This window comes from Protomyctophum bolini (genome assembly GCF_963924005.1).
Source record: "Protomyctophum bolini genome assembly, chromosome: 7".
In the NCBI taxonomy this organism is placed as follows: Eukaryota; Metazoa; Chordata; class Actinopteri; order Myctophiformes; family Myctophidae; genus Protomyctophum; species Protomyctophum bolini.
Window position 1 is genome coordinate 41,782,861 of NC_137868.1, and position 288,358 is coordinate 42,071,218.

A 288,358-nucleotide genomic window follows, 5' to 3' on the forward strand; every position below is an offset into this window, starting at 1 on the left:
CATACTGGAGAGAGGCCTTACAGCTGTGATAAGTGTGGTAAAGGTTTTGCGGCCAGTAGTACATTAAAGACTCATCTGCTACTCCATACTGGAGAGAGGCCTTACAGCTGTGATCAGTGTGGTAAAGGTTTTGCGGCCAGTAGTACATTAAAGACTCATCTGCTACTCCATACTGGAGAGAAGCCTTACGGCTGTGATCAGTGCGGCAGTAGTTTCCGTACTTCAGGTAATTTATTGCTTCATAAGCGCATCCATACCGGAGAGAAGCCTTACGCTTGAGGCCAGTGTGAGAGAAGATTCACCAATAGGACTTGTCTTGAGAGACACCAGATAGTACACACTGACACTGCAGTGACACGTTGAGGGATGCATTTTTCGTTCAAGTCAAACATTTTGCAAGTTTTATTTTTCTGTTCTTATGTATGTAGTTGTACACAATACACATTGCTGTTCAACAATAAAAGCATTTAATCACATTAATTGATAAGTGGTCATTTAATATCAAAGGCAAACTCGATGTAGAAAACTATCATGAATCCTGTACAGCAGGGGTAGGCAACTTAAGTTTGTCCTTGGGCCAGTATCTCTCCAGGACTATGAGGGGCAGCACGAAATATTTGACCTTTTTACATTTTTTGAGTAATCTCAATTTAAATTCACACACCCCGCCAGCTGCTCTCCCTTCATGTCACTCTCAACATGGAGTATCAGTAGGCCTTTATTACAATAAGTATAATAAATCTCCTTTAGGTGGGGATAGTTTCTCTATTTGGACATAATAGCCTGCATGTGAGACTGTCCGTCTGATATATAACAAAATAGATATAAAAAAATTAAGAAATCTCTAACTGAGCACATACCCCTATGTTCTGATATATATGTTGTTAAATGACGTCTTGCCTGCTTGTGAGACTAGTATTCGTAATGTTCTATACAGTAGGTCTACCTGTTAAAGGACAACTTTATTTATTTTTTTCAACCAAGGTTCATGCTTTAGGTTAGAGATAGTAAAAGATGTGTGTTAATTTTTTTTCATTTGCCGCTTTCTTTCGTTTTAGGGATTTTAGCTGTTTTTGACAGGGGGGGGCGGGGCATTCGAGCATGGGGCTGCAGCAACACTGCCTGAATTTAATTGAAATTGACTGTGGCTGGCCTGGCCTGAGTTTAGGAGAGATTTATTTTTGCTGCGCACTTAAGCGCTGCGCTGCGCTGCACTGGTTGTGGCTGGCTGGCCTGACCTGATGCAGGGAATAGTCCCGGTCCTCCTGACGGCCAAACCGGGCCTGGTCAAACACGCTGTCGGGTGGTATTTGCAGCCTATATGTGCCCAGACAGCTGCGCCAGCCGTCCAGACCTGCTATTCAGATTTGATGAAAACATTAGGAATTCAATCAGTCCCAATCTGATTCAGGATGCCAGTCAGTCTGAACATAGTACATTATTTTGGACAGTGCAAGGCAAGACAGCGCCTCTCGGCACAGTCCATATACCGGTAGTCTGAAGAGAGAAGCATTTCTTCGGGAATGGCAGCTATTTATAGTTCAACCACATGTCACAGACTGGACAGCCAGCCATGTGCTGTAGGGTCTACTCTGTTATACTTTTACTGATTGAGACAATTTTCTTGTGGTAAGCAGCAACTACGTATTTGCACATTGTTAACCACTGTCAACCAGACTCCGTTTGACAGTGGGCATGTTGTTATTATAGGTGACATTTCCATGGGATTTTGTGAGCTTGTAGAATGGCTTATCTTTTTACAAAATGAAGAGGAAGAACTGCTTATTTCATTGCATGGGAATTAATGGAACTATAATATTTAAGTCTAAATGGCTAAAACATCAAGTAGAATATGGTGGTTATTTAGACAAGACCATACAGTATAGTGTGATGGGTGTAGTTATAATTTACTCTTATGTTGGTCTACTCTACACTACACATCCAGGATGTGTAGTGTAGAGTTATTATCGGTTTGTTGTACAGTATTTTGTAAACAGCTTTGCTGAGGACCTAGCTACCTTTTCCTTGAAGTCGAGATAACACAGTGGTCCTATCTGATTGATTGAATACTTATCAGTTTGCAGGAAGAAGAAAAAAAGCAAAGGAAAGTACAGTTCAGTGCAATGTCTGCCAAGAAGATTTAAAAACACAATGGAAACAAAGCCTTGCATCGGTGGTCCTTCATATTCAATTCATCAGAATCTCATGCTCTCTCAACTCCTGTGACAACGCTGTTACAATGTGGATCCATTTCCGAGTCATTCATCCCATATTGGATGTCCTCCGGCTCCGATAGTCTTATCACACATTCATTCTCGGTGACAGAACTTTGACCAGGCTGAGAAAGGCCGTCCTTCACTCCTTCACAAACTCTAGGCTTCTCTCTGACTGGTGGAGAATTGCCTCCTCACGCCACAGAGCCAATCAGCAAGGGGCTGGTATTTCTTGTGTTTGTGTGGCGGTGATCTATAAGCAGTGAATGAGGACGAGACACACACAGGAAGGTAAGTCAGTTCCGGTCATGTCTGTTTGAAGTGGGATCAGTTAGGTTTTAGGTAGGGGTGGATATTATGATTCAGCCGTTTTCATTCATCTATTCATCATTTCTGTTGACAACTTGACACATATGTCATATTGTCACCTTACATTCACTTCTTCAATGTCTGCCACATTGCAACTATTTGCCATAGTTCTTGTGCAGAATAGGGACACCGGAAGTTTACAGAATGCATTGGAGTCTAGGTGTTCACGCGAGTACATGAACCACGTGACCGGGCTGTTTTCTGCCCCCTCAATGTCGCAACTCTGTCTTTTCTCTATGGCTCTGATCAAGGCCTAGCCTGGTTATAAGTTAACCACTCCCCCTTGAATACGTTTCATTCCACATGCAATGTGATTTCAAGCAAGAGGGATTGGTTCACCAGGCTAGATCAGGCCTAAAACCATGCACAGATTTGGAGTCACGAATCTCACGATAGACGACTGATAGGTTGATGCTGGTTACATGAGACATCATTGGAGCCACGCTGTTCATGGATCCCGAGATCTACATGATTTGATTTTAGCTTTTCCATACGCATTCATGGTATTCATGGTTTTAGTACACACAAGGAAAATTCTATAAATAATACTAATAAAATATGAATTAATGAAAGAAAAATATGTATGTGTTTTCTGTCTTCGTAACGGTAACAGCAGTAGAAGTATTAGTGGTAGTAGATAGTAATGTAGATGTGTGTGTTTTCTTTTTGGACAGCAGTGACAACATGAAGCGTGTGTGGGCGCTGTTCAAAGCTCACCCCTACATCAGCAATGTGGCGGGATACACCGGCCTGTTCGCCTCCGCTGACCTCATACAGCAGAGCATGCTGGGAGGGAGAAGAACCACGTCAGAGGTGGACTCGGCCGCTATAGACTGGTCCCAGACCGCTAGAGTGGCGCTGGTGGGCTTCTGTTTCCACGCAAACTTCAATTACCACTGGCTGAAGGGCCTGGAGAAGATGATGCCAGGCGGTGGGATCAAGAAGATATCTGGGAAGGTTGTTCTGGACCAACTGGTAGCGGCCCCTGCCACCATCAGCGCCTTCTTCATAGGTGAGTGTGTTTAGAAAGGATGGTGTTTGATCATTTGTAGATCTGTAGATCTGTTAGATCAGTGGCTCCCAATCCTTTCTGGACCAGGGTCCACTTGAACATCTTGAAAGGGTTCGTCAACAGTGGCTGGTGTTGCTGTCGTGTTTTAACTGTATGTTGCACAGACGAACAGTCTGGTGTGACTTTGCAATTCCAAAGAACACACAAAAGACAGAGAGAGCCTCCTGTTGGCTCTGGCATAAGAGAGAGGACAATAGCTGGAAGCCTGGATGAGAGGGGCAGTATTTTGGCCAATCACTGCTGACCCACCAACTGGAGAGTGTTGTGGTTAAGGGTTGAAACACTCTAAAGTGCTTGACAGAGTCGAACGTAATCGACGCAAGAAGGTCCACCTGATGACCGCTCTTCCAGGCCAAGGCTTTATCCATTAGAAATCGATGTAAAGGAGCGACTTGGACACTCATGCATGAAGGAAGCATGAGTTCAAGTCCGTTGCTCTTCCCAGGTTGGCGGAGGGTGTGTAGAGCCTAGGATCACATTAGATAATTGACGCAGGGGTGAAAAATGGGTTACAAAATCGTGGGATAAAATTTTTTAAAAAAAGAAAAGAAATGGATTAATCACATATCATATTTGATGTATTTACAAACCGATCTGTGTCTTTAAAGGTCTTAGTCTACTAGAAAACAAAGAGGACCCGTTGGAGGACTGGAGAGAGAAATTTTGGACTTCATACACGGTACATCTTAGACTAGTTTAATTTCCACCCAATGAATCACCAACATCTCTATTTATTAATCTATTTCTCTGACATTCTCTCTCTCTCTCTCTGTCTGTCTCATCACCGATCTATCCTTTTTCCTCTGTCTCTCTCTGGGACAGACTGGAGTGGTGTTTTGGTCTTCAATGCAGGTATATTTTTATCCAATTTATTTAATAAATACAATAAAATATTTGGTTGCAGTTACCTCATAGACACACACACACACACACACACACACACACACACACACACACACACACACACACAGACTGAAGAATGTATGTTTCTGACCTATCTAGGCCGTTAACTTCACCCTGGTCCCCCCTGTCGCTCGCACTGTGTTTGCTGGAGGAATCTCCCTGGTGTGGACCATCTACCTGTGCCAGCTCAGGCAGCAGCAGACCCTCAGCAGCAGCGGAACCACTGCAGTCACACCAAGCTCTCATGTCAATGACATTACACTGCAGGCCCAGAAGGAATACAAATAAATAAATAAAACGATCTCTCATCATTCAAGTGTGATGTGTGTATGTGGAAGAAGTACGCACATTGTTTGAGTGGTGCAACCACTCCAAGGAACAGCAATGTCCGTGTTCACCTACCTATGTGTTCACCTACCTATGTGACTATGAGCACCAGTATGACTATTAGTACCAGTAGGGGTGCTGTTGTGCCAGAAACAGAGAGAGAGATAGTGCTGCACTGTTGCCTGCTAATGAGAGAGAGAGGGGGGGGGGGTTGCACCACTCAGTTCACACAGGTCACAGGTGTGATGTTATTATTGTAGTCTGTTACAAGTTCGGTATTCAAAATGTACTTTTAAAGTTACAAAAGTACTGGCATAAAAATGGACCTGAAGTACCAAAAGTGAAAGTACTGATATGCAGAAGGTCCCATTTCACACGTTTTAAAATGTATAAAAATCCTTGCCGTGCACCACTAGATACAAGCTCAAAAGGCCTCACAAAGCAGCTTGTAGATCGCCTATTTCGAAATTGACAAAGTATACTGTATAGGTCTGATACCGTCTGAAGTGGTTTTAACTACAGTTTTCAAATAATTATAGCGGAGTAAAAGTACAACATTTGCTTTTGAGATGTAGTACAGTAGAAATGTGGAAATACTAACAAGTAAATAACTAAACATTGTACCTATTTGGGCTACTTTAGTACGTGTAGTTAGTTTCTTTACATCACTGGTCTTTTATAGAATTAATAATGTCAAAACTGAATGAATGTATGATTAATTGAACATGGTGGACCCTCACCCTATTGTAAAGAAGAGTAATGCTTTATGGTGTCGTCCACAGTTAACAGTCTTGTATTGAGTTATACTTGAAATGTACTGTAATTCTCCAAACTGTTAATACGTTCTTCAATCAATCAATCTGTAACGAAGACTCTCACTTCTATTCATATCAGGAGGAGGGAGAGTTGGTCATTTGACATTTAGTCTCCATATATGGGGATATTCGACTAGGCTATATGACATATGACATGTCTAGTACGACTATCCCTATATTTGGTCCGGGTTGACCTAATGCTGATATCAGATCGATATGATAGAACCCATATATGGATCTTATTGGCTCAGTCATCCTGACGAAGCCTAATTGGATAGAGGTCTGCTCAAGGCAGAAGGCAGAAGCATCCTGGTTTAAGTTCTAACCGGACAACACTGCGGCGGGTTCTAACCTAAGTAATCAGCAATAGAGCCTTGGGCTATTTTATAAATCAATCAGTCAATAAAACGGAGAGGAGAGGACAGCCTGGAGTGGAGAGGAGTGGAGAAGAGGAGCAGTGTCACATCCAGACCACTAGAGGCTCTAGCTCTAGGAAGTGCATGCTGGCCTGACCAATCAGAGAGCCTCAAATACGGACGGAGTTCTAATCGCGAGAGTTTGGTGTTTGGTCCTTCCTTTTCCCTTTTCGCTCCGAGTCCAAGATGGTAGGTGAAGCTAATGGAAATTTTAAACGCACTAAACTATATTATCCAAGGCCATCCGCTGTTTTACACATATCCAATCCGGTCACATTCAACGTGTGCGAACGCCAATTACTATGTACTTCGAAATCCCCTTATAATTTTTGTCCTGTACATATTTATTTTGTTGTTAGCTTAACACCCATCGGCGTCCGTGCCGACAGTCGGTCCAAGGCATGTAGACCACTCACTGAAAACGTGTACAAGACCTTACACAGTACGGACACACCGCACAATAAACGTACATCACATTTAATACATTTTGTGTGTCCGCGCAAAAATGCTATTATTCGGCTCTTCTCTCCTTGTATGAATACTATAGCGGCTATGTATGCTAACTGAGTGTCAACCAACGTGTGTGCTTTAGCCTTGGTTTAGATGTGTTGCCATGTAATCATCAGACTGAAAGGACCATTAGGAAATTATACCTATTCTTGGCGTAATCTTAACCCAATATACACGTTTTAATTCGTTCTGGGCAGTAATAATAATAATACACAGGCCAAGTCTTGTGTTGCTGTCATGACATGTTATGCTAACGCGACAATGCTGATGCTAATGAATGATTTCTGGGAGTTGAAACTAAATGGAAATGACTCTACTGTTTGGTTTTTGGTTTAAGTTGTTGCTTGTGGTTGTTTTGCCTTAAAGGGAGTCGACATCAGACACAACAAGGACCGCAAGGTTCACAGGAAGGAGCCAAAAAGTGAGGATATCTACCTCAGGCTCCTGGTTAAGGTGAGTCTACTACTCTACTTCCTCTAGTGCAGTGCTTTAAGTTTAGAAAACCTTTCAGGTCCATTATTTATTTGGCATTTGAGCCACAGACCACATTTTGATGACATTTAGTGTCTCAAACCCGTAGAATGTTTTGTTGTCGTTGATTCTATGCTGTATTGATGTGGTACCATAGGAGAGATAACAGGTAATACATACATTGATCAAAATAACAATTCTTCTACATTTCTCTAATTGTGTAGACTAATTGTAAATTAGATAATACAGATGTTTAACTCCAGTTAAAGATCTATAAGGGTCCATTTGGTTACCAACTCCATCATTTAACTGGGGACCACCTGGAACCTCCTCAAGGGCCACTGGTGGTCCCTGGACCACTTGTTGAAAATGAAAGCCACTGCTAGTGCCATGTTTTCTATCAGACACAACCAGCTTACACTTGTATCACATTGTCTAAGTCTATATTTGAGACAATGGCACCCAGCTGCCTTTCATTGCGCTATGAAACATTTCTTATCGATTTGTCTTTGTGGTTGCATTAAGCTTAAATCACGGTATGTCACTGTTGCCATGCTGCTGTATGTACTATTCTACGGCAGGGAACATTCATCGGTAAGAATATCTAAGAGGATGGGGTACAGTGCCAAATCCGGGTCTATTTGACTAACTAGGGTCTCAACTGGTTCTCAACACTGCTGTATAACCATGCCCTCCCTAACCTCAACTGTTGTGTCTGTGTACAGTTGTACAGGTTCCTGGCTCGTCGTACCAATGCTCCCTTCAACAGGGTGGTCCTGAGGAGGCTCTTCATGAGCAAGACCCACAGGCCTCCCCTGGCCATCTCTCGTCTGGTCAGTCTACCATTTTACTCTTGCCCCTTTTTGCTAGCCTGGTTTATTTATTTTGTCTTTGTCTCCCTATCTGCAAAGACTGCTCATGGCCAAACGGATCTGCTTGGTAGTGTGATGTCAATACAATAATGTGATTGTCTAATTTAGGAAACACCATTGTATAAAGTTGAAGTTCGTAGCAATTCCACAACAGCTACTCCTTCTCCTTGAAGTGTGAATGACTATTTTGTGCAAGATAAAATTGCAATAATGGAGCAGTAATCATTTATCCCTGTCGTGCTTTTCTGCTTCATTTTTCATCATTTTGCAGTTTATACCGTTATTGTTGGATGTATGGGCCCTTGACATTTATTCCCTTGATAATCAGATATAGCCACTGCTGTCCAAATAATTTGCATCTAATGTTATGAGAGCACTCAGTGACATGTCACTGGGCATTATTCACATCACATTGCTAAAATCCGCAGACCTGTTAAGTTTGATTTAACAGCATTTGAGCAGGGATGGTGGAAGTTGCTTTCAGTACAGGAATATACAGTACAGTATATTGTACTTAAAGTAGGCCTCTTCAGGCCCTATGGGACACGAGCAAGTTGGGGGAAATATATTATGGAGCAGCACAAATTGCCTGCTGTAATGATAAAAACACTGTAGCGGTCAAATTAAGGTTGCCTGACAGGGCAGCATAAATGGCAACATGAAAGTTGAACATGGACTGTTGATTGCAAATGTATATAGTTCTTAGTAAAGTGTACCATGGTGTAACTACTGTATATTCTTAGGTGGAATTTGCTCACTGGAGTTTTGTCCCGTGAGACGTGATTTGTGAACATGCATTTGCTTCCAGCCGTTATCTCTAACACGGGTCACTTCCTGCCAAACAGATCAGAAAGATGAAACTGCCCGGTCGTGAGAACCTGACCGCCGTTGTCGTGGGAACAGTCACCGACGACGTCAGGATTCAGAAAATCCCCAAGCTCAAGGTAAATGTATAACCCATTCTGACCTGAGATCAGATTCATACGAGGTTTCCACTGGACACACACTGGTCTGATGAACCCATTCTGACCTGAGATCAGATTCTAAAAATGTCAGTCGTTCTTCGAATTTTTCAAAAATAGCAGACCTACAAGCTCGTATCGCGCCACTCGGTGGCGCGATATGAGCTTGTAGATCTGCTATTTTTCAATAGGTAAAGCATAACATGATGCTAACACCAAAATGGGTGCCCGGTCAGAATGGGATAATTGACAATCATGATGATATGATAGTTGACACTGAATAGATTTAGTTCACTGCAATTGTGCTCACTTTGTCGGTTAAATAGTGGTTAAATACAACCATTTTATGATTATTTGATCATTTGTATAACTGAGATTCAGCAGCACCAACCGTAGTTGGGGAATATTGTCAGAATTGGGAATACGGTCAGCATATTGATTATTGTAAAATGATAAAACGTGTAATGGTTTAAAATAAATGTGTACCTGCTCTCTTGTGTGTTTCAGGTTTGCGCTCTCAAGGTGACTGATGGTGCCCGCCGCAGAATCCTGAAGGCTGGAGGTCAGGTTATGACCTTTGACCAGCTGGCACTGACTTCTCCCAAGGGAAAGGGCACAGTGCTGCTGTCAGGTTAGCATCGCCTCATTTCATCTCTCCATCTGTTATGCAGACGGTGTTTTACATCTCTATGCTCAGTTGACCAGTGTCCCCCAGGGTTCTATAGGCCGTCTGCTCCTTTTTTGTTTCTTAGTTCAGCTTTTTGCTGGTTACGGTATAAAAACCTCAATCTCTTCTGATTACAATATGAAATTCCAATAATCAAATTAAGATTTATTGACCCTATAAAAGACACAATCTAAAATCCGCTAAGAGTCTGCACATCTATCCATTTGTGACCTTGCAGATTTTTCCGAGCTTGCTATGTAGATGTGGGCTTGTAGATCTGCCGGTTTTGCTGAATGTTCTGCCCGGAAATGGATGTTATGGACAGTAGTTCCATCTAGTTAAAATTATATAACGGAAACGACCAAAATAGATTTTTGACTCGAAAGTAGAATTTTTCATGTTTTCTTTCATGTTCTTTTTTCATCACAATGATGTCAACATGTCATGGACATTCTGTGCTCAAACGGACGGGCAGACAGACACACAAAGCTTGCATTGGAGTGGCTGCACCGCTCAACAAAGTGTCACAGAATTTGGATTGCGTTTTCTTTACTTCTGGGGAACGAAGTTCATGGTTAATGTATTCTAGGGATGCAGGAACTCGAAACATGTTCTCCAATCCCCACTTGCAGTTTTTATTGTCCAATCCATCGTGTCCCTAAATCTCGCATCGTTGGAACTCAAATAGCAGGTGGTGCTGTCGACTCGAGCTGTGAATCTCGGAGCTATGGCCAGTTTCATGTTTGCCGTTTGAAATATCCTTCAAATGGCCATGCTAATTGTGTCATTTCAAAGAACATGCATTTTACAAAATGAAAAATGGAAATCTCATGCCGCGATGAGTCACCTTGAATGACAGAATAATGGCTCAAGTTAATTGTCTCCTGCTGCTAAATAACTATAATCATATGAGTATTTTACTCAAGTTTTCGTTTTTATCCCTAAATGTATTCCCATTTTATTTTCTGTTGTCGATTCAAGCCATTTTGCATATTCTGTGATTATACCTGTCATATACAATTGTACAGTTGTATTGGAACCGGTCATTAGAATGTGTAACTGGACAATTCAAATGTTTGCCGGCCCCCCGCCCCCCTCCTTTACACAGGAGGGAGGAGTGGGTATTCTGGTACTGGTCTGTGTCAGTCAGACCATCGTCAGCCGTTGGTTGAACCATTGTATCTGACACACATTGAGCAGGTTCCTCCCAACAATGATTTGAACCACTTTGTACAATAGCATAAATCTACAAGCTCACAATGGGTCACATTTGCGGTGCTTGGTGACATGGATGGCTTTTTTATTCTTTCATTTTTGAAAATGTTTGGCCATAATCACATGCTCAAATTAGCGACGCCAGGGATAATGTGGTTAAATGTTGGCTACCCAACCAACCGGAATTGAATTTCTGAAAGCACAAAGAACCTCACATTAAAACCAATGCACCATGGCTTTCTGTGGCGTCCGTTGTACACAAACTGTGTCCAGGTTATGTTTTAATTTAATTGTGAATGTAGCTCCTGTTACACAACATGTCTATTTTTATAACTCGTGGTTTATACCCCTTTGTTCTGCAGGACCCCGCAAGGGCAGAGAGGTGTACAGACACTTTGGAAAGGCCCCTGGAACCCCCCACAGCCGCACCAAGTATGTGCTTCACTTTTTAAAGCTAACTGTGCTAACGATGTCTAGACATGCTAACAGGGCAGACGATGACCCATTTTTTTATTTTAATAATTTAAAATGCCAGTAGCCGTCTTATGTAGCTGAAATATTTCTCAACAGCATTTTGACAGCTTTATTAATGCATTCATCATGCGGTAACATACAGATTAACATGTGCAGCAAAAGATGGACAAAAGCCTGATCGCGCATTTTCATTGTGGTCCAAATTGTAGTTCTCAAATGAATACTGGGACGAGTAGTTGTCCTCACCTGACGGGCATTTCAAAGGGTGCTTGGTCATGGCTAATATCCGTTTACTGTGCTATAATTAATTAAATTTCACTTTTCACAACATTTGGTGTAGGACGTATCAAATAAAAACCTGTCCAGATTTAATTGGATTGAATCTATTCACCAAATATTGCCATTATGAGTTGTCACACGGGTGGAAGTACACTGAACACAAACTGTCATCCTGATGTGCATGGATGGCTTCCACAAGCTGCCACATGGTGCAATGGGGCTGTATTTTCAACTACACACAGACTATAGGAGTAGGTAGCTCTATAGCTTGGGTACATTAAATGTCAAACATGGGGGAATTTACATTGAACTGTACTTATGTTCTGAAAGGTTTTTGCTACCATTTCCCAAACACAAACACTTAGTTTCATGCTACTTTGCACTCATTCCTGGGATGCAGTGATTAAGATTACAACATGGAGAATACTGAGTTTTGAAGTAGAGCAGCATCAGCTTTAAGAGGAAGATCAAACGGCATAGGTGGCGAACGGCATAGAACGGCTTCTATAGCTGTGCCCTGCCTTGCTGTCAACAAATCCTGAAAGAGACCCTCTAGGGGTTGTTTTTACTGAAGGAAGAGCTTCTCACATAAAGTATTTAAAGGAGAACATGTGTGTTAGTCCAGTCTGCATGTGTATGGAGGCAATATCTAAAGGAAACCGCAGTGTGCGTGCCAGCTTGATCCAGCAGAGATATTCCTTTGGCCCTATAGTTGTTTACGCCACTAGTTATTATCATTTGTAAGGCTAGTCTCATCATGACAGGTGACGCTACATATCAGGATAGATTTGTGCAGTTGTTTCGCCCACTCGCTGTCTGGCAGTCAGGAACTAGTGTAGCATGGCAATATTTATTGGACAATGGTTTTTGTTGTCCTAAAATAAATTATTTTCATTTTAGGTGCATACATTACTCAAACAAGGCATACAGAACTATACAAACTGATTCAACTGAATTTACAGGAACACTTGATTACATGCTCACAACAGATGTATTGACACTACACGCACCACTGCTGGTAACTTGAGATGAGGTTACTTATTTAAAGCTTTTATTTAAAGCTTTTATGGCAGTGGGAACAAAGCTCTGTCTAAAACGGGCCTTTCTGCAGATGGGTTTAACTAAAGCCGAAAGAAAGGGAGTAAAGTGATGGTAGAGTCTGGGTCCTGTATGATTTGCCCCAGGGATAAGGTGACAGGTTAATACAGTGAGTCATATGGATTGGAATTTGTTTACTGAAACTAAGAACTGGAATTTCGACTAATTAACCACCATAGGTATGCTAGATTTTGTGTCGTTAAACCCTGTAAAAATCCAGAATTGTTGTCCTAAATCTCTCTCGCTCTCTTCCAGACCCTACATTCGCTCCAAGGGCAGAAAGTTCGAGAGGGCTCGTGGTCGCAGAGCCAGATGTGGCTACAAGAACTAATCGTCTTTGTTTCCAGGTTCTTTATGTTTTTGTTGTTCAATGCAATCTGATGCAAATAAAGATTGGAGTTGCAACATGAATTGTCTCGTTTGCTTTTCTCTGACTGAAGAAATCTGCTGTCAATAGGCATGCAGAACATTAATAGGTTCATAGATTACATGTTTGATGTGTAGAGATAAAGAAGTCTTATCCGGAATGACATGATGGTGGCAAATGGTAGGATTAAAACTAATCTGTGCTCATTTGTTTCATTGGTAGACTATATTTAAGAGCATTAAGCAACATTGCATTACTGTAAATATGCCAGCTAGCTGGTATTCAACAGTAAGGGCACAGTGGTATTAATTCAAGAACTGGTTAAACAAACACCACCAGAGTGAGTTAATATAACATTGCCTACTACTAGTAAACATGATGCAAAGTGATGCGCTTGACACTTGATTGGAGAATGTGTGGGTGTTTCTGTTTGCCTTATCACCATTGGACTTCCTCACAACCCATCAAAGCACATAGTGCTCTGTTTTTTCCCCTTGAACAGTGCCCCGAAGTCTCATTTTCAGAAAATATAAGTATAGGATCAAAATGATCAAATATCCTGCTGTAATTATTGATCACCAGTCATGGAAGGTGCTAATGTTTTTGAGACAGAAATAAAACTTGAGTGGATAAACGTTTTTGACTCCTTTTGAAAGGACAGTGTATTTGCTGTATTTTGGGTTGGGTGTATCATTTTTGTGTTTCTATGGTGGTAATGTTGGTTAACTGGAGTAAAACCATCTATATTTATTATTTTGTAAAGTAAAGCCAGCAGGCCTAATTTGATGATGGTGTACGACATCTCCAAAATGTTTTTTATCTACAACAAACCAAACTCCAGAATATAACTAACAATCCCAGATTCTGCATTTAGGTGAACTATAATAGTCTGATGTTAAAAGGGAGATAGACTAGCTCTGGTCCATAGCTCTAAATAAACGCCAATGCAAAAGCATTAGAGCTATGGACCACAGAGCTAGAGATTGACATACCGGTAAGCCTACTGTATTTTACATTTATTTGGCTATTAAATTATGGTGTACATGGAAATTATTCTGTATATATGAGTGCACTTTTAACTATTTAAGCCCTATTTTATACTGTTTAGATATGTGGGAGGAGATTGTGCTCTTTTGCAGTAAAACAAGGGAAAAGGCTACCTTTGTCCCTGAGGCAGTGAGCAGAGCATGCATTTCCATCGTAAGGCAAGGCAAAAAAAACCTCCCCTCTGCTGCTGTGAGCAGAGGGAGCTCAGACACTTCCTGAACAAGCGTCCAGTCCAGAGGCTTCAGGGCCAAGAGAGGGTGCAAGCGACTTGTAACCGTCGCGGAGGGAGCAAAAATGAGGTAATTTCTTTTCCGTCTTTTGTGTTTTGGTCTGCCAGCCTTATATTGTAACAGTCCAGCTCGGTCTGTACCTGTTTGCCCTGCTTTGGTAGCTTTTTAACTGACGCCTTGTCTGTTTGGGTTTAGAAACACTGAATTAAGATGACTGGTAGTCTTTCAGGAGGAGAGAGGATCACATCACACACGTTTCTTTTAACACAGATGCAACGATAAAAAGCCCGTCGTTAACGACGGCTAGGCTAACCCCGGTGCGGGATCTCCCCTCTCCTATCTATCATCCCATCTCCCGGTTGTATGTCGAGCTAGGAGGCAGACTGAAAACCTCCAATCCGTAGCCTACATGAGCTTTTTGTTTTTACCCACTAGCCCGTTAAACCTTGCGGCGAAAAGGAAGTTTAATAGAGTTGGTAAAGGTAGCTGTAGCCAACTAGCAAGACTAGCTGCTTGCTAGTGGACAGGCTTAACTGTCCTGCATGTATTATCTGTGTTAAACTAAAGTGTGACACTGAAGTATATGAATAATTTTGAAGACAAAACCACAACAGTTATTTTGGCACTTCGTCAGTCATTGTTTTGGGTCCAGTCCAGGCATATTTACAGTTGGGTAGCATTTTTGTTTCAATAGCTAAACTAACTTGAGCTCACAAAATACAAATATTGAGCGAGGAATATTTATTTAACAAGTCTAACAAGCCTGAATATGTAATTGTTATTTTATTGCCCGTTGCAGTGAAACTTAGGACCTGATCCCTGCAGTTGATATATCTACAACATATTTAGTTTTCATTTTTCCTAAGAATATAAGCAATATTTTCCATAAATTGTGATGCAACAAAATAATTGTATTTGACAGCTGTCAACAAGGACGGTAACCTCAGATGAACTAGTAGTTCAATGTGTTTAACTTTAGATAGTTCACAGACTGCCGAACAAGGTGTGAAGCCAACTTGTATAAGCAGATCTTGAGTCACAGCAATGGAAACAGGAGATGTTTTTTGTGGCTAAAATGTTCCTAGCTTTGGTCACTCAGCAGGTCATTGTGTGCATGGGAGACAAAATTAGCCTGCTGGTATTCTTGCTGCTGTGTCCCCGCCCTGTGTCAAGGACATTAAAAGTGCAACAATGGGCATCAGCAAAGTTGTATTATTTATCAGAGCTGGACATCAGTCAAGTATTGATTTTGTCTGCAGTACTGAAGTTATCTTATCACCCAGGCAGCGCTTATAAAACTTCATAACAGTACCTTTATTTGTCTGACTGGTGCTTTTGAGTGACTGAAAAAAAAAGATTACAGCTAGCCCGATCTAATTATAATAACGTTGAGTCACTACAACAGCCTAGGGATCCTAATGGTAAAAATCACCTTTAGTCTTCAACCTGGACTTTGGAAGATGAAGGATTCTGATAGATCTAGATAGGAGCCAGACCAAGTTGTGCTAAAAGTAATCGATAACATTGCAATATTTATGGATCATTCAGCTACAAATGTAAACTGAACACACAAGTAGGAGATAAAAACAAATCATGTTGATTGTTGAGTGAAATATCAAGTGTACTAAATAACTTAAGTTATATTTTTTAGTATAAGTTGTATTAACCCATTTAGACCTGACAACGATTCTACAAATGTCTTCTAAATCCTGACAGTTTTCTGAAAGATGCATGTTTCTATGTCAGTGGTTCTCAAACATTTTCATGTCAAGAACCCCCAAAATTATATGTAATTGGCCGTCGACCCCCATCTGAAAATATGATGTTACAGGGACGCCCCCAGAAGCAAAGATTAGAGTTAAAAACGTTCGCTCTGAAAGAGTATATTGCCAGATTTTCACGATTTTTCAAAAATGGCAGACCTACAACGTTGTAGATCTGCTATTTTTCAATAGCCAAAGTATAACATAATACTAGAAAAATTGATAATTACAGGATACAAAGGATAATCTACAAAAGTCACTCTGGGTGATATGTTGCTTGCTTAGCTACACATTAAACTGTTATGACCGGAGGTCATCAATGTGTCCTTACAGGGACAAAATGTGACTTGGTCCTGTCCGTGGCAAATTTTAGATTTTCTTTTTAACACGCACCATTATGATGTTATTTGGATCATACGACTCAATGTCCTTTAATATGTGACACTTATTTACTATATAAATATGGCACAGTAGGGGTCAAACTAGTCCTAGTGGTTCTCAAATCAATGTTGTTCTATTTGAACAACACTCAGAGTTACAGACCTGTTATGGTCATCCAGGGCTAGCTCTTTGTGTTTCTGGTAATATTATTGTCCTGGACTCATTTTGTCCGTGGCAAAAATGAAATTTTGACACATATGTCCACCACAAGCCATCATCGGGGTGACTTCTGATTATGACATCTCAGGCACAAAAACCCAAGTGTTTCAAAACATAAGCCTAGAACTGTCAAATTTGTAAACTGCCAACAAACTTCAGACCGTCTTGAACCTGAACTTTGATGTTTTGAAGAACCAGAGTTGCTACTTCTAAATCTAAAAAGCTGTGTTTCCACTATGAAAATCCATGCTCATGTTACTTGTAGGGCATTCTATTACCGGTTTTATTAAGGCATTTATTTTGTAAGGTATCACAAATATATTTTAGATGCATTAACCAGGGCAAAGAAAATAGCATATAGTGTACGTTCACAACACGTTCCAGTGCCATACGTTGTGGCCTTGTTTCATCAATTTCTTAAGACAAAAGACATTAATTGTTTCTCAAAACAAACCTAATATAAAAAAAATAAATAACAATAACTGTTGTAGCAGGTACCCTGGCAAATTAGAGAACAAGACCGTCATGTTCCTGTAACGTCTCATCCCAAAACGACGTGCTGCCTCAGCCAAGGCTGGTTGAGGATGTGTGATTCTGAGTCACTGTGGCTTTCATCAGTCACGGATTGGGGTTAAAGTTCATGTTAGGATAAATGGAGATCTTCTTGTCTCTCTAGTTCTAGTTGCCTCACCCTCCTTATACAATCTGTCCCACATATCAGCCAGGAGAACTTTATTGTCCTCCTTCCATTTCTGATGAATGCTAGTGTGGCTAATGGCTATATGCTCTAGCCATAATGCCTCTTGCTTACTGCTGGTTGCTGGTGGTGAGGTTAATTGATGTGATCCAGAACCACAGACATGGCGTGGCTTATTCCACATTGGCTGCTCTTGTAGCTTCAGCTATATCTCAGAACAAATTGAACAAACTTCATTCAATTTTGTTACTTGACGGAAATGTTAATTCATTGAAGTATCCGAGTAAAAACAGTGGGTTGGCAATGGGGCATACCCAGTCATCTTTCTATCGTGTGGCTCTGTCTGTCTGTCTGTCTGTCTGTCTGTCTGTCTGTCTGTCTGTCTGTCTGTCTGTCTGTCTGTCTGTCTGTCTGTCTGTCTGTCTGTCTGTCAAACCAGTGGTTGTTGTGTTTATACTTATTGAAATAATCAAACTTTAATTTCATTGTGTTAAGTAGGGATGTGAAAGGGAAATTCTTGGCCGAAAACTGAATACCGAATAGGAAACAGTTGGCCGAAAACCGAATACCGAATATTCGAATATGATTAATATTATACATCTTTTTTCCTACCATTGCTGTCATGGCCGTACCTTAAAGCTATACCTGATTTTATGGCAAAATAAATGGTTATGGCAAAACTTAACTTAAATAATAATCACTATTATGGGTCCATAAAACATTTATTCAGCCCTTTTGAATGCATTAATTGCACACTATTCGGTGATATATTTTCTGCCTATTCGTGCCGAAACCGAATAGGCCGAAAATGATTTTTTTGCCATTTTCTGCCGAACATTCTGCGGCCGAATATTCGGTGCATCACTAGTTAAAATAGTATGTTTAAGTACAGAATAAATAATCTCTCAATCACCTGGTAATGACTGTGACACAGTCCTGTATCTGAAAGGTCAGAAATGCTGTCCTTGCAACCACAATGTTTCCAGCCGGACAGGTCTAGTCCAGAATGCCACTTAAGCACTATATACTTTGTTGTACAACAAATAGCAAAAATATGTTGACATACAAGCTTGTAGATGTTTGGAAAATTTGAAAGATTTAGAAAGCTTTTGCCTATAATCCCATGTTGAAAGTGGTTATCACTTAACATACCTACACCCGCACAGTATCATTGGTATGAAGTGTAACTGAATATCGCTGTTTTAGTATCCTCACTTATTAACCTGAGTTTGATTCTACAAATGTTATGTTATGGTTATGGCAAAACTTAACTTAAATAATAATCACTATTATGGATCCATAAAACATTTATTCAGCTCTTTTGAATGCATTCATTGCATACACTATTCGGTGATATATTTTCTGCCTATTTGGGCCGAAACCGAATAGGACGAAAATGCATTTTTAACCATTTTCTGCCGAATATTTTCTGCGGCCGAATATTCGGTGCATCACTAGTGTTAGGTCAAAGGTGCTAGGGGTTCGCTGAAATATTGCCCAAATTTGGAACCCCCATATGTCATAGATGTGTAATAGAGTAGACGACTGAAACACCAGGTTATAGCTACATGAGTCTGAGACATTGAAGCCACACCGTTCCCATGATTTTTTTTATTTTTTTTTATGGATTATTACCCTTTCTTGTCATATTGTAGAATGGATGCGTTATGTGCCACTATGAGCATGACTTTGTCTACTATTTGAACCACCACTTATAGGTACTTTTGTAGCATTGATTGTTTTTACTGATTGTTTTCTCTCCTTCCTATCCCCTTGTGCAGGAACACACACGATCTATGGGAGGGAACATGAGCTTCGTCTCCAGCAGGACACCGCCATGACTTAACACAGAGGGAGCCGTCTTGTTTTACATTTTTTTTATGTATTATTGTTTTGTTGTTAGTCGACTGTTTACCTGTGCGGCGGTGTCGTCGTTCACCCTCCCTCTACGAGGAGGAACAAATTTCCGAGGATGAAGCGAGGATATTAATTTTGGATTAAAGACTGCATCTGTGTCGTCGCACTGCCTGCTGTTCACTCCGTGTGTCTCAAGTTACGGGCGCACCTATTGTTATTATCTGTAGCACTAAATAATTATTTTGGGCCAACACGTACAACAACATTTTCCACAGCAATAATTATACATATCTACGTAGCCTCCTTGCCAGAGCAAGGTGTGTTTTTATGTTGTTGTTTTTTTTTTATAATAATCTAAAGTGAATCCGTTTTAGGCGCAACCTAATGTTTCCGTATTGTCCCTTTTTACGTTGCGCTTTATTTAAAAAGGAGAAGAAAATAGTCTGTAGTGATGTCGCGTGGCCGTTCTTGACAACAGCGAGTGCTTTTGAACTGTTAATTTAAACGCATCTTTATTTGTGCTTAAGTGGCGTTTGTGTAAACACACTTTAATTGACCTCCTACTTGGGGAAAAAGTGGAATAGTTGAATCCTGTTTGCCTGGGATCAGGTTTTTTTTCTTCTGAAGTGCCCTCCATCATTTGCCACTGGATAGTGCTGAGGAACTGTATAAACTGGTGGCACTTTAGATCAAACTGTCTCCGATCAGCTTTATGAATAAGGCATAAGGACTGGCGAACAATAAGCTGCACTTAATGGAATTGCAGGATAAAGCACCTTCAACTGGAAGCTGTCGATTTGTTTCCCAGATCAATAAGCAAATGGCTACAAATAGTTTATTTTGTCTTTGACATTATCTTTCTTGAATCCAAGCTGTAATCGCGGGAACGCAAGCAAAGATGACAGCACGATGTCACAGCATGACGCCACGTCGCCTTATATAGACTGGCGTGTAATGATGAAAAGTGTGCATTAGTACTAGTGTATTAACGCGAGGAAAATAATCTGTGTGTCCCGTATAAACCGGCTACCTACATGCAGCCCTTTTAAGCCCCAAGGTTCTCCCCCGAGGTAACGGGGAACCTCGGCGATACAAGCACTGAAAGAATGTTGTTCAAGGAACGATTCAGGGATGAAGTTTTGTGACTGACTGACACATTTTGGGGTTTTTCCTCAATCTTTATAAAGAGCTTGGCCCAGTTTACTCATTTTGAAACGGCTGCCGTCCTCCTGTTATATAGCAGAAACCTCTACGGCCGTCCAAGCTCTTTTTTTTTTTCCTTCACTAAACCAAAAGCCGAACACCATGCGATCCCCAGACCCTCCCGTGCCGTCCCCGGCAGAGGCCCTGCTCCACAGCCAGTTTGCCGACTGGGGCTCGGGCACCAACGGCAACGGCGGCAACAGCTGTCCCAACAGCCCCAACAGCGGCCCCTCGCCGGCCGCCTCCCCCACCCAGGCGCCGGTCTCCAACTACGCCCTGACGCTCACCCACACGCACGTCCACATCCAGCGCCTGTCGCCGCGGCCGGGCAAAGAGGCCCGCCTGCTGCTGCCCCTGTCGGAGCTGGCCGGCTCCAGCTGCCCCCGGGCGCCCGCGCCCCCCTTGCTGGTCCTGTACTGGTACCCCCCGGGCAAGAAGAGGAAAGGCGTGTCCCGACGGCGGCAGGTCCGGGCCTACCTGGCCGAGAGCAGGCCGGAGGCGGAGAAGTGGTCCGTGGCGGTGCAGTGTCTGCTGAGGGGGGTGGTCGTGAATCCTGAAACGGGTGAGTGTGCATATATTTGCGCGTGCGCGCGTTTCTAGTTATGTGTTCAGTCCCCTTTTGTGGGACTTATTTATTTGGTGAACAGAATAGTTTGGTGTGTATATAGCAGGAGTCACTCTGACAATAATCATTTAGGCACCAACATGGATATGTACTGTTTATTTCCTGTTACTGTGTACTACAGGGGCTTTCAACTGATTATGAACCAGCAGGGACCACCACACCTGACTGAGAATCAACCTGGGGACCACCGTTGTGTTGGGAGGGGGGATATGGGCGTTGTGTGGGGGGGAAATTAACCTTCCATATTAAAATCATGTTGCTATTGCAACTTGCTGTATGTATGAGCGAGCAGACACATGCAATTGATTATGGGCACATACATTTCCTTATAATGGTGACTCAACCAGGCAATCCTGTACAGTTTCTCTTGAGATTCTATACCTCCCTTTTCTGTGGAAGTTCTTGACGTCCGACTTCCCAGTAACTGACGACATCGATCGAGCGTCATCATATGTCGCCACGTCATTTACTGCATTGTTTCTTGTGGTCAATACAATAAATTAAAATACAAATCTTCACTTCTCCCACATTACTAAATGCATGGTCAGGGACCACATGCAATACCTTCACGGTCCACCTGTTGAAAACACATGATTGGTGTACTAGAGGTCAAACGAGGTCTGTTGCCTCAGGTGACCAGGTTGATCCAGGTGTCCGGTAACGGTTCATGTTCGTTACAGTATCTGGGTTGGCCGACCTGCTTTCTCAAGAGCCTTCACGCAGCCAGCCAAGACGGTTGTATAAATAACAGCAGTGTAAAAAAGAAAAAGAAAAAAGGAAGACTTTTATTGATCCCTCTAGGGATGGGGGGGAAGATTCCCTTTCAGCTTCAGCCAGCTGATGGTTGGCTGCTCAGATGTTGAGTGCTCACTCAGCGGGGAGGTTAATCAATTCGGTTGTGGAGCAGCAGGCACATTTGAGTTCCACTTGCAACTTACTTTGTATAACATTTAACCAATTATCTCTCTCTCTCTCTTTCTCCATCCCTCTCTGGGTTGTTCTCTGTCCTGCGCACACATGGTCTGTATCATTGCATCACCCAGTGTAGACCCTCCGTAGAGACATAAAGGGTGGGTCGGCTGCCATTTCCCACCCCTCCTAGTACCCCCACCCCACCAACAAACAGACGGTACTGATACAGCTGTAGCGTCTACCCCGCTTGTCTGTTGCGGTGTATAGGCCTCACCTTTCTCACCACTCACCATGGTTCTGTTTACACGAGGCACATCCGACCGCCCCGACCCCCGTCCGTCTGTGTTTTCTTCCACGTCTACTTCCTCCCTTCCCGATACCCATACTCCTCTAATATACCTCTCCCTGATATCCCCCTCTCTATCTGTTTGCTCCTCCGTAAAGCAGGGCTGACATAACACAACACATCCGCGTGCAGGCTGATAACAGCCTGCCCCATAATATCGCTGATGTGTGTCCCCCTTTTTTCTTAGAGCCTTATCATCGCATTCCGTAAACCGTTGTCTTCCTCTGGTCCCTGTCATGCCTCTCTCCGCTCTGTCACGGTATTTATTAACTGCCCCCCCCCCCCGACGTCCACCGTTGTGCGCGCCCCGCCCACTTCCTTCCGTGATGTTCCTGTAATGTGTGATTGAGTGAACGCGTGTGCCGTCTGATCTCGCTATTGAAAAATAGCAGACCTACAAGCTCATAGCGCGCCACCGAGTGGCGCGCTACGAGCTTGTAGGTCTGCTATTTTTGGGAAAAAAATCGAAGAACGACTGACGTAGAAACATAGCTTTTTCAGAAAACTGTCAGGACGTAGAAGACATTTTTAGAATCTGATCTCGGGTCAGAATGGGTTAAGACATTGGGGCTAACAGTGGCCCAGGCGGCAGAGCGGCTGCTTGGGAATCCGGAAGCTTCCTATTCAACCACTGTCTCCTCCCCCTGCGTTTAGTTTCTGAGGGGCTGTACGCCCAGCTTTGTGTTGCGTTTGTACCACGGAAATGATTTGATTGGCCGAGCATGGTATAGTGTGATTTTGTTTTTACCGAACCTCAAATGACGTCACATTGTAGGCTCTACAGAGCCGAACCGACTTTTATTCGGCTCTAAAATAGGAGTATGAATCGGCCCTAACTGCTACACCAACAAGTTGGTGGCTTGCTGGTTGTTTTTGGTCCCGTCCCCCCCGTCCCCCCCCCCCCGCCATGTAATGCACAAAGCGATAAAGGCGCTATATAATTATTCCTGTACACATACAAGAATGTGGGGGCATGGCCAAGGAAAATCAATCATTGTCTTGGAGGTGCATAACAATACTGATATCTTGCCTTTGTTTGTGATTCATGTTTCTGTCCTCTGCACAAAACTGTGTTTATACGCATTGTAGTGCAGGGACCGGCAAAACAACAACAACATACACCATTTCATGAAAAATTATGACGGCGTGTCCAAATATTAGTTTTTTGAGCTCCCAGGCCACAAAAAGGAGCCAAATCCAATGTGCCACCAAATGCCTTTTGTTCGCATCTTCAACAACACTTTGACACGGTGACAACGGTTCCCGTTGCTTCCCCCTATTCACACATACTAGGGTGTGACATAACCGTATAGCGAAAAGAATACTGCAACATCTTGTCTGGTCTGAAATTCTAAACGGTGTCATAAACCACTTAATCAATTAACACCGGGGGAAGCATCTGTGCCGTGTCATTTTAGCTCATTTTATCTACGAGCTCACAGCGTGGCACGTTGCCGCGCTGCGAGAGAAAAACATTGTTGATGGGTCCAGCGCTCCCTAATCTGTCTACCGTTTGAGTTTTAATATATGCTCCTATATTCAGCTTGACAATAAATGGAGAATTTACGTATGTGTCTGAGCAAATCGGTATTTTTGTCCTACACATATCCCCCCCCCCCCCCCCCCCTCCTATACCAAATATGTTAATAGCCGTCGACCTACAAGCTCACAATGCATCACAAACTTGCGACACGATGTGATCTTGTAGATCGGCTGTGTTGCCAGAATGCCTGTGACATGCCCAGAATCGAAGCACTAAGGGTTCATGTGGTTAATAATGACTGATAGATATTGGATACATCTCATCTTGTTTCCACACCTGGTGGGTACTTTGTGCTATCTTCGTCTTCTCGAGTGTCCTACGCGGATGTAAATGATTCATAGATTCTGCTTCCTAAAGAGCAAGAGTGACGAACAGCAGGAAGCCGAGAACAAGTCGGATTGACCTTGGGTGTGCCAAAGGTCCCAGGCCAAGGGACAGAGAACAAGTCGGGATTGACCTTGGACGTGCCAAAGGTCCCAGGCCAAGGGACAGAGAACAAGTCGCATGATTGACCTTGGGTGTGCCAAAGGTCCCAGGCCAAGGGACAGAGAACAAGTCGGGATTGACCTTGGACGTGCCAAAGGTCCCAGGCCAAGGGACATGAGAACAAGTCGGATTGACCTTGGATGTGCCAAAGGTCCCAGGGGAAAGGGAACTCTGTATTAATGACAGCTAGAGAGGCTGATGAGACTTAGCAGTGTAATGACAATGTTTGTCCACTAGTTGTTGTATGCTCTCTAAACATACAACTTTTTGAGCCATATTTTCAAAAATAGCGAAAAGAGCTGATCTACAAGCTTGCGCCGCGTCATTACATTAGGTGTTGTGATATTGCACATCAGCTATTTAAAAAATATATGCTGTCATTCTTCTTTTTTTGTTGTAATGACAGAATGGAGATGAGGTTATTTTGGTTAATTATGTTTCTTTGTACCGTCGGATCATTGACAATACGTTAAAATAATAATTTTTACATTTTTAGTGAATAGGATATCGTCACTGAATATTGTACGTTGTTTTTGTAGAAACCTGCCGCTAATGTAGAGGTATTTTAAATGCTTCCCAGCCATAATTAAATATTCCCCAACCATAATTACAGTTTAGGCTGACGACATTGGTAGGCAATGGTAGCTTTCCTTTGCCAATGCAGTGAATTGCTGATTATGCCCTTTGCTTTGAATTAGGTTCTTCTCACACTACATGCCTTTTTTTTTTTTTTAATGAATCCTTTTCTCTTGTTCTTGTTGCTTATGTTACATCTCAGAATTCACACGAAGTCTGCTACCTCGACCCCGACGACTGATGCTATTGGTCAACCCTTTCAGTGGGCGGGGCCAGGCGATGCAGTGGTGCCAGACGCACATCCTGCCAATGATCAGAGAGGCTAACATCAGCTACAACCTGATCCAGACAGGTAGCACACACACACACACACACACACACACACACACACACACACAGAGACCCAGAGACATACACTCATACATCAAGTTTTGTTTGTGAGAAAGGTTGAGTGCCAGAGTGATTGAGGGTACAATTTCATACTGTCAGAAAACAAAATATTCCCCAGGGAGGAAGGGGAGGGGAGGGGTGGGTGTGTTTACTGTCTGGTGTCAAACATCCATCTCGTTTTGGCCCAATTTGTCCCACAGAGCTACACGCAACTCTTCAATAAGGCATGCTATGTCTGGGTGATTTGGTGCAGAATCAAATCACTATATTCTTTGTCCTGTGGCCATCCACAGTGATATGAATCCATTTTGGGGGCTGATGCACAGACGAGTGGTGGCTGTTTACCCACGGAATATTGATGAGCAACTTTGCATAGACAAAATTACAGTTTCCATTGCATTATTTTCCTGAACAGATTTGGATTCGGATACATCACACACACACACACACACACACCCACCCACCAGACTTCCTTCAACAAATAGAAAATATACAAAAAATGTTTGGACATTTGGACGTCACGCCAGGTTTTAATATTGAAACACACGTTTATTCATTGGCCTTACCATTATATGCTGTGCTGTCATGTTATTTAATACATTTCAAAATGCTGACAAATCGGCAATAAACAAGGAAACAATAAACATGTATATTTTCCGGCCACGTGTCTTGTTTTTCCCCAAACCAAAGAAGTACACTTTTATACATCCACAAAACAACAGCAGTGTTGTTGTTGCCTGTTGTTCAACTTCAAACAAAGTGCTTTGGTGTTTATCCCATTCTGACCTGAGATCAGATTCTAAGAATGTCTTCTACATCCTGACCGTTTTCTGAAAAAGCTATGTTTCTATGTCAGTCGTTCTTCGATTTAAAAAATCAGATCTACAAGCTCGTAGCTTGTAGATCTGCTATTTTTCAATAGCTAAAGCATAGCATAATGCTAACACCAAAAGGGGTTCCCTCCCGCCCAAAATGGATTAATGCTGTGTTGTTGTCGTCTCAGAGCGGCAGAACCACGCCAGGGAGCTCATCAGAGAGATCCGTCTGCCGGAGTGGGACGGCATCATCATCATCTCTGGAGACGGCCTGTTGCACGAGGTGGGTCTCCAAGGCTGTGTGTGTGTGTGTGCGTGCGTGCGGCCGTGCGCCTCACATTTTGATGAGTAATTATGTACTTTGTGCCCGTATTGTTATGTGGGTATTGATGATATGTCCTTGGGACTAACTGTCTCCAGTACATCTACACTAGACACGCACACACTAGACTACACTTGTGTGTGTGTGTGTGTGTGTGTGTGTGTGTGTGTGTGTGTGCGCGCATGATAAAAGAGCCTCACATTTTGATGAGTAATTCTGTATTTTGTGTCCGTATTATGTGGGTGTTGATTATATGTCTAGATTATATGTCTAGATGTACTTCAGTACATCTAGACTAGACTACAGGGTGACTGTGTGTGTGTGTGTGTGTGTGCAGGTAATTAATGGGCTGATGGAGCGACCGGACTGGGAACAAGCAATAAAGACCCCGGTGGGCATCCTCCCCTGTGGCTCTGGAAACGCCCTGGCCGGTGCCATCAACCACCACGCTGGGTAAGAGATGCGTTCTGCATGTCTGTTCCGCATAATACCGTACTCTGCTGCATATTTCTCACGGCACGAGGACATACAGTCCATAAAGTCAGCGATGCAAAATGTGAATTTGAATTTGATGCAAAAGTGAAGATTACGTTTTCCGGCTTGAGCTGAACATTTTCATAACCCAGACGAAACCAAACCTCCACCAAAACCTCTTTGCTGAAAACAACCGATCTACAAGCTCACAGTGCCTCACGCTTCGACACTATGTGAGCTTGTACATTGCCTATGTTCCCACAATGTTTGCCTACAGTAAATGACATGCCCGGAATCGGATAGGATTCAAGGGGTTAATAATGACTGATAGAAATTGGATACGCGCCCCTCTCTGGCACTCCTAAGTGATTGCTCATCTTGTTTCCACACCTGGTGGGTACTTTGTGCTATCTTTGTCTTCTTGAGTGTCCTACCTGAGTGTAAATGATTTATAGACGCTGCTTCCTAACGAGCAAGAGCGACGCAGGAAGCCCGTCCTATGAAATGAACTTGGACGTGCCAAAGGTCCCAGCCAGGCCACGATTACATTGGCCAGCTTGAGCTGAACAGACATACCGTTGTTTGTATCTGCTATGGAAGTCCCAGATAGTGGTTGGGGCTGAGCAATATCGATACTATATCCATAATTATGATGACGGGTGACTATAGAGCGTCGCAGTCCCGCCCCCTTTCACGACGACGCCAGGCCCAGGAAATAGTTTCCAATGCATTTGTCCCATAGACATTTCAAAACGTATTTATTTAAAGACCTTATAAGCGTCGTGACAAATCATGACAACAAACACAATATTTTGGACCAAACAAATAATTACAAAGAAGAAAAACAAACAAAAATTTTTTTGGTTTGTTGTCATGATTTGTCACGACAAGAGTTGTCTTTGTCCGCGGCGTAAACGTCTTTAAATAAATACTTTCTGAAAAGTCTATGGGGAAAATGAAAGAATTGATTGCGTCCATATCGTCTTGCCCTAATCATGGAGTAACACGAAAGACATTGATCCATGGTTGAACTTGTGCACGTAACGCTAGGGGAAAATGCTCTCTGCTGGGGTATTGTAGGCGTTTATTGAATATAAAAATGTTTTATCCTAACGGCAAAGTTAGCTCACTTGATAACAATGACTTGTTTTGAGACCCCCGACACGGCTGCTTTTACACTGTCACCAATATGCCCTTAATATTCACATCATAAGTATTCTGTGTCGGTGTTGGTGCTCATAAATGCTGTATCCTATTAACAATAACCTGGATAAGCTGTTATCCCACCTATGCAAAACTATTGGTCAAGTTACCTGGAATATTCTAATTATAATCAAAGATAGTGAAAACCTTATTCCATTTACTGATGGATATTCTAGTTGGACTGTAGTGTCACTGTAGTTTCAAGTCATAGTAGTGAGTAGTTATTAAATTATATATATATATATATATTAATATATAAAATCTCAAATGTATAGGCAGTCAACTTATCTGCCCTAACAGCTGCTAACGGATTGTAAAACTAGATTAATTTACATTGACTAATGTATGACACAAATCAGCTGAGTCATGTGGACCAGCCCACTGTGAATTTGTCAAGCGGTTTATAAATGTGTCAGCATGGATCAAGATAAAATAGCCAAGATGTGCAGAGCTTAATCAGGGCTGACCTTAGGACTCTAGATAGATCCCTCCACACACACACACACACACACACACACACACACACACACAACACAGATAAGTTTGACGTTGATATCGTTGATGGTCTGAAGTGATTGCACCGTGATGGTGTAATTGGGGAAGCTTGCGTAAGTGATCACTTCCTCCCGATGACAACAATTTGTGGTCAATGTCTGGCCCGGTGGTTAAGTCGCAGGTTTTGTCTGCTTGTGCCTGGATCTGACGGCAGTCAACACTTTTTAGCACAGATCTTGAAAATGTAATATCACTTTAAACTTGTTTTTTTTTCATATGGAGGACTGTGCAGATTGTGTCGGTGCTGCTAAATTCGTTATTTCGTTGATTTGTGAAGATGTGTCTGCTCTTGATTGATTACCCATTTTGGTGTTTAGCTATTGAAAAATTGCAGATCTAGGTCTGCTATTTTTGAAAAATCTTAAATATTTATTTCAGAAAACTGGAGGATTTAGAAGATTTTTTTTTTAATTTCGACGTCGGGCCTAAATGGGTTTTAAAGGGTCTTGGCAGGTCCCTTTCACTGTGTGTGTGTGTGTGGGGGGGGGGAGTCTTCTGCTTTTGTTGATTTTTTTTGGTGTGATTTTTGCTCTCGTCCTGAGCCTGATGCTACGTGTCACTCCTAGTCCTGTCTCTCTCCCTGTTTCCTCTCTCTCTCTCTCTCTCTCTCTCTCTCTCTCTCTCTCTCTCTCTCTCTCTCTCTCTCTCTCTCTCTCTCTCTCTCTCTACTGTGTACTATCAATAAAAGCAAAAACGGCCCCAAAATATATATAGTCTAAAAAATATATTCAAATCTCAAGGGCATTGAGATAAGTTACAGGTTTTAGGTTTCTCGTGTGTTATTTGCAGAATAACACTGTGCACAGGAGTCCTCCACACACACACACACAGTCTTTGTAGTGGTGCCAGTCCATTAGGCAGAAGGATCCAAAATGATAGTCTTCAAGAGACAAAAGTGTTTTATTCTGGACGAAGCGGAGTAATGAATATTTGCCAGAAACAATGCCCTGATGCTTTTAAGGTTACGGTAAATCTGCTGTGCTGTCCCGTGTGTCCTCGGCTAAAAGAGGAAAACAAGCGTGTCTTCTTTATCTCAATCCAGTTATCTGACCTCTATCTATAAAGAGATAGAGAAAAGGACTCTGTCTTGTGGCTGTTTGCCTGTTTAGCGGTCCGCCCTTTATCTGTATCTGCGGGCGATGGCGGCATGCACTTTCACAGTTTGTTCTGTTGTCCCTCGGTTACAGTAGTGTGGAGTACTGTACTTAAGTACAATTATGAGGTAGTTGTACTTTAAATGAGTATATTCCAATTTCCAATACTTTGAATTCTACTCCACTACATCTCCACAGAGGCAAATGTTGTGCTTTTTCTCCACTACATTTATTTGAAAACCTTAGCTTAGCTACTAGTTACTGTGTAGATTTTCATTTATATCATTACAAAACACGCACTAACCATATCGGCGCCATATCCATTTCGGGCCATTTGAAAATGGCAGATCCACAAGCTCACAATGCGTCGCGATGCGACACATTGTGAGCTTGTAGATCTGCTATTTTCAAAAGATTTGAACTTGTGAAATGGGACATTCTTGTTTCCTCAGTTATGACATGTGCCTTCGCGAGCCCCTCCTCCTCAACTGCTGCTTCCTGCTGTGCCGCGGCGGGGTCCGCCCCATGGACCTGGTCTCCGTGACCACCAGCCCGGACCCCTCGCATCACGGCCGCGGCGGCGGCGGCCCCACCTCCAGGCGACTGTTCTCCTTCCTGTCCGTGGCCTGGGGCTTCGTGTCCGACGTGGACATCGAGAGTGAGAGGTGTGTGCGTGCACGTGTGTGGGAGGGAGGGGGGGAGGGGGGAGAGAGAAAGACGGGGCCCTATGTGAGAGTAAGGTGTGTGTGTTTGTGTTGAGAGAGTAGGTGCTAGTATTGGCTTAGTTCTTGTTCATTTCTTTGGCAGCCAATGAGTTAAATCTAGTCATTGAAAATAGTTAATTTGATGCACCGTGAGTGGTGTCTACTTGGTATATTATTCCACATATTTTAAGGATGGAACGATTTCCAAACTGAATGCAAAATTCCAAGTCCTCTTCGGTCAATGGATGAACAACACGTTTCTGGATGGCCCAGGCGGTGGCGTAACCGTCTAAGCACCCGACTGGTAATCCAGTCGCAGTGTGCCGCGGGTTCGACTCCCGAGCCCCGACACGGCCCTTACTGCATGTCTTCCCTCATCTCTCTCCCGTTTCCTGTCAGCCTACTGTCTGTCCCTTCAAAAAACCCAATAAATAGACCAACCAACCAATAGAAAAAATAACAAGTTTCTGGATGTATGTAAAAAATGTTTCGTAAAATATAGCTTGATGAATGTCGACTTTCCCCCTTTCCAGATATCGGGGCTTGGGCTCGGCCCGTTTCACCCTGGGCACTCTGGTACGTATCGCCTCCCTGCGCTCCTACAAGGGCCGCCTCTCCTACCTGCCCCCCGCCACGGTCGGCTCGTCGCCGCCCCCCAGGAGGCCCCTGTCGCGCAGCATCACCGAGGGCCTGGACGCCTACTGCCGAACGCCCATCCACCGCACCTGCTCCGACATGGGCCTCAGCGAGCAGCTGAGCCTCCGCCGCGGCGAGGGAGAGCGCGAGCGCGAGCTGGAGCGGCAGCGGGAGAGGGAGCGGAGGCGGGCGCGAGCCCGCGGCGGCGGGAAAGGCGGCGGCGGCGGCGGCGTGGTGCGGGCCAGCAGCCTGGCGGAGGACAGGGAGCGAGAGGGGGAGGCGGAGACAACGACGACGGCGGGCATGGAGGACGAGGGGCCGGGCGCCGGAGGCTCGGAGGCCAGCGAAAGGGACGGGGGGAGGACGCCGGACGGGAGCCTGGAGGAGAGGGAGGACGAGGGTCGAGCGGAGCAGGACTCGAGCGAGATGGAGGAGGAGGAGGACAGAGGGGGGAGGGACGGGGTCAGCGGCGGCTCCGTGGAAGGAGAGGGCGCTGTGCCAACGGCAACGGAGCCGGGGAAGCACTACGCGCCCGACGCGGGCCGAGGGGGCGGCGGGAGGGGGGACCGGGAGGACGAGTGTTACCCCGACGACCTGCAGGAGGCCCGGCAGGCGCTGAGGAAGAACTCTGCGCCGTCCAGCCAGATCGCCAACTCTCTGTTCGGCCAGCCGCTCCTCGGCCAGCACGCCGACACCGAGTCGTCCGTGCCGTACGGCGAGGAGGACAACACGGCTCTGAACGGCACGTCGTACTACCAGAAGGACCCTTACCCCCCGATGGACCGCGAGCGCTCCCTCACCATCTCCTCTCCCTTCCGCCACTCTCCCTTCTCCTACAACAAGCCCAACAAGAAGCTGGACCAGAACCAGAACGCCGTGCGGCCCCGGCCCCTCTCCCTCCTCCAGCACCACCCCCACTCAAACACGCTGCCCCCCAAGCTGCCCTCCCTGCAGTCCCTGTCGCCCACGCCTCCGTCGTCGCCCTCCTCCTGCGCCTCGCCCCACGCCTCCTACCTCGCCCCGCGCCCCAACACGCCCAGCTCCGCCTCCCCGTCGCCCTCCTTCCGCGTGCCGGCCTCCTCGTTCAACTTCGACCTCTCCGAGCCGGCCGGCGGGGGGCTCGGCGGCCGCTCGTCGTTCGCGCCCTGCGGCCTGCCGGCCAACTCCCCCCGGGACGACCTGCTGCCCGCCCTCGACCAGCCGCTCCCCGCCCGCGACTGGGTGAGCATCGAGGGGGACTTCGTCCTGGTGCTGGCCCTCTACCAGACCCACCTGGGCGCCGACCTCCACGCGGCGCCCCAGGCGCGCTTCGACGACGGCCTCATCCACCTCACGTTCGTGCGGGCCGGCATCTCCCGGGCCACGCTGCTGCGGCTGTTCTTCGCCATGGAGCGGGGGACGCACCACGCGCTCAGCTCGCCCTACGTCAGCCACGTGTCCTGCCGGGCGTTCCGGCTGCAGCCGCTGTCCACGCGGGGAACGCTCACCGTGGACGGGGAGCTGGTGCCCTACGGACCTCTCCAAGCGCAGGTCAGAGAGACTCTTCTTCAACCAGACGCTTCTCCTCCTGGTGTTCTACTGAACGTTTTGGTGCCATGATGTGTGGTACTTTGTGTTCTTAGTAGGCATGTAGCAATGTAGCGATCTTATTTTAGGGGGGGGGGGGGGGCTAGTGAAATATGTGAGCTTTAGTCATATTCCATCATATTCAATGATGGAGAGAAATTAGTCACTTTCAGTAGTAGAGCACTGTAGAGGGGAGCTGTGTGTGTCTGTGACTGTGCCCAGGTGATGATGGTCGTTGATGCTCAACAAGAAAGGCAATTATGTTTCTGCACTGTCAAAAGTAATGCTACTGCTTTTTATTTGCAATGTAGTTAAATAGAAAATGTGAAAAAAGCTCAGGGGGGAGATACATTATATACAATTAAAAAAACAGTAATGAAAAATCGTATCGTGAACCTCATATCGTGATACGAATCGTATCGTGAGTTGAGTGAATCGTTACATGCCTAGTTCTTAGTAGTGGCTAGAATTTCGTTTTATTGGTCATTAGGATATGAGTTTGAAAACAAAAAACGCACACCACAAGTACATTAATAATCTACTACTGTACTTAGTGTACTACTACACTTAACAACACTCGGGGTGGAACGGGTCGATGACTACAAGTATTTGGGTTCATGTATATTTTCTTCCCAAAAGGACTTTCTAACTATAGGAAGGGTATGGCCTGGTCAGCCTGCAATGACATGCATAAGATCTGGTCATCCCAGCTTGGTAAGATGTTAAAAGTAAAAATATTCAGGACGACTGTTGAGCCGATTGTACTATATGGCTCCGAGACATGGACACTTTCAAAGAAACAAGAGAATCGGTTGGATGGCACTTACACCCGCCTTCTAATGAGAGCGCAAAATGTTTGTTGACTAAGACTAAGGTAACTAGACTAAAACAATTTTCACATGACTAAATAAGACTAAAACTAAATGGCGTGTTATTCAAATGACTAAACGCCCAAACCACACCAGTTGGTTTGGGTGTTGCAACTGGTGTTGTTTGGGCGTAAGACTACATCACAATTTGCTGTCAGAATTAACACTGCAGAACAGCAGTCACCAAAAAACACGTTTCGACCTATTGGCCTTCGTCAGTGACTGCTGTTGGATTAAAAGCTTAAAGGACTACTTGTGCGTGCTGTGTTGTTTTCTATCTCAGTATTGCTTGGAATCTGCACCCGACTAAGGTCAAAGACTACAGTTCATGGTGCTGTGTGTAGTTGTCAGACTACAGTTCTGGTCGGGTGTACTTGAGACTACAGAACTGGTGCTGTGTAGTTGAGCCTTGAACTGAGTGATATGATTTTGAACCCTGTTGGGGTCATTTATTCTTAAAGTACATGTGCCCATGATTGGCACACTGTCAAATTTCACCCGGAGGCTTATCTCTTACTTTGACATTTGGTCACAAGTAAGACAAAATCTGAGAAAGAGCCTGCGAATATCGATTATTTTCATAGCGATTATTCTATCGAGATTATATTTATTGCTGTGGAAAGCGCTTTTCCATCCCGTTTGCTCTACAAAGAAATAGTTTATTATTAATGTTGGATCTCTTTTTTAATTAATTGAGAACACCTGAATTGCTTTATATAAATGAATCGCAAAAAAAATGGAAACTGTGTTGTTATTGCTATTACAAAATACATATTTTATCTAATCTTTGAATCAATTACATCGATGGTTAGATTCGCTGTTGCAGTAAAGGAAAATAGACTAGCCTCTAATCTCTTGTCTTTCCCATCTCCACTTCAAGTCGTGTAAAGTCGCTGTCTGTCCGGCAGAAACCTCTTTATCTCCATGTTCAAGCTTTTTGTATTCCCCCCCCCCCTCCCCCCCGTAAATATACGCACTACTCGATCATACTACAGCGCTGCGTCGTGCACACAAGCATCGCCTAAGTAGCAGATTGTAGATCTGAATTCTGAAATGTAACAGCTTTGGACATATGAGGTTTTTTTTTCTTCACCCAACACACAGACGATAAAGCAGATATCCCCGAGCTACCGCAGTTTGTGTCTGAAATATTACGTAATCCAGCGAGACGAGAAATGGAGCCGCTTTTAATTCCGCATCACTTAAGGCTCCCCGAGGGACGATAAAAAGCCGTCTCTTACGTTCATAACACTCAGCCTGAGAGCTTTCTGCACATGGCAAGTGTTAAACATGTGCAATTCAATAACTTAAACTCGTTAAACTGGACTCGAACAACCATATTTTGAGATGGGGGTTCCTGCGGCCAAATGCATATAATTCTGGGGCTCCTTGACGTGAAATGGTTTGAGAACCACTGATTCATAGAAACATAGGTTTTAGCATTATGCTATGCTTTAGCTATTGAAAAATAGATCTACAAGCTCATAGCACGCTACAAGCTTGTAGGTCTGCTATTTTAGAAAAGAAACGAAGAACCACTGACATAGAAACATCGCTCTTTCAGAAAACTGTCAGGATTGTAGAAGACATTTTTTTTAGAATCTGATCTCAGGTCAGAATGGGGTTTTAAGGTTAATCACTTGAAATGGGAGCATATCGCTGCTTGTTGCTGTATTAACGCCACCCCCCCCCCCCCCCCCACAGGTTCATCCCTCCATGGCCCGTCTGATCGTCGGCGACCCCGGAGAGAAGATTACCAGATTCTGACCCGGTGGGATTTGCCGAGCCGAGCCGAGACCTGCTGATATAAGATGATGCAGCAGCGCCCTCATGAAAATGACGTAATATCTGTTAGCAGCTCTGCCCGAGAGGAGGAGGAGGTGGTGTGGGGTGGGGTGGGGGGGGGCACTAAAGCAGCCTGGATTGCAGGGCTGGTTTTAATGAAAAGGGATCACCCGTCCGTCCGTCCGTCCGTCCGTCCGTCCGCCCGAGAAACACGAACGCAGGGATTATAATAGCGAATGTGGAAAATGGATGGGAGAAAATAGGAAACAAACGCGCCTCGTTTGCACAGCTGTCGCATATCACAGTGAGCTTTCACACATGCCCCACTCACTCCCCTCCCCTCCCCCCACCCCTCCCCACCTTATGACACACTGCGGAGGATGAGAACAGCCAGCCCCAGTCCCAGAGGATACCAAGAGGGAAGAAGAACAAGTTGAATGTTAATGGGATTTTGTTTGTTTGTTTGTTTGTTTCGTTTGCAGCACTGCATGTGTTGTGATGTATACATTCTAGTATGCATGCATGCAGAGGAAGCACTACCTTGACGTATTTCTTTTTTTATGCCTTATTACGGTGAGTCCGAGATGACCGAACCGAGTCTCGAGGAAAGCCACTCTTCGGACAAGAATTATGATGTTATATTCGATCTTGATGGTGATACAAAAAGACGAAATCCTTCCGTCCCCCTCGAATGAAATGCCTTATCCTTAACACTGTCTGACTGGGACTATACAATCGATGCGACTTTGTCCTTTAGTTTTGTTCTTGGGTACACAGTACACATACACAGAAGATGTTTAAAATTGCCTTTTTGCTCAACAAATCTCCACGTTGCATGTCAGCGTGCATCCGTCCGTCCCCCAGAAGAGCAAAGACTTTATTATGAACTCATAGAACTATAGGGTAGAGTCACCGTAACTTTATATCACAGCAACACTACTCTGTACCGGCCAACACGATTTATGTCTCCGTCAGTCCACGAGGACGGGGCTTAGAAACACACCTGAATCCTAGCGAAACATTCTATGAACATTCTAGGACAATAGCTGATCTACGATCTCTGGTGAGCTTGTTAGATCAGCTATTTTCTGTGAAGATATTTAGTGTAGAGGGACAAAAGGAGGGGGACCTCCTACAGACCCCAGGGGGGACTCCGCTCAACTACGTTTTATAGGGTTTTAAGCACCCGAGATGATTCTTGTTTTTTTTCCTGTTTTTCCTCATGAAAATGCCAGTCACGTTTAGAGCAACACTGAAGGATCAATCTTTTCAGGGTGAATACAGTCGTAGGATCGATGGTACTGTTGAACAGTGACCATGACCGATCATGTCTTTGTTGTTTTGTATAATCTGCCTGTTTTTTCTTCTTCTTAGAAGATGGATGCAGCATGATGTTGATGATGTTAATGTTGATCTCGGGACGTATAACTGAAACATTATCGAACGTTTCTTGAAAATATTGCCTGAGGAAAAGCCGAAGCTTCTCGTGTTCGTCGTGGCTTTTTAGAGGCTGGCTCACTTTTTGAGTAATCTTCTAGAACCTTCACAACCATTGACCCCTCACTGCTAGTTCTCCTTTTATTTTGACTCCAGACATGGTCACGTTCTCTCTCTCTCTCTCTCTCGTAACCTGCCTTGGAGAGTGTAATATCAGGAGACTTTTCTTTCTTTTCTTTTTTTTTTTACCTCTGTTGTACGTGTATGACAACAGTTGTAGTGGATATTTTAGTTTGTTTCGGAACAAAGCAGGACGTGGAAACACTAGCATGGGTTCTAGATGTGTAGATGGACCGCAAGATCCTGGGTGTTAATTATCTAAAACCACATTGACCTGGAGTCCCTATTTTGGGCATATGTCGTCATGTTGATTTTTTAAGGGCAAAACAAATAAACTAAAGAAGGGAATAATTAACTAAGGGATGAAACAATTTACATAATGATATTATTTCCCCCTAGCAATAATGAAACATTATTCTTTCGTGGTCCCAAACGGCACGGAGCAGCAAAAGACATAAATAAAATGTTCTTTTAATCATGGAACACAACAACCGAGTAGCCTGTCTCGGAGGCATAACTTTCTGTAAGAATCAAACGTTTTTTTTTTTTTTTGCAATTATTTTTAAATGGTCTCAATGAGATTCTAGATCAGCTAGTTTTGCTATGTGTTGTATCATGAATAATGTATGGCTTACATTGGTTAAGCCCCATTTTATAGTTTTTGAAAATGTTTGGAATGTGTTTTAAATCTTTGATCATTTTTGAAAGTCTTTGCCTATAATGACAAGATGGGGACGGCCAGGTCGAAAGTGGTTAACTCTATGGGTCTGTTTTTACATGCTCGGGCCTCCATTTTGCGCAGCTTGTAACTAATGTTATTAGTTAAAATAGTGGAGAAATACCAGATCTGCAAGCTCACACAACGCGTCGCTATGGTAGCCGGCTTAGGTCGGCTGTTTTCACTATCTCAAAGGGTTTTTTCAAAATCTTCTAAATAAGATCGATGATAAGATTACTCGTTAAGACATAACACGCTGCGCATAATGGGGCCTTTGGAGTTCAATTAACACTTCAGACTTTAGCCTACTGTGAAACGTTAGGTAGAACAATACCAGAACAAGTTAACTGCATATAGGGTAATGATTTGTCTGTTGTATGAAATGAATCACATGATATGAGATGACCTACAGTAGCCGTAGAGGGAGCGGGAGGGGTGGCAGGGGGACACTGAATTAGACTGCACATAAGTTTTTAACGGGTAGGATTCACTGATTTATTCTGAATCTGTTGGCAGCTCTGAAATCCCACCATAACTCAAAGTAAAATCTCATTTTCTCCCCCAGTACATGCATACAATTTGAAATGTAAAAGAATAAGCCTTCTCAAAAACTCCTGTTCAGATGTCACATAACCGTTAGGCTATAGAGCGCCGAAGTCCTGACGTCACTCGCTCATCCCCTGGTTCATGGAGGTTTTTCCTCTATGGAATAACAATCGTCTCGTATAAGAATTGTGGTCCAAAAATAAACAAACTGTCTATCTGCGATATTGCCGGGGAGGTGTGTCTGTATCGTTTACGACAGTTTCTAGAGAAAATGTAACTAATTCAGTAGCAATAGCGTTTTCTCTTAGTCAGTTGAGTCTTCATATCCATATGAATGTAACGGCCCGGGATGATTCGTTTATTTTTCAAAAACAGTTCTTATATGAGGCGATCTAAAAATCCCCCTAATGGGGAATGCAAATAAAATGTACATGAACCTGTGGACTTGGCGCCCTCTACCGATATTGACGTCAGACTTTGGTGCCCTATGACTGTGTATCAACTATTTTAAGTGGCAAGAAAAAAAATCTAAACGGTGAAATGAACCAGAGTAGTAAATCATGCCGGTATTCTTGGTTCAACAGGCAGCGTTAGGCAGCGTTAAGCCTACATTTTACTCCATTGTACATCGGTGTTGCTTTCTTAAAATAGAACTTTCCAATCACGTTGAGAAGCGACACATTGTTTGTCTTTTAATATGTTATTTTCGACACGCAACATTGTTGTGCAGTGGCGCATACATCAATCTACAGATCTCTGCTCTGAATTGGCGGCCTTCATCTGTAACCTATCCATTACGTCTTTAAAAACCTAAGCTCTGCTCCTGTTGAATCTAAAATTGCGTGCGTACTGTAGCTACCATGGCAGAAACTGTACACTTGCATATCGGCTGACTCGTCTTTGTATACATTTCTAGAATGAATAGAATTCTGCTTGTGTGCTCGGTCAGACGCAACAATGATGAACCAGATGTCTATTTGTGGGTATATCGTTCATTAACAAGAATGCTGTGTTTTTATCCAGTGCCATCTCCCAGCACCAAACGAGAGCCTGATTTATATTTAGATGCGGGCCAGTGTTGCGTGCAACAATAGCAGATCCATAAGCTCACACTGCATATCGGGAGATGGGGAACCATGTAGACGTCACCGTCTAAGCGCCAGCTTACACTTTGATCTATTTCTAGCGTGCGCAACCAAGTATAAATCAGGCTTATTTCTTGGTCAGGTCTTGGACAAATACCATTGTGTTCTTATGCCTTCCAGTGTGTGATATTGACTCCACACCACTAGTCCATCCATGGCCTTGGAAAAGGCAGATTTGTATTTTATTTTGTGCTGTAGGCAGACTACTCTCCAGTAATTCCACTGTACTTAAAACACATTAAAAAAAAAAGAAGCAGAGCAGAGAATTTCTGATCTAGACGGCTATCATTACAAAATGCGAGAATCTTTATAAACTTTCAATTCATGTATTGCAAAAACCCTGTTTACTCAATATTAAGAGATTTGTGATGATGACCTGCTGGACATTTTTCTTTAGCCTTGCATTGGACCACAATGTTTTAAAGCAATTTGATACCACAATGTTGAGGAGGGAGGTGCACATCAAACGCCCGCCCCTCCTTCATCGATAGTGCCAGTAAAATGTCTTGTCTATAGTCAACTGTCTGTAAGGAAATTGTAATTATTTACTAAACTGATGAAATATATAATATACGTATATAATGTACAGTTCATAGATATATATGGTTTTGAATAAATTTAACTTGGGAAAAAGTTCTTGAGCAAAATCCTCTGCTGTGTTTTTTTTTTTTTACCTCACCACCACAACACGTTTCCTCATGTAGTGTAGAACAGCCTGTGAAATGTTGGGTTTCATGCTCTGGAACAGAGGAAAATGAGTCTTATCAACAACATTCTTTGGATATCTGATGCCATTGTGTTAAGATGACCTAATATATACACACACGGTACACACTATCATTCGTCTGGTGTTTCACTCGGGTTGCAAATACAATAACAAGGAATGGAGGAAGGCCTATTAAAGAATTTGTCAAGCATTCGTGGCATGACGTTCACGTGCAATATTTGCCTGTCCTACTTCCTCTCTCAATGTTCTCTCTCTCTTGTCTTTTAGCCACTTTGAACCTGGCTTCCCTATATAAGGAATAACAGAATGCCAAAAAGAGGGACTGAAGCTGGACCGAAGCCATATTCTTGGCTTCCGATCCTGATTTTGTAGAGTCCAAGAACGCCGATGTTTTGACCGATATTTCGCGACTTGTGCATCTGCTATTTTTTTAAAAACATTTTTGATAAATGATTGAATTCTTGAATGATGCATTCTCTAAAGTGTTTTTGAACTTTCTAACAAAGATCTCTTCTGGGGTTCCCTAGCACAAAACATGTTCAGGTGGGGGTCCGTGGCCTTGACACGAAAACGTTACCGATTTAGAAGGCATTTGTAGATTCGACCTCCGGTCTTGATGGGTTAAGGTTGTTCTTTTTGTCTTTGGCACTGAACACTACATAACAACACATTTCTCGTTTAGGTCCTGAGTCACCGGTTGGGAAACCCGTTGTCGAAGATGTTCACCTTGGGAGCTCCGAGAGAGAGTTGGAGCACCTGGGGCTGTCATTAACTTAACCGGTTCTGTGTCACTGTTGAAATGGGGTTACTGGGCTCAGAGGAGACCACAAACACAATCCATGTCAGATGCTAATGCTACGCTCCAATTGTCAATCGAGAGTATTGGGTTCCTCCTGTCATTATGTTTGCCTTTAAAAAAGGACACTTGTATGTTCTAAGTGTCATTCACACTGAGAAATATACAACTATTTACTATAATTTGTTCACCATTGTATTTCTGTTTGAGGGCCTCCAAGTCGACCTCTCTCTGGCTTTAATCGTGATGTCATGAGGCAGCCAGTGTTTGCTTTAAGCATCTCATTACACAAATAGAAATATGATACACCTCTCTAAAACGGTTAGTCGCATATCAGCTAAATCTGGATTAAAAAATCACACTCGGGTGAAGTGAGTATAGCGTTCTTATCATCATACATCACATTCCGTGCTCAGCCAATCGGCTGAGCACATTCCGTGCACATACATACTGTAGACACAAAGCTGTGCATGGGAGTGGCCGCTCAACAATTATGAATTTCTATCGAATATGTTATTTACCATAATGAGATTGACCTAACGACAAATTCTGTTTCTCGATGTATTTGTTTGGCAAAAGTTGACGATGTAACACAACTGGCTGAGAAGACAAGGAAGTGGCTCTGTCTGGTGGTTAGCTGGCTGAGAAGACAAGGAAGTGGCTCTGTCTGGTGGTTGCCTGGCTGGTTTCATATTGGTGTTTGTAACAGTTTAGAAAAGCAATAAGCCATGCGAGTTCCGAGGTTACCTAGTTGTGCTTTATAATGTCTGAGAGGGTTGGCCCTCACTGTGGGGTTCACCTTCTCTGACATGTTACTGATGCTTCCTGCATCGTGCAAGATGAGCTCTCCCAAGCCAGAGCTGGGTCCTGATCTCAGGAAGTAGAGATTTCATTAGTGATTTCATCATACTGGCAGCGCCTCAAATTTGTTGGCGGAAGTCATCATGACGATCAGACACACACCCCTGCACGTGCAGGGGTGTGTGTGTGTGACTCCCGAGAATGGGCCGAATCCAGTGCTCGATTCAGCCCCTTTGTCAATTCTCAATCGGAACGGCCTTAATTCTTTGGGATTCAAAGTGTCGTTTTTGATTTGTTCCGTTGGTGTTTACTTTGGCCCCAACATATCGCCGGGTCTCACCCACTGGTCAAACTGCTCTTCCGTCAGGTAGCCCAGTTCTACGGCCGTAGCCTTTAGCGTAGTGCCCATCTTATGGGCCGTCTTTGCAATGGTGGCCGCTTTATCATAACCTATGTGTGGGTTGAGTGCAGTCACCAGCATGAGAGACTCGTCAACCATCCTGCTGATCCTAGCCGTGTTGGCCTCGATTCCATCCACGCAGTTGGTCGAGAACGAGACGGACGCGTCGCCCAGCAGCCGCACCGAGTTCAGCACGTTCTTAATGATCAAGGGTTTGAAGACGTTGAGTTCAAAGTGTCCGTTGCTGCCGCCAATTGTCACCGCTACGTTGTTCCCCATCACCTGCGCCGCTACCATGGTTATCGCCTCACACTGCGTGGGGTTCACCTTCCCCGGCATGATGCTGCTTCCCGGTTCATTCTCGGGCAAGATGAGCTCTCCCAGGCCGGAGCGGGGTCCTGACCCCAGGAAGCGGATGTCATTCGCTATTTTCATCACGCTCACGGCCACCGTGTTCAGAGCTCCACTCAGCTGCACCAGGGCGTCGTTAGCCGCCAGGGCCTCAAACTTGTTGGGAGCCGTCTTAAAAGGCAGACCCGTGAGAGCCGCGACAACGTCCGCAACTTTCTCAGCGAAGCCAATGTGGGTGTTGAGTCCCGTGCCGACCGCAGTACCGCCCGCCGCCAACTCGTACACCCTGGGCATGGCCGACTTCACCCTCTCCATGCTGTATTTCACCTGCTGCGCGTAGCCGCCGAACTCCTGCCCGAGGGTGAGCGGCACGGCGTCCTGTGTGTGTGTGCGGCCGACCTTGATGATGTCTTTGAACTCCGTCGCTTTCGTGGCCAGGCTGTCGTGGAGAGTCTGCAGGCCGGGCAGCAGAACACGGTGCACCTCTGTGGCTGCGGCGATGTGCATGGCGGTGGGGAAGGTGTCGTTGGAGCTCTGGCTCTTGTTGACGTGATCGTTTGGGTGAACGGGGTCCTTGCTGCCGAGCTTTCCTCCCATTATCTCAATGGCCCTGTTGCTGATCACCTCGTTGACGTTCATGTTTGTCTGCGTTCCAGATCCAGTCTGCCACACCACCAGAGGGAAATGGTCATTCAGCTTTCCAGCCGCTACCTCATCCGCGGCCTGGACAATGGCGTCGGCAGTTTTGGGGTCGAGGCCGTAGTTCTTGTTGACCTCGGCAGCAGCTCTCTTCAGGATGCCGAAGGCCTTAATGACCGGGATTGGCATCCTCTCACTGGGTCCTCCGATCTTGAAGTTCATGATGGATCGGACCGTCTGGGCGCCGTAGTATTTGTCGGCCGGCACTTTGAGCTCCCCGAACGTGTCCCGTTCAATCCTGTATTCTGAAGCGGCCATTCTGGAGGGAGTTTGAAGTCCCTCACAAGACCAGACAAGGAGGCCCTGTTGGGCCTCGGTTACAGCGGGTCTGTGCCTTGTAGTCGCTAGGTGCCTTTGAAAAGCTGGGAGACTGCAGCTGAATCTGTGGACACGGCGCAGAGAGCGATACATGAGGGTGGTGAGGAGAATCTCGAGAAAGAATAACAGGAACTCGGAAGTACAGGGAACTGGAACTCGGAAGAGTCGTCACATAGTGATGACAGTAAAACTCACTGAGAAATGATGGTGGTTGGGAGACTCTGATGATGTCACTGTTGATTACAAACTGTTGCCAGGCAACGCCGATATAGTCTACAGTATATGTAGAAGACTATGACCATATATGGATATCCCTGATGATGTCACGACTCACGAGGCATGATGTTTTTATTTGTTACCTCTGTAAAAAAACCATGTAAAGCGTCTTTGGGTACTCAGAAAAGCGCTATATAAGTTAGAGATATTATTATATTATTATTATTGTGTATACAGTATATATATATATATATATATATATATATATATATATAATACATTTTTTTTCCCATTATTTTTAGGTTCTTGACATGGAAATGTTTGAGTATAGGTGACCACTGTATGTACCCGTAAGTTTTTCAGAAAACTAAGGATTTAGAAGACCTTTGTATAATCGACCTCAGATCTTAATGTCCCAATGGGTAAAATAGTTTACATCGAACAGAGAAATACTTGACAATCCCACGAGAAGCCTTATAACCAGCTCAACTCCAACTCTAATGTCCTCCTCCTGGGGAACTTAACCTTTATCAAGTCAAATGGGAAATACATTTCACTCTATCAATAGAAAGGAATTACTTCCTTGCGCCACCAAGTGGTGACCAAATGCAACTAGTTTCATTTTTCTATATGTACAGCTAAGCTAACCCCCACAAAAACACATGGCTCTCAGTTTATAGACACTTTTGCACTAAAAGTGCTCTGTCTGTACTACTCTGTTACAAGTACAAGTTTTGGTTTTTAAAATGTTCTTGAGTAAAAGTAAAACAATTTGGCATCAATACTTCAATTATCAAAAGTTAAATAATGCCTACTCATTATGCCGAAAGTCCCCTTTCACAAGTTTTCAAATGTATAAAACAAATCTACAGAGTAACTAGTAACTAATGTTTTCAAATAATTATATTAAGTGGCTGTTGTACACTATTTGCCTCTGAGATGTAGTGGAGTAAGTACTGAAAATGTCAGTAGGCTATACATAGGATGCATTCCATAGGAAGTGTTACAAAAGCACTAATCTTAGCCCATATCCCAACACAACAGTGGTCCCCAGGTTGATTCTAGTTGATTTAGTCAAGGTGGTGGTCCCTGGTTCACAATCAGTTGAAAACCCCTGCCATACATTATAGGTATTGATTTTTGTTGATGTGCTGGCAGAGACTAATTCTCGCCAGCAGGTGGTGCTCAAGTTATTGTGAGTTGCAGGGAAGGTATACTGTCTCCAATCTGTAAAACAGGCTATCTCCAATCAAGTAAACATTGTCCAGTAGTCTACCCATAGCACAGTTTAAACACACCTAAAGAACAGAAGCTTTGTATTGAAACAACATCAATTTGTTGTTTATGGAAAAGTATTTCCTATGTGAGTACAGTAGGTCTATTTTCAGAGTCTTAAGAAGTCTTAAGAAGAGAATTTTGAAAGAACATTTAGGCATTGCAAGTATTTAGACTTGGTTTTCAGCTAATGACAATGTGCATCCATGTTTTAGTACACAATTATGTGACATCACTTATGTTAGATACATCTTGCTAGCCACTGATGTGTGCAGGTGTGCCCCTGGCAGGCCTCTTGCCAGGGGACTCTTCCACACCGAGAACCATGTTGACAACATTATAGGCTACTATAAGGAGTTTTTCACTGGACATTTTATCTCTTTCAGTCAGACCATTCTCTGTAAACCCTACAGGTGGTTGTGTGTGTGAAGAATCCCAGTTTCTGAAATACTCTGACCAGGCCAGCATCACCAACCATGCCACATTCAATGTCACATAATCACCTTTTTTACCCCATTCTAAAGGCCTATTCATAGTCTGGATTTTCGGTGGTGAGGTGACCACTGCTCCGGTGGTGAGCTGAACACCGGAGCTGAAATAACGTTGAGCGGTGGGGAGTAAAAACAGAGAGAAGGGCTGGAGCGGTGGCGGTGGTTCGCTCTTCACCGCGGCTCATGACGTCATGTTGTAGTTCGGTGGTCACCTAACGACCGAAAGTCCAGACTGTGTATGAGCCTTAATGCTCGGTTTGAACTGCAGCAGATGGTCTTGACCATGCGTACGTGCCTAACTGCATTGACTTGCTTCAGTGTGAAATGGGCATTAAGGCCTCATGCGTCTTCACACATATTGACCTTTTTTTGAGCGGTGCTAACCGCTCCAACATGTGGCTTTGTGGGTAAAAGTTTCTGGTTCTAAGGAGCAGAAAGGTGTACCTGACAAAGGGGCCTGGGTGTGTATATAATTTATAATTTATATAAACAAAGCAAAAGGTTCAGTTTTCCTTCCCACCCCAGGTGCAAGGGGTCCATGGGGGGCTCCATTTATCCCCATAGGATCCCACACTAACAGACCTCCAGGCTGTTAAGGGGCCTTTCGACCAATCTTATCCGATGCACAGGCCTTCATCTGAGGGAGGGGGAGGCTCTGTGTGTCTCCCCATAGGATGGGCATGTCAAAATGAGCAACAAATAATTATTTCAATTATCTTTTGAAATAATTAGAAAAGTTTTGAAAACAGGGCTTTAAAAGCAGAACGTCCACAACCTTTTCTCCCAGCAGTCTTTTTACAGACGTGGTCAAGTGGGTGCCTGTGTTTCAGACAGTAATTCAAGTGGCACTGGTCACATGTAACTGGAATCATCTCCTTCTGTTTGCAGCCTCCTTGCGAACACTTATTTGTAAAGATCTTTTTGTTTTTCTGGGCAGGGTCCGACTTGCAATCCCGATCAATGTGTTCCCCGACTTTGATGTCGGCCATTTCTCCTCTCTTGACTGGAATGGGAGTGTTGCACAGAGGACACCGAGGGACCTGCACGTCCTCCTTCTTGTATGCGGACGTACACTTGTGATTTGCATAGGCGAAGTGGTCCTTGCAGAAAGTGGCTTTGCAGGAATCACATCTCAAGGGAAGGAAATCCAACCGTTTGCAGGATGTATAAGAGCAATGCTCTCCTAGATCTGGAAACTCCATTATACAGTTTCGAAAAGAGCCGCAACAACATAATCTATAGGAGATCTATAGGAACCCTGAAAACGGTTCTGTTTATCTGTTTAAATGCAGAATAGTAGCGGCCTGCATAGCTGTGTGTGTGTTGTGATGTCATCCATGATGTAGGATGTATGACACCATATTTGGGCAAGGTTGTACAGTAGCTTGATCCAACAAGTTCAGGCCCTGCGGGGTCCGTCAGGGGCCCCTAAATGCTGGGCATATTTAGGCATGTTTTATGTAAACTTAACTTGCCCGGGGGCGTGGTTATTTACACAACCTGTGTAGGAATTCGTATAGCGTTAGGCCAGGGGTTCTCAACCCCTGCGTTAGGCAATGGTTTCTGTTGTGTCTGACATCAGTGCATGTTACATTTGTGCCTATTCACAGTATTCTTGAGGGGCGCTATCCCCTCCTATATTCAGCATGTGTAGATTCTTGTCCTCCAAATATGGAGTGTGTTGCATCAGCAATCACTCAGCTCCATATATGGGCACAAAAGGGGCCAGGTCCACTCAGCTCCATATATGGGCACAAAAGGGGCCAGTGATTTGTTTGTTGTGGACCTGGCCCCTTTTGTGCCCATATATGGACACAATTTATTCTAATTGTTATTGCAATTTACGATCTGCGTTCGCTTCCCGCGTTCGCGTCTTACTCGTATAGCCTAATGACCCTATAAAGTAAACAATGTAATGGTCCTTGTCCCTTTATGCCCATATTAGGGAGCTTTGATTGATTGATTGATTGAAATTTCTATTCACAGTTTGTAGAATAGGTACAGTTCCACTAGTGCCTGATTTGTGGTACTAATGGGGCCACGTTCAGGGTACAACAAGTTTATTTCCAGTTTTATTATACATAATATCGGAACTCGGAAGACACTAGGGAATAAACGTTGACCCAACGGGTCCCTTAGCAACGTCTCCCTGACAACCAACTGTCCAATCACATAGCCGGATCCTCCCGGATCCTCCCGGATCCTCCGGCCACTAGAAATTAAAGTCCAGGGGGGTAACGTACGTGACGTCACTTCCTCCTTTTATCGGCCACCTCCTTTGTCTTGCTCTGGCCCACGGAGACGCGAGGGGGGTTGTTATTTATTTATTTCCCTTTAATTTGGAGGATATATTTCCACATATATCCACATTCTTCTGGTATTGAATGACAGTCGACTCTGAGATATTGATGCCTAAAAGCAAAGCGCCCAAGATGGACGACCTGGACTATAGTAAGTGCCGCTAAAACACACTAAAACGGACTGTTTGGCTAACGTTAAGCTAAAGCGCTATCCATCCATCGTCTTCGTTGGGGCTCCGTTTATTTGCTGGAATGTTTTAGACACACAACAACAACAACAACTCGGTGAATAAGATGAAGTGTGAACTTATACACAATGTTCTATCTGTGTGCCTCGCGTCTTTTCACTTCACCCAATGCATATTTTATTATGATGTAACCAACTAGCACTACTAAACAAATGGATGGATTCCATTCAAAGGGACAGTATGTGCAGGGAGCATATTGCTTTTTTTATGCGGTGTTCTGACTTATATAAACATTTTTTTGCAGAGCAGTTAAACTGTGCACTTTAATTTGAAATGGTAGACGTCTGTCTGTATTATATTGTTTGTTGTGTCTCATCCTGAATCCTGGTTCTCATTCATGCCAGTCTACTGTGGGCGTGGTTGGTGCTGAGGCGCAGCTGTCATTTTTGCATAGTAAACACTCGTCTGGTCTATTGTTGTTGCCAAAACATCACCATGGCTACCAAACCCGACCATGTTTATATTTTACCAAGTGTAATGATATATTTGTAGCTAAATATATAGTTGGATTGAACCTTTTAATCCAGAAGCACGACCAGGAAAGGTACAAGCTTAATGGCGTAGAATATTATAGCAGTGATTCTCTCTCAACCTATTTTAAATTGGACCCCCACTTTGATATGCCCGTTACGATTACCATCTCTGGGAGTGGACACTCTAGTCTACACCACCAGTGTCTTCAGGCCATGCCAATGACTAGCCGCTATTTGCAACTCTAGATTGAAGGGGTGTATTAAACGACGTTAAACTCACCAACATTGCAGCTTTAGGCCATGCTTTTAGAGCAATTCAACCTTTTCAATCTGCCAAGCGTTTGTTTCATAAAAATCCACCGTAGACATGTTATGAGCTACTTTCTGTTGCAGGTGATTCTTTTTCTAAGTGTTGGAGTTTTTGGGAGCACTCGTTTTTATTAACGGGCCATGCTGCTGCCTCCTGAATTATGTGCAAATGCAAAGACAGAAAGTAGCTCATAACATGTCTACGGTGGATTTTTATGAAACAAAAGCATGGCAGATTGAAAGGGGATAATTCAAGCTTGGCCGAGTTGCAATGTTGGTGAGTTTAACGTCGTTTAATACAAGCAGATTGCAGAAAGCTATTTGGATGAATGGGGAGTCAAAGGAGCGTATTGCAACTCTAGATTCATCCCATTATAAAACAATCTAGAGTTGCAAATTGCGACTAACCAAGAACCCCTTGGAGAGAGATAAAGTATCTCCCCAGCCCCCCCCTCCCCCCCCCCCCTACTGCATATGGTATAAAATTGTGTTGCAGATTCAACTTTTTCATAGATGGCTTCATAGACTTGTTTGACAGCAGTATCAGTGTTGGACTTGGAATCATGTTAAAATGACATTACAGTAAATGTTTGCCATGATATGAATCCAGCTCCTATCGTTATACCATTGCTATCAGACTTTAACTAGGGCATGACGGCTGATGAATCTATCCCTTGTGCTATTTAAAGTCGGAAGAAAGTGAAGGGGAGATAACACTTTATGTGAGGTACAGAATTTGCATCGTTGGCAGCTAAAGAAGCAGCCAGGCGCTTGTGTGATCATTCAAATTTAAATGGAACCTGACAAAATTTACATTAGCAGTGAACACTAGCTGATGCTCTTACGCACACACCTTAGAACAAGTGCAAACGTACCATTGAGAGCCAAAAATCATGCTAAGTTTATACATTTTTGCACAGAGAAAGCAAAGTTACACAGAGAAGTGGATCGTCTTCAAAACCGTTGTGTAATATATTACCTGCTGGCTGCTATTGTCTAATTATTAAATCGGGTCTTATTTCTCATTAATGAATGTTGACAGATATAGGACTTTAAGATTTGTTTTGTCTGTCTCTGGACTCTGGCACATAATTGGAATACTAGCAGGGGTTGACACGGTTGACCGACTGCCTGTGGCAAGTAAATAAAACATTCAGGCAAGTGGAGGTCGCTTTCAGGATTCAGGTTGCCCCGACGGCCAAGTGCACTCCATCTTCATTACATATTATAGGCTATTCACAATGCAGTTGCACTCATTCTGTTTTTTCAAAGTGTCTGTCGCCAGTTATCGATTGGATTTAACAACATTTTATTCTACAAGCGCACATTTGATCATTTTATAATGGACATTTTTCGTTTTGGTTTTCGGGCAAGAGGGCTTGACCTTTGGGCAAGTCGAACATGACTTTTTACTTGCCCGGGCAAGTGCCTCTGAGACCTTAGTGACTAGGCTTACATTTGAGAAAACCTTTACGAAGACTCAGCATCTGGTCATTGAAGCATTCCATGATACTAATATTTAGGATGTATGCCTCTGCGTTTGTTTTGTTTGATTGATGAATTTATTAAAGGACCACTTTTCAACCTATCTTCATATAATAAGTCTTCACTAATAATCATGAAAAAAATGGCATCATCGATGGGGAATACAAGCTAATAAAAACTGCAGGCTTTCTAGTCCTGAAAAGTTGCAATGCGAAAATGGAAGCCACCTGGTTTTACGGGGGCCAGTTTCGAATTGCAGCCGTCCGTAGGTGCCCTTTGAGAGCAGTTTTTAAGGAGTCAAGGGATTTGCATGTCTTAATGACTGTTGGTGTGGCGTTCCACATTTTGGTGGCATAGGAGCGAAAATAATTTAGTCCCTTGTTTGTGACGAATCTGGGTTGCACATGGTTAGTTGCGCTCCCTCTGGTGTTATGGGTGTGGACTTCGTTGATATTAAGGAAGTATTTAGCACAAGGGTATATTGGTGCTGTATCGAATCTTGTGGGCCAGGCCCATTGCAAGATGCTGGACTCTGTCGTCAACCCTAAGCCATTCCAGACTTCCAGTCTGTCAAAATGGCCAGGGGTAAGGTGGGTTCGTGGAGTGTGGCCAAGTAGTAACCTGACAAGTTCGTTTTGGGAAGTCTGGAGCCTTATCTTAAGGGCCTTTGATGTGCTGTGGTACCAAGAGGTGCATGCATAGTCGTAGAAACCTTGTACTAGGGCTCCTGTTAGGGTCTTCAAGGTGTTTTTGTTGACCAGTGAGGAGATCCTGTATAGGAAAATTGTTCTTTGATAGACTTGACTTGTTAGCCTAGATCGGGGCTCTGAAAATAAGTTTTAATGCATTTTCTTCTAAGTCATTATTGGATGGTGGGCCACAACATAATCAATTGCTAATTTAAGAACTGGGTAGAAATAAAAACGAGCACACGGGTGCACAGCTGTGTATAAAACAAAGAAGATTGGCTAATCATTTGTCTAGGGCTAGGCCATTTCCTTGGCTTGAATGTTGCACTTGAGGTAAGTTGAGGACATTTAGTTAAAAAGTAAAAACAAAAAAAGACAGTCAGTCATACGAACAACAAGCTCTTTCATAGAATAGAAGCTCAAGGTCAGTTCTTGGATAGGGAGAGAACGTGGATAAAAGCATTCTTTAGGTTGGGAACAGTCAGATTTTGAAACGCATTATCTAAGATATGGTGGGCCGGTTAGAAGAGCTAATTATATATTGTTTGACATTTGTTTTACACAGGATTTGTTTATTTTTGGCTTTTTGCATTAATTGATAGTTATTAGTGAAGACAGACAGGGAAGTGGGAGAGAGAGAAGGGGAGAGACATGCAGCAAATGTTGTCATGAACGGTACTCGAACACGCCTTTTATGTGGCATGCGCCTGGGGGACTTGGCCAGCGGGCCGGGCGCCCCAAATAAGATTATTTTGATGGGTGAACTCTCAGAAAAAAACCATTTTGTACCTCTACGATGCTCACCACATACCGTAGGTATATTAACAAACTTTGCTTTAACAAATTAAGGTATTACCAATGGAGGGTATGCGTGTGACATCATCATCAAACCAGGAAGTGATGCAGGACTGAGTGGCAAAAAACTACTTTCCTGGCCTTGACAGCCCATACATCCACTCAGAAAAGTCCTATCTGATTGCATTAAACAACTTTGCCTGTTGCTTTTCCACTCGATTTGCCACTCGATGTGCCATTCACTTTAAGCATTGCGCATACCCTCTATTAGGGGTGCACGATATGGACAAAATTTCATATCTCTATATTTTTTGCTCCCACTCCGATTCAGATCATTTGATTTTGAGCATATGCCGATACCGATTTTTCCCGTCTCCTGTCTGTCTCATGTCGCGTTATTGTTCTCCCGGGCCCGCTGCCGCCGCTGTCGCCGTACCAAAAGGTATACTTCAACTGGATTGTCACACACACCACCCAGCCGGCCGGCACACACTACCTGTCTGTCAAACCAGACGAGGGTCCAGCACTTAAGAGTTTACAACATTACCGTTAACATTTCATATTCTATATTTTAAGTGTTGCAACATTGAAAACTAAACATTATTTAAAAAAAATGGTGTTGGTAAACGCACTTACGGACCACAGGGCACACAGAGCAACAGGTGCGTGAAAGAGGGAGAAACTGAGTGAGGGGCACAGGCTAAAACTGGGGCTGGCTTTAGAAGTGGACGATATATTGTTGATACATCGATAAATCAACGATGTATATATACTGATATTGTGCATATTCATGCCTCTTACCATACGACAGCTATATTGTGCAGCCTTATTACCAATATAATAATGGCCCAGTGGGGTATATAAACTATATTACTAATATTAAAGCGTCTTTAATTATTGATATGGCAACAAACCAATCAACTGACTGCTTTTCCATACATTTCCATTTCAGCGCGCAAACTAAACGGGCACATTAGGAACAGGTCAGTGAGTGGCTAGCACGGAGCAGAAGGGAATCTACAGGAAATTCCGTCCTTGTTGAAATAATGGAATGACATTGATTAGTGTCCAGCACTTGTTGTTGAAGGAGAGGCGCTTGCGCTGCACAACATAGAAAGCAGCCCTTTTAACAAGTTCCACCTCGCTCCATGGCACATTTCTCCTGTTACAATTTAATGTTTAGTTAATCCAATTATAGGCCTTTTCATTATCCTGTTATCCGCCCTCTGGTAATTTATTAGCAATTCAGTGATTTGAGTCACTGGGTTGTCCCGGTACAATTACAAATATAATTCAGAATAAGAAAAGAGTTAACCCTTGTGTTAAATTAGTAAAGGATGAGAAAAATGTGGCCCCTCAATCACATAACTATTGTGATTGATTGATTGTGATTAATTTTGGTTCTCTGTATCCTTCATGCCATACCATTGAAAAATACTCATTCTAGGCAACATTAGAAATGGTCAAATTTGTTTTTACCAATAAACAAAACTGTCCTTTAAAAAAAATCACACTTGTGTGAAGTGAGGGGCACTCTTATCATCACATTCCTGCCAATTACAATTGGCATCCTCACTTTTCCGTCATTTCGGCCAATCACTTCACAATAGGCGTCTTCAATGTTCTGCCCTCATTTTGGTTTGTTTTAAAAACGCCATTGACAATGAAGAATCATATTGTCTCTTTGTTGTTAATGGCATTTAATGTTTGTGTTGGCAACTTGGCACCGTTTGTTTTTACATGATGTAATCAATTACATCACCTAAACAACATGTATTAGACGTTGATATATTAGCACCCCTCACTTCAGAAGGGTGTGATTTTTCAATCAAATCATCGCTACAATTCACACAAACTCTGGGCATGGGAGGGACTAGCGCCCTCTCACTAAATGGTTAGATTCTCTATAAACTCTGGGCATGGGAGGGACTAGCGCCCTCTCACTAAATGGTTAGATTCTCTATAAACTCTGGGCATGGGAGGGACTAGCGCCCTCTCACTAAATGGTTAGATTCTCTATAAACTCTGGGCATGGGAGGGACTAGCGCCCTCTCACTAAATGGTTAGATTCTCTATAAACTCTGGGCATGGGAGGGACTAGCGCCCTCTCACTAAATGGTTAGATTCTCTATAAACTCTGGGCATGGGAGGGACTAGCGCCCTCTCACTAAATGGTTAGATTCTCTATAAACTCTGGGCATGGGAGGGACTAGCGCCCTCTCACTAAATGGTTAGATTCTCTATAAACTCTGGGCATGGGAGGGACTAGCGCCCTCTCACTAAATGGTTAGATTCTCTATAAACTCTGGGCATGGGAGGGACTAGCGCCCTCTCACTAAATGGTTAGATTCCGGTGTTTACTGTAGCCTAAAAAGGGTGAGTAATACTTTGTTGCGCAAGTATATATCGGGCCCAGTAGAGACGGTGTGTCTGAAATGGCGACATTAATGATGTCATTGTGGTTCTCTTCTGTCCCAGTGGACCTGAGCCCACAGTAATGATGTCATTGTGGTTCTCTTCCTGTCTAATGGTGCGTTCACACACGGGCAGATTAAACTATATATATATATATATATTAGAGAGAGAAAGACAGCTGCCCGCTTCCAGTGCCTTCTCACAACACACGGACCGCCTCACGGAACGCACAGCCCTGTCCTCCAACCTCAATCACGTGTCGCCAGTGAAATACATACAGACGGCCACAGATTAATACTGGGACACACTTTTCCCGCGCAACAGACCCACACTGGGAAAACAACTCTTGCGTCAGTCGACAGAACTTCTTCTTTGGGGGAAGCATCGCGGCCAACGCGGGCGGTGGTTGCGTGGCACAGGCACCTGAAAGCAAGCTCTGACAGTTGGACGGGGGCATGTTCACATGAACACACGCGCTGTTTCGACACCACACTGTCCGCTCCCTCCTCAACCACCGTGCCATATAGGCTACATGCACGCTGAAAGCCTGGACACTGACTACGACAGCTTACAGCCCTGTGCGCACCCAGCGTGACTGCGTGACACCATCACAAGTATTCATATGTTATGATCCAACAGATATAAAAGTGCACAGTATTGTAACTGTTGCCAAGGCAATGAATTCCCCCTATCACATTACCAACACTGAATATCATTTGCTGTTCATATATTCAGAACTGTGTGTGTGTGTGTGTGTGTGTGGCCATCTTACCTCGGGGCAGCATAACTTGCTTGACAGTTTTTAAACGGTTTGGTTGGTTATAAACGTCAGAGACGTCCGCATACTTAATAACGTTGACAACCGCAGATAACGTTGACAACGTTTGTAATAAACCAACCCATTTGTAAATCCGTCAAGATTTGAGCGAGTTATGACTGTTTTCTTTGAGCTGCCGTTGAACATGCTGTATTGTAGCCCCGAAGCAGGAGAAAATCTACTTTGTTATCGACCTTTCTTTATCCCAGCAACAAACTCTCGAGATTTGGGAAGAGTGAAAAAAATGTGTGTGTTCTTAATAATATAATTTTCCATAACCATCTTAGACACTTTGTTGTCTGGGGCAGCTGATTTGGGAAATGGGAATCGTGACATTTGCCACATGATGCTCTCAACGCTCATCCGCATAACGTTGTCAGTGTTGTTGTGTCAGCCTGTGAGAGGGTGGTGGTGGGGGGAGGTCGGGGAGGAGCAAACTAAGCCTAGTACTTAGGAGACCATTTGTAGGATTTGTAGTCCATTTTGCGCCTCTAGTGACTCCAATGAAGTTCGACCATCTTTATAAATTGATCATCTTTGACCTGAGCCAGTGATGTCATTGTGGTTCTCTTCCTGTGCCAGTCCCAGGAGACCTGAGCCAGTCAGTAATGATGTCATTATTGGGGGTCACGGTGGCACAGTTGGTAGTGCTGTCGCCTCACAGCTAGAAGGTCCTGGGTTTCGATTCCCGCTGTGGGGCGCTGGCGGCGTGTTCTCTCCTCGGCGTCATCAGTGCCCATACCCGAGGCCGGGTTGGCGACAGGGGCCTTTCTGTGTGGAGTTTGCATGTTCTCCCCGTGTCCCCTAGGGTAGGTACCCTCACAAAAAAACATGCAGCAATCCTGTTCTCTAAACTGCCTCCCCCTGGCCAGCCGGGGCGCCTGATGGAGGGGAAAGGAACTGGTTGGAATAACGTGTTCCTTCCAACCAGGGAAACTCCCCCCTGTCAGGTGTAAAAGGAGCGACTTGGACACTCATGCATGAAGGAAGCATCAGTTCAAGTCCGTTGCTCTCCCCAGGTTGGCGGAGGGTGTGCAGAGCCCCAGGATCACATTAGATAATTGACACAGGGGGGTGAAAAATGGGTTACACAAAATCGTGGGATATAAATAAATAATTCTAATGTCATTGTTTGTGGTTCAGTCCCAGGGGACCTGAGCCCAGAGGAGCGCTCTGAGCTGGAGGACATCCGTCGCAGGAAGGGCGCTCTGCTGCAGGAGATCCAGAGGCTCCGCGATGAGCTCCGCGAGGCCATCTTGGAGGTGGAGGGCCTGGAGGCCAGCACCGAGGGCAGGTGAGGACTCACTCACTCTGCTACACAGACCTGAGATCAGATTCTAAAAATGTCTTCTACATCCTGACAGTTTTCCATTCTGACCTGAGATCAGATTAAAAAAATGTCGTCTATGTCAGTCGCTCTTCGATTTTTCAAAAATAGCAGACCTACAAGCTCGTAGCGCGCCACTCGGTGGCGCGCTATGAGCTTGTAGATCTGCTATTTTTCAATAGCTAAAGCACGACATGATGCCAACACCAAAATGAGTTCCCGCCCAAAATGGGTTAAGTAGAAAATAATGATTTAACCTTTTTAATTCACCTACATACTTAAACCATTCAGGACGCGTACCCCTTTTGGTGTTGTAAGCATTATGATATATTTTAGCTATTGGAAAAATCGTGAAAATGTGGCGCACATCTTTTGAATATAAATTCTTTCAGAGCGAACGTTTTCCTGCCTGGAACAACATAGTTTCAGGTTGGGGGGGGGTCCTTGACATGGAAGAGGTTGAGAGCACCACTGACATAGAAACATAGGTTTTTTCAGAAAACTGTTAGGATTTAGAAGCCTTTTTTTTCAGGTCTAACGCACACAATTTACACACTTTGTGATGCCGTGGTTAAGGGTTAGCCAGAAGCACTGGTCAGACGGACCACCAAGCTCAACTCCATTGTCATTTTTTTTTGTTAATATATGTTTATTGGCAATAGGTTTCAACAATTTAGTACAGTTTGAACATACCATTTTTTTTCCTGTTTTCTCCCTCACCCCATCCCTCCCCCCAGTTATCGTCATCATTAAAACAATATAAAAAAATAACATTAATAATTGAGTACAGACATACAAAAACAAACATAGATACAGACATATGATATAAACAGTAGGATACAAAAATAATAATTTAAGCACAGATAGCAAAAACAATATAAATAACAAAATAATAAAATAAAATAAAACAAAATAAATACAATTTATGAGTTGGTTTATTCAAGTTCAAAAGATAGTCAGTCACAAGTTGTTGGAAAAGATTGTGTTCGGAACGTTGTCATACATCACCCTCTATACACAGTTCTATCAGTATGATGAAGCAAAAAACACACATACAGTATTGATTCAATTAGTCTGTCGGAAGTACTCTCAGATTCTCAAAGTAGGTAATAAATGGTTGCCAGCTAGAAAAGAACCTTTCTGTTGAACCTCTAATTGTAAACTTTATTTTTTCCAATTTTAAAAATCCATTGTCATTTTGTGATCGCTCATCGCACCAAGTTCTGTGATGATCGGTGCATCTTCTTCTGCCTGCCTCTATGCAGCCCAACAGTTGGTAGAATGACAGAGTTATTCATCTCCAAATGCTTTAAGAATGTTTCAGAAAAGGCCCATTCCTTGTGTCCCGTGTTGTATATCCTAGTACATTGTATGCAAATGTGTTTATTTTGGGAACATGCTTGTTGGTAGACACGGCATTATCATGTGACGTATGGATGTGTCTTTTTGGTGTTAGCATTATGTCATGCTTTAGCTATTGAAAAATAGCAGATCTACAAGATCATAGCGCGCCACCGAGTGGCGCGCTACGAGCTTGTAGGTCTGCTATTTTTGAAAAATCGAAGAACGACTGACATAGAAAACTGTCAGGATGTAGAAGACATTTTTAGAATCTGATCTCAGGTCAGAATGGGTTAAACTCTTGGGTACTCGCTGCCGGCAGTGCATGAATCTAAAACACTCTCCTCTCCCTGCAGTAAAACCCTACAGAAGAGCAGACACGTGGCGATGGGAAGGAAGAAATTCAACATGGACCCCAAAAAGGTATCAGGTTTTTTTCTTTTTCTTCCCTGCTCTGAGTTTGATTTCTCACAGTGAACTTATCTCTTACATTGGGGTTTGTAACAAGCATTTGACTGATTTGTGTGTCATAATGGGTGTCATGCAGGGGTTATACAGTTTTTTTTGTTGTAGCGCAAAATAATTGTCTTGGCGATTATTCTAACGATTACCTCTTCAATATTTATTTTTTTACAATCTACAAAATCGACATGCCCCATTGACCAATCGGTTATTTTTATTTAAGGCGGTACATTTTCAGAATCCGTTATATGGGAGTGCGATTTACCGTTGCATAGCGTAAAGCAATATTCCTGTGCATGAGTTGTGTGGCGGTGATTTAAATAAGTGGATATTCTTGTGTTTGTGTGCAGGGCATAGTATTTTTAGTGGAGAATGAGCTACTCAGACACACCCCAGAGGACATCGCCCAATTCCTCTATAAAGGAGAAGGCCTCAACAAGACGGCTATAGGAGATTACCTCGGAGAAAGGTGTGTGTGTAAACTCATTTTCTCCCTCCTGTCTTTACACTGCTATCTTTTAACCTTTGACTGTATTTATCGTCGTTTCCGTACTGACCGGAAAATGACCGTCCCTTGTGGAAAATGAAGGACGTTCTGAAACTAATAATCATTCTCCTACTATCTCTGGCCTTTCATGGTCATGTTTGGCTAGCGTATGACTCTAAAGATGGCGGAACAATGCAAAGTATAGCCTCTGCTACAGTTGACAAACCTTACAGCACTCAAAATAAAGGAGGACTTTAGTGACTTTTCTTCGGTTGCGTGACCATCTGTTGCCGTGTGCTCCTGCAGGGAGGATTTAAACCTCAAAGTGCTGCAGGCCTTTGTCGACCTCCACGAGTTCACCGACCTCAATCTAGTCCAGGCCCTCAGGTAAGCTTGGATGTCACTTCTCCCCCACTGCTCTGGATGAAGTGATGGATTTATGACTGCCTCTCCCCAATGCTCTGTCGTATGTCCATCTCAAAGCTGGCTTATCGGCTATTTTCATCATTTTATGAAACATTTTGAACATTTTTTTTTTCTTTTTTCGAAAGAATTTAAATGGGGATGCTTGGTTAAAAGTTGGTCTCTGTCTTTAACGACCGTAGGCAGTTCCTATGGAGCTTCCGTCTGCCTGGCGAAGCCCAGAAGATAGACAGAATGATGGAGGCTTTCGCTCAGAGATACTGCCACTGCAACCCGGGTGTCTTCCAGAGCACTGGTACAGACACACACACACACACACACACACACACACACACACACACACACACACACACACACACACGTATTTATTCAAAGACCTTTTTGAGCCTCGTACAAAGCCAACTCGAGTATTTGTTCACGCCGAACAAATAATAAAGAAAGTCGAAGAAATCATTATTTGTTCGGTCCATGTTGTTTGTTGTCATGATTTGTCACAACTCGAGTTGACTTTGTCCGCGGTGTAAACGTCTTTAAATACCTTTTGGTAGTCAATAGTCAATCTAAAAGCCTATGGAGGAAATGAACGGGGAATTCACTTCCCTGGGTCTCACGTCGTCATGAAAGGGGGCGGGACTGCGACGCTCTATTGTGTGTTAGCCAATGAAACACAACCACCGTAAGGACTGCTATCTGTACCAAGTAGACCGCTAGAACTACTGCACAAGCAAACGGAGCTGCCACCTTTAAACACATCTTAAATCTCATTTGAGCTATTGGTCCAAAAGTGACTGCAAAAAAAAATGTGACATGGCTCCGTTTACAAAATGCTGTACACCCTCCAACTGTATATACTTTCCCCCATTTTCAACTGTTTTTAATATTTTGACACCTGCTTTGGCAATGTAAGTGTGTGTATTCTCATGCCAATAAAGCTCCCGTTGAATTGAACCGTGTGTTTTTTTGCAGACACGTGCTACGTGCTGTCGTTTGCCATCATCATGCTGAACACCAGCCTCCACAACCCCAACGTCCGAGACAAGCCTGGCCTGGACCGCTTCATCTCCATGAACCGGGGCATCAACGAGGGAGGGGACCTGCCCGAGGACCTGCTCAGGGTACGCTGGGGGAGTTCTCAACGGGCCTGGAAACTTAATACTAAGGCCCGAAAACGTCGGTTCGGGCCTGGTTGGGTTCGGGCCAGTGTTGTTGCAAAATACAGCCCATAGTCTCTTGAATAGTTTTCATTTAGTTTTTTTAGTCACATTTTAGTCACCTGGAATGTTTTAGTGTTGGTCTAGTTTTAGTCGACTAAATATCATGAGATTTTAGTCGACTAAATCTACAGTTGATTTAGTCGACTAAAATGTATTTTGATGCCGTCGCAATGACTAGTCCCTTCCTAATATTTTAGTCTAGTTTTTATTTTGTTGACGAAATTGTCAGTATATTGGTGTTAGTTTTAGTCAATATAGCTTAGTTTTCATTTAGTTTCCATTTAGTTTTAGTCGGTGGAAAAAGGTAGTCGAGGAAATTTTTCGTTTTAGTCAACAAAATCAACACTGGTTTGGGCAGAGTTTGAGAACTCAGCCACAATGTTGATTTTAACCAGATATATTTTCAATAAAATGTCATATTTTTGTCATCTGAAATGTTTTAGTGTTAGTCTAGTTTTGTCCGACTAGACTTGATGGTGTCATAATGCCTAATTTTACACTTTGTTGCATGCTGAAAATAGCCAATGTACAAGCTCACAATGCATCGCGAGCTTGTAGATCTGCTATTTTCAGAATGCAACCAAGCATAAAATGACTTTCGTCGAAAGTCAATATATTTGGTCTTCGTTTTTGTGTCGTAGCTTAGCTTTTATTTACTTTTCATCAGTGAGAAGAGGCAATCGCCAAACATTCTTCGCTAGAGTTTAAATCTGGGGCAGTATGTAACGCGGTATAGAATAAACATGTTGGCAATAGTGAATAATTTAGACGAGCACCCTACAGTTAATAAAACATTTACAAAATGTTTCACATTGTGCATTATTGAAATAGGTCGTTCATATTAATGTGCAAGAAATAAGACTTGCAGTTGCCTAATCTTCATAAATTTGGCATCTACAACTACGATTTTATTACTTTTTAAATGTTTTATAGGCTACTAGGATTTGTATTGAAAACGGCAGACACGATTTAGCGTGATTGGTCAGTTGAAATAAAATGGACAAGTGCCCCTTGACAAGTGCCTTTAGGCCATTTCTCGTAGGTTTTAATGAAGAAACACCATTTGCTTTAATAGACGGATTGTGCAAACACACCCTATACCCTAATGGTGCAGCTCTACTTTTGATCAGTTATACAATCTTAATGAAATCCAAGTTTGAAAACGTGTAGTTTCCTGTAAAACGAACCAACTAACGTCCATCTCCCAGAATCTGTACGAGAGCATCAAGAATGAGCCCTTCAAGATCCCCGAGGACGACGGCAATGACCTGACTCACACCTTCTTCAACCCCGACAGGGAGGGCTGGCTGCTCAAGCTAGGTGAGCGGACGTTAGCGGGCAGAGAGGGCCTGTCCTGGGCACATGCTTTTACCATAGCATTCTATGCAGCTCTGTGTAAACACTGACTGAATAACTTTGTTTACTGTGTGTGTGTGTGTGTGGTTGACTAATACAGTACATCCAGGTGTCCTTAACCACTTCAACCCTATATATATATATACACTTAACCCATTCTGAACGGGAACCCATTTTGGTGTTTGCATCATGTTATGCTTTAGCTATTGAAAAATAGCAGATCTACAAGCTCATAGCGCGCCACCGAGTGGCGCGCTACGAGCTTGTAGATCTGCTATTTTTGAAAAATCGAAGGACGACTGACATTTTTTTTAATCTGATCTCAGGTCAGAATGGGTTCATCAGACCAGTGTGTGTCCAGTGGAAACCTCGTATGAATCTGATCTCAGGTCAGAATGGGTTAATTGACCGTGGTCTCCCAGGGGTCTAGTAAAGTATATTAGGCCCCCCTCCTTTTTTTACCTCTGCACAGGAAATTCTTTCCCGGTGGGTGGAGAAAAAAAGCAGAACCAACGTGTCACTACTTGACACGTTGTGTGAGCTTGTAGGTTATTTTCCACTGGTTGTTTGCCCCATAATAGGGATGCCTTGCGGATATATGTCACGAAATACACCTTTAATTTAAATTCAAAACAAGCACTTTCTTCTTGAACAGCTTATTATCTGAAAGTACCCCCGGTACTGCATGCTTGGTTGAGACACTCAATTTACCACAACTCGATGTGTCACGACGGAGCTTGATTGTTATTATTGATTGTGTATGCTAGCAGAGGTTCACACACTCGCGTTCCCCAGAGGTTTGCGAGTGAGTGCACCGGCGTTAGGGGTTTGCTCTACTGACTCGACACTGCAGTGGCTTTCACAAACCGCTTCCTCGGCAGGGCTCCAGACCAGACTGTGGCCAAAATGGTTGCATTATGTGGCCATGTTGAGTGCCTCATGATGACCGCTGTTAAAACACCAAAAGGGCTTCCCTCCCAAAATGTGTTAAGGTGCAACTACGGCGTGGGTACTTGGTTATAGCCTTTGTGGTTGATGTTGTTCTACTGGCTCAGTGGGTCCTCTCCCTGCCTGCACTTTCATCACCGGTGCACGTGTGCACATAGCAGTGCTGACTGCTGATGATGAAACCTGTGAAACGATCCTGTCCTTCAAAGTGACCGTCGGCTCAACTCGGGCTGTTATCCAAGACTCACATAAACCCACACAAAGCCTAGTATCTCTACTGGGGTGAACATTCGGCAAAAAATGGCAGATCTACAAGCTGGGATCAAAAACGTTGAGCTGCACATTGTAGTTGCTCCCTTAGTCATTTTTTTGAGTGGTGCAACCACTCCAAGGAACAGCAATGTCCGTGTTCACCTATGTTTTGGTTCACCTATGTGTCTGCCTATGTATGTGACGTTAATGAGCACCAGCATGACTATTAGTACCAGTAGGGGCGCTGTTGTGCCAGAAACAGAGAGAGAGAGATAGTGCTGCACTGTTGCCTGCTAATGAGAGAGAGAGGAGGGCAGGGGGGGGAGGGAGAGTAGTTGCATCACGTTTTAATATATATATTTTTCAAGTGACATTTCGAGCCTGTGCTCTTCTTCAACTTAATGACTCTCAGATAATACAAGCTCACGATTCAATGCGTTGTGGCCCATTATAAACCCCTAGGGGGACTCCGGGCAATTAACTATGTAGGGTTTAAGTGATTTAATTAGTTCTAGAAGTGCTTGGTTCTAAAGTGGGACGCACACTCGCTGTTCTTTCTACAACAATGAGGCAATGAAGCTGACATCTTGATGGCTAGACCGCCACCACAAGGTTTATATAGTGTTGGCTCCTAAGCAAAAAGAGGGAAAGGTGTCTTTGTGTGCCATTTCGAAGTAGTTTCTGGTATGGTTACTAGAAACTCCAGGTACGTTTTCAGGGGTTTTGTTTTCACGGCATGGCTTTTAAAAGCCCTGCTTTGTACTTTCCAGCAGGCTGTAAGTGGTTAAAATAAACCAAAGACTTTGAAACTGTAGCTAATTGAGAGACCACTAGGAAATCACAGTGCAGAGTAAAACATTCCCGGAAGGACAGAGCATTTTATTTAAAAACAAATTAGGCTCTGTCGATACAGACGGATTGGCTTGTCTGCTCGTGCTCTCTCCGCTCAAGACTTAAGTACTACTACTGGTCTCAGTTGTACTACACAGAACTCTGTTTGTCTACAGAGAGTGGCCTTGTGGTTAGAGTGTCCGCCCTGAGACTGGGAGGTCGGGGTTCGATCCCCGGCCGGGTCATACCAAAGACTCTAAAAAGTGGACCCAGTGCCTCCCTGCTTGACTCTCGGCATCAAGGGTTGGATTGGGGGTAAGTAAGTCCCTGTCCAGGGGGGTGTACGTGTACATCAAGCTGCCTCACGCTACAGAAACAGGAGAGAGGCTCCTGCCCCTATGGGCCCCATGGCTCGGCAAGGCTACTTACTTACTACTGGTACTGTAGGTAGCCCACTGGCATTGTGCACAGGACAGGCTTGCGAGTTGCGAGCTTAGCTCCAGAAAGTAAAACACACACACACTCTTTTACGACATGCCGTAAAAAAACGGGTGTGACCGAATCTACGTCCTAGCACCAACTGAGAGAATGATGGTAGCACCAGAGTTAACCACAGTGGATAAATGTTCCGGAACCCGCCCGTTTTTTTCTAACTCCGTTTTTGTCGGGTTAGAAAATGCACACCTGCACTCGGCATCTCTTCTTTGACTCACACACACACACACACACACACACACACACACACACACACGTTTCTGGCAGCTGTGAAACACCCTGTACTGTACTGCTGCTGTTAACCTGCTCTGTCCTGAGGCTTTGTTCTGTTAACGTGCCCGACTGTCCTCCTCCCCTTTCTGATGTTTTTATGATTTAAAATCATTCGTACAACTGGCAGTGGGCTGAAGGTCAGTCGTGTCACAGTAGCAGCACATCGTGGCAGAGACCCAACTGCAATACCCTATGCTTAAATCAAGACTTAATTGCACAGCGCGGTGTCACAGGGCCGAAAAGCAAAACCACTCTGCGAGCTCACAACAGCTGCATCGCATACAGCGGATATTTTGGCACCCTGACACTGGCTTTGCAACTATAAGTGTTGCCTGGTTCATACTTGGGTTTGCGTGACACAATGCCGCTACACCGAGTATAAATCGAGCATATTAAATCGGGCTTCTACTGTCTTAAATCATTCTCTTTTGCATGGTGGCGGGGCGGGGTTGGCCTGTGATCTGTTTTGTCACTAATAACAAACATCTCCTCCTCCCCCTGCTCTGTCTTCTCATCTTTCCTCCCTCTTATCTGTCTGTCCGTTCTCTCTCCTCTCCTCAATCCCTCCTCGCTCCCACTGCGATTTCCACACTCTGCTGCCCGCTGCTTGTTTCTCAGGAGGTATGTACTGGAAAGAGACCATTATAGCAAATGTAGCTTTTTGTTTTAGACCGTGGTCAGCTATACAATATGTGAGTTGTTGAAAGCTATCCTCTAGTCCAGGTGTGGGCAACTTTGACGATGGAGAGGGCCGCTATATTTCCACATAATAATAACCGATCTACAAGCTCAAAACGCGTTGCAACGCGACACGTTTTGAGCTTGTCGATTTATTTTATGCTATTTTTGAATTGGAATCCTGAAAAATATTTTTTTTACGTAATTTCAAATACCTTTCATTATACTCGTGTTGAGAAATGAGCTACCAATTTAGACTGAAGTAATTAAAGCAGGTCATGTTTGCATGTTAGGAATAGTAACAGCTGAAACCAATATTATATCAGTGTTCCGACATCAACCTGAGGGCCACATTAAGTGAAGGTGGGGGCCGCATGTGGCCCCCAGGCCGCCAGTTGCCCACCCCTGCTCTAGTCTGTAACCTCTAGATCTTGAATGGGTAGAGAGGACCGCCTGGGAACCGGAGGGCAGCCGGTTGGACCTCTGGCTCACCCAGTACATTTCAAAAGCCAAATTCCAATTCCAATACCCCCAAATCTCGGCCACTCGCACTCGGTCACTCCAGCGTGACGGTGTTCCAGTGAAATTGGTGACCTGCCGAAATATGTGACCCATCTTCTGGACTTCACATAACTTACATGGAGGTCTTTTAAACATGTGGCCTACATACCACTTTGCTAATACACAAACCGCAATGATTTACGTTCGGACACTGACATTATGTGACGTCTACAAGATTGTCACCAATTTCACCACAACACCGCCAACACCTGCTGGAGCCACCGAGTGTGAGTGAGCGAATGGCCGAGATTTGGGGTATTGGAATTTGGCTCAAGTGTCCCTGAGTAAAACACTTAACCTAGACCCCCCCCTTCTGAGCAGCCATCAACTGGGTGGAGCTGTAAAAACAATTTCCCCTAACTCGGGGATGAGAAAATGTCTTCCCCCCGCAATGCCCATGGAGAACAGTGTTGTCTCAGTGTAAAAATGAATAGTATTCTGTCCTGTATCATGACATTTACGCTGATATGATACATCCCCCCCTGCCCCCTCCCCCCTCAACATATAGTTACTGGTCCTTGCACCGTGTAAGGCAGGGTTCTCCCAGTCCTGTTGGTCACTTTTGTGCGACTGTATTCCAGTTTTTTTTTTCATTGTTTTTCCAGTGCCGTTTGTCATTGTTGTGTGACTGTATTGTTGTTTTCTTCCCCAGGGGGACGGGTGAAAACATGGAAGAGACGGTGGTTCATCCTCACCGATAATTGCCTCTATTACTTTGAATACACCACGGTGAGTCTTCTGTCTTGTCATTCATTTATACATATATATCGTACGTCATCGCATAACCACGTCGCTTGATTAACTAACTTTCAAGTTAGTTAACCCATTCGGGTTACTAGGGCTGAGCAATATTTGCTTATGTCGTTATCTAGATATGAACCTGGATGAAGGGCAAAATGCAACGATATGGACAAGATACATTTTCCCCTGCTTGTACAGCCAAAGTCAGCCAATCACAGATATATGTTTTATCTTGTATCTTTTTCTCTGCATGTCACCATAGACAAACAGACAATTAAACTCTGCCACAGGTTGGGCGTGTGCGTGAGACCATTGTCATTCCGTACATTATATATAGATATACATATCGAGATATCACATTTTGTCCATATCATGTAGCCCCAGCTAGAATGTGTGGAGCCGTATGCATAATTTATAATCATCATATGACGATGTCTTACCCTAGAACATTGCAGATCTTGAGTTGTCTTTTCAGTATTGAGTTTATTTTAAGTTGGCTACTGTGAGATTAGTGGCACTGTACTTTTGTTGGACTGCTCCATAACGACATAAAATTATCAATCGATGCTAAAAGCATAACATGAACACTGTGTGTGTGTTTTCAGGATAAAGAGCCACGAGGAATCATTCCTCTGGAGAACCTCAGCATCCGGGAGGTAGAAGACCCCAGGAAACCGGTATGAATTTAGTCCTTTCTCTACCTTTTGCATTTTCAAAGACCGCCAGTTTTGATATGGGTTAGGCCAGGGGTTTTCAACTAACCTCGCGTCACCAGGCTCTCTACCTCACCCTGCAGAACTGCTTTGAGCTGTACATCCCCCAATAACCCCTCTCTACCTCACCCTACATAACTGCTTTGAGCTGTACATCCCCCAATAACCCCTCTCTACCTCACCCTACAGAACTGATTTGAGCTGTACATCCCCCAATAACCCCTCTCTACCTCACCCTACAGAACTGCTTTGAGCTGTACATCCCCCAATAACCCCTCTCTACCTCACCCTACAGAACTGCTTTGAGCTGTACATCCCCCAATAACCCCTCTCTACCTCACCCTACAGAACTGCTTTGAGCTGTACATCCCCCATTAACCCCTCTCTACCTCACCCTACAGAACTGCTTTGAGCTGTACATCCCCCAATAACCCCTCTCTACCTCACCCTACAGAACTGCTTTGAGCTGTACATCCCCAATAACCCCTCTCTACCTCACCCTACAGAACTGCTTTGAGCTGTACATCCCCCAATAACCCCTCTCTACCTCACCCTACAGAACTGCTTTGAGCTGTACATCCCCCAATAACCCCTCTCTACCTCACCCTGCAGAACTGCTTTGAGCTGTACATCCCCAATAACCCCTCTCTACCTCACCCTACAGAACTGCTTTGAGCTGTACATCCCCAATAACCCCTCTCTACCTCACCCTACAGAACTGCTTTGAGCTGTACATCCCCAATAACCCCTCTCTACCTCACCCTACAGAACTGCTTTGAGCTGTACATCCCCCAATAACCCCTCTCTACCTCACCCTACAGAACTGCTTTGAGCTGTACATCCCCCAATAACCCCTCTCTACCTCACCCTACAGAACTGCTTTGAGCTGTACATCCCCAATAACCCCTCTCTACCTCCCCCTACAGAACTGCTTTGAGCTGTACATCCCCCAATAACCCCTCTCTACCTCACCCTACAGAACTGCTTTGAGCTGTACATCCCCAATAACCCCTCTCTACCTCCCCCTACAGAACTGCTTTGAGCTGTACATCCCCCAATAACCCCTCTCTACCTCACCCTACAGAACTGCTTTGAGCTGTACATCCCCCTATTTGTCCGGACGATGCAAAAACGCTAATCCACGCCTTTGTTTTTTCTCGGCTTGACTACTGCAATGCACTTTTTTCAGGACTGCCTAAGAAAACAACTGACAGACTACAACTTGTCCAAAATGCAGCAGCCAGAGTTTTAACTAGAACTAAGATGAGAGAACATATTACTCCAGTTTTGGCATCACTGCACTGGCTTCCGGTTGTTTTTAGGATTGATTTTAAAATTATTTTACTTGTCTATAAAGCTCTCAATGGTCTCGCACCTTCCTACCTACATGACTGCCTGCCTAAATATGTCCCAAACCGCCCCCTAAGGTCTTCCACTGCTGGCCTGCTCACTTTGCCAAAAAAAATGGCAACTAAACAATACGGGGAAGCAGCTTTTTGCTTCTACGGGCCGTCGGCATGGAACAAGCTCCCACTGTACCTTCGTCAGGCAGCCTCTGTAGACATTTTTAAAGCTCAGCTCAAGACCCACTTCTACAACATTGCTTTTAATTTATCTTTTATTTTTTATTTTTGTTATTCATGTCCTCACTGTATTGCATTACTGCTTGTTTTTAATGTTGTTGCCTTGCTTTTCTTTTATCCTCCATTTCTCTGTAAAGCACTTTGAGCTGCATTTCATGTCATGAAAGGTGCTATACAAATAAAGTTTTATTATTATTATTATTATTAATAACCCCTCTCTACCTCCCCCTACAGAACTGCTTTGAGCTGTACATCCCCAATAACCGCGGCCAGCTGATCAAGGCCTGCAAGACGGAGGCGGACGGCCGAGTGGTGGAGGGCAACCACAATGTGTACCGCATCTCGGCGCCAACCCCCGAGGAGAAGGACGAGTGGATCCACAGCATCACGTAAGGTCACCGTTGAACCCCCCGAAAAACACTGGGTTGGGACTATAGGGATGCTCCGATTGGCACCGATTCTGATCACCGATTTAGTTTTTGTCATGATCGGGCCGATATCGATGGGTTCTGATACTGATCTTGTGAAATGTTGCAAATTTTAATATTTCCAAAAATGATTATATTATGTCAAAACTGTTCCTGTGTGTGTGTGTGGGGAGGAAGGAGTGAATGTTTAGGCCTGTCACAAAAATGCAAAATGATGTTATATACTATACATCTTAAATGGTGTAAAAGATCAGTTTCTCCAGATAGGGTACATTGCGGAGCATAGATAGGGTAATTACCGATCAGAGTAAATATATTGTTTTCAATGATCATTTCAAAAAAAAACATTCCCCCCCCAAAAAATATAAAGTTTTCATTAATTAAACTGAAATTCAATGATTTCTTTTCAGTTGCCGATCTACAAGCTCACAAAAGTGCCGCGTTGTGAGCTTGTAGATCTGCCATTTTCACTAGTTTGGGTCCCGGGATATTTGTGTTTTGGGTCTCACGCTAAAAGGTTTGGCAACCACTGACGTAGGTTCTGTGGCCTGTAGCACAGTGGTTCTCAACCTGTGGGTCGGGACCCCATGTGGGGGCCACATGATTTTAGGGGGTTCCCAGAGGTGATGTCACAATTTAAAGATATATATATATTTTAAAAAATCTGGCGTTTTTTGCCTTTATTGATGGGGTATAGTAATTAGACATGGAAAGGGGAGAGAGATGGGGAGTGACACGCGGCAAATGCCGAACCTGCGGCACGCAGTCCGGCTGGCTTGGCAGCTTGGGTGCCCAGACGGTTGAGCTAACCGTGAATTGTGACAATTTAATACCTGCTCAAACATTGGCCAACTGCCAAATGATATAAGAAAGAGGCCCATTGTGAGGCGTTGGGAGCTATTTTCCACAATATTTATCTGTAGAACTCTTAACTCAAACTCAATGTAATGCCCCAGCTCTGAACAAACCACTTGCATGCATTGAAAAACTTGTCGGACTCTGCAGTAATGCAGAGGGTTAGTTTAGTCACAATCTTGAATCAGTCAATGGACTAAACATCCCTGAGACAATCCGTTGGGTCCTTAAGTTTCACCAGTGTTTTTGGCAGCAAATTTCTATTTTAGTTTTAGTCATAGTCTCTTGAATAGTTTTCATTTAGTTTTAGTCACCCGTCCCGTAATGTTTTAGTGTCTAGTTTTAGTCGACTAAATCAACTGTAGATTTAGTCGACCAAAATCTCATGACATTATGATAAATGTATTTGGGCGGGCCTTGATGCCGTCGTAATGGCTGATTTTTCACTTGCTGAAAATAGCCGACCTCTTGTCCACTAGTCCCTTCCTAACATTTGTTTCTATTTGGTTTTTGTCAGTGAAAAAAAGGTGGTCGACGAACATTTTTCGTCTTAGTTTTAGTCGACGAGATCAGCACTGCCTTTCACCAAACGTGTCTTTTCCCCACACTCTCTCTGTCTCTGTGTAGTTCCGCCGTCAGCGTGGATCCCTTCTATGAGATGCTGGCTGCCAGGAAGAAACGTATATCCCTGAAGAAGAAAGAGGAGCAGCCCTGAACGATGCATTCCCCCTCCTGCCCTCCCTCCCTCGCCCATTCCCTTTCTCCATGTCTCCACTCAGTTCCAACAGCGAGGTACATTGGATTATCTTTTTGTATCCTTTGTTGTCCCTCATGAGTTCTTCCATCACGTCATTCCCTACCTCCTCCTCCCCTACCTCCTTGTCTCCCGGAAAAGGGAGGACTCGCTATTCCTCTTTATAAGACTTTTTTGAAAAGGCACATTCAGCGAAAAGAGCTCCTCCACACAGCGGCTGCCTTTTGCTACCATGAATTCTCTCTTTAAACACCAGTGCTTTATCAAAGCTGGTTTCACACACTGGGAAGCCCGAAGTTTGTGTTGACCATAACGTCGAGGACCCAATACATCTACGAACATAATATTCATGAATTTATGATGCGTTTTCTTTTCTGTCACGCGACCTGCCCGGTTGAGAAGCACTGTGTTACGCTACTATTCACACTGATACACTACAACCAGAGCACACTGTCCCACTCCCACCCTCTCCCCTTGTCCCCTCTTGTCTCTCGTTTTGTCATTGAAGTAAACTGTGAAGTTAGTGTCTTATTCAGGGTAAGCAAGCGAACTCTGGTACACTTAAAAAAACAAACCATTGCAATCTTTTTCACATGTTATCTTTAACCGGCATCTCAGTATAGCCTGAAGTTTCTTTCTTGAGATTTTCTCGAGAAATGTTAGCTTGCAATCACTATCGGATCATTGTAAATGTTTTTGAAGATTAGCTGCAATCACTATTGGATCATATAAATGTTTGAGATAAAACCTTTAGAATACCTATTATGGATTTAGTGTAGTATTCTATTTAGTAAATATGGGGAATATGGTCAGCAGTATCGGGGGGGTTTCATTGGTTGAGGAGTGGTAATCACTGGAGCGGACTGTTGAGATGATGTGTTGGTTTTTACTCTAAATGAATTGGCTACAGGTGTTGGTTTTTACTCTAAATGAATTGGCTACAGGCGTTGGTTTTTACTCTAAATGAATTGGCTACAGGTGGCGATATCGGCATTATATAAGTCCCACTTTTTCGTACCGTAGAGGAAATGTGTCACTCTGTCCATTGCTGTCTATATGTTTACACCCCGTTCACAGAGGACCGCTGGGTCTAAATACGGAGCACAGAGCTGATCTCAGATCAGCTCTTTGAGTTGGCAGCTTTCCATAATTCTGCTGCCGAGCTCTCTCTCTCTCTCTCTGCAGAGGTAAGCTGACTGCGCCCGGCTTGTTTAACCCATTTTGGGCGGGAACCCCTGTTGGTGTTAGCACGATGATATGCTTTAGCTATTGAAAAAATAGCAGATCTACAAGCTCATACAAGGTTGTAGGTCTGCTATTTTTGAAAAAAATCGAAGAACGACTGACTTAGAAACGTAGCTTTTTCAGAAAACTGTCGGGATGTAGAAGACATTTTTTTTAATCTGATCTCAGGTCAGAATGGCTACTATTTCTATTACTATTTCTTAGTAACGTTTATGAGCAATAGTCTCCCGGGTAGTGTTTTTAGTGCGGCCTCTTTGAGAATGATCCCGTTATAATGCCGTTATTCTAACGACCACCAGCTGATCCTGTTTGGGAGTCACTTCCGCAGCATGTCTCCTCTCGAGATGAACACACGCATCTTTGTTCACCACCGCCACACACACACACACACACACACACACACACACACACACACTACCCCGGGTCCACTCGCTGTATAAGTGGGTCTTCAGAAGTTAACGACGGCAGCTTATAATGTATATTTTGTTCTGTAAATAGAAGCTGGCAGACTTGTTTACAACACACCGAAAGGATTTAATTTATTGTTTTGTTTTTTTCTTTGTTTTTTTCTCTCTTCGTACAAGCTACTGTAGAACTTGCATGTCAATGAACCGAGGCATTTTTCCATAGGTGTTACTGGTGAAACGTATGCCTGCTAGCTAGCACTGGGCGGAACACACAACACGCGTATGTATGTTTGAGGTGTGATTATGAGCTCATGAAACTAGAAGAAAATGAAGAAGGTAAAAAAAATCTATTGCGTTATATTCCCAACGAGCTGACGGTGTCATATAGATGAAATATGTTGTGAATTCATGTTTGAACGAAGAGGTGCATGTGTTTTTGTTTGCCTTTTTTTGGGGGAGGGGTTTCCCCCATGACACAAAAATTGAGTGGATGAGGTTTCTTTCTGATCTGAGCCATACTGTATGTCTTAAGCGTGGGTCGGGGAGTTTAAATTCAATTGAACTTTTATCCAGGGGAATGACGAGGCGTTTTGTCAGCGGCAAAAGGGACGTTTTGTAGTATGAATGAGTCCTGGTCTGAGCCTTTCTAAGGGCCTTGTCACCACATGAACTTTAGCGTCCCTATCCTGTGGTGAGCAATCAGCGGAAATGGCCGATCTACAAGTTCACAGGGCGTCGCAGCACGACGTGTTGTGACCTTGTAGATTCGGCTATTTTCAAGGAAGATATTTGATGTAGTAGAGGGGGGGGGGGGAGGTAGGGGCCTAGTATTGACCTGGACGACTCCGGTCAACTAAGTATATATATATATATATATATATATATATATATATATGGTTTAAGTAATGAGTCACCACCTCTCCATAAAAGCACAAAATAATCGTTTTATTGTAGTATGTCAAAATGTTGTCCCTTCCTTGCTCCTGTTCCTTCTCACCGTGTCCCCACGACTCCTTTTGTTGTCCGTCATGAAATGGAAGACACTGTCTCACACTCACAGCAGATCTATGGCCAAAATTCATTACATTACAACAACAAAATCCAGAAAAAATGTCCCAAACGAACTGTACCAATTCGGCAGTGTCATAATTGATAGATCTTTTCGTTGGTATGTAATGGTTAAATTATTATAAGCGTAATGAATCGGTTAAAAAAAAAAAAGATTTGCCTGTTACTACCCCTTTGATATTTAAATACACTATAGTTTTTGTCAATTAACAGTATAGATTTAGTTAGGATAGGATAATTATGATCTTTTGCACTTTATTGATTTTTTTTTTAATTTTATATATTTCTTAGCATTTTGAAGGTTACTGTAGTCAAAATGCTTTTGTTAACACTACTAATACTCGTTAGCACCCTCTAGCGGTGGATCACGTGAAACTGCGATGGGAATTGATGAGTGCTGCGCTGTGCCGCGTTGCCATCTACAGTGGCCAGTCCAGCTATAGCAGCCCAGTTATTATGATGTAATTAGCCTTGTTTACTATTTCCAAATCACCTTCATTCTGCACAGAGGTGAATCACGGACGTGGAAAGGTATAGACGCCTCATTCGCCCCTGCAATTCATTGGACCCGCGAACTGTATCAAACTGAGGGCGGAAGTGCGCCCATATATGGACGTGTCATGGCAGGCCTTCAGTCACGTCACTCACGTCCCTTCCTTTCATTACGTTCCTCATTGGCACCAACGCGGAAGCTTGCCTCTCACCTGAGAGCATTCGCCCCCCCCCCAGAGCCGGAAGAGGCGTCTTAACCTTTCTAATGTCTTATTGGTCACAGAGTTCCCATCTGCTCTGTCATTGGCTGCTGAAAATCATTCAATTGACAGAGGTTTTCTATAACTTCCATTTTCTACTGCAGTGGTTTTCAACCAGTGGTCCGGGGCGGACCACCAGTGGTTGGTAACCTAATGGACCCTTATAGGTCTTTAACTGTTTGAGAGCATAACATGAAACCAAATATTTGGTTTCATTTTACTCTCTCAAAGAGTTAAACATCTGCCTTACTTAATCCTTTACGAAGAAGTCTACACAATTGTGTGTTGACGAATTTGTTATTTGCATCAACATGTGCCATTTCCTATGGCACAACATCAATGCAGCGTGGAATTGTGGACAGAATCGTATCCAACGATAACAAACTATTCCTTTTAGTTTGGCTTAAATCTTATCAAATGGTGGTCCGTGGCTCAAATGCAGGATAAATAATGGGCCTTGATATGGAAAGGGTTGAAAACCATTGTTCTACTGCACTTTGATACAATATTATTATTAGGTATTGTATCGTCGCTGTTGGGCGGAAACCTCATATGTCCAAAAACGTTACTTTTCAGCAAATGTTGGGTTATTATTCGACCACAAGCTCTTGTTGATGCTCTCAACTCATTAAGACTTGAGGATGATTCTACAAACTGTTTCAAGAAACACTGTCAAAGATTTTTCAAAAGATATTCTATTGTGGCTATTCAAAAATGGCCGATGCACAAGCTTGAGTATCTACTATTCTTTTTTTTTTTTTTTTTAATAGGCTAAAATCTAAAATTACACAGATTCTTTCCCCGTTTCGTTTTTTAATGTAATATTTATAAAACCCCAAACGCAGAAATGCAAACGCTCGGCGAGCCTGCCGATCTGCTATTTTGTCCGCTATACATTTGCGTGTCGCTCAAGTATGGCAAAGTGTGGCATTAATTGACAAAATCACATAAAACGTTTAATTTTTATAGTGGTGAAAGGTTTCTGCCCGACGACAGTGATATTCCACTGCGCTTCCATTCCGCTGCTATGCTCCCCCAGCATGCAGTGTGCCGTTTACACCAGTGGTTCTCAAACCTTTTCATGTCAAGGACCCCCAAATTAACACTAATTAGCCTGCGGACCCCCCATTTGAAAAGATATGCCAGGGACCCCCAATAAGAGGAGATTTCTACGGCTCTCACAGTGATTTTCATTTCAAGGAGCCACAGTTTAACATGCATTAGTCTACAGACCCCCATTTAATGGCATTTCTATCTCTGGGACCCTAATTTATATTGTAAAAAATGTTACTTTCACTCTTTAACTCTGAGAATGTACATTTGTACACTCAGAGTTGGGGACCATTTGGTTCATAACTATCATTTAGCTAGGGACCCCCTGGAACTCCCTCAAGGACCCCTGGGGGTCCCCGGACCCCACTATATGAGAGCCACTGGTTTACACCACTAGCAGACAGTATTCCATGGAAGCGCTAAGGGCCGATGTCTAGCTAGCTCCACTAGTGCAGGATGAGTCAAGCCCACATTGCTCTGCCACACAGGACAGACTCTGTGGGTCTCTACTTTCAATAGGTGTTCCTTAAATGTGTAAAGTTGCCAAAAAAACTCTTAGGACCTTAATCAAATTAACCCTGGTTGTCCCTATTTTGGGCCTTAAAAAAAACGTTCCATGAATGGCAGATCTACAAGCTCACAGCGTGTCGCGATGTGACCCCTTTGTGAGCTTGTAGGTCAGCTATTTTCGAATAGCCGAAGTATAAAATTGGGCTCTAGAGGTTAATTGATGTTTTTTTTTTTATTTGTTTAGTTTTTTTTCCCTCCCTCCTCTCAGCAAAGACTTGACCACTGAACTGTTGACATGCAGGACAGAAATCGGGCCCGTCTTTGTGATTCTATGACCCCTAAAATAACTCATCTCGTCTTTTCTTTCAGATATAAAAAAAAACAAACGACAGTTTATTTTGTATTTATTTATTTTTATTTACAGCGAGGTATAGATGGATAAGTCATCTGTAAATGTAGCAAAACAGAAACCATGGTACCCTGGTGCCAGTCGACTACTGTGTAACAATAAAAAGTGAACTGACATGATCTTTTGGCGTGTGTGAGTGTATTCTGTGTGTGTGTGTGGGGGGAGGGGGGGGGGAGGGGAGGGGAGGACAGGACAGGACGGGTTCTCACATTGCTTGAGGACATTAGTCTACTTTTTAGGATATATAGATTTATATATTTTTTCTATTAGACATCTCTTTTACGGTGTGTGTGTGTGTTAGGCCGCGGCGCACCAATTGAATAGCGCATGTCTTGTGCAAACCACTGCCAGTAGGCCAAATCATTACCACTGTATTTATTTTCACATTTTATATTTTCTTTTAAAAAAAAACATAGATTTTCTAGTTCACTCTTTTTCAAAAATTTGAGAGAGGGAGAGAGAGAGATTCCTACATGCCTAAATGCTATCCTTCTGTTAAGAGTTTTATTTTGTCAAAAGCATCCTTCAAAATTGTTTGAAGAATGACTCCATCTGGTTAGCTGCATGAACTGTTTATAACTTTATATACAAGAATACATATAATCAAGGCCATTTCTGCTGTGGGGTTAAAGACCTCAATCCACTTCACTTAACACGAGTGTGATTCTTTTCCCCTGTTGCTGTTGTTGGTAGACATGGCCGCCAGTTCCCACCTGATGTTGTGTGGGAGTCCAGACTGCTCCAGATCGTGCTGAATAACTGCTAGCTTGCACAGCGTCTTGAGACTCGGACTTAAGTCCAAGATGTGCACATTGTTGCATCCTTCAACGAGGATGATACGATCTCCCAGTATGCAACCACGGCAGCATATATACCGGTAAACATTGTAATTCGACTCCATTGTAAACTTGGGCTCAAACTTCTTCCAGGAGAAGGTCTCTGGACTGAATTTCAACAGATCATTGAAGCTGACAGTGACACCCTGTTTTCCGTATCGGCCACCACATATGTACAGCTGTCCATTGTAGGTAAAGGCTGTGTGTCGCCAGTGTCTTGAACCAAACTGTGTGGAAGGCATGTCCAGGCAGAGATTGGTCTCCGTGTCAAACACTCTGAGGACTCTTGGACTCTTCTATTCCATCCAGGCTCTCCCAGCCATCAAATATAAACATCTTTGTTCCGATGATGGTGGCAGAGTGACTCGCTGAAGCAGGTAATGGAGTTCCTCTGGTGTTAATTAAAGACCAGACCATTGTGCTGGTGTCCAACTTGTACATGTCATTAGTGCATCTGGAATGTGGAAATCTCACGCATCCTCCATGGATAAACATTACCTTCCCTAAGACGCAGGCCGAGTGGGCGGTCCTCTCCTCTGGAACAGTCCCAGCAACACTGGGTTTAAACCATCTGTGGGCGTCCACATCAAAAGCATAAAGCACGTTGTAGCACTCCCTGGTAAATATGTTATATCCTCCCCAGATGTAGACTGTATGTTCTACCAACACCGCTGTGTGGGGGGAGCCTCAAGGTCTCCTCCCCCTGGCGGCAACTTTCTCCAACGCAAAGTCACGGTGTCGAAGACACTCACCTCAATCTTACCATTTTTGTTATGGCAGGGTCCTGCAAAGGAGTACACCTTGTTCTCCACTGCAACGGCAGACCTCTCCGTCTCGCATGGCTCCGTTTCTTCCCACAGATGCAGCGTCCAGCAGGACATTTCAAATGTCTCGCCAAAGTTTGACAGATCCACGAAGTCGACGGGTCGCGTCGACCGATCGAGGAAGCCGCTGTCTGTCGATGGTGAATGTATTCTCGGCGTTATCCCAGTCCAGGCATATGTTGCGGTCTTGGCGCCTAATCCTCTGAAGTTACTCTAAGCAGCTGGAATCGTCGGTTAAAGTTTTTTTTTGTTGGTTTAGTTGACGTTTCATTTTAAAGGACATGGTTGTGACATAATGACGTCACATGTGATGTTGTGACGTCGTCCCACTGGGTTGTGACGTCTCCACACTGGCCTGGGAATTTCTTGGGATCTCCCAGAATTAAGTGATCAAATACAACAGCAGCACACACACACACACTCCACGTGCAGTACACATATTACACATCAGAAAAACCCAGAATAGGCGCCGGCAGACAGCTTCTTTTGGCCGTGCATGGAGGCTTAGGTGTGCCGGTGGACAAAACATGAGTTATTATTAAATTACCATATGATACCTATTTTGGACCCATTTTTATTTTTTCATAATTGAGATTTTTTTTCAATATCGTTATTGAACTCTCAACATTTTTTTTTAACAACTCCAAAATACGTACAACTTCATCAACCAGCAACCTCCACCGCAATGTCCCACAATTTGCACATACTCTGAGTATTTAGAAAAGTGCTATATAAAACATTGTATGAATGTTGTTATACATTTGTATTCTGATTGGTATTCTGAATTCAGTTCACCTGTTGACAGATGGCGCTGTTTTTCCTTTTTTTTGATGAAGGCACAATGGATTCTTCATTGCATTTGCATTCAAGATACAGCAGCGCCATCTGGTGTACAGCATAATGAATCACAGCCATGTGTTTGGATGATGGACAGGTGGATTTCTGCTGTACCTGCTGATGTAAGCATGATGCTTTTGTTTGACACGAAACAATCAAGGTTAGACTTTTGATAGGCTTATAACCAATTCCCAATATATATATATATATATATATTTTTAAATGTGTTTTGTTTGACATTGTTAACTCACCACAATATGACTGCAGAAGTTGTCTTAAAGGTTATCTTTAAGTAAATACAGACAGGCAAGCCATTTATGTAATGTCTTCAACAGGTTGATAATCAAGGCCAAGGGAGATTGCTTAAATAGGGTACAAGTGATGTTATGATTTTTGGTAATCACATCTGCCAGCAATTCAAGCATGTCTTTGCCATGAGGAGTGAATCCTTCATGTGGGACCACCAGGCATCTTCCACCAGCAACCTGCAGCCCAATTTGCAGACGAGAGAAGAGACCATGCCTATGGCCTAGCATTTGACTGCCGGGCAGATGTCTCCGGATTTCATCAGTATCATTTATCCGTCAGTCCAAACAAAGGTAACGCGTCCGCTCCCCCCTTTTCCATCTCGCCCCCTGCGAAAAGCGAAGACGGCTCGCCCCAAGCCGTGGATAGCTCGCCCCCAAAGCATGGATATCTCGCCCCATGTCTATTTCATGTTTATTTGACCTGATTTCTCATATTCGAACATTTAGTCCAAATACCATACCAATATCTTACAATTACTCAATGACTACTACTGTACCGTCAAGTCAAATATGAGCTGTAACAAAGTGAACAAATAAATAGCTGCCAACCATACCACTGCTACTGTCAAATGTCAGGTTAAGGATAACATTTTTAGACGCACGTATAGTTCTCGCCCCCTTCTATAGGTTGTAATCGGTATGCCAATTATGAAAATTGCTCAACATATGCAAGTTAGCATCCGGCAGTTTCTACATGCTGGGGACCCATACTAACCATTTCTAACACCTTGGTGTACTCAACATGTCCCGGGTTCACAATGGGGCTCTATTGGCTGGCTACTAGACTCGGCACAGGTGGTGGGCCAATCAAAACAAAGGGGGCAAGTGTTAAACGCACCATGTTCTGTATTGTCCTGTTAATAGTAAGCGTTACAGCTCACATCATTCACTCCCTGTTCACATCAACACATCACCTTCCTTATCATACAGACAGACAACAAACTGCATCCAATCAGCAGTCAGAGAGTAACATTAGTATTACATTATCGTACAGTGGGCCTAAGCCATATGTTCCAACAAGTCTGACATATTAGCGCATGCCATTGACTGGCAGGTACGGCACAGCTAAATGCTGCTTTATACTCCTAAGACAAGTGTCTTGTTGACAGATTTCCCATTCTAGAATTAGTTGTTTTTGCCCGTCGAGTATAAAACCTCTAGTCGGCTGCATTATGAACTGTTTATAGCTTTATATACAAGAATACATATATAATCAAGGCCATTTCTGCTATCCCAAAGTCACAGAATTATTACATAACGGAATGGGGGGGAAAAAATGGGAAAAATCTACTCTAGTGTATTGGGTGAAGTCTTAATAATAGAATTCTGCAAAAATAGCCAATCTACAAGCTCACAACGTGTTGAACACAACACCTTGTGAGCTTGTAGATCGGCTACTTTCTGTGTACCGATTTGGTGTAGAGAGTAAAAGGAGGGGTGGCCTCGTATAGATCCCTGGAGTACCCCAGTCAACTAAGTATGCCGTATAGGGTTTTAAGTAACCCATTCTGACCTGAGATCAGATTCATACGAGGTTTCCACTGGACACACACTGGTCTGATTAACCCATTCTGACCTGAGATCAGATTCTAAAAATGTCAGTCGATTTAAAAAAAATAGCAGACCTACAAGCTCGTAGCGCGCCACTCGGTGGCGCGCTATGAGCTTGTAGATCTGCTATTTTTCAATAGCTAAAGCATAACATGATGCTAATACCAAAATGGGTTCCCGTCCAGAATGGGTTTTAAGTTGAAACAAATGCCAAACCGAAATTTATGTTCAGAATCTCATGCAGTTCTCATGAAATACAGACATAAATCCTAATAAACTTAAGATGTCTAGGTTAATACCGTAAAAGATTGAAAAACAATTATTACAATATTAAAAAAAAAAAATAACAATGTTTAAACCCTTTACAGTCTAAGGTTCAAACAAATTAGTTCTAGTAATAGGCCCATGTACTGTATCTTTGGTTTTTAGGTCAGTTAGCTGTATTTGTCATGGAAACCATTTTCCACTGTCCCGTTCACAACACTCATCTAATACCTTCTCGTCAAAACTAGTGACACTTTCTACCTCGGTACGATGATAAGAAAACCTGCATGAAGAAGACTGGCCATTTCATTATAAAAGAGACCAGTATCTATAATAATACATTCAATTTGTATATCGCTTTTCTCGGTACCCAATTAAGTATCTTTACAAAAAAAAACAGAACAAATTAAAACTGCTTCATTATTGGAGCTAGAATAACTAGTTAAAAACTAAGAAACTTAATCCATTTTGGACTGAGGCCGATAACAAAAAAAAAAACATTTTTCTGAAAAACCTGTTTCTATGTCAGTGGTGCTCAACCTTTTTCATGTCAAAGACCCCCAGAATGATCTCTATTGGGCCGCGGACCCCCATCTCAAAATATGTAGTTCCAGGGACCCCCCCAGAAGCACCGTTTTCACGATTTGAAAAAAGAAATAGCAGACCTACAAGCTCGTAGTGCGGCACTTGGTGCCGCGCTATGAGCTTGTAGGTCTGCTATTTTTCAATAGCTAAAGTATAACATAATGCTTGAAACACCCAAAGGGGTTCCCGCCCAGAATAGGTTAAAAGGCAAATCTAGCATTTGATCTTATTCACAATATGACAATATGTCATAGATCAACGGTTCACGTGTTCCCATAAATAAAACGGGCATTTTTGTGCTACATGACCAATATCGACGCCCCGACAAGGCCATTCACACAGCACTTGTCAGGCCTACATTGTCAAATACATTAACCACAAAATGTCTTTAAAAGGATCCCTGGCCAATAAGACAAATATGCCTTAAGACATTATATTTGCCCTCTACAACTAAAATAAAAACACCTTAAATATTTTATTTCTTTCAGAAATGAAGAATCTCTCTCAATAGGAACTGCTCCTGTCGCATTGATGTCATATGTCCATGTGTGGTTTATCCCTATGGAATGCATTACACCTTAATACTTCCTAGGGATAATATGAGCATCAATGCAATATTTTAAATACTTTGTATTAGCCCGTGCATTCCATATACAGTATATTCCATAGGCCTGGCTCACACATGGACATCATATGATATGACATCATCAACTTGTGACGGGAGCCGTTCCTATTGAGTGAAAGATTCTCCATTTATGAAAGAAATGAAATGATTAAGGTGTTTTCATTTTTAATTTTAGCTATAGAGAGGGCAAGTTATAATGTTTTAAGGCATATATTTGTCTTATTAGCCAGGGATCCTTTTGAGTAGGTCGGGAGTGGCTTATTGTAGGTATCGGCCGGTACATGCCACACCTACCATCAGCTCCCACTCCCAGCAGCCTACTTGCCGCACAACTTGGCCGCACCCAAGCCGTTCTACCCACACGCTTGAATTGGCGGCGGTGCCCGGGATCGAACCCGCATGAACCTGTCCAAAGGCGAGAGCTCCACCTGACTGAGCTATACCGGGACAAAAATGTCTTTGGTTATGAGACTTTTGAGTTCAAAGGAAGGCATTTAAAACGTTTGTGTACAATATTTTGACAGTAATACGGTACGTTTTTTTTTAGACATGTTTTTACATCCTCTTGTCTCCTCCAGTGTCTCTTATTACGACCGTTTGTGTTGCAGACCACCGAGAACGTAGCAGCCAGGGGTGGGCCGTTTTTGTCAGTGTTCGTGGCAGGGGTCGAAGGGGTACACCGAGACGCCGCCGTGATGCTCGAGCTCCGTCTCGGACCAGGCGAGGACGTCCCCGGTGAGGTGGCTGCCGCAGGAGGCCAGGCTGTGGATGTCGCTGGGCGCCAGCACGTGGGACCACATCTGCAGGTCCGAGATCTCGCCCACGAAGGACTGGGTCGCGTCGAAACGGCCGCCCAGCGTGTCCTGGAGAGGTCAAAACGGGTAAAGAGTTCAGGTAAGGAGGGATACCACTCTTTGTGTTTTATTTAGAGATGTATACCGATGCTGTATCGGTATAGGGGGGGAAAGTATCGGATCGGCCCATTTGTCATATCGGGTCATATCGGTATCTGCGACACAGGGGTAAGGGGTTGACACTATGGCAGGTAAATACAATGTTGGGACGTGTGGAGTTTGCTTTGGAGTTGCCCCAAACTGAAAGTGCACATTTGAGTGACGAGTAGGCTATAAACACAACACAAGATATATATATATATATATATATGTCACTCATTCTTGAGATGAGGGACAAAAGTGGAAAAAACATGTCCCACACATAAGAGCCTTATTTTATGTAAAAAATAAATGAATTCATAAAAATAAAAGCACTTGCAAAGTTAAGTGTAATACAGTTGTGTATTATTATGCCCTTAATTTCATTATAATTGTTTTCATATTCCATCTGAATTAGTTAAAAGCAGGCCCTGTACCCAAAAAGGCCTGTATTTAGCCTGTCCCCAGCAAGTGGCCACAATTTCAAACTGCCAAAAAAGTGTCTAATACTGTCACAATCACATAAATATACATACTAAATTAAAGTAGATTGTCAACAACATAGCAAATAATATACACAGTTAATTTTAATTCATATTTTCTATTAAATATCTCATATCAAATGTTCGTCCCACGTCTCCGTCAACTCCGTCAGGTTTTTTTAAAAGTCTTAAATTAATCAGAAAATATTGTCGACAGATTTAGCCTGAAGACTCCTTTTCCAAGTCCCATTTATATTTGTTGCAACAGTGGAGTACCTGGTCTGACAAGCATTCAATTGTTTGATATTTTAAACAAACAATGTTGATAACAATGTGGTCACAGCTTTTACATGTCAACTCCGTCAGGACATTATTATGATCTTTGTTAAGAATTCAAAAATAATGTTTATTATTTTAGTTTAGGGGTTAGGTTTAGCTAACAAAATTAAGCAAAAACAAAATGGCTACATTGTACTAAAGAGGGTTAAGATGAAAACAAATGCCATTTTGTCAACTCCGTCAGACGTCAACTCCGTCAGATTTTGTGTCTGACGGAGTTGACGTGTATCTGACGGAGTTGACAAAAGTGTTCCTAAAACAATAAAATTATTGTTTTTGAATAATGGGCAGTATTCTAATTTGGCACACAGTTAGAGCATGCCTTAAGGAACATTTTTGGCTATGGGGCCATCACAGATTTGTCTCGTGGTGACCATGGCAGCCATATTACAAAAGAGCCGCCACCTGATGTTATTTTACAATAACTCAAGTTCTACACCACCTAGGATCTTGATTCTGGTGACTAAGACCTCATTTTCAAGGATGAGGGATACAGTGGTACAATTTAGACTTTCCCTGTGACCATGGCAGCCATTTTTCAAAATGGCCGCCACCTGCTGTTATTTTACAATAACTCAAGTTCTACACCACCTAGGATCTTGATTCTGGTGACTAATCATACATTTTCAAGGATGTGGGGTACATTGGTAATATTTAGATTTGTCCTGTGACCATAGCAGCCATTTTCTTTTCAAAATGGCCGCCACCTGCTGTTATTTTACAATAACTCAAGTTTTAGACCACCTAGGATCTTGATTTTGGCGACTAATCATACATTTTAAAAGATGAGAAATACAGTGGTACTATTTAGATTTGTCCTGTGACCATGGCAGCCATTGTTTTTCAAAATGACCACCAACCTGCTGTTATTTTACCAATAACTCAAGTTTTAGACCACCAAGGATCTTGATTCTGGCGACTAATCATTACATTTTCAAGGATGATCTTTCTCTGGGAGAGGTAAGGGCTTATTTCAGGTGCAGGTGGAGTTTCTACTGACAGGACATTAAAAGGAGGTGGGCTTTCTGGCCTTTGACTTGCCCCTTTCAGGTACAGATGCACAGTTTGACTTCACTGGCCACTGCAGGGAACTGTGGGGGAGAAACTTTGGTCTCTTGACACCCCGATTAGGTTCAGGGTTTTTTTTGGTGGAGACTTGCCTTTCATGACATCTTTGCTGCAGCAGTTGATCTCCTTATTGCCAGTGGTGGCACACTCTGGGTCTCTGGGGCATTGTATCTTGGTGGCCTCCTGCCAGTGTTTCTCCATCCTTCTCCTGAGCTCTGTGTTCTGGGGCTCTGTTATAGTCAACTTACATTGTCTTGGCTGGAGATTGCTTTCCTGCAGGGTCCAGCCCAGTCTTGTGCAGATGGCTGCTAGCCCACCTGGAGGCCCCAACCTCACTTGTTCGGTTGGTGTGATTAGGTGGGGTGGTCTTCCCCAATCAGGATGAGGGGTTTGACCCTTTCAAACGGCAGTCTGGCCAAGTGTCTGTATTTAGTTGTGAGTTTAGATACAGGATACGATTGCTCACCCAGCCCCAGGTGACATGAGGTGAAGGCTCCTTTGATTTGGTAACATTGCTTTGGTTGACATGCTGGGGACACAGAGAAAGACACTGATGCCTTCAGTGTCTGCACATCCTGCCTGATGGTCCTGAAGCCAAATCTTCTGTCTTCAGTCTTTCGCTCACTGTTCACTGCTCACTGTTCACCTCACCGAATTTAGCCCAAGGAGTTTGACCCCTAGTTTGGCCATAGACCCCCTAGTTTGGCCATAGCCACTTGCCCAAATGTGCCGACATGTGCTGACCTCATCACATCTGTGATGATGGCTATGGCCGTTTTTAGCCAACGTAGTGTTTTTTGTGCAAAACTAATGCTTGGAATGGATCCAGAATCATGAAAAGCCCCTAGTTTGACATGCCACATGCTACTTAAAGCATAATGAAATTTAAAACATTTAGCCTTATATTGTTTGTTGATGGTACCCAACTTTCAGCAGCTGTCAAACATGCCCCTAGGGTGGTCAAATAGAAACCAATGTGGGATATGTTAGTAGACACCTTTACAAACATTGGTGAAGAAAATTCTTGGTAAGAAATGTATTCACAGATTTTATATTATTCTGATAATATTCCCTGAGTAAATTGGTAAAATAATAGCAGGTCCACCATTTTTTTAAATGTCTACCATCCATGGTCACAGGATAAATCTAAATAGTACAACTGTATTCCTCACCCTTGAAAATGTATGATTAGTCACCAGAATCAAGATCCTAGGTGGTGTAGAACTTGAGTTATTGGGAAATAACAGAAAGTTGGCGGCCATTTTGAAAAATGTCTACCATGGTCACAGGACAAATCTAAATAGTACCAATGTATCCCACATCCTTGAAAATGTATGATTAGTCACCAGAATCAAGATCCTAGGTGGTGTAGAACTTGAGTTATTGGGAAATAACAGAAAGTTGGCGGCCATTTTGAAAAATGGCTGCCATGTTCACAGGGCAAATCTAAATAGTACCACTGTATTCCTCATCCTTGAAAATGTGGGATTAGTCACCAGAATCAAGATCCTAGGTGGTCTAGAACCTAAATCAGTTAAACTTGTCAACTCCGTCAGATGTTCGTCAACTCCGTCAGACGTTCGTCCCGTGATGTTTTTGTTAATTTCCAAAGAAATAGAAAATTCGCTGTCAAATCTTTTGTGCTTATGTATTGAAACACCAACTGAAATGATACGTAATGATGATTTTTTTTTTTTTTTTACATGGTTTTCATGTTATAATATTGAAAATAAAGGTTGAAATGACGGTTTTGAGAAATTGGATATTTCATAATAGTGTGATATTGGAACAAAATAATATTAAAAGATTTGTATTACTTAACTTGATTACTGAAAGCCATTATAAGATAACTGAGGACTTTATATTATTGTTGAAATGATAAAATTCAATTAAAAGGGATTTTAGTGTGTCTGACGGAGTTGACATGAATCAGGTATTAAGTGCATAAATGTCCCATTTTAGAAAGAAATGTTATGCGAAAAACCTGTTCCTTCTCAAGATTGGTAGTTGAGACCTGTGTCTACAAATACATCTATTTGATTTGAATGTATCTTAAAAAAAAAAAAAATCCAGTTTGAAAAAAGTTTTGTCCCTTATCTCAAGAATGGGTGATATATATATATATATATATATATATATATATAGCTAGATGGCTATAAACAACATGAGATCACGACACTGGTATCGGTATTTATTTGGTATCGGCTAACACAGAAATTGAGGTATCTGGACCGGAAGCGAAAAATCGGGACATCCCTAATTGTATTACAACAAGGAAGGGGGAAGGCAGAGCGGAAGGAGACTTTAATAGGAAGCAAAGGAGGGTGCTGCTGAATGTAAAAAGACAACTACATTGTGGGGAGTTCTGTGTGGGATTCAGACAGACGTCATCTTTAGACAGCTGCAACTTCAACTCAAAAAGTGTTTTTGAGAGTGTTTAAAGGAACTTGAGTGGACAAGCTGCATCAGATGAGATGTAGAAATGTCGATATTATCAATGTTTATCACTGTTATCACTGTTCACATCTCCTCTCCTGTCCACTCGGTCAAAAGTATAGTTGTGCTTTGTTTGCACTGCAGGTTTCAAAATGCTTTCACTTTTTTGATTTATTGAATACTTTATTGACAGTTTGCAAAATGTAGATACAGTTATAAAAGTCAGTAGTTGTCGGTATATTAAGTGTCATAGTTTTAGTCGTCATGGCTTAGTTTAACCCATTTTGGTGTTGGCATCATGTCATGCTTTGGCGCGCTACGAGCTTGTAGGTCTGCTATTTTTGAAAAATCGAAGAGCGACTGACATAGAAGACATTTTTAGAATCTGATCTCAGGTCAGAATGGGTTAAAAAGTCGACGAACAAATGCAGTACATCATCTTTATACCTGTTCCTGTCCGATGATGAAGACCCCTCCAGGTTTGATGGGGTGCCAGGCAGAGAGGCTGTCCCCGGACCCCCGCTGCACCCCGTCCTGGTAGGCCTCCCACTGCCCTCCCCGCGTGGACCACGTCACACACACATGGTGCCACTTCCCGTCACCCAGAGACAGGGGCAGCGTCACCGCCTGAGGACACACAGGCCAAGGTGGACAATGGTGAGTCACTCCATAGAGTATACATATACTCTCTCTCTCTATAGATGGTCACTTAAACCCTACACAGTATATACTTAGTTGACCGGGGGTCCCACAGGGTTCGATACTTGGTTTGTCCCTCTACACCAAATCTCTGCCAAAAAATAGCTGAGCTATAGACGTAATGGCGTAATGGCAAAATAGAGTGCAGTGAATTTCACTGATACATTTTACTTGGAGTAATATCCAACATTCATATCCAGAGTGCCATGGGAGAAATGCAACTAGAGAATGAAACTCGGTATGGTAGTATGAATATATTCTTTTCAACCACAGTCTGTTATGGACAAAGTTCACTCAGAAAAGTACTGCTTAATACCTTCCTCAGAATGTATCTAATATAAGACAGAATGATGTCCATACTGTTTATATTGTCATATCTTATCCATATGACCTTTTTCAAGAGAACACTAGTTGTCAGCAAGCCTGTTTTACACATTGGTGAATTTTATTTGCACCTGAATTGAGAAATTATGATTTTCTACCTCGGAGCACGTCTGTCGTAATGGGGGCCGCTAACGATATACAGTAGGCCTACATGCCCCAAAAATACTTAATTTTTTTAAGTCCAACCTCTATTACTTCCTAACCAACAAAGATAATGTGTGCTTCACTGCTTACATCAGCAGGTACCAACCAATTATACCCAATGATGTCATCATGACATGCACCTGTTAGTCTCGTGTACAGCTATTCCACAATCTCCGAATGAGTCTGGAACGGCTGAATAAGGAAGCTGCCATTTCCGTTATTTTAAGAGCTTAGATGATTTCTATTTAAGACGAAACAGAAGTGGGGTATATTTTACTCATGATAGAGCTTCAGTTTCTCCAGACTGTATGACGGAAGCATTTGGAAATTTGCATGAGGCAACAGTCTGGCAGTGGCAATGAGAGACTATGTCTTCCACACAAAGCTGCTACCTGTATATAATTAATTGTGCTAGAGCAGTTAGACACTAGAGGGCAGTGCTGCATGGCACAAAGATGGCGTCTATACAGTGACAAAAAAGTTACCCCTGCAAAACAACAGTGCAGACCAGTGTTCCATAACAAACAACATATTTTGATTTTTGATTAATCTGTTCTCAAAACTTCTATTAATGTCTAGGTGTGCTGTCATGCCCATTTCAGCATGGCTTGAGAGCTTATTTCAACCAATTGCCTGTAGTGTAATATTAAATATTTTACTCCACTTTTTATTCTTGGCTTGCCGTGGCATGGTGCCAGTGATTTTAGGATGCTTTCCCGGGTTTTAAAGGTATAACTTAACTATACACTTTCCCCCGTCTTCACCCTCTTAAATCTAAATAAATAGTTAAATACACACTACAAATATTTTTCGGAAAACATTTGAGATGAGAAAGGGGCCAGGCAGTAATAGTCATAGAAACACTTTCATTCAGCATCCTTGCTTGGTTTGTGGTCTGACATGACCTCCAGGCGGATCATGGTACTCGCATGCCCGAAATGAGTGCTCAGAGCTGGGTTAAAAAGGCGTGGTGTGGTGTCTGCAGGGGTTGGAACGGAAGTTCCATGGGGGTCAACCCCCCCCAAATCGCTGTGATAGGCTGAGCCGTGCCCCGCTCCCGTTCCACCGGGGAAATACGTCACGATACGGAAATTAAATGCCACCGGTCGGTACTCTGAAATCCCATTTGAGGTCGTCTTTTAAGTGGTTAAGGACTGCTCGTTGTTGCCAGTGTATAGCGGTTCAACACTGAGCTAAAGCAGCCCGGTGACCCTTAAGTCCACCTTGGTCCACTGCCCCACTGGCCTCATGCTATCGGTTCATCCCTCTTACTGACGTGTGAGGCAGCTTAGCAGGGTGGAGGGTGGTCACATTGCAGTATACAGGTTAGGTACAATAATGGCCCACAGTGAGTGAGGGGGGTTAACTCAAAACTGAGTAGAGCAGGTGTGCATTGGCACTGCCCTCATGATTGGGTTGTGTGTTTTGGTTGTTCTGGCTCTCACGGGAAGCGAGGAACGCAGGCGTTGTTGCCTGGATCAACGACGGGTCTGCTCCAGATCTGCTCAAGTGGGGAGCAACAACGCAAGCGTACAAAAAAAAAAAGAAGCTAAACAGTAACCAGCAAAATACAGCCCTTTATGACATAGAATTCTCCATTCATCATCAATGGGACTTTTCTTTTTTTTTCTTTTTTTTTTATCCCACAATTTTGTAACCCTTTTTTCACCACCCGGGTCAATTATCTAACGTGTTCCTAAGACAAAAATAGACACTAAGCCGGGTGATGTCACGCCTCCATATATGGTCACGCCTCGTGACACAGCTGTATATTATAGGACACTCGAAAAGTGAGTATTGTCCAGGCCCCCCCCTTCTCTCTCACCTTGTCGTTCACCAGCAGCTCCATGGGGTTGTTGCCCCACTCGATCAGCACCAGCTCGTTGGCCTGCCCCGGGGCGGAGTAGGAGAACGGGGTGCCCAGGCCGCCGGGCCCCCCACCCTTGATCCACAGGCACAGGGTGAGGGCAAAGATCTCGTTGGGCAGGCTCCTCTTCACCCGGCTGTACATGTAGTTGGTCCGCATGGGGAAGCCGATCTGGAAGGAGGAGCCGGCGGGACTCTCCTCCTCCGCCTTGATCGTCCTGTCGGGACCTGCGTGCGATAAAAAAGGACAGCAGTTTTTAGGTCTATGATTTATAGTAGTCGTCGGAAATGGAACGTTTTATCTCATCGTGGTGGTCATTTTTTTTGGTCCGTTATTTCCCCCAGAGGAATGTGACTGGATATACAGTCCGGGGCTGACATCAGATCAATGTAACAAACCCCATATATGGATAGATACTCTTGGCCTAGTCACCGTGAGTCGTGACGAAGCATAATCGGATAGTATATAACAGTTGGTCTGATCGAGGTATGAGGCAGGAAGGTTAAGCTCTAAGAGGACACCACCACTGCAGCGAATTCTAACCTATAGGCAACCAGCATTAGTTCGAGCTATTTTATCCTTTTGTTAAAATAGCCTTTGGCAAAAAAAAAATGGTGGCTGCAAAGAAGGAGAAAAAGTCCATGGAGTCCATCAACTCCAGACTCCGGCTGGTGATGAAGAGTGGGAAGTACGTGCTGGGATACAAGCAGTCCCAGAAGCTGCTCCGCCAGGGCAAGGCCAAGCTGGTCATCCTGGCCAAGAACTGTCCCGCCTTGAGGAAGTCCGAGATGGAGTACGCCGCCATGCTGGTGAAGACGGGCGTGCACCACTACAGCGGAAACAACATTGAGCTCGGCACGGCCTGCGGCAAATACTTCTCGGTTTGCACGTTGGCCATTATCGACCCTGGTGATTCTGACATCATCAGGAGCATGCCAGACCAGCAGCAGCAGCAGCCTCCCCAGTAGAGATGTTGTTATAAATAAAGTTGGTGAAATGGGGTAAAAAAAAAGAAAGAAACTAGACCAGAAAAGCGAAGACGATAAAGCGAGGACGCAAATTGTGATTGGCCAGGATGAGATGATGATGTATGATGACAAGAACGCCCCTCACTTCACACGGGTGTATTATTATTATTATTTATTTTTTAAAGAAATTGCTTGGAAAGATTTTCAAATAGTTTTGGGAATTTTCTGGAAGATATAGATTTCCTTTAGCCTTTTCTTTTCTCCCAAATACTTAACCCATTCTGGGCGGGAACCCCCTTCTGGTGTTTCAAGCATTATGTTCTACTTTAGCTATTGAAAAATGGCAGATCTACAAGCTCATTTTTTGAGAAATCGTGAAAATGTGCCTCAAATCTTTGCTTCTGGGGGGGGGGGGGGGGGGTGTCACTGGAACAACATATTTCCAGATGGGGGTCGGTGGCCAAATACAGATAATGTTTGGGGTCCTTGACCTTGACATGACATATTGACCACCACTGATACTTCTAGAAGCATGAGGTATTTCAGAAAACCGTCAGAATTTAGAAGATTTCTTTTTTAAATTTCGACGTCTGGCCTAAATGGGTTAAAAGGGATATTTACTCCCGGGTCCCGACCCATAAATATGGTCCCGCCGCGCCCCAATCATGGGGAAACGGTGGCCTATATAAAGCGAACGCAGCTCGTACATATTTGGGTTTTGGACGTATAGCTGCTTTGGGGACTCCTTATATGGTTATGGCTGAGTCATGGTGACGTAACAGCGGGACAGACACACAGACAGACAGACATGATCTGCTAGGTCTCATAGTAAGTGCTCAGTGCGTTCGCAAACATTGTGCACTCACCCACACCCACCCCGGTCGGTCGGTCGGTATACCAGAGTGTTTGTCGGCGTACCTGACCGGTGGTTCAGCTGGTTCAGTATGGTCTCCAGTGTGTTGGAGGAGTGCGGCCTGTATCCCGTGTGCGCCACGTAACCGTAGCCGTCGTCCTCCTCTTCGTTACCATGGTGACCGTCGTCGTCGTCGTCGTCATCGTCGTCGCCGTGGCTACCGTCTCCGTCGCGGGCGCCGTCGTCGAGGTCATCGTAGTCTTTGTGGGGGTCGCCGTGCTCGGCGTCCTCGCGGTGACCGTCGTCATCTAGGGCCGGACGTCGTCAACAAATTATGACATCGCATTCGTCCAATCGCAAACTTTTGAGATAATCTAGAATAGTTTTTGTCTTGATCGTCGTAAATCGTGCCCGTTATATTATATTACATTATAACTTTTAGCGTGTTTTAAACATTATGTTATAATTTAGCTATTGAAAAATAGCAGATCTACAAGCTCATAAGTGCGCCTCCGAGTGGCGCGCTACGAGCTTGTTAGGTCTGCTATTTTTGAAAAATCGTGAAAATGTGGCACAAATCTTTGAATATATACCGTATATATATATATTCTTTTAGAAGACTTGGCTTTTTAATTTCGACGTCTGGTCTAAATGGGTTAAATGTGACAACGAGCCTATTACCGTCATGGTGGTCGTCGTGGTGACGTGGGCCGCTGAGGGCGGAGGTGGTTGTGTCGTCGTCGTGGGGCGGGTGTGGTGGTGGCGGCGGCGGGTGGAGCTGCTGCTCCATGGTGCTGATCTTCCTCTGGAGGAGCTCCTTCAGAGAGCTGGAGTACGCACTGGACGCGTTCCTCTTCTGCTGGCGCGCACGCACGCACACACACACACACACACAGACAGACACGCACACACAGATACAGACACACACACACACACACACACGCACACAGTGTTACGCTTATATCGACTGCTTAAACCCGTTTGACTTATGAGTCGTATAAACTCTTAAAAAACTGAACGCAGTGCCTCCCTGCTTGGCACTCGGCATCAAGGGATGTATTGGGATTGTACATTACTTTTACATCATGTCCAGTGGGTGTACTTGTATATCAAGCTGCCTCGCGCTAAGGAAACGGGAGTTAGGCTTCCTGCCCTATACGGGCCTCATAGGGCTCTGCAAAACGTACTTATATTTTAATAAAATCAGCACATTTCTTATCTTGTGCCGACATGAACTGGAATTCGTGCCGAGCGTGCTGAAAATGCGGATTTAAGTGGTAAAATAATAAATGAAGGGACACGTCTGTCCCTGGGTTCAATACTCTCATACTGGCTGCATCTTTGTCTGTCTGTCTGTCTGTCTCTCTCTCATTCTCATTCTCTTCGAAAAGCAAGGTAATCCTAGCGTTGAGCTGGTGGGTGGCCTGTCAATGGAGATCACTGTAATCAGTGTTGATTACACACAGCCCTTACAACCCCCTGTGGCTACTGTGGACGCCTGTCTTTGATCACGGTCCGAGAGAGAGAGAGAGAGAGAGAGAGAGAGAGAGAATAGATGGTGGGGAAGACAGACAGTCAAATGTTTTGCCAAATCTATTTAAGCCAACTTTCTCAAGGCCAATTAACAAAAGTTACCTGGTGCTTTGTCCGTCCTTTCCAGAGCTTATATGTACAGTATAATATAATGCTTCCGGATCCATTTATCTCATGATGGGATACAGACTGATGGTAGTTCTCTTGCCAATAGTGGTTTTTATGCAAGTAGTTATTTATTCTTTTTTATTAAGTGTTTATTGTATTATTTTGGGACTCTAGTTGATTTGATCAAACACAAGGCCACTTACTGTAGGTCCCAAATCTGTTGTTGGCTTGTAAGCTGTTTTCTTGAAGTGATTTGGAGGAAAAAAGGAGCCGTCCTTCAATGGAAGGTGTGTAAATAGTCTCGGATCCAGATTTGACACAATTTGTTCCTCTATGCATTTATCTAAACATTTCTTCTTTAATTTTTCCTGTTTTTAATATTTCTTGTTTTACTTTGTTCGCATAGATGCTTCTTTTCGCTGTGACCCATTTTTTAAGTATATGCAAGTCAGACGCACGGACGCGGGAAGCGAACGCAGCTCGTAAATCTCTAACAATTAAAAAAAAAAAAATCTTGGGTGTGTGTTTTGTGTGCGATACACAAACAGTTCTGCCTGGGTTACATAGTAATCGCTCATTGCTTTCGCAATAACTTCGTTCACAAGTGATTGGAACACAGGTTTTTTTGTTCTCAACCAGTGGTCCGGGGACCACCAGTGGTCCCTGAGAGGGTACCAGGTGGTCCCCATGCTAAATGATGGATAGTTGCTGACCAAATGGACCCTTCTAGACCTTTAACTCTTGAGAGTGTAAAAGAAAATTATTTTAAGCTCCCAAGTATTGGTAAACTTATTCATTATTAATTAAATAATGAAATTAATGCAAAAAGTATTGTTGTTTTGATCAACAGCTGCCTGTTATCTCTCCTATGGTACCACGTCAATACAGCATGGAATTGTGGAACAAACTCTTATCCAACGGTAACAAAAATATTCTTTACTTTTGGGCTCCGTGTGTTGCATCTAAATGTCATCAAATGGTGGTCCGTGGCTCAATCGAATGCCGAATAAATAATAGCCCTTGATATGAAAAAAGGTTGAAAAAAAACCCACTGACATGGAAGGTTCCCCACCTGACTGCGACCATAATAACATGATAGTTTTGTATCGTGTTTCTCACCTGGAGGCTCTCCAGCCGCTCCTTGAGGGCCTGCAGCATGCGGTCCATCTCCTCGGGCGATGACGTCATCTCCCCTGCTGTCGCCGTCGTGGCCGTGGCGACGGCGGCGGTGTGTCTATTATCCTTCCTGTTGTCTCCAACGTGACCCGCCGACGTGCCCGCCCCGGCGGAGTGGCGCGGCGCGTCCGGTAAGAGGTTGCTGCTGCTGCCGCGATGAATACCCGGACGGTTGCCACCACCGCGGTGACCGCCCGACCCCCTCGGCCCCACGCCGCCGCCGAGCCGGGAGGGCGGCGGGCCCTGGAGGCGGTGGTGGTGGTGGTGGCGGCGGCGGTCGGTGTGGTCGTCGTCCGCCGTCATGCTCCGACCGAAGCCCTCGCACAGGGCCAGCTTGGCGTTCAGCTCCCGGATGGTCTCCCGCTGCTCGAAGACGCTCTCCTTCTCCTTGAGCAGGCTCTCCCTGAGGTGGAGGATGGTGGCCTTGGCCTCGTCGGGCATCCCCCACCAGCCTGAAGAAGGGGAGGAAGGTCCTCCCCCCGCAGCCGCTGCCTCGGGTGGCGTCCCGCCGTGGCGCCCCCCCTGGCGGCCTGCAGGTCCCCCCATGCCCGCCTCCCCGAAGCAGGCGGGGTCCGCGTCCGCGGGGATGGGGGTGCATATGAAGCGTGGGGTGGCTCCGCTGTGGTCGGGGCCCATGCCGCTTGCGGGCGCGGCGCAGAGGAGGAGGAGTAGTGAAAGTGCGGCGGTCAGGAGTGGAGAACTCCTCATGTCTCCTCCGTTCCCCTCGGACGGCGGAGACGACGAGCGAGACTTCATTGGAGATGTGTCGACGCCGCCGGCGTTATAGCGGTGAGAATGATTGTCTTCTCGTTGTGGGCATCTGATCTGGGATGCGAGGCGACGAAGACCAGGCCAGACCTCTTTAGGGTAGATGTTGTTCTCTCATCTTCTGTGTGGCTTGAAGAACTTTGATCGACCCGCCTGTAAGTCAAACATCAGATGTGTTCAGATCAGATTTTTATTTCCAAGGCGCGGTTACAAACGGATTCCAAGGTCACGGCAAAACAAAGTCTCACCTTGACTTTGGCTCTGATTGGCCACCCACAACTCTGGGGTGAGCGAAATGTAATTCAAACCGAGGAGTGCCAGACCAATCTCAACCAGGGATTTTCTTTTCCCCATGTGACAGATTTGTCGGCCATTTTTTTATGGAGGGACAGACAGTAGACTGACAGGAAAGGGGAAAGAGAGGCCTTCGGGATCGGTAGTCGAACCCACGGCACACTGCCAGACTGGATTACCAGCCAAGGTGCCTGGACCGCTGGGCCACGGCCCAGGCCCATACAGTGTGTTTCTTAATGTGCTTGTAGATCAGCTATTTTCGACAAAGGGTTTTAGTGTGAATGACGAAACCTTATCGGTGTGATTTGCCAAGAATCTTCTTAGCTGGTCTGCCTACATACAGTATAGCATACTGTACACTTGTTGCTGAGACAATAACACCTCATTAGTCTTAGCCAGTGTCACACACTGAAAATAGCAATCTCACAATGCTTCGACGTGTTGTAAGCATCTCTTATCGTCTGTATGCCACATTCTCCAGTGGTGTAAATGTTTGCGTGACTTCCACTGAATATTAATTCAATTGTATTTGCTGTGTTATGATATGTTGAACAGCCATATTCCATCAGTAGGCCTATAATATATGTGAACTGTTTCACTCCACTAACTCACGCAACTAATTGGCTTTAGGGATTAATTGAGGGATTGGACTGGAAGAAAACCCATGGTTTTCATCACTGATGAGCCTATGGAACACAGCTGCACTGTAGACAACAAGACATTGAACAGGCAATAAAGACAGATGGCTATATTGTTAGACTGTATTGTATTTTTGACTGTACATTTGCACATACTGTACATCAAATGTGTCCTCTGCATTTAACTGTTAATTCATGACACCTGGGGAGCAGTTGGGGGTTAAGTGCCTTGCTCAGGGACACTTCAGCACAGACTGGCCGGAGGATGGACCAAATTGTCTGAGAAATATCTACAAGCTCACAATGTGTCAACATGCAATATGTTGAGAGCTTGCAGCCTTGCACAATAATAATAATTATGAATGTGCTGTTACTAATTTAAAATGAGGGGCACATGAGGTGACGGTTATGGCTTAGACACCACCTGTTGCTTCCAGTGTGTGTGTGTATACTGTATGAGTGTTATGTTTGGCGAGTGTGGATAAACCTTCCCGTGTCTGTTCAGTGACAGTCCTGTTTTGACACACAATTGAAATTCCGTGCCATAAAATCAAAGGCTTGAACTTTGAGAGTAAGGGCTGTATTTTTCGTGTCTTAAGTGCCAGGTCTTATTCCCTAACTTGAGTAAACTAAAGACCTGGAGGCGTGATCAATGCCATTTGGCTATTCTGAGTGGCCAAAGAGCATTGATCACGCCTCCAGGTCTTTAGTTTACTCAAGTTAGGGAATAAGACCTGGTACTTAAGACACGCAAAATACAGCCCTAACTCTTTTTGGAAATCAAGAGGCATTTTAACTTTTTTTTTTGTTCTACTTCCATCCAAAATTCTACGATTTTACAAGCAATCAAGGTTATTATAGTTAACTAAAATGAATACAATCATTACAACTAGGTATGGCAAGCACTAGCTAACTGTAGTGTATTTTATTGTATGCAAAAACGAATTAAAACTTATCTTAGTCTTATTTTGGGTGAATATGACAAAATGAAAAATAAACTAGCAACCCCACTTTCAACGAGTTGACACTTAACTGGAATAGAAAAAGGTTAAAATAAAACAAATTAAAAAAAAAGCAGAACTAAAATAATTGCTTTGTACAAGGTTCAGCAATCAAACCATAGCTTCAACCCCCTTGTTGTCTGTCTGTGTCGAGCCTGATTTATACTTCTCTATGCCACCGTCGGTCCGTCGTACAGCAGAGCGTTTACATGAAGCATTATTCACAGGCTTTGGAGCAGAGACAGATGGTCAGGCAGAGGACTGTGTCACACTCAATCTCCATTATTTAGCGCTAAGTTTAATACCTCGCACAGGTCACTCAATTACCCTAATTGCAACCATTTGTTGGCGGTAACTTGGTCAGAGATAAGTGGGCTTCCTTGACTGTGTGTGTGTGTGTGTGTGTGTGTGTGTGTGTGTGTGTGTGTGTGTGTGTGTGTGTGTGTGTGTGTGTGTGTGTGTGTGTGTGTGTGTGTGTGTGTGTGTGTGTGCTGCACGCATAGGCTGTGTGTACGTGTGCTTGCTTATCCATGCGTGTGTAGCGTGAGTTCAAGTGTGTATGCGTTTGTAAGTAATCCATGAATCCTGGTTGTTGTGTGCCATATGGTCCAAGTGGGCATTAAGGTAGTGTGATTAGTCCCACATTAAATCCTGATAGCCTCATTCAGCTGCGTGATTATAAACAACGTTAACCCTGGCGTCCCTATTTTGGGCAAATTCTCAAAACATTAAAAATAAATATACCCGGCCTATATTCTCAAAAAAATACTTTCAAGCCGATCTACAAGGTGTGATTTGTGCTACAGTATTTCTTTTGCACGATGGAAGTAGTATAGGGCTGTGGTGTTTAAACTAAATAATGTCCAAATCTGAAATCTAAATGGATTTCAATAATGGGTTCAATAATTATCTATTTTTATAGAAAATATATCTATTGCAGTTGCAATTTTCCACTTTCTCGATAGCTCACTCTTCTCAAAAAAGACTTCTGCAAGATATTTAGTCTATGATCAAACTCTGTGTGTAGAATAGATAAAGTTGACCAAAACACTAGTTTATCTATTGTGTACAGGTGCTCTCCTTTCATCTAACAAAGGCCAACTTTTGAGTCACCGACAATCTGTGTTTAGTCAATTTGTCCCATACCAATTATCCATGAATGTTGCTAGATAAGTAGAGCAAAAGCAAAATAGTTAATGTGTGACTTAAGACATTAGGCACATCTTGCTATATAGGCTATACTATCATGTGGATGAGAACGCTAGCAAGGCCTGACAGATTCGTTTTTAGTCAGAATATGCTATGATGATGATGGTAAAATCATGTAGAACAGGTCATTAAAAGGCCTGCATGTGAAGAAGGTCCCATGTTTGATTCCCAGCACTGGCAATGTGTCGCAATGTTGTCCCTGAGCAAGAACACTTAAGCCCTTCTGAAATTGGACCGGGGTTGGGCTCTGTACTTGGACCGCTTCTTTTCCCCTCTATGCCAAATCTCTTCGCCAAAGTTGTCCTATATATATACTTGTTCCTGTGACTACATTAGTGTTGAACATTCCTTGTCATTTAGCTGATGTTTCACCAGAGAAAACTGCAATCATAGTGTAAACCACCTCCATTCTTAGAACACCGGACAACATTACAAGTGACCAGTACACCCCTCCAAACTAGTCTAGTTCCAGTCCTTAATTAAGCATACATTCCATACCTTAGTTAGTGCTGCTCTGTGGATGAAGTCTTGTATAGGTATAGACATGCATGCAGTAAGTGGCCGGTTAGTATAGTCCTGTCCAAGCCTTGACCAGATTGACAGAGATTTACTCCAGGGGAGTAAATCTCTAACCCTCTCCACCTCTCCTTTCCTCTATGCCTACTTCCTCCATCGGACCTGGGATCACTCACCACCACTGACCACTCCCCCTTGGCCCATCGTTGGACGGTGTTGACATCAGTGGCCACCAACGTGTCCGTACACAGACAAATGTGTCCGTGGCAAAGACTTGGTCATGTCCATGGCAACTTTCATATTTTATTTTTTACACACTATTATATACGTAATGTTCTTATTTTGATCATAAGACTCAATTACTGAATGAATGTCCGTCTCCAGGTTTTCTCCAGAATAAGTATGGCAATTATTTACTACGACACTATATGTATGGCATATTAGGAGTCCAACTAGTACTAGTGGTTCTCAAATGTTTTTTTTCCGCAAAGACGCCCTTAACTCGGAGAGTGTTCAAATGGACCCTTACGTTGACCAAAATGGCCACCGTCCACAAGCCAACATGGCCATATATATTGATAGTATTGGCACCTCTGCACGGCATTGGCATTTAGGGCAGGTGTGGGCAACCACCTCTCTTTTGATCAATGCATTAGTAGTCAAACCATTAACCATTATTGTTTGAAGTGCATTAAAACAGTTCTCTCCATCATGGTAAGAATTATGGTAAAGAATTACCTTACCTTACCGAAATTATTGACATATTATATATGCTTGCATTCTGTATAGCCTATATAATAAGTTGCAAAAGCAGTGGTGGTTTTCACCGTCTGGCATTGGGTGGTCACGCCAGCCTATTACCTGAAAAGGTCGCCGACCCTGATTTAGGAAAACACTGACGCGGCACCGGCCGGGTCAGTTGGGATTCGGGGAAGAGTGAACTGTGGGTTTTGTCTATGTAATATACTTCATTCCATTTGGTGTCACACGGAAATAGCCAATCTACAAGCTCACGACACATTGTGAGGCACAATGCTTTGTGAGCTTGTAGATCAGATTCACACTTGTTTTTGCAAAAACACAGACGCATCCTTGCTGGTCCTAACCTGGGGTTAGTTGGCCAGCTTAATTCCGTGTCTGAGATAGAGGTTGCTGGACAGACAAGAGAGCAGATGGCTGGGGTCAGAAAGAATCAGACGGTTAACACTTCAGTCAACACACAAATGACCCGCTGATAATTATACACTCTTTTATTTCTAATCTACCATTCCCGCCATGTTAACACTCAATTAGTCTCGGAGAGAGATTATATGCGCTACTTGATACGTCTGGAGAAATCTAATGGCTAGAAGAGTCTCATCACTGATCACTTCTGCAAAGAAACCACTCGGGCCTCATACACGCGTATCAAACGAATGTCCTGTGCTCCGTCTGTGATTAAATTAGTCACATCAGCCCGCCACAATGCAATTCCAATGGGAGTCACATGGTTTGACCAAACATTTGTGTTTGATGAGTCAGCAATCAAGCACAAATGTTTGGTCAAACCATGTGACTCCCATTGGAATTGCATTGTGGCAGCCATTAATCACAGACAGAGCACAGAACATTCGTTTGATACGTGTGTATGAGTCCTCAGAAATGTATTGCCTGTTTTCCAACAGCATGGATTCCAGCAGGGTTCAACTTGCCTCATAATACTTTATTTAAATTTCGTTTTATTCAATTTTCGTTTTTTACAAAACCTAATTATCCCACCAGCAACGGGATCAAATAAATGTTATTAAAAACACAAACTATAAAAGTACTAGCATTCTCGTTAGTCAGTGTATTAGAAATGTGCAGTAGGATATTCTCTTGTTTGTGTTTGGTTTACAAATCCCGGGTGGTGACATCAAAGACCAGACCGTGCGCACTTCCAGATTGGCTCAGCGCCTTCAGTAATCACTTGTCTGACGACAGACAATTAAGACATTCTAAAAATAAATCTAATTTACTATTACCCCTTAAATTCCAAGGACCAAGTCTGTAAACGCACTGGAAAGCTATTTTAAAAAACAAATCTAAAATGGCAAAAAGATATGCCATCTTGATATGGCACTAGAACGTGAATGCTCGTGTGACCTTTTCAGGTCCCACTTGTGTGTGTGTGTGTGTGTGTGTGTGTGCAGAACATCTAAAACATGGTCACAAAACTGGTTAAATTGGCAGACCGTGAGGGAAGTATGTGGTGCGCCAAAGTTCAAGTTCCGCAGTCACTTGCACTCGCATGGCCTGTGGCTGCGGGTAAGCTGTTCCTGAACCAGTTAGTTAGAAAGCTGTATACCCTTTACCCGTTACCGGATGGTATTTACCCTGTCGCTCAACTGACATTTAACTATAGGGTTCATGCCATTTGCTCCGATTTCGCACCTTTTAAGTCCCCCTCGATAAGTCTGCTAAGTGCCTAAAAAGGTACAGAGTGCTAAGTTCTGTAGCTTCTTTCTGTAGGACTTCTCATCATCTGATCATCTGATAGTGTTTATTGATGTTTCTTCCTTCTTTTTCTAGCTATACTGTGTCCCTATACTCTTAGCTGTGTACAGTACGTATTTTCCTCTATCTGTACTCGGTCTATGCTGTGCACTGCTGCCTCCTGGAACAGAATTTCCCCCAACTTTATGATGGAGTTTGAGCTGTGCATGGCTTAGCTAGAGACCCAGGGGGCTGACTGAGGACCCTCAGACACCTCATTTAAAATTGCAATACTGTTGCACAAAGACCCGCCTCCGCCTGCCTCTGATTGGCCTACTACCGACACTGCCGGTCTTTGGTCCGGGACCCGGGTATACACAACCACAACAACACCAGAGGGAGCTCAACAAACCATGTGCAACCCAGATTTGGCACAAACGAGTGTGAACGCAATCAGGCGGGGGCCGGTCTTTGTGCAACAGTATTGCCGTTGTGAAGGAGGCCCCTCAGAGCCTGTGCTTGCTTATGTTATGAATATACATACTTTTACTACTTTGTCATCAGTAATTCAACAAAGTATGCATATGTACAAAGAATACATAACGCGCACAAATAAATTGCCTTAAACAGTGCTGCAGGGCGGGTCTTTGCGCAACCGCTGTAGCATGGAGATATAGGAGTGGGCCACAGAGAGTGCTAACTAAAAGAGGCCAGTCAAAGGCAGTGTCTGGTAACAGCAGCCCGAGGCTTGCAGCTTTGTTCTGCTCCTTATAGAATCAGAGCGTTAGATGGCTTGAAAGAGTCTGTGAGTGTTTATGGAGAGTTTTATGACTAACAAGGAGATGCTATCCTATCTCATCAGAAGTTGGTGGCAGTAGTCTGATTGAAGTATTTAACAATTTGCGGAATGGGTACATTTCACATGAAGGCACAACTCCATACAAAAACTGTTACTTTGGACAACACACTGAAGCATTACACTTGTTTACAACAGGGTCCACCTTTTTCAATTCATCAGAACATTTAGAGAATTAAAGATAAAGTATACACTTTAAAAGGGGAAATCGTGTAAGGAGGTAATACAGTATGGGGTCGGGATCCAGATTTTACGGGGCCAGTTTTGAATTGCAGGTGTCCGTAGGTGCCCTTTGAGAGTGGTTTTGAAGGAGTCGAGGGATTTGCATGTCTTAATGGCTGTTGGTAGGGCGTTCCACATTTTGGTGGCATAGGAGCGAAATTAATTTAGTCCAGTGGGCAGGGGTGAGGAAGTAGTAGCCTGACCAGTTTGTTTTTGTATGTCTGGAGCCTTGTTTTAAGGGCCTTTGGGGTGCTGTGGTACCATGTTGACCAGTGACCTTGTTCTTTGGTTGACTTTTTTGATGACGTTGGTGGCCATTTTATCACCGGAAACATTTGCCTCCAGGATGGAACCTAGGTAGGTAATTTCGTCTTTTCGTGTGATAATATTGTCACCCACTCTAACCAAGAAGCCATCTGCCTTGCTGAGATTACTATTTGATCCAAAGAGAATGGATTCAGTTTTTCCCAGGCCCGGTGCAGATTCTACGGAGTTCAGAGCTGAGGGCCTTTTCAACCTGCAGTTTGTTCCTGTCCGAGACCAGCAGAGCCGAGTCATCTGCGAACAGGAACAAGTAGCAGTCACAAGATGTTGTCATGTCGTTTACATATATTAGGAACAGTAAAGGTAGCCTGGATTCCCGCCTGTAGCACAGTGACATTTTCAGATCCGCGGAACGCAGCGAATCAGGCTGGATACCCAGGCTACAGTAAAGGCCCTTCAACAGTAAACATTTCAATGCTTTTTACACCACTAAGTCCCCTGCAGGCGTCGCGATTAGAGTCGGTGACAATGTAGTCTCAACTAAGCAAGGACAAAGTGACTTATTTCTTGGGTTGTATAACATGTATTTCGGATAACAAACTTACCGGTGAAAAATGGAATTGAAAGTGATTTAGAAAGTCAATACAATAACAAGATCCTTGGGCAGGATATCCTTGTTCATCAACAGAAATGGACTTGTAGCCGGTGCTCTTATTCGTGTAGTGTCACTTTGACGCTTGCACTTGATGGTACACTGCAGGCACCTCCAAATCTCTCTCTAAAGAACACTCAAAATGCACATGTGTGGTTGCTACTTCAGCCCATGGACAGACACAGAGGCTAGTAATAAGCCTCTGTGTCTGGTTTTCAAGATCCTCATTAGTCCCATTTTCCCAAGCACATGCTCAACTACTTATCCTGAGTAAGAGATACTCATAGGTACTCCACCAGGGGGAGTTCCTTTGACCTCTACACTACCCACCGAATTAAAAACGCTCAAGGGTAAGAATGCTCCTCTCACAGTCAGTCAGTATACTGTGGAATGCTCTGCCATTCCATTGCATGTTATAATCTGTTTATATACTTTTGCTTTTGTTTGCCCTGTCTTTGTGACTTAATTGATCCATGTCGGTGCATTTGAAGTGCACAGTTTGCTTTTAAATTGATGCCAATATAGGCCTATACAATGCTCTCTCTCGCTGACGATCTCGTAGGCAGACGAGACGTGGTCACGTTTGCTGAACTCTAGTTGATAAACAGCATGTTCTTCTCATCATGAGTTACTCCGCTCCAGGTGGGAGAGAGGACAGTGTGGAGAGTGTCAGGCAGGCAGGGTGATGATGGCATCATCTGATTGCTATAATGCCTGGATATAAGATACATGATACATCGCTATATCGTCATTACGTCACCATCGAAAACCAATTACACTTGGGTCCTTTAATCCACATCTTTATTACGTAATCATTGAGAGCTAGTTATACATATACTATGTATATGTATAAAACCAATGGTTTTCGTCATTTGCATGGAACGCATCAAAATTGCTGGGACGGTGCATACGCATCAAAATTGGCGGGACGGTGCATATACCCATGGAACGGCTGGGACGGTGCATACGAGTCCCGGGCGAAACTAGTACTTGCGCGCTCTGCTTGCGCAAGTAATAAACAGAAAATAACACATCGGGGGAAAGTGAATACATTATTTTTTTATGAAGCCTTTACATTCATTCATTCACCATTTTACCAAAACAAACCCCTTCAATGATGCCTGGCTCCATGAATCCCTGCCATGGCTGAGTGCATGATGGTTGACTTCATTATGTCACTCTAGTGCCACCTCTTGGGGAAATCCTGCAACTACATCATCAGTAGCCTAATTGGCCTGGAACAACCGTGCCTCGTGCGTGCCCATCTCATTGTGCAAGATTCTCACCCAGCCTGACCCAGGCAGCATTTCAGTCCTCCTCTCCCAACCTTTAAATAAAAAATCCTTCCATGATTATACGTTTATACCAATTTTAAAGCATATGTTACACTTATGGATGATCATAAGATTTATGCTATTTAGAGACTGACTGACTACACTAGTCAGTGAGTAGTACAATTGCATGTCATCTTCATGTCATGTAATTTCATTTGCATTGATTGTTTAAGTTAAACTAATTCCAGGATCGAATTAATTTGTAGGCTATGCTGATGTGTTATTTCCAGCACAAGTTAAGTTAGCCTGCATGTTTAAGTTTTTTTAGCTTAGGTCTTTAACCATTTTGGACATTATAATATAATGTGTAATGTTATGTAGGCCTATGTATCCCTTCCTTCCTGCTGCTGAAGTCCCGGTGCATTTAGGCTACGTCCTGTAAAGTAGCCCACCGTATGTTTCATCCATCTAAATGAATGGCTTCTGTGACATTCTTTTGAGAACGAATCGGGAGGAATGCGTGCTGCTGCAGGAGAGGAGAGAGGCCGGCCGGCCGGCGGCGTGATTATTATGGCCGTCAGCCGTGTAACTTACACAGTGTGTGTGTCAGTGTCTTTCTAGGCTGTTCTGAGTTGCGAACTTGCGCGGGATCCGGACCGGGTCCGCATTCCGCTCCTGTCTTGGTCTAAAAACGAAAAATAAATGAAAAAAGGGGAAAAAAAGGAAAAAGTTCAAGTCATTATTCTACCCCCTGGCGTCTATTCAGCCGGGCTCCCCGTTACCTCATTGTTATTCTGCCCGAGTGAGGGAGAGAGGGAGAGAGAGGAGTGTGAAAGAGAGAGTACATTGTCTGTCAGGGGGCAAAGAGAGTAGAGAGAGAGAGCGTGTGTGTGTTTGGTGGGTGGTTGGTTGGTTGGTTGCGGGAGAGAACTGAACGGGCCCTGAGGGTTTTCAGCGTCGGTTCTGATAGCTCTGAGCTCCGAGGGACCGATATGGATGGTGGTTAAATTATTTCTCTCCCTGTTGCCTTAAGGTCCTCCTAGCTGGTCTTGCCGTGCGCGTTTGGAGCCATGCTGCTGATAATCGGCTCAATTATGAGGAGAGGTACTGAACGGCACCAAATATCTGACCCCGATTCCTGTGAGTAGAGTGTGTGTGTGTGTGTGGGAGAAAGTGTGTGTGAGAGAGAGAGAGAGAGGGGGGGGGGGGGTGTCCGAGGGTATGCAGAGAGGGAGAGGGGCATTGCAGAGGAGGGGGGTTGAGATTTAGTGCAGGGGCGAATGAAACAACCCCCACTAACGAATAAAGGGGTCGGGAAAGTATTTTGACAGAAAAGAAGGGGTGTTTTTTACTGTTCATTAAACACTCTCAGTCTCATAAGGCACGGAGGAGGTATTTTGCTTTCCGACAATAATGAGCACAGAAAAGGTATGTAGCCGCTTTTTTGTGTGTGTGCCCCCCCCCCCCATCAACTTGTTCCATTTTATGAAGCGAAATTGTTTGAGATCAACAGGTTTCGGACAGCGACAGAGAACTGCCCACGTTTTAACATATAAAACCGTTACCCTGTGGCTTGTGTGAACAAGCCATTTGTTTAGGCTATTGTGGCTAACATTCGCTGAAATAAGCAGGTCTCTGGCATTATGTTAATGTTTCACTATTTCATTTTAGTTTACTTGCTACAAGCTTCAGTAATTCGAATGACTTTACCCAGCAGCCTGAATTATTTTCAGGAGATTGAGCCATGTTGAAAATCTTTCAGTCATGCCTCTTTTTGCTTACCGGTAGTTATTTTCAGAGAGCAATTCTTCAAATATACTGTATATATATATAAATAAAAAAACGCCATAGTTTTTCCCCCCCAAACAGACTTTACCATCCACTGAGTATAGCCTACTTAATTCAATGGTCACCTATTTGTATCAATCAAACCCCCCCCCCCCTCATTTGATGTTTTATTAGACAATATAATTATGACAGATCTTTATTTATTAGACCATATATATGACAGATCTGTATTATCCTTCTCTGCAACTCTGACAACAGCAACGTTGTGGAGATTCATTCCACAATGTCCCCATTGAAAGGTAGCCTAGTCAGCTGAGATTCATTGCCCAATATGTAAAACCTTTAACCACATTATTCCTTACAGTGTTACTATTCAGTCAATAGCTAATAACTGTAGCCTAGAATAGTATTCCACTGCGAGTTATACTTTCACGCAAGCATTTATTCAGCCAGAGTTTGTGTTACAGGTTTCAAATGAATGTGAATCTTTCATCTTTTGGCAGAAAGAGGACCATACTATAGCACCCTATAACGGAACATATACTATAACCTTTATCTTTTTACATGTTGCACTATCGTCACATCCACAAAGATTACAACTTGATTTCAATACAATAATAATTACTCCAGGTTCTTGTTCTTTGCTATAGAAATGGACTCAGTTTGCTTAGATATTTGGTTCTCAAAGTGGGGTCCGGGGACCCTCAGGGGGCCTTTTTGGGGGAGGGGGGCTGTACCAGGGGGGTCCCCAGCAAAATTGGTTAATTAAAAATTAGCATATAAGCTCATGAGCTTGTAGATTTTTGAAAAATCTTGAACATTTGTGCAAATATTTTTTTTTAATAACCAATAAATAATAAATCTTTTCCCTGGCACAAAACATTTTTGAGATTAGATGGGGGGGGGGGGGGGGGGGGGTCTACGCCAAATACATATCATTTTGGGGGTCCTTGACATGAAAAGGTTTGAGAAGCACTGGCTTCGGTAATGTAGTTATTGACCGCTAACCAGTTGATCACTGACGGCGTTCCTTTGTTGACGCAGCCTCCTATATAGGTTGAAAACCAGATGTTTTTGATCACATAACCACAAGCCAAACCAACTAAGACAATGAGGAAATAACATTTGATCAACACGTCCGTTAAGTAAATGGATTAACGTGATTGGGAAAGAGGTACTGCCCCAGCCAATGGACTGGCAGTCCATTTAGGATTTCCTGACAGTGTGATGAGGAAGTCGTCTGAAACTATATTCACTATAACTGAAGCTTTGCCACTCTGTGTTTTTGGTTCCTTTTGATCAAGATCAAATCCAGTATCTCCTCGGCCTTGAATTGGTGATTGGTGGCAGATATTGTTCCATGTATGTCAAGTTCCTGGAGCAGCTGATGACCCCTGTTTGCTACTGGCTGCTGGGAATGTTGGCGAACAAACAATTGTTGTAGTAAAAGGCCGATGCACACCTCCAAAGGCTGGTGATATGTAGGTGCAATATAGAGCATATAATGAAAAGGGTATCTTTGAAAGACAAAGAAGAGGTCCTGCAACGTTTCGGTCGCTTGGATCAGGACAGACAATCTCTCAGGACATTGTCTGTCCTGATGAAGGTCTAAGCGACCGAAACGTCCACCTAATAAAGAGCAACATTTTTTAGGCGGTGTGCGGGACCTCTTCTTTGTCTTTCAAAGATACCCTTTTCATCTGTGAACAAACAATTAAAATATGACTGATGGCTTACTGTATACGGCGTACGGCGCCGACCACCATTCATTTGAACTGCCGCTACTGTAGGCCCGGCCTGCGCATCGAATTGAACGTCCTCTTTCACTGCACGACTAAACGGTGGCTATAATGAACAGGAGTCTGGAAATGTTTTGTTTTGTCATATAACATAACTTGATATGGGTCAAAGTTTTCCCCCTGTAATCTGTCTGTGATAACAAAGGAGGGCTGTGCAAAGGAAAGTTGGGTTGACTGAGCCTTTTGGCCACCTAATCCAAGCAGAGGAATTCGTTTGGCCTCATGAAGCGCTTTGCCTTGATCGTCCCCTCTGCCAAGGAAGCACGCCTGTCCCCGTGTTTGTTCAGTGTCCTGACAGTCGGGACCCTGGATTGGAAAGGCCCATTGTTCTTATCTGAAATGGTACAACTTCTCGGACACGGGACACAGAGAGAAATATTTGGGTTGCCTTAATGCTGCGAAGTGATAGTGGTGGAACTGGCAAGCGAGACGTGAAGTAAGGACAAAGCCGGGGACAATAACATTGCTGACTTCAGTGCAAGCATAATAACACCAGTCTGGCTGGTCCTTGTTGCCATCTGTAGAAAAGAAGAGAAGTCCGCACACCCACACAGCTCTGCTCCACAGTGTTTATTTTAAAACACTGGCATTTTACAGATAATCTTCTACATTATTGTAAAGCACCAGCGAGGAACCGGATCCGTGCAACCTAGACTGTATTTAATACCTTGTTGCGATCTGGTCACGGATTCCTAAAAGCGTTGTCAAACAACCCCTTCGACAAGGGATGCTCGTCGGCAGACATGACGCATTTCAACTGAAGGGTGTTGAGATGCAACAAATTTAGCCTTCATTTTGACTGGTAAACGGTAAACACGGCATTCATTAGGGCTACAAGTGATGTCCATGCTGGCACACGGTAAACGAAACACAATTAATGTCATTCCCTTCTGCTGCATTTACCTGTCAAAATGTCTGTTGTGTAAAGGCCTCATGGCACTTGACTTTAAGCTCCTGCACTGCCTCTTGCTACACACACAGGGCTCTTTCAATCACTCGGACATCATCGGTGTGTGTTTGTGCCTGCAAGCAAGGCCATGTGGATGTGATTACACTAGTGTGTGTGTGTGTGTGTGTGTGTGTGTGTGTGTGTGTGATGGTGATGGTGATGTTTCATTCATAGGATGAGGTCACAGAATGGCACTGGCAGTGAGACACGCGCCGCATCTTGTATAACACAATTAAGTCAAATGTTCCCCCTATTATTTGATCCACATTGATCCACAACTGCAATTATAGATTTGATTTGGGAGCATACCTACACTTTATTACCTACGTCCCCAAGGTCATACAATACAATGTTCCTAGCATGTTTTGGGTTCACATGACCACCTGTTATTGTGCATCGCCATGGCTTGGCACAATAAGGCAGCGCCTAGCTGCCTTAACCAAAATGACATGACATTGGCAATGACAGGCTTACATATTAGTGCTAGAATGTAATTTGATGCAACTAGTCTGATACTCATGGCATGCATGTAACCCAGGGGTGGGCAACTTTGACGATGGAGAGGGCCACTGTATTTATACTTTGTATCTTTTTGCTGTTTTCAGGGGATTGCTGCTTGTCATAAAGCCTAGGGTCGCGGTGGGCAGCAGGTGGAGAAGACAAAACGACACATACCGACGGCTGTACATTAGGAACCAATCATGTCTCGCACCGAAGAGGTGAACAAGATGACGGAAAATGTCTATAAGGTAGGATAAACGCATAAACAGGACAACTCACCCCTTTTCTGTTTTCCTCCCGGAACTTTCCACCACAAGTATAATGTATGAAAAGGCTACTACAGTCAGTGAAGTCGGTTCACGGAAGTTGGCTGTATAGGGATTATCTGACGAGGTACCATTTGAGTGGGCAAAACCTTACAAACCTAAATTTACTCAATTCTTTATAAGTAAAATAATATAGCCTTTCCATGGGAGTATCTTTTTATATTTTTCCAAAAAGAATACAAACAGTCTGAGCCTAGCATATATTACAAGTGTGGAACATTTCGAGGAGGAAAAAACGGGCAAGCACAGGGGCGCCCACCAAAAAGAGCTCATCTCTAGTCCAGTCTCACCAAGCTTCAGCTATTTTTGGCACACAACACTGGCGCAAAACTACATATACATCAGGCTTTACTGTGTGTGTGTGTGTGTGTGTGTGTGTGTGTGTGTGTGTGTGTGTGTGTGTGAGTGAGAGACTTTTTGTCAGTCTTTTTGTTTGTCTGCCTGTTTTGTCAGTCTATATACTGTACAGTATGTCTGTCTAACTTTGTTGTCCCTCCTGTTTGCCTCCAAACAATGACATCTGTGTATGAACGTAGCGAGGCGAGTGCCCCAATTTTGTGCTCCTATTGGAAGTGATGTCCCCGGTTGGCTACACATTCTCCAGACCGCCATCCAATTTGGCCTCCATGAAACATGCTGTATGTTTGTGCTCTTCCACACAGGGCATCTTGGACCAGTTCAACCCCAGTCTGAAGAACTTTGTGACGATGGGAAAGAACTATGAGAGAGCCCTGACAGGTTCGTGAACCTCATTAATAAGAGGAGAAACATCGGGAAAACGTTAATTTGTACGACTATTTTTAAGAATACCATTTTTTTTGATACAATTATTTGATAACACAATGTAGCAATATGTGCAACATCAAACGACCCACAAGTCCAAACCTTAGCATGTCAGGATGGATAATGGGGTGATTGGGGATTGTCAAACCATGCAGTAGCAGTTTGCTAAAGCGTGCTGTTGTATCTTCCTCAGGAGTGACAGTTGCTGCCAAGGGATACTTTGACGCTCTGGTGAAACTGGGAGAACTTGCCAGTGACAGCCAGGGTTCCAAAGAGCTGGGTGAGTGTGTGGGCGGGGGGGAGAGAGAGAGAGAGAGAGAGAGAGAAAGAGAGAGAAATTAGAGTTTGGAGTTATGGGCCGAAACCCCAAAGGTGTGAAGAGTAAAGCCTAAATTACATTTGGGAGGTTGAAACTGTACTACTACTCGTACAACAAATTTAAGCGGTGAGCGGTTTGATGGGGTTGAGACGGCATGAGGAACACTACACAGAGAGAGAGAGAGAGAGAACTCGAAAGGGAGAGAGGTAGTGAGTAGAGTCATTGTTGAGAGATTAACAACACCACATGATCTCATTGTAATGCTGAAAACAGTGGGGGAGGCAGGCGGGAGGGGAGGGGAGGGGGTCACTCACCACAGACCACTGTGCTGTGCTGCGTTGAGGGTGGGAGGGAGGCGAGGAGGGGAGAGACACAGTAACAGACTCACAGCTGAGCTGACATCCAGATACCCAGGGGCGGGGGTGTGTGTGGGGGGGGGGGGGGACGGGACCATGCAGCCTCACACAGTGCAATAACACGTTCACTTATCTGATGAGAGATGACCGCGTACATGATGGGGGCATAACTTGTACAGCATATTCACTGATTCAACCACTGTCAACCTGGTGCACATGTGGGCATGTCATTGTATAGGTGAAGGTTTCAAAATGGGGGGGGGGGGAAGTAATATTTCAAAAAATATTCTACAAAAACGATCAAAAAAGCTATCAAAAAAGATCTTAAACAATGTTAAACTCACTTTGCCACTCTAGCCGGTAGCCTATATAATGTGATGTAAATGTGAAAATATGATTTTTTTAAAAAGTGGCTAAATATCTTTTTCTCATCGTATTTGTTTTACAAACTTTTACGGTGATTTCTTTATTATTATTTACTATAGTCCTACTAGAGTCAACTAGACCCCAGTAAATTACACCTGGCCACAAAAAAATCACGGGATCTATTGAATGTGAAGGGGTAGGTGACAAACTGGGCAGATGCAAAGATTCACAGCATATTTGTCGCATTGTATCGGTTTTGCTCAACGCGGTCGGTGACCTCACCAAGCGTGCGTCCGCTTCGCTGCGTCACTCGGTGCCGAGCTATGAGCTTGTAGATCTGCTATTTTTCAATAGCTAAAGTATAACATAATGCTTTTAAAACACCAAAAGATGTTCCTGCCCAAAATGGGTTAAAACGATGCCCAAACACAACTCTCAGTTTCCATAAATTAACTTTCCGTCAGACAGCTACTGTATAACAGCTTCTGGAGGTTGTCAGGAATGACAAGCAGCAGCAGCAGCAGCCAGGCTATTTCTGCTTCCACACTCCCGTGTTTCATAAAACGTCTCCTTTGTGTCCTGAACGCCTCTGTCCGTCTCCCTCCAGGAGACACCCTGTTTCAGATGGCCGAGGTCCACAGACAGATACAGGTGCAACTGGAAGATGTGGTGAGTGTGTTGAAAACACTTTGTTCAAGAGCCAGCCAGTATAGGTTGTCGCATCAGATATTACAGGAAGTGTTCATAGGCTATAGAGCGTCGCAGTCCCACCCCCTTTCATGACGACGCCAGGCCCAGGAAATTATTCCCAATGCATTTTTCCCCATAGACATTTCAAAAGGTATTTATTTAAAGACGGTTACGCCGTGGACAAAGTGGACAAACTCGAGTCGTGACAACTCGTGACAACAAACACAATATTTTGGACCAAACAAATAATCACAAAGAAGAAAAACAACAAAAAAGTGCAGTTTTTTTCTTCTTTCTAATTATTTGTTCGGCCCAAAAAAATGTGTTTGTTGTCATGATTTGTCACGACAAGAGTTGGCTTTGTCCGCGGCGTAAACATCTTTAAATAAATAATTTTTGAAATGTCTATGAGGAAAATAAACTGAGAATCATTTACTGGGCCCTGGTAGGGGGCGGGACTGCTCTATTAGGGTTTAAGTGCTGATATTTGCTATATATTTAAACGATATAAAAGTTCTGGTGTGTTGTATATCATCGCTGGTGCAGTGTGGATCCAATTTCTTATTTTAAATACCGGTAACAATTCTTAACAATTGCAGATCCACAAACTCCGTATTGTGGGCTATTTTTGTGTGACACTGCTATACAACGAAGTAGGGCATTAATACAATGTCTGTATATGTTGTATGTTGGGACCGAGGGTGCGGGGAGTTAGATGTAAAGCAATAAATACATGTTTAAAAACATAAGTTGGATCATTCCCCTCAACAGTTGAAGCTGTTTCATTCTGAGCTGCTGGCCCAGCTGGAGCAGAAGTTGGATTTGGACATCAAATACCTTACAGTAAGTTGAGCTGCAAAGCAACTGTTAAAGGTCAACCAATAGGAAGACAGATGGGGTTGGGACTTAATAAATTAACAGTTCACTTCAAGGGAAAAGGCCCGCTCTACTCAGACAGTCTTATAAAGTTCCAGGCGTGTGCTGGGTGCAGATTCAAAGAGAACATAATAGAAAATGAATAAAATCTGCACTCTCAGTCGAGTAAGAGTCCTTGTTTAATAATGATAGTGCTCCGCAGCAGCAGTCATGCCAGACAGACAAACGCGTTTCGGCGCGCAGGCCTTTCGTCAGTGTCAACATTTTCACAACTGACGAAGGCCTGCTCCTGGAGTTATGAGGTTTCCTCCCGACAGCAACGATATGCACTGTATATACATCACTTTTTGTTTGTTGTTTCAGGCCACGTTAAAAAAGTACCAGAGCGAGCGGAAGTCTAAGACGGAGTCCATCGAGCGCTGCCAGTCTCAGCTGAAGAAGCTGCGCAGGAAGAGCCAGGGCAGCCGCCACCCCAACAAGTATGGAGACCGAGAGATGCAGGTAACGAAGCCTGTCCCATTTAGACCTGAGCTCCGTTCTACAAAATGGCTTCTAAATCACGACAGTTTTCTGAAAAAACCTCTCTTTCTATGTCAGTGGTTCTCAACCTTTTTCACGTCAAGGACCCCAACAATTATATGTATTTGGCCTCCGACCCCCATCTGAAATATGTTGTTCCAGGGACCCCCCCCCAGAAGCAAAGATTTGAGTTAAAAACGTTCGATCTGAAAGAATATATTATTCGAAGATTTGCGCCACATTTTCACGATTTTTCTAAAATAGCAGGTATATCTTCAATAGCTAAAGTACAACATAATGCTTAAAACACCAAAAGGGGTTCCCGCCCCCAAAATGAGCTATACACCTGACCAACACTTTCTTCTGATCATTTTGTCTCTCGGAAAAAAGCCTCTTTTGAGGGGCGCTATAGCCCCTCCTATGCCCAGCTTTGAGTGTTTGTGTAAACACAAACATTGAAGACAAAAGTGTGTAAACGCAAACATTGAAGACGCAAATTGTGATAGGCCGGCGTGATTGGGTGGGAGATGTGCCATTGGTTGAGAATGAAGATGATGACGTATGATAACAGCGCCCCACTTTTATTTAAAAAAAATGTAAAAAATGTTTTACCCAACATTATGGTAATACAATAAGAACTTTGACTAAGTTCGTAGTCACGATGCAATAAAACATATTTTGGATTTTCTTTTTTTATGGCATCGTGACTACGAGCTGTGCGGCCTCTTTCCTTTCTAAGTCAAAGTTATATCTCCTGCGGTCAGCACCTCCCCACTACTGGTGTGCGCTCCTACCTTTTTGTTTGTTTGAATACAATAAGAACTAACACATAAACACATAAATAACAGTAATTACACAACAAGTGTAATTTCCCCTACAGTTCATCTGTAGAAATGTCAGCACTCGCATGGGCCGGGTGGACAAGTGTGAGTGCCGATGACCATGCAATGGCTGCATTTTTCACTGAGCTCTATGGGTGACAAGGGCACGCGGTGACCTCTTTTATTTAAGAGTAGAGAACTGAAGCACTGATAATCCTTCACACACTTGGACCCTCTTTTATGCAGCCCGGATAACCAGCTTTACTCCAGCATTATGGGGATTAAAAGGTAGAGTTGTGTGTGTGTGTGTGTGTGTGTGTGTGTGTGTGTGTGTGTGTGTGCGCGCGTGTGCGTGCGTGTGTGTGTTTGTGGGACCGTTTGCTAATAACGGTGCAATCTGACTCAGCTGATCTCCGCGGAGAACAAGTAACTTAGTATTTTTCTTTGCTTGAGAAACCAGGACGGTAGCAGGGAGGCTGGTTAAGAGCCATGTGGAGGGAACGAATGGGGAATTAAACAGGGAGGCTGGTTAAGAGCCATGTGGAGGGAACGAATGGGGAATTAAACGGGAGGAGAAAACAAGGGAAGGAAAAGGTCAGGGGAGGTCGAGGGACAATATTTGGTGATTTGGATTTTGTTATCATTGCTCAGCAGACAGGACGTGACGTCACTCACTACTTCCTCTCTGTTCCTTTCTGTCCTTACAATTAAGTGTTAAAGTAATGTATGAATGTACTTGTGTGTGCATGTATTTATAAAGTGTGTGTGTGTGTGTGTGTGTGTGCGTGTGCGTGTGTGTGCGTGCGTGCACGTAATGTGCATACTGTACGTTTGTGTGTAGACGTTCATGTGTTTTTCTCGTGTTGGAATGTATGTGTTCTTTAAAGTTCAAGCTGTGTGTGAGTTTGTCTGTCTGTCTAGTGTCTAGCCCTATGGGCTGCATGGGGCCCAGCCCATTTATATGACCAAAATGGAGGTCCCTGACGTTGGCGTAAATCAGCGCAGTTAGGCAATAGTTTCTCTATCAGTGAGAGAGAGAGGTAGTGAGGGCGGGAGGGAGAGGGAGAACCTATGTTACCATACCCACGCAGTAACCATGCAGGCCAATGCACTCACCCCTGAAAACGCAGTAACCCCGGCCCGCCAATGCCGGGCAAGCTGAAGTTTTGCATGTGCTACTCTATGTATCTTTCTGTGTGTTACTGTACAGTTCGTGTGTAACAGGGCATTCACTTCTAGTCATTTTTACTAGTTGACTAGTTGCCTAGTTTACAGTCGACCAGTCGACTAGTTGCTTAACTAGTAACTACTATGTAAAAAACAAAGGCCAAAATAAATATTTGTACATTTAAAAACTGTGTACATTGGTGACTATAACTATAATTTACCTGATCTTGAGGCCTACAAAATCGGGATTTATTTTTTCAGACTTTTTTTTGTTCTTATCAACTAGTCAACTAGTACCAACAAGGTCGACTAGTGGATTTACTAGTCGACTAGTTGCTTAATGCCCTATGCATGTTTGTGTGAACAGACTGCGCACACTGATGCCCGTGTGTGCACATGTATGTATGTGCTTAAAGTGTACGCATGTCGTTTGTACTGATTCTGACACGTGTCCAACTCTTTCTCTCAGTTTGTGGAGTTGATGAGTCGTCGCCAAGGCGAACTGGACACACTCGTTGCCGTGGGTTACAAGTCTGCGCTGACCGAGGAGCGGAGGAGATACTGTTTCCTGGTAGACAGACAGTGTTCCGTCACCAAGCTTCTAACGAACTACCACTGCAAGGTGAGACACGTCAACAAAACATGGCTTGTGTAATAATCGTCAAATGTACGCATGCCATACGCGCTGACAATGCATGTTCTCCCCTAGGGTATAGGTACCCTCAAAAAAAACATGCAGTATTCCTGGTCTCTAAACTGCCTCCCCCTGGCCAGCCGGGGCGCCTGATGGAGGGGAAAGGAACTGGTTGGAATAACGTGTTCCTTCCACGCGCTACGTCCAACCAGGGAAACTCCCCTCTGTCAGGTGTAAAGGAGCGACTTGGACACTCAGGCATGAAGGAAGCATGAGTTCAAGTCCGTTGCTCTCCCCAGGTTGGCAGAGGGTGTGTAGATCGAGTCCAGGATAACATTAGATAACGTCAAAATCGTTAAAATCGTGGGATAACAATTATTACAATGACAATCCGAAACCCTTCCCTGTACCGGAAATATGATGCTATAATTTCCGACGTCCCGTCTCTCAAGAACAGATTCCGAAGCTGTGCTACTGAATCTGTCGGCAAGGGGCACATACAGAACGTGTATACATTGTTGATGGTGGGAATGGAAACACAGGCGCCCCACAGGAAGTGGAGGGCTGAGGGCGGACCAGGCGGTTACCAACATCATGTTATCCACATTTTATTGGGCTCCAAAATTCCACAAATTCAAAGGAAACAAACGGCAGAGGGCACTGTTTTTCCTTTTTTTTTGCTGATGCGTTCCCAGATTGAGTTGTCCAGAACCTTGTCTGTTAATGTTAATGCTATTAAAATAGAAAGGAGAGGTCGCACAACTCCTAGTACAAATACTTTTATTGTTACCAACGTTTTGACAAACAAGTTGCCTTCTTCAAGGCAACTTGTTTGTCGAAACGTCGGTAACATTACAAGTAAAAGCCTTCTTCAAGGCAACTTGTTTGTCGAAACGTCGGTAACATTACAAGTAAAAGCCTTCTTCAAGGCAACTTGTTTGTCGAACCGTCGGTAACAATACAAGTATTTTTGGCATCAGGACTACGAGTTGTGCGACCTCTCCTTTCTATTTTAAAGTTTGTCTCCTTAACTCTCGGTGTGCGCTCCTACCTTTTTGTTTGCAATGTTAATGCTATATTAAACGTGGTCCCAGGTGAAAGAGCTCCTGTCCCAGAAGCTGTCGTCCTGGCAGCAGTCGTGCTCTCAGCCCACCAAGCTCCCGGAGCGCGCCCTCAACCTGCTGCGCCACACCGCCCCTCAGTGCGCCGCCGCCGCCGGGGCTGCTGGGATGGCCGAGGTCCTCCGACACACCAAGCTGGTGGGCTCCGCCCAGGCAGAGCAGGTGAGACCAATTGACGATAGCCTGGGCAGCATTCCTTTGTCGGGTATATGAACCCGTCGAGAGCGGATGATATCGTTACATCATGTTGTGTAGTCATTGTTTTGTAGTCATCAGGCAGGAACCATCAATATGCAACTTCCTTTCCCTCAAACCGATTTTTTCCCCCAATAAAAGCAGCAGGCTACGAGAGAACGAGTCACGCTTTTATAGTTATTCTTCCGGTTTGAATGAAAGGAAGTAACAGATTGATGGTTCTGGCCTGACGACTACGAAACAATGACTACAACATGACGATATCATCCGCTCCCGACCAGGCTTTCCTCCGAGGTGGAAAGCCTGGTGACGCGAGGTTACCATGATGATGGGAGTTGTTCAGTGGTGGTGGAAAAAAAGTGCTCAAAGAAGTACAAACGTATTGGCATCAAAATGTACCAAGTGAGTTATGTGAATATTGCTGATATCATTACATTTGAACACGGCAACTGTGCACTGCACAATGTGCACATACCGTCACCGGCTGCATTCTGTGAGCGACACAAATGTGCACGCGCTCTCAGCTGTGTGACAGCTGAGAGGGGTCGAGGCGGTGGAGCAGAGGTGCAGAGAATTCTGGTGGAATCTGACCCTAAAAATGTAGATCGACCGGGATAGGTAGATGTAGCTTAACCACTACTACACCATCTACTAAAGTTAGAAGTTACCATGTTTTGTCTGTTTGTCTTCCTAAATGTTCATGTTCATGTTCTCTCTCTCTCTCAGAAGCCGTCGGTTCAGGAGGTCCCACCGCTTTTGAACGGAGGAGATTCCAGCCGCTCCCAGCAGCAGCAACTGCCACGCCCGCTGCCCTCGTCCTCTGCCGCGCCCAGTGACCGCTCCTCCTCCCCGCCTGCCCTGCAGGGCTCCCCTCACACCGCCACCTCCACCACCGCCTTCCACTCACTGGGCGCCGCCACCGCCACCACCACCTCTGCTGGAGGAGACGACGGAGGAGCAGCAGCAGCTGGTGCTACTGCTGCGGCCGGAGGCAGCATCAACAGCAACAGCAGCGGTGGCTCGGCCAGCGCTTCTTCCCCCCAACACACCAGCACACCTCTGAGCGCCTCTGCCGGCCTGCTGGCGGAGAGCAGTGCTGCTGGCGGCACCACCATCACCGGCTCCAGCCCCGGTATATACTTGGCCCTGACACAATTATCATTACATAAAACCGTCAAATTATTTTGTGTTCATACATTTAAAAAAAGAAATTGCTGAAATAGCTGATATACAAGCTTACAACGCGGTTGTATATAAGCTTGTTGATCAGCTATTTTTTAAAACCTGTTTTTAAGTATTAAAATAATGAATATGTCAGTCCTTTCTTTGTATATTTCAGTTATTTGTCATATCTGCCCCGTGCATTTATTTTTTTATTACCAGGCAAACGGAAATGCCATTCTTTATTCATAATGTTCCAATGTTCAGCATTCAAAAACACAATTTAAATCCTTAATCGCAACTATTTGTGTGAAAACTAATCAACTTAAAAATGTGACAGCAGCAGCAGCAGCCCTGCCCGGTACATCCACATCCACCTCCGCCTCCAACCACCACCAGAGCCCTTTCCTCCTGGCCACCGGCACCTCCAACATGTCCCCCTGCCTCATCCCGTCCACCGTGCTGTCCCTCAGCCAGGCCAGCCCGGGGCACGGCACCCAGGCCGTCACGCTGTCCATCTCGCACAGCGCCCCGCCGCACAGCCCGCCGCTGCCCCACAGCGCCCCTCTCTCCAGGTAGCTAAATGTGTGGCAAATATGCAAAAAAACGAAATGCTTGCAATGGATTCAGAATCATGAAACCGCCATAGTTTGACATGTCACATTACTTGCCTGACGTCGAAATAAAACAAATGACTCATTGAGTGGTTCTCAATATTTCATTTCATTATCTGTATTTGGCCGCCGCCCCTCATCTGAAAATATGTTGTTCCAGTGACCCCCCCCCCCCCCAGAAGCAAAGATTTGAGTTAAAAACGTTTGCTCTGAAAGAATATATATTCAAAGATTTTCACTACATTTTCACGATTTTTCAAAAATAGCAGACCTACAAGCTCGTAGATCTGCTATTTTTCAATGGCTAAAGTATAACAAATAACAATGCTTAAAACACCAAACGGGGTTCCCACCCAAAATGGCTTAAAGTTTTGCCTTATATAGGTTGTTAATGGTACCCCAACTTTCAGCAGCTGTCACAAAGTTTCCCAAGGGAAACAAATGAGAACAAATTGATAGGTTGACAGTAGACGCCTTTTATGAACACACTTGTGAAGAAAGCTATAGTGGTAAGCTTTTGTTTTGCAGATTTGTCACACATTTTTGCTAATTGTCCCTTATCCAGGGCCATGACGCCGGTGCAGCAGCTGATGCACCAGCACCAGCAGGCCGGCGGGGGGCTGGGGTCCGCCGCGGGGTCTCCTCCGTCCCTCAACCCCTTGCTGATGAAGGCGGCGGAGATGTACGCCACAGCCACGCTGCCGCTGCCCAGGAGACCGGGCAGCGAGATGAGGATGGGCGGCTTCGGGGGTACGTTACGTTGACCACCATCGTCTGCTCTGGCCTGTTGTCTTCAGAATGAGAAGCATGCCGGTCGTTTGTGATATTGCAGGTTCTTTTACACATAGCGGGGTGGCAGTGGCTCAGGGGTAGAGTTGCCGGTTGGGGGGTCAGCCGGAAGGCTCCCAGTTCGATCCCACGGGCTCCCCCTGAGTTTGTATCGAAGTGTCCTTGAGCAAGACTCTGAACCCCTAATTGCGCCCGATGAGCAGGTCGGTGCCTTACGCTTCCTTCCGCCATCGGTGTATGAATGGGTGAATGTAATGACAATGACAGTAACAATCTATGGAAAGCGCCTTGGATAAAGACGCTATATAAATGCACGCACACATGCACACACACACACACACACACACACACACACACACACACACACACACACACACACACACACACACACACACTCTATCTCCTAAGATAAACGTCCTCATCACCCTCTCACTCTATAGGCTCCAGTCTCCCGAGGATGTTGCCCCTGACCGGGCCGACCCGCGTGGAGGCCGTGTTCGCTCACACCCCCTCGGCGGCGGACGGCGGGGCGGTCAGCGGCGCGTGCTTGCTTCACTTCCTGCCCGGCGACGGCATAACCCTCCTCATCTCGGAGCCACGAGACGGCTGGCATTATGGTCAGCACGAGCGGACCGGGCGGTATGTATCACTGTCAATATAAAGGAAAGAATCACACCTGTGTGAACTGAGTGGTGCAACTCCCCCCCCCCCCACCCTCCACTCTCTCTCTCTCTCTCTCTCTCTCTCTCTCTTTCTCATTAGAAGGCAACATTACAGAACTATCTCTCTCTGTTTCTGGCACAACAGTGGTACTAATAGTCATACTCGTGCTCATTAAAGGAGAATTCCATGCTAGAATGCTTTCTTATCTTTCTTACCTTTCTTTGTAGTTGTTACGTCCCCACCAAAGAGGTCCAGGTGTTTTTTTGTGCAAAAACCCCTTATTGGCTATTTTCCCTACCATAAGCCCTCAATGGACACAGAGTCATGGACATTGCTGTTCCTTGGAGTGGTTGCACCACTCAAAAAGTACTAAAATGTGTGTCACTACTGCAACATAGAAATGCTCTGTCACAAGTGAAAGACGGGAATTCAAAAGTTACCTGAGTAAAAGGTACAAAAGAATTGGAATCAAAATGTACGTCAAGTACCACAAGTAGAAAGTGCTCGTTGTGCAGAGAGCCGTTTCACAAGTTTTCAAATCTATAATGAAATGTATAAAATTCTTTTGAAAATGGCACATTTACAAGCTCACAATGGCCCAAATGTATAGGGTTGAAGTGGTTAATGTATGTTTTGTAATAGTAATCAGAATCTACAAAGTAACTAGCAACTAAAGTTTTCAAATAATTGTAGTGAAGTAAAAGATATATAAAAGAAAAAGAAAATATTTGCCTCTGGGATGTAGTGGAGTAGAAGAAAAAAAAAATCGACAATTGTAAATACTACAGTAAAGTAAAAAGGCCTCAAACGTGTACGCATCACAGTGAATGGTTGACCTAAAAGCTTTTCACAGATGCTAGTCATCTCTGCTAATCAGTTAGAGTAGTGGCCTAAAGCAGTGGGCTTTCAACCCTTTTCACATCGAGGCCCATTATGTATTGGGCATTTGAGCCACGGACCCCCATTTGATGAGATTTAGACTCAGATTTACTGTAGACTCTCAGACTCTCAGGATCTGAAGGTTCGGAGAGCACTTGCCTGGAAAGCCTTGCACGGGGTTGAGGAGAGAATGGAAATCAGATATGGGAGAAGACCGTAAGAGGCCATAGCTACTGTGGAGTCAGTACTGCTGTATGGGGTCGAGACATGGACCCTCACAGTAAAACAGGAAAAAGCCCTGGATGGAGTCTACACAAGAATGCTACGAATGGCACTAGGTGTCACATGGACGGACCGCATCATGAAATGTGGACCTCTATGGGGACCTACCAGGAGGGGAAAGAAGCATACCACCATGTAGACGTGCTGTGGCGCGACAGCTTGGCTGACAACACTGCAGAGCTCAAGAACCTGATGTTGGATAGGAAATTATAGGGCAGCGATCCAGGAATCCCGAGTTGGTGTTGGCTAGACCTCACTCTCGCAGCAACTAACTAAGACTCTCAGACCCCAAAACTAAAGAATTTTGTTACCGTGGATAAGATTGTGTCCACAATTCCATGCTGTGTTGTTGGTACCATAAGAGAGATCACAGGCAAACGTTGATCAAAATAGAAATTCTTCTACATTCATCTAATTGTGTAGTCTTCTTGTAAATGAAGTAATGCTGATGTTCAACGATAATTTAAGGGTCCATTTGGTTACCATCATTTAGCTGGGGACCACCTGGAATTCCTCCAAGGACCACAGGTGGTCCCTGGACCACTGGTTGAAAACCACTGGCCTAAAGCAGTGCTGGCCGTGCTTATGGGAGTTAGCAGTGTGTGGGGTGGAACATGTGATTTTACCTATTGCTTACAGTATATGAAAGTAGTCGTTATGTACGTTATGCCTTTCTCTTTTGATTGTTTGTCGGTCATGATATGAACTGTAACTTCTCTCTCCATCGTCAACAGGAAAGGCTGGTTCCCTTTCTCCTACACTCAAGCACACGCCAGTAACCATGACAACCTCAGCAGCAGGTCAGTCACACCATAATACCGAAACCTGTTAAAAATATACTGTAGTGCTTACAATGCGCCGTGAGTCCACACCTTGTAAGGTTGTCGATCTTTGCTATTTCTATGTGGAAGCTTTCCCCACAATACGGATGCTGGGGATTTAAGTGGTTAAAAACACTAAAACATAGAAGTGAGAAACACTGAAATATCTAAGAAATGTATAGAAATGTGACATATTTAGAGAGACACATACAGAGAGTTTTATTAACCCATTCTGACCGGGAACCCGTTTTGGTGTTAGCATCATGTTATGCTTTAGCTATTGAAAAATAGCAGATCTACAAGCTCATAGCGCGCCACCGAGTGGCGCGCTACGAGCTTGTAGGTCTGCTATTTTTGAAAAATCGAAGAACGACTGACATTTTTAGAATGTGATCTCAGGTCAGAATGGGTTCATCAGACCAGTGTGTGTCCAGTGGAAACCTCGTATGAATCTGATCTCAGGTCAGAATGGGTTAAAGAGTGCTGTGTATGATATCTGAATTGGCGTCATGTTGAAATCATCGTGGCTTCGATCCCGTTTTCCACGCTTTGATCTACTCGATATTCACGGCATTCGGAGACATTACACGGTATTGGCTGCTCCGCTCACAGATTATGGAATGATACGTAGTTATTATTTTCCATGATCTCCACCTTTCCGCTCTCTTAAGTCCACATCTTTCACCACCCCGTCTCCAAGGACTTCCTCCGCTCTCCAACAGCAACAGCGCTTACCACTTCGACATGGAATTGTGGTCTCTCCATTTCCTGCCCCTCAAAATAAGGACACGGAGACACTTTGGAGGCTTCCAGAGAAAACAGAGAAAAACAGCAGAAACACCTCCGTGTCCAAGTCTCTGAAGCCAGATCTTTGACTGTGGAGCTTAAAGTCTGGGCCACATTGTTTCTCGAACAGACTACCTTGACTTTCTGACCGTTGACACACGATGTTTCGCATTGGTGTAATTTGAGGTGATGTTCAGCTTTGCGCCTTGAAAATGTTCAAGGTGCAAGAATTGCTGAAAAGAACTTTTGTCAAGGGAATAGATTTGTTTTCCCTTGGCAATTACATCATTTTGGTCTCCACGAGAATTATGCCTTTAGGCTGAGAATGCTAGATCACGGTAATAAAAGGATTAACGTGTTTTCTTTTCCCTGCCCTTCCGTAACAGCTCCCTGCTGCTGTCCAAGGCTAACAGCACCAGTACGGGTCAGCTGGACAAGCTGGGGTCCGGAGGGGGACTCCCAGCCCTGACCCCGGAGTCCGAAGAGGAGCGCTCCCTTCCTCCGCCGAGGGTCAGCACCTTCCGCCCGCGCCCCTACAGCATGGCCGACACCAACCAGATCAGCCTCAGGCCTCTCGGGAAGGGCCAGGCCGGGGGGGTGGAGTGGATGAAGCCGCCCAGCAGGCCCTCTCTGTCCATGCTAATGCAAGAGGTATATTGGAAGTGCTTTAATTGTCATGACGGAAGTTTGGAACAGTGGTTTTCAACCCTTTTCATATCAAAGGTCTATTTATTTGGCATATGGGCCAACAGACCACCATTAATGAGATTTAGCCTCTCAGACCCAAAATGTGTAATATTGGAGTGGTGCAACCACTCCAAGGAACAGCAATGTCCGTGTTCACCTATGTGTTGTTCACCTATGTGTTCACCTATGTGACGTTAATGAGCACCAGTAGGAGTACCAGTAGGGGCGCTGTTGTGCCAGAAACAGAGAGAGAGATAGTATTAGTGCTGCACTGTTGCCTGCTAATATGAGAGAGACGAGAGGGGGGGGGGGGGGGGGGGGGAGTTGCACCACTCAGTTCACACGGGTGTGATTTTTTTGTTATTGTACACAATTCCATGCTGTATTGATGTTGGTACCATAGGACAACATGCAACATGCAAACGATCAAAATAACAATTATTCTACATTCTCTAATTGTGTAGTCTTCTGTTCTTGTGTAAATGAAGTAATGCAGGTGTTTAACATTTGGTTACCAACTCTACATCATTCAGCTATGGGGACCACCTGATACGGATCAAGGTCCACTGGTTGAAAACCACTGGTTTAGAAGGTTCTGTTTGTCAAGGTGCTCATTGTTTTCTACCTCCCTCTGCATTCCAGCTCTCCTCCGATTTGGCCTCCCCACCACCCTCCCCAACCAGGTAAATATATATGTGAAGGATCTATATTTATGATTGTTGTTATAAAATCGGGCTCCTTGACATTTTTTTTTTTTTTTAATAACTCACGATGTCATCCTCAAAAATATAGTTAGGTGTTTGGCGCACAAAGGTTATAAGATCAGTCTGAGGCATCAGTAGACACTTGTGTTCTTTATTTAATGTAGTGTAGTCATAATGATTGAGCTCTATAAGCTGAACTTGTGAACTTGTAGATCAGCGCTTCGTGGTGAAGAGTGTAGACTAGAGGGGAAAAAAGAGGGACCAAGTATAGAGCCCCAGGGGACCCTGGTCAACTAAGTATATAGGATATAACCAAGTAGTTCAATATGTTTTCTTTTTGAGGGGCGCTATAGTGAGCTACAGTATATTCGGCTATAGTGTCGATTTCTGTCTTACACAAACAATGAATGGAGAATTTACGTTATATGTGGACGAACAAATCGGCTATTTTTGTCCTACACAAATATATCCCCATTGACAATTAATGGACGATGAACGATGATAAGAGCGCCCCTCACTTCACACGCGTGTGGTTTTCTTCAAACGGTAGATATTTCCGTCTTTGTAATGATGCTTCCCATCATTCAAAAACGACTGTCATATGTCATTATTCTTACATCATACTTGTGGATATTATTGCAGATAATATATTTTTGATTGTACTTTCATCATCTCCTCCCTTTAGGACCAATCCATTTGCCCACGTCAGACTCAGAAAAACGGTCACCAACGATCGCTCAGCTCCCATCATTGAGTAAACAGAGTCCACACACACACACACACACACACACACACACACACACACACTCAACCCATGTGAAAAATGAAATATGATTAGAGTATATTTTGAACATTATTCCTGAAGGTAGCATTTGGTTTATTTTGATTATTTGGCGTAATATTTTAAATGATTCACTAAAACCTTTAAAAGTACACGGATTCAACAAGTTGACAATTTGACGTATGTGTGTCTGAATGTACTTGTAGACAGGAACATATTCAGACATGGAAATTACCATAGTGTACTGCTGTTCTGTCTTCCATGATTGATCTAAGTGATGTGATGTCACAGTTATAGGGTTTAGTCTTTTTCTTCTTCTTGCTGGCTTGATTGTTGCAGAGAAGTTTTGAAATATTTAAAATGTAGCGATACAAACTACTATAATGTTGGAAAAATGCCTTGGAATGACGTGGGGAGAGATATGGATAAAGTATAAAACACAAGTGTAATGTAGTATGTTGATAGTGAGTAGGTCACTTACAGAATTAACTGTCAACATAGCTAGCTCACAAACAACTAAATATAACACTTTTTTCTTCCCCCAACAGTTTAATTGTCTAATTGAGGCCCCACATTATGAACCCTCAAACTGGGATAGAAGCATTTATTTTTCTCCCTTTCATATAATCTGTATTTAGTTTATTTTGTTTGTCTTTGTGCCAATATCGACAAAGCATTATTATTTTTTAGTTCAACCCATTTAGGGACTGGCTCCTGATGGCAGGTTGTTCATTTGTGGTCAAATTTAAATTCACCACTATGAAGTAACAAGGAAAAGGACAGGTTCCTCCTTTAGAGTAAATGTTTGTTTTTCTTGTTTTGTTTGCTTAGAATAGTCAAATAGTTTGTTGTAATGTCATGGTTCCAAATTCAACAGAGGTGGCAGAGGAACATGAAATATGCTAATTTCATTTTGAATTTTAAATATTGTACAAATTGTTTCTATTTAAAATTAGGTTGATTGCTGTCTATATGTTCTATAACATGTATTATGTGATGTTCACTTGTATGAACATGTAATTTTCACTTCACCAGTATATACGCAGTTAAAATACATGATAGATTTTTGAATAATATGATACCTAAAAAAATCCAGTTAATAAGATAAATTCATCTTAATGTTAAGCTTTAGTGAATGTCAACTGTTGCATATCAGTCTATCTTTTAGGAGTGTAAACAAGATGAAACATAATTTTAATTCACACAATAGATCTGACAGATATCGGCGCATTAAATAAAGCTGATTAACGTTTAATTGATCTTTGAAGATCAAGTGCAAAAAAACAAATTCTACCCTTTAGTAGATCAGAGAAATAATTGAAACTTTGTATATTGTAATTTTACAAAGTTAAAAAGAGTGAGACCCTCAACATTCCCTTTGCTGCAAGTGGAGCAAATGCTACAAGGAAAAGAGCTCAAAGATCTCCACAGAACGGAAGCTTAATCTGGGGGTTTACCTTGATAAATGACAGTTGAGAGAGTGTTTTTTATTATAAACAAGAGACATGTTTTAGAAAGGGGTATTTGGTTGAGGGTATAACGTGTAAAGAATGAGGGAATGCAGCACCTAGGCTTTGGGTTTTGAGCCACCTTGATTTATCTTCAGTCCCGGATAAATAAATAAAAAGATAAGACAACATCTAGCTGAATGTAGTTGCACATTTTCCAAATCCAACTGCACAGCATCTTTCTAGAGAGAGACGTGAAAGCCAAGACTGACATCGGGATTGTGTTTTAAGCGGAGGAATGTAACTTTGAAAGTGACGAAGGGAGTGTTTTTGGAAGTTGAACGGCGTCTAAGCAAGTGTTTACGGTAAACTAGAGATAGCCACAGTAGTGTTTATTTTCTGTACAGTATTAGCTCTGTAGTCATTTAACCATTTGAATTGTCATTGTGAACTGAGATGGTTTATTCTGTCCTGATTGCCATGTCTGGCGTCCAAGCTGTCTTGCAACATGATCTATGATTTGATTTATCTTTTTCTTTTGCGAAGATGTTATATTAAACAGATCGCCCACCAGCGTTCTGTGGTAATGTTACTGGTAGATCTTCTAACAGTACCTAAATGACTTATGTCAACGTTAATGGTTATAGCAAAATCATAGAGATAATGCTGATTTATGTTTGTTAAAAAAGTGCTTATAAACATGACTGTATAACTTTGATTTGCCTTCTTTAAAGTGGCCTTGCGTTTTGAGAACATTTTCACCTTTCAGCACTCAGCCCTGTAGTTAAGGAGCAATACGTCTCCCCAGGCACCCAGAGGCACGCACGCACGCGCACACACGATTCGATTTGTAAAGAAATAAATAAAACAGCCTACTCATTTGTACAACAAATGAAAATAGCCGATCTGTAAGCTCACATGCGTTGTGATCTTGTAGATCTATTTTCATATTTTGACAAATATGAATGACCAAAGGTTTATGACCATTAACTGAGTTTAATGTGGATAACATTATTTAAAAGACCCCCTCCCCCCACCACACACACACACACACACACAACCCCCTCACTAAACATGAAACATACTTGGACAGAGAATTAGATATTGCAGTAATGCAGTAATCCTGGCCTCTAAACTGCCTCCCCCTGGCCAGCCGGGCGTCTGATGGAGGGGAAAGGAACTGGTTGGAATAACGTGTTCCTTCCACACGCTACGTCCAACCAGGGAAACTCCCCCCTGTCAGGTGTAAAGGAGCAACTTGGACACTCAAGCATGAAGGAAGCATGAGTTCAAGTCCGTTGCTCTCCCCAGGTTGGCGGAGGGTGTGTAGAGCCCAGGATCACATTAGATGATTGACACAGGGGTGAAAAATGGGTTACAAAATCGTGGGATAAAAAATATATATTTAAAAGAGAATTAGATATTACATTGGGACTAGTTTTTGAGGTGGTAAATCTGGGACTCAGAGGCTTGATCTTAGAAAAAGTGAAAATGTTCTGAGGTAAAATATTGATTTAACACTGCACACTAATTTCTACAGTGTTCTTTGAGTCTGTCAAAATGTATAGCAATGTAAACTAGCTGTACTTTTGTTGAATCTAAAGAAATTTCTGGTGATTATTGAAGCCATTATTACATGCAGAATACTGTTAGGAAGGATATTCCTCACATGGAATATTGAATACCGACTTGTCTTTAAATAAATATTCTATAAAGGAAAGAACAACCAGGTCTCCACTGTTACTAATTATTATATTTTTGGGAAAGAAACTCAGCAATCAGTTATTACTTTCGGGGCCTTCCATGAGCAATATTGTCCGTCTCTTTAATGGCAAATAAACTACTTCAAGTTCAGGTATCTATACTAGTATATAGTTATTACTAGTATATAGTTACATTGCATAAGTGGATTTTCTTGGTTTACACTGCACTAAAATACTGTGTTCATTTAACTCGGTGAAAGTTTGCAAATGGAACCTAAAGCCCTAACCACACCAAAGGGTCACCATGCAACTCCTTGGGTCAAAACAGTTGCAAGGAGTTAACGCTAAAACCGTCTTGACCCTTCGGTGTGGTTTGTTTGGGCCATTGAATTCCATGTGTTGAATCACTAGGGTCAACGTCGTGCAACAAGACATATCTCACCGCAGGTACAACGCTAAAACCGTCTTGACCCGTTGGTGTGGTTAGGGCTTTATGGACCCATCATTTAAAGCCTTGCACAAAACACATTCCACCCACTTTTACACCTGTACGCCTTTGATGTGACAAAGATGATTCTGAGTTGCCTGGTGAGAGTCAAAAGAAGCATGGTGTTCACTCTAGTCTAGAAGGTTTTACTCTAACCAATCCAGATTTTGTGAATATATATGATCCAACCGGGAGCCATAAAATACAAAAGTGGTATCAAATAAGGAATCTTTATTGTGGGTCATTGACAGACAGAGCAGCTATACTGTACAGATAAACGGGAACAACGGGCTGGTACAACTCGGTCGCAATAAGCTTCATAGGTTTTTCATCCAATCAAGGTTATTTCCTTTGGGTTCTCTGGGGTGTGCAGGAACGTCAGGCATGTTTCCATCGTCTCTCAAAGGGACTGGAAGCAGGTAGAAAAAAAGAAAGGATTAAGCTTAGTGTATTCAGGGTTTCTCAACCTTTTCAAGTTCAAGTAGGGGTGCAACAGGTAATGGACCGCCATTACTTTAACGTCTATGAATGTAGGTATAGTAGGTAGTTTAGTATAGTAGTATGTAGGCTCTGGTAGCACTATAGTGCTACCAGAGCCATAGAGTAACGTGGTTATCCCAGTAACGTGGTTCATGTACTCGAGCGAGCCCATAGACTCCAATGGATTCCATAAACTTCCGGTTTGTCCCTTTTCAATACAAGTCTATGTAGAAGAGCCCCATCGTAACTCTGTCTTAAGCTGCATTCATACTCTAGTTTGAGGTGATAACTTATCACCTAAAGCTGGAGTATGTATGAGCCTTTACTCTATGGCTCCGAGTGCTACAGTACATGAACAGAACACTACATAAAAATGGTTCAGCAGCTCTGCTTACCTGGGTAGTTGTATGGAGTAGCCTCGTTCATCATTCCACTGTACTTTGTCCAGGGACTGACCAATGGAAGGGCCATGCCTGATGATGATAAAAGAAACATCACATATACTGTCAATGAGAATCATACAGAACATGTTTTCATTTAAACCATTACAATTATTCTAAATAGAACATTTACTTCTTAATGTGGTGCCACAGCCGTCAGCCACACGCATAGCTGTCTATAGGATAGCCGCAATTTGCAACTCTAGATTTTTTTATAATGGGATGAATCTAGAGTTGCAATACCCTCCATTGACTCCCCACTCATCCATTTGCGTTTGCAATCTGCTTGTCTTAAACAACGTTAAACTCACCAACATTGCAGCTGTAGTCCAAGCTTGAATTATGCTCTTTCAATCTGCCGAGCTTGTTTTTCATAAAAATCCCCCGTAGACATGTTATGAGCTACTTTCTGTCAAGAAGAAGAAATGTTGGCGTTTGGAAGCGCTCGTTTTCTTATGGGGTCGCGCTGCTGCCTCCTGCATTATGTGCAAATGCGAAACAGATGCATGCAGGGCAGTTCAGTGACTTACGACGAGCACTTCCAAACTCCAGCACTTAGCACCTCTCTCTCTCTCTCTCAACAGTGCAGCACTGTCGCTCTGTTTCTGCATGGCACAACAGCGCCCCTACTGGTACTCATACTGGTGCTCATTAACCGACACAGGTGAACCAAACAGGACATTGCTGTTCCTTGGAGTGGTTGCACCACTCAATAATCACTTGCACAGAATCAGAATGTATTGACAGAAAGTAGCTCATAACATGTCTACGGGGGATTTTTATGAAAAACAAGGTCGGCAGATTGAAAGAGGATAATTCAAACTTGGACTACAGCTGCAATGTTGGTGAGTTTAACGTCGTTTAAGATAAGCAGATCGCAAACGCAAATGGATGAGTGGGGAGTCAATGGAGGGTATTGCAACTCTAGATTCATCCCATTATTTAAAAAAATAACCACTCAAATATATCTGATAGCCTTAGATCCAAATGTAACAGAGAGAGAGAGAGAGAGAGAGTTGGTGAGTGGTGACTGACCGCAAAGCCCAAGGGCGCAGGATGCAAATATCACTGGCTCCTTATTCCACACATTCTTTAGAAATGCTCCGATCCCTGGAGAGAAAAGAGGCATGATGATTTAACTAACACAACAATGAATCCACCAAGTCGTCAGCTAACCAGTAGCTAGCCAACATTAGCAACACAGCCAAGGTCATGTCTGCTCTTTAGATTAATAAATGCCATAGCTTTTAAAGGAACCCGCTGTGCAGTTTCGTTGGATTGAATGCTAATATTCAAACTATTAAATTGCGCGACAAGTAAATCAATTAATCTAAATAAACAAGTATTGCCTATGGTGTACGAATGCTTCAAAACAAATATGCCTCGCACCTGCCATGTTGACTTGTAGTTTAACTGTAGCTAGGGCTCATGGGACATGTAGTTGGTATAGATGCCTGCGGTGACGTACATTTATTGCGCCCGTCGCGTAAAAACATTCGATAATGGTTGTTCCGTAATGTTGTGAGTGTGAAACAACCCCCCAACCAGAAGGTTATTTTTTGTCCTAAACATTCATTTTGAATGGTTGTATTTAATTTTCTATGTATTATAGAATGGATTACATTTGGTGCGTCATTTAGGTGTTAAACTTGTCCGTTAGGATGTACCCGATGCGATGACATAGTAGTGGATCTTTGAAAAAGCAAGACAAGTTTCCACTACAGACTCAGAGCATCAGTGATCTGATCTGAGCCATAATAAAGTAAGTAGGTTTAATATTCAAATCACGTTTTATAACAAACTCAACCCACTGATGCTCCTGTGTAGCCCCAATATCAGTTTCAGTTTATTTGTACTTATAGTGTAACATCACCCCAAGGGGTCTCTGTGCACACAGCAAAAAAGCTGAAAATACAATAGCACAATAACAAGCATAATACGATGTGTATACACATGGATGACATAAGTACCATGCGATAGATGGGACACAGTTAAAGATAGGTAAAATGCGTTCAGAATATCCATTAAAATAGCATAGGGTTTTAACACCACGGGGCAGAGCAGTGAGAGCATGGTGAATATTAGTGATTTCAGTGAAATATGGGGGAATCATAATGCAGGGAAAAAGATGAGTTTTAAGTCTATATTTAAAAATATATGTTCCCAACATATTGGGGCTAAATGTCTATCTGATAACGGCTAATGATGATGTTTCATTTCACTGGAATACAAGTCGATTCATTGGTCACCTGCCATTGGACATTCAGCACCTCAGTGTTAAATGTGTGTAGCCTATGTACTAGCCAAAAAGATTTAGACTCGTAGATGTATTTCTCGATTCTGACGACAGAATCGAAAAATACATCTACGAGAGTCTAAATCTTAGGCTATGTGTACGCTGTATGCTTTGGAAGAATAAAGAATAAATGTATGCTTTGGAAAATGGCTAGAAAATAAGAAATCATGTAAAGTAAGCTATGATTTGGACATGCATACAACATTATTAGACCTACATTTACCCTTCAACTTCTCGGTTATGCCCAAAATGATTGTCTATCCACAGGATTTGGTAAATTTGTAGCAATTGTAAGAACTATTGGCCCTTAAATTTGCTCTGGTCGCATTAGAGCTATGGACCAGAGCTACCATTTCACTACTGCTAGAATGAGGCTATTTCTATTTTTTTTATTTTTTTTGTTGCTGATGCATCACATTTACTGTGTCTGTGTGTGTATTTATATTCCTCCGGGTGGCTGCCTGGCTGGCTGTGTTTGTCTTTGCTGTTCTCTTTAGTTTAGATGATGGAGGATTTTTCCGGCTTGGCGCTGCCTCCTCTCTTTGGAGGCCACATCCTGGAGGCAGAACTGGAACCTGGTGGTGTGGAGTTGAGCCCGGGGGAGGTAATGTCAAGCAACTGACACATGTCGTTGACCAATCAAAGACCACTCTGAAACAAACCATCGAATTATTATGATAATAAGTGCCTGTCCACCAGCTTGCATTCAGCCTTGTCGAGCGTCGATGGTACAATAAGAATTGGCCCGTGTTTGGGGGAGGGAAGTCAGTGTAGTAGTACTCCTATGGGCTGGGGCAGCACCCCTGACTGTCAGCGGGGAGAGTGAGTGCCAATCTACAAGCTCACACAACATGTCGCAACGCGGCGCTGTGAGCTTGTAGATTGGCTATTTTCAGCAAGTGTAAAATCAGTCATTACAACGGCAACAAGGCCCGCCAAAACACAATTTAGTAGGCTAAATCAACTGTAGATTTAGTCGACTGAAATCTTGTGACTAAAACTACACTAACACTAAATGAAAACTATTCGAGAGACTTGCTGTCGAACTCGAAATCAACACTGGATCAGCACCACAAAAATGTGCCATGGGCTGGGCTCTACTACCAACAGGTGGAGCTGGGTCCAGGAGGAACTGAGCTCCTAGAGGATGAGATTGGAGGACAAGAGGACGAAGAGACGAGAGCACTGAACAAAAGGAAATACCTGGCTCTCAGTAAGAGATGCAAAGAAATAGAACAGGTATGTTATTTATCAGGGCTGCAACTGTCAATTATTTTCCCAGGGATTATTACTTTTTTATGAACAATTGAGAGGCTGAGAGTTTCTTTTTTAAAACGTCGACGAAGCCCTATTTTATACTTTTCCATTCAACTGTGTTGCGCACCGTGAGGTTTAGATTTGTTATTATTGCCAAGCATGTACACATTAGTGTAGACTGAGAAAAAGGGCATGGACCAAGTATTGAGCCCCGGTCAACTAAGCATATAGGGCTTTAAGTGTGGTGCCACAGATAGAAGGTCCATTATTTTCTCCCATAGAGACTTATCCTGCTCCTGGTGAATCATCATGAGGCATGAAGTATTTGACTCTGTGTCGAAATGTTTATATTTAATTATAAATATTATACTATATTTAATAAATGCACTTTTTTGCAGAAGCAAATGTTTTCTGGTCATGATTCAGCCCAGAGATGGCTTGGTTCCATCCAGGCTTAAAAATAAAATATTTTCTGAAAACTTTCTGTTTGTGGCACCAGAAAATGGCAGCCACTGCTATGCCCTGGCCTATAGTACTGTATACGTAGTTGTAAGACGATTTGTGAAACCACCCGAACTACAAGCTCACAAACCGTTGTATATTTGAAAATGGTAGCCTTTAGTGACATGCCCCAAAAAACAACACCAGAGTTAGTGATTGAAAAACATCCCTCATGTCTGTATCAGGTGAACCAGAAGATCCTTGGTCGTCTTCACCAGGTCCAGAGACTCACACGGCGCATGAAGAAAGAGAGACGGTACAGTTTATACCAGCGATTCTGAACCTGTGGACCCACAGGCCCACTAGTGGACCATGAGGATATTGCAAGTGGGCCCCCAAATAATTGGCAAAACACTAAGATTTGAATGATAATATAATAGGGATATTTCACTTTCAAACATGTTTGGGGTATTTTGTAACGTCTACTCAGGCTTTTGTGGGCACCCCAGTGGCCACCCACAGTTTTTAAGTCGCTTGATTCAGTATTTATATATTTAATTATATCAAGCCCACTTCCTAAGTTCCTATACAAACAACCGATTATAACTTGTAACCCTAACCCAAACTAGATTTTAATCAGGATATAATTCATTGAAAAACACCCATCTTTGGTTCTGGTGACTCATACTGCCCTCCTAATACGTGAAGGGGGCGTGCTTTTCCAATTACTTTTGTATGTTGGATGTTTCATAGTGTCTTGAGTATGACTGCTTGCCATAAATCAATGGTTCCCAAAGTGGGGTCCGGGGACCCCCAGGAGTCCTCGAGAGAGTTCCAGGGGGTCCCCAGCTAAGTTATAATTAGGAACCAAATGGACCCTTATGGGTCTGTAACTCGGAGAGTGTACAAATGGAATCAAATGGTCCATTTGTACACTCTCAGATTTAAATTAACTTTGATTTTACAATATACATTGGGGTCGCAGAGATAGAAATGCCATATCTTCATATACGGAAAATATCTTTACTGTAACGACACTACTTTGGTCGGTAGCGAGTAATATAACGACACTACTCCTCCAAAATTGATAATCACACTACAGTTACTGGTCGCTTTAGCGCTGCCGTTACTCGCTACTTGCGTCATGTGGCTGCTTTCAGCAGTGTTGCTTTAGAGAATAATGCACACAACGGAGATGAGTTGAACATGAACACTAATGGTGCGCTGGCAACGCAGTACGCAGTACGGACTAGAACATGTCAAACCGGTGTCAGATCATCAGCAGCACAGCATTTTTCGTTACTGTCGTGGACTCGTAGGGTGGCCAGACGTCCGGTTTTAGACCCACCTTTCCTCCTCCCAACTCAACCTCTGGCCGGACACATCATTGTCCGTTTTTTTGTGATATAGCCTACAGTGCTTGTGTCATAACTGTCATTTAAGTCGTCTCTGTTATTAAAATCTCCGTAGCACTTTTCCGCTGCACAGAAAGCTCCCAGTCTCCCCACTGTCACAGAGACAGAGCAGGCGTTGGGGTGTTGCCATGTCCGCTTATTACAAGCGACTTTGGGCTTGTTTTATGATAGCCCAGTCAGGCTTCTTTTGGGCTGTTTTCATAGACATGGCTGCTTGTTTCTCTTCTAAAACCTGGCAACACTGCCAATGGGAGGGTCTGTTTGTTTGTTGTAGAACGTGTGCTCTCACAATCACTAGTTAGTTAATGTAGAGATAAATAAACGAAATATGCCGAAATGAAAAACTACATTTAATGAGCAATGGAGCAGGGGACTCCACATCATAAAGAAAGGGATCCTAAAGCACTGTGAACATAATTATAGTCTACTGATTTATCTCAGTCTCATTATTTTATTTGAATATATATTGTTGGGAAAGCTAATATTTGCCTAGAACCACGTGGTACAGTGGTTTTCAACCATTTTCATATCAAGGTCCAGTATGTATTCTGCATTTTAGCCATGGACCACCATTTGATGAGATTTGGCCTCACAGACCCCAAACGAAATATTATATTGTTGTGTGGCAGTTCAGTGCAAATTATTTGACAATGCATCTCAGGCGATTTTATGGAGTAACGCAAAAGTAATGTAACGAGTAATGTAACTAGTTACTTTCTCCAGGGAGTAATAAAGTAATGTAAGGCATTACTTTTTTCAAAAGTAATATGTAATATGTAGTGCCTTACTTTTATGAGTAACGGACCCCAACTCTGGTCCTCACTAATAATCATGAAAAAATGGCACGATTTCTTTCTACTCAGTCTGTGTCTCATAGGACGGCTGTGGGCAGTTTAGAAACCGTCTTCCAGTAATATCATCATTAGGCAGATTTCTTTTAAACAAGATTTTTTTACAAAAATATTTAGATTTTCATTATCGTGAGAACGATGGCTTCTATTTTCGCATTGCAACTTTTCAGGACTAGAAAGCCTGCAGTTTCTATTAGCTTGTGTTCCCCATCGATGATGTCACTGGAAGACGGTTTCTGAACTGCCCACAGCCAGAGACACAGACAGAGTAGAAAAAGATTGCATAATGTTTTCATGATTATTAGTGAGGACCTATTATATGAAGATGGGTTGAAAAGTGGTGAAGTGGTCCTTTTAATAGGGGTATGTACTACGTAGCCCCATGCTTTTTGTTCTTGCTTAATGTAAGTCGCTCTGGATTAAGAGCGTCTGCTAAATGCCTAAATTGTAAATTGTAAATTGTAGCCTAATTCAGGTCAAACCTGGGGGTCCTTGAAATGAGAATGGCCGAGAATCACCGCCAGAGCTGTAAAAACCTTCTCTTATGGGGCTTACTTGGCATATATTTTCTAACGGGGGTCCGTGGGCTAATGAGTTTCAATTTGGGGGTCCTTGACATGAAAAAGTTTGGAAACCACTGCCATAAATCATGTGGGATAGTCCTTCTGGCTATTTAGTCCTCACCCCTTTACTCCTGATCTCTTTACAACATCCATTTCATTGTTTAGTCCTCACCCCTTTACTCCTGATCTCTTTACAACATCCATTTCATTGTTTAGTCCTCACCCCTTTACTCCTGATCTCTTTACAACATCCATTTCATTGCATTGTAGGTTTCTCATGAAGACTCTCGACACTCATGGTGATGACTACAGGAATTCCCAGCTCACCATACTACTGGAGGTGAGAATAAGTGCATTAGTGATGTTTACATATATGTATTCATCATGACAAATACACTATCATCAGGGACAGAGATTGCACACAACAACTTGCTTTTCCCCTCCATGTCCAACTGTGTGCGTCTGTGTAAATGCAAACATTGAAGACAAAAGTGTGTAAACACAAACATTGAAGACAAAAGTGAGGATGCAAATTGTGATTGGCCAGAATGAGATGATGTATGATGACGCATCACTTCACACAGGTGTGATTTTTTTGTTGTTGTATGAGTATAATAGTGTCACACTCATTCTAGGGCATTTGTTAGACTATCCTGAACAGTCATTCAACTATCATATTAGTTCACTGCAACTCTCATGTTAGTTCACTGTGTCTCTAGTTGTCTGTGTCCCCAAACACGTTATTTGTGTTTGGGTTAGAAAGGAGGGGGATCAGCCTGTATTGTAAACGAGAAAATACATTTGGTGAGAGCATTATTTTCAAATGTGCACATTTACAATCCAGTTTTTAACAAACAAGTTTCAATGGGTACTGATGACTGCACACAGATTTCAGTTCTAGGTCCTTCCAATAAATTCATTCCATTTCCGTATATATTGTCTTTTTGTTGATATTATGTACTGCTGCAATTAATATGTGGCACTACAGGAAATAAAGAACATCATTTACTTGTAATCTATATATCACCTACTGTATAACAGTGGCAGATGCAGAATGTGTCTAGTACTGACTGGGCCTGGAAATAATCTGGATGTGGGGCGGCATGGGCCTGAGTTGTTTTTAACCTTGGTTATAGTAACCGGTGGATGAGACCAGGTCCATATTTGTAGTGGCATACTCTCACCCACAGCGTCCTATACACTAATGTTTTGGGAGGAATTGGGGAGTTGGCTTTGGGTAGCGCTCTCTTTTTTTCACCTTTACGCTTTACATTTTGGCCTATAACTCGGGAACCATAGGTCGTACACCCCGAATCACATATTGTGTCGCCGCACTGCAGAGCCGAAAGCAATTAGACCCATAAGGGAATGACATCATGTGAAATGGCGAACGATATTTTGGAAGGAGACGCAATTCCCTTCCCACAGCTGCAAACCAAAAATTACATATCCCTGTGTAGGCCACGGCACGTGGCCCGGCGAAAAAATATGCCCCATTCTAGTTGTCAGTCACTGCATCACTCGGTGTGGGGAACATCATGTTGACTGTCGATCCATTTCAGGACGAGTCTGGCGCCCAACTAGACTACGCCCCTGGAGCGGAGGACGATAGGCCCAATGGTGTGTCTGCTGGCTCCTGCTCCTCCACTGCGTTCCATCCTGCCGGCGGTCTGAAGAAGAGGAGACATCGCATGCCAAAGCAGGAGAAGGACAAGGACCAACAGGTGCGTGAAGACACTTTAAACAAGGTTATCTGCATGGCTCTCGTGCACTTTGGAGGTAATGGACTCTTTTCACAGAAGCCATTTATTTGCAAGTGCATTAAAGGAACTGTTATTCAACCTTATTTTATATCTTTACCGGTTGGGAATAACGCTTATATATGCCTAGGGGCATCCAGGTGGTGCAGGGGACAGGGGTAAAGTTCTGCCAACATCAGTGGAGACTGGGGTTAGAATCTTCCGCTGAGCGTCCGTCCGCCTTGGCCAGGCACTCCAACAAACACGGTTGGCTGTATTTGGTCAGGGGACACTGTTCAGCTGGGAGCAGAACTGGGAATAACTATTTCATTATCTTTTTTATCATTTGTCGACCTATGCCCAGCTTTGTCTGTCTTGTGTGTACCCCATAGCCATGGTTTGATTGGCCGAGGGCTTACAAAGTGAAGATAAAAGGACATAAAAGTGAGGATGCCAAAAGTGATCGGCCGGAATGTGATGATGTATGATTATAAGAGCGCCCCTCACTTCACACGAGTGACACATTAAGTCCTCTCAATTTAATGTGTCACCCCTTACTAGTTGGAGTAAGGTGATGTGGCCTGCGGACCACCAGTTTGACTCCCCAATGTCACAAACGGTGTGTAAATCTCTGTCATCGTGTCGTAGACGCCCACATCCAGTCCCCCCGCCTGTCGTAATGCATGCCCAGTTAAGGCAGATACAATGGTGAATGGGTGGCCAATGCTGGCTGGTACAGTATATGTTGTGTCACTTGAGGGACAAATCACTCATGGCGTCTGTCACCTTGGTATTGACCTCCTTGGTGGTGATCCTGGCAGGGGTCACATTGAGGTGGATGTCATACCGCTGGTCCAGGCCCAGGTAGCAGTCACTCATCAGGTACAGGGTGTAAACACACTTTCCAGCCTTCTCTGGGGTATAGAAGGCCACGGAGACAAGTCTCTGGCTGTGTACATATCCAACCCGTTTGACAGCCAGCAACTCCCTGTGGTCCACTTCTCCTAGAACCAGGAACCAGCCCTCATCTTTCGCCTTAGGGAACTGGGGGGCCTGGGCCTTGCTGTCTTGCTTCCTCCTCTTCTGTCCAATATTGACGCGCCTCAGTGACACCTGGAGGACGTACTCCTGGTCAGCGTGGACATCCATCCAACTTCTCTCCGTCAGACTGCCACCCACAACGGCAGGAACTGGGTGCTCCGTCTGCTCCCGGCACTCCTCCCACCAGCCTTTCACACTCAGCCCCACCTCCACCACTGGCAGATGGCTGAGGAATGACCACGCCTGGGTGATCTGATTTGGTTGCAGCTCCTGACCAAAGATGAGGGCAAACCTACTCTCTCTCCCTTCGCAGGTGGTTATAAGCTCAGGTAGTCCTTCGATTGGTCCGTTGAAGCCTCCAGCCCCACCTGTCTCCTTCTTGTTAGCCCGCTGGCTGAACAGATGGAGGTCCTTTTGTTCAATATGGGGCAGTGTCAGTAATGATGAGTCGTGCAGCCACCTGCCCTGGACAACCATCTGCACCAGGTTGCATATGTTGAGAGCAGTCACCAGCCAGCCCTCATTGGCAACTACATCCAGCATGGCTTGGCAGACACGGATGGTGTTGTCCAGCACCGTTTTGGTGTCTGTGTTGTAGTCACTGCACGGCAGTTGGGTTCGGCTGAAGTGAGCCTGTAGCAGCAGGTGGGTCTTGGTGTGGGGGCTGTCATAGGAGTGTGGTTTCACAGGCAGAGGGAGCTCCTTAGCCAGCTCGATGTTCAGCTGGTCCTCATTGTGTCTGACGGGGAGCTCTGCATACTCCTTTGCATCCGTGAGAACAGAGAGGATCTCCTGGATGGGAAGCTCGGCGCTCAGCCGCTCTTTGAACATGCGGATGGTCTGGTGCTTCAGGTAGTAGTAGGAGGAGATCTGACCATTCTTCAGCGGCTTGATGGTGCGCTCATCTTCTTGTATCTCTATACAGTAGGAGCTCTCCAGATCCCTCAGGCTTATCTCCACCAGGTTGGACAGGTACTTATTGATGGACTTGTGGCTGACGTCTTCCAGCTTGTAGTAGCTGGGGTTCATCACTAGTCGTCTGAAGAAGTATGTCCAGGTGATGTAGTCTAAGGCATCGTTCTTGGAGTTGATGGTCCCCGCCGCGATCTCTGCATTCAGATGGTCTGACAGCACACTCAGGAGACTGGATTCCACGGGGAAAGGCTCATAGAGGAATTTCTTGTAGAAGTCCTTTTTGATATCATGGACCAGGATGACTGCTTTGCCCTGATTGTCAAACTGTGGCCTGCCTGCACGTCCCATCATCTGCAGAACATCTGTGATGGGATAGTCAATGTAGCGCCTGGTTTTTCCATCAAAGTACTCCGTTCCCTTGACGATCACCAAGTGAGCAGGGAAATTGACCCCCCATGCTAGTGTGCTTGTGGCGATCAGTACCTGGATCTTGCTGTTAAGAAACAACTCCTCCACGGTTTTCCTGTCTCTCTCATGCAGGCCGGCGTGGTGCATGCCAATCCCAAACGCCAGCGTGAGTTTCAGGTTGGATTCCTTTATTGTTGCAATGATGGCCTCCATCTCTCTCTCATCCTGATGCAGCCACTGGTTGGGGTCGTCCTCGGAGGCCAGGTAGGCAATCAGGTCCAGCGCTGTGAGCCGTGTCTGACGGCGCGAGGACACAAAGATCAGCACTGGTTTGGCTGGAGAGTGGCTGCGAATTGCTTGGAAGGCAGGCTTGTTCATGCTGGCCATGCGGGGGCAGTAGTGCTGTCCTGGGAAACCATGGATGTGAACCTCAAGGGGCACCGGACGCACTGAAGGACGGAAATTAAACAGGCCTGCCTCTTTGATCCCCAGCCAGTCTGCCAGGTCTCGCGCATTGGCCAGAGCAGTGGAGAGGCCAACGACACGCACACTCCTGGAGGTATGGGAGGAGATGAAGTTGGTTCGGGATACAATGACCTCCAGCACTGGACCTCTGTCCTCCCCAAGCAGGTGGATCTCGTCGATGATGAGGATGGCCACTTTCTGGACATAGCTACGGTTCTGCCAACTGCGGCTCACCCCGTCCCACTTCTCTGGTGTGGTGACAATGAGGTCAGCCTGTGCGATTGCTCTCATGTCGGGGGTCACGTCACCCGTCAGCTCCACCACTTTCTTTCCCAGCTTTTTCTCTATTCGGAACTTCCAGTCCTCAATCCTCTCTTTGACCAGGGCCTTCATGGGAGCGATATACACCACCTTGGCTGTTGGATACTTGTTGAACACACGGAACATGGCCATCTCTGCAGCAAGGGTTTTGCCGGAGCCCGTTGGTGCCCCCAGCAGGACATTGGTGTCTGTGTGGTAGAGCGTGTGGAATATCTGCGTCTGGATGGGGTTGTAGTGGGTGAATTTGTACAGGCTCTCATACTCTCTGTTTCCCAGGGCTGTTATGGGCAGTGGTTGGAGGTCCAGCAGCTCTGTGTGAGGGGGATGCCTCTCTGGTAGTATGAGGTGCTGGAAGTTGATAGTGGAGACAGCCTCAGCACCCAGCCAGCGGTCCGACACAGCTCTGATGTAGTACTGGGAGGGTAGAGGCTCAAAGATGGGGATGCTAAACACAATGTGCAGAGGCTCTTTTGTCACCACCTGTTTCCTCTGCAGGAGGAAGTACTCAGAGTGGTAGATGTGGTCGTTGATTGGGTCCTCCACCCACAGCCACCAGGGTTCACCCACTGATCCGTGCACCTGGTCCGTCCAGCTGAAATCAGGGGTGATGACGAGGCTCACACGGAGGATGGTACGAGTGATAGGCTGGATGCTGGCTTCGAGCATGATTGAGGGGATCTGGTGGGCACACTGCTTAACCCTCAACCCGATGTTGACATGGTGCAGCATATGACCGATCTCATCCTTCCTCATCTCTTTCAGTTTATCCATGCTGAGATTTTTCTCCTCCAGGCGGGACAGCACTGTGTGGGGAAGGGTAGGGAACTGCCGGAGGGGGTGCGCAGAGCTCCACAGCTGCTTGTCGATCACCTTACAGAGGGTAAGCAGACGATAGGTCATAGCTGGCCAGCGCTTCCTCAAGGCGATCTCAAACAGGGCCCTGACGATACGAGCAGAATTCTGTGCCACATAGGAGAGGTCTGAGATTAGGGAGAAGCTGTCCACATCTCCTCGGCTGATGTAGGTCTGCAGAAGGATGTTGATCTTGCCGTAGCTGTTCTCCACCCCACCCGCAGCCGGCAACTGACAGTACTTACGCAGCAACTGTTCCAGTTCCTCCAACTCCTCATCACGTACCTTGACCTGGTCAAACTCCTCGGCCTTGGACACAATGCTGAGGATATCGGCCTCCGTCTTCTGGGAGTTGAACACCTCATTGAACGTCTCTATGGTGTTGTGTTTGATGTAGAAGTGGCTGGCCGTCCGGCCCAGGTCTGTGGAAGAGAAGTAGCCGGTGCGTTCCTCAAAGCGAATCATCCGGGCCTTATCCAGATTCCTGGCTGACTGCACCACCAGTTCCCTCCTGTACAGCTCCAAGCCTGGGTCCATCTGGTAAGCCTTGTGGTTGATGCCGTATACCAGTGGGTTGGCCCTCATCCGTACATACAGGTAGGTATAACCCAGCCATTTCACTGCCTCATCTACATTGGTGACAGTACCCAGGGCAACCTCGGCATTGAGGTTATCTGGCAGGTTTTTGAGGAACTGGCTTTCAATAGGATTCTGTTGGGTGAGCAGGCTGAGGTAGTGGCTCAGCTTGTCGTGAGTGGTGATGATGATTCCCTCACCATGCTTGTCGAACTGTGGCCGTCCAGCTCGCCCAAAGATCTGCATGATGTTTAGGATGCCCAGGTCCACCAGGGAGCCGCGCGCGTTGTCGTAGACCTGAGTTCCCTTAATGATGACGGCGTGAGCAGGCAGGTTGACACCCCAGGCCAGTGTTGCTGTGCACACCAGCACCTTTATGTAACCCTTGGAGAACATGCTCTCCATCAGGCTGCGGTCAGAGCGAAGCATGCCAGCGTGGTGTATCCCAAAGCCTTCAGGGAATATCTCCCTCAACTGCTTGTTCTTGGAACGCTGGACCTGTTTCTCACACTGGCCATATTCTGGTCCCTGTTGGTGTTGGAAAAGGGTGATTTTGCCTTGGTTCTTGGCCATCTCAATCAGACCCATGGCAGTCTTTACTGTGGCATTACGGGCATGGACAAACACCATCACCTGATGCCCGGCCGTGATATGCTGCAGGACTTTATTGTAGCACACCTCCTCCATGTCATGCAGCTGCTGAATCTTGTTGGTGGTTTTGATGCCAACAAAAGTCTGGCCGAGGGGCACCGGCCTGAAACGGCCATCAAAGAAGAAAAGGCCGATGTAGGGGTTGACGTGGAGGAAGGTTGCCACATCCAGGTAGTTGGGCAGAGTGGCTGACAGACCCAGGATCCTGATCATACTCTGGGTGGACTCCACCTGTCTGATGGTCCTGGCCACCAGGCTCTCCAGGACGGGCCCTCTGTCCTCGTGGAGCAGGTGCACTTCATCCAGGATCAGCAGACGGACAATCTGGGACAGGGCCACATCTCCGACACCCTTCCTGGTTACGATGTCCCACTTCTCCGGCGTGGTCACCACCATCTGTGTTCGAAGGATCTCCGCTTTGGTTAGCTGCATGTCTCCAGTGAGTTCTCTGACAGTAATGCCCAGTGGTTCCAACCGTGTACTGAAGTAGTTGGTCATTTCAGCTGCCAGGGCCTTCATAGGAGCCACATACACAATCTTGAACTCGTCCTTACTGATGACCCCTCCAGGTTGGAGGTGCTGGCGGATCTCGTGCAGGACGGTGAGCATTGCAACATTGGTCTTGCCAGCTCCAGTGGGGGCACAGATGAGCAGGTTCTCATTGGTGTTGTAGGCCATCTCGAAGACGATGGACTGGATCCGATTCAGGCGCTTCATCCCCTTGAACACCAGCTGCCCTATCTCATCCAGCTCAGAGATGTAGATGGGCTTCTCTTCGATGCCAATGGGCATGGGTGCGTTGGGTGGGATCTCCACCTCCTCATACATCTTAGTATTGTCTCTGCGGATGCCCTCTGGCAACAGCATCTTTGCTCCTCCTACAAAGGCAGGGGTCTTTGTGGCCTCAGCATGGCAGTCGTAAACGTTGGGGTAGTGGACGTGCTCGTACACCTTCTCCCTGTTGAACACTGGATCCTGGCGTGCAGTCAGTAGGGACTGCACCCTCTGGGTTCTTATCTCTTTGGGGTCAAAGCAGAAGGTGTCATCTGAGGAGTCATCATAACATTTCACTCTCTTTCTCTCCCTTTTCTCATTCTTCCAATTCATCTTCATCATCTGTCTCTCCTGCTCGGACTGGATGGTGACTTGGCAGGCAAAGGCAGGCTTGGATCCCTCGCCAGCGCATTTGCGGCTACCATCTGACATGTGGCTAAGCTCGGGTGCAAGGAAGAGGGGAGAGTTGACGATTGCCACCCTTCGCTGCAGGAGGGTGAATATCATCTCAAACCCCTCTGGGCCCAGCAGCTCAAACAGCTCATTCTGCAGCTCATCGTTACATTTATGGGAGGCCAGCATCTCGTACAGGGAGGTGCAGAGCTCCTCTCGGCTGTTGGAGATCATGTTACCTCCGTTTAGGTACTTCTCTACCTCTGCAATGAAAATAGCTCTGTCCACAGATCCCTGGTTGGAAGCCCTTGATGTGGACCCATCCCCCTGAACCCTGACCCTCCCGGTACCCTGGTGGTTGTTGAGGAAGTTGTTAAAATCCAGTCTGACCTCCTTCTCCGCGTCCTCGACCAGGGGCAAGTTCTCCAAGGGGTCGACAGTGTAGCAGTCATAGGAGAATGCGATGGTGCCTCCGAAGGCAGAGCCACGTTGATGGTCGTGGCAGGAGATCTGGGCCCGGACAAAGTCCTCCACCTGGGACTCTCCGAGCGGAGCCACTGCCCGTACCACAGCAGCACAAGAGGCCTCAGCTGCGGAGGCTGGGAAAGGGCCGAACATCTGCTTGATTGCCTGTATTTCCGCAGTACCCACATGGTCTTTGTTGTGGAAGATCTCAAAGAGAAAAACGGCAGCACTTTCAATGGTCTCTTGGCCATTCTCAGTCCCCACTATTTGTTTGGCTGCCTGAAGGATGCTCCTCAGCTCCCGAGAGGCAGCCTGCTGCTCTGCCTTGTCCTGGCTCTGTGTACAAAACTGAATAATCTTCTGCCATGTCAGGCCAGCTTTGGCAAACAGCTCCTGTCTTTTCAACCGCTTTGTCCTCAGATCGTACACATGCTCAGTTAAATCCTCCTTTTTGCTGACTTTAGAGAAGGACCGCAGTGCATCTGTGAGCCGTGGTGGAGACACCATTATTGCCATTTCATTGCTATGCTATGAGATGTTTAACCATCTAATTATTCTTCTTAAATGAGATGTAATTTCTTTTTGATGGCATGCCGCATTTTCTTTAAAGTTTCTATTGTTATGCATACCCTTGACTTGTATATTATTACAGTAAATTATTGTATTATACTTATCTGTATTATATGATTTTGCTTAATTGGATGACAATGATGTCAGTGTGATGTCATTGGCTTACCGCCTGTGAGTAATTTTCCTGATCAACATAGCTTTTGATTTGTTTTTTCTTCCACCACGATGCGTGTGCGACCACAGCGATTTAATCCTGGGTCTAGAGATAATCTTGCATATCAATGTACCGATCAATGGCAGATTTCTGTGCACAGTCACTAGACTAAAGTGCAATACATGTTCCTTCCGACATCCAAACGGTTTTTTAGAAAGGGAGGTGAGATAACTACATTTTGACGTCATTCTGAACTTCTTTTTCGGACGCTACTGCAACCCCAGGCTGTCCGAACTAGTTCGGAAAGCCTGTCTGAAACGCATCTTTTGCGATGTCTGAATGAGCATGTATTGCTCATTGCTCATTGGCCTTCACATAGAATCCCACTAATGTATGTGCCCCTGAGGCGTCATGTGGCAGCCACAGTGGGATTGTCACAAATGATGTCATCGGCTAGACTCTTTCAGAGTCAAGCCATCTATAAGAAAGTTAATTCTGTGTGAATCGGGTTTAAACCTTGCCCATACATGAAGTCATGTGTCATAGATACGACATAGCAGTTTGGCATCATAGAATGATGTCTGAGAACCACTATTACTTCCTGTTAGCCCCATACTGTACATTGGGCCCTCACAAATTCATAACAAGCACCCCCGATTAAATTTGTTTGGTCTTTGTTCACGACAGCTGCCGGAATGTTTCATCAGTAAAAGTCTTTACACATTGGAGCATGATGAATAGACAATACAAAAATCGCCGGAGAGCATTTCAAATGATGCCTTACATTTCCTAATTGTGAGAAATAAACCTTGTTTTGAGTCAAAACAAACAAGAAAACAAAATAAACCAAATTCGATACTGCTATGGATTGATATGCAGTAGGGCTACGGAACACATTTCGGTGTAATCCTGTATCGTGATTTTGTTTTCCACAATTAATATTTTTTACATATTGATTGTTATAATTGTAGTGCCATTATGAAGCTTTTCAGTTAATCAACATACAATTATTTTGTTTTGTTTTATCAAGACTAATAGTTGTAATTAATATTGGTGATCACAATATTTAATTAACTAATTATCATTGTGCCCTAGCGAATTCTAGGTTATGGTATTAGTGGTTATTATTACTTTTTCAAATAATCAAAGTGCTTTTTTCATTCTTAGCAAAAAACATCTCAAGGACAATGTGTAGATTTGCTGTTTTCGGAATTTGAAGTTTTTTTTATTTTTAATTAAATGTTTTCTTTTTATAATTAATTACATTGATTCGTTTGATTAAGTGTTGCACCCCTTGGCCTAGACTAGCATTCTTCTTAGATTGGTGTTAACTGAGTTTCCATTCCCCATCCACAGAATGAGGGAGATCTATCCATGTTGGCTGAAACACAGTTTGGAGACTTTCCCAGCCCGACCTCTCTGTCCCACTAACCGGAAAGAGAGCTCTACATGCCGGCCCTCCTCTGAGGAAACGCAGAGGAGGGCAGTTTGAACGTTCACATGTTTTATTTTTTTGTTATGTAGCTACAGGAGCAATTCAAAGTGAGTTTGCACGGAAGAGCTCCAGTGCCTTGCTCAAACAAAAACATGACAGTGAAATTTGAAAGGACACCTGACTGCAGTGGAGAATGAACCTGAGACCAGTGCGAACTGTGGGAAGCTAAGCAAAGCAAAGTTCTTTGTTTACCCAGGGAAGTGGACTAAGCTCGAGGTGCTTGTTTACAGCCACACCCTGCTCATAGAACATTTCATGGTAGGGGTTCAATGCCTTGCTCAAAGGGCACTTCAGCGGTGGTAATTTAAACGTGCCGGTCCGGGGATTCGAACTGGCGACCTTCCGGTATCAAGACCGCTCCGCAAACCGTTCGGCCACTGCTGCCCCTCTTGATAATGCTCTGTGTTGATATTATAAGTCGGTCCTTAAGCATAATCACTTCATTTATTTTGGTGTATATATGTGTATATATATAGATCTGTCATGTAAATATTTTGCATTGGTCGTTGATAACAACACAGAGATACAAACCAGTAATCTGTAGTAGCCAGACAATTTGATATAGTGTCTAGGGCACAACTTTAGAAAAGTGGTTAAGGAGGGGGGGTGACATGAATTAACCATTAATTAAGTAATTCACTGCAACAACAAAAAAAGGTTTTTACATATTTTGTTTGAAAGCCCACACTGTCAAAGAAGTATATATTTTTTTATCCTATGATTCACCTTTCAAGTCCCAAGGAAGCGAGGGACCACGTGAGCGCAAAAATTGCCTGGCGCTGGGTAGTAATTAAGGTATTTTTAATGTCATTGAATGAGTTAACTTCTTAGCCAACCATGGACTTCTGTTACAGACTAGCCCATCCGAGACATACCTGAGATTTTCTCTGGCAAAACACAGACATGTTGACTTGTGAATCAGAGCCTGCATCGCTGGAATGTATTACATACTGTTAAGGTTAAGACGGTGGGTCTGACCCAGTGAGGCTGGGCTGAATCCAGCAGCTGGTCAGTTGCTGACAGCATAATCATGTGCTCTCCGGTATACGTTTTATTGTTTCACAGTTTGATAATTGATCTCCGTACTCCGTATGTAGCTCTCAAGCTGAGCTCCTTTTGTTAAACGTGCAACCCTGCCTTGATTAATAAGGTGCACAGTAAAGATATTTTTCTTTTTTTGTATTGAGAAAGACTATATTCCACAAGTACAGGAGAATATGTTGACAGCCTACATATTGACAAATGGCCCAGAGACAACAGGAATTCAAAAAGAAGCAATGCAGTAACAATATGTACTGTATGAAAAAGAACAGAACTGCACACTTTTGCATGCTCCGTTAAATTTGTATAACATTTATAGCCTGGACACTTGAAGAGCCCAGGCTTGAAATGTTGTCATTGATTTATTGGAGCATGTGAGCATGCGCAGGTTCTTGTTCTTTTTCATGAAACGTCCTAACACAGCACTCCAACAAGTGGTGTGTGTATTCTATCAGCTCTTTTGTAAGAATATATATTAAATGTAACCTCTAATAAGCCATCCACATGTTTGTGTACTTTTGTTTTTTGTTAGAATAAAGATTTGTTTAATTTTTTATTGTTGGAAGACAAACTGATACTTGTGTGAACATTATACAGACTGCACACCTAATGAATAAATACATTTTCTTATTGCTTAATACATTGTCCTCTTATCAATGGAGTCAGATTCTAGTTATGTTAATGATATTCCGAAAATTAAAACTATGAATGGACTTCTGGTATTGATGATGCCAACTAAACTGGATGAAGAAGGAAAACTGCTCCAACAGAATTTCCAATGTGTACATTGTGAATCCTGAATTCTGGGGGGCTGTCAATCATAATTCGCCAGGCTGCTAAACCAACCGTCGTGCTCCGTTCCACCTGATGTTTCACGGCCGACCGTCCAATCGCATCCCACGGACGGGAGTTAGGGCGGGACCCAAAGTTGGAGGTGGGATTTAGCTACCGTCCATCTTTAGCTAGAGTACAACGAGATTGTCGAAAAGAAAATACAATTTGCAAGTAAAGAAGACTTTTGGGGGAATTAGCATTGCCTATAATTGAAAAGGACAAACGAAAGCCCAGACCCTAGGTAAATGTCGAAAACAAGCGTGAATCTAGACGGTCGGGTTGACCCAGTTTCCCTTTTTTCCTAAATGTGGCTAACTGGCTAGCTAAGCTGCTATCTAGTATTTTATGCAGTGGCTAGCCTGTTAGCCACATTAGCTAGTAGGTTAGCGAGTGGCAAAGATTCTGATATTTATATATGAACCATGCACAACGCAACCACCACCATAACACGGCAGCAATGCGCCCTGATATATTAATGCACGAATATGAAATCTGTCCACCAGCACGAGCTATGAATGTGATATTATTGAGCAAAATACTACCTGTCGAGCTAAGCTGGTTAGCATCATTATAGCCCAGTAACGATAGCTGGCTAGCTAGAGATAGCCGACGAGCATGTCAGTGGGCTCCTCGCTAACGCGTTTAATGTGAAACTGAATTAAATGGTAACATGTCTGAAATGCGTCGCTACACAAAGGTCGCGTCGGTGTTTTCAGCTTCCCATTTACATGTCCGTGGAGGTAACTGCTAACGACTGTGTTTTTGTGTACATATCTCTGCAAGTGAGCTAATGTTAACGTCAGTTCCATCCAGAGCTGGAGACTTGGGCTCGAGCCGCACTCGCATCGCTGCCGCTGTCTGACTTGTTTAGCCTTGATAACACCTGTCATTATTGTCATATATTATCTGACCGATGGCCGTGTTGATCCAGGGCTTGGGACTTGTTGTGACTTGCTCTGACTCTTGACTTGGACGTGACTCTCTTGGACTCTGACTGAAAGACTTAACAAAGAACAAAAAGACCGAGCTCAGCCTCAGATCATGAGCTCAAAGGGTCCGGAGTTGAGGGTGTTGGTGGTTGTCTCTCCCCTTGCACTGTTCACAGTTACATCTCTGTACATCTGTCCCCTAGCTCTGTCTGACAGACGGAATGTGGACATTGTCGTAGTCAAAGCCATGGCTGACAAGAGAAAACTACAAGGTAAGAGGCTTGACTTAACTGTCACAATGAGGGGTGGGTGTGTGTGTGTGTGTGTGTGTGTGTGAGAGAGAGAGAGGGGGTACTCTGGTACAGTACGTTTTGGTAAAATAATCTGTTGTCTCTCTAAAAGGGAGAGACTACAGGTCCTTTCCCTTTGGGAAAGACCAAATTACACCACCAAATAGTCCTGTGCCAATCATGGCACATTGTGTCGTGTTGCAACTTTACTTTGTTATTCGTCACAATTTGCACCACTAGATTTCTTTTAATAATAGGATGAATCTAGAGTTGCAATACCCTCCATTGACAGACCATTGATCCAAATTGAATTTCCGATCTGCTTGTATTAAACTACGTTAAACTCACCAACATGGCAGATGTAGGGCAATCTTGAATTATCCTCCTGCAAAGCATTTGTCTCATAAAAAAAAATCCACATAGACATGTTATGAGCTACTTTCTGCTAAGATATCCGTGCCGTGATATTTTGCAGTGTTGGAGTTTGGAAGTGCTGCTGCCTCCTGCATTACGTGCAAATTTGAAACGGGTTGTACGGAGGGGCTGTTCAGTGACTTTGACGAGCGCTTCCAAACTCAAACACTTCGAAAAAGAATCACCTGCACAGAATTTCTTGAACAGAAAGTAGCTCATAACATGCCTACAGTGGATTTTTATGAGACAAATGCTTGCAGGGGGACAAGCTTGCCCTACAGCTGCAATGTTGGCGAGTTTAACGTAGTTTAATACAAGCAGATCGGAAATTCAATTTGGATCAATGGTCTGTCAATGGAGGGTATTGCAACTCTAGATTCATCCCATTATTTAAAAAATCTAGTGTTGCAAATTGCGGCTACTTTGGTATAGTGTGTGTATCCCAGGTACTGGACCCTTTGGTTGAATAATAAGAGTTTAGTGTCTCATCTCATTCAGAATACTTAGTGGTCTTGTTTTAGTAACGGCTTATTAGTGATTTAACTTAGCAATTCATATAAATGCATGTGATTGGGTTTATAAATTGTAACCAACTTTCATTTCCAGGTGAAATCGACAGATGTTTGAAAAAGGTGGCTGAAGGAGTAGAACAGTTTGAAGATATATGGCAAAAGGTGAGAACATAACATACTTTTTATTGTACGCCCCATTTCCAAAACTTTTTTTTTCTTCTTCTGAAAACTGTCACGTTGCAATTTGTTTACATGTTTTCCAGCTTCACAATGCAGCGAATGCTAACCAGAAGGAAAAATATGAGGCTGACCTCAAAAAAGAGATTAAAAAACTACAAGTATGATAAATCAGTGCAACACTCAATTTATTTCATAGGGTCATCTCTTCCCCTTTTTGGCATTTGCCAGTTGTTAATGTTTTCATCCCCTCTCCCCTCTACGCAGCGATTGAGAGATCAGATAAAGACATGGGTAGCCTCGAACGAGATCAAAGACAAACGGCAGCTAGTGGAGAACCGCAAACTCATCGAGACGGTACTTTTCTCCAACTCTCGTTCATGGTTGTTTCCGTTATTCGACTCATGTGACGAAACCTATTGTATTCCATCTCCAATGTAACCATTTGTGACTTTGTCTCGCCTCAGCAAATGGAGCGGTTCAAGGTGGTGGAGCGAGAAACAAAAACAAAGGCGTACTCGAAAGAAGGTTTGGGGCTCGCTCAGAAGGTTGATCCAGCTCAGAGGGAAAAGGAGGAGACGGGACAGTGGCTAACAGTAAGATGTGCACTATTCAGCTACACCTATTGCATATTTAAAAATCACACACGCTCTTATCATACATCAGCCAATCAAATCATCACATTCCGTGCTCATACACACAAACACGCAAAGCTATGCATAGGAGGGGCTGTGCTTAAAGGGCAACGTCATCTACTTTGAACCCGTCCTGTTCATTCTATTGTGAGAAATGTTGGTATTTTCCAGTGCCTAGCGAGCGAGCTCTCAAGACACTGGTCTTGAGAGTCCACCTCAGACCTCACAATATATAGTGAGTTGCAAGTGTTTTTAATGTTGTTTAATGCAATCAGGTAGGACATTTCGGTTTGGATGTATGGGCTGTCACGGCCAGAAAGTAGTTTATTGCCACTCGGTAGGCGTTCCTGCATAACTTCTGGTTATGGTGATGATGTTGTCACGTGCATACCCTCTATAGAACGATAGGATTCAGTAATCCTTTTGTCATTCCCTGCTCTCAGAGTTAATCTGATAATGGAAAACTCGGGAATGAATGATTAGCCTTACAAAAGGCTGCAATCATAAATCATTTCAGCTCTCTCAATGATGCCATGAGTCTTCCTGATCACCCCCCACGGTGCGCCACACAGCATCCAGACTGTCTTGTTTTTTTTTGTAGACTTCTAAATCTAATCTGACACTGACACAAGGGCTCTGTTTGAAAGCACAACAACAAAAAATGGAGGAGTTAATGTGCTGGTTCTGAAGGCAAGGGAACATGACAGTGATAAATTAGTCACAGATACATATATGCTAATAAACCTTTTTATGCTGTTTAAACATTCAAAAGGCTGTGGCAGGTTGTGACCTGAGGAAGAATTACTCTCACAATGTTGAGTGGCAGCTAGCTGGCTGTCCGACAGACCTAATTAGCCTAAGTATTTGACTGCCATTGTAAACACATACGCTCTGCTGCATGGTCGGTCTCCTTGGTCTTAATGGCCAGAGTTAACTCTGGCCATTAAACACTTGAATAACATACAACTATCATTCCGTGCTCTGAATATTCAATGGGTCTAGGGATGTTCGATATTGGCTTTTTTTGACAATATCCGATTTTATGATATTGTCCAACTCTTAATTTCCGATTCTGTACAGATACCGATATAGGCAGGCTTTTCCCCCCCACCAAAAGTAAACTATATCAAACAAAATAGCTATCAATATAATATCTAGTTCAGAGCTCACAGATGCGCAACAGATGAATTCAAATCAAATGAGTTGATTCTTCTGCTGTAGATTTGTTTAGTCTGTAAAATAGCATGCATAAAAAACGATAAAAAAAAAAAATATATATATATATAAAATGGACATCCCTAAATGGGTCAAATTTGGAAACGGTGTAACCCACAACCGAACAACCGCCATTTCCTGGTTCTGTTCCCCAAGAAGATGGTCCGTTCATTCTTACAACCTTTCTTTCTTCCCCATCTAGAATACAATAGACACTCTAAACATGCAGGTAGACCAGTTCGAGAGTGAGGTGGAGTCTCTCTCGGTGCAGACCCGAAAGAAGAAGGGCGACAAGGAGGTGAGTATTGCTCCGTCTCGTCCTGATTCACATAAGTGCAATCTTCCTACATTTAGGTTCTCTGCAATGCTGCCGCCTCCCTCACGCGAAATATTGAGCTCTGCGCATGCTGTTCTTGACTCCCCTTGCGTGCAACGTAGAAGCAGGATCGCATTGAAGAACTCAAGAGGTTGGTCGAAAGGCACCGGTTCCACATCCGCATGTTGGAGACCATCCTGCGAATGCTGGACAACGACTCGGTCCAGGTGGACTCGGTCCAGAAGATCAAGGACGACGTGGAGTATTACATCGACTCGTCGCAGGACCCCGACTTCGAGGAGAACGAGTTCCTGTATGACGACCTGGACCTGGAAGACATACGTATGTATCGTTGTCTTTTTGTGTGTTGTGCAGGTGCTTGGGGAAAAAATCTTAATATGCTGGGATTAATTTTGAGACTTTGAATTGGATGTAAAATACACGCTTTGGCAGTTTAAAGCAAGACCGGAATAGTGATGGTTTGTTGTGTGAAGCTTTATGGAGTTGTTTGGGTAATTGCTATCATTGTTTAAGGGCTGCATTTAATATCATGGATAATGTCATTACTTTAGTATACATACAAGACGATTAATCAGGAATATGGCTAACAATCTCTTTTAAAAGGCTAAATGAATTCAAGTGTTTCAATGTCAATGTCAGTGATTGATAAACATTCAACGGCAAACGAATGCAATAAACAATCAATTATTCATGCAGTCCTACTTTGTGGCATTTAAAAGGCGGTGCATAGAAGTGGGGAACAAAGATCTCAGCGAAAATGTATTAATTATAAAGCCTTGGTGAGGATATTGATGTTGATGTTTTATACTGAACCACTTGAACGCTGTCGGATCCTTTGACACGCTCTCTCCCCCTCTGCCGTAGCTGCAGCGTTAGTGGCCACGTCTCCGTCGGGTCAGGAGGATGAAATGTTCCTCCACTCCAGCAGCACTCCCACCTCCACCACCTCGTCCTCGCCTATCCCCCCATCCCCCGCCACATGCACTGCCGTGAGTTCTGGACCTCGTTACGCAGCCTCAGTTAACCCATTCTGACCTGAGATCAGATTCATACGAGGTTTTCACTGGACACACACCGTCTGATTAACCCATTCTGACCTGAGATCAGATTCTAAAAATGTCAGTCGTTCTTCGATTTTTCAAAAAATAGCAGACCTACAAGCTCTTAGCGCGCCACTCGGTGGCGCGCTATGAGCTTGTAGATCTGCTATTTTTCAATAGCTAAAGCATAACATGATGCTAACACCAAAACGGGTTCCCGGTCAGAATGGGTTAATGGGTTGACCCGAATCCTGTCTTTCTATTGTGAGGAAGACACAGAAAGATATCAGACATAATTGCTGATCAATGCGTTCCGTTTCTCTCCGGAGCTCAGACGCTTTTATGTTGGGATATTTGCGTCCTCTTCAAAATAGAACACCAGGATTCAGGCTTTTAAAGGAATACTCACCCCGTGGAGCCTTCAGAACACGGAGATTCTTTTGTTTTTGTCGCATTAATCCAATAATCCAATATTTCACTAATGGGCTCTATGCACACAGAATAACTCTTCCTACTTCCTTCACAGGTGTTACTGATTAAGGCTCTGTTACATTTTGTGTACAGTGGTTCTCAAACCTTTTAATTTCAAGGACCCCCATAACTCTTGAGAGTGTACAAATGTGTACACTCTCAGAGTTAACACACCCGTACGGGCCCATTTGGAACCCACTAGAGTGAAGGACACTTTGACCCCTTTTCCACCGGTCGGTTCCCAATGGGAACCGGTTCAGTTCTTTTTGGTTTTTAGTCCATGAGCCAGAGCTCCAAAATTGGTGGGCAAACTATACCCTATATTAAATTGTTTATAAGATCAATACAAGTAAATGAATACATGATAACCCTTCCACAGTAGTAGCTTTTATTTCTTTTTTGATTATTTTGCATATTTTCCTACATAATGCCTCATTTGCATATTTAAAAATGTAAAATTTGTAATACAACAAATCATTGTCTTCGTGTAAGTACTCAATTGGGGAAGTTTAATGGTGATAACAATCTAATATAGGTATGGTTTTGCCCACTCAATTCATAATTAACGTTTCAATTTTGGAGCTCTGGCTCATGGACTAAGAACCAAAAAGAACTGAACCGGTTCCCACTGGGAACCAACCGGTGGAAAAGGGGCCTCTGAGACACACTGGTGTAGCAGTGTTTCCAGTGAGCCAACACGCACAATAGCAGCACCCTGACTCTGTTTGACCAGAATGGAACAGAGCCTTAATTAGTATAATCGGTAACACCTGTGAAGGAAGTAGTGAAGGGGCCCAGGTTCTTCCCAAAATGGCGTGTGTGAATAGAGCCCATTGAAGTTAATGGGAAACAAAAACCAATCTTAACAAGAGCAATACTATATTTAAAACATTGTCTTTGAACCTGGATCATCAGGCCTCTCTCAGTGATTAGACTGTGAGAGTTGTTTTGGAGTTTATATATATTTCTCAATGGTTTTCCAAAGGTCTCCTACCACAGCAATGTCGGCAAATATTGAATTATAAGCTTAGGAAAACAATTTGTGTTCACTTAACTGTATATATGCATGCCCAGTTAGTCCATGTGCGCTGGTTAGATGACACATTTGAAAAGTGTATGGTCAATGGTCATGCCAACGTGTCTCCTGTTCTCCTGTAGGAGAACTCGGAGGACGAGAAGAAAAGGGCCCGGTGGACAGACAGTGAAGTTGGTCAGGTACGAGGCTGGAATCGTTACTGTCCGTAGATGAACAATTAGCTCTTCATCTTTGGTCATTTAGTAGAGCCCAACCGATATATATATCGGATTGGCTGATATATCGGTCCTTATTAAACTTCTTTGATGACATTGGTGATAATATAGGTATCGGCAATTGTGCAGCCGATGCATTGCGATGTTTTCAACCTGGTTTCCCTGTTTTGGTCATTATAGGTGGACATTTATTATATAACCTATTATTTTGTAATCTATGTATATGTGTTAATTTTCATTTGTATGTTTATGTTTATTTGTTCATGTTTATGTTTCTAATTCATTTAAATATTCTTTTTTTTTTAAACAAAATATTGGTCAAAACACTAGGACTATCCAAAACCGGGAGCAACATCAGACCCAAACATCTGGCATTGGTCGGGCTCTACTTTGGAACCAACAGTGAGCCAATGTTTATGTTCTCTTCACGACTCATGCATCAAAAGAAATGTAGCCACACTTTTGCTCTGTTTGTCCATAGTCGGATGGCGATGTACTGCTGATGTAGTTGTACCATCTCCCCCCTCCATGGGCCTCCATAGCGTATTGAAATGTAACTCTGTTCCACGTAGGCCATATTCTGTATTCCAGTTGCCGTCAGTTCGATTCTCTTAAGAAAGCCTCTTTTGTGTTTTGTTGCCGTCCTGTCATTTTGCAGTCGCCCGTGAAGAACGGCACCCCTTCCTTACTTTCTTCCTTATCTTCCTCCACCACCTCGGGCTCCTCTTCGTCGTCCTCGCTGGTGTCCATGGCGAGCATCGTCGGGGGCATCCCGATCGTTCCCACCAGCAACAGTCTTATAGGAAGCTTCAGCAGCGCGGTGCAGCAACACCAGCATCAGTCTCCACTACTGCAACCACAACTGCAGCAGCAGCAGCAACAAGCCCAGCCACCAAGCCAGCAACAACAGCAGCAGCAACAGCAGCCACCACAAACAAAACCCTCTGCTCCCTCAAACACCCCCAGCCCGCCCAGCCACCCCCTCCTCTTACCAGCCTCCACCGCCCCGTCTCTCCCCGCACCCAGCACGCCCAGTTCGGTGGCGCCCATCTCCCTAGCCCAGCCTCTGCCCGGGCCGTCCCCGGCCTCCAGCCTCGGACTCGGGCTCGGGCTCGGGCTCGGGCTCGGACTGGGCCTGAGCAAAGTCGGCATGACGGGGACCAGCACTGCCAACCAGCTAACCAGCTTAGGTCTGGGCGGCATGCCCTCGGCCCTGAACACCATGGCGGGGCTGATCGCCGGCTCCACCCCCGCCCCTTACGCCCAGGCGGCGGCATCGGGCGGCTTGGGTCTGAGCGGCATCGGCCAGTCGAGCGTCTCCGTAGAGAGCGGCGTCTCCTCCCTCCCCACCTCTGGCTCCAGTGGAGTCACCACCAACGGCGCTGGCACGGGCTTGGGTTTGCTGGGTTCGAGCCCGGCCCACAGCTCTTTGACTGGAGGGATCCTGGGTCTGGTCCCTGGGCAAAACGTGGCCACTGGAACACCTCAGGTGCCCCCCAGCCCCGTCAGTGCCGCCCCCGTGGGGGTCGTAGGCATGATGGGAGGGAATGGAGGTGTAGGCGGAGGAGTAAATGTTGCTCCAGCTAGACCGCCAAGTGGACTGAAACAAAATGGAAGCACAAGTAGGTCCACTTACTTGTCCTTTTGGTTTTGTTTGTGTTCCCTGCATGACAAGTACGATTTTTTTTGTTTTACAGTGGCCTTGTTGCATTGTATTAATTAGACAGTAAAGTATTGCATGTACACAAAAGAGTTTTTAAAGGTGATGTAAGTGATATTGTTCAGTCTTTAGTAAACGGAACATTCATCTTCAGTTTAGGATACCAACTTGGAAGTGCAAAATTGAACAGACAAAATTGGAATAGGAAAACACTGTAAATGTGAATCTGATGAAGGGGTTCTCTCTCCTCCTTATTGGATGAAATTGGTGACCCAACTATAAATTATGTATTTTATGTTTATTAGCTGGAGATGAACTCTCTGTATAGCAAGGATTACTATCAAAATATAAAGCTTTTTCTTTTAATGAATAATATCACAGCACCTTTTAATGTGGAGAACAACAGAAATCAGGTTAAGAAGAAGTTGTCCTTTTAAGTATTAACCCAGTATTATTGTGTACTTAATACTATTGTGTTTTATGTTCAAACGGGGATTATAGTCTGTTGGGTCATTATAAAATGTTATTCAGTGGCAATGTGGCATTATTAATAATTCCAGCTGTATAGTGCAACTTTAAAAAAAAAAAAAGACAATTGCGGATGGAAACGTTGTCATACTACAGAGATACACTAATGGAATGTGGAGTGTGGGCTTTTTTACCTCTATATAGTGTTAGTCTTATTGGCCCAGCAGCCGTTGTCCACGTGGCCTGAGATGATTATTACCGCGGTCGCACCTGTGTCTCTGTCTCGGTGACCTTCTCCCCCTCTCCTCCCTCCAGGTTACAGTGCCGTAGTGGCAGAGAGTTCTACAGAGTCGGCGCTAAGCACACCTAGCCAATCGCAGAGCAGCCAGCCCTCATCGCTCACCTCCTCAGCCAGTCAGCCGTGAGTGGTCCAATTCATAAGACCAGCTATAGGCAGACATGGATGTAGGGCTATAACTATTATTTCTTACTTGCGATTATTCTATCCTACCTGTACATGTGCTACCTGTACATTAATTTAGTGATTTTTGGAAAAGAAACGACTGGTGAATACATGTGTGTATCGGAGGAGACGACAGTGGTACACCCTCCCAAAGATCAACAGTGTGGGTTGACATTAACAAGGACTGTGCACTTAATTGGCATTAATTGGCATTAGGGATGCACCGAAAGGGAAATTCTTGGTGTGGTACAGCAAGCGCTCGGCCAGATGGCTTAACGGTGATAATGTTTCATCCTTATTGAACTTGAACTCACACTCTTATTTTTCTTCAGATAGGACAGTAGTGTGTTTGAATAGGACAGTGTTTAACCCATTTTGACCTGAGTCAAAAAATGTCTTCTAAATCCTAAGAGTTTTATGAAAAACCTATGTTTCTATGTCAGTGGTACTCAACCTTTTTCATGTCGAGGACCCCCAGAATTATCTGTATTTGGCCCGCCGACCCCCATCTCAAAATATGTTGTTCCAGCCAGGGACCCCACCCCAGAAGCAAAGATTTGAGTTAAAAACGTTCGCTCTGAAAGAATAAATATATTCAAAGATTTGCGACACATTTTCACGGTTTTTCAAAAATAGCAGACCTACAAGTTCATGAGCTTGTAGATCTGCTATTTCTCTAATATCCAAAGCATAACATAATGCCTAGAACACCAAAAGGGATTCCCGCCCAAAATGGGTTAAACCATTTTGGGCGGGAACCTCTTTTGGTGTTTTAAACAATATGTTATAATTTAGCTATTGAAAAATAGCAGATCTACAAGCTCGTAGCGCGCCACCGAGTGGCGCGCTACGAGCTTGTAGGTCTGCTATTTTAGAAAAATCGAAGAACGACTGACATGGAAACATAGCTTTTTCAGAAAACTGTCGGGAAGACATTTTTAGAATCTGATCTCAGGTCAGAATGGGTCAATCCACCTGGTCGTCGTGAGGCGGTGCTGGAGAGCACCCTGAACTTGGGCTACAAGTCGGCGACCCCACATGACAAACGTTAACTCTTTCCTTTCTCTCGCTGCTCTCTCTCGGCCTCGTCGGCAGGATGGACAACGGTCCCAGTCTGATCAGCTCCATCACCCTGCCCCCGAGCTCTCCGTCCCCCTCGTTTTCTGACAGCACACCCGTAGGAGGGAGCCTTCTCAACGGGCCCCACTCCTACACGCAGCCCTCCGAGGGCCTAAAGGTGAGCAGCATCGATCTATCTGTGGCTTTTAATACTGGTTTAGTAGTTTCACATTGTCCACTTAAAGGAGAATTCCATGCTAGAAGGCTTTCCTACCTTTATTTGTAGTTGTTACGTCCCCGACAAAGAGGTCCAGGTGTTGTTTTGTGCAAAAAGTGCATTATTGGCTATTTCCCCTAATATAAGCCCTCAATGGGGGTTGGGTTTTTGTTTTTGAAAAAATTTGAGAGATGGAAACAAGCGAATTAGCACCCCATAGCCCCATTAAATTAAATGCAATTCATTGATGGCTTAGCCAATAATGCGCTTTTGCACAAAATAACACCTGGACCTCTTTGGTGGGGACGTAACAACTACAAATAAAGGTAAGAAAGTATGGAATTCTCCTTTAAGCCTTGTATACAGTACATTGTCATACGTCAAATAATAAAAATTCGTATGGCAAGTTAGGCCCATCTGGTCACCTAGACCAGGTCTGAACTTTCAGGTCGACCTGCATGTCAAATACAATTGCTAATTTCTAAGCCTAATAAACAATTTGAAGCTTCGACTCGTAGGAGTAAAGTGAGTTCAATCATATGAGGTGATATTAATTTTTATGTAAAGTATATGAACGATTTCATTGGCATAAAACATTGCTTGGTGCTTCCATTAACCCCTTTATTGCGCGCTAAATGTAACATTAACCACAGCTCCGTGTGCCAGCACTTCTCTTCACTCTAACTACACTGTGTTTGCCCGCCCCTCCCCTCCCCATACAAATGTGCAGGGGGAAAAAAACTGTTTTAGAACACAAACCAGCCCCTCACCTCTCGTCGGAAGCTTTAACAGAAAATCCACCAAGGACAGCGATTTTAGAAGAAGAGTTATGAGTGTTTGAAAATCCACCTCTCCACTGCTCTCAACTGAAAATATATATATGCCTTCCCATAGTTGGAACAGTGGGGCGTCGCTATAGGAACCGGACCAATGTTAAAGGCTCCCGTAGGCATCAACCAATATATAGACGGAGTCCACGTTGGGGTACGTATATATACGGACTTGGTATATGACGCCACCTAGCGTCGACGTACGTACATATATGGTCCTGGACATGGGAGAGAAAGAATTAAGGATAATTGACGGAAGCTTTCATCCAACCTCAAAAGTAAATACATTTTGCAAGAGAAGTCCCATGGGAATGCATCCCAGTGTTATTGTTAGTGTCTTAGCTCATGCACTCAAATTACTTTTCTCTTGTAAACCAGTACCAGTAAATCAGTACCAGTAAATCAGTTTTCGTGCCAAGAACCCTCAAATAGAGCTTTTGCTGCACCCCATCTGAAAATGTGTTGTGCCAGGGACAAACTTTCAGTATTTAAAAAAAAAAACTTGCAAGCAAATGCGCTTGTGATGCGCTTTGGGCTTGTATATCTGCAATTTTTTGCAACGTTATAATCTAAAATGACACAGGTGCTTTCCCGCTTTTAACGGGGTCAATAGTTGGGTAGAATGTATTTCATTGTTTTTACCGTTTGCCCCCGACACGCACGCACACACACACAGACAGACGAACAGACACGTTTCTCATTTATTCTCATATCCTCATGTTCTACTACAACTTACTCAACCGTACTCTTTCTATCCTCCCTGAATCCTCTCCTGTAATTCGCCGTGCTCCTCATCTCCAGGCTCCGGAGCCTCTCAGTTCTCTCAAGGCCATGGCCGAGAGAGCAGCGCTGGGATCTCGTCTGGACGGAGAGATCTCAAACCTACACCTACCAGACAGAGGTCAGTATCATCACCACCACGTCTGCGCCTTTTGTTAAATTGACACACACCCGCACATATGTACACACACACACACACACACACACACATATGTACACACACACACACACACACACACATGTACACACACACACACACACACACACACACACACACACTACTGTCGCTCGAAGTAATTAGTCTCATGTCGCGCAGCTGCGCGTAGTTTCTCCCGCCGGATCCTGCCCGGGAGCTGCCTATGCCATGAAAAGCATAGGTGAGTTTCAGGCTACAGTTCGGGTGACCAAGTCATAGAACCGCCACGTAATGCGGAAGTGTCGGTTTTTTTCAGCTTGTGCATTGTGGCCCCGTGATAACGTCACTGACTTTACCTCTGCGTTTACAACCGTGCGACAGCTTTAGTTCCCACAGCGGGGGCCCAGCTTTTGCAGTTTCCCTTTTCCGTGATGCGATGGAGCGATTTGCGGTGAGCGGTGAAAGAAAGCACGGGTCAGTGGCCAAAGACACATCGCCGTCTGCCGCCTTCGTTCAGAATATATGCTTTGTCTGGGATACCGACGAACTCGCCAGTTTACTCGCCAGTCACCACGGCGAACATTCTTCATCAATGCTGTATTTTGTGCAATTAAATGCTCAGATAGATGATGATAAAAAGGTGAGTATGTGAATACCAATGATAAGTAAGGCCAACCATTTCAGGAATTGTTTACTAATTAATTACATTGTTTCGGTACTTTGGTGTTTGAACTTTTAGCATTCCTACTTTCTCTAGTGTTAACTCTAAACAACTATCCTCTCTCAATTCAATGCAATTTAAATGAAGGTGAAGTAAAACAAAAATGCACTAAATCGCGACGAGTTGGTAAACTGGCGAGTTCTCCGGATACCTTTTTGTCTGTGTGTCTCACTCGGACGCACGATATTTACGGAGAAACGACAACGCGGACGCGTGGCGATAGCGCCGTGCAAGCTTCTAGTTGACACACGGACCAGTGACCACACATTGTGTACAGAGGTCCTCGCTCTGCCCTGCTAAGCATGCGTGGTGAAACTGAGAAACATGACCTCAGAGTTGATGTCTCATCCCCTCAGCACTGTTGGGGGAGAATTGGCCACATATATAATTCACTGTATGACAAATAAAATATCCAATCTGCAGGATCAACATCTGTAAGAAGAACATTTGGAGAAATAAAAGGTTAAATATGAAAAACAACCATAGAAAATTTTTTCTGACATAATGATCTATGATGATGATGACGTTAGTCTTGCCGGAATATGGAGAAACAGCGGTGTGGCCTGAGCTTGCATGATTCGCTTGGGCCTACAACAAATCTTACAGAGCCCAATTCTGTACCAACAACGGAATATGCACACACAGGATTTATATTTCTTTCCGGCAGATCAATGGTGTCATTTTGATGACTGTCAGTCAAATTCGGGCAAGGTGTCGGCCTAATCACACACATTAACTTTTGTGCCGAAACGGTGAAGGTCAAGGTCACAAACGATGTCCAGATCAAAATGACATGACATCCTGACTATAGGGGCAGACATTGTTGGGTGCCCGCCGATTCAATTCCGATTCAGAGGGCTACAATTCAATTATGATTTGATTACAGATTCATTGTCTCCCCCTCACAGTGTGACGAATGAACAACGTGCTTTCATTTACTTCCATTATCTTCATCTTGTATGATTGTATCTACTGTATAATGTGCCACGTCTCTGCGTACGCGTGTGCGTGCGCGCGTACGGTTGTAATGCACGTAACTCGAGAACCGTTTGACCCACCGACTTCACATTCGACACGTATCGAGTCGATCAGACCCACCGTTCTCCAGAACTGCCGGTAGGCCTAATGAGGCCAACTCCTTTCACCTGGGCCAGGCTCTGCGGTGGGCCTAATGAGGCCAACTCCTTTCACCTGTGCAATTTCACACAGTAACAGATCTCCATGTGGGACACCGGCTCACAGTTAAAACGGGTGCTATGACAACGTATATCATTAGGTTCCCAAGTAGGCCGGTGGCCGACTGCGACGGGAACATACAGGTCTAGTTGATAATAAAAACAAGAGATATGCCACTGTCAACTGGAAGATTATATTGGACAAACATCAACAATTGCAGAAAACTCACAGGAAGATAAACAAGTCCTTTTTTGTAATTTTTTTTTTTTTAATCAAATAATGCTTTTTAAAATAATCAATTTTTTACATTTTGTGAATCGATTAACAATCGCCCATGTCTGCATCGCGATTAAATCTTAATCGATTTTATTTTCCACCCCTTCCTTCCTTCCATCCTTCCTGACACACGTGCACCGTTTCTTCCTGTATAGACATCTTCTCCAGTTCGTCTGCAGCCCCCGGGACCCCCGCTGCCTCCCAGCCGTCCCTGTCAGAGGTCAGCATCCCCCCCTCGCTGGGCGTGTGTCCACTGGGCCCCACGCCTCTCTCCAAGGACCAGCTCTACCAGCAGGCCATGCAGGAGTCAGCATGGACACACATGCCTCACCCCTCGGACTCCGAGAGGATCAGGTAAAAAAAAATTAAATCGCCGTTATCGTCATACATCATCTCATTCTGGCCAAAATAGCCGATTTGTTCGTCTACATATGACGTATATTTTCCATTCATTGTCAATGGCATTTAACTCATTTTGGGGCGGGAGCCCCCTTTTGGTGTTTTAAGCATTATGTTATACTTAAGCTATTGAAAAATAGCAGATCTACAATTTCATATGAACTTGTACGTCTGCTATTTTTTTGAAAAATCGTGAAAATGTGCCTCAAATCTTTGAATATATATATTCTTTCACAACAACATATTTTCAGATGGGGGGGGGGGGGTCGGCGCTCGGCGGCATATTACATATCATTTTTGGGGTCCTTGACATGAAATATTGAGAACCACTGATCTAGAAACATGAGGTTTTTCCAGAAAAAATAATACATTTTAAAAATACATTTTTTTTTTTTTAATGTCGACGTCAGGCCTAAATGGGTTAATGTTGGTGTTTCCACAAAGAGCTGATTTGTTCAGACACTTATGTCAATCATATGTCATCATCATAGCCGGTTTTGTTTTCATGCATGTTCTTTGTGAGATTCTATACTTTACTTGACACTTTATAATTTTATACGATGCCCTAATGCCCCACGGAAAGTGCCGGTCTACAAGCTCACAATGTATTGTGGGGGAAAATAGAGGAAAGTCTTGTCAGGCCTTTGGTCGTCCGGCCTGGTGGAGACAATGAAAATAAATGGTCATTTAAGTCTTAATTCCACAGCCTACGGCAAGTCTATATGCATTTTATTTTTGCCATCTATTTGTGACTGTACGTAAATGTTTTATAAATATTTAAGAATGTAGAAGAAGCTCCATTACATTCTTGTGTCTTGTGTTTGCAATTGTTTGGGTTGTTTTTAACCCATTTAGACCCGAGGACGATTCTACAAATGCCGTCTAAATCCTGACAGTTTTCTGAAAAATGTCAGTGGTTCTCAAACATTTTCATGTCAAGGACCCCCAACATTATGTGTAACTGGCCGCTGACCCCCATCTGAAAATATGTTGTTCCAGCCGGGGACCCACACAGAAGCAAAGATTTGAGTTCAAAACTTTCGCTCTGAAAGAATATATATTCAAAAGACACATTTTCACTATTTTTCAAAAATAGCATACCTACAAGTTCATAGCGCGGCACTCGGTGCTGCGCTGTGTGGGCCCAAACGCATGAACGCGGAATGCAAGTGGATGGGAGTAGAACTCGGGTGCCGTCTCTATTCATACGTATATACTCTAAGAGCTAAACGCACGCTCGTGTGGAAACGTATTGATTGTTTTGATTGATTGGTTTTCTTCCCCAATGTGCTGGCGTTTCCAGGCAGTACCTGATGAGGAACCCCTGTCCCACCCTGCCCTTCCACCACCAGATGCCCCCTCACCATTCAGACTCTATAGAGTTCTACCAGAGGCTGTCGACGGAAACGCTATTCTTCATCTTCTACTACCTGGAGGTATGGAACAACCACACGTGCATGTATGTATGTAACCGCTCAACCACAGTTCTGGCCATGGTCACGATCACATTCGTCCCAAAAAAACCAAAATAGCTGATCTTCGAGCTCACAACGCATCGCAACAGCGAGCTTGGAGATCTTTGTCAAAGAGATTTGGTGTGAGAGGAAACAAATAGGGGGACAAAGTATATAGACCCCTGCGGGACAGCGGTCAACAAAGTGTATAGGGTTTACACAAGCAGAAACAGCGATGGCACCATCTTGAACCTCTATGTTCGCCATAAAAGAGGTGATAGTAGGGAAGTGTGGCCCGATCAATACTCGCAGCAACAGGAGCACTGGTAGCAGCAGCCACTCATGCCTCTAGGTGTGTCGGCTCCAGAAATTGTGGGGAATCTGGTGCCTCCGAAGAGAGTTGGGGAGAACCTTGGTGGGAAGGCATATCTCCAGGTGACTCTGGGGAGAAGGCAGTGGGATGGTGACCATCCAGCTGAGGGAAATCCTCTTAACTCAGGATGTTGAATCTGTTGGTCAGGTTCACATCACTCTGCTGAGGTTGATGATGAATGTTGGGTGAACAGGCCTGTATCCAAGGCTCCAGACAGGGTGTTTAGGTGTTTTTGGCCCTAGCCCTGGTTTAGAGAGTGAGGGGGGGGGGGAATGTGGACAGGGATTGTATCTTCAAAATCCTTATAGGCATTGACAGATCCCCTATAAAGCTCACAAACAGTTTCTTCAAGAGCATTTAGTCTGATAACCAGGCGACGCTGCTCATCTTCCAGGCACAAACCATTTCCACAGCCTAAACGTTGCAAAAATAATCCACGAATGCTTGTTGCCTGTGCTCTTGGCTTGTCACTGTCACTTGTTGAGTAGCACTTTAAATTAGATACTTTAAGATCTATAGTATAAAAATATAGTTAAAAACAAGTTGGAGTGTCAGGAGTCCAAACACATCCAGCTACAGTGTTGCCATGGTCAATAGCTTTAGCTATTCAAAAATAGCAGATCTACAAGCTCATAGCGCGCCACCGAGTGGCGCGTTACGAGCTTGTAGGTCTGCTATTTTTGAAAAATCGAAGAACCACTGACATAGCTTTTTCAGAAAACTGTCAGGATGTAGAAGACATTTTTTTTAATCTGATCTCAGGTCAAAATGGGTTAAGTGGTTAAGCCTTGGTATGTGGGCGGAAGTGGCCAGAGGTAGAGCGTCCGATTGGTACCCATTTCAATCCCGGGCTCCCCCAGAGTTGGTGTCGAAGTGTCCTCGAGCAAGACTCTGAAACCCCTAATTGCTCCCGATGTGCAGGTTGGTGCCTTGCATGGTTGCCATCGCGCTATATAAATGCATTAATGCACCATTTTCCATTATTCTTCTTTATACTAAATAAAATAGCAGATCTAATGAGCTCACGTGTGATATGATTACAGTATAATATCATCATGGCCTCTTGTAAGTTATAGCATAACTACTTTCCACCTGGCTTCCCTATTTGGGCATGTAATTGTGGTTTTGCCCTAAATTTCAAAACTGGCAAAATGTTTTAAAACAGAAGATCTACAAGCTCACATACCTCCCTACAATAAGAGATAATGGAATCAAATGGCATGATTTTACCTCGGTGAAGAAGAAATTCCTGATGATCCCATAGAGGTGTAGTTTGATCCACTTTCCCAACTCCATTGAACCTAGTCACACAGAACCTTTTTTCTCCTGATCGATGCTGAGCAGAAGTCTCCTCAGATCCACTCGGGTAACACACCTAAGTTAGATTTGGGTCCCCAGGTATTAGAATCGGAACTGATGTGGACGCAGGGACCATATACCCAAAAACTGTACTGGTCTCGCGTGTTGTCGGGTACAGTGACAACAGAATCTGTCATCATAATGACCTTAAGTCATTAACCCATTTAGACCTGAAATTTAGACTAAATTTTGAAAATGTCTTCTAAATCATTTTTCTGAAAAACCTCCCAGAATTATATGTATTTGGCATCCGACCCCCATCTGAAAATATGTTGTTCCAGGGACCCTCCAGGGCGCAAAGATTTGAGTTAAAAACGTTCGCTCTGAAAGAATATATATAATAATAATAAGATTTGCGGCACATTTTCACGATTTTTCAAAAATAGCAGACCTACAAGCTCGTAGCGCGCCACTCTGTGTTTTCAATAGCTAAATTATAACTTAATGTTTAACACTAGCACGTCGGAGCAGTCTTTCTGACCGATTTTGAGACTTTGAAGTTGATTTTCTTTGCCCATGAAGTCCTGAGAAAGTTCCCCTTGCATGACTTTGTCTAAATATTCGATTGAAATCATCTCTGTTTTTTTTCTCCATCTGAAACGTTTTGTAAATATGATTTTAGGCATACTTATACCTAGTATAGTAGATCTTCACACCTCCCGACAGCTAGAGGCGCCATTGTTCAAGCCTGCATTCCATTTCCAACAAATTAAATCATATATGTTTGGCTGGTTAATTAACTTGGAATTTGTTCACTATTTTGATAAGATAATAGGAATAGGAATGCAATGATTATTATCCATGATGAGGGACGTTTTAGAGGTTATATTTGTTATATGCGGTTTGCAGAAATAACAATGTCTAGTGGTGATGATAAGAAAATAAAAAAATAATCCTGATGGTTCGGAACTTCGGAGGGCACGCTAAAACTGGCATTATAGCCTGCTGCTGTGGATTAATTTGTTCCACAGCCTATTCTGGCATATAAATATCGACAGCTCTTTGTCAGTCAAAAGAGTTCTGTCCGTCCTTCTTTGTCTGTAAACTTTTCTGCAAGCGACCAGTGGACTGATTTTCACGCACGCACGGCTTTCCTTTTTTTCTCTCTCTCCCTCTCAGGGAGGCGTGTTCATGAATTCAAGTACCGTAATTTCCGGACTATAAGCCTAATCTATGGATTTTTACAGCTAACGGCCAGTGGGGGACCTTCTAAATCTATCTCTATGGCCTCTATGCGGCTTATAGTCCAGTGCGGCTTGTATATAGTACACATTTGGTTTTTCCCCTAAATTTAGCTGGTGCGGCTTATATTCAGGTGCGCTTTATAGTCCGGAAATTACGGTAACTGACTGAGGTATGCGGAAGTGCATTTTAGATAACGCTGTAGCACTATTTGTGGCGGTGATGCGTCACATGATCTATCCTATGGTGTATATACTCGCTGTATAAACCGTGCTGCGCTATAAACCTTCTGCTACGGACTGGCACAATCAATCAAACATTATATAAATTACATCGTCATAGGCGGTGGGTATGTAAGGCTAGGCAAGGCTTAGCCTTCCCACAAAATATGCTGATCGTGACAAATCATGACAATGAACACAATGTTTTGGGCCGATTTATAAGAAGAAAAACAAAACAAATAGTGTTGTCTCCTGCCTTTATTTTCTTCTTTCTAATGATTTGATCGGCCCAAAATATTGTGTTCATTGTCATGATTTGTCACGATCCGAGTTGGCTTTGTCCGCGGCGTAACCGTCTTTAAATAAATACTTTAAGAAATGCCTATGAGGAAAATGAACGGCGATTTCTTTTCCGGGTCTCTCGAGGGGGGCGGGACTGCGACGCTCTATTGGGTCAAGGGTGTTGCTTTCGTGAGCAATGGTGTACAAGATTGGTAATACGTTGGTCAAAGTAACTCATTTTTAGACCATCTGGAGGAAATAAATACTTCTGCAGACTCAGAGTCCCCCCCCCCCCCCCCCCACACGCAATTCTAGCCTACCCAAAGGGAAAAACAAAGTCGGAAAGTGTTTTATCCGTTCCCATCCGTTTGCATGGTCGGTTTGATCCGATGCGATTCTAAATAAAAATGACAGTGTTTGAAATCATTACAACGCGATAGATTTTTTTGAGCATTATGTGCCTGGCTCTGGCTGCTATACAATAACGTGTGGTAGCCTATTTCATTGGCTCAATACGGACAGTGTTTGCTGCGTAAGGGTGTTCAATATAGCGCTCAAACTGAAATTAAAAAGAAAAGATAACTTGAGTCGTCCTGTAGAGTTGAAACCAGTTGAAACAGTACAGTCTTCATAACTCCATGTTTTATTTCACCATAATAACCATTTGAACTCTAAGCATCCCTGTTCTGTGCACGTCATAATAGTGTGGGATCTGGAAGCTCACAAATGACACGTTGAGCTTGGAAAAAGGAGCAGGCTATGGATCCCCCTGGACCACGTTTGCCAAATGATATAGGGCGCGACGCTATATGCTTGTTATGCTATTAAATGTTAAATAATATTCATACTGTTCATGTGGCTTCCCCTCTCCCAGGGCACCAAGGCTCAGTATCTGTCAGCCAAGGCTCTGAAGAAACAATCATGGAGGTTCCACACCAAGTACATGATGTGGTTCCAGAGACACGAGGAACCCAAGACTATCACTGATGAGTTTGAACAGGTGAAAGGCCTATCGCTGGTATTTATACAGATATGATATGATGGAGCATGCTGTAGATACAATCTGTTTCAAAGTGACAAGAAAATACAGACTACAGAGAGATGATCAAGAATGTCTAGGAATGTGAAATGTAGCGATGAGCGATTGAATCTCTAGGCCTGTTACCAGCAGTGTTGTTTTCGTCGACTAAAACTATGACAAAAAAAGTTTGTCATAGTTTATGTTTTTTTCACTGACGAAAACTACATGAAACTAAATGAAAACTAAGCCACGATGACTAGAACTAAGACTAAATATAGTGACAATTTCGTCAACAAATAAAAACTAGACTAAAATGTTAAGAAGGGACTAGTGGACGAGAGATACAGTATAAGTCATTTTACACTTGGTTGCTGAAAATAGCCGATCGGCTATTTTCAGCAAGTGTAAAATCAGTCATTAGGACGGCATCAAAGCCCACCAAAATACATTTTAGTCGACTAAATGAACTGTAGATTTAGTCGACTAAACAATTATGATATTTAGTCCACTAAAACTAGACTAAACACTAAAGCATTCCAGGTGACTAAAATGTGACTAAAAACTAAATTAAAGCTATTCAAGAGACTATGACTAAAACTAAAATCAAAATGTGCCGCCAAAAACAACACTGGTCACCAGTCTCCCCACACTCACAAGAGGCGGTCACATGGCACCCTCACACACCTGCCACAATGTTAAACACATACCATGCACATGCTTTGTATACCAGTAAGACGCGCAAACGCGGGAAGCGAACGCAGCTCGTACATATTTGGGTTTTGGACGTATAGCTGCTTTGGGGACTCCTTCCACAGCTCCATATATCGGCACAAAAGCGGGACAGACAGACAGACAGACAGACAGACACACACACAGACATGATCTGCTAGGTCTCATAGTAAGTGCTCACTGCGTTCGCAATCACTGCGTTCGCAATCACTGCGTTCGCAATCACTGCGTTCGCAATTAAGACTGCACACAAGCAAATGCTCACATAAATGTTCATGTAAATAGATACCGGCACACAGTATTGTTTTATTTTATATATATTTTTTTTTTATCCCACGATTTTGTAACCCATTTTTCACCCCTGTGTCAATCATCTAATGTGATCCTGGGCTCTACACACCCTGCAACGGACTTAACTCGTGCTTCCTTCATGCTTCGTGTCCTTGCTCCTTTACAACTGACAGGGGGGAGTTTCCCTGGTTGGACGTAGCGCGTGGAAGGAACACGTTATTCCAACCCGTTCCTTTCCCCTCCATCAGGCGCCCCGGCTGGCCAGGGGGAGGCAGTTTAGAGACCAGGATTACTGCATGTTTTTGTGAGGGTACCTACCCTAGGGGACACGGGGAGAACATGCAAACTCCACACAGAATTGTTGAATATTTTAGTAATCCATTCATTTAGAAATTGTGGGTTTAAATTGTAAATGTTTCTAATATATGCTTTTTAGCTGATTAGCTTTTTAAAAGGGGTGGAATAAAACTAATGTTTTTCACCAACATAATAATAATGCTATATACATGTTTTCAGAATGACCGTTTTGTTTAATCTCTGTAAGTGAACAGCCGCCATTATCCCATGTGTTATTCTTGGAGCCTTTTGCAACAGAGGTGTCGTAAGTGCGTCAAGTCGTCTGTTGCACCTTTTTTAATGAAATAATGATCCGACTGTTCCTCTCACTTCTCTGCCTCCATTCCAGGGCACTTACATTTACTTTGACTATGAGAAATGGGGCCAGCGGAAGAAGGAGGGCTTCACCTTTGAGTATAGGTACCTCGAAGACAGAGACCTCCAGTGACGGACACAAGAGAGGGGACTGATGGCGGAAAGACAGAGAGGGAGAACGTGCTGCTGTTGACATTCCGAGACTGAACTCCATACTGTGGCTAGAGATTGTGATGTGTAGTAGAAGCCCCTCTCCTATAACGGAGACCGGTGTCCGTAATAGGCTGCGTCTCACGTGAAGCCCCGTGCCCCTCCCTCACACCACCGCCGTCACCCCAGCCGTGGTCAGAACCCCTGTTGGCGTGCCCCGAGTGGGGGAGGGTCTACGGGTGTCATTGGAGATCTTGCGTTTGTGCCTGTCTTTGTGCACACTCAGTATGTGGCATTAAGCCTGATTTATGCTTTGTCGTTACGAGGGCAGTGCAAGTCGAAAACAGCCCGTGTACGAGCTCGCAGCGCGTCAAAACATCATCGACGCGTTGAGAGCTTGTGGATGGGCTGTCTTCGCCATGTAACACCGTCGTACGGTGGAACATGAATTAGGCATTAGGAAAGCCTAACCCATGCATGTTTCTCATGTTTTAAGTTTTTCCTTTTTTTCCTTTTTCATACCCCCCCCCCCCCCCCTCCCCCTACCCTTTCCGTTTTCATCAAGGTGATTTCTCTGTACCACGCTCCTACCCCGACACAAGCCTGGAAGCCTTTGACTTTACAAAACGAAATACATTTGGATTAAATCTTGTTCCGTTAAAATTGGCCAAGTTGTACTTACTGTAATTCGGTGGTGCAGAAATGGGGGGGAGGTGGGTGGGTGTGGGGGGGGGGGGGGGGGGGGTTAAGCAGACATGTAGGAAAATGGCTTCATTTGAGGCCCTACAATGCCTGTTGAATATGGTCACTATTAGAGATAGTGAGCGATTATCAATAGTTATATTGATATTGTCTTGGTCGATTTAAAAACACTGATTGAGAATGACCACACAGGGCCTCTCCCTGTGCCAGGGAAAGAGTCCTTATTGGACATGAATTAAATTGCTATGCAATTGAACTCGTCTCCGACTCCCTCTCTCTTTACAAATAAAGTGTTTTTAAGTTTACCTGTAAATAGAGAACGCTTCATCCTTACTGGGCGTGTTCATGTTTGTGAAAAAAATAAAAATCTAAATCTAAAAAACAAGCGTTTTTGAGAAATCTTGAGAGTCCATTTTGTTTTCACCCTCAACGCAGAAATAATTCCACAGCCATTTTTCAGCCCGGTGAATGTGTTTTATGTCCTTATTCACTCAATACAACCTTGTGCCACCTCCCTCAAAATGACCTTGAGTCAGCTTCTACCCAGTCAGTACCTTGTTTAAAGTTCTCTATGCCCTGCATTCTTTTGTCGTTACCTCATCATCACAACTTAAATTTCCACTGCTGTGTTGAATTTACCACCTGATATTTCAAGTTATAAAGCAAACCCCTATCTATACAGTGAACTGGTGAATGTGCACTGATTAAACTGTTTACATGTCGAGTGAAAAGCACGTACCAATCTGCTCCAAATAACCTGGTGGTGGATTGAACCTGTGGGGGGTTTTCCGATGAAAATGAAGATAAACCCCATGTATGGTCTGTAGTGTTTGCTCATGTGCTACTCCTGAGGAACTATGGATTTTCCACTGGCACATTCGAGCTGGCTTTTAAACCCTTATTTGTTGTACAGGGTGGGATCTTTTCTTGGATGCTTAAATGATGAACAATTATGTTGACTTTTACATCTTCCCCCAATTTGGCCAATGAAAAGGTCTCATCTGTGAAACTAAAGGAGTTAAAAGTGAAATGTGTCTTGTGTGAGCCAGCCCTTGACATATTTGCAGTTTTCTTTTAAGGATGAGGAAAAGGACATGAGAGGGAGGGGGGAAGAATAAAGCAAAGTTCTGAGAGATTTGCCTTTTATAGAATCTATTTTTGGGCTTTTGAGAAAAGGAGGGTCAGGTAGAAAATTGCTAAAATGTGAATTTCAAGATAAATATTTACAAGTTTTTTCTCATATTTACTTGTCAAGGTTCTGCATGGGCGACGTCATAAAGTGGGGTTAAAACAGGATTGTAAAATTTCAATAAATACTTTTCAGAAATTACAAGGCAAGTGTGATGTCATGTCCTGTCATTGAATTGTTTGACATTGCGGAAATTGCGGAAATGGTAATTGCGGAAATTGCGGAATTTCGGAAATGGAAATTGCGGTAATTGCGGAAATGGTAATTGCGGAAATGGAAATTGTGGAAATGGTCATTGCGGAAATCGTAATTGCGGAAATGGAAATTGCGGAAATTGCGGGAATTGTGGAAATTGCGGAAATGGTAATTGCAGAAATGGAAATTGCGGAAATTGATGTAAGAGTGAGCTAAATATTGTATAAATGTCCGTACTAGTAGGCCTACTTGTGTGCAACAAGCAAGTAGGCACTCGATAGGGTGCAGTTCTAGTTTATTTTGCCATAATACCCACATTTTACTGTGTGGAAACACCGGGGGGGAAATACCCCCCCCGGCCCCACTGTACTGCATCCCAGTAGACCCAGGGTAACAGAGTACATCGATGAGTATTGGCTTCAGTGCTTGGGTACAGCTTGGTCCCCCAGGCTGGCCTTGAACCTGCTTTGGCCATGTACCTCGGTACACAGTCGCCTTGGTAGCCACGCTAGAATCACCTAGAGCACCTCCACCAATTACACTTGTTTCTTTAGGGCTTTTATGTCGAAAGTGTGCATTGTTTTTTAACCTCCTAAAGAACCTCTATATTCTGAAAGGTGGGTTAAGTCAGACATTCTCAACTGCATCAAGTTCGAACCTGCTTCAATCCTGGATTTAGGCAGTTCAAATGAGGTACAGAAAACCCTTCGGCTGATCTCACGGAGTGAAAAACTTTATGAGTTTACAGAAGAACAAAAGAAACAAAAAATAAGTGTGAATTGTCTGGAGCCAGTAGCTCAGTGTGTTAGAATGCTGCCACATGATCGGGAGATGGTGGGTTCAAAGCCCACTCAGGTTCAAACAAAAAAATAAAGGGGCCAATCCCACCCCATTCTTTACTGACACTTTGCATTCCACACTAACATCAACTAGCACAGAAAAGCTGTGTTGTAGTAACCAGCAGTTAGCTCAGTGTGATGAGTGGCTGTACTTGTCATCCACAGGTCCAGGGTTCGAATCCCACATTAGTCATGTGGCTATGTGACACTTTGCTTTGCACACTGACTTTCAGAAGGACAACTTTAAAGCAGCCCAGAAATTCACCATGTTTGTGTGCCTCAATGGCCCAGTGGATAAGTCAAATGATATCCGTAGTATACCTAGTAGAAGTGTGCCGGTTCAAACCGGCAAAGACTCATGTCAAAAAACATGGGCTATAACCCATCGTTTTTTTCATTTTTTCAAATTTCCTCACACTGATTTCCAGAAGGACAACTTTAAAGCAGCCCAGAAATTCACCATGTTTGTGTGCCTCAATGGCCCAGTGGATAAGTCAAATGATATCCGTAGTATACCTAGTAGAAGTGTGCCGGTTCAAACCGGCAAAGACTCATGTCAAAAAACATGGGCTATAACCCATCGTTTGTTTAATTTTTTCAAATTTCCTCAATTTCCGCAATTTCCTGAATTCCGCAATTTTCCGCAATTTGCAATTTCTGAAATTTCCTGAATTCCGCAATTTTCTGCAATTTGCAATTTCTGAAATTTCCTGAATTCCGCAATTTTCCGCAATTTGCAATTTCTGAAATTTCCTGAATTCCGCAATTTCTACTACTTCTACTAGGTATACTACGGATATCATTTGACTTATCCACTGGGCCATTGAGGACAACAAACATGGTGAATTTCTGGGCTGCTTTAAAGTTGTCCTTCTGGAAATCAGTGTGTAAAGCAAAGTGTCACAATTTTGACCAGGATTTGAACCCTGGACCTGTGGCTCTCCAGGACAGCCTCTCATCACCGTGAGCTAACTGCTGGATACTACTACAAAGCTTTTTTGTTTGTTTTCTTTTTCTGAAATCGGTCTTGAACGTAAAGATATGAGTCAGGTTTGAACCGGCACACTTCTACTAGGTATACTACTGATATCATTTGACTTATCCACTGGGCCATTGAGGCACACAAACATGGTGAATTTCTGGGCTGCTTTAAAGTTGTCCTTCTGGAAATCAGTGTGTAAAGCAAAGTGTCACAGTTTTGACCAGGATTTGAACCCTGGACCTGTGGATCACAAGCACTGCCACTCATCACACTGAGCTAACTGCTGGTTACTACAACACAGCTTTTCTGTGCTAGTTGATGTTAGTGTGGAAACAAGGTTCTAGGTTCAAGCCCAGCAAGGGGCTTTTTACAACCGTTATCTTAGTCTTACCCAATATGTCACTCCTAATGAAGAGTGTGATTTGTTGTTTCAGTTTTTATATTGACTCATTTTTGAACCTACAACATTCGGTTTATACATCCTTGTCTTTATGTTTATGCCACAAAGGCATGTGAGATGCATGGTGCAGAGTTCTGTCTCCATGCGACGATGGGTTATAGCCCATGTTTTTTTGTTTTTTTAGTTATCCTCGTTTCTCATCATTTTGGACCATGGGCTATAGCCCATATCGTACGGCATACTATAGCACGCCGCTTTTCATCATTTTGGAGGATTTGAAAAAAATGAAAAAATAAAAAAACGATGGGTTATAGCCCATGTTTTTTTTAATTTAGAAAAAAAAAGTTAGCCTCGTTTCTCATCATTTTGGACCATGGGCTATAGCCCCTATCGTACGGCATACTATAGCACGCCGTTTTTCATCATTTTGGAGGATTTGAAAAAAATAAAAAAACGATGGGTTATAGCCCATGTTTTTTGAAATTTTGTAAAAAAAAGTTAGCCTCGTTTCTCATCATTTTGGACCATGGGCTATAGCCCCTATTGTACGGCATACTATAGCACGCCGTTTTTCATCATTTTGGAGGATTTAAAAAAAATGAAAAAATAAAAAAACGATGGGTTATAGCCCATGTTTTTTGAAATTTTTGAAAAAAAAGTTAGCCTCGTTTCTCATCATTTTGGACCATGGGCTATAGCCCCTATCGTACGGCATACTATAGCACGCCGTTTTTCATCATTTTGGAGGATTTGAAAAAAAAAAAAAAAAAAGATGGGTTATAGCCCATGTTTTTTGAAATTTTGGAAAAAAAAGTTAGCCTCGTTTCTCATCATTTTGGACCATGGGCTATAGCCCCTATCGTACGGCATACTATAGCACGCCGTTTTTCATCATGAAAAAAAAAATGAAAAAAAAAAAAAAACGATGGGTTATAGCCCATGTTTTTTGAAATTTTGAAAAAAAAAGTTAGCCTCATTTTGGACCATGGGCTATAGCCCATATCGTACAGCATACTATAGCGCGCTGTTTTACATCATTTTTGATGATTTGACAAAAATGAAAAAAACGATGGGTTATAGCCCATGTTTTTTGAAATTTTGGAAAAAAAAGTTAGCCTTGTTTCTCATCATTTTGGACCATGGGCTATAGCCCCTATCGTACGGCATACTATAGCACGCCGTTTTTCATCATTTTGGAGGATTTGAAAAAAAAATAATAATAAAAAATGATGGGTTATAGCCCATGTTTTTTGAAATTTTGGAAAAAAAAGTTAGCCTTGTTTCTCATCATTTTGGACCATGGGCTATAGCCCCTATCGTACGGCATACTATAGCACGCCGTTTTTCATCATTTTGGAGGATTTGAAAAAAAAATAATAATAAAAAATGATGGGTTATAGCCCATGTTTTTTGAAATTTTGGAAAAAAAAGTTAGCCTCGTTTCTCATCATTTTGGACCATGGGCTATAGCCCCTATCGTACGGCATACTATAGCACGCCGTTTTTCATCATTTTGGAGGATTTGAAAAAAATGAAAAAATAAAAAAAACGATGGGTTATAGCCCATGTTTTTTGAAATTTTGAAAAAAAAAGTTAGCCTCGTTTCTCATCATTTTGGACCATGGGCTATAGCCCCTATCGTACGGCATACTATAGCACGCCGTTTTTCATCATTTTGGAGGATTTGAAAAAAATGAAAAAATAAAAAAAACGATGGGTTATAGCCCATGTTTTTTGAAATTTTGAAAAAAAAAGTTAGCCTCGTTTCTCATCATTTTGGACCATGGGCTATAGCCCATATCGTACGGCATACTATAGCGCGCTGTTTTACATCATTTTTGATGATTTGACAAAAATGAAAAAATAAAAAAAACGATGGGTTATAGCCCATGTTTTTTGAAATTTTGAAAAAAAAAGTTAGCCTCGTTTCTCATCATTTTGGACCATGGGCTATAGCCCATATCGTACGGCATACTATAGCGCGCCGTTTTTCATCATTTTTGATGATTTGACAAAAATAAAAAAAACGATGGGTTATAGCCCATGTTTTTTGAAATTTTGGAAAAAAAAGTTAGCCTCGTTTCTCATCATTTTGGACCATGGGCTATAGCCCCTATCGTACGGCATACTATAGCACGCCGTTTTTCATCATTTTGGAGGATTTTAAAAAAATGAAAAAATAAAAAAACGATGGGTTATAGCCCATGTTTTTTGAAATTTTGGGAAAAAAAAATAGCCTCGTTTCTCATCATTTTGGACCATGGGCTATAGCCCCTATCGTACGGCATACTATAGCACGCCGTTTTTCATCATTTTGGAGGATTTGAAAAAAAAAAAAAAAAAAAAAAAACGATGGGTTATATCCCATGTTTTTTGAAATTTTGGAAAAAAAAGTTAACCTCGTTTCTCATCATTTTGGACCATGGGCTATAGCCCCTATCGTACGGCATACTATAGCACGCCGTTTTTCATAATTTTGGAGGATTTAAAAAAAATGAAAAAATCAAAAAACGATGGGTTATAGCCCATGTTTTTTGAAATTTTTGAAAAACAAGTTAGCCTCGTTTCTCATCATTTTTGACCATGGGCTATAGCCCCTATCGTACGGCATACTATAGCGCGCCGTTTTTCATCATTTTTGATGATTTGACAAAAATGAAAAAATAAAAAAACGATGGGTTATAGCCCATGTTTTTTGAAATTTTGAAAAAAAAAGTTAGCCTCGTTTCTCATCATTTTGGACCATGGGCTATAGCCCATATCGTACGGCATACTATAGCGCGCTGTTTTACATCATTTTTGATGATTTGACAAAAATAAAAAAAACGATGGGTTATAGCCCATGTTTTTTGAAATTTTGGAAAAAAAAGTTAGCCTCGTTTCTCATCATTTTGGACCATGGGCTATAGCCCATATCGTACGGCATACTATAGTGCGCCGTTTTTCATCATTTTGGAGGATTTAAAAAAAATGAAAAAATAAAAAAACGATGGGTTATAGCCCATGTTTTTTGAAATTTTGGAAAAAAAAAATAGCCTCGTTTCTCATCATTTTGGACCATGGGCTATAGCCCCTATCGTACGGCATACTATAGCACGCCGTTTTTCATCATTTTGGAGGATTTGAAAAAAATGAAAAAATAAAAAAAACGATGGGTTATAGCCCATGTTTCTTGAAATTTTGAAAAAAAAAGTTAGCCTCGTTTCTCATCATTTTGGACCATGGGCTATAGCCCATATCGTACGGCATACTATAGCGCGCTGTTTTACATCATTTTTGATGATTTGACAAAAATGAAAAAAACGATGGGTTATAGCCCATGTTTTTTGAAATTTTGAAAAAAAAAGTTAGCCTCGTTTCTTATCATTTTGGACCATGGGCTATAGCCCATATCGTACGGCATACTATAGCGTGCTGTTTTACATCATTTTTGATGATTTGACAAAAATAAAAAAAACGATGGGTTATAGCCCATGTTTTTTTAAATTTTGGAAAAAAAAGTTAGCCTCGTTTCTCATCATTTTGGACCATGGGCTATAGCCCCTATCGTACGGCATACTATAGCACGCCGTTTTTCATCATTTTGGAGGATTTAAAAAATGAAAAAATAAAAAAACGATGGGTTATAGCCCATGTTTTTTGAAATTTTGGAAAAAAAAGTTAGCCTCGTTTCTCATCATTTTGGACCATGGGCTATAGCCCATATCGTACGGCATACTATAGTGCGCCGTTTTTCATCATTTTGGAGGATTTAAAAAAAATGAAAAAATAAAAAAACGATGGGTTATAGCCCATGTTTTTTGAAATTTTGGAAAAAAAAAATAGCCTCGTTTCTCATCATTTTGGACCATGGGCTATAGCCCCTATCGTACGGCATACTATAGCACGCCGTTTTTCATCATTTTGGAGGATTTGAAAAAAATGAAAAAATAAAAAAAACGATGGGTTATAGCCCATGTTTCTTGAAATTTTGGAAAAAAAAGTTAGCCTCGTTTCTCATCATTTTGGACCATGGGCTATAGCCCATATCGTACGGCATACTATAGCGCGCTGTTTTACATCATTTTTGATGATTTGACAAAAATGAAAAAAACGATGGGTTATAGCCCATGTTTTTTGAAATTTTGAAAAAAAAAGTTAGCCTCGTTTCTCATCATTTTGGACCATGGGCTATAGCCCATATCGTACGGCATACTATAGCGTGCTGTTTTACATCATTTTTGATGATTTGACAAAAATAAAAAAAACGATGGGTTATAGCCCATGTTTTTTTAAATTTTGGAAAAAAAAGTTAGCCTCGTTTCTCATCATTTTGGACCATGGGCTATAGCCCCTATCGTACGGCATACTATAGCACGCCGTTTTTCATCATTTTGGAGGATTTAAAAAAAATGAAAAAATAAAAAAACGATGGGTTATAGCCCATGTTTTTTGAAATTTTGGAAAAAAAAATTAGCCTCGTTTCTCATAATTTTGGACCATGGGCTATAGCCCCTATCGTACGGCATACTATAGCACGCCGTTTTTCATCATTTTGGAGGATTTGAAAAAAATGAAAAAATAAAAAAAACGATGGGTTATAGCCCATGTTTCTTGAAATTTTGGAAAAAAAGGTTAGCCTCGTTTCTCATCATTTTGGACCATGGGCTATAGCCCATATCGTACGGCATACTATAGCGCGCTGTTTTACATCATTTTTGATGATTTGACAAAAATGAAAAAAACGATGGGTTATAGCCCATGTTTTTTGAAATTTTGGAAAAAAAAGTTAGCCTCGTTTCTCATCATTTTGGACCATGGGCTATAGCCCCTATCGTACGGCATACTATAGCACGCCGTTTTTCATCATTTTGGAGGATTTGAAAAAAAAATAATAATAAAAAATGATGGGTTATAGCCCATGTTTTTTGAAATTTTGGAAAAAAAAGTTAGCCTCGTTTCTCATCATTTTGGACCATGGGCTATAGCCCCTATCGTACGGCATACTATAGCACGCCGTTTTTCATCATTTTGGAGGATTTAAAAAAAATGAAAAAATAAAAAAACGATGGGTTATAGCCCATGTTTTTTGAAATTTTGGAAAAAAAAGTTAGCCTCGTTTCTCATCATTTTGGACCATGGGCTATAGCCCCTATCGTACGGCATACTATAGCACGCCGTTTTTCATCATTTTGGAGGATTTGAAAAAAATGAAAAAATAAAAAAACGATGGGTTATAGCCCATGTTTTTTGAAATTTTTGAAAAAAAAGTTAGCCTCGTTTCTCATCATTTTGGACCATGGGCTATAGCCCCTATCGTACGGCATACTATAGCACGCCGTTTTTCATCATTTTGGAGGATTTAAAAAAAATGAAAAAATAAAAAAACGATGGGTTATAGCCCATGTTTTTTGAAATTTTTGAAAAAGAAGTTAGCCTCGTTTCTCATCATTTTGGACCATGGGCTATAGCCCCTATCGTACGGCATACTATAGCGCGCCGTTTTTCATCATTTTTGATGATTTGACAAAAATGAAAAAATAAAAAAAACGATGGGTTATAGCCCATGTTTTTTGAAATTTTGAAAAAAAAAGTTAGCCTCGTTTCTCATCATTTTGGACCATGGGCTATAGCCCATATCGTACGGCATACTATAGCGCGCTGTTTTACATCATTTTTGATGATTTGACAAAAATAAAAAAAACGATGGGTTATAGCCCATGTTTTTTGAAATTTTGGAAAAAAAAGTTAGCCTCGTTTCTCATCATTTTGGACCATGGGCTATAGCCCTATCGTACGGCATACTATAGCACGCCGTTTTTCATCATTTTGGAGGATTTAAAAAAAATGAAAAAATAAAAAAACGATGGGTTATAGCCCATGTTTTTTGAAATTTTGGAAAAAAAAATTAGCCTCGTTTCTCATCATTTTGGACCATGGGCTATAGCCCCTATCGTACGGCATACTATAGCACGCCGTTTTTCATCATTTTGGAGGATTTGAAAAAAATGAAAAAATAAAAAAAACGATGGGTTATAGCCCATGTTTCTTGAAATTTTGGGAAAAAAAGTTAGCCTCGTTTCTCATCATTTTGGACCATGGGCTATAGCCCATATCGTACGGCATACTATAGCGCGCTGTTTTACATCATTTTTGATGATTTGACAAAAATGAAAAAAACGATGGGTTATAGCCCATGTTTTTTGAAATTTTGGAAAAAAAAGTTAGCCTCGTTTCTCATCATTTTGGACCATGGGCTATAGCCCCTATCGTACGGCATACTATAGCACGCCGTTTTTCATCATTTTGGAGGATTTGAAAAAAAAAATAAAATAAAAAATGATGGGTTATAGCCCATGTTTTTTGAAATTTTGGAAAAAAAAGTTAGCCTCGTTTCTCATCATTTTGGACCATGGGCTATAGCCCCTATCGTACGGCATACTATAGCACGCCGTTTTTCATCATTTTGGAGGATTTAAAAAAAATGAAAAAATAAAAAAACGATGGGTTATAGCCCATGTTTTTTGAAATTTTGGAAAAAAAAGTTAGCCTCGTTTCTCATCATTTTGGACCATGGGCTATAGCCCCTATCGTACGGCATACTATAGCACGCCGTTTTTCATCATTTTGGAGGATTTGAAAAAAATGAAAAAATAAAAAAACGATGGGTTATAGCCCATGTTTTTTGAAATTTTTGAAAAAAAAGTTAGCCTCGTTTCTCATCATTTTGGACCATGGGCTATAGCCCCTATCGTACGGCATACTATAGCGCGCCGTTTTTCATCATTTTGGAGGATTTAAAAAAAATGAAAAAATAAAAAAACGATGGGTTATAGCCCATGTTTTTTGAAATTTTGGAAAAAAAAATTAGCCTCGTTTCTCATCATTTTGGACCATGGGCTATAGCCCCTATCGTACGGCATACTATAGCACGCCGTTTTTCATCATTTTGGAGGATTTGAAAAAAATGAAAAAATAAAAAAAACGATGGGTTATAGCCCATGTTTCTTGAAATTTTGGGAAAAAAAGTTAGCCTCGTTTCTCATCATTTTGGACCATGGGCTATAGCCCATATCGTACGGCATACTATAGCGCGCTGTTTTACATCATTTTTGATGATTTGACAAAAATGAAAAAAACGATGGGTTATAGCCCATGTTTTTTGAAATTTTGGAAAAAAAAGTTAGCCTCGTTTTTCATCATTTTGGACCATGGGCTATAGCCCCTATCGTACGGCATACTATAGCACGCCGTTTTTCATCATTTTGGAGGATTTGAAAAAAAAAAAAAAAAAAAAAAAGATGGGTTATAGCCCATGTTTTTTGAAATTTTGGAAAAAAAAGTTAGCCTCGTTTCTCATCATTTTGGACCATGGGCTATAGCCCCTATCGTACGGCATACTATAGCACGCCGTTTTTCATCATTTTGGAGGATTTAAAAAAAATGAAAAAATAAAAAAACGATGGGTTATAGCCCATGTTTTTTGAAATTTTGGAAAAAAAAGTTAGCCTCGTTTCTCATCATTTTGGACCATGGGCTATAGCCCCTATCGTACGGCATACTATAGCACGCCGTTTTTCATCATTTTGGAGGATTTGAAAAAAATGAAAAAATAAAAAAACGATGGGTTATAGCCCATGTTTTTTGAAATTTTTGAAAAAAAAGTTAGCCTCGTTTCTCATCATTTTGGACCATGGGCTATAGCCCCTATCGTACGGCATACTATAGCGCGCCGTTTTTCATCATTTTTGATGATTTGACAAAAATGAAAAAATAAAAAAAACGATGGGTTATAGCCCATGTTTTTTGAAATTTTGAAAAAAAAAGTTAGCCTCGTTTCTCATCATTTTGGACCATGGGCTATAGCCCATATCGTACGGCATACTATAGCGCGCTGTTTTACATCATTTTTGATGATTTGACAAAAATAAAAAAAACGATGGGTTATAGCCCATGTTTTTTGAAATTTTGGAAAAAAAAGTTAGCCTCGTTTCTCATCATTTTGGACCATGGGCTATAGCCCCTATCGTACGGCATACTATAGCACGCCGTTTTTCATCATTTTGGAGGATTTAAAAAAAATGAAAAAATAAAAAAACGATGGGTTATAGCCCATGTTTTTTGAAATTTTGGAAAAAAAAGTTAGCCTCGTTTCTCATCATTTTGGACCATGGGCTATAGCCCCTATCGTACGGCATACTATAGCACGCCGTTTTTCATCATTTTGGAGGATTTGAAAAAAATGAAAAAAAAAAAAAAACGATGGGTTATAGCCCATGTTTTTTGAAATTTTGGAAAAAAAAGTTAGCCTCGTTTCTCATCATTTTGGACCATGGGCTATAGCCCCTATCGTACGGCATACTATAGCACGCCGTTTTTCATCATTTTGGAGGATTTAAAAAAAATGAAAAAATAAAAAAACGATGGGTTATAGCCCATGTTTTTTGAAATTTTGGGAAAAAAAATTAGCCTCGTTTCTCATAATTTTGGACCATGGGCTATAGCCCCTATCGTACGGCATACTATAGCACGCCGTTTTTCATCATTTTGGAGGATTTGAAAAAAATGAAAAAATAAAAAAAACGATGGGTTATAGCCCATGTTTCTTGAAATTTTGGGAAAAAAAGTTAGCCTCGTTTCTCATCATTTTGGACCATGGGCTATAGCCCATATCGTACGGCATACTATAGCGCGCTGTTTTACATCATTTTTGATGATTTGACAAAAATGAAAAAAACGATGGGTTATAGCCCATGTTTTTTGAAATTTTGGAAAAAAAAGTTAGCCTCGTTTCTCATCATTTTGGACCATGGGCTATAGCCCCTATCGTACGGCATACTATAGCACGCCGTTTTTCATCATTTTGGAGGATTTGAAAAAAATGAAAAAATAAAAAAACGATGGGTTATAGCCCATGTTTTTTGAAATTTTTGAAAAAAAAGTTAGCCTCGTTTCTCATCATTTTGGACCATGGGCTATAGCCCCTATCGTACGGCATACTATAGCGCGCCGTTTTTCATCATTTTTGATGATTTGACAAAAATGAAAAAATAAAAAAAACGATGGGTTATAGCCCATGTTTTTTGAAATTTTGGAAAAAAAAGGTTAGCCTCGTTTCTCATCATTTTGGACCATGGGCTATAGCCCCTATCGTACGGCATACTATAGCACGCCGTTTTTCATCATTTTGGAGGATTTAAAAAAAAATGAAAAAATAAAAAAACGATGGGTTATAGCCCATGTTTTTTGAAATTTTTGAAAAAAAAGTTAGCCTCGTTTCTCATCATTTTGGACCATGGGCTATAGCCCCTATCGTACGGCATACTATAGCACGCCGTTTTTCATCATTTTGGAGGATTTAAAAAAAATGAAAAAATAAAAAAACGATGGGTTATAGCCCATGTTTTTTGAAATTTTGGGAAAAAAAATTAGCCTCGTTTCTCATAATTTTGGACCATGGGCTATAGCCCCTATCGTACGGCATACTATAGCACGCCGTTTTTCATCATTTTGGAGGATTTGAAAAAAATGAAAAAATAAAAAAAACGATGGGTTATAGCCCATGTTTCTTGAAATTTTGGAAAAAAAAGTTAGCCTCGTTTCTCATCATTTTGGACCATGGGCTATAGCCCATATCGTACGGCATACTATAGCGCGCTGTTTTACATCATTTTTGATGATTTGACAAAAATGAAAAAAACGATGGGTTATAGCCCATGTTTTTTGAAATTTTGGAAAAAAAAGTTAGCCTCGTTTCTCATCATTTTGGACCATGGGCTATAGCCCCTATCGTACGGCATACTATAGCACGCCGTTTTTCATCATTTTGGAGGATTTGAAAAAAATGAAAAAATAAAAAAACGATGGGTTATAGCCCATGTTTTTTGAAATTTTGGAAAAAAAAGTTAGCCTCGTTTCTCATCATTTTGGACCATGGGCTATAGCCCCTATCGTACGGCATACTATAGCACGCCGTTTTTCATCATTTTGGAGGATTTGAAAAAAATGAAAAAAAAAAAAAAACGATGGGTTATAGCCCATGTTTTTTGAAATTTTGGAAAAAAAAGTTAGCCTCGTTTCTCATCATTTTGGACCATGGGCTATAGCCCCTATCGTACGGCATACTATAGCACGCCGTTTTTCATCATTTTGGAGGATTTAAAAAAAATGAAAAAATAAAAAAACGATGGGTTATAGCCCATGTTTTTTGAAATTTTGGAAAAAAAAATTAGCCTCGTTTCTCATAATTTTGGACCATGGGCTATAGCCCCTATCGTACGGCATACTATAGCACGCCGTTTTTCATCATTTTGGAGGATTTGAAAAAAATGAAAAAATAAAAAAAACGATGGGTTATAGCCCATGTTTCTTGAAATTTTGGGAAAAAAAGTTAGCCTCGTTTCTCATCATTTTGGACCATGGGCTATAGCCCATATCGTACGGCATACTATAGCGCGCTGTTTTACATCATTTTTGATGATTTGACAAAAATGAAAAAAACGATGGGTTATAGCCCATGTTTTTTGAAATTTTGGAAAAAAAAGTTAGCCTCGTTTCTCATCATTTTGGACCATGGGCTATAGCCCCTATCGTACGGCATACTATAGCACGCCGTTTTTCATCATTTTGGAGGATTTGAAAAAAATGAAAAAATAAAAAAACGATGGGTTATAGCCCATGTTTTTTGAAATTTTTGAAAAAAAAGTTAGCCTCGTTTCTCATCATTTTGGACCATGGGCTATAGCCCCTATCGTACGGCATACTATAGCGCGCCGTTTTTCATCATTTTTGATGATTTGACAAAAATGAAAAAATAAAAAAAACGATGGGTTATAGCCCATGTTTTTTGAAATTTTGGAAAAAAAAGTTAGCCTCGTTTCTCATCATTTTGGACCATGGGCTATAGCCCCTATCGTACGGCATACTATAGCACGCCGTTTTTCATCATTTTGGAGGATTTGAAAAAAAAAAAAAAAAAAAAAAACGATGGGTTATAGCCCATGTTTTTTGAAATTTTGGAAAAAAAAGTTAGCCTCGTTTCTCATCATTTTGGACCATGGGCTATAGCCCCTATCGTACGGCATACTATAGCACGCCGTTTTTCATCATTTTGGAGGATTTAAAAAAAATGAAAAAATAAAAAAACGATGGGTTATAGCCCATGTTTTTTGAAATTTTGGAAAAAAAAATTAGCCTCGTTTCTCATAATTTTGGACCATGGGCTATAGCCCCTATCGTACGGCATACTATAGCACGCCGTTTTTCATCATTTTGGAGGATTTGAAAAAAATGAAAAAATAAAAAAAACGATGGGTTATAGCCCATGTTTCTTGAAATTTTGGGAAAAAAAGTTAGCCTCGTTTCTCATCATTTTGGACCATGGGCTATAGCCCATATCGTACGGCATACTATAGCGCGCTGTTTTACATCATTTTTGATGATTTGACAAAAATGAAAAAAACGATGGGTTATAGCCCATGTTTTTTGAAATTTTGGAAAAAAAAGTTAGCCTCGTTTCTCATCATTTTGGACCATGGGCTATAGCCCCTATCGTACGGCATACTATAGCACGCCGTTTTTCATCATTTTGGAGGATTTGAAAAAAATGAAAAAAAAAAAAAACGATGGGTTATAGCCCATGTTTTTTGAAATTTTGGAAAAAAAAGTTAGCCTCGTTTCTCATCATTTTGGACCATGGGCTATAGCCCCTATCGTACGGCATACTATAGCACGCCGTTTTTCATCATTTTGGAGGATTTGAAAAAAAAATAAAATAAAAAATGATGGGTTATAGCCCATGTTTTTTGAAATTTTGGAAAAAAAAGTTAGCCTCGTTTCTCATCATTTTGGACCATGGGCTATAGCCCCTATCGTACGGCATACTATAGCACGCCGTTTTTCATCATTTTGGAGGATTTTAAAAAAATGAAAAAATAAAAAAACGATGGGTTATAGCCCATGTTTTTTGAAATTTTGGAAAAAAAAGTTAGCCTCGTTTCTCATCATTTTGGACCATGGGCTATAGCCCCTATCGTACGGCATACTATAGCACGCCGTTTTTCATCATTTTGGAGGATTTAAAAAAAATGAAAAAATAAAAAAACGATGGGTTATAGCCCATGTTTTTTGAAATTTTGGAAAAAAAAGTTAGCCTCGTTTCTCATCATTTTGGACCATGGGCTATAGCCCCTATCGTACGGCATACTATAGCACGCCGTTTTTCATCATTTTGGAGGATTTGAAAAAAATGAAAAAAAAAAAAAAACGATGGGTTATAGCCCATGTTTTTTGAAATTTTGGAAAAAAAAGTTAGCCTCGTTTCTCATCATTTTGGACCATGGGCTATAGCCCCTATCGTACGGCATACTATAGCACGCCGTTTTTCATCATTTTGGAGGATTTAAAAAAAATGAAAAAATAAAAAAACGATGGGTTATAGCCCATGTTTTTTGAAATTTTGGAAAAAAAAATTAGCCTCGTTTCTCATAATTTTGGACCATGGGCTATAGCCCCTATCGTACGGCATACTATAGCACGCCGTTTTTCATCATTTTGGAGGATTTGAAAAAAATGAAAAAATAAAAAAAACGATGGGTTTTAGCCCATGTTTCTTGAAATTTTGGGAAAAAAAGTTAGCCTCGTTTCTCATCATTTTGGACCATGGGCTATAGCCCCTATCGTACGGCATACTATAGCACGCCGTTTTTCATCATTTTGGAGGATTTGAAAAAAAATAAAAATAAAAAACGATGGGTTATAGCCCATGTTTCTTGAAATTTTGGGAAAAAAAGTTAGCCTCGTTTCTCATCATTTTGGACCATGGGCTATAGCCCCTATCGTACGGCATACTATAGCACGCCGTTTTTCATCATTTTGGAGGATTTGAAAAAAAATAAAAATAAAAAATGATGGGTTATAGCCCATGTTTTTTGAAATTTTGGAAAAAAAAGTTAGCCTCGTTTCTCATCATTTTGGACCATGGGCTATAGCCCCTATCGTACGGCATACTATAGCACGCCGTTTTTCATCATTTTGGAGGATTTTTAAAAAATGAAAAAATAAAAAAACGATGGGTTATAGCCCATGTTTTTTGAAATTTTGGAAAAAAAAGTTAGCCTCGTTTCTCATCATTTTGGACCATGGGCTATAGCCCCTATCGTACGGCATACTATAGCACGCCGTTTTTCATCATTTTGGAGGATTTAAAAAAAATGAAAAAATAAAAAAACGATGGGTTATAGCCCATGTTTTTTGAAATTTTGGAAAAAAAAGTTAGCCTCGTTTCTCATCATTTTGGACCATGGGCTATAGCCCCTATCGTACGGCATACTATAGCACGCCGTTTTTCATCATTTTGGAGGATTTGAAAAAAATGAAAAAAAAAAAAAAACGATGGGTTATAGCCCATGTTTTTTGAAATTTTGGAAAAAAAAGTTAGCCTCGTTTCTCATCATTTTGGACCATGGGCTATAGCCCCTATCGTACGGCATACTATAGCACGCCGTTTTTCATCATTTTGGAGGATTTAAAAAAAATGAAAAAATAAAAAAACGATGGGTTATAGCCCATGTTTTTTGAAATTTTGGAAAAAAAAATTAGCCTCGTTTCTCATAATTTTGGACCATGGGCTATAGCCCCTATCGTACGGCATACTATAGCACGCCGTTTTTCATCATTTTGGAGGATTTGAAAAAAATGAAAAAATAAAAAAAACGATGGGTTATAGCCCATGTTTCTTGAAATTTTGGGAAAAAAAGTTAGCCTCGTTTCTCATCATTTTGGACCATGGGCTATAGCCCATATCGTACGGCATACTATAGCGCGCTGTTTTACATCATTTTTGATGATTTGACAAAAATGAAAAAAACGATGGGTTATAGCCCATGTTTTTTGAAATTTTGGAAAAAAAAGTTAGCCTCGTTTCTCATCATTTTGGACCATGGGCTATAGCCCCTATCGTACGGCATACTATAGCACGCCGTTTTTCATCATTTTGGAGGATTTGAAAAAAATGAAAAAAATAAAAAAACGATGGGTTATAGCCCATGTTTTTTTAAATTTTTGAAAAAAAAGTTAGCCTCGTTTCTCATCATTTTGGACCATGGGCTATAGCCCCTATCGTACGGCATACTATAGCGCGCCGTTTTTCATCATTTTTGATGATTTGACAAAAATGAAAAAATAAAAAAAACGATGGGTTATAGCCCATGTTTTTTGAAATTTTGGAAAAAAAAGTTAGCCTCGTTTCTCATCATTTTGGACCATGGGCTATAGCCCCTATCGTACGGCATACTATAGCACGCCGTTTTTCATCATTTTGGAGGATTTGAAAAAAAAACAAAAAAAAAAAAACGATGGGTTATAGCCCATGTTTTTTGAAATTTTGGAAAAAAAAGTTAGCCTCGTTTCTCATCATTTTGGACCATGGGCTATAGCCCCTATCGTACGGCATACTATAGCACGCCGTTTTTCATCATTTTGGAGGATTTAAAAAAAATGAAAAAATAAAAAAACGATGGGTTATAGCCCATGTTTTTTGAAATTTTGGAAAAAAAAATTAGCCTCGTTTCTCATAATTTTGGACCATGGGCTATAGCCCCTATCGTACGGCATACTATAGCACGCCGTTTTTCATCATTTTGGAGGATTTGAAAAAAATGAAAAAATAAAAAAAACGATGGGTTATAGCCCATGTTTCTTGAAATTTTGGGAAAAAAAGTTAGCCTCGTTTCTCATCATTTTGGACCATGGGCTATAGCCCATATCGTACGGCATACTATAGCGCGCTGTTTTACATCATTTTTGATGATTTGACAAAAATGAAAAAAACGATGGGTTATAGCCCATGTTTTTTGAAATTTTGGAAAAAAAAGTTAGCCTCGTTTCTCATCATTTTGGACCATGGGCTATAGCCCCTATCGTACGGCATACTATAGCACGCCGTTTTTCATCATTTTGGAGGATTTGAAAAAAATGAAAAAAAAAAAAAACGATGGGTTATAGCCCATGTTTTTTGAAATTTTGGAAAAAAAAGTTAGCCTCGTTTCTCATCATTTTGGACCATGGGCTATAGCCCCTATCGTACGGCATACTATAGCACGCCGTTTTTCATCATTTTGGAGGATTTGAAAAAAAAATAAAATAAAAAATGATGGGTTATAGCCCATGTTTTTTGAAATTTTGGAAAAAAAAGTTAGCCTCGTTTCTCATCATTTTGGACCATGGGCTATAGCCCCTATCGTACGGCATACTATAGCACGCCGTTTTTCATCATTTTGGAGGATTTTAAAAAAATGAAAAAATAAAAAAACGATGGGTTATAGCCCATGTTTTTTGAAATTTTGGAAAAAAAAGTTAGCCTCGTTTCTCATCATTTTGGACCATGGGCTATAGCCCCTATCGTACGGCATACTATAGCACGCCGTTTTTCATCATTTTGGAGGATTTAAAAAAAATGAAAAAATAAAAAAACGATGGGTTATAGCCCATGTTTTTTGAAATTTTGGAAAAAAAAGTTAGCCTCGTTTCTCATCATTTTGGACCATGGGCTATAGCCCCTATCGTACGGCATACTATAGCACGCCGTTTTTCATCATTTTGGAGGATTTGAAAAAAATGAAAAAAAAAAAAAAACGATGGGTTATAGCCCATGTTTTTTGAAATTTTGGAAAAAAAAGTTAGCCTCGTTTCTCATCATTTTGGACCATGGGCTATAGCCCCTATCGTACGGCATACTATAGCACGCCGTTTTTCATCATTTTGGAGGATTTAAAAAAAATGAAAAAATAAAAAAACGATGGGTTATAGCCCATGTTTTTTGAAATTTTGGAAAAAAAAATTAGCCTCGTTTCTCATAATTTTGGACCATGGGCTATAGCCCCTATCGTACGGCATACTATAGCACGCCGTTTTTCATCATTTTGGAGGATTTGAAAAAAATGAAAAAATAAAAAAAACGATGGGTTATAGCCCATGTTTCTTGAAATTTTGGGAAAAAAAGTTAGCCTCGTTTCTCATCATTTTGGACCATGGGCTATAGCCCATATCGTACGGCATACTATAGCGCGCTGTTTTACATCATTTTTGATGATTTGACAAAAATGAAAAAAACGATGGGTTATAGCCCATGTTTTTTGAAATTTTGGAAAAAAAAGTTAGCCTCGTTTCTCATCATTTTGGACCATGGGCTATAGCCCCTATCGTACGGCATACTATAGCACGCCGTTTTTCATCATTTTGGAGGATTTGAAAAAAATGAAAAAATAAAAAAACGATGGGTTATAGCCCATGTTTTTTGAAATTTTTGAAAAAAAAGTTAGCCTCGTTTCTCATCATTTTGGACCATGGGCTATAGCCCCTATCGTACGGCATACTATAGCGCGCCGTTTTTCATCATTTTTGATGATTTGACAAAAATGAAAAAATAAAAAAAACGATGGGTTATAGCCCATGTTTTTTGAAATTTTGGAAAAAAAAGTTAGCCTCGTTTCTCATCATTTTGGACCATGGGCTATAGCCCCTATCGTACGGCATACTATAGCACGCCGTTTTTCATCATTTTGGAGGATTTGAAAAAAATGAAAAAAAAAAAAAAACGATGGGTTATAGCCCATGTTTTTTGAAATTTTGGAAAAAAAAGTTAGCCTCGTTTCTCATCATTTTGGACCATGGGCTATAGCCCCTATCGTACGGCATACTATAGCACGCCGTTTTTCATCATTTTGGAGGATTTAAAAAAAATGAAAAAATAAAAAAACGATGGGTTATAGCCCATGTTTTTTGAAATTTTGGAAAAAAAAATTAGCCTCGTTTCTCATAATTTTGGACCATGGGCTATAGCCCCTATCGTACGGCATACTATAGCACGCCGTTTTTCATCATTTTGGAGGATTTGAAAAAAATGAAAAAATAAAAAAAACGATGGGTTATAGCCCATGTTTCTTGAAATTTTGGGAAAAAAAGTTAGCCTCGTTTCTCATCATTTTGGACCATGGGCTATAGTATGCTATAGTATGCCGCTATAGTATGCCGTACGATATGGGCTATAGCCCATATCGTACGGCATACTATAGCGCGCTGTTTTACATCATTTTTGATGATTTGACAAAAATGAAAAAAACGATGGGTTATAGCCCATGTTTTTTGAAATTTTGGGAAAAAAAGTTAGCCTCGTTTCTCATCATTTTGGACCATGGGCTATAGCCCCTATCGTACGGCATACTATAGCACGCCGTTTTTCATCATTTTGGAGGATTTAAAAAAAATGAAAAAATTAAAAAACCATGGGTTATAGCCCATGTTTTTTGAAATTTTTGAAAAAAAAGTTAGCCTCGTTTCTCATCATTTTGGACCATGGGCTATAGCCCCTATCGTACGGCATACTATAGCGCGCCGTTTTTCATCATTTTTGATGATTTGACAAAAATGAAAAAATAAAAAAAACGATGGGTTATAGCCCATGTTTTTTGAAATTTTGGAAAAAAAAGGTTAGCCTCGTTTCTCATCATTTTGGACCATGGGCTATAGCCCCTATCGTACGGCATACTATAGCACGCCGTTTTTCATCATTTTGGAGGATTTAAAAAAAATGAAAAAATTAAAAAACGATGGGTTATAGCCCATGTTTTTTGAAATTTTTGAAAAAAAAGTTAGCCTCGTTTCTCATCATTTTGGACCATGGGCTATAGCCCCTATCGTACGGCATACTATAGCACGCCGTTTTTCATCATTTTGGAGGATTTAAAAAAAATGAAAAAATAAAAAAACGATGGGTTATAGCCCATGTTTTTTGAAATTTTGGGAAAAAAAATTAGCCTCGTTTCTCATAATTTTGGACCATGGGCTATAGCCCCTATCATACGGCATACTATAGCACGCCGTTTTTCATCATTTTGGAGGATTTGAAAAAAATGAAAAAATAAAAAAAACGATGTGTTATAGCCCATGTTTCTTGAAATTTTGGAAAAAAAAGTTAGCCTCGTTTCTCATCATTTTGGACCATGGGCTATAGCCCATATCGTACGGCATACTATAGCGCGCTGTTTTACATCATTTTTGATGATTTGACAAAAATGAAAAAAACGATGGGTTATAGCCCATGTTTTTTGAAATTTTGGAAAAAAAAGTTAGCCTCGTTTCTCATCATTTTGGACCATGGGCTATAGCCCCTATCGTACGGCATACTATAGCACGCCGTTTTTCATCATTTTGGAGGATTTGAAAAAAATGAAAAAATAAAAAAACGATGGGTTATAGCCCATGTTTTTTGAAATTTTGGAAAAAAAAGTTAGCCTCGTTTCTCATCATTTTGGACCATGGGCTATAGCCCCTATCGTACGGCATACTATAGCACGCCGTTTTTCATCATTTTGGAGGATTTGAAAAAAAAAAAAAAAAAAAAATGATGGGTTATAGCCCATGTTTTTTGAAATTTTGGAAAAAAAAGTTAGCCTCGTTTCTCATCATTTTGGACCATGGGCTATAGCCCCTATCGTACGGCATACTATAGCACGCCGTTTTTCATCATTTTGGAGGATTTTAAAAAAAATGAAAAAATAAAAAAACGATGGGTTATAGCCCATGTTTTTTGAAATTTTTGAAAAAAAAGTTAGCCTCGTTTCTCATCATTTTGGACCATGGGCTATAGCCCCTATCGTACGGCATACTATAGCACGCCGTTTTTCATCATTTTGGAGGATTTGAAAAAAATGAAAAAATAAAAAAACGATGGGTTATAGCCCATGTTTTTTGAAATTTTTGAAAAAAAAGTTAGCCTCGTTTCTCATCATTTTGGACCATGGGCTATAGCCCCTATCGTACGGCATACTATAGCGCGCCGTTTTTCATCATTTTTGATGATTTGACAAAAATGAAAAAATAAAAAAAACGATGGGTTATAGCCCATGTTTTTTGAAATTTTGGAAAAAAAAGTTAGCCTCGTTTCTCATCATTTTGGACCATGGGCTATAGCCCCTATCGTACGGCATACTATAGCACGCCGTTTTTCATCATTTTGGAGGATTTGAAAAAAATGAAAAAAAAAACAAAAACGATGGGTTATAGCCCATGTTTTTTGAAATTTTGGAAAAAAAAGTTAGCCTCGTTTCTCATCATTTTGGACCATGGGCTATAGCCCATATCGTACGGCATACTATAGCGCGCTGTTTTACATCATTTTTGATGATTTGACAAAAATGAAAAAAACGATGGGTTATAGCCCATGTTTTTTGAAATTTTGGGAAAAAAAGTTAGCCTCGTTTCTCATCATTTTGGACCATGGGCTATAGCCCCTATCGTACGGCATACTATAGCACGCCGTTTTTCATCATTTTGGAGGATTTGAAAAAAATGAAAAAATAAAAAAACGATGGGTTATAGCCCATGTTTTTTGAAATTTTTGAAAAAAAAGTTAGCCTCGTTTCTCATCATTTTGGACCATGGGCTATAGCCCCTATCGTACGGCATACTATAGCGCGCCGTTTTTCATCATTTTTGATGATTTGACAAAAATGAAAAAAAAAAAAAAACGATGGGTTATAGCCCATGTTTTTTGAAATTTTGGAAAAAAAAGGTTAGCCTCGTTTCTCATCATTTTGGACCATGGGCTATAGCCCCTATCGTACGGCATACTATAGCGCGCTGTTTTACATCATTTTTGATGATTTGACAAAAATGAAAAAAACGATGGGTTATAGCCCATGTTTTTTGAAATTTTGGAAAAAAAAGTTAGCCTCGTTTCTCATCATTTTGGACCATGGGCTATAGCCCCTATCGTACGGCATACTATAGCACGCCGTTTTTCATCATTTTGGAGGATTTAAAAAAAATGAAAAAATAAAAAAACGATGGGTTATAGCCCATGTTTTTTGAAATTTTGGAAAAAAAAGTTAGCCTCGTTTCTCATCATTTTGGACCATGGGCTATAGCCCCTATCGTACGGCATACTATAGCACGCCGTTTTTCATCATTTTGGAGGATTTAAAAAAAATGAAAAAATAAAAAAACGATGGGTTATAGCCCATGTTTTTTGAAATTTTTGAAAAAAAAGTTAGCCTCGTTTCTCATCATTTTGGACCATGGGCTATAGCCCCTATCGTACGGCATACTATAGCGCGCCGTTTTTCATAATTTTTGATGATTTGACAAAAATGAAAAAAAAAAAAAAACGATGGGTTATAGCCCATGTTTTTTGAAATTTTGAAAAAAAAAGTTAGCCTCGTTTCTCATCATTTTGGACCATGGGCTATAGCCCATATCGTACGGCATACTATAGCGCGCTGTTTTACATCATTTTTGATGATTTGACAAAAATAAAAAAAACGATGGGTTATAGCCCATGTTTTTTGAAATTTTGGAAAAAAAAGTTAGCCTCGTTTCTCATCATTTTGGACCATGGGCTATAGCCCCTATCGTACGGCATACTATAGCACGCCGTTTTTCATCATTTTGGAGGATTTAAAAAAAATGAAAAAATAAAAAAACGATGGGTTATAGCCCATGTTTTTTGAAATTTTGGAAAAAAAAATTAGCCTCGTTTCTCATAATTTTGGACCATGGGCTATAGCCCCTATCGTACGGCATACTATAGCACGCCGTTTTTCATCATTTTGGAGGATTTGAAAAAAATGAAAAAATAAAAAAAACGATGGGTTATAGCCCATGTTTCTTGAAATTTTGGGAAAAAAAGTTAGCCTCGTTTCTCATCATTTTGGACCATGGGCTATAGCCCATATCGTACGGCATACTATAGCGCGCTGTTTTACATCATTTTTGATGATTTGACAAAAATGAAAAAAACGATGGGTTATAGCCCATGTTTTTTGAAATTTTGGAAAAAAAAGTTAGCCTCGTTTCTCATCATTTTGGACCATGGGCTATAGCCCCTATCGTACGGCATACTATAGCACGCCGTTTTTCATCATTTTGGAGGATTTGAAAAAAATGAAAAAATAAAAAAACGATGGGTTATAGCCCATGTTTTTTGAAATTTTGGAAAAAAAAGGTTAGCCTCGTTTCTCATCATTTTGGACCATGGGCTATAGCCCCTATCGTACGGCATACTATAGCGCGCCGTTTTTCATCATTTTTGATGATTTGACAAAAATGAAAAAATAAAAAAAACGATGGGTTATAGCCCATGTTTTTTGAAATTTTGGAAAAAAAAGGTTAGCCTCGTTTCTCATCATTTTGGACCATGGGCTATAGCCCCTATCGTACGGCATACTATAGCACGCCGTTTTTCATCATTTTGGAGGATTTAAAAAAAATGAAAAAATAAAAAAACGATGGGTTATAGCCCATGTTTTTTGAAATTGTTGAATAAAAAGTTAGCCTCGTTTCTCATCATTTTGGACCATGGGCTATAGCCCCTATCGTACGGCATACTATAGCACGCCGTTTTTCATCATTTTGGAGGATTTAAAAAAAATGAAAAAATAAAAAAACGATGGGTTATAGCCCATGTTTTTTGAAATTTTGGAAAAAAAAATTAGCCTCGTTTCTCATAATTTTGGACCATGGGCTATAGCCCCTATCGTACGGCATACTATAGCACGCCGTTTTTCATCATTTTGGAGGATTTAAAAAAAATGAAAAAATAAAAAAACGATGGGTTATAGCCCATGTTTTTTGAAATTGTTGAATAAAAAGTTAGCCTCGTTTCTCATCATTTTGGACCATGGGCTATAGCCCCTATCGTACGGCATACTATAGCACGCCGTTTTTCATCATTTTGGAGGATTTAAAAAAAATGAAAAAATAAAAAAACGATGGGTTATAGCCCATGTTTTTTGAAATTTTGGAAAAAAAAATTAGCCTCGTTTCTCATAATTTTGGACCATGGGCTATAGCCCCTATCGTACGGCATACTATAGCACGCCGTTTTTCATCATTTTGGAGGATTTGAAAAAAATGAAAAAATAAAAAAAACGATGGGTTATAGCCCATGTTTCTTGAAATTTTGGAAAAAAAAGTTAGCCTCGTTTCTCATCATTTTGGACCATGGGCTATAGCCCATATCGTACGGCATACTATAGCGCGCTGTTTTACATCATTTTTGATGATTTGACAAAAATGAAAAAAACGATGGGTTATAGCCCATGTTTTTTGAAATTTTGGAAAAAAAAGTTAGCCTCGTTTCTCATCATTTTGGACCATGGGCTATAGCCCCTATCGTACGGCATACTATAGCACGCCGTTTTTCATCATTTTGGAGGATTTGAAAAAAATGAAAAAATAAAAAAACGATGGGTTATAGCCCATGTTTTTTGAAATTTTTGAAAAAAAAGTTAGCCTCGTTTCTCATCATTTTGGACCATGGGCTATAGCCCCTATCGTACGGCATACTATAGCGCGCCGTTTTTCATCATTTTTGATGATTTGACAAAAATGAAAAAATAAAAAAAACGATGGGTTATAGCCCATGTTTTTTGAAATTTTGGAAAAAAAAGGTTAGCCTCGTTTCTCATCATTTTGGACCATGGGCTATAGCCCCTATCGTACGGCATACTATAGCACGCCGTTTTTCATCATTTTGGAGGATTTAAAAAAAATGAAAAAATAAAAAAACGATGGGTTATAGCCCATGTTTTTTGAAATTTTGGAAAAAAAAGTTAGCCTCGTTTCTCATCATTTTGGACCATGGGCTATAGCCCCTATCGTACGGCATACTATAGCACGCCGTTTTTCATCATTTTGGAGGATTTGAAAAAAAAAAAAAAAAAAAAAATGATGGGTTATAGCCCATGTTTTTTGAAATTTTGGAAAAAAAAGTTAGCCTCGTTTCTCATCATTTTGGACCATGGGCTATAGCCCCTATCGTACGGCATACTATAGCACGCCGTTTTTCATCATTTTGGAGGATTTTAAAAAAATGAAAAAATAAAAAAACGATGGGTTATAGCCCATGTTTTTTGAAATTTTGGAAAAAAAAGTTAGCCTCGTTTCTCATCATTTTGGACCATGGGCTATAGCCCCTATCGTACGGCATACTATAGCACGCCGTTTTTCATCATTTTGGAGGATTTGAAAAAAAAGAAAAAAAAGAAAAAAAAGATGGGTTATAGCCCATGTTTTTTGAAATTTTGGAAAAAAAAGTTAGCCTCGTTTCTCATCATTTTGGACCATGGGCTATAGCCCCTATCGTACGGCATACTATAGCACGCCGTTTTTCATCATTTTGGAGGATTTAAAAAAAATGAAAAAATAAAAAAACGATGGGTTATAGCCCATGTTTTTTGAAATTTTTGAAAAAAAAGTTAGCCTCGTTTCTCATCATTTTGGACCATGGGCTATAGCCCCTATCGTACGGCATACTATAGCGCGCCGTTTTTCATCATTTTTGATGATTTGACAAAAATGAAAAAATAAAAAAAACGATGGGTTATAGCCCATGTTTTTTGAAATTTTGAAAAAAAAAGTTAGCCTCGTTTCTCATCATTTTGGACCATGGGCTATAGCCCATATCGTACGGCATACTATAGCGCGCTGTTTTACATCATTTTTGATGATTTGACAAAAATAAAAAAAACGATGGGTTATAGCCCATGTTTTTTGAAATTTTGGAAAAAAAAGTTAGCCTCGTTTCTCATCATTTTGGACCATGGGCTATAGCCCTATCGTACGGCATACTATAGCACGCCGTTTTTCATCATTTTGGAGGATTTGAAAAAATAAATAAAATAAAAAATGATTGGTTATAGCCCATGTTTTTTGAAATTTTGGAAAAAAAAGTTAGCCTCGTTTCTCATCATTTTGGACCATGGGCTATAGCCCCTATCGTACGGCATACTATAGCACGCCGTTTTTCATCATTTTGGAGGATTTTAAAAAAATGAAAAAATAAAAAAACGATGGGTTATAGCCCATGTTTTTTGAAATTTTGGAAAAAAAAGTTAGCCTCGTTTCTCATCATTTTGGACCATGGGCTATAGTCCCTATCGTACGGCATACTATAGCACGCCGTTTTTCATCATTTTGGAGGATTTGAAAAAAATGAAAAAAAAAAAAAAACGATGGGTTATAGCCCATGTTTTTTGAAATTTTGGAAAAAAAAGTTAGCCTCGTTTCTCATCATTTTGGACCATGGGCTATAGCCCCTATCGTACGGCATACTATAGCACGCCGTTTTTCATCATTTTGGAGGATTTAAAAAAAATGAAAAAATAAAAAAACGATGGGTTATAGCCCATGTTTTTTGAAATTTTTGAAAAAAAAGTTAGCCTCGTTTCTCATCATTTTGGACCATGGGCTATAGCCCCTATCGTACGGCATACTATAGCGCGCCGTTTTTCATCATTTTTGATGATTTGACAAAAATGAAAAAATAAAAAAAACGATGGGTTATAGCCCATGTTTTTTGAAATTTTGAAAAAAAAAGTTAGCCTCGTTTCTCATCATTTTGGACCATGGGCTATAGCCCATATCGTACGGCATACTATAGCGCGCTGTTTTACATCATTTTTGATGATTTGACAAAAATAAAAAAAACGATGGGTTATAGCCCATGTTTTTTGAAATTTTGGAAAAAAAAGTTAGCCTCGTTTCTCATCATTTTGGACCATGGGCTATAGCCCTATCGTACGGCATACTATAGCACGCCGTTTTTCATCATTTTGGAGGATTTGAAAAAATAAATAAAATAAAAAATGATTGGTTATAGCCCATGTTTTTTGAAATTTTGGAAAAAAAAGTTAGCCTCGTTTCTCATCATTTTGGACCATGGGCTATAGCCCCTATCGTACGGCATACTATAGCACGCCGTTTTTCATCATTTTGGAGGATTTTAAAAAAATGAAAAAAAAAAAAAACGATGGGTTATAGCCCATGTTTTTTGAAATTTTGGAAAAAAAAGTTAGCCTCGTTTCTCATCATTTTGGACCATGGGCTATAGTCCCTATCGTACGGCATACTATAGCACGCCGTTTTTCATCATTTTGGAGGATTTGAAAAAAATGAAAAAAAAAAAAAAACGATGGGTTATAGCCCATGTTTTTTGAAAATTTGGAAAAAAAAGTTAGCCTCGTTTCTCATCATTTTGGACCATGGGCTATAGCCCCTATCGTACGGCATACTATAGCACGCCGTTTTTCATCATTTTGGAGGATTTTAAAAAAATGAAAAAATAAAAAAACGATGGGTTATAGCCCATGTTTTTTGAAATTTTTGAAAAAAAAGTTAGCCTCGTTTCTCATCATTTTGGACCATGGGCTATAGCCCCTATCGTACGGCATACTATAGCGCGCCGTTTTTCATCATTTTTGATGATTTGACAAAAATGAAAAAATAAAAAAAACGATGGGTTATAGCCCATGTTTTTTGAAATTTTGAAAAAAAAAGTTAGCCTCGTTTCTCATCATTTTGGACCATGGGCTATAGCCCATATCGTACGGCATACTATAGCGCGCTGTTTTACATCATTTTTGATGATTTGACAAAAATAAAAAAAACGATGGGTTATAGCCCATGTTTTTTGAAATTTTGGAAAAAAAAGTTAGCCTCGTTTCTCATCATTTTGGACCATGGGCTATAGCCCTATCGTACGGCATACTATAGCACGCCGTTTTTCATCATTTTGGAGGATTTAAAAAAAATGAAAAAATAAAAAAACGATGGGTTATAGCCCATGTTTTTAGAAATTTTGGAAAAAAAAGTTAGCCTCGTTTCTCATCATTTTGGACCATGGGCTATAGCCCCTATCGTACGGCATACTATAGCACGCCGTTTTTCATCATTTTGGAGGATTTAAAAAAAATGAAAAAATAAAAAAACGATGGGTTATAGCCCATGTTTTTTGAAATTTTGGAAAAAAAAATTAGCCTCGTTTCTCATAATTTTGGACCATGGGCTATAGCCCCTATCGTACGGCATACTATAGCACGCCGTTTTTCATCATTTTGGAGGATTTGAAAAAAATGAAAAAATAAAAAAACGATGGGTTATAGCCCATGTTTTTTGAAATTTTGGGAAAAAAAATTAGCCTCGTTTCTCATAATTTTGGACCATGGGCTATAGCCCCTATCGTACGGCATACTATAGCACGCCGTTTTTCATCATTTTGGAGGATTTGAAAAAAATGAAAAAATAAAAAAAACGATGGGTTATAGCCCATGTTTCTTGAAATTTTGGAAAAAAAAGTTAGCCTCGTTTCTCATCATTTTGGACCATGGGCTATAGCCCATATCGTACGGCATACTATAGCGCGCTGTTTTACATCATTTTTGATGATTTGACAAAAATGAAAAAAACGATGGGTTATAGCCCATGTTTTTTGAAATTTTGGAAAAAAAAGTTAGCCTCGTTTCTCATCATTTTGGACCATGGGCTATAGCCCCTATCGTACGGCATACTATAGCACGCCGTTTTTCATCATTTTGGAGGATTTGAAAAAAATGAAAAAAAAAAAAAACGATGGGTTATAGCCCATGTTTTTTGAAATTTTGGAAAAAAAAGTTAGCCTCGTTTCTCATCATTTTGGACCATGGGCTATAGCCCCTATCGTACGGCATACTATAGCACGCCGTTTTTCATCATTTTGGAGGATTTGAAAAAAAAATAAAATAAAAAATGATGGGTTATAGCCCATGTTTTTTGAAATTTTGGAAAAAAAAGTTAGCCTCGTTTCTCATCATTTTGGACCATGGGCTATAGCCCCTATCGTACGGCATACTATAGCACGCCGTTTTTCATCATTTTGGAGGATTTTAAAAAAATGAAAAAATAAAAAAACGATGGGTTATAGCCCATGTTTTTTGAAATTTTTGAAAAAAAAGTTAGCCTCGTTTCTCATCATTTTGGACCATGGGCTATAGCCCCTATCGTACGGCATACTATAGCGCGCCGTTTTTCATCATTTTTGATGATTTGACAAAAATGAAAAAATAAAAAAAAACGATGGGTTATAGCCCATGTTTTTTGAAATTTTGGAAAAAAAAGTTAGCCTCGTTTCTCATCATTTTGGACCATGGGCTATAGCCCATATCGTACGGCATACTATAGCGCGCTGTTTTACATCATTTTTGATGATTTGACAAAAATAAAAAAAACGATGGGTTATAGCCCATGTTTTTTGAAATTTTGGAAAAAAAAGTTAGCCTCGTTTCTCATCATTTTGGACCATGGGCTATAGCCCCTATCGTACGGCATACTATAGCACGCCGTTTTTCATCATTTTGGAGGATTTTTAAAAAATGAAAAAATAAAAAAACGATGGGTTATAGCCCATGTTTTTTGAAATTTTTGAAAAAAAAGTTAGCCTCGTTTCTCATCATTTTGGACCATGGGCTATAGCCCCTATCGTACGGCATACTATAGCGCGCCGTTTTTCATCATTTTTGATGATTTGACAAAAATGAAAAAAAAAAAAAAAACGATGGGTTATAGCCCATGTTTTTTGAAATTTTGGAAAAAAAAGTTAGCCTCGTTTCTCATCATTTTGGACCATGGGCTATAGCCCATATCGTACGGCATACTATAGCGCGCTGTTTTACATCATTTTTGATGATTTGACAAAAATAAAAAAAACGATGGGTTATAGCCCATGTTTTTTGAAATTTTGGAAAAAAAAGTTAGCCTCGTTTCTCATCATTTTGGACCATGGGCTATAGCCCCTATCGTACGGCATACTATAGCACGCCGTTTTTCATCATTTTGGAGGATTTAAAAAAAATGAAAAAATAAAAAAACGATGGGTTATAGCCCATGTTTTTTGAAATTTTTGAAAAAAAAGTTAGCCTCGTTTCTCATCATTTTGGACCATGGGCTATAGCCCCTATCGTACGGCATACTATAGCGCGCCGTTTTTCATAATTTTTGATGATTTGACAAAAATGAAAAAAAAAAAAAAACGATGGGTTATAGCCCATGTTTTTTGAAATTTTGAAAAAAAAAGTTAGCCTCGTTTCTCATCATTTTGGACCATGGGCTATAGCCCATATCGTACGGCATACTATAGCGCGCTGTTTTACATCATTTTTGATGATTTGACAAAAATAAAAAAAACGATGGGTTATAGCCCATGTTTTTTGAAATTTTGGAAAAAACAGTTAGCCTCGTTTCTCATCATTTTGGACCATGGGCTATAGCCCCTATCGTACGGCATACTATAGCACGCCGTTTTTCATCATTTTGGAGGATTTAAAAAAAATGAAAAAATAAAAAAACGATGGGTTATAGCCCATGTTTTTTGAAATTTTGGAAAAAAAAATTAGCCTCGTTTCTCATAATTTTGGACCATGGGCGATAGCCCCTATCGTACGGCATACTATAGCACGCCGTTTTTCATCATTTTGGAGGATTTGAAAAAAATGAAAAAATAAAAAAAACGATGGGTTATAGCCCATGTTTCTTGAAATTTTGGAAAAAAAAGTTAGCCTCGTTTCTCATCATTTTGGACCATGGGCTATAGCCCATATCGTACGGCATACTATAGCGCGCTGTTTTACATCATTTTTGATGATTTGACAAAAATGAAAAAAACGATGGGTTATAGCCCATGTTTTTTGAAATTTTGGAAAAAAAAGTTAGCCTCGTTTCTCATCATTTTGGACCATGGGCTATAGCCCCTATCGTACGGCATACTATAGCACGCCGTTTTTCATCATTTTGGAGGATTTGAAAAAAATGAAAAAATAAAAAAACGATGGGTTATAGCCCATGTTTTTTGAAATTTTTGAAAAAAAAGTTAGCCTCGTTTCTCATCATTTTGGACCATGGGCTATAGCCCCTATCGTACGGCATACTATAGCGTGCCGTTTTTCATCATTTTTGATGATTTGACAAAAATGAAAAAATAAAAAAAACGATGGGTTATAGCCCATGTTTTTTGAAATTTTGGAAAAAAAAGGTTAGCCTCGTTTCTCATCATTTTGGACCATGGGCTATAGCCCCTATCGTACGGCATACTATAGCACGCCGTTTTTCATCATTTTGGAGGATTTAAAAAAAATGAAAAAATAAAAAAACGATGGGTTATAGCCCATGTTTTTTGAAATTGTTGAATAAAAAGTTAGCCTCGTTTCTCATCATTTTGGACCATGGGCTATAGCCCCTATCGTACGGCATACTATAGCACGCCGTTTTTCATCATTTTGGAGGATTTAAAAAAAATGAAAAAATAAAAAAACGATGGGTTATAGCCCATGTTTTTTGAAATTTTGGAAAAAAAAATTAGCCTCGTTTCTCATAATTTTGGACCATGGGCTATAGCCCCTATCGTACGGCATACTATAGCACGCCGTTTTTCATCATTTTGGAGGATTTAAAAAAAATGAAAAAATAAAAAAACGATGGGTTATAGCCCATGTTTTTTGAAATTGTTGAATAAAAAGTTAGCCTCGTTTCTCATCATTTTGGACCATGGGCTATAGCCCCTATCGTACGGCATACTATAGCACGCCGTTTTTCATCATTTTGGAGGATTTAAAAAAAATGAAAAAATAAAAAAACGATGGGTTATAGCCCATGTTTTTTGAAATTTTGGAAAAAAAAATTAGCCTCGTTTCTCATAATTTTGGACCATGGGCTATAGCCCCTATCGTACGGCATACTATAGCACGCCGTTTTTCATCATTTTGGAGGATTTAAAAAAAATGAAAAAATAAAAAAACGATGGGTTATAGCCCATGTTTTTTGAAATTGTTGAATAAAAAGTTAGCCTCGTTTCTCATCATTTTGGACCATGGGCTATAGCCCCTATCGTACGGCATACTATAGCACGCCGTTTTTCATCATTTTGGAGGATTTAAAAAAAATGAAAAAATAAAAAAACGATGGGTTATAGCCCATGTTTTTTGAAATTTTGGAAAAAAAAATTAGCCTCGTTTCTCATAATTTTGGACCATGGGCTATAGCCCCTATCGTACGGCATACTATAGCACGCCGTTTTTCATCATTTTGGAGGATTTGAAAAAAATGAAAAAATAAAAAAAACGATGGGTTATAGCCCATGTTTCTTGAAATTTTGGAAAAAAAAGTTAGCCTCGTTTCTCATCATTTTGGACCATGGGCTATAGCCCATATCGTACGGCATACTATAGCGCGCTGTTTTACATCATTTTTGATGATTTGACAAAAATGAAAAAAACGATGGGTTATAGCCCATGTTTTTTGAAATTTTGGAAAAAAAAGTTAGCCTCGTTTCTCATCATTTTGGACCATGGGCTATAGCCCCTATCGTACGGCATACTATAGCACGCCGTTTTTCATCATTTTGGAGGATTTGAAAAAAATGAAAAAATAAAAAAACGATGGGTTATAGCCCATGTTTTTTGAAATTTTTGAAAAAAAAGTTAGCCTCGTTTCTCATCATTTTGGACCATGGGCTATAGCCCCTATCGTACGGCATACTATAGCGCGCCGTTTTTCATCATTTTTGATGATTTGACAAAAATGAAAAAATTAAAAAAACGATGGGTTATAGCCCATGTTTTTTGAAATTTTGGAAAAAAAAGGTTAGCCTCGTTTCTCATCATTTTGGACCATGGGCTATAGCCCCTATCGTACGGCATACTATAGCACGCCGTTTTTCATCATTTTGGAGGATTTAAAAAAAATGAAAAAATAAAAAAACGATGGGTTATAGCCCATGTTTTTTGAAATTTTGGAAAAAAAAGTTAGCCTCGTTTCTCATCATTTTGGACCATGGGCTATAGCCCCTATCGTACGGCATACTATAGCACGCCGTTTTTCATCATTTTGGAGGATTTGAAAAAAAAAAAAAAAAAAAAAATGATGGGTTATAGCCCATGTTTTTTGAAATTTTGGAAAAAAAAGTTAGCCTCGTTTCTCATCATTTTGGACCATGGGCTATAGCCCCTATCGTACGGCATACTATAGCACGCCGTTTTTCATCATTTTGGAGGATTTTAAAAAAATGAAAAAATAAAAAAACGATGGGTTATAGCCCATGTTTTTTGAAATTTTGGAAAAAAAAGTTAGCCTCGTTTCTCATCATTTTGGACCATGGGCTATAGCCCCTATCGTACGGCATACTATAGCACGCCGTTTTTCATCATTTTGGAGGATTTGAAAAAAAAGAAAAAAAAGAAAAAAAAGATGGGTTATAGCCCATGTTTTTTGAAATTTTGGAAAAAAAAGTTAGCCTCGTTTCTCATCATTTTGGACCATGGGCTATAGCCCCTATCGTACGGCATACTATAGCACGCCGTTTTTCATCATTTTGGAGGATTTAAAAAAAATGAAAAAATAAAAAAACGATGGGTTATAGCCCATGTTTTTTGAAATTTTTGAAAAAAAAGTTAGCCTCGTTTCTCATCATTTTGGACCATGGGCTATAGCCCCTATCGTACGGCATACTATAGCGCGCCGTTTTTCATCATTTTTGATGATTTGACAAAAATGAAAAAATAAAAAAAACGATGGGTTATAGCCCATGTTTTTTGAAATTTTGAAAAAAAAAGTTAGCCTCGTTTCTCATCATTTTGGACCATGGGCTATAGCCCATATCGTACGGCATACTATAGCGCGCTGTTTTACATCATTTTTGATGATTTGACAAAAATAAAAAAAACGATGGGTTATAGCCCATGTTTTTTGAAATTTTGGAAAAAAAAGTTAGCCTCGTTTCTCATCATTTTGGACCATGGGCTATAGCCCTATCGTACGGCATACTATAGCACGCCGTTTTTCATCATTTTGGAGGATTTGAAAAAATAAATAAAATAAAAAATGATTGGTTATAGCCCATGTTTTTTGAAATTTTGGAAAAAAAAGTTAGCCTCGTTTCTCATCATTTTGGACCATGGGCTATAGCCCCTATCGTACGGCATACTATAGCACGCCGTTTTTCATCATTTTGGAGGATTTTAAAAAAATGAAAAAATAAAAAAACGATGGGTTATAGCCCATGTTTTTTGAAATTTTGGAAAAAAAAGTTAGCCTCGTTTCTCATCATTTTGGACCATGGGCTATAGTCCCTATCGTACGGCATACTATAGCACGCCGTTTTTCATCATTTTGGAGGATTTGAAAAAAATGAAAAAAAAAAAAAAACGATGGGTTATAGCCCATGTTTTTTGAAATTTTGGAAAAAAAAGTTAGCCTCGTTTCTCATCATTTTGGACCATGGGCTATAGCCCCTATCGTACGGCATACTATAGCACGCCGTTTTTCATCATTTTGGAGGATTTAAAAAAAATGAAAAAATAAAAAAACGATGGGTTATAGCCCATGTTTTTTGAAATTTTTGAAAAAAAAGTTAGCCTCGTTTCTCATCATTTTGGACCATGGGCTATAGCCCCTATCGTACGGCATACTATAGCGCGCCGTTTTTCATCATTTTTGATGATTTGACAAAAATGAAAAAATAAAAAAAACGATGGGTTATAGCCCATGTTTTTTGAAATTTTGAAAAAAAAAGTTAGCCTCGTTTCTCATCATTTTGGACCATGGGCTATAGCCCATATCGTACGGCATACTATAGCGCGCTGTTTTACATCATTTTTGATGATTTGACAAAAATAAAAAAAACGATGGGTTATAGCCCATGTTTTTTGAAATTTTGGAAAAAAAAGTTAGCCTCGTTTCTCATCATTTTGGACCATGGGCTATAGCCCTATCGTACGGCATACTATAGCACGCCGTTTTTCATCATTTTGGAGGATTTGAAAAAATAAATAAAATAAAAAATGATTGGTTATAGCCCATGTTTTTTGAAATTTTGGAAAAAAAAGTTAGCCTCGTTTCTCATCATTTTGGACCATGGGCTATAGCCCCTATCGTACGGCATACTATAGCACGCCGTTTTTCATCATTTTGGAGGATTTTAAAAAAATGAAAAAATAAAAAAACGATGGGTTATAGCCCATGTTTTTTGAAATTTTGGAAAAAAAAGTTAGCCTCGTTTCTCATCATTTTGGACCATGGGCTATAGTCCCTATCGTACGGCATACTATAGCACGCCGTTTTTCATCATTTTGGAGGATTTGAAAAAAATGAAAAAAAAAAAAAAACGATGGGTTATAGCCCATGTTTTTTGAAAATTTGGAAAAAAAAGTTAGCCTCGTTTCTCATCATTTTGGACCATGGGCTATAGCCCCTATCGTACGGCATACTATAGCACGCCGTTTTTCATCATTTTGGAGGATTTTAAAAAAATGAAAAAATAAAAAAACGATGGGTTATAGCCCATGTTTTTTGAAATTTTTGAAAAAAAAGTTAGCCTCGTTTCTCATCATTTTGGACCATGGGCTATAGCCCCTATCGTACGGCATACTATAGCGCGCCGTTTTTCATCATTTTTGATGATTTGACAAAAATGAAAAAATAAAAAAAACGATGGGTTATAGCCCATGTTTTTTGAAATTTTGAAAAAAAAAGTTAGCCTCGTTTCTCATCATTTTGGACCATGGGCTATAGCCCATATCGTACGGCATACTATAGCGCGCTGTTTTACATCATTTTTGATGATTTGACAAAAATAAAAAAAACGATGGGTTATAGCCCATGTTTTTTGAAATTTTGGAAAAAAAAGTTAGCCTCGTTTCTCATCATTTTGGACCATGGGCTATAGCCCTATCGTACGGCATACTATAGCACGCCGTTTTTCATCATTTTGGAGGATTTAAAAAAAATGAAAAAATAAAAAAACGATGGGTTATAGCCCATGTTTTTAGAAATTTTGGAAAAAAAAGTTAGCCTCGTTTCTCATCATTTTGGACCATGGGCTATAGCCCCTATCGTACGGCATACTATAGCACGCCGTTTTTCATCATTTTGGAGGATTTAAAAAAAATGAAAAAATAAAAAAACGATGGGTTATAGCCCATGTTTTTTGAAATTTTGGAAAAAAAAATTAGCCTCGTTTCTCATAATTTTGGACCATGGGCTATAGCCCCTATCGTACGGCATACTATAGCACGCCGTTTTTCATCATTTTGGAGGATTTGAAAAAAATGAAAAAATAAAAAAACGATGGGTTATAGCCCATGTTTTTTGAAATTTTGGGAAAAAAAATTAGCCTCGTTTCTCATAATTTTGGACCATGGGCTATAGCCCCTATCGTACGGCATACTATAGCACGCCGTTTTTCATCATTTTGGAGGATTTGAAAAAAATGAAAAAATAAAAAAAACGATGGGTTATAGCCCATGTTTCTTGAAATTTTGGAAAAAAAAGTTAGCCTCGTTTCTCATCATTTTGGACCATGGGCTATAGCCCATATCGTACGGCATACTATAGCGCGCTGTTTTACATCATTTTTGATGATTTGACAAAAATGAAAAAAACGATGGGTTATAGCCCATGTTTTTTGAAATTTTGGAAAAAAAAGTTAGCCTCGTTTCTCATCATTTTGGACCATGGGCTATAGCCCCTATCGTACGGCATACTATAGCACGCCGTTTTTCATCATTTTGGAGGATTTGAAAAAAATGAAAAAAAAAAAAAACGATGGGTTATAGCCCATGTTTTTTGAAATTTTGGAAAAAAAAGTTAGCCTCGTTTCTCATCATTTTGGACCATGGGCTATAGCCCCTATCGTACGGCATACTATAGCACGCCGTTTTTCATCATTTTGGAGGATTTGAAAAAAAAATAAAATAAAAAATGATGGGTTATAGCCCATGTTTTTTGAAATTTTGGAAAAAAAAGTTAGCCTCGTTTCTCATCATTTTGGACCATGGGCTATAGCCCCTATCGTACGGCATACTATAGCACGCCGTTTTTCATCATTTTGGAGGATTTTAAAAAAATGAAAAAATAAAAAAACGATGGGTTATAGCCCATGTTTTTTGAAATTTTTGAAAAAAAAGTTAGCCTCGTTTCTCATCATTTTGGACCATGGGCTATAGCCCCTATCGTACGGCATACTATAGCGCGCCGTTTTTCATCATTTTTGATGATTTGACAAAAATGAAAAAATAAAAAAAAACGATGGGTTATAGCCCATGTTTTTTGAAATTTTGGAAAAAAAAGTTAGCCTCGTTTCTCATCATTTTGGACCATGGGCTATAGCCCATATCGTACGGCATACTATAGCGCGCTGTTTTACATCATTTTTGATGATTTGACAAAAATAAAAAAAACGATGGGTTATAGCCCATGTTTTTTGAAATTTTGGAAAAAAAAGTTAGCCTCGTTTCTCATCATTTTGGACCATGGGCTATAGCCCCTATCGTACGGCATACTATAGCACGCCGTTTTTCATCATTTTGGAGGATTTTTAAAAAATGAAAAAATAAAAAAACGATGGGTTATAGCCCATGTTTTTTGAAATTTTTGAAAAAAAAGTTAGCCTCGTTTCTCATCATTTTGGACCATGGGCTATAGCCCCTATCGTACGGCATACTATAGCGCGCCGTTTTTCATCATTTTTGATGATTTGACAAAAATGAAAAAAAAAAAAAAAACGATGGGTTATAGCCCATGTTTTTTGAAATTTTGGAAAAAAAAGTTAGCCTCGTTTCTCATCATTTTGGACCATGGGCTATAGCCCATATCGTACGGCATACTATAGCGCGCTGTTTTACATCATTTTTGATGATTTGACAAAAATAAAAAAAACGATGGGTTATAGCCCATGTTTTTTGAAATTTTGGAAAAAAAAGTTAGCCTCGTTTCTCATCATTTTGGACCATGGGCTATAGCCCCTATCGTACGGCATACTATAGCACGCCGTTTTTCATCATTTTGGAGGATTTAAAAAAAATGAAAAAATAAAAAAACGATGGGTTATAGCCCATGTTTTTTGAAATTTTGGAAAAAAAAGTTAGCCTCGTTTCTCATCATTTTGGACCATGGGCTATAGCCCCTATCGTACGGCATACTATAGCACGCCGTTTTTCATCATTTTGGAGGATTTGAAAAAAATGAAAAAAAAAAAAAACGATGGGTTATAGCCCATGTTTTTTGAAATTTTGGAAAAAAAAGTTAGCCTCGTTTCTCATCATTTTGGACCATGGGCTATAGCCCCTATCGTACGGCATACTATAGCACGCCGTTTTTCATCATTTTGGAGGATTTAAAAAAAATGAAAAAATAAAAAAACGATGGGTTATAGCCCATGTTTTTTGAAATTTTTGAAAAAAAAGTTAGCCTCGTTTCTCATCATTTTGGACCATGGGCTATAGCCCCTATCGTACGGCATACTATAGCGCGCCGTTTTTCATAATTTTTGATGATTTGACAAAAATGAAAAAAAAAAAAAAACGATGGGTTATAGCCCATGTTTTTTGAAATTTTGAAAAAAAAAGTTAGCCTCGTTTCTCATCATTTTGGACCATGGGCTATAGCCCATATCGTACGGCATACTATAGCGCGCTGTTTTACATCATTTTTGATGATTTGACAAAAATAAAAAAAACGATGGGTTATAGCCCATGTTTTTTGAAATTTTGGAAAAAACAGTTAGCCTCGTTTCTCATCATTTTGGACCATGGGCTATAGCCCCTATCGTACGGCATACTATAGCACGCCGTTTTTCATCATTTTGGAGGATTTAAAAAAAATGAAAAAATAAAAAAACGATGGGTTATAGCCCATGTTTTTTGAAATTTTGGAAAAAAAAATTAGCCTCGTTTCTCATAATTTTGGACCATGGGCGATAGCCCCTATCGTACGGCATACTATAGCACGCCGTTTTTCATCATTTTGGAGGATTTGAAAAAAATGAAAAAATAAAAAAAACGATGGGTTATAGCCCATGTTTCTTGAAATTTTGGAAAAAAAAGTTAGCCTCGTTTCTCATCATTTTGGACCATGGGCTATAGCCCATATCGTACGGCATACTATAGCGCGCTGTTTTACATCATTTTTGATGATTTGACAAAAATGAAAAAAACGATGGGTTATAGCCCATGTTTTTTGAAATTTTGGAAAAAAAAGTTAGCCTCGTTTCTCATCATTTTGGACCATGGGCTATAGCCCCTATCGTACGGCATACTATAGCACGCCGTTTTTCATCATTTTGGAGGATTTGAAAAAAATGAAAAAATAAAAAAACGATGGGTTATAGCCCATGTTTTTTGAAATTTTTGAAAAAAAAGTTAGCCTCGTTTCTCATCATTTTGGACCATGGGCTATAGCCCCTATCGTACGGCATACTATAGCGCGCCGTTTTTCATCATTTTTGATGATTTGACAAAAATGAAAAAATAAAAAAAACGATGGGTTATAGCCCATGTTTTTTGAAATTTTGGAAAAAAAAGGTTAGCCTCGTTTCTCATCATTTTGGACCATGGGCTATAGCCCCTATCGTACGGCATACTATAGCACGCCGTTTTTCATCATTTTGGAGGATTTAAAAAAAATGAAAAAATAAAAAAACGATGGGTTATAGCCCATGTTTTTTGAAATTTTTGAATAAAAAGTTAGCCTCGTTTCTCATCATTTTGGACCATGGGCTATAGCCCCTATCGTACGGCATACTATAGCACGCCGTTTTTCATCATTTTGGAGGATTTAAAAAAAATGAAAAAATAAAAAAACGATGGGTTATAGCCCATGTTTTTTGAAATTTTGGAAAAAAAAATTAGCCTCGTTTCTCATAATTTTGGACCATGGGCTATAGCCCCTATCGTACGGCATACTATAGCACGCCGTTTTTCATCATTTTGGAGGATTTGAAAAAAATGAAAAAATAAAAAAAACGATGGGTTATAGCCCATGTTTCTTGAAATTTTGGAAAAAAAAGTTAGCCTCGTTTCTCATCATTTTGGACCATGGGCTATAGCCCATATCGTACGGCATACTATAGCGCGCTGTTTTACATCATTTTTGATGATTTGACAAAAATGAAAAAAACGATGGGTTATAGCCCATGTTTTTTGAAATTTTGGAAAAAAAAGTTAGCCTCGTTTCTCATCATTTTGGACCATGGGCTATAGCCCCTATCGTACGGCATACTATAGCACGCCGTTTTTCATCATTTTGGAGGATTTGAAAAAAATGAAAAAATAAAAAAACGATGGGTTATAGCCCATGTTTTTTGAAATTTTTGAAAAAAAAGTTAGCCTCGTTTCTCATCATTTTGGACCATGGGCTATAGCCCCTATCGTACGGCATACTATAGCGCGCCGTTTTTCATCATTTTTGATGATTTGACAAAAATGAAAAAATAAAAAAAACGATGGGTTATAGCCCATGTTTTTTGAAATTTTGGAAAAAAAAGGTTAGCCTCGTTTCTCATCATTTTGGACCATGGGCTATAGCCCCTATCGTACGGCATACTATAGCACGCCGTTTTTCATCATTTTGGAGGATTTAAAAAAAATGAAAAAATAAAAAAACGATGGGTTATAGCCCATGTTTTTTGAAATTTTGGAAAAAAGAAGTTAGCCTCGTTTCTCATCATTTTGGACCATGGGCTATAGCCCCTATCGTACGGCATACTATAGCACGCCGTTTTTCATCATTTTGGAGGATTTGAAAAAAAAAAAAAAAAAAAAAATGATGGGTTATAGCCCATGTTTTTTGAAATTTTGGAAAAAAAAGTTAGCCTCGTTTCTCATCATTTTGGACCATGGGCTATAGCCCCTATCGTACGGCATACTATAGCACGCCGTTTTTCATCATTTTGGAGGATTTTAAAAAAATGAAAAAATAAAAAAACGATGGGTTATAGCCCATGTTTTTTGAAATTTTGGAAAAAAAAGTTAGCCTCGTTTCTCATCATTTTGGACCATGGGCTATAGCCCCTATCGTACGGCATACTATAGCACGCCGTTTTTCATCATTTTGGAGGATTTGAAAAAAAAAAAAAAAAAAAAAAATGATGGGTTATAGCCCATGTTTTTTGAAATTTTGGAAAAAAAAGTTAGCCTCGTTTCTCATCATTTTGGACCATGGGCTATAGCCCCTATCGTACGGCATACTATAGCACGCCGTTTTTCATCATTTTGGAGGATTTTAAAAAAATGAAAAAATAAAAAAACGATGGGTTATAGCCCATGTTTTTTGAAATTTTGGAAAAAAAAGTTAGCCTCGTTTCTCATCATTTTGGACCATGGGCTATAGCCCCTATCGTACGGCATACTATAGCACGCCGTTTTTCATCATTTTGGAGGATTTGAAAAAAATGAAAAAAAAAAAAAAAAGATGGGTTATAGCCCATGTTTTTTGAAATTTTGGAAAAAAAAGTTAGCCTCGTTTCTCATCATTTTGGACCATGGGCTATAGCCCCTATCGTACGGCATGCTATAGCACGCCGTTTTTCATCATTTTGGAGGATTTAAAAAAAATGAAAAAATAAAAAAACGATGGGTTATAGCCCATGTTTTTTGAAATTTTTGAAAAAAAAGTTAGCCTCGTTTCTCATCATTTTGGACCATGGGCTATAGCCCCTATCGTACGGCATACTATAGCGCGCCGTTTTTCATCATTTTTGATGATTTGACAAAAATGAAAAAATAAAAAAAACGATGGGTTATAGCCCATGTTTTTTGAAATTTTGAAAAAAAAAGTTAGCCTCGTTTCTCATCATTTTGGACCATGGGCTATAGCCCATATCGTACGGCATACTATAGCGCGCTGTTTTACATCATTTTTGATGATTTGACAAAAATAAAAAAAACGATGGGTTATAGCCCATGTTTTTTGAAATTTTGGAAAAAAAAGTTAGCCTCGTTTCTCATCATTTTGGACCATGGGCTATAGCCCCTATCGTACGGCATACTATAGCACGCCGTTTTTCATCATTTTGGAGGATTTTAAAAAAATGAAAAAATTAAAAAACGATGGGTTATAGCCCATGTTTTTTGAAATTTTGGAAAAAAAAGTTAGCCTCGTTTCTCATCATTTTGGACCATGGGCTATAGCCCCTATCGTACGGCATACTATAGCACGCCGTTTTTCATCATTTTGGAGGATTTGAAAAAAATGAAAAAAAAAAAAAAACGATGGGTTATAGCCCATGTTTTTTGAAAATTTGGAAAAAAAAGTTAGCCTCGTTTCTCATCATTTTGGACCATGGGCTATAGCCCCTATCGTACGGCATACTATAGCACGCCGTTTTTCATCATTTTGGAGGATTTTAAAAAAATGAAAAAATAAAAAAACGATGGGTTATAGCCCATGTTTTTTGAAATTTTTGAAAAAAAAGTTAGCCTCGTTTCTCATCATTTTGGACCATGGGCTATAGCCCCTATCGTACGGCATACTATAGCGCGCCGTTTTTCATCATTTTTGATGATTTGACAAAAATGAAAAAATAAAAAAAACGATGGGTTATAGCCCATGTTTTTTGAAATTTTGAAAAAAAAAGTTAGCCTCGTTTCTCATCATTTTGGACCATGGGCTATAGCCCATATCGTACGGCATACTATAGCGCGCTGTTTTACATCATTTTTGATGATTTGACAAAAATAAAAAAAACGATGGGTTATAGCCCATGTTTTTTGAAATTTTGGAAAAAAAAGTTAGCCTCGTTTCTCATCATTTTGGACCATGGGCTATAGCCCTATCGTACGGCATACTATAGCACGCCGTTTTTCATCATTTTGGAGGATTTAAAAAAAATGAAAAAATAAAAAAACGATGGGTTATAGCCCATGTTTTTTGAAATTTTGGAAAAAAAAATTAGCCTCGTTTCTCATCATTTTGGACCATGGGCTATAGCCCCTATCGTACGGCATACTATAGCACGCCGTTTTTCATCATTTTGGAGGATTTGAAAAAAATGAAAAAATAAAAAAAACGATGGGTTATAACCCATGTTTCTTGAAATTTTGGAAAAAAAAGTTAGCCTCGTTTCTCATCATTTTGGACCATGGGCTATAGCCCATATCGTACGGCATACTATAGCGCGCTGTTTTACATCATTTTTGATGATTTGACAAAAATGAAAAAAACGATGGGTTATAGCCCATGTTTTTTGAAATTTTGGAAAAAAAAGTTAGCCTCGTTTCTCATCATTTTGGACCATGGGCTATAGCCCCTATCGTACGGCATACTATAGCACGCCGTTTTTCATCATTTTGGAGGATTTAAAAAAAATGAAAAAATAAAAAAACGATGGGTTATAGCCCATGTTTTTTGAAATTTTGGAAAAAAAAATTAGCCTCGTTTCTCATAATTTTGGACCATGGGCTATAGCCCCTATCGTACGGCATACTATAGCACGCCGTTTTTCATCATTTTGGAGGATTTGAAAAAAATGAAAAAATAAAAAAAACGATGGGTTATAGCCCATGTTTCTTGAAATTTTGGAAAAAAAAGTTAGCCTCGTTTCTCATCATTTTGGACCATGGGCTATAGCCCATATCGTACGGCATACTATAGCGCGCTGTTTTACATCATTTTTGATGATTTGACAAAAATGAAAAAAACGATGGGTTATAGCCCATGTTTTTTGAAATTTTGGAAAAAAAAGTTAGCCTCGTTTCTCATCATTTTGGACCATGGGCTATAGCCCCTATCGTACGGCATACTATAGCACGCCGTTTTTCATCATTTTGGAGGATTTGAAAAAAATGAAAAAATAAAAAAACGATGGGTTATAGCCCATGTTTTTTGAAATTTTTGAAAAAAAAGTTAGCCTCGTTTCTCATCATTTTGCACCATGGGCTATAGCCCCTATCGTACGGCATACTATAGCGCGCCGTTTTTCATCATTTTTGATGATTTGACAAAAATGAAAAAATAAAAAAAACGATGGGTTATAGCCCATGTTTTTTGAAATTTTGGAAAAAAAAGGTTAGCCTCGTTTCTCATCATTTTGGACCATGGGCTATAGCCCCTATCGTACGGCATACTATAGCACGCCGTTTTTCATCATTTTGGAGGATTTAAAAAAAATGAAAAAATAAAAAAACGATGGGTTATAGCCCATGTTTTTTTGAAATTTTGGAAAAAAAAGTTAGCCTCGTTTCTCATCATTTTGGACCATGGGCTATAGCCCCTATCGTACGGCATACTATAGCACGCCGTTTTTCATCATTTTGGAGGATTTTAAAAAAATGAAAAAATAAAAAAACGATGGGTTATAGCCCATGTTTTTTGAAATTTTTGAAAAAAAAGTTAGCCTCGTTTCTCATCATTTTGGACCATGGGCTATAGCCCCTATCGTACGGCATACTATAGCGCGCCGTTTTTCATCATTTTTGATGATTTGACAAAAATGAAAAAATAAAAAAAACGATGGGTTATAGCCCATGTTTTTTGAAATTTTGAAAAAAAAAGTTAGCCTCGTTTCTCATCATTTTGGACCATGGGCTATAGCCCATATCGTACGGCATACTATAGCGCGCTGTTTTACATCATTTTTGATGATTTGACAAAAATAAAAAAAACGATGGGTTATAGCCCATGTTTTTTGAAATTTTGGAAAAAAAAGTTAGCCTCGTTTCTCATCATTTTGGACCATGGGCTATAGCCCCTATCGTACGGCATACTATAGCACGCCGTTTTTCATCATTTTGGAGGATTTAAAAAAAACGAAAAAAAAAAAAAACGATGGGTTATAGCCCATGTTTTTTGAAATTTTGGAAAAAAAGGTTAGCCTCGTTTCTCATCATTTTGGACCATGGGCTATAGCCCCTATCGTACGGCATACTATAGCACGCCGTTTTTCATCATTTTGGAGGATTTGAAAAAAATGAAAAAATAAAAAAACGATGGGTTATAGCCCATGTTTTTTGAAATTTTTGAAAAAAAAGTTAGCCTCGTTTCTCATCATTTTGGACCATGGGCTATAGCCCCTATCGTACGGCATACTATAGCGCGCCGTTTTTCATAATTTTTGATGATTTGACAAAAATGAAAAAATAAAAAAAACGATGGGTTATAGCCCATGTTTTTTGAAATTTTGAAAAAAAAAGTTAGCCTCGTTTCTCATCATTTTGGACCATGGGCTATAGCCCATATCATACGGCATACTATAGCGCGCTGTTTTACATCATTTTTGATGATTTGACAAAAATAAAAAAAACGATGGGTTATAGCCCATGTTTTTTGAAATTTTGGAAAAAAAAGTTAGCCTCGTTTCTCATCATTTTGGACCATGGGCTATAGCCCCTATCGTACGACATACTATAGCACGCCGTTTTTCATCATTTTGGAGGATTTTAAAAAAATGAAAAAATAAAAAAACGATGGGTTATAGCCCATGTTTTTTGAAATTTTGGAAAAAAAAATTAGCCTCGTTTCTCATAATTTTGGACCATGGGCTATAGCCCCTATCGTACGGCATACTATAGCACGCCGTTTTTCATCATTTTGGAGGATTTGAAAAAAATGAAAAAATAAAAAAAACGATGGGTTATAGCCCATGTTTCTTGAAATTTTGGAAAAAAAAGTTAGCCTCGTTTCTCATCATTTTGGACCATGGGCTATAGCCCATATCGTACGGCATACTATAGCGCGCTGTTTTACATCATTTTTGATGATTTGACAAAAATGAAAAAAACGATGGGTTATAGCCCATGTTTTTTGAAATTTTGGAAAAAAAAGTTAGCCTCGTTTCTCATCATTTTGGACCATGGGCTATAGCCCCTATCGTACGGCATACTATAGCACGCCGTTTTTCATCATTTTGGAGGATTTGAAAAAAATGAAAAAATAAAAAAACGATGGGTTATAGCCCATGTTTTTTGAAATTTTTGAAAAAAAAGTTAGCCTCGTTTCTCATCATTTTGGACCATGGGCTATAGCCCCTATCGTACGGCATACTATAGCGCGCCGTTTTTCATCATTTTTGATGATTTGACAAAAATGAAAAAATAAAAAAAACGATGGGTTATAGCCCATGTTTTTTGAAATTTTGGAAAAAAAAGGTTAGCCTCGTTTCTCATCATTTTGGACCATGGGCTATAGCCCCTATCGTACGGCATACTATAGCACGCCGTTTTTCATCATTTTGGAGGATTTAAAAAAAATGAAAAAATAAAAAAACGATGGGTTATAGCCCATGTTTTTTGAAATTTTGGAAAAAAAAGTTAGCCTCGTTTCTCATCATTTTGGACCATGGGCTATAGCCCCTATCGTACGGCATACTATAGCACGCCGTTTTTCATCATTTTGGAGGATTTGAAAAATAAAATAAAATAAAAAATTATGGGTTATAGCCCATGTTTTTTGAAATTTTGGAAAAAAAAGTTAGCCTCGTTTCTCATCATTTTGGACCATGGGCTATAGCCCCTATCGTACGGCATACTATAGCACGCCGTTTTTCATCATTTTGGAGGATTTAAAAAAAATGAAAAAATAAAAAAACGATGGGTTATAGCCCATGTTTTTTGAAATTTTGGAAAAAAAAGTTAGCCTCGTTTCTCATCATTTTGGACCATGGGCTATAGCCCCTATCGTACGGCATACTATAGCGCGCCGTTTTTCATCATTTTTGATGATTTGACAAAAATGAAAAAATAAAAAAAACGATGGGTTATAGCCCATGTTTTTTGAAATTTTGAAAAAAAAAGTTAGCCTCGTTTCTCATCATTTTGGACCATGGGCTATAGCCCATATCGTACGGCATACTATAGCGCGCTGTTTTACATCATTTTTGATGATTTGACAAAAATAAAAAAAACGATGGGTTATAGCCCATGTTTTTTGAAATTTTGGAAAAAAAAGTTAGCCTCGTTTCTCATCATTTTGGACCATGGGCTATAGCCCTATCGTACGGCATACTATAGCACGCCGTTTTTCATAATTTTGGAGGATTTAAAAAAAATGAAAAAATAAAAAAACGATGGGTTATAGCCCATGTTTTTTGAAATTTTGGAAAAAAAAATTAGCCTCGTTTCTCATCATTTTGGACCATGGGCTATAGCCCCTATCGTACGGCATACTATAGCACGCCGTTTTTCATCATTTTGGAGGATTTGAAAAAAATGAAAAAATAAAAAAAACGATGGGTTATAGCCCATGTTTCTTGAAATTTTGGAAAAAAAAGTTAGCCTCGTTTCTCATCATTTTGGACCATGGGCTATAGCCCATATCGTACGGCATACTATAGCGCGCTGTTTTACATCATTTTTGATGATTTGACAAAAATGAAAAAAACGATGGGTTATAGCCCATGTTTTTTGAAATTTTGGAAAAAAAAGTTAGCCTCGTTTCTCATCATTTTGGACCATGGGCTATAGCCCCTATCGTACGGCATACTATAGCACGCCGTTTTTCATCATTTTGGAGGATTTGAAAAAAAAAAAAAAAAAAAAAATGATGGGTTATAGCCCATGTTTTTTGAAATTTTGGAAAAAAAAGTTAGCCTCGTTTCTCATCATTTTGGACCATGGGCTATAGCCCCTATCGTACGGCATACTATAGCACGCCGTTTTTCATCATTTTGGAGGATTTTAAAAAAATGAAAAAATAAAAAAACGATGGGTTATAGCCCATGTTTTTTGAAATTTTGGAAAAAAAAGTTAGCCTCGTTTCTCATCATTTTGGACCATGGGCTATAGCCCCTATCGTACGGCATACTATAGCACGCCGTTTTTCATCATTTTGGAGGATTTAAAAAAATGAAAAAATAAAAAAACGATGGGTTATAGCCCATGTTTTTTGAAATTTTTGAAAAAAAAGTTAGCCTCGTTTCTCATCATTTTGGACCATGGGCTATAGCCCCTATCGTACGGCATACTATAGCGCGCCGTTTTTCATCATTTTTGATGATTTGACAAAAATGAAAAAATAAAAAAACGATAGGTTATAGCCCATGTTTTTTGAAATTTTGAAAAAAAAAATTAGCCTCGTTTCTCATCATTTTGGACCATGGGCTATAGCCCATATCGTACGGCATACTATAGCGCGCTGTTTTACATCATTTTTGATGATTTGACAAAAATAAAAAAAACGATGGGTTATAGCCCATGTTTTTTGAAATTTTGGAAAAAAAAGTTAGCCTCGTTTCTCATCATTTTGGACCATGGGCTATAGCCCCTATCGTACGGCATACTATAGCACGCCGTTTTTCATCATTTTGGAGGATTTAAAAAAAATGAAAAAATAAAAAAACGATGGGTTATAGCCCATGTTTTTTGAAATTTTGGAAAAAAAAGTTAGCCTCGTTTCTCATCATTTTGGACCATGGGCTATAGCCCCTATCGTACGGCATACTATAGCACGCCGTTTTTCATCATTTTGGAGGATTTAAAAAAAATGAAAAAATAAAAAAACGATGGGTTATAGCCCATGTTTTTTGAAATTTTTGAAAAAAAAGTTAGCCTCGTTTCTCATCATTTTGGACCATGGGCTATAGCCCCTATCGTACGGCATACTATAGCGCGCCGTTTTTCATAATTTTTGATGATTTGACAAAAATGAAAAAATAAAAAAACGATGGGTTATAGCCCATGTTTTTTGAAATTTTGAAAAAAAAAGTTAGCCTCGTTTCTCATCATTTTGGACCATGGGCTATAGCCCATATCGTACGGCATACTATAGCGCGCTGTTTTACATCATTTTTGATGATTTGAAAAAAATAAAAAAACGATGGGTTATAGCCCATGTTTTTTGAAATTTTGGAAAAAAAGGTTAGCCTCGTTTCTCATCATTTTGGACCATGGGCTATAGCCCCTATCGTACGGCATACTATAGCACGCCGTTTTTCATCATTTTGGAGGATTTAAAAAAAATGAAAAAATAAAAAAACGATGGGTTATAGCCCATGTTTTTTGAAATTTTTGAAAAAAAAGTTAGCCTCGTTTCTCATCATTTTGGACCATGGGCTATAGCCCCTATCGTACGGCATACTATAGCGCGCCGTTTTTCATAATTTTTGATGATTTGACAAAAATGAAAAAATAAAAAAACGATGGGTTATAGCCCATGTTTTTTGAAATTTTGAAAAAAAAAGTTAGCCTCGTTTCTCATCATTTTGGACCATGGGCTATAGCCCATATCGTACGGCATACTATAGCGCGCTGTTTTACATCATTTTTGATGATTTGAAAAAAATAAAAAAAACGATGGGTTATAGCCCATGTTTTTTGAAATTTTGGAAAAAACAGTTAGCCTCGTTTCTCATCATTTTGGACCATGGGCTATAGCCCCTATCGTACGGCATACTATAGCACGCCGTTTTTCATCATTTTGGAGGATTTAAAAAAAATGAAAAAATAAAAAAACGATGGGTTATAGCCCATGTTTTTTGAAATTTTGGAAAAAAAAGTTAGCCTCGTTTCTCATCATTTTGGACCATGGGCTATAGCCCCTATCGTACGGCATACTATAGCACGCCGTTTTTCATCATTTTGGAGGATTTGAAAAAAATGAAAAAAAAAAAAAAACGATGGGTTATAGCCCATGTTTTTTGAAATTTTGGAAAACAAAGTTAGCCTCGTTTCTCATCATTTTGGACCATGGGCTATAGCCCCTATCGTACGGCATACTATAGCACGCCGTTTTTCATCATTTTGGAGGATTTAAAAAAAATGAAAAAATAAAAAAACGATGGGTTATAGCCCATGTTTTTTGAATTTTTTGAAAAAAAAGTTAGCCTCGTTTCTCATCATTTTGGACCATGGGCTATAGCCCCTATCGTACGGCATACTATAGCGCGCCGTTTTTCATAATTTTTGATGATTTGACAAAAAAAAAAAACGATGGGTTATAGCCCATGTTTTTTGAAATTTTGAAAAAAAAAGTTAGCCTCGTTTCTCATCATTTTGGACCATGGGCTATAGCCCATATCGTACGGCATACTATAGCGCGCTGTTTTACATCATTTTTGATGATTTGACAAAAATAAAAAAAACGATGGGTTATAGCCCATGTTTTTTGAAATTTTGGAAAAAAAAGTTAGCCTTGTTTCTTATCATTTTGGACCATGGGCTATAGCCCCTATCGTACGGCATACTATAGCACGCCGTTTTTCATCATTTTGGAGGATTTAAAAAAAATGAAAAAATAAAAAAACGATGGGTTATAGCCCATGTTTTTTGAAATTTTGGAAAAAAAAATTAGCCTCGTTTCTCATAATTTTGGACCATGGGCTATAGCCCCTATCGTACGGCATACTATAGCACGCCGTTTTTTAACATTTTGGAGGATTTGAAAAAAATGAAAAAATAAAAAAAACGATGGGTTATAGCCCATGTTTCTTGAAATTTTGGAAAAAAAAGTTAGCCTCGTTTCTCATCATTTTGGACCATGGGCTATAGCCCATATCGTACGGCATACTATAGCGCGCTGTTTTACATCATTTTTGATGATTTGACAAAAATGAAAAAAACGATGGGTTATAGCCCATGTTTTTCGTAATTTTGGAAAAAAAAGTTAGCCTCGTTTCTCATCATTTTGGACCATGGGCTATAGCCCCTATCGTACGGCATACTATAGCACGCCGTTTTTCATCATTTTGGAGGATTTGAAAAAAATGAAAAAATAAAAAAACGATGGGTTATAGCCCATGTTTTTTGAAATTTTGGAAAAAAAAGTTAGCCTCGTTTCTCATCATTTTGGACCATGGGCTATAGCCCCTATCGTACGGCATACTATAGCACGCCGTTTTTCATCATTTTGGAGGATTTAAAAAAAATGAAAAAATAAAAAAACGATGGGTTATAGCCCATGTTTTTTGAAATTTTGGAAAAAAAAATTAGCCTCGTTTCTCATAATTTTGGACCATGGGCTATAGCCCCTATCGTACGGCATACTATAGCACGCCGTTTTTCATCATTTTGGAGGATTTGAAAAAAATGAAAAAATAAAAAAACGATGGGTTATAGCCCATGTTTTTTGAAATTTTGGGAAAAAAAATTAGCCTCGTTTCTCATAATTTTGGACCATGGGCTATAGCCCCTATCGTACGGCATACTATAGCACGCCGTTTTTCATCATTTTGGAGGATTTTAAAAAAATGAAAAAATAAAAAAACGATGGGTTATAGCCCATGTTTTTTGAATTTTTTGAAAAAAAAGTTAGCCTCGTTTCTCATCATTTTGGACCATGGGCTATAGCCCCTATCGTACGGCATACTATAGCGCGCCGTTTTTCATAATTTTTGATGATTTGACAAAAATGAAAAAATAAAAAAAACGATGGGTTATAGCCCATGTTTTTTGAAATTTTGAAAAAAAAAGTTAGCCTCGTTTCTCATCATTTTGGACCATGGGCTATAGCCCATATCGTACGGCATACTATAGCGCGCTGTTTTACATCATTTTTGATGATTTGACAAAAATAAAAAAAACGATGGGTTATAGCCCATGTTTTTTGAAATTTTGGAAAAAAAAGTTAGCCTCGTTTCTTATCATTTTGGACCATGGGCTATAGCCCCTATCGTACGGCATACTATAGCACGCCGTTTTTCATCATTTTGGAGGATATTAAAAAAATGAAAAAATAAAAAAACGATGGGTTATAGCCCATGTTTCTTGAAATTTTGGAAAAAAAAGTTAGCCTCGTTTCTCATCATTTTGGACCATGGGCTATAGCCCATATCGTACGGCATACTATAGCGCGCTGTTTTACATCATTTTTGATGATTTGACAAAAATGAAAAAAACGATGGGTTATAGCCCATGTTTTTTGAAATTTTGGAAAAAAAAGTTAGCCTCGTTTCTCATCATTTTGGACCATGGGCTATAGCCCCTATCGTACGGCATACTATAGCACGCCGTTTTTCATCATTTTGGAGGATTTGAAAAAAAAAATAATAATAAAAAATGATGGGTTATATCCCATGTTTTTTGAAATTTTGGAAAAAAAAGTTAGCCTCGTTTCTCATCATTTTGGACCATGGGCTATAGCCCCTATCGTACGGCATACTATAGCACGCCGTTTTTCATCATTTTGGAGGATTAAAAAAAAATGAAAAAATAAAAAAACGATGGGTTATAGCCCATGTTTTTTGAATTTTTTGAAAAAAAAGTTAGCCTCGTTTCTCATCATTTTGGACCATGGGCTATAGCCCCTATCGTACGGCATACTATAGCACGCCGTTTTTTAACATTTTGGAGGATTTGAAAAAAATGAAAAAATAAAAAAAACGATGGGTTATAGCCCATGTTTCTTGAAATTTTGGAAAAAAAAGTTAGCCTCGTTTCTCATCATTTTGGACCATGGGCTATAGCCCATATCGTACGGCATACTATAGCGCGCTGTTTTACATCATTTTTGATGATTTGACAAAAATGAAAAAAACGATGGGTTATAGCCCATGTTTTTCGTAATTTTGGAAAAAAAAGTTAGCCTCGTTTCTCATCATTTTGGACCATGGGCTATAGCCCCTATCGTACGGCATACTATAGCACGCCGTTTTTCATCATTTTGGAGGATTTGAAAAAAATGAAAAAATAAAAAAACGATGGGTTATAGCCCATGTTTTTTGAAATTTTGGAAAAAAAAGTTAGCCTCGTTTCTCATCATTTTGGACCATGGGCTATAGCCCCTATCGTACGGCATACTATAGCACGCCGTTTTTCATCATTTTGGAGGATTTAAAAAAAATGAAAAAATAAAAAAACGATGGGTTATAGCCCATGTTTTTTGAAATTTTGGAAAAAAAAATTAGCCTCGTTTCTCATAATTTTGGACCATGGGCTATAGCCCCTATCGTACGGCATACTATAGCACGCCGTTTTTCATCATTTTGGAGGATTTGAAAAAAATGAAAAAATAAAAAAACGATGGGTTATAGCCCATGTTTTTTGAAATTTTGGGAAAAAAAATTAGCCTCGTTTCTCATAATTTTGGACCATGGGCTATAGCCCCTATCGTACGGCATACTATAGCACGCCGTTTTTCATCATTTTGGAGGATTTTAAAAAAATGAAAAAATAAAAAAACGATGGGTTATAGCCCATGTTTTTTGAATTTTTTGAAAAAAAAGTTAGCCTCGTTTCTCATCATTTTGGACCATGGGCTATAGCCCCTATCGTACGGCATACTATAGCGCGCCGTTTTTCATAATTTTTGATGATTTGACAAAAATGAAAAAATAAAAAAAACGATGGGTTATAGCCCATGTTTTTTGAAATTTTGAAAAAAAAAGTTAGCCTCGTTTCTCATCATTTTGGACCATGGGCTATAGCCCATATCGTACGGCATACTATAGCGCGCTGTTTTACATCATTTTTGATGATTTGACAAAAATAAAAAAAACGATGGGTTATAGCCCATGTTTTTTGAAATTTTGGAAAAAAAAGTTAGCCTCGTTTCTTATCATTTTGGACCATGGGCTATAGCCCCTATCGTACGGCATACTATAGCACGCCGTTTTTCATCATTTTGGAGGATATAAAAAAAATGAAAAAATAAAAAAACGATGGGTTATAGCCCATGTTTCTTGAAATTTTGGAAAAAAAAGTTAGCCTCGTTTCTCATCATTTTGGACCATGGGCTATAGCCCATATCGTACGGCATACTATAGCGCGCTGTTTTACATCATTTTTGATGATTTGACAAAAATGAAAAAAACGATGGGTTATAGCCCATGTTTTTTGAAATTTTGGAAAAAAAAGTTAGCCTCGTTTCTCATCATTTTGGACCATGGGCTATAGCCCCTATCGTACGGCATACTATAGCACGCCGTTTTTCATCATTTTGGAGGATTTGAAAAAAAAAATAATAATAAAAAATGATGGGTTATATCCCATGTTTTTTGAAATTTTGGAAAAAAAAGTTAGCCTCGTTTCTCATCATTTTGGACCATGGGCTATAGCCCCTATCGTACGGCATACTATAGCACGCCGTTTTTCATCATTTTGGAGGATTTAAAAAAAATGAAAAAATAAAAAAACGATGGGTTATAGCCCATGTTTTTTGAAATTTTGAAAAAAAAAGTTAGCCTCGTTTCTCATCATTTTGGACCATGGGCTATAGACCCATATCGTACGGCATACTATAGCGCGCTGTTTTACATCATTTTTGATGATTTGACAAAAATAAAAAAAACGATGGGTTATAGCCCATGTTTTTTGAAATTTTGGAAAAAAAAGTTAGCCTCGTTTCTTATCATTTTGGACCATGGGCTATAGCCCCTATCGTACGGCATACTATAGCACGCCGTTTTTCATCATTTTGGAGGATTAAAAAAAAATGAAAAAATAAAAAAACGATGGGTTATAGCCCATGTTTTTTGAAATTTTGGAAAAAAAAATTAGCCTCGTTTCTCATAATTTTGGACCATGGGCTATAGCCCCTATCGTACGGCATACTATAGCACGCCGTTTTTCATCATTTTGGAGGATTTGAAAAAAATGAAAAAATAAAAAAAACGATGGGTTATAGCCCATGTTTCTTGAAATTTTGGAAAAAAAAGTTAGCCTCGTTTCTCATCATTTTGGACCATGGGCTATAGCCCATATCGTACGGCATACTATAGCGCGCTGTTTTACATCATTTTTGATGATTTGACAAAAATAAAAAAAACGATGGGTTATAGCCCATATTTTTTGAAATTTTGGAAAAAAAAGTTAGCCTCGTTTCTCATCATTTTGGACCATGGGCTATAGCCCCTATCGTACGGCATACTATAGCGCGCCGTTTTTCATAATTTTTGATGATTTGACAAAAATGAAAAAATAAAAAAAACGATGGGTTATAGCCCATGTTTTTTGAAATTTTGAAAAAAAAAGTTAGCCTCGTTTCTCATCATTTTGGACCATGGGCTATAGCCCATATCGTACGGCATACTATAGCGCGCTGTTTTACATCATTTTTGATGATTTGACAAAAATAAAAAAAACGATGGGTTATAGCCCATGTTTTTTGAAATTTTGGAAAAAAAAGTTAGCCTCGTTTCTTATCATTTTGGACCATGGGCTATAGCCCCTATCGTACGGCATACTATAGCACGCCGTTTTTCATCATTTTGGAGGATTTAAAAAAAATGAAAAAATAAAAAAACGATGGGTTATAGCCCATGTTTCTTGAAATTTTGGAAAAAAAAGTTAGCCTCGTTTCTCATCATTTTGGACCATGGGCTATAGCCCATATCGTACGGCATACTATAGCGCGCTGTTTTACATCATTTTTGATGATTTGACAAAAATGAAAAAAACGATGGGTTATAGCCCATGTTTTTTGAAATTTTGGAAAAAAAAGTTAGCCTCGTTTCTCATCATTTTGGACCATGGGCTATAGCCCCTATCGTACGGCATACTATAGCACGCCGTTTTTCATCATTTTGGAGGATTTGAAAAAAAAAAAAATAATAAAAAATGATGGGTTATATCCCATGTTTTTTGAAATTTTGGAAAAAAAAGTTAGCCTCGTTTCTCATCATTTTGGACCATGGGCTATAGCCCCTATCGTACGGCATACTATAGCACGCCGTTTTTCATCATTTTGGAGGATTTAAAAAAAATGAAAAAATAAAAAAACGATGGGTTATAGCCCATGTTTTTTGAATTTTTTGAAAAAAAAGTTAGCCTCGTTTCTCATCATTTTGGACCATGGGCTATAGCCCCTATCGTACGGCATACTATAGCGCGCCGTTTTTCATAATTTTTGATGATTTGACAAAAATGAAAAAATAAAAAAAACGATGGGTTATAGCCCATGTTTTTTGAAATTTTGAAAAAAAAAGTTAGCCTCGTTTCTCATCATTTTGGACCATGGGCTATAGACCCATATCGTACGGCATACTATAGCGCGCTGTTTTACATCATTTTTGATGATTTGACAAAAATAAAAAAAACGATGGGTTATAGCCCATGTTTTTTGAAATTTTGGAAAAAAAAGTTAGCCTCGTTTCTTATCATTTTGGACCATGGGCTATAGCCCCTATCGTACGGCATACTATAGCACGCCGTTTTTCATCATTTTGGAGGATTAAAAAAAAATGAAAAAATAAAAAAACGATGGGTTATAGCCCATGTTTTTTGAAATTTTGGAGAAAAAAAATTAGCCTCGTTTCTCATAATTTTGGACCATGGGCTATAGCCCCTATCGTACGGCATACTATAGCACGCCGTTTTTCATCATTTTGGAGGATTTGAAAAAAATGAAAAAATAAAAAAAACGATGGGTTATAGCCCATGTTTCTTGAAATTTTGGAAAAAAAAGTTAGCCTCGTTTCTCATCATTTTGGACCATGGGCTATAGCCCATATCGTACGGCATACTATAGCGCGCTGTTTTACATCATTTTTGATGATTTGACAAAAATAAAAAAAACGATGGGTTATAGCCCATGTTTTTTGAAATTTTGGAAAAAAAAGTTAGCCTCGTTTCTCATCATTTTGGACCATGGGCTATAGCCCCTATCGTACGGCATACTATAGCACGCCGTTTTTCATCATTTTGGAGGATTTGAAAAAAAAATAATAATAAAAAATGATGGGTTATAGCCCATGTTTTTTGAAATTTTGGAAAAAAAAGTTAGCCTCGTTTCTCATCATTTTGGACCATGGGCTATAGCCCCTATCGTACGGCATACTATAGCACGCCGTTTTTCATCATTTTGGAGGATTTAAAAAAAATGAAAAAATAAAAAAACGATGGGTTATAGCCCATGTTTTTTGAAATTTTGGAAAAAAAAGTTAGCCTCGTTTCTCATCATTTTGGACCATGGGCTATAGCCCCTATCGTACGGCATACTATAGCACGCCGTTTTTCATCATTTTGGAGGATTTGAAAAAAATGAAAAAAAACAAAAAACGATGGGTTATAGCCCATGTTTTTTGAAATTTTGGAAAAAAAAGTTAGCCTCGTTTCTCATCATTTTGGACCATGGGCTATAGCCCCTATCGTACGGCATACTATAGCACGCCGTTTTTCATCATTTTGGAGGATTTTAAAAAAATGAAAAAATAAAAAAACGATGGGTTATAGCCCATGTTTTTTGAAATTTTGGGAAAAAAAGTTAGCCTCGTTTCTCATCATTTTGGACCATGGGCTATAGCCCCTATCGTACGGCATACTATAGCGCGCCGTTTTTCATCATTTTTGATGATTTGACAAAAATGAAAAAATAAAAAAAACGATGGGTTATAGCCCATGTTTTTTGAAATTTTGAAAAAAAAAGTTAGCCTCGTTTCTCATCATTTTGGACCATGGGCTATAGCCCATATCGTACGGCATACTATAGCGCGCTGTTTTACATCATTTTTGATGATTTGACAAAAATAAAAAAAACGATGGGTTATAGCCCATGTTTTTTGAAATTTTGGAAAAAAAAGTTAGCCTCGTTTCTCATCATTTTGGACCATGGGCTATAGCCCCTATCGTACGGCATACTATAGCACGCCGTTTTTCATCATTTTGGAGGATTTAAAAAAAATGAAAAAATAAAAAAACGATGGGTTATAGCCCATGTTTTTTGAAATTTTTGAAAAAAAAGTTAGCCTCGTTTCTCATCATTTTGGACCATGGGCTATAGCCCCTATCGTACGGCATACTATAGCACGCCGTTTTTCATCATTTTGGAGGATTTGAAAAAAAAATAATAATAAAAAATGATGGGTTATAGCCCATGATTTTTGAAATTTTGGAAAAAAAAGTTAGCCTCGTTTCTCATCATTTTGGACCATGGGCTATAGCCCCTATCGTACGGCATACTATAGCACGCCGTTTTTCATCATTTTGGAGGATTTGAAAAAAATGAAAAAAAAAAAAAAACGATGGGTTATAGCCCATGTTTTTTGAAATTTTGGATAAAAAAGTTAGCCTCGTTTCTCATCATTTTGGACCATGGGCTATAGCCCCTATCGTACGGCATACTATAGCACGCCGTTTTTCATCATTTTGGAGGATTTAAAAAAAATGAAAAAATAAAAAAACGATGGGTTATAGCCCATGTTTTTTGAAATTTTTGAAAAAAAAGTTAGCCTCGTTTCTCATCATTTTGGACCATGGGCTATAGCCCCTATCGTACGGCATACTATAGCGCGCCGTTTTTCATCATTTTTGATGATTTGACAAAAATGAAAAAATAAAAAAAACGATGGGTTATAGCCCATGTTTTTTGAAATTTTGGAAAAAAAAATTAGCCTCGTTTCTCATAATTTTGGACCATGGGCTATAGCCCCTATCGTACGGCATACTATAGCACGCCGTTTTTCATCATTTTGGAGAATTTGAAAAAAATGAAAAAATAAAAAAAACGATGGGTTATAGCCCATGTTTCTTGAAATTTTGGAAAAAAAAGTTAGCCTCGTTTCTCATCATTTTGGACCATGGGCTATAGCCCATATCGTACGGCATACTATAGCGCGCTGTTTTACATCATTTTTGATGATTTGACAAAAATGAAAAAAACGATGGGTTATAGCCCATGTTTTTTGAAATTTTGGAAAAAAAAGTTAGCCTCGTTTCTCATCATTTTGGACCATGGGCTATAGCCCCTATCGTACGGCATACTATAGCACGCCGTTTTTCATCATTTTGGAGGATTTGAAAAAAATGAAAAAATAAAAAAACGATGGGTTATAGCCCATGTTTTTTGAAATTTTTGAAAAAAAAGTTAGCCTCGTTTCTCATCATTTTGGACCATGGGCTATAGCCCCTATCGTACGGCATACTATAGCGCGCCGTTTTTCATCATTTTTGATGATTTGACAAAAATGAAAAAATAAAAAAAACGATGGGTTATAGCCCATGTTTTTTGAAATTTTGGAAAAAAAAGGTTAGCCTCGTTTCTCATCATTTTGGACCATGGGCTATAGCCCCTATCGTACGGCATACTATAGCACGCCGTTTTTCATCATTTTGGAGGATTTAAAAAAAATGAAAAAATAAAAAAACGATGGGTTATAGCCCATGTTTTTTGAAATTTTGGAAAAAAAAGTTAGCCTCGTTTCTCATCATTTTGGACCATGGGCTATAGCCCCTATCGTACGGCATACTATAGCACGCCGTTTTTCATCATTTTGGAGGATTTGAAAAAAAAAAAAAAAAAAAAAATGATGGGTTATAGCCCATGTTTTTTGAAATTTTGGAAAAAAAAGTTAGCCTCGTTTCTCATCATTTTGGACCATGGGCTATAGCCCCTATCGTACGGCATACTATAGCACGCCGTTTTTCATCATTTTGGAGGATTTTAAAAAAATGAAAAAATAAAAAAACGATGGGTTATAGCCCATGTTTTTTGAAATTTTGGAAAAAAAAGTTAGCCTCGTTTCTCATCATTTTGGACCATGGGCTATAGCCCCTATCGTACGGCATACTATAGCACGCCGTTTTTCATCATTTTGGAGGATTTAAAAAAAATGAAAAAATAAAAAAACGATGGGTTATAGCCCATGTTTTTTGAAATTTTGGAAAAAAAAATTAGCCTCGTTTCTCATAATTTTGGACCATGGGCTATAGCCCCTATCGTACGGCATACTATAGCACGCCGTTTTTCATCATTTTGGAGGATTTGAAAAAAATGAAAAAATAAAAAAAACGATGGGTTATAGCCCATGTTTCTTGAAATTTTGGAAAAAAAAGTTAGCCTCGTTTCTCATCATTTTGGACCATGGGCTATAGCCCATATCGTACGGCATACTATAGCGCGCTGTTTTACATCATTTTTGATGATTTGACAAAAATGAAAAAAACGATGGGTTATAGCCCATGTTTTTTGAAATTTTGGAAAAAAAAGTTAGCCTCGTTTCTCATCATTTTGGACCATGGGCTATAGCCCCTATCGTACGGCATACTATAGCACGCCGTTTTTCATCATTTTGGAGGATTTGAAAAAAATGAAAAAATAAAAAAACGATGGGTTATAGCCCATGTTTTTTGAATTTTTTGAAAAATAAGTTAGCCTCGTTTCTCATCATTTTGGACCATGGGCTATAGCCCCTATCGTACGGCATACTATAGCGCGCCGTTTTTCATCATTTTTGATGATTTGACAAAAATGAAAAAATAAAAAAAACGATGGGTTATAGCCCATGTTTTTTGAAATTTTGAAAAAAAAAGTTAGCCTCGTTTCTCATCATTTTGGACCATGGGCTATAGCCCATATCGTACGGCATACTATAGCGCGCTGTTTTACATCATTTTTGATGATTTGACAAAAATAAAAAAAACGATGGGTTATAGCCCATGTTTTTTGAAATTTTGGGAAAAAAAGTTAGCCTCGTTTCTCATCATTTTGGACCATGGGCTATAGCCCTATCGTACGGCATACTATAGCACGCCGTTTTTCATCATTTTGGAGGATTTAAAAAAAATGAAAAAATAAAAAAACGATGGGTTATAGCCCATGTTTTTTGAAATTTTGGAGAAAAAAAATTAGCCTCGTTTCTCATAATTTTGGACCATGGGCTATAGCCCCTATCGTACGGCATACTATAGCACGCCGTTTTTCATCATTTTGGAGGATTTGAAAAAAATGAAAAAATAAAAAAAACGATGGGTTATAGCCCATGTTTCTTGAAATTTTGGAAAAAAAAGTTAGCCTCGTTTCTCATCATTTTGGACCATGGGCTATAGCCCATATCGTACGGCATACTATAGCGCGCTGTTTTACATCATTTTTGATGATTTGACAAAAATGAAAAAAACGATGGGTTATAGCCCATGTTTTTTGAAATTTTGGAAAAAAAAGTTAGCCTCGTTTCTCATCATTTTGGACCATGGGCTATAGCCCCTATCGTACGGCATACTATAGCACGCCGTTTTTCATCATTTTGGAGGATTTGAAAAAAATGAAAAAATAAAAAAACGATGGGTTATAGCCCATGTTTTTTGAAATTTTTGAAAAATAAGTTAGCCTCGTTTCTCATCATTTTGGACCATGGGCTATAGCCCCTATCGTACGGCATACTATAGCGCGCCGTTTTTCATCATTTTTGATGATTTGACAAAAATGAAAAAATAAAAAAAACGATGGGTTATAGCCCATGTTTTTTGAAATTTTGAAAAAAAAAGTTAGCCTCGTTTCTCATCATTTTGGACCATGGGCTATAGCCCATATCGTACGGCATACTATAGCGCGCTGTTTTACATCATTTTTGATGATTTGACAAAAATAAAAAAAACGATGGGTTATAGCCCATGTTTTTTGAAATTTTGGGAAAAAAAGTTAGCCTCGTTTCTCATCATTTTGGACCATGGGCTATAGCCCTATCGTACGGCATACTATAGCACGCCGTTTTTCATCATTTTGGAGGATTTAAAAAAAATGAAAAAATAAAAAAACGATGGGTTATAGCCCATGTTTTTTGAAATTTTGGAAAAAAAAATTAGCCTCGTTTCTCATCATTTTGGACCATGGGCTATAGCCCCTATCGTACGGCATACTATAGCACGCCGTTTTTCATCATTTTGGAGGATTTGAAAAAAATGAAAAAATAAAAAAAACGATGGGTTATAGCCCATGTTTCTTGAAATTTTGGAAAAAAAAGTTAGCCTCGTTTCTCATCATTTTGGACCATGGGCTATAGCCCATATCGTACGGCATACTATAGCGCGCTGTTTTACATCATTTTTGATGATTTGACAAAAATGAAAAAAACGATGGGTTATAGCCCATGTTTTTTGAAATTTTGGAAAAAAAAGTTAGCCTCGTTTCTCATCATTTTGGACCATGGGCTATAGCCCCTATCGTACGGCATACTATAGCACGCCGTTTTTCATCATTTTGGAGGATTTGAAAAAAAATAAAAAAAAATAAATGATGGGTTATAGCCCATGTTTTTTGAAATTTTGGAAAAAAAAGTTAGCCTCGTTTCTCATCATTTTGGACCATGGGCTATAGCCCCTATCGTACGGCATACTATAGCACGCCGTTTTTCATCATTTTGGAGGATTTAAAAAAAATGAAAAAATAAAAAAACGATGGGTTATAGCCCATGTTTTTTGAAATTTTGGAAAAAAAAGTTAGCCTCGTTTCTCATCATTTTGGACCATGGGCTATAGCCCCTATCGTACGGCATACTATAGCGCGCTGTTTTACATCATTTTTGATGATTTGACAAAAATAAAAAAAACGATGGGTTATAGCCCATGTTTTTTGAAATTTTGGGAAAAAAAGTTAGCCTCGTTTCTCATCATTTTGGACCATGGGCTATAGCCCTATCGTACGGCATACTATAGCACGCCGTTTTTCATCATTTTGGAGGATTTAAAAAAAATGAAAAAATAAAAAAACGATGGGTTATAGCCCATGTTTTTTGAAATTTTGGAAAAAAAAATTAGCCTCGTTTCTCATCATTTTGGACCATGGGCTATAGCCCCTATCGTACGGCATACTATAGCACGCCGTTTTTCATCATTTTGGAGGATTTGAAAAAAATGAAAAAATAAAAAAAACGATGGGTTATAGCCCATGTTTCTTGAAATTTTGGAAAAAAAAGTTAGCCTCGTTTCTCATCATTTTGGACCATGGGCTATAGCCCATATCGTACGGCATACTATAGCGCGCTGTTTTACATCATTTTTGATGATTTGACAAAAATGAAAAAAACGATGGGTTATAGCCCATGTTTTTTGAAATTTTGGAAAAAAAAGTTAGCCTCGTTTCTCATCATTTTGGACCATGGGCTATAGCCCCTATCGTACGGCATACTATAGCACGCCGTTTTTCATCATTTTGGAGGATTTGAAAAAAAAAAAAAGAAAAAAAAATGATGGGTTATAGCCCATGTTTTTTGAAATTTTGGAAAAAAAAGTTAGCCTCGTTTCTCATCATTTTGGACCATGGGCTATAGCCCCTATCGTACGGCATACTATAGCACGCCGTTTTTCATCATTTTGGAGGATTTAAAAAAAATGAAAAAATAAAAAAACGATGGGTTATAGCCCATGTTTTTTGAAATTTTGGAAAAAAAAGTTAGCCTCGTTTCTCATCATTTTGGACCATGGGCTATAGCCCCTATCGTACGGCATACTATAGCACGCCGTTTTTCATCATTTTGGAGGATTTGAAAAAAATGAAAAAATAAAAAAAACGATGGGTTATAGCCCATGTTTCTTGAAATTTTGGAAAAAAAAGTTAGCCTCGTTTCTCATCATTTTGGACCATGGGCTATAGCCCATATCGTACGGCATACTATAGCGCGCTGTTTTACATCATTTTTGATGATTTGACAAAAATGAAAAAAACGATGGGTTATAGCCCATGTTTTTTGAAATTTTGGAAAAAAAAGTTAGCCTCGTTTCTCATCATTTTGGACCATGGGCTATAGCCCCTATCGTACGGCATACTATAGCACGCCGTTTTTCATCATTTTGGAGGATTTGAAAAAAAAAAAAAAAAAAAAAACGATGGGTTATAGCCAGGGGGGCAGTCAGACGGATATTTTGTGAAGCCACTAAGGAAATGAAAGTTCATATAATGGCCTGTTGTGGCGCTCTCATTGGGCTCAAAAAAACCCATAGCCCCATAGAAGTCCATGTATTTTGGCCCAACTTCACCTAGACTGTATTACCTTAATAAACATGGTCATGAATACTTTTTGCTTCCAGTCACTAGTTTAAAGTCTCATTTCTAATGTCATAATATTCTTTTTGGAAAATTATGGTCCCATTTATTAGAAAAATGACCATAAAGTCGCGCATGTTCTGAGGGGCGTGGCTACCGTTACAGTCTATGAACGGGATCCCCCACCCACTCGAGTCAAAATAAAAACCAACGAAGAAGAAGGGGGAAGTCCCGCCTCGTTGTCTGGGCCAGCCAATGGCCAGCTGGGCCAAAACGGATCTAGAAAGATGGCGACTTCCATTGCAAGGACTGACAGGCTTCATTTTACGTTCACGTTAGACCCGCGGAACGCTTTGTCCATATTTTTTACAGTCTATGGTTATAGCCCATGTTTTTTGAAATTTTTGAAAAAAAAGTTAGCCTCGTTTATCATCATTTTGGACCATGGGCTATAGCCCCTATCGTACGGCATACTATAGCGCGCCGTTTTTCATCATTTTTGATGATTTGACAAAAATGAAAAAATAAAAAAAACGATGGGTTATAGCCCATGTTTTTTGAAATTTTGAAAAAAAAAGTTAGCCTCGTTTCTCATCATTTTGGACCATGGGCTATAGCCCATATCGTACGGCATACTATAGCGCGCTGTTTTACATCATTTTTGATGATTTGACAAAAATAAAAAAAACGATGGGTTATAGCCCATGTTTTTTGAAATTTTGGGAAAAAAAGTTAGCCTCGTTTCTCATCATTTTGGACCATGGGCTATAGCCCTATCGTACGGCATACTATAGCACGCCGTTTTTCATCATTTTGGAGGATTTAAAAAAAATGAAAAAATAAAAAAACGATGGGTTATAGCCCATGTTTTTTGAAATTTTGGGAAAAAAAATTAGCCTCGTTTCTCATCATTTTGGACCATGGGCTATAGCCCCTATCGTACGGCATACTATAGCACGCCGTTTTTCATCATTTTGGAGGATTTGAAAAAAATGAAAAAATAAAAAAAACGATGGGTTATAGCCCATGTTTCTTGAAATTTTGGAAAAAAAAGTTAGCCTCGTTTCTCATCATTTTGGACCATGGGCTATAGCCCATATCGTACGGCATACTATAGCGCGCTGTTTTACATCATTTTTGATGATTTGACAAAAATGAAAAAAACGATGGGTTATAGCCCATGTTTTTTGAAATTTTGGAAAAAAAAGTTAGCCTCGTTTCTCATCATTTTGGACCATGGGCTATAGCCCCTATCGTACGGCATACTATAGCACGCCGTTTTTCATCATTTTGGAGGATTTGAAAAAAAAAAATAAATAAATAAATGATGGGTTATAGCCCATGTTTTTTGAAATTTTGGAAAAAAAAGTTAGCCTCGTTTCTCATCATTTTGGACCATGGGCTATAGCCCCTATCGTACGGCATACTATAGCACGCCGTTTTTCATCATTTTGGAGGATTTAAAAAAAATGAAAAAATAAAAAAACGATGGGTTATAGCCCATGTTTTTTGAAATTTTGGAAAAAAAAGTTAGCCTCGTTTCTCATCATTTTGGACCATGGGCTATAGCCCCTATCGTACGGCATACTATAGCGCGCTGTTTTACATCATTTTTGATGATTTGACAAAAATAAAAAAAACGATGGGTTATAGCCCATGTTTTTTGAAATTTTGGGAAAAAAAGTTAGCCTCGTTTCTCATCATTTTGGACCATGGGCTATAGCCCTATCGTACGGCATACTATAGCACGCCGTTTTTCATCATTTTGGAGGATTTAAAAAAAATGAAAAAATAAAAAAACGATGGGTTATAGCCCATGTTTTTTGAAATTTTGGAAAAAAAAATTAGCCTTGTTTCTCATCATTTTGGACCATGGGCTATAGCCCCTATCGTACGGCATACTATAGCACGCCGTTTTTCATCATTTTGGAGGATTTGAAAAAAATGAAAAAATAAAAAAAACGATGGGTTATAGCCCATGTTTCTTGAAATTTTGGAAAAAAAAGTTAGCCTCGTTTCTCATCATTTTGGACCATGGGCTATAGCCCATATCGTACGGCATACTATAGCGCGCTGTTTTACATCATTTTTGATGATTTGACAAAAATGAAAAAAACGATGGGTTATAGCCCATGTTTTTTGAAATTTTGGAAAAAAAAGTTAGCCTCGTTTCTCATCATTTTGGACCATGGGCTATAGCCCCTATCGTACGGCATACTATAGCACGCCGTTTTTCATCATTTTGGAGGATTTGAAAAAAAAAAAAAGAAAAAAAAATGATGGGTTATAGCCCATGTTTTTTGAAATTTTGGAAAAAAAAGTTAGCCTCGTTTCTCATCATTTTGGACCATGGGCTATAGCCCCTATCGTACGGCATACTATAGTACGCCGTTTTTCATCATTTTGGAGGATTTAAAAAAAATGAAAAAATAAAAAAACGATGGGTTATAGCCCATGTTTTTTGAAATTTTGGAAAAAAAAGTTAGCCTCGTTTCTCATCATTTTGGACCATGGGCTATAGCCCCTATCGTACGGCATACTATAGCACGCCGTTTTTCATCATTTTGGAGGATTTGAAAAAAATGAAAAAATAAAAAAAACGATGGGTTATAGCCCATGTTTCTTGAAATTTTGGAAAAAAAAGTTAGCCTCGTTTCTCATCATTTTGGACCATGGGCTATAGCCCATATCGTACGGCATACTATAGCGCGCTGTTTTACATCATTTTTGATGATTTGACAAAAATGAAAAAAACGATGGGTTATAGCCCATGTTTATTGAAATTTTGGAAAAAAAAGTTAGCCTCGTTTCTCATCATTTTGGACCATGGGCTATAGCCCCTATCGTACGGCATACTATAGCACGCCGTTTTTCATCATTTTGGAGGATTTGAAAAAAAAAAAAAAAAAAAAAAGATGGGTTATAGCCCATGTTTTTTGAAATTTTGGGAAAAAAAGTTAGCCTCGTTTCTCATCATTTTGGACCATGGGCTATAGCCCCTATTGTACGGCATACTATAGCACGCCGTTTTTCATCATTTTGGAGGATTTAAAAAAAATGAAAAAATAAAAAAACGATGGGTTATAGCCCATGTTTTTTGAAATTTTTGAAAAAAAAGTTAGCCTCGTTTCTCATCATTTTGGACCATGGGCTATAGCCCCTATCGTACGGCATACTATAGCACGCCGTTTTTCATCATTTTGGAGGATTTAAAAAAAATGAAAAAATAAAAAAACGATGGGTTATAGCCCATGTTTTTTGAAATTTTGGAAAAAAAAATTAGCCTCGTTTCTCATAATTTTGGACCATGGGCTATAGCCCCTATCGTACGGCATACTATAGCACGCCGTTTTTCATCATTTTGGAGGATTTGACAAAAATGAAAAAAACGATGGGTTATAGCCCATGTTTTTTGAAATTTTGGAAAAAAAAGTTAGCCTCGTTTCTCATCATTTTGGACCATGGGCTATAGCCCCTATCGTACGGCATACTATAGCACGCCGTTTTTCATCATTTTGGAGGATTTAAAAAAAAAATAATAATAAAAAATGATGGGTTATAGCCCATGTTTTTTGAAATTTTGGAAAAAAAAGTTAGCCTCGTTTCTCATCATTTTGGACCATGGGCTATAGCCCCTATCGTACGGCATACTATAGCACGCCGTTTTTCATCATTTTGGAGGATTTAAAAAAAATGAAAAAATAAAAAAACGATGGGTTATAGCCCATGTTTTTTGAAATTTTGGAAAAAAAAGTTAGCCTCGTTTCTCATCATTTTGGACCATGGGCTATAGCCTCTATCGTACGACATACTATAGCACGCCGTTTTTCATCATTTTGGAGGATTTAAAAAAAATGAAAAAATAAAAAAACGATGGGTTATAGCCCATGTTTTTTGAAATTTTTGAAAAAAAAGTTAGCCTAGTTTCTCATCATTTTGGACCATGGGCTATAGCCCCTATCGTACGGCATACTATAGCGCGCCGTTTTTCATCATTTTTGATGATTTGACAAAAATGAAAAAAAAAAAAAAACGATGGGTTATAGCCCATGTTTTTTGAAATTTTGAAAAAAAAAGTTAGCCTCGTTTCTCATCATTTTGGACCATGGGCTATAGCCCATATCGTACGGCATACTATAGCGCGCTGTTTTACATCATTTTTGATGATTTGACAAAAATAAAAAAAACGATGGGTTATAGCCCATGTTTTTTGAAATTTTGGAAAAAAAAGTTAGCCTCGTTTCTCATCATTTTGGACCATGGGCTATAGCCCCTATCGTACGGCATACTATAGCACGCCGTTTTTCATCATTTTGGAGGATTTGAAAAAAATGAAAAAATAAAAAAAACGATGGGTTATAGCCCATGTTTCTTGAAATTTTGGAAAAAAAAGTTAGCCTCGTTTCTCATCATTTTGGACCATGGGCTATAGCCCATATCGTACGGCATACTATAGCGCGCTGTTTTACATCATTTTTGATGATTTGACAAAAATGAAAAAAACGATGGGTTATAGCCCATGTTTTTAGAAATTTTGGAAAAAAAAGTTAGCCTCGTTTCTCATCATTTTGGACCATGGGCTATAGCCCCTATCGTACGGCATACTATAGCACGCCGTTTTTCATTATTTTGGAGGATTTGAAAAAAAATAAAAAATAAAAAAACGATGGGTTATAGCCCATGTTTTTTGAAATTTTGGAAAAAAAAGTTAGCCTCGTTTCTCATCATTTTGGACCATGGGCTATAGCCCCTATCGTACGGCATACTATAGCACGCCGTTTTTCATCATTTTGGAGGATTTGAAAAAAATGAAAAAAAAAAAAAAAACGATGGGTTATAGCCCATGTTTTTTGAAATTTTGGAAAAAAAAGTTAGCCTCGTTTCTCATCATTTTGGACCATGGGCTATAGCCCCTATCGTACGGCATACTATAGCACGCCGTTTTTCATCATTTTGGAGGATTTAAAAAAAATGAAAAAATAAAAAAACGATGGGTTATGGCCCATGTTTTTTGAAATTTTTGAAAAAAAAGTTAGCCTCGTTTCTCATCATTTTGGACCATGGGCTATAGCCCCTATCGTACGGCATACTATAGCACGCCGTTTTTCATCATTTTGGAGGATTTGAAAAAAATGAAAAAATAAAAAAAACGATGGGTTATAGCCCATGTTTCTTGAAATTTTGGAAAAAAAAGTTAGCCTCGTTTCTCATCATTTTGGACCATGGGCTATAGCCCATATCGTACGGCATACTATAGCGCGCTGTTTTACATCATTTTTGATGATTTGACAAAAATGAAAAAAACGATGGGTTATAGCCCATGTTTTTTGAAATTTTGGAAAAAAAAGTTAGCCTCGTTTCTCATCATTTTGGACCATGGGCTATAGCCCCTATCGTACGGCATACTATAGCACGCCGTTTTTCATCATTTTGGAGGATTTGAAAAAAAATAAAAAATAAAAAAACGATGGGTTATAGCCCATGTTTTTTGAAATTTTGGAAAAAAAAGTTAGCCTCGTTTCTCATCATTTTGGACCATGGGCTATAGCCCCTATCGTACGGCATACTATAGCACGCCGTTTTTCATCATTTTGGAGGATTTGAAAAAAATGAAAAAAAAAAAAAAAACGATGGGTTATAGCCCATGTTTTTTGAAATTTTGGAAAAAAAAGTTAGCCTCGTTTCTCATCATTTTGGACCATGGGCTATAGCCCCTATCGTACGGCATACTATAGCACGCCGTTTTTCATCATTTTGGAGGATTTAAAAAAAATGAAAAAATAAAAAAACGATGGGTTATGGCCCATGTTTTTTGAAATTTTTGAAAAAAAAGTTAGCCTCGTTTCTCATCATTTTGGACCATGGGCTATAGCCCCTATCGTACGGCATACTATAGCACGCCGTTTTTCATCATTTTGGAGGATTTTTAAAAAATGAAAAAATAAAAAAACGATGGGTTATAGCCCATGTTTTTTGAAATTTTGGAAAAAAAAATTAGCCTCGTTTCTCATAATTTTGGACCATGGGCTATAGCCCCTATCGTACGGCATACTATAGCACGCCGTTTTTCATCATTTTGGAGGATTTGAAAAAAATGAAAAAATAAAAAAAACGATGGGTTATAGCCCATGTTTCTTGAAATTTTGGAAAAAAAAGTTAGCCTCGTTTCTCATCATTTTGGACCATGGGCTATAGCCCCTATCGTACGGCATACTATAGCGCGCCGTTTTTCATCATTTTTGATGATTTGACAAAAATGAAAAAATAAAAAAACGATGGGTTATAGCCCATGTTTTTTGAAATTTTGAAAAAAAAAGTTAGCCTCGTTTCTCATCATTTTGGACCATGGGCTATAGCCCATATCGTACGGCATACTATAGCACGCTGTTTTACATCATTTTTGATGATTTGACAAAAATAAAAAAAACGATGGGTTATAGCCCATGTTTTTTGAAATTTTGGAAAAAAAAGTTAGCCTCGTTTCTCATCATTTTGGACCATGGGCTATAGCCCCTATCGTACGGCATACTATAGCACGCCGTTTTTCATCATTTTGGAGGATTTAAAAAAATAATAATAATAAAAAATGATGGGTTATAGCCCATGTTTTTTGAAATTTTGGAAAAAAAAGTTAGCCTCGTTTCTCATCATTTTGGACCATGGGCTATAGCCCCTATCGTACGGCATACTATAGCACGCCGTTTTTCATCATTTTGGAGGATTTAAAAAAAATGAAAAAATAAAAAAACGATGGGTTATAGCCCATGTTTTTTGAAATTTTGGAAAAAAAAGTTAGCCTCGTTTCTCATCATTTTGGACCATGGGCTATAGCCTCTATCGTACGACATACTATAGCACGCCGTTTTTCATCATTTTGGAGGATTTTAAAAAAATGAAAAAATAAAAAAACGATGGGTTATAGCCCATGTTTTTTGAAATTTTTGAAAAAAAAGTTAGCCTCGTTTCTCATCATTTTGGACCATGGGCTATAGCCCCTATCGTACGGCATACTATAGCGCGCCGTTTTTCATCATTTTTGATGATTTGACAAAAATGAAAAAATAAAAAAAACGATGGGTTATAGCCCATGTTTTTTGAAATTTTGAAAAAAAAAGTTAGCCTCGTTTCTCATCATTTTGGACCATGGGCTATAGCCCATATCGTACGGCATACTATAGCGCGCTGTTTTACATCATTTTTGATGATTTGACAAAAATAAAAAAAACGATGGGTTATAGCCCATGTTTTTTGAAATTTTGGAAAAAAAAGTTAGCCTCGTTTCTCATCATTTTGGACCATGGGCTATAGTCCCTATCGTACGGCATACTATAGCACGCCGATTTTCATCATTTTGGAGGATTTAAAAAAAATGAAAAAATAAAAAAACGATGGGTTATAGCCCATGTTTTTTGAAATTTTGGAAAAAAAAATTAGCCTCGTTTCTCATCATTTTGGACCATGGGCTATAGCCCCTATCGTACGGCATACTATAGCACGCCGTTTTTCATCATTTTGGAGGATTTAAAAAAAATGAAAAAATAAAAAAACGATGGGTTATAGCCCATGTTTTTTGAAATTTTGGAAAAAAAAGTTAGCCTCGTTTCTCATCATTTTGGACCGTGGGCTATAGCCCCTATCGTACGGCATACTATAGCACGCCGTTTTTCATCATTTTGGAGGATTTGAAAAAAATGAAAAAAAAAAAAAAAACGATGGGTTATAGCCCATGTTTTTTGAAATTTTGGAAAAAAAAGTTAGCCTCGTTTCTCATCATTTTGGACCATGGGCTATAGCCCCTATCGTACGGCATACTATAGCGCGCCGTTTTTCATCATTTTTGATGATTTGACAAAAATGAAAAAATAAAAAAACGATGGGTTATAGCCCATGTTTTTTGAAATTTTGAAAAAAAAAGTTAGCCTCGTTTCTCATCATTTTGGACCATGGGCTATAGCCCATATCGTACGGCATACTATAGCGCGCTGTTTTACATCATTTTTGATGATTTGACAAAAATAAAAAAAACGATGGGTTATAGCCCATGTTTTTTGAAATTTTGGAAAAAAAAGTTAGCCTCGTTTCTCATCATTTTGGACCATGGGCTATAGCCCCTATCGTACGGCATACTATAGCACGCCGTTTTTCATCATTTTGGAGGATTTGAAAAAAATGAAAAAATAAAAAAAACGATGGGTTATAGCCCATGTTTCTTGAAATTTTGGAAAAAAAAGTTAGCCTCGTTTCTCATCATTTTGGACCATGGGCTATAGCCCATATCGTACGGCATACTATAGCGCGCTGTTTTACATCATTTTTGATGATTTGACAAAAATGAAAAAAACGATGGGTTATAGCCCATGTTTTTTGAAATTTTGGAAAAAAAAATTAGCCTCGTTTCTCATCATTTTGGACCATGGGCTATAGCCCCTATCGTACGGCATACTATAGCACGCCGTTTTTCATCATTTTGGAGGATTTAAAAAAAATGAAAAAATAAAAAAACGATGGGTTATAGCCCATGTTTTTTGAAATTTTGGAAAAAAAAGTTAGCCTCGTTTCTCATCATTTTGGACCGTGGGCTATAGCCCCTATCGTACGGCATACTATAGCACGCCGTTTTTCATCATTTTGGAGGATTTGAAAAAAATGAAAAAAAAAAAAAAACGATGGGTTATAGCCCATGTTTTTTGAAATTTTGGAAAAAAAAGTTAGCCTCGTTTCTCATCATTTTGGACCATGGGCTATAGCCCCTATCGTACGGCATACTATAGCGCGCCGTTTTTCATCATTTTTGATGATTTGACAAAAATGAAAAAATAAAAAAACGATGGGTTATAGCCCATGTTTTTTGAAATTTTGAAAAAAAAAGTTAGCCTCGTTTCTCATCATTTTGGACCATGGGCTATAGCCCATATCGTACGGCATACTATAGCGCGCTGTTTTACATCATTTTTGATGATTTGACAAAAATAAAAAAAACGATGGGTTATAGCCCATGTTTTTTGAAATTTTGGAAAAAAAAGTTAGCCTCGTTTCTCATCATTTTGGACCATGGGCTATAGCCCCTATCGTACGGCATACTATAGCACGCCGTTTTTCATCATTTTGGAGGATTTAAAAAAATAATAATAATAAAAAATGATGGGTTATAGCCCATGTTTTTTGAAATTTTGGAAAAAAAAGTTAGCCTCGTTTCTCATCATTTTGGACCATGGGCTATAGCCCCTATCGTACGGCATACTATAGCACGCCGTTTTTCATCATTTTGGAGGATTTAAAAAAAATGAAAAAATAAAAAAACGATGGGTTATAGCCCATGTTTTTTGAAATTTTGGAAAAAAAAGTTAGCCTCGTTTCTCATCATTTTGGACCATGGGCTATAGCCTCTATCGTACGACATACTATAGCACGCCGTTTTTCATCATTTTGGAGGATTTTAAAAAAATGAAAAAATAAAAAAACGATGGGTTATAGCCCATGTTTTTTGAAATTTTTGAAAAAAAAGTTAGCCTCGTTTCTCATCATTTTGGACCATGGGCTATAGCCCCTATCGTACGGCATACTATAGCGCGCCGTTTTTCATCATTTTTGATGATTTGACAAAAATGAAAAAATAAAAAAAACGATGGGTTATAGCCCATGTTTTTTGAAATTTTGAAAAAAAAAGTTAGCCTCGTTTCTCATCATTTTGGACCATGGGCTATAGCCCATATCGTACGGCATACTATAGCGCGCTGTTTTACATCATTTTTGATGATTTGACAAAAATAAAAAAAACGATGGGTTATAGCCCATGTTTTTTGAAATTTTGGAAAAAAAAGTTAGCCTCGTTTCTCATCATTTTGGACCATGGGCTATAGCCCCTATCGTACGGCATACTATAGCACGCCGATTTTCATCATTTTGGAGGATTTAAAAAAAATGAAAAAATAAAAAAACGATGGGTTATAGCCCATGTTTTTTGAAATTTTGGAAAAAAAAATTAGCCTCGTTTCTCATCATTTTGGACCATGGGCTATAGCCCCTATCGTACGGCATACTATAGCACGCCGTTTTTCATCATTTTGGAGGATTTAAAAAAAATGAAAAAATAAAAAAACGATGGGTTATAGCCCATGTTTTTTGAAATTTTGGAAAAAAAAGTTAGCCTCGTTTCTCATCATTTTGGACCGTGGGCTATAGCCCCTATCGTACGGCATACTATAGCACGCCGTTTTTCATCATTTTGGAGGATTTGAAAAAAATGAAAAAAAAAAAAAAAACGATGGGTTATAGCCCATGTTTTTTGAAATTTTGGAAAAAAAAGTTAGCCTCGTTTCTCATCATTTTGGACCATGGGCTATAGCCCCTATCGTACGGCATACTATAGCGCGCCGTTTTTCATCATTTTTGATGATTTGACAAAAATGAAAAAATAAAAAAACGATGGGTTATAGCCCATGTTTTTTGAAATTTTGAAAAAAAAAGTTAGCCTCGTTTCTCATCATTTTGGACCATGGGCTATAGCCCATATCGTACGGCATACTATAGCGCGCTGTTTTACATCATTTTTGATGATTTGACAAAAATAAAAAAAACGATGGGTTATAGCCCATGTTTTTTGAAATTTTGGAAAAAAAAGTTAGCCTCGTTTCTCATCATTTTGGACCATGGGCTATAGCCCCTATCGTACGGCATACTATAGCACGCCGTTTTTCATCATTTTGGAGGATTTGAAAAAAATGAAAAAATAAAAAAAACGATGGGTTATAGCCCATGTTTCTTGAAATTTTGGAAAAAAAAGTTAGCCTCGTTTCTCATCATTTTGGACCATGGGCTATAGCCCATATCGTACGGCATACTATAGCGCGCTGTTTTACATCATTTTTGATGATTTGACAAAAATGAAAAAAACGATGGGTTATAGCCCATGTTTTTTGAAATTTTGGGAAAAAAAGTTAGCCTCGTTTCTCATCCTTTTGGACCATGGGCTATAGCCCCTATCGTACGGCATACTATAGCACGCCGTTTTTCATCATTTTGGAGGATTTAAAAAAAATGAAAAAATAAAAAAACGATGGGTTATAGCCCATGTTTTTTGAAATTTTGGAAAAAAAAGTTAGCCTCGTTTCTCATCATTTTGGACCATGGGCTATAGCCCCTATCGTACGGCATACTATAGCACGCCGTTTTTCATCATTTTGGAGGATTTGAAAAAAATGAAAAAATAAAAAAAACGATGGGTTATAGCCCATGTTTCTTGAAATTTTGGAAAAAAAAGTTAGCCTCGTTTCTCATCATTTTGGACCATGGGCTATAGCCCATATCGTACGGCATACTATAGCGCGCTGTTTTACATCATTTTTGATGATTTGACAAAAATGAAAAAAACGATGGGTTATAGCCCATGTTTTTTGAAATTTTGGAAAAAAAAGTTAGCCTCGTTTCTCATCATTTTGGACCATGGGCTATAGCCCCTATCGTACGGCATACTATAGCACGCCGTTTTTCATCATTTTGGAGGATTTGAAAAAAAAAAAAAAAAAAAAAATGATGGGTTATAGCCCATGTTTTTTGAAATTTTGGGAAAAAAAGTTAGCCTCGTTTCTCATCATTTTGGACCATGGGCTATAGCCCCTATTGTACGGCATACTATAGCACGCCGTTTTTCATCATTTTGGAGGATTTTAAAAAAATGAAAAAATAAAAAAACGATGGGTTATAGCCCATGTTTTTTGAAATTTTTGAAAAAAAAGTTAGCCTCGTTTCTCATCATTTTGGACCATGGGCTATAGCCCCTATCGTACGGCATACTATAGCACGCCGTTTTTCATCATTTTGGAGGATTTTAAAAAAATGAAAAAATAAAAAAACGATGGGTTATAGCCCATGTTTTTTGAAATTTTGGAAAAAAAAATTAGCCTCGTTTCTCATAATTTTGGACCATGGGCTATAGCCCCTATCGTACGGCATACTATAGCACGCCGTTTTTCATCATTTTGGAGGATTTGACAAAAATGAAAAAAACGATGGGTTATAGCCCATGTTTTTTGAAATTTTGGAAAAAAAAGTTAGCCTCGTTTCTCATCATTTTGGACCATGGGCTATAGCCCCTATCGTACGGCATACTATAGCACGCCGTTTTTCATCATTTTGGAGGATTTAAAAAAATAATAATAATAAAAAATGATGGGTTATAGCCCATGTTTTTTGAAATTTTGGAAAAAAAAGTTAGCCTCGTTTCTCATCATTTTGGACCATGGGCTATAGCCCCTATCGTACGGCATACTATAGCACGCCGTTTTTCATCATTTTGGAGGATTTAAAAAAAATGAAAAAATAAAAAAACGATGGGTTATAGCCCATGTTTTTTGAAATTTTGGAAAAAAAAGTTAGCCTCGTTTCTCATCATTTTGGACCATGGGCTATAGCCTCTATCGTACGACATACTATAGCACGCCGTTTTTCATCATTTTGGAGGATTTAAAAAAAATGAAAAAATAAAAAAACGATGGGTTATAGCCCATGTTTTTTGAAATTTTTGAAAAAAAAGTTAGCCTCGTTTCTCATCATTTTGGACCATGGGCTATAGCCCCTATCGTACGGCATACTATAGCGCGCCGTTTTTCATCATTTTTGATGATTTGACAAAAATGAAAAAAAAAAAAAAACGATGGGTTATAGCCCATGTTTTTTGAAATTTTGAAAAAAAAAGTTAGCCTCGTTTCTCATCATTTTGGACCATGGGCTATAGCCCATATCGTACGGCATACTATAGCGCGCTGTTTTACATCATTTTTGATGATTTGACAAAAATAAAAAAAACGATGGGTTATAGCCCATGTTTTTTGAAATTTTGGAAAAAAAAGTTAGCCTCGTTTCTCATCATTTTGGACCATGGGCTATAGCCCCTATCGTACGGCATACTATAGCACGCCGTTTTTCATCATTTTGGAGGATTTGAAAAAAATGAAAAAATAAAAAAAACGATGGGTTATAGCCCATGTTTCTTGAAATTTTGGAAAAAAAAGTTAGCCTCGTTTCTCATCATTTTGGACCATGGGCTATAGCCCATATCGTACGGCATACTATAGCGCGCTGTTTTACATCATTTTTGATGATTTGACAAAAATGAAAAAAACGATGGGTTATAGCCCATGTTTTTTGAAATTTTGGAAAAAAAAGTTAGCCTCGTTTCTCATCATTTTGGACCATGGGCTATAGCCCCTATCGTACGGCATACTATAGCACGCCGTTTTTCATCATTTTGGAGGATTTAAAAAAAAAAAAAAAAAAAAAAATGATGGGTTATAGCCCATGTTTTTTGAAATTTTGGGAAAAAAAGTTAGCCTCGTTTCTCATCATTTTGGACCATGGGCTATAGCCCCTATCGTACGGCATACTATAGCACGCCGTTTTTCATCATTTTGGAGGATTTAAAAAAAATGAAAAAATAAAAAAACGATGGGTTATAGCCCATGTTTTTTGAAATTTTGGGAAAAAAAGTTAGCCTCGTTTCTCATCATTTTGGACCATGGGCTATAGCCCCTATCGTACGGCATACTATAGCACGCCGTTTTTCATCATTTTGGAGGATTTGAAAAAAATGGAAAAAAAAAAAAAAACGATGGGTTATAGCCCATGTTTTTTGAAATTTTGGAAAAAAAAGTTAGCCTCGTTTCTCATCATTTTGGACCATGGGCTATAGCCCCTATCGTACGGCATACTATAGCACGCCGTTTTTCATCATTTTGGAGGATTTAAAAAAAATGAAAAAATAAAAAAACGATGGGTTATGGCCCATGTTTTTTGAAATTTTGGAAAAAAAAGTTAGCCTCGTTTCTCATCATTTTGGACCATGGGCTATAGCCCCTATCGTACGGCATACTATAGCACGCCGTTTTTCATCATTTTGGAGGATTTAAAAAAAATGAAAAAATAAAAAAACGATGGGTTATAGCCCATGTTTTTTGAAATTTTGGAAAAAAAAATTAGCCTCGTTTCTCATAATTTTGGACCATGGGCTATAGCCCCTATCGTACGGCATACTATAGCACGCCGTTTTTCATCATTTTGGAGGATTTGAAAAAAATGAAAAAATAAAAAAAACGATGGGTTATAGCCCATGTTTCTTGAAATTTTGGAAAAAAAAGTTAGCCTCGTTTCTCATCATTTTGGACCATGGGCTATAGCCCATATCGTACGGCATACTATAGCGCGCTGTTTTACATCATTTTTGATGATTTGACAAAAATGAAAAAAACGATGGGTTATAGCCCATGTTTTTTGAAATTTTGGAAAAAAAAGTTAGCCTCGTTTCTCATCATTTTGGACCATGGGCTATAGCCCCTATCGTACGGCATACTATAGCACGCCGTTTTTCATCATTTTGGAGGATTTAAAAAAATAATAATAATAAAAAATGATGGGTTATAGCCCATGTTTTTTGAAATTTTGGAAAAAAAAGTTAGCCTCGTTTCTCATCATTTTGGACCATGGGCTATAGCCCCTATCGTACGGCATACTATAGCACGCCGTTTTTCATCATTTTGGAGGATTTAAAAAAAATGAAAAAATAAAAAAACGATGGGTTATAGCCCATGTTTTTTGAAATTTTGGAAAAAAAAGTTAGCCTCGTTTCTCATCATTTTGGACCATGGGCTATAGCCTCTATCGTACGACATACTATAGCACGCCGTTTTTCATCATTTTGGAGGATTTAAAAAAAATGAAAAAATAAAAAAACGATGGGTTATAGCCCATGTTTTTTGAAATTTTTGAAAAAAAAGTTAGCCTCGTTTCTCATCATTTTGGACCATGGGCTATAGCCCCTATCGTACGGCATACTATAGCGCGCCGTTTTTCATCATTTTTGATGATTTGACAAAAATGAAAAAATAAAAAAAACGATGGGTTATAGCCCATGTTTTTTGAAATTTTGAAAAAAAAAGTTAGCCTCGTTTCTCATCATTTTGGACCATGGGCTATAGCCCATATCGTACGGCATACTATAGCGCGCTGTTTTACATCATTTTTGATGATTTGACAAAAATAAAAAAAACGATGGGTTATAGCCCATGTTTTTTGAAATTTTGGAAAAAAAAGTTAGCCTCGTTTCTCATCATTTTGGACCATGGGCTATAGCCCCTATCGTACGGCATACTATAGCACGCCGATTTTCATCATTTTGGAGGATTTAAAAAAAATGAAAAAATAAAAAAACGATGGGTTATAGCCCATGTTTTTTGAAATTTTGGAAAAAAAAATTAGCCTCGTTTCTCATCATTTTGGACCATGGGCTATAGCCCCTATCGTACGGCATACTATAGCACGCCGTTTTTCATCATTTTGGAGGATTTAAAAAAAATGAAAAAATAAAAAAACGATGGGTTATAGCCCATGTTTTTTGAAATTTTGGAAAAAAAAGTTAGCCTCGTTTCTCATCATTTTGGACCGTGGGCTATAGCCCCTATCGTACGGCATACTATAGCACGCCGTTTTTCATCATTTTGGAGGATTTGAAAAAAATGAAAAAAAAAAAAAAAACGATGGGTTATAGCCCATGTTTTTTGAAATTTTGGAAAAAAAAGTTAGCCTCGTTTCTCATCATTTTGGACCATGGGCTATAGCCCCTATCGTACGGCATACTATAGCGCGCCGTTTTTCATCATTTTTGATGATTTGACAAAAATGAAAAAAAAAAAAAAACGATGGGTTATAGCCCATGTTTTTTGAAATTTTGAAAAAAAAAGTTAGCCTCGTTTCTCATCATTTTGGACCATGGGCTATAGCCCATATCGTACGGCATACTATAGCGCGCTGTTTTACATCATTTTTGATGATTTGACAAAAATAAAAAAAACGATGGGTTATAGCCCATGTTTTTTGAAATTTTGGAAAAAAAAGTTAGCCTCGTTTCTCATCATTTTGGACCATGGGCTATAGCCCCTATCGTACGGCATACTATAGCACGCCGTTTTTCATCATTTTGGAGGATTTGAAAAAAATGAAAAAATAAAAAAAACGATGGGTTATAGCCCATGTTTCTTGAAATTTTGGAAAAAAAAGTTAGCCTCGTTTCTCATCATTTTGGACCATGGGCTATAGCCCCTATCGTACGGCATACTATAGCACGCCGTTTTTCATCATTTTGGAGGATTTAAAAAAAATGAAAAAATAAAAAAACGATGGGTTATAGCCCATGTTTTTTGAAATTTTGGGAAAAAAAGTTAGCCTCGTTTCTCATCATTTTGGACCATGGGCTATAGCCCCTATCGTACGGCATACTATAGCACGCCGTTTTTCATCATTTTGGAGGATTTGAAAAAAATGAAAAAAAAACAAAAAACGATGGGTTATAGCCCATGTTTTTTGAAATTTTGGGAAAAAAAGTTAGCCTCGTTTCTCATCATTTTGGACCATGGGCTATAGCCCCTATCGTACGGCATACTATAGCACGCCGTTTTTCATCATTTTGGAGGATTTAAAAAAAATGAAAAAATAAAAAATGATGGGTTATAGCCCATGTTTTTTGAAATTTTGGAAAAAAAAGTTAGCCTCGTTTCTCATCATTTTGGACCATGGGCTATAGCCCCTATCGTACGGCATACTATAGCACGCCGTTTTTCATCATTTTGGAGGATTTGAAAAAAATGAAAAAATAAAAAAAACGATGGGTTATAGCCCATGTTTCTTGAAATTTTGGAAAAAAAAGTTAGCCTCGTTTCTCATCATTTTGGACCATGGGCTATAGCCCATATCGTACGGCATACTATAGCGCGCTGTTTTACATCATTTTTGATGATTTGACAAAAATGAAAAAAACGATGGGTTATAGCCCATGTTTTTTGAAATTTTGGAAAAAAAAGTTAGCCTCGTTTCTCATCATTTTGGACCATGGGCTATAGCCCCTATCGTACGGCATACTATAGCACGCCGTTTTTCATCATTTTGGAGGATTTAAAAAAAATGAAAAAATAAAAAAACGATGGGTTATGGCCCATGTTTTTTGAAATTTTGGGAAAAAAAGTTAGCCTCGTTTCTCATCATTTTGGACCATGGGCTATAGCCCCTATCGTACGGCATACTATAGCACGCCGTTTTTCATCATTTTGGAGGATTTAAAAAAAATGAAAAAATAAAAAAACGATGGGTTATAGCCCATGTTTTTTGAAATTTTGGAAAAAAAAATTAGCCTCGTTTCTCATAATTTTGGACCATGGGCTATAGCCCCTATCGTACGGCATACTATAGCACGCCGTTTTTCATCATTTTGGAGGATTTGAAAAAAATGAAAAAATAAAAAAAACGATGGGTTATAGCCCATGTTTCTTGAAATTTTGGAAAAAAAAGTTAGCCTCGTTTCTCATCATTTTGGACCATGGGCTATAGCCCATATCGTACGGCATACTATAGCGCGCTGTTTTACATCATTTTTGATGATTTGACAAAAATGAAAAAAACGATGGGTTATAGCCCATGTTTTTTGAAATTTTGGAAAAAAAAGTTAGCCTCGTTTCTCATCATTTTGGACCATGGGCTATAGCCCCTATCGTACGGCATACTATAGCACGCCGTTTTTCATCATTTTGGAGGATTTAAAAAAATAATAATAATAAAAAATGATGGGTTATAGCCCATGTTTTTTGAAATTTTGGAAAAAAAAGTTAGCCTCGTTTCTCATCATTTTGGACCATGGGCTATAGCCCCTATCGTACGGCATACTATAGCACGCCGTTTTTCATCATTTTGGAGGATTTAAAAAAAATGAAAAAATAAAAAAACGATGGGTTATAGCCCATGTTTTTTGAAATTTTGGAAAAAAAAGTTAGCCTCGTTTCTCATCATTTTGGACCATGGGCTATAGCCTCTATCGTACGACATACTATAGCACGCCGTTTTTCATCATTTTGGAGGATTTAAAAAAAATGAAAAAATAAAAAAACGATGGGTTATAGCCCATGTTTTTTGAAATTTTTGAAAAAAAAGTTAGCCTCGTTTCTCATCATTTTGGACCATGGGCTATAGCCCCTATCGTACGGCATACTATAGCGCGCCGTTTTTCATCATTTTTGATGATTTGACAAAAATGAAAAAATAAAAAAAACGATGGGTTATAGCCCATGTTTTTTGAAATTTTGAAAAAAAAAGTTAGCCTCGTTTCTCATCATTTTGGACCATGGGCTATAGCCCATATCGTACGGCATACTATAGCGCGCTGTTTTACATCATTTTTGATGATTTGACAAAAATAAAAAAAACGATGGGTTATAGCCCATGTTTTTTGAAATTTTGGAAAAAAAAGTTAGCCTCGTTTCTCATCATTTTGGACCATGGGCTATAGCCCCTATCGTACGGCATACTATAGCACGCCGATTTTCATCATTTTGGAGGATTTAAAAAAAATGAAAAAATAAAAAAACGATGGGTTATAGCCCATGTTTTTTGAAATTTTGGAAAAAAAAATTAGCCTCGTTTCTCATCATTTTGGACCATGGGCTATAGCCCCTATCGTACGGCATACTATAGCACGCCGTTTTTCATCATTTTGGAGGATTTAAAAAAAATGAAAAAATAAAAAAACGATGGGTTATAGCCCATGTTTTTTGAAATTTTGGAAAAAAAAGTTAGCCTCGTTTCTCATCATTTTGGACCGTGGGCTATAGCCCCTATCGTACGGCATACTATAGCACGCCGTTTTTCATCATTTTGGAGGATTTGAAAAAAATGAAAAAAAAACAAAAAACGATGGGTTATAGCCCATGTTTTTTGAAATTTTGGAAAAAAAAGTTAGCCTCGTTTCTCATCATTTTGGACCATGGGCTATAGCCCCTATCGTACGGCATACTATAGCGCGCCGTTTTTCATCATTTTTGATGATTTGACAAAAATGAAAAAATAAAAAAACGATGGGTTATAGCCCATGTTTTTTGAAATTTTGAAAAAAAAAGTTAGCCTCGTTTCTCATCATTTTGGACCATGGGCTATAGCCCATATCGTACGGCATACTATAGCGCGCTGTTTTACATCATTTTTGATGATTTGACAAAAATAAAAAAAACGATGGGTTATAGCCCATGTTTTTTGAAATTTTGGAAAAAAAAGTTAGCCTCGTTTCTCATCATTTTGGACCATGGGCTATAGCCCCTATCGTACGGCATACTATAGCACGCCGTTTTTCATCATTTTGGAGGATTTAAAAAAAATGAAAAAATAAAAAAACGATGGGTTATAGCCCATGTTTTTTGAAATTTTGGAAAAAAAAATTAGCCTCGTTTCTCATCATTTTGGACCATGGGCTATAGCCCCTATCGTACGGCATACTATAGCACGCCGTTTTTCATCATTTTGGAGGATTTGAAAAAAATGAAAAAATAAAAAAAACGATGGGTTATAGGCTTATAGCCCATGTTTTTTGAAATTTTGGAAAAAAAAGTTAGCCTCGTTTCTCATCATTTTGGACCATGGGCTATAGCCCCTATCGTACGGCATACTATAGCACGCCGTTTTCCATCATTTTTGATGATTTGACAAAAATGAAAAAAAAAAAAAAACGATGGGTTATAGCCCATGTTTTTTGAAATTTTGGAAAAAAAAATTAGCCTCGTTTCTCATCATTTTGGACCATGGGCTATAGCCCCTATCGTACGGCATACTATAGCACGCCGTTTTTCATCATTTTTGATGATTTGACAAAAATGAAAAAATAAAAAAAACGATGGGTTATAGCCCATGTTTTTTGAAATTTTGGAAAAAAAAGTTAGCCTCGTTTCTCATCATTTTGGACCGTGGGATATAGCCCATATCGTACTGCATACTATAGCGCGCAGTTTTTCATCATTTTTGAAGATTTGAAAAAAATGACGAAAGGACAAAAACGATGGGTTATAGCCCATGTTTTTTGAAATTTTGAAAAAAAAAGTTAGCCTCGTTTCTCATCATTTTGGACAGTGGGCTATAGCCCATATCGTTCCTCAATTTCCTCAATTTCCGCAATTTTTTTTTCTTTTCAAAATGTCAAAAAACATGGGCTATAACCAATCGTTTTTTTCAAATCCTCAAAAATGATGAAAAACGGCATGCTATAGTATGCCGTACGATATGGGCTATAGCCCATGGTCCAAAATGATTTTCATTTTTTGAGTAGTTGAGACGAACAACAGTCCAAGTCCATTATTTATTCTGAGCCCTCACCGAAAAGGCCTAGCTGTCCTGACCACTAACCCATTATGGATAATTAGTGTGGACGTAGACTGTGCTTGAAATGTACTGCAATTCTCCAATCTGTTAAATTCAATCAAGAATAGAAGGCAAGGCAATACTTGTGAACATTAAAACAAAAAAGAATCAAAATGGTATGGCCAGTTAAATGTGCTCAAAATGCAATTTCAACTCTCCCATCTTTGTGGTTATATTCAAAGGCAGATCATCTCACCCATCATATTCAGCTCTGGTTCTCTCGTTTTAATGTACACTAAATAACTGAGAAACAAATCAAAGGAGTGCTGAAGCCAAATAGTTCGATAAGCACTGCAGTACTTTGCATGGCCCCTGCCCATAATGGCCACCTGGTTGTTGCATCACTCCAATGCGGTTCATTACATTATCACAAGTGACACCTGCAGTCACAACAGAAGAGGTCCAAGCATCATGTCTGAAAATGCTTTTATTGCCCAAAATTATGTAATCTCAAAGTTCACAGGCCGACGTAGAAAAATAGCATAACTCTGATAAGTGCTGTTGGGGATACAGTGTGTGTGTGCACGAGTGTGAGAGTGTGAAAGTGTGAGAGTGTGAGAGTGAGTGAGTCTGTCTGTGTCTGTGTTTTTTTTAAATGTAAATCCAACTTTGGGTCATGAGGAACTTTAAACTTGTTTTAGTGTAAATACATCAATGCATCACCACTACTTACATGAGAAGCAAAAACAGCTTGGTCGCAGCAAAAATACTCTACTTCTTGCTCCACATTTTACAGTCAAAATGGTGGGTATAAATATGACTAGTCAGTCCACTTCATATCAGAAAACGGCTAATTTAAAGGAGAATTCCATGCTAGAAGACTTTCTTACCTTTCTTAGTAGTTGTTACGTCCCCACCAAAGAGGTCCAGGTGTTTTTGTGCAAAAACTTCTTATTGGCCATTTCCCCTACCATAAGCACTCAATGAATTGCATTGGGCTGTGGGGTGTATTTCCATCTAAATAAGTAGTAAAGTGTGCCGCTTGGGATATTATTTACATTATGAAGAGATATATACAAAAACATAAGCAATGGAAATAAGCGAATTAGCACAACATTAGCCCCATTCATTGCAATTCATTTAGGGCTTATGGTAGGGGAAATAGCCAATAAGGAGGTTTTGCACATAACACCTGGACCCCTTTGGTGGGGACATAACTACAAATAAGGTAAGAAAGCCTTCTAGCATGGAATTCTCCTTTAAAAGAGCAGAATATGTGACTTTCCAACTGAAGATGGCATCACCATATAGCACAAGGCAACACAATGTGTATTAAAGTAAAACTGCATAGCTAAAAGTATACCGTATGCAATGACAATAACCTGGTTACAAGGTTTCCTGTGAGATAAAGCCGGTTTGGGACACAAAATAGACGGATGATTTGCCTCCTTCCAGAAAGGACTAAACACAAACGGAATTGGCCGTTTCTGCTCTCAGCTGCTTCCTGGGTTGAGGACAGTTCAATGGTCCCAAGGGTGTTTAGGAGTTCTTCTGAGGCACCTTGATGGTCACCTGCAAGACAAAACATGATATGGAAATGTCAGCAATAACCAGTGGTGTGCTGTGGATTTTTTTTTACTAGTAGGGCTGTATTTTAATGACGTCACGTGCATACATGTGCACATAGCCACTCAGCTCGTGCTTATTTTCCTTTTACATTATTTTGCTTTCAAAACCGTTCCAACAACATGTGAGCTTCAGCCTAAGCCATTTCGATCAACCAGAAAGAAATTTGGATGTACAGTATAAGGTTTATGAATTTTGTTGATGATCGAAAAGTCACTATACTAACAGAAATGAGCAGATATCCTTTTTTTTGCATATGGTCATAGATCACGTAAACTCACATTTGTAAGGTCCAATTAGTTTCCAGAAAAATAAATGTAATTCTTCAATCCGTTAAGTAATTCATTAATCAATCAAGAATAGAAGGCAATACTAATAATATAAGTACTTTATAAACAAGTAAATAGTAAGTGTCCATCAAGTACAGGAACTATGGCGTATAGCTATTCTACGTCCGAGCATAGACATGGTAACGCCCCGCCTGCCTCCGATTGGCCTACCGGCTACAGACACTGCCCGTATTGCCCCAATGGTCTCACCATGACAGCTTGGCACACGTGACAGTATGCAACTTATTTTTGTAGAAGAGGCGAACTAACAACTAATATTGATTATGCAGTTTGCTTTGATTGAACACGCATTTGTTTGATTTGGGTGTGTTCTAAATTAAAGCGTTAGTGTCAATTGTGTATTAATCTAATTATAGTAAACTAATACCATTATACAAAAATAAATAAAGATCAAGGTTAAAGAGACCTTTTTACGGTACAATAATGTTTCAAGTTTACACTGTACACATGCAAAATAAACTGCATAAATGAGTTTGCCTCTTCTACAAAACATAAAGGTTACCGTCGTGCGTGCCAAGCTGTCATTCTCTTGCATTATATCGTACTTGTATTTTTATTTCCCACCACGGAGTAACCTCGCGGCAGACCATCCAACATATACAGTAGCTATGCTATCCACCTCGGAGGAAAGTCTGACAGTATCGGTAGGCCAATCAGAGGCAGGCGGGGCCGCGTTGTGTCTATGTCTATGCTCGTAGTGGACATGGATACTCTAGGACGTAGAGTAGACATACGCGGAAATCAGAAGTCAAGCAGATTTTAAGAAGCATTTTGGTTGGCACACAACTGAACAAATTAACTGGACAGTCCCCAAATAAATGTGACGTTCATATTTACCGTTTTGACCTCAGTGTAGTTGGTCAAGCCATACTCCCCCAGCTCTCTGCCGTTTCCCGAGGCCTTATAACCTCCAAACGGAGCCTGGGCCCCAAATACGTCATAGCAGTTAATCCTGCACACAGACAGACATGTAAATAATTACAAGTACTCTAAAAAGGTTATTGAATGTTTTACAGATTTTCCATAAGCCATACTTTGCACAATATAATGACATGTCCAAACTAAGGTTTTGAATTCCATGTTGTTCAATCAAGTCTACAAAGTAGTGGTGGTGGTGGCGACATTTACCAGACAGTTCCAGCACGGAGAGTATTAGAGATGTAGTGAGCCTTGTCGAGGTCTTTGGTGAAGACAGCAGCTGCCAGGCCGTATATACTGTCATTGGCTCTCTCCACAACCTCCTCCAATGTCTTGAACTTTAGAATCTGCATCACTGGACCAAAGATCTGCAGACAGTAGTAGTAGGCCTTCATATACACTCCACTCCCCTGAGTTCAATTGCCTATACTTTATTTACCGTACTCAAATACACTCCGATCCTCTAATAGAAGTTAACCCATTCTGACCGGGAACCCGTTGGTGTTAGCATCATGTTATGCTTTAGCTATTGAAAAATAGCAGATCTACAAGCTCATAGCGCGCCACCGAGTGGCGCGCTATGAGCTTGTAGGTCTGCTGTTTTTGAAAAATCGAAGAACGACTGACATTTTTTAGAATCTGATCTCAGGTCAGAATGGGTTAATCAGACCAGTGTGTGTCCAGTGGAAACCTCGTATGAATCTGATCTCAGGTCAGAATGGGTTAAAGTGCCTACAGTATACTTTACACCAGGGGTGCCCGCACCTTTTGTGACTTGCGAGTTACTTTGAAAATGACGAGCTCAACAAGGTCTACCCACAAAAAAAAACAAAAAAAAAACAGTATTATCGCATTGCCGATTTTATTTTTTAAATGTACCTAGCGACGCACTTGAGGAATAGAGGGGAGGATGGGAGGAAATGTAACTGGTAGGGTTTAATATATATATATAATGCTACCGACATTTGCGCACAACACTTGAAAACAAAGACTTGCATTGTGAGTTTGTCAATCAAGTCACCTTAATTAAAGTGGCAGGTGGAAGAAAGAAAAAAAAACCCATTTTTATATTTAAATTATATATATTTTTAGAGGCATGTCATGTGATCTACCCGTACAGCCTTTGTGATCTACTGGTAGATCACAATCTACCTTTTGGGCACCTCTACTTTACACTCTCAAGTACTACTAAAATAAGTGCCAATTAATCTACAAAAGTCTATATAGGCGGGTAAAAATATAGTTTGACCCTAAAAGAAATTGTAACAAAAGGTTTCTCAACTGATTTTTGTAGTATTAGGTGTCCTACATAACATCATACTATAAGCCAATATGTGTGTGTGTGTGTGTGTGTGTGTGTGTCAGAAACAGCGCGTTCATCATTGCCTGCACCAATCACTCCCACTTTTCACACAGGCATATGGAGGTCTTAACGGAGCTTTTTTTTCAATTTGACACATTCATGATTAATAATGAATGGGGGGCAAATATCTCACAACGGGTAAGGGCTAGTACTAAAAGTTGCACTAAGAGTAAATGATGCAATACATTAGTTTTGGGTGGGTGTATAGTCAAAGATTAATTATTTAGTTAGAGCCTAATTTTATCCACAGATCCAAATATATAATATTTCAATATTGCAATCAGTAGGCTATTGTCTATCAACTGACAATATTCTCTGCCACAACCTTCTGAATTACTGCAAATTGCGACTATTAGTTTTGTTGTGTTTTGAGGATATCTTGAAACCTTATTCCAAAATATATAAATATTTAGATATTTATTAAATATTTAGTTTAGTTAACTTGAAACTGGTGACTATTTCAGAGGGTTTTAACGGTCACAAACACAATATTGGATTTCACAATTATCTAATTGTATCTCTGCAATTTGGACAAGTTAAATGGACCCCAAAAACATAGGGTTAGACACAAAAAGTACTTGTCTAGGATGAATAATGAAGGAGTTAGGCTATTTTAATGGTTTTTAGGCCATCTTGGACGTAACGTAAACGTTTTAGTATGTTATTAAGGACACCTAATACTACACAAATCAGTTGAGAAACCTTTTGTTGTAAAAAAAAAAAGTGTAATGTGTAAGGTATGAAATGATAAATCTGTCCCGATTCTACCCCGGATCAGACGTATAGACGTATACCTCCTCCCTGGCGATGGTCATGTTGTCGTGGACGTCTCCGAACACGGTGGGCTGGATGAAGTACCCTCTGTCTGCGGCCACGCCTCCGCCACACATCAGCTTGGCTCCCTCCTTCTTCCCAGTGCTGATGTAGCCCAAGATCTTCTTAAACTGCTCCTCGTCCACCTGCACGGTTCATAATATCACACACTGGCTCACCGTTGTCATGCCTCAAAACGTTCAGTGCAAAATCAAAACTAGCTCGATCGGACATTTCTTTCACTTACACAGTGATTCTCAACCTTTTAAATTTCCAGTTTGATGAGCATTAAGCCACAGACGCCCATTTTACACAAATGGGGGGTCTGTGGCATTGCAGATGTCCCATCTACAATGTAACATTCTAAATTGAACAAATTTAGTGTGACCCTCTTTTTCATTCATGTTAACAGTAGCACTCATTCAGTGCCACAAATATATATATATATATATATATTTTTACTTCATCCAGATTTCGAAAATTCCTCTAATCTGGTGTTCAGGTGATGATATGCACAATATAATTACAAATTATCTTTTATTAATAATGGGCTTCGGTGGCAACAAGGGCCAAAACTGGTATCCACCTGGTGGCACTGGATGAGTTAAACACACAGGAAAGCTGTATTTATCGATTCCGACATTTTCAATCTACGATAGTCTAAGCGTACTCGCCCCATGGTCGTGAGAACGGAACCCCCAGCCTCAGAATAGCTATGAACGTGTACACAATCTAAGGTGCCCCACCATTCTGTCTCAGAATCTTTACACCATCTTGGATCATTCCTCTATGGCAACAGCGCCCCTGGCGGTCAAGGTTGTGCAGCCAGTTGCACTCATTTGGAGAGACGACAGATCCAAGATGGCGGAAAGATTCCACGACAGAGTGGATTAAAACACTTTTATTGAAAACTACGGACCTACATATTTCAAACACTTTCCGAATATAAACCGAACAGGTGGGGCAGCAGGGTAAGCACCTTAGATTTGGCATTTGTGTGTGTGTGTGTGTTTTACCTGGGGTCCCTGCTCAGTGTTTATGTCGAAGGGGTCTCCCACCACACGCCTCCTAGCACGCTCTGCGCTACGCTCCACAAACTCATCGTAGATGTCCGCTTGCACGTAGGTTCTGGAGCCAGCACAGCAGCACTGGCCCTGGTTGAAGAACAGGGCAAAGTGGGCCTGTTCCACAGCATATTCCACTGAGACACACAGAGTGTACAAGCCAATGTTAACACAAAAACAGCTGTACAGTATATTACTTAGTAAGCGAAGAGGGTGCCATTTTAACTGCAAATATACAACGTACTGTCGGCATCAGACATGATGATGTTGGGACTTTTTCCTCCAAGCTCCAGAGTCACTTTCTTCAGGTTGCTGCTGCCTGATGCTTTCTGGATCAGATGACCCACCTGACACACAATGACAATGTGTATAGCAGATTAATAAACATGTGTCACCAGGCTTTCCTGGCCAGTGTGTGATCCAGTTTAGGAAAAAAGGAAAAGCATAATTGTATTTCGGTGACAGGTTCCGGTTGACTTTGCATTGTTTTTTTTTTCTCCCCTCAAAATGCTTCAATTGGTTTAGTCTCACTATTTGCGCCACGAATCAGAATAAGAGATATTCCTAAACGATTATACCAAAAGATTCAAAACACGTTTTTTAACTACGGGAATCCTTTTGGCAGCACGGAAGATTTCTAGTCGTTGGTCATTTTAACCAATTATGTTGACACCAATGCAGCACCAATGCTATTGTACACCTCCATCCATAGTCAAATCTGGATGGTTAACCCATTCTGAACGGGAACCCGTTTTGGTGTTAGCATCATGTTATGCTTTAGCTATTGAAAAATAGCAGATCTACAAGCTCATAGCGCGCCACCGAGTGGCGCGCTACGAGCTTGTAGGTCTGCTATTTTTTGAAAAATCGAAGAACGACTGACATTTTTAGAATCTGATCTCAGGTCAGAATGGGTTAATCAGACCAGTGTGTGTCCAGTGGAAACCTCGTATGAATCTGATCTCAGGTCAGAATGGGTTAATACAATTTTGCGCATATATCTATATATAGAAATTCGGTACAGGTGTGTTACCTCTGTTGATCCAGTGAAGGCCACCTTGTCAACATCCATGTGAGAAGAGATAGCAGCACCAGCTGAAGGCCCCATGCCAGCTATAATATTCACCACTCCTTCTGGGAAACCAACCTAAAACGCACGCACAAACAAATCATTACAGTATAATAGTAGGCCTACATAGGTGCATCACACATCTATTCAGTATTTTAGCACCCACTCCAGATACTTCCGGGTCCTACTTTTGTGTCCCCATAGAGTTATACTGTGACGCTCCGTCGGACTAAATCCGAGACGTAAAACAACCACGAAAGTCTCATTTTACAGCTTTCCTCGCAACAGCAAAGCTGCTGATTTCCCAAATCTTGCTGTGACAGGCCGTCTGCCCCACACTGGATACTATCGCCATTTTATTTCATTGTGTCAACTAAATCCTCATTAATTGCAAACTAGATTCAACATACTCAAGCGTGCACAAATTCTAAATATGCCCCCGAAATATTGTACTGAGCAAATAGACTGTTGCCACCTTCAATAATAATAATATAATAATAGTCTTCATTGTCTCCACATCATATATTTTCTTTGTCATGGACACACTCAATGGCTTCCTTTCTGAAAAATAACGTCACTGTAAAAAGATTCACGCGTTTAGATATTCTATTTACAATGGGATGCGGACGGGAGCTGGTGCCACTTGGACCCGGACGTAACGTAGCACTACAAAATGACGGACTTAAATACTGAATAGAATGGAGGAGAGAGGGGGGGAGACTGTATGCAAGCGTTTGTAACAGTGTGTGTATATATACACATACCTCTTTAATAAGGCTGGCTACATACAGAGCAGTGAGAGGAGTCTGTTCAGCTACTTTCATGACCACTGTGTTCCCTGTAGCCAGAGCTGGGCCCAACTTCCACGCCTGCATCAGCAGAGGAAAGTTCCACTGCACGGCCACAAACAAAAAAATAACACACATTAAACACATATCGCAACGAAGCTATGCAGTGGGGTTCAATTCATTGCCCCTTTGAGGAACCGCTGAGTGATGGAAGGACACAGACTACAAAACTCGGTGGGACAAAAGCTTTAGTGCCCGTCCACGCTTTGAGCAGCAAGTTCAGAACCACAGACAATGAGTCCATGTCATGTGTTGGTGTGCTTCTCACAATTGTATCGTGCATCTGTCATTGCAGAAATACTGCCACTGGTTTATTGGTGAGGGAAAAGCCCAATGCCACAACGTTGCAGAATTTGAAACCTTATATGAAGCCGGGAGCGAATAGTTCTTATAACGGCAGTTATAAGAACTATTTCCAAGTAACCGAGTTAATCATAACAGTATGTGACTCTTATTGTGTTGTTGTTTGGGTTAGATTTCTGTCTCGTCGTGTTGTGACTATCGGTCAACTCACTCCCTGTGCAATCTGCCCTAAGACCACTGCCTCAGTTATCTTCATGTTGAAGCTAAAAGCTTCACTTTTTAAGCTGCTCTTTAAAATCATGCAAGAACATCAGTGGTCTTCTAGAGTCTAGAGACCATGGTTGTGTCCACATAGCGTTTCTCAGAGTGGAAAGAAATAGTTCAGTCTCAAGCACCGTGTCAAATGTCGACATGAAAGAAATAAATCCACACGTTATTTAAAAGTTCTCTTCACAAATAGTAAATTAGAGGCTTTAGAGAGAAAAAGAGTAGGGGAGCGCTTCTGGCAGTGTTAACACTTCAACAGATACTTTCTCTGTCTCCATCTCTAGTGGTGCTTTGGGAAAATGCTCACCTCCATGTGCAACATTTTATTTGTCTTATTGGTAAAATGCTTGGAACCACTTTCAACATGGTGTCCCCATTTCTGGACATTACATTTTCTCATGCAAGTGGTTACACTCAAACGTGGCTTATCTGCCACCGAGAAGGTCTGTATAGCATTCCATGCCTCAGTCAGATGATTAATTACTTCTTAAACTGCTGTAGGGCACAATTTCTGACTTGCTGGAGAGAGAGAAGACCTGCACCAAAATACAAAGTCAAGTGGCGACATAATGCATGATTCGACTAAAACTAAATAAATGGTTTTAGAGTAGACTGCACGTAGTGTGACAATATGTGAACATGTGACAACAGACAATTAATAAAGACACCCAACCCCCCACACACACTTTTGAATTCAATACTGTAGGTACATGTGCTTTCTCACCGGTATGATCTGGCCACACACTCCGATGGGTTCATGTCTTGTGTAGCAGAAGTAGTCGCCGTCGATAGGGATCGTCTTCCCTTCCCACTTATCAGCCCAGCCGGCGTAGTACCTACACACACACACACACACGAGTTCAGGTATGCACACATTCTGTGTCACCATCCGCTTTAAAACAAGTACAGTGAAATAAAAATAAATGTCGCAGCACCAAATGTTGCAGTGGCACCGTCGGGACGTAAGGTCGAGAGAGCAACTGCAGTTGCTGCACGTAGGGTAGGCTATACGGTCATTTGCGGTGAAAGGAAAGCATGCAGCGGCAGCCAACACACCAACGAAACAAAATGCCGCCAGAGAGACCACCACCAGCACCGCTCGGGAACAATAACATAAATCAACCAGTCATTCCCCAATAGTGCGGGGACATTCATTCAGACCCAAATGACCCCCCCCCCTCCAAAATCTTGTGCCACATTAAAAAAGATATAGATATACCATTTACGATTTACAGGATTGTAAAAAATGCTTAGCTGAAGTTACAGAGCCACAACGGACCGTAATGGAGTGGATTAAGATCGATACGGACAGACAAAATACATAGCTTAGTTGCCAGTCATTGATTTCATGTTCCACACACACACACACACACACTAGCTGTAGCTGAGTGGGAGAGGCTACTCTGGGAAACAGAATCCCTGGCTCGTGACCCTGCCCAGTGCCCACGTGTTCTCGCACCTTAGATAATCATTTATTCAAGTGATCTGATTAGGTTTGATTTTGAAACTGAAACAATGGTGATGCGTTTAGCCTTTCCAAAGCCATTGCGTCAATTAACTTTATTACGTGCATGAAGGTCATCTTACTGCTGTACATAATAGTTGGTCAAATATTAGCCTTCCCAAACAAACCTCATGCTCATGAAATGGCCAATTTACAAGAAGCTCGCATAGCGAAGCATCGTGAGCTTGTTTTCAGCGAAGAGATTTGGTGTAGAGGGGGGAAAGGAGCAAGCCTAGTATAGAGCCCTGGGGAGCCCCGTCAACAAAGCATACAAGTGGTGGTTAAAATCATGTGAATGCACATGTTCCTGACATGCTTGTGTGTGTGTGTGTACGCGTTACCTCAGACATTTGACCACAGTGGGGAGATCCACACTGTACGACACTGCATATGGCTTCCCATTATCCAGTGTCTCTAGTTCCTGTCGGGCGGGAGAAATATAACATTTTAGCCACTTTCAACCTGGTGTCCTCATTGTCATGATGAAAAGGTCCAATATAAAATTAGGCACAAGAGTACGCTTTGGGGAATACATTTCATTGCATTAAACTATAACTCCGTTTTGGGTCACAAGAGCGGAAATATTATGTAAATGACCAGATGTAAAAACAAGAAATGCTAAGTCACTGTAGGTGCAGATGGAGTTGTGCAATGTTGTTGCACAAGAGAAACACACCCACACAGCTCCTGTCCTGTACCAGCAGCTAGTATGCTCATGTGGGTGGGTGGATGCCATTTTAACCCATTCTGACCTGAGATCAGATTCATACGAGGTTTCCACTGGACACACTGGTCTGATTAACCCATTCTGACCCGAGATCAGATTCTAAAAATGTCAGTCGCTCTTCGATTTTTCAAAAATAGCAGACCTACAAGCTCCTAGCGCGCCACTCGGTGGCGCGCTATGAGCTTGTAGATCTGCTATTTTTCAATAGCTAAAGCATGACATGATGCGAATACCAAAATGGGTGCCCGGTCAGAATGGGTTAAACAATATTTGAGCTATCATTTATTTTGTATCTATTCTATAGGATCAATATGCAAACTCTAGATAAACCTGTAAGACAAATAGAAAATCAGTAGTTCAAATGAATACTGGAGAACTCGGGTCGCCGACTCTTCTTCATCTTTGCCGAGATTTCTTCCCCTTTCGCCGACTCTTCGTCACTTTCCGGTCCGAGTTCTGTCTGAGAACTCGGACGGAAAGTGACGAAGAGTCGCCGAAACGGGAAGAAATCTCGGCACTGGAGCGCGCATCTAGCTACTGTTTTATTTTATTATTTAAGACATTGTTTCCTTCTCTCAGTCCCTGTCGCAGGGTAAACAAAACGTCATATAGCACATGGCTAATTGTACCGTGCCAGGGAGGAGGAGGAGGCGGAGCGGCTGTAACTTTCTCCAGGCCAATAATGGATTTAATCATTCCAAATAGGTCTCCATTCATTGCTACGGTCGACATGCTCGTCTCACTGTCACTCGCTTTTAGTTTTGACTAACGCAAGCGCAAAGCAAAGCTATTGCTATTAAGTTGAAGTGAATGCGCAAGATTTGCGACATTGAGGGGGGCAGAAAACTGAGCGCTCGAGCACTGTTCATGCAGCCTGGAGTTCAGAGGAGTGGGACTAGCTGGAGTTTGATAGTTGAGATTGTAGAGCTTGTAGATCTGTCTGTTTTTGCAGCTCCGGTGTCAGGGTAACAATAAGAAAAAATTATAGGCAGAGATGAAGTGAAGTTGAACAGCCAAGCAGCAGCAAGCTACGCTACGCTAAGCTAACATCACCACCACCATGGCTGGTGTTGTGTTAGCTTAGCAGCTAAGCCTTAGCTTCTTGCAATGCTATAGCGTTCTCACTGCGGTCTCACGGTGCAGGCACTGTGGGCTGCTGCTTGGAGAGGAGAGGCTACAGGCGGCTCAGCGGCTGCTATGACCAAATTGATTGTGTGCAACATGACAACTGTTTTAAAGTATTGTACAGTGACAACTCCCGTTGACTTTCATTCCCGTCCCGTCCCGATCACGGGATTAATACAAAAATGTGGTTGTGTTGCTTTAGCATCGTTAGCACAGTAGCTAGCAGTAGCTAACATTCAGAAACTTGCAGCTGCAGCTCCTGAAAGTGCCCCGAAACGTGGAGAATATTCGGCAGAAGCTGAAGAAGAGTCGTCGCGCGGCGAATCTTCTTAAGAGTCTGCCGAATATTCTCCACGGTTTGCCGACTTGTCTTGAGAAGTCGGCAAAAAGGGTAAATCCGCCGAGTGTTCTTGTTACCGTTCAAATTCCTCAATATGGTTGTATAAGTTGCCTAAACTGAAATATAATAAAGTCAAAATGAATTCATACAGTAAGGCTGGAGAATATATCGAGAGTATCGATATTGATATGAGACTTTAAATTGTCGTTTTTGGATTTATTGCATAAACCAGCCAACTCAAAATGTCTCTACTCTTATTGAACAACCTTTAGGTCAGTGTGAGGGTTAAAAAAACCATTTCACCAATGAAAACTATTAAAAAGTGCATCTGACAAAGCTAACTATTGGTTTGACAAACTGCCAAATTTGCTGAAAGTTTCACATTTTGGAATATGAGAAATAATTTAATGCAGTACATCTTGGACTTTAGCTTGGATGGATGGGTGAATATTAACAGAATAAAATGTATTGAACTGCCTAAAAAAATTACCCTAATCATTTCTTATACAATGGTTATACAACCATAATTATGATTGATGATTATGCATCTGTATTCAATGTGGTGTATTCATTTGGCTATTCAGGTGTTTAAATCACGCAACAAGTTGTAGCTTTATTCTTTGGCATTTCCAGGCACAGCATGTGCATACAGCCAAACTCACTGTCACTTGATTTGCCACTCACTTTATGCATGCGCTCTACATCAGTCCCAGGCCTTAATGGGTTAACTAAGCTACAGAGACAACAACATCATTAACTTAAATTGGAAAGGGCAGATAACTCACTGTTCTCAGAACCCAGAGGGAAACCTATGATCTGTTTCTAATCCATTGTCCTCCTTGGGATCAAGGAAGGCATCTCTAACCTAATCTCTGGAAGGAAAATTTGCGATTGGCTCACAGCTAGGTAGGCGGAGTCTCTCTCAATAGCGTCTGCCAATCGGCTGAGCAGCAGCCCGCGGTGCGAGGCGTCCATCCGTCTCCACGGTGACCCCAGCCTGAAGGCGTCCCGTGCCGCTTTCACCGCCTTGTCTACGTCCGCCTGGAAAAATAGGACCCCAACACAGTGAGTAAGTGGTGTACACACCAGGCGGGCAGTCACACAGATATTTTGTGAAGCCACAGAGGAAATCGGGATTTCCTGAAAGTTCATATAATGGCCTGTTGTGGCGCTGTCATTGGGCCCAAAAAAACCCATAGAAGTCCATGTATTTGGGCCCAACTTCACCTAGACTGTATTAACCTTAATAAACATGGTCATGAATACCTTCTGCTTCCAGTCAATAGTTTAAAGTCTCATTTCTAATGTCGTTCTTTTTGGAAAATTATGGTCCCATTTATTTAAAAAATGACCATAAAGTCGCGTATGTTCTGAGGGGCGTGGCTACCGTTACAGTCTATGATCGGGATTCCCCATCCACTCGGAGTCAAAATAAAAACCAACTAAGAAGAAGGGGGGGGGGGGGGGGGGGAAGTCCCACCTCGTTGTCTGGGCCAGCCAATGGGCCAGCTGGGCCCAAACGGATCTAGAAAGATGGCGATTTACAATTCAAGGACTGACGGGCTTCATTTTACGTTCATGTTAGACCCAGGGAACGCTTTGTCCATATCTTTTACAGTCTATGGTACACACGCACACTTTTATCATGGCCAAGTATGTTGTATAGTACTATATGCACGTTGCACTAAAGCAACTTTTTGCTTCTACGAGCCGACGGCGTGGAACAAACTCCCACTGTACCTTCGACAGGCAGCCTCTGTAGATATTTTTAAAGCACAGCTCAAGACCTACTTCAACACTCTTGCTTTTAATTGATCTATTAAATTCCTTTAATATTCATGTCCTCGCTGTATTGCATTACCGCTATTATTTTAATGTTTTATGCCTCGCTTTTCTTCTTTTTTTTCTCCATTGCTCTGAAGAAATGAGCTGCATTTCATGTCATGAAAGGTGCTATACAAATAAAGTTTTATTATTATTATTATTAAGGTGCATGAATGCAAAAAACAAGAACAAGGAGTGTTGTGTGCAGTGGGTGCAAAAGTTATCCAATTGCTTTAATAGATTATGCAAAATACTTCTGGAATAAAGTATGTGTGTGTGCATATGGTTATGGTGCGATAAGAAACAGTAGGTTATCAGTTATCATATTAAAGTCCATGATTGATGATCACAGTCCATGATTTATTTTGAGCGTGCCTGAGATTATTAGCAATCATTTCTACGCTTGTGATACTGCATCTGCAGACAGGATGTATATTCAAACAAACACTAAGTTTGTACATGGGCCATTAAGTTAAACAGGGCTGCGGTGGGCTACTCAACTTACCGGTATTCACGAAATGTGAAGAGAACATGAACAGATTACTGTTGCAAATAAAACAAATATCAATGATAGACCAATACTGAATACTGAAATCATTGCTTTGACAATTCCCATTGTTGAGATAGAAGGCACTTTCACATACATAGGTTGATCCAAAACAAGCCAGGAGGATCTTCTTTGCACAAGCACAAAACATGCCGTTTTCTGTCCACGCCCTTAACTTGTTTGCACATCCTCATATGACGTTGTTGTTTACCGAACGCGAGCCGATCGACAACAGGCCCACTTTTTGTCAGCAGGTAGAACAAACAGCTCAGTAGTGCATGATCACAGCTTGTGGTTAGAAACGCTAGAAATGACTTTTCAATGACTAATCAATTTAGTGGACCATCATCATATGAACTGTGGCAGCAAGGTTGAGGGTCAGCTGATGATCATGCATCGGGGAGGTCCCGTTGGTCAGTACTCTTAGCAGTGAATTTTCAAGTCTCAACTTCTCAGAGCAACTTTGCTTGATAGTGTGCGAGAGAGTTTGTAGGTTTCTATGTGTGCGCTCACTCGTGCGTACCTTGTCGCCCTCAGCCACCTGACAGATGACCTCGCCGGTTGATGGGTTGATGGTGGGGAAGGACCTGCCACTCACTGCATCGTGCCATTCGTTGTTGATGAACAGCTGAAGCAAAAACAACAAATCAGATTAGTCAATGAAACAAATTCACATTAGTGTTCCATCCAGACATCCTTCTAAACACAGTAACACTATACAGACAAGTCAACAGGTTAAAGCTCCAATCCTCAATATATTTGAAACAGAAACTGCTGTGGAAATCGTCATGAAGTAGTACAAACGTCCACCCGTCATGATGATTCACAGTCAGATACTTACAGATTGTCTTTAACAGAGAGCCATCCAATAAATGCATGACTACATCTAGGGCTGTCACGATTACAAATTTAAGTTGACAATTGTTGAATTTCAGATCAGTCCAATCAGATTGTAATTGAGCATACAGTAAAATCTGGAGTGTTAGTTTAACAGTGTGTGTGTGTGTGTGTGTGTGTGTGTGTGTGTGTGTGTGTGTGTGTGTAAAAATGTACCTGCAACTGAAAATGCTTTACAGAAACGATATTAAAAGATGAGATGAAGAAAACTCATATTGCCAGCATTTCTGCTTTACTGTATACTAGTACAAAATGGACTCTCCACTCTTTTCTTGACATGAAAGAGGAGATTACTACTCTGGCAACAAAGTATACACACACACCTTTCCCAGGGAGCTTACTGGGGGAAAGAGGGTGAGAGTCGTTCAATTAAGTAAATCACAGCTAAGCATAACATGGGTCAGACAAATAGTTTTCCTATACGATAAAACATCGTTTTAAAAATATAAATGTCACGCACATATTTTTCCAGTGCATATGGCAGGCCTTGTTGACGGATCTAGAAGAGATTTTGAAGGTCCGGTTCCAAAAATGAACCAGTATTTAAATGTGCAAAAAGCATATTTACATTGGAATGAATGAGCCCGGCTGGAAAGTGTCCAAGTGGGAGTGTCTAAGTGGGAGAGGGCGGGGCTTAGCTAAAGGTGATCAATCGACAATAGACTAGAGGCAGGGGCGGCCTTAGGAATCTGGAGGCCCGTTTCAAGACCAATTATGAGGCCTCCATATGACATAATTATTTTGTTGAGCCGTATTGATACAAATAGTTTGACAGTTCAATATCACACGCAGCCCTTACTCATGACAATTAGCAACAACAACACCTCTCCTCATCCTGTCGTCCCTTCGCAAATTAAAGCGTCTCCCCTTTACCTCCCAATGCTGCACATTTGACCCAGGTTATTAACATAAAATAGGTGTAACTTAACATCGTGGGAGAGAGCAAGGCAGTGAGTGAGCGAGATAGAGAGGGCAAAGAGTGGCGGGGGTTGACTGACGCCTGACGTTCAGTTGGAGCTTGGAGGCCCCCCCTGCGGGTGAAGGCCCGTTTCAATTGAAACTAGTGAAACATAGCAAAGGCAAAAGACGACTTTCTGGCTTTGAAAGCCCATACATGCCAACAGAAAAGTCCTATATGATTGCATTAAACAAAGTTAAAGAACGTTAAACTCAGTTTGCCACTCACTTAAAGCAATTGCGCATATACCCTCTATAATGTGGGAACACAACCTGACAAATGAAAAAGGGTCACATTAGTCTACTCTACAAGATTTCCCTCCACACAGCAGATTTAAATTAATGATTGATTATATTGAGCGCTGAAGTCACTTAAGAGATTCAGATTCGCATGTCAGACGTGTCAGGAGAGACCGGTGATTTCCGCATTTCGATCGACATGGTTAGCAGGACCTTGTAGTCGATCGTGGCTGAAACGGGGAGCCAGTGTGTGGGGAGCCATCCATGTCTAGTTTTACCCCCTTTACTCAGAAGGCACACATCTAACACACAAGTAACATCTGGGTCGACTCAAATTGGGCATGCAAGAGATACGTTCAGGAACCACCGCCCTTCGCCCTTAGTGAAGAGAACAAAGCCTTGAATATATCTCAATATGTCCTATGGTTTCATCAAGTCATAAATACACGTATAGTACACCTGTATTTACAACCACATCACAATGGTATGATATGTCATGTGTTTCATATTGCAACAATAGGAGTTGTTGGTTAGGTGAAGTCTTTTACATGCTATGTTCAAATAGTGACCCATGGGCAGAGAGTCAATACTAGGAGGTCCATTTGAGCATCCCGTCCTGGCCTGGGTCATACAAGTCAGGTGGCTGGCTAGCACAAGGCTTCAACTGATGACTAAAATCTGGGGGGGTCATACCTATGTTCCCTCAGCCCTATGTTCCCTCAGCCCTATGTTCCCTCAGAAGGAGCATTGGTCCGAGGTGCGCTGGGGGTCGGGAGAGGGTGGGTGGTTAGGTTTAGGTGTCTGCCCCGGGGGAGGTTAGGGTTAGGGTGAGGGTTTGAGGTAGGTTGTCGATCGGACTGTCGGCATATTGACGCGGACCCGAGGGAACATAGGGCTGAGGGAACATAGGTACGGTCCCAAATCTGGTTATCATTAGGGTTTGAGATACACACACACACACACACACACATTTCTAAGCACACACACATACACACACACTGACAACCATACAAACCTATATACACATGCACGCACATGCACAGAATTGTCATGCACTCAAGTATATGAAGTGCCTCGTGGTGAATGGACTTCACTTGTAAGGAATCATCTACCTTATATGTCACGATTTGGCTGATCCTGAATAAACTATATATTGGAAAGAAAGAGATGCACCTGGACTTCAATTTGTTCTTATACAACCTGCTTGGTATATTCTCCACCATTATCAACACTAATAGACTACAGTGTCCAAAAAGTAAAAGGTATTATCTGAGAGCTACAGATGACAGCATTTGGAGTGGAAAGTTAAAATGTTGGTGGGGTGAAAACAACTACTTGCAAAGCTTATGAAGTCAGCCAGTGCCATGTTTTCCCAATGCAATCTTACGAAAGCCACAGGCCTACTAACTGAACCGATTTAATAAGCAGTAGTTTCCCCCCCTAGCTCCAAAGTTTTTACTTTTCACTGCACAGTCTATTATCTGTAGCACTCAGGAAATGCCTTTATTTTGGGATACAATGCTGCGAAAAGAGTTCTCCACTGCTCTTGGAGGGAACCTCTTCTCAGAGCCAATAGCGGAGGGTGAGGTTCCAAATGGAGCTGGGAGAGGAGAGTTGAGTCGAGGACAATAGAAAGGGATAAAATAAAGTCAAGGGTTCAATGAATAGAAAGAGAAAGGAAGATAAGCGATTAGAGGGAGGAATGAGATGACACACAGCCACTGTACTTTGTAAACATTTGATCGGATATCACTCTACCAGGAGGAATTTTTACTGCATGTGTGTACGCATCTGTGTGTGTGCTGTGGCTGTGCGCCCAGTGACCTGAAGTGGTTGCATAACAATCTGTGTCAAGAAAGAGGCCTCTGTCTAAACTTTAGACACAGATTGTGTCACCAAGATATCCCCCACGTTAAAACTTATTTCATTCATCTTCTAGTGTGCAACATGTTGCAAACATGCTTCTCATTTCAGTGTTTGTCATCTTTATTGGAGAGCACCAAAAGTACTCTTTTTCTACTGTTAAGCAGGAAAAGGTCGCAGTGCAAAACAGTCACTGTTTTAGAAGCCAAATTACAGCTCACAGCAAAATATCACTTTTTAAGCCCATGCATGCATTGACTGACAAAGTTGTAGTCAGTGGATTGCATGCATGGCCTTAAAAAGTGTTATGTCGTCAATGACAACAGGTTTGATATTTGAAGTATAACTTTACATACGCGGTCACAAACACATTGTGCAGGTTAGGTGTGTCACATAAACACACTGTACAGGGTACTGTCGGTCGTTGAACTACACAGTCTAGTCCTCAATGCATTAGTACCTTGTTATAGTGGACCTCAGGCTGGGGGTTCGGCTGCGGGATGGCAGCGGCAGAGTAACGGCAGGACAGGAGCCTGGAGACCCGTGGGAGAGCCCTCGACAGACCGGAACGGAGCTGCATGGTCTTTGTAGCCGTGTCTGTGTGTGTGAGTGGGTGCGTAAAAAAAAATTAAATGCGGAGAGAGAGAGAGAGAGAGAGGTACGACTGACCAAACACGGCTGTTTATATGGTCCTGTCAAACACAGGAGCATGCGCAGTGCGCTGTAGACAAGTGGCTAGGTTTTGGTCACGTGGTTTTGGAGTCGGAAGTGTGCAGTTGGTTATGATAATAAAATAAATAATAGCAACAACAAGAAGTTGTTGTTATTGTTGTTAAATAAATAATAGCAACAACAAGAAGTTGTTATTGTTGTTGTCAACAACAATATTAGTAATAAAGCAGACAATATCTCGATAGGCTACTCGGATGATTTATAAAACAAATAACTTTATTAAAGGGGGAAAAAAGAAAATATGGACTACCAAATGTTACCCCGCCATAATAATCAACATGCAGGACTCCAAAATGAACCTGATGATATAACATTTTCCATGTAGAACAGCTAAAGTAAAACACATTGTAAAAACAATAAAACACCAAACAAGTTGGCATTCAAACAAACCTCTCAAAACACGTACAGTAACCGGTAAGGTGTTGTGAGGACCCACCTTGTATATATACCTAGAGTATAATATACCCACAGATTGGCAAGGCCTTACACTACTATGGCCTTTGGGTCACTTAGTTATGACATCGTTTATCTCTGCTTCCCTCTAGGGGCTACACAAGGTTTTGCACTGACTGAAAACACACACACACACACACACACACACACACACACACATGTGTGTGTGTGTGTGTGTGTGTGTGTGTGTGTGTGTGTGTGTGTGTGTGTGTGTGAAAATGTGTCTGAAAATGTACACAGACACATAGAAAACAAGAGAGATGCTATTCTTGAATACAGCGACGACGTATAGCCATGACACAATGCGTGGTCCAGTCCCTGCTGGAGCGAGCCGGGTTCGATGAGCAGGACATGGCTGGCAGGTTCGCTGAGGAATACAGTGTTTCTCCTGGCAGGGGTTATGGTCCTGGAGTGGTCCGGGTGTTGAAGAAGCTGTCCTGTCCACAGCTCAGTGACGTGTACCAGCCAGCCAGGGACCAGTTCAACGGCAGAGGCTCCTTTGGGAACGGGGGGCCATGAGGGCGGCCCCCTTCGCTCTGGCTTTCCCCGACGTTGCTGTTGTCAAGAGGTTCGCCCGTCAAGGAGCCATGCTAACTCACTCCTGTTCTTTGGGTTATAACGGAGCTGTACTGCAGGCCCTGGCTGTCCACCTCTCACTGCAAGGGGCGCTAGATGTTCCCCAGCAATTTATCAGCAGGCTGATCAAAGAGATGGAAGAGGTGGAGGAGGATGAGTCTGCGCACAACGATGCCAGAGTCCTGAAAGAAGCGGAAAAGCCATTCTGTGAGCGCCTAAACAGAGTTAAACACCTGATGGACAGGAATACGGTCAGCATAAAAGAGGTCATCTCTGAACTCGGTAACGATATCGCAGCGCTCCACTCCGTCCCCACTGCCATCTTCTGTGTGCTCCACTGTCTGCAGCCCCGAGGCGGCCTTCCAGAGCACTACGGAGGCCTGGAGAGGACACTGGCGTACAGCCTGGCCCTCGGCGGGGACACGGACACCATAGCGTGCATGGCCGGGGCCATTGCCGGGGCCCACTATGGCATCGAGGTCATTCCACTGACATAGATAGGGCGCTGTGAGGGAACCGGAGAGGCCCATGTGACTGCAGAGCACCTTCACATGCTGTGCCACCGGTCACCACAGGGGGAGGTTAAGTGGGACAGGAAAGAAGGGCTGGGTGGTGAAGAACAACCAGTCAGATATACTATAAGCTGCACACAAGAGAGGTTTCGGAGTGACGTTTGAACTGGACTTGTATGGAGGGACACACAGTAGTAAATAATGTAAATTTACTCAAGTACTGTAGTTACTTTGCAGATTTACATTTCAATCGGCGTGCCTGTGACTGCGTCAGCGTCACCATTAGCCTTTGTACCAGGCTTTCATTTTCGTCGGAGCAAAGAATGAAAGCCAGGAGGAACGCATTGGCCGCTCTGGTCTAAAAGTGGGAGTCGACCCTTTCCGGGTGGGCATCGCTCCAAATGATGTGACGTAGGCTATAGCGCTGCACTATAGGGGGGAGAGGAGGGGCCGGAGGTGACTGACAGATCGAGATCGGTGAGATCCAATCAGGGCGTGCGCAAATCTCTTTCCACGACCCGCCCCTCTAGACCAGAAACCTAACACATTAGCCCAGGCTACAGTACATCACCATCATCTCAAAAGGACACATTTGATACCAGTTGGCCTATCGCTAGAGAGTCATACTGTTGTTGTTCAGCAAGTCAAGAGGTGAAAGACATCGTTACTCGGTTCGCTGTAGCTTGCAGGCTGTAGCTATTGGGGCGGCGGTGGCTGGATGGTAACCACAAGGTTGCCTGCTCGAACCCGGGCTCCCCCTGTGCTTGAGCAAGACACTGAACCCCTAATTGCTCCTGATGTGCTGGTTGGTGCCCTGCATGGTTTCCGCTGCCATCGGTGTATGAATGCGTGGGTGAATTGATGCACAATCTATGTATAAAGCGCCTTGGATAAAGGCGCTATATAAATGCACCATTTACAATGTCCATTTACAATGCAGCAGGTCTGAGATTCATTTCTGAATAGATTGAAACAATGTTCCTTGTAATCACTTTTTTCTTGCTCGTGAACTTGCTCACTTTGAGGTGTGTTTTGTCAGAGACAGTGCACGTTGGGAACAAATAATGAGGACATTCAATTGTTTTTGCACAGATATATCTGTCCTAATATCCTAATACAAATTTAAAATAATTTGACTCAGAGTCTCTGAAAAAGAAAGCTAAACAAAACCACCCCTGCAAAAAAATATCTTGACAGTTCTGACCCCGCATACTCAGGCCACCAGAATTTGTTTTTGTCACAGTTCTCAGTTCTGCTATATATATGGATGATAATTTTCCACTTTGCACAGAATATATCTCTAAATCCAATGTGTGGAATGCAGGATGAGCCCTATACATTCTTAAACTTTAAAACTTCAAGGACCACACTCTTTGCACACCCTGAGAGTGTGCAAATGCCAAATGGTTCCATTTGTACAATCTCTGAGTTACAGAGCTGTACAGGTCCATTTGGAGTAAGGACCCCTCAAGGACACCTGAGGGTTCTTGGACGGTGGACGCCACATTGAGAACCACATACTGAAAGCCCCCCTTGTGGTGTGATTGTAGTGGATTATTGTACCAATCCTGTGAGAAAGTGTGTTTTGAAATATTTACTTTTGATTGATCCTTTGGAACAAAGACATAAGATGTAGAGAGGGTATTTAGCTGGCAGATGCTATGCTATATGCTATGAGGATTCATTTCGGAATTGCAATATTATTCTACTTTCAAATGCAGAAATGTGACTGTGAAAGATAGGTATAGTCTACATGAAACTTTAATTGGAGAAATGGTTTGGGAGGATCCAAAGTTAGATTCAGCCTTGTGGAAAATATACTATGGTGGACTTGAAGTCTCCTGTCAGAATTTTTAAGTTGTGCAATAGGTTATATACTTTATTTAAAACAGAAATAACATTGCACACACACACACACACACACACACACACACACACACACACACACACACACACACACACACACACAGAGGACCATATAGAGCCCTGGTTGGCCCCTGTCAACTATTAGTAAATTAAGGGTTTAAGTGAAGATTGTTAAATACTTTTCTCCCTCAGTTTATACAATGTTTTCTTTGTGATTGTGATTGGAGGTCTTGTTCGTATACCGTGAAATTCTCATAAACTAATAGAAGCTTCTGTGAAAGGAAGAGGATATCAAAATGTAACACAGCTAGGTGACGTCAACTCTGACATCTCAACAGTATAAATATAGGCTGCTGCTGGCTGCCTAGCGGGTTAGGAGGGAATTAAGCATTAAGAACTATACAGTTGTGACTTCGACTATTGACTTATTAAGCCCGACCTCAAGATATCCCATTTCTATCCCTTACTACTGAGCTAAGGTTGGGATCTCTCGGCAGTAATTCTCAGACCAGATCAGGCCCCTTGATTTAGGGCCTCAGTTACAACCACCCTAAAGACTAATCATTGTGTATTCCTGCACTATCTGCATGACGTGGAATGCACGTCCCATTGCAATCAGTACTACAGACTCACTCCCTGCAGTCTTCCACCTCTTCAGACTCCATCTGACCTTACAGGCGTATGCAAAGGCTCAACTTATGTAACTCAGATAGCATTTTATGTAGACATAGCACTATATAGTATATATGCATAGTTTCATTATATAGATATTCCACTGTCATGATGACTATTTTTATGTATATGATGTATTATCATGTTTTTGTTCTGTAAAATCTTTCTGGATTAAGAGCGTCTGCTAAATGCCTAAATTGTCATTGTAAATTGTGTGATCTTGGTACATAGAAATTGATTTAGTGGAAATTCTGACTTTCAATTGTACATATATAAGCATTTGTTTTATTGTATTGTTCCACATTTTGCTTTGGCAATGTTAACGTATGTTTTCTCGCTTACATTTGCAAGTCTGAGCCAAGTCGACAAACAGACGACCACGAATACACAACCATTGGGAGCTAGAGGATATCTTTCCTCTCTGAGGCGACAGACGCACCCCTGTGCCCGTTCAGAAGGCATGCCAAAATAGCCAATTTACAATTTACATGTCACAACTTGTGAGTTTGTATATCTCTTGTCCACTAGTCCTAGCTCTGTAGCATTTTAGTTTAGTAGTCTCTATTTTATTTATTGTCTGGTGAAATTGTCAGTATAGGCTATATTTAGTTTTTAGTTTAGCCCCTGTAAACCCCCCCCCTCCCTTCTATTTGTCTATATTATTCTATTCCTTTTTTTCTGTATTTGATTTTTTTTTTCTATTTTCAATAATGTGTATATTTGTATGTCTTTAAATGTGAAAATGGAGGACCCTGGTGTAAACAAGTCTTGCTTTTTCTAGTTTTATCCTCGTAGCAGTTTTTGTATTGACCCATGTAGGCCTACTTTCTTTTAAATGTACCCATTCTACAAACTGTTTCGTTTTTTTCAATCAATCAATCAATTGTACAATATGAGGAAAAGATTGATTGATTGATTGATTGAATTATTTTGCAGAATTACAGTACAATCAAGCACAACTCAATACAAAAACTGTTAACTGTGAGTGGACGACACCATAAAGCATTACACTTGTTTACAAGAGGGTCCACCATTTTCTATTCATCATAACGTTTAGATGGGTCTGACTGCAGACATAACCAGGTTCAACGGCGCCACCCCCCACATTCCACCGCCCTCCCCCATTCACACCTCAGCCTACTTCAACACAGACGAAATTAGCACATCAGTGAGCTGGATGCAATCCTACCTGGAGGGGAGAGAACAGATGGTGGAGGTGAACGGAACACCATGCACAAGGAAGCATACTAGGGCCTTTACTGATCCTAATATATGTAAACGACATGACATGGTTCCATCCTGGAGGGTAATCTTTCCGGTGATAAAATGGCCACCAACATAATCAAAAAAGTCAATCAAAGAACAAGATTCCTTTACAGGATCTCCTCACTGGTCAACAAAAACACCTTGAAGACCTTAACAGGAGCCCTCGTACAAGGTTTCTTTGACTATGCATGCACCTCTTGGTACCACAGCACCTCAAAGGCCCTTAAAACAAGGCTCCATACCTCCCAAAACAAACTGGTCAGGCTCCTACTTGGCCTCACCCCCCGAACCCACCGAACCCCTGCCCACTTGGACAGGCTGGAATGGCTTAGGGTCGACGACAGAGTATAGCATCTTGCAATGGGTCTGGTCCACAAGATTCGATACACCACAAAGATACCCATGTACCTGTCTAAATACTTCCTTAATGTTAACGAAGTCCACACCCACAACACCAGAGGGAGTGCAACAAACCATGTACAACCCAGATTCGGCACAAACAAGGGACTAAATTATTTTCGCTCCTATGCCACCAAAATGTGGAACGCCCTACCAACAGTCATTAAGACATGGGAATCCCTTGACTCCTTCAACACCGCTCTCAAAGGGCACCTACGGACGGCTGCAATTCGCAAAACTGCAGGCCTCCGTGAAATCTAAATCCCCCCCTTTTCCCCTTACTGTATGTTTCTTTTCCCTTTTTGCTTCCCTTATATGATGAATTTCTGTTCTGTTCTTTGACTATATAGTGTCTATTTGTACGTCTCTAAATGTTTTGATGAATTGAACATGGTGGACCCTCTTGTAAACAAGTGATGCTTAATTGGGTCGTCCACTCACAGTTAACAGTCTTGTGCTTGAAATGTACTGTAATTCTGCAAACTGTTAATACATATTTCAATCAATCAGATTTTACAGGGGCCAGTTTCGAATTGCAGCTGTCCATATAGGTGCCCTTTGAGAGCGGTTTTGATTGAATTAGTCAAGGGATTCACATGACTTAATGTCAGTTGGTAGGTGAAGTGAACACAAGTAGCCTATACCGCCATGGGCCCACTTTAAAGTGCTAGTTAAAAGGGGTCTTCTTTTCTCAGTCTGTTAAAATGCAAATCACTTAATGTTGGTGTGTAGAGAATAGACCCACAGCCACAATGTAAATGATGATAATGAAGTGGGATTATAATGTAAATAACCAAGGGCTAGTGTTTTCCAGTGGGTTTGGGGGAGGGGTTTGATTGATTAGCTCATTTCTCATGCCAGAAGTTAACCCCCCCCCCCCCCAATCTGGCTAGGGGGAGGGGTTTACCCAGGCCACTGTCCCTGACTCGACATTCAAAGCATAAATAAAGGAGCTGCTGTTATAATGTTTTGACCAGAGGCAGAGAACGTTCAGACAGAGTGCAGACCGCCACCACCACCACCATCCATCCCTGTGAACATTCTTTAAGGCTGTAGAATCATGGACATGGACTGCTGTAGCTCGGACTGCTGCGGCAAAGTGGCATTTGGCTTATTTGAGTTTGAGTCATACGGTTTCAGTAGCGTGCCCGAGGAGGATGTGAGGAGAGCTCTGCGGTTCATGCTGAACTATGCAGAGGACCACTCCATTATCCTGCGTGGACTTCACCCTGCCCGTCCACCCTTTGATGCTGTATCCACGTGGAAGCTGCCATCGAGTACGAACAGAGCCACAGTGTGGGGTTTATACAGTGATGCAGTGAAAAAGCTTGGTATGTAGAAGAGTTCAATGTTGTTTACTTTTGATTCGAAACGTAACCATGCACTTCACTCTACGTCAGATATATTCGTATAGATTAATTAATAGTACTCTCGTTCGTAGATCGATTTTTACACACACACACACACACACACACAAGAAGTGTTTTCATCCCGTCTGTGGCCAATTCTGTTGGAAGTTCCCAATGGCGGCAGTGAGGGGGCGTGTCCGGTGAATACATGAAATTCGCTCAATGTAAACCTGAGGTAAACGAGGAGGGGGAAATGGCGTTCCGCCACAGACGGGATTAAATCGCCTTTTAATGATAAACTACGGACTAATACATTGCACAAGCACTCCGCCGGCCTATTTAACATTTGGGGCAAGAGGGTAAGCACCTTTATATTTTGCATTTGTACGTGTTTCGGACTCCGGAGGTCAACGCTGTTGTCCCTGCATTGACCACAGGGGGAAGAGCACCAAGACTTTATGATATTTAAACAAGGTGGACCGGACCCTCTTGTAAACAAGTGTAGGCCTAATGTTTTATTGGGTCGTCCACTCACAGTTAACAGTCTTTGTATCGAGTTGTGCTTGAAATGTACTGTAATTCTGAAAACTATTAGGCCTCACTCGCATTGTATGCTAGATGGCACTTGCGTGGCCATGACACACACACACACACACACACATATATATATATATATATATATATATATATATATATATATATAAAGAATGCTCAGGATGCTGGGATTCATGTGGTTAAATGCTGTAAGGTATTCATAACATTTCTGTCTTTGCAGGAGAGCCTGTTGTTGGGCTGATCCACTTCCAAAGCATGTGGGAGTATTTCCTCCCTCAGATAGTAAGCAAGGGACCCCAGACAGATCTGTGCGTTCATTGCCACCATAGCAAGCAGCAGTTTCGTGCCAACCTGACGGATAGGTCGGAATTATGCAAAATAATACGGGAGCAGCAGGAGCATGCCGACCTTGTCAAAAAAGAGAACTTCTTGTACCAGAAGATGAACGCTAAATGTGGCATGATCTGTGAGGATTCACACCTGTCGCTGGGCCCCTCCAGACCCGCCAGCAGGAAGATCACCATGAGCTACAGTTTCGATTTTGCACAAGAGGTGAAAAAACAAATATTAATTATCATAATACCATTGATTTGGTATAATAAGCACAATACCATGGTATGAAGATGTTGATTTGAATGTATCTGATTATTGTTTTTCTTTCTTTCCGTCTTATCTTTCTCTCTCAGGCGCACTACCCTTCTGACCCTCAACATCCTGGGCCCATGTATTTTTTTATTCCACGCCAGTGCCAACTTTTTGGTGTCTGCTGTGGAGGGATGCCGAGGCAAGTGAGTTATATAATCGACGAAGGAATGATACCAAGGAAGCCGGTCATAGACTTAATGCATCATTTTTTCAACAACTATGGAGTTGGAGAAACGTGTGCGAACCTCAATAGCAGTGCGCAAAACAGGAACAATTGGTTGCTATGGTACTGTGCCTGGCGAACGATGCACAGACTTCACCTGAAGCTGGACCTCCACTTCCGTATTCCAGGCCATGACTTGTCCGGCCCCGACTTGCTCTTTGGACTGGTCAAGCAGGCCTTAAGGAAGACCAGAGTGCAGTCTTTGTCAGACATCGCTGGGGTCGTGAGGGACAGCACTCCTGATAAGCAACTGAACATTCCCCAGCTTGTAGGGCTGGAGGATGGAACCGTGCTTGTTGAAACATATGACTGGGACCAGCATCTATGTACTAGATACTTCAGACCTTTCCCATGCAAGTTTTTCCGGTACTTCCGGCACTTCAGGTAATTATCATTGTACACTACAGCTATTCTATTTAGTAAACATTAGTGAAAATCACACTGACAGTAGTTCATATATTAAGAACACGTCTTAATTTTCATAAAAGGCACCATAGTGCCAAGCAGATATGAGATATGAGCAACATTTGTCGGCCCGCAAACAAGGAAGTGAACAGTAGTGCGCATGCGCGAAACATGTCTAAATGGTGCATTTATATAGCGCCTTTATCCAAGGCGCTTTACATAGATTGCGCATCCATTCACACGCACATTCATACACCGATGGCGACGGAAACCATGCAAGGCACTAACCAGCATATCAGGAGCAATTAGGGGTTCAGTGTCTTGCTCAAAGACACTTCGACACTAGCTGGGGGAGCCCACAGGGTTCGAGCTGGCAACCTTACGGCTACCATCCAGCCACTCTACCCCTGAGCCACCGCCGCTGGCTCAGGCGGTGGATCACTGAAGGCATGGGCAAAAAAAATAAAATAATATAGTTTGATATAATTAAAAAGGACCTAAAGACATGTATACACATCCAAGGCACCCCGTGGATTCATTACATGTATACACGTCCTTAGCGCAAAAGGTGTTCAATTTACTAGATATGTTTTTTGTCAACTATGTTTATTGTTAAAATGTAACGTACAATGACAACCAAACTCATACATATACGCTCCGCCGCTCCAACATACCTCTCCCCCACATGCCCCCAACAGACACTTGCACACAAAACAATACCAACAAAAACACCACATTAAAAAGACAGTATAACATACTACAGTAAT

General features: G+C 41.2%; 13 protein-coding genes and 1 pseudogene across 27 annotated transcripts; 9 read left to right on the forward strand and 5 right to left on the reverse strand.

Annotated features, from left to right (window-relative positions):
• Nucleotides 1–1,582: 1,582 nt before the first annotated feature.
• On the forward strand, nucleotides 1,583–4,845 carry LOC308318712 (mpv17-like protein; the record flags this gene model as incomplete). Its single annotated transcript, XM_080768338.1, has 5 exons — nucleotides 1,583–1,629; nucleotides 3,257–3,594; nucleotides 4,263–4,333; nucleotides 4,477–4,506; nucleotides 4,657–4,845. Exons 2-5 carry the CDS (start codon nucleotides 3,267–3,269, stop codon nucleotides 4,843–4,845), a joined length of 618 nt encoding a protein of 205 aa, XP_080624464.1. The 5' UTR covers nucleotides 1,583–1,629; nucleotides 3,257–3,266.
• A 1,409-nt stretch (nucleotides 4,846–6,254) lies between these two features.
• rpl18 (ribosomal protein L18) lies at nucleotides 6,255–13,074 on the forward strand. Its single transcript, XM_080769254.1, has 7 exons — nucleotides 6,255–6,304; nucleotides 6,992–7,078; nucleotides 7,822–7,929; nucleotides 8,814–8,912; nucleotides 9,438–9,561; nucleotides 11,175–11,244; nucleotides 12,919–13,074. The coding sequence occupies exons 1-7, from the start codon at nucleotides 6,302–6,304 to the stop codon at nucleotides 12,992–12,994; spliced, it is 567 nt and encodes a 188-aa protein (XP_080625380.1). The 5' UTR covers nucleotides 6,255–6,301; the 3' UTR covers nucleotides 12,995–13,074.
• Nucleotides 13,075–14,312: 1,238 nt separating this feature from the next.
• On the forward strand, nucleotides 14,313–40,319 carry sphk2 (sphingosine kinase 2). The gene is made up of 8 exons (XM_080769029.1): nucleotides 14,313–14,376; nucleotides 19,149–20,989; nucleotides 25,118–25,267; nucleotides 26,309–26,403; nucleotides 26,780–26,895; nucleotides 30,221–30,433; nucleotides 31,006–32,638; nucleotides 35,248–40,319. Exons 2-8 carry the CDS (start codon nucleotides 20,530–20,532, stop codon nucleotides 35,308–35,310), a joined length of 2,730 nt encoding a protein of 909 aa, XP_080625155.1. The 5' UTR covers nucleotides 14,313–14,376; nucleotides 19,149–20,529; the 3' UTR covers nucleotides 35,311–40,319.
• Nucleotides 40,320–41,925: 1,606 nt separating this feature from the next.
• LOC308318133 (fumarate hydratase, mitochondrial) lies at nucleotides 41,926–43,326 on the reverse strand (the record flags this gene model as incomplete). Its single annotated transcript, XM_080767539.1, has 1 exon — nucleotides 41,926–43,326. The coding sequence occupies one exon, from the start codon at nucleotides 43,324–43,326 to the stop codon at nucleotides 41,926–41,928; it is 1,401 nt and encodes a 466-aa protein (XP_080623665.1).
• Nucleotides 43,327–47,671: 4,345 nt separating this feature from the next.
• cyth2 (cytohesin 2) lies at nucleotides 47,672–72,945 on the forward strand. Of its 3 annotated transcripts, none has more exons than XR_013964413.1 (13): nucleotides 47,672–47,819; nucleotides 56,043–56,193; nucleotides 57,924–57,990; nucleotides 58,380–58,498; nucleotides 58,823–58,903; nucleotides 59,122–59,234; nucleotides 59,906–60,054; nucleotides 61,362–61,473; nucleotides 66,200–66,276; nucleotides 66,894–66,965; nucleotides 68,819–68,973; nucleotides 70,495–71,531; nucleotides 71,600–72,945. XR_013964413.1 is itself a non-coding variant. In XM_080768827.1 (12 exons), exons 1-12 carry the CDS (start codon nucleotides 47,753–47,755, stop codon nucleotides 70,580–70,582), a joined length of 1,251 nt encoding a protein of 416 aa, XP_080624953.1. In that variant the 5' UTR covers nucleotides 47,672–47,752; the 3' UTR covers nucleotides 70,583–72,945. The 3 variants fall into 3 exon arrangements, 1 of the variants encoding a protein (XP_080624953.1); XR_013964414.1 differs by having other exon boundaries at nucleotides 70,495–71,497; nucleotides 71,532–72,945; XM_080768827.1 differs by having other exon boundaries at nucleotides 70,495–72,945.
• Nucleotides 72,946–82,542: 9,597 nt separating this feature from the next.
• On the reverse strand, nucleotides 82,543–95,640 carry LOC308318713 (uncharacterized protein; the record flags this gene model as incomplete). Its single annotated transcript, XM_080768339.1, has 7 exons — nucleotides 82,543–82,758; nucleotides 87,600–87,779; nucleotides 90,205–90,473; nucleotides 90,910–91,075; nucleotides 92,113–92,375; nucleotides 92,749–92,923; nucleotides 94,828–95,640. 7 exons carry the CDS (start codon nucleotides 95,638–95,640, stop codon nucleotides 82,543–82,545), a joined length of 2,082 nt encoding a protein of 693 aa, XP_080624465.1.
• On the forward strand, nucleotides 90,858–91,214 carry LOC308318790 (large ribosomal subunit protein eL30-like; the record flags this gene model as incomplete). Its single annotated transcript, XM_080768420.1, has 1 exon — nucleotides 90,858–91,214. The coding sequence occupies one exon, from the start codon at nucleotides 90,858–90,860 to the stop codon at nucleotides 91,212–91,214; it is 357 nt and encodes a 118-aa protein (XP_080624546.1).
• A 10,317-nt stretch (nucleotides 95,641–105,957) lies between the features above and the next one.
• Nucleotides 105,958–129,540, forward strand: LOC308318876 (BAR/IMD domain-containing adapter protein 2). Of its 6 annotated transcripts, none has more exons than XM_080768586.1 (17): nucleotides 105,958–106,172; nucleotides 110,174–110,317; nucleotides 111,058–111,133; nucleotides 111,372–111,458; nucleotides 112,827–112,888; nucleotides 113,681–113,752; nucleotides 114,149–114,286; nucleotides 116,762–116,914; nucleotides 118,021–118,209; nucleotides 118,969–119,374; nucleotides 119,744–119,978; nucleotides 120,583–120,767; nucleotides 121,247–121,445; nucleotides 123,365–123,430; nucleotides 124,624–124,888; nucleotides 125,567–125,607; nucleotides 126,314–129,540. In XM_080768586.1, exons 2-17 carry the CDS (start codon nucleotides 110,270–110,272, stop codon nucleotides 126,384–126,386), a joined length of 2,295 nt encoding a protein of 764 aa, XP_080624712.1. In that variant the 5' UTR covers nucleotides 105,958–106,172; nucleotides 110,174–110,269; the 3' UTR covers nucleotides 126,387–129,540. The 6 variants fall into 6 exon arrangements, with proteins under 6 accessions (XP_080624712.1, XP_080624711.1, XP_080624710.1 ...); XM_080768585.1 differs by having other exon boundaries at nucleotides 105,958–106,136; XM_080768584.1 differs by lacking the exon at nucleotides 105,958–106,172 and adding an exon at nucleotides 106,344–106,460.
• Nucleotides 129,541–130,261: 721 nt separating this feature from the next.
• Nucleotides 130,262–132,374, reverse strand: ndufa3 (NADH:ubiquinone oxidoreductase subunit A3). Its single transcript, XM_080769276.1, has 4 exons — nucleotides 132,357–132,374; nucleotides 132,003–132,077; nucleotides 130,923–131,000; nucleotides 130,262–130,456 (listed from the first exon to the last, which is right to left on the reverse strand). Exons 1-4 carry the CDS (start codon nucleotides 132,361–132,363, stop codon nucleotides 130,365–130,367), a joined length of 252 nt encoding a protein of 83 aa, XP_080625402.1. The 5' UTR covers nucleotides 132,364–132,374; the 3' UTR covers nucleotides 130,262–130,364.
• Nucleotides 132,375–132,476: 102 nt separating this feature from the next.
• tfpt (TCF3 (E2A) fusion partner) lies at nucleotides 132,477–150,288 on the forward strand. Of its 2 annotated transcripts, none has more exons than XM_080768060.1 (7): nucleotides 132,477–132,729; nucleotides 133,761–133,867; nucleotides 134,374–134,502; nucleotides 135,207–135,277; nucleotides 138,061–138,130; nucleotides 139,353–139,514; nucleotides 148,471–150,288. In XM_080768060.1, the coding sequence occupies exons 2-7, from the start codon at nucleotides 133,766–133,768 to the stop codon at nucleotides 148,543–148,545; spliced, it is 609 nt and encodes a 202-aa protein (XP_080624186.1). In that variant the 5' UTR covers nucleotides 132,477–132,729; nucleotides 133,761–133,765; the 3' UTR covers nucleotides 148,546–150,288. The 2 variants fall into 2 exon arrangements, with proteins under 2 accessions (XP_080624186.1, XP_080624187.1); XM_080768061.1 differs by having other exon boundaries at nucleotides 133,766–133,867.
• Nucleotides 140,280–146,897, reverse strand: LOC308317908 (activating signal cointegrator 1 complex subunit 3-like; the record flags this gene model as incomplete). The annotated part of the gene is made up of 1 exon (XM_080767256.1): nucleotides 140,280–146,897. One exon carries the CDS (start codon nucleotides 146,895–146,897, stop codon nucleotides 140,280–140,282), a length of 6,618 nt encoding a protein of 2,205 aa, XP_080623382.1.
• Nucleotides 150,289–150,584: 296 nt separating the features above from the next.
• cnot3a (CCR4-NOT transcription complex, subunit 3a) lies at nucleotides 150,585–174,611 on the forward strand. 6 transcript variants are annotated; one of them, XM_080767906.1, is made up of 20 exons: nucleotides 150,585–150,725; nucleotides 151,617–151,685; nucleotides 152,724–152,791; nucleotides 152,893–152,967; nucleotides 153,074–153,163; nucleotides 153,274–153,402; nucleotides 154,859–154,954; nucleotides 155,095–155,314; nucleotides 155,858–155,982; nucleotides 157,663–157,719; nucleotides 158,086–158,157; nucleotides 158,414–159,377; nucleotides 160,199–160,304; nucleotides 161,442–161,583; nucleotides 162,517–162,606; nucleotides 163,254–163,353; nucleotides 165,697–165,895; nucleotides 167,244–167,376; nucleotides 171,686–171,811; nucleotides 173,538–174,611. In XM_080767906.1, exons 2-20 carry the CDS (start codon nucleotides 151,661–151,663, stop codon nucleotides 173,634–173,636), a joined length of 2,916 nt encoding a protein of 971 aa, XP_080624032.1. In that variant the 5' UTR covers nucleotides 150,585–150,725; nucleotides 151,617–151,660; the 3' UTR covers nucleotides 173,637–174,611. The 6 variants fall into 6 exon arrangements, with proteins under 6 accessions (XP_080624032.1, XP_080624035.1, XP_080624034.1 ...); XM_080767909.1 differs by having other exon boundaries at nucleotides 158,498–159,377; XM_080767908.1 differs by having other exon boundaries at nucleotides 155,864–155,982.
• An 85,154-nt stretch (nucleotides 174,612–259,765) lies between these two features.
• On the reverse strand, nucleotides 259,766–278,633 carry LOC308319296 (aldehyde dehydrogenase, mitochondrial-like). The gene is made up of 13 exons (XM_080769279.1): nucleotides 278,399–278,633; nucleotides 274,505–274,609; nucleotides 272,511–272,651; nucleotides 269,760–269,839; nucleotides 268,639–268,750; nucleotides 267,261–267,389; nucleotides 266,461–266,574; nucleotides 265,672–265,774; nucleotides 265,380–265,564; nucleotides 264,345–264,509; nucleotides 262,398–262,555; nucleotides 262,107–262,221; nucleotides 259,766–260,865 (listed from the first exon to the last, which is right to left on the reverse strand). The coding sequence occupies exons 1-13, from the start codon at nucleotides 278,516–278,518 to the stop codon at nucleotides 260,833–260,835; spliced, it is 1,560 nt and encodes a 519-aa protein (XP_080625405.1). The 5' UTR covers nucleotides 278,519–278,633; the 3' UTR covers nucleotides 259,766–260,832.
• LOC308318714 (ADP-ribosylhydrolase ARH3-like) lies at nucleotides 278,517–280,376 on the forward strand (annotated as a pseudogene). Its single transcript has 3 exons — nucleotides 278,517–278,543; nucleotides 278,644–278,713; nucleotides 279,372–280,376. The product of its transcript is annotated as an ADP-ribosylhydrolase ARH3-like (transcript).
• The last annotated feature ends 7,982 nt before the right edge of the window (nucleotides 280,377–288,358 follow it).

Coding starts and splice junctions, on each gene's coding strand:
- rpl18 (XM_080769254.1), top strand. Junction 7,079..7,821: donor ACCTCAGGCTCCTGGTTAAG/GTGAGTCTACTA, acceptor GTCTGTGTACAG/TTGTACAGGTTCCTGGCTCG. Junction 9,562..11,174: donor GGGCACAGTGCTGCTGTCAG/GTTAGCATCGCC, acceptor TTTGTTCTGCAG/GACCCCGCAAGGGCAGAGAG.
- sphk2 (XM_080769029.1), top strand. CDS start 20,530: ATGCGATCCCCAGACCCTCCCGTGCCGTCCCCGGCAGAGGCCCTGCTC. Junction 26,896..30,220: donor GCCATCAACCACCACGCTGG/GTAAGAGATGCG, acceptor TTGTTTCCTCAG/TTATGACATGTGCCTTCGCG. Junction 30,434..31,005: donor GTGGACATCGAGAGTGAGAG/GTGTGTGCGTGC, acceptor CCCCCTTTCCAG/ATATCGGGGCTTGGGCTCGG.
- cyth2 (XM_080768827.1), top strand. CDS start 47,753: ATGACAGTCGACTCTGAGATATTGATGCCTAAAAGCAAAGCGCCCAAG. Junction 58,904..59,121: donor AATCTAGTCCAGGCCCTCAG/GTAAGCTTGGAT, acceptor TAACGACCGTAG/GCAGTTCCTATGGAGCTTCC. Junction 66,277..66,893: donor ATTACTTTGAATACACCACG/GTGAGTCTTCTG, acceptor GTGTGTTTTCAG/GATAAAGAGCCACGAGGAAT.
- LOC308318876 (XM_080768586.1), top strand. CDS start 110,270: ATGTCTCGCACCGAAGAGGTGAACAAGATGACGGAAAATGTCTATAAG. Junction 116,915..118,020: donor TAACGAACTACCACTGCAAG/GTGAGACACGTC, acceptor ACGTGGTCCCAG/GTGAAAGAGCTCCTGTCCCA. Junction 123,431..124,623: donor CATGACAACCTCAGCAGCAG/GTCAGTCACACC, acceptor CTTCCGTAACAG/CTCCCTGCTGCTGTCCAAGG.
- ndufa3 (XM_080769276.1), bottom strand. Junction 131,001..132,002: donor CTGCGCCCTTGGGCTTTGCG/GTCAGTCACCAC, acceptor TATCATCATCAG/GCATGGCCCTTCCATTGGTC. Junction 130,457..130,922: donor TACTCCATACAACTACCCAG/GTAAGCAGAGCT, acceptor ACCTGCTTCCAG/TCCCTTTGAGAGACGATGGA.
- tfpt (XM_080768060.1), top strand. CDS start 133,766: ATGATGGAGGATTTTTCCGGCTTGGCGCTGCCTCCTCTCTTTGGAGGC. Junction 134,503..135,206: donor GATGCAAAGAAATAGAACAG/GTATGTTATTTA, acceptor TGTCTGTATCAG/GTGAACCAGAAGATCCTTGG. Junction 135,278..138,060: donor CGCATGAAGAAAGAGAGACG/GTACAGTTTATA, acceptor ATTGCATTGTAG/GTTTCTCATGAAGACTCTCG.
- cnot3a (XM_080767906.1), top strand. CDS start 151,661: ATGGCTGACAAGAGAAAACTACAAG. Junction 153,164..153,273: donor ACCGCAAACTCATCGAGACG/GTACTTTTCTCC, acceptor GTCTCGCCTCAG/CAAATGGAGCGGTTCAAGGT. Junction 160,305..161,441: donor ACCTCCTCAGCCAGTCAGCC/GTGAGTGGTCCA, acceptor CCTCGTCGGCAG/GATGGACAACGGTCCCAGTC.
- LOC308319296 (XM_080769279.1), bottom strand. CDS start 278,518: ATGCAGCTCCGTTCCGGTCTGTCGAGGGCTCTCCCACGGGTCTCCAGG. Junction 268,751..269,759: donor ACTGTGGTCAAATGTCTGAG/GTAACGCGTACA, acceptor GTGTGTGTGTAG/GTACTACGCCGGCTGGGCTG. Junction 262,556..264,344: donor TGACCATCGCCAGGGAGGAG/GTATACGTCTAT, acceptor TACTGTCTGCAG/ATCTTTGGTCCAGTGATGCA.